Source organism: Ornithorhynchus anatinus, chromosome X1 (genome assembly GCF_004115215.2).
Source record: "Ornithorhynchus anatinus isolate Pmale09 chromosome X1, mOrnAna1.pri.v4, whole genome shotgun sequence".
NCBI lineage: Eukaryota > Metazoa > Chordata > Mammalia > Monotremata > Ornithorhynchidae > Ornithorhynchus > Ornithorhynchus anatinus.
Window position 1 is genome coordinate 45,334,564 of NC_041749.1, and position 288,358 is coordinate 45,622,921.

Consider the following 288,358-nt stretch of genomic DNA (forward strand, 5'->3'; position numbering starts at 1 on the left):
AGCTACTTCTTGTGTTTCATTATAAAAATATTTATAAATATATAAATCAATAAAATACACTTATGTCCATGATATTTGAATTCCTATCCTTAGCTATGAAGTTGTTACATAGGAAGTCACCTATCATTCTACTCCTCCAAGCATCCTTTGGAGTCAGTGGCTATGAGCTATGATCTGACACTGAAAACAGGTTGCTCTTGTGTTCTAAATCTGCTCTTCTGGGGAAGGCGTAGGTGGGTACTAAGTCTCCTGCTCCTCTGGGGAAAACTCACAGCCAACAGGCAGACATGAAGCTCTCTCCCCTAGAAGACTGTAAGTTCCTTGAGTTCAGGGAACACATATCATGCTTCCGTAGCAGTGCCCAGCACTCAGTAAATGTCATTGATTAATCCATTAATTGCCACTTGTACCAACTCCTGGCTTCCAGTCAGGATGGCAGGCAAACTACCCCAATACACAGCAGCAAAGTATCTGTCTGGGGGTCAGTGGAGTCTTCAATTGAGGATCTCTGTCCTAAACCTCTCTACCATTCTCTTGAAATAAGTAGAGCTGTTAGAAAGAAACAGCGCCTTCTGGAGAACTCAAAAATGCCTGGTTTTGATTCCCAGGCTATACGTCATTTTCTTTCACTGCTCCGTTGCTCTTGGACATGTCAAAAGTGATCTAAGGCCTTGCCCTGGACCAGACTTCTCCTCTATGCAGATGATCATAATTTTGTTTCCGTGTGTCAGTCTGTGTTTGGATCTGGACCTTTGGAGCAGTTGGTTGTTACTTCACTCTGCCCGAATCATTTTTTCTCAAAAATCATGCAGTTTACCTCTCTCCACTCCTCAAGAACCTCCAGTGGTTGCCCATCAACTTCTGCACCAAACAGAAACTCCTTACCATCGACTTTAAGGGACTCAATCAGCTCTCCCCCTCCTACCTCACCTTGTCTATTTCCTACTACAGCCCAGCCCCAACTCTTTGCTCCTCAAATCCAATCTACTCACCAGTGTAATCTCATCCATCTCACTGCTGACCGCTTGGTCACATCTTCCCTCTCTCCTGGAAATCCCTCACCTTTCATAGCTGAAAGACCAACTCTCTCCCCAACTTCAAAACCTTACAAAAATCACGTCTCCTCCAAGAGGCTTTCTCCGACTAAGCCCTCATTTCCCCTATTGTCTCTCCTCTCTGTTTTGCCTATGCATTTGGATCTGTACATTTTAAGCACTTGATATTCACCCTACCCTCAGCCCCACAGCACTTATTTACATATCTGCAATGTACTTTAATGTCTGACTCCCCCTCTAGGACACACAAGGACTGTAAGGGAAAGTGTCCACCAACTCTGTTATATTGTACTCTCCCAAGTATTTAGTAAAGTGCTCTGCACTCAGTAAGTGTTCAGTAAATACCATTGATTGATTGATTGATTGGTTCAGTGAGCTGTGTTTGCTGAGGTCCGGGCACACATTACCCACGACCAATCAATCAGTGGTATTCACTGAATGTTTACTATGTGCAGAGCACTATACTAAGTGCTTGGGGAAGGTACTGAACTGCATTGGTAGATGCTAAAAGCATACAGGGAGAAAAACCAGTCTATATGGTTGATATAGCTGCCCTGGCTTCAGAAGAAGCCGAGAGTGGGCTTTGAACATACAGCAAATAGGACCCAATTCAAAATGCAGTCTCCTGTTTTTCCATACTCTGTAGCCCCTTTGGCTCAATGACACCTTCATAAAAGTCACCTCTTCCCAGAGGCCTTCCTTGATTACTCCTCTCCTTTCCTGCCCTTGCCACCCCACCAGCTATCTATCTTTATCCATATCCTCATTGTGTATTTATGTTTTCAATTTGGATTTTATTGTTTGTATGTCTGTTCTTATTCTTGTACTGATCATGAATTTGGGACCACTTGTCTCCCCAGGTTAGATTGTAAGATCCTCAAGCTCAGGACCATGATGTTTATTTCTCTTTACTCTGACAAGGTCTAGTACAGTGCTCTGCCCAAAGTAGATGTTCCGTGCTCAAATACTTCCCCAGTACAGCACTGCCCATTATAGGCTTTTAATAATAGTAATCATGTTGTATCAAGCTTTCCCAAGCTCTTAGTACAGTGGTCTGCACACAGTAAGTGCTCAATAAATACAAATAATTGACTGATTGTGTTTGTTCAGCTCTCTGTGCCCAACCCTGAACTTAGAGCTGAGGTTGTTAAGCTATAAGCAGATCAAACATAGTCCTTATCACACATGGGGTTCACAGTCTAAGTAGGGAGAACAAGTGTTTTATTCCCATTTTAGAGATGAGGCAAATGAGGCACAGAGAAGTTAAGTGACTCACCCAAAGTTGCATAGAGGCAAGTGGCAGAGATGGAATGGGTACCCAGTTCCTCTAACTCCCAGGCCTGTGCTCTTTCCACTACATCCTATTGCTTCAAATTTAGCAAAGTTCTCCACACCATGACACCACTTTTCACAGAGTGTGTGCTCAGTTCAGTATTTCGCACACACGAGGCACCAGTACAGCAGTTTGCACCCCTGAAGTGCACTATACAGTGCTCTGCAAACCACTGATCGATTGATCAGTTGCTGGCTTTGTGGTCAGGCGAATTGCTCAGTTTCTTACCATGCCACAGTTTTGTGGCTGGAATGGAGTTCAACAGCAATACCATGAGCAGCAGCTTTCAGCCTTGTGGTGGCAGAGGGCGGGTCTGCCCAGCTGACGGTGGGCTCCCGGAGCCTGCCCATGAGCTTTGGAATTGTGTCTGGCTTGGTTTGTGTCATCCTTGGCAGCGACTGGTCCAGGGTTTCAAAGAACCAGGTCCTGGGTGCCTGTGGGTGCCTGGTAACCCTGAAAGGAAGGCACCAGTGGCTGAGCTGGAATCCTCTGAAGGCACACCGCTGCTTCAGATTGCCTGGCTTGTCCCAACTGGAAGTATGGCCACCATTTGGTCCTTGCCAGGTCTGGGAATCACCTGCCTGGGGGATGTGGAGCAATTCCGAAATCCTGCACCTGCGTAACCTATGGGTTGGCATGGTGTGAATTCAGCACCCTGTCTGATCTGGGCTAGGACAGGATGGGTGGGTCAGAGAGTCCCATGGTGGTCATAGCTCAGTCATTTCTCACTTTTCAGCTTCAAGTACCAGTGGTAAATGGTACCACTGTATAAGGAGGTGCATTTCCCTATTAATCTCCAGTTATTCATGGATGTGGGAGTGAGGGTATAATACACATTTAGTTATGCAATTTGGCTGGAATTGGAGTTCAAAAGCCATGTTGCTGATGGTGACTGCCCTGTGCCAGAATTTTGTTTTTTTATTTATAGCATTTGTTAAGCACTTACTAAGTGTCAAGTGCTGTTCTAAGTGCTGGGGTAGGTAGAAATTAATTAGATCGAAAACAGTCTCTGTCCCACATGGGACTCACAGTCTAAATCGGAGAGAGCCCAGGTGTCACCATTTTGCAGATGAGGAAACTGAAGCCAGAGATGTTGTTAGTTTTCGAAGGTCATACAGCAGACAATTTGGTGGAGAAGAGAGTACAACCCAGGGCCTTTTTTTAAAAAAAAAATGACATTTGTTAAATGCTTAACTATATGCTAGGCACTGTACAAAGCTAATCAATTTTGATACAGTGTCCCACATGGGGCTCACAGTGTTAATCCCCATTTTATAGATGAGATAACTGAGGCACAGAGTAGTTAAGTAACTTGCTCAAGGTCACACAGCAGACAAGTGGGAGAGCAAGGATTAGAACCCAGGACTCCTAAGCCCAGGCTCTTTCCTTAGGTCACACTGCTCTGCTGCTGCTTGGTATTGTATTTGATTCCTGTTAAATGGTCAGAAGGATGGGAGATTGAGGTATTTTTCCAGACAATGGTGAGGATCTATGCTGAGCTGCTCACCCCATCTCAGCCAGTCTCCTCACAAGATGGCCAGAGACGGTTGGGGGTTGAGAGTGAGCTGTCCTAACAGTTGAATAGGATGCCAGGAGAGAGCCAGGTGTGTGCCCTCTTGGGCCTTGTCGTCTTTGAGGGTTGCCTGCATGCCCTTCATGCATGCCTCCAGGATCCTCTCCACCTAGCATGGAATTTCTGAACCCTTCGGAGCAACAGCACTCCCAGGGCACATGAGGAGAATGGGTGACAGCAGGACACCCACCCAAACCCCTGTTCTGTGGCAAGTTGAAATGGGGAACCTGAAAGCAAGTAGGCAGAGAAAACATTTCTAGGTTACAGAAAGCCTCAGACCCTGTGGTTTGTCAGCTGAAAACTGGGAGTTAGTGACCACCTCCATTGGGCCCCGCAGTCTGGAAAGGAGCAACTTTAGGAAAGGAGGAACTCTGGAAGGAACGTGAGTCAAGAAGGAGAAAGGGAAAATAGTCCCAGGTGCTCCGCAAAACACACAGGGTCAGCACAATACAAGCCAGTGTATGTATGTGTATGTGTGTGTTTGTGTACACACGCTCACAGTGCATTTGGGACTGTAGGTTTCACATTGATCTTTTCTGCCTCCCACACTCACTCGCACCCACAGGTAAATTTCACTATCAGTTGTCATCTCTGGGCATGGTGACTGTCTCTGTCACTCTCTGTAAACCATTCTACACCTACATAGATAGAATTAGGGAGGGAGAGGAGTGAGAAACAGAGAGAGGGGTAGGGGGAAAGGGAGAGGGGGAGAGCAATGTGTCCAACAGAAAGAATGCTGTGCTGTTAGTCAGGAGACCTGAGTTCTAATTCCAACTCTGCCACTGTCCTACTGGCCTTGGACGAGTCCCTTAGGCTCCCTGGGCATCAGTTTCTTACTTGATCAATCAATAGTATTTATTGAGTGATTACTGAGTGCAGGGTACTGTACTAAGCATTTGAGAAAGTACAATATAATAGAGTTGGTAGATACGATACCTGCAAGGAGAGTACAATCTATAGAGTAGTTTGCAGTCTATAAATTGAAGGTAATAAAATCTCCTGCTCTAGAAAGAAGAAAGAAATAAGGGTAATTGTTGAGAGCTTACCATCTGCCAAATACTGTTCTAATCGCTGGGACTGATATAAGTTAATCAGGATGGACAGAGTCTCTGTCCCATATGGGCTCACACTCTTAATCCCCATTTTACAGATGAAGTTATTGAGGCCCAGAGAAGTGAAATGAGATGCCAAGGTCATACAGCAGACGTGTAGAAGAACCAGAATTAGAACCCAGGTCTTTTTGACTCCGAGGTCCATGCTTTATCAACTAAGCCATGCTGCTTCTCTACTGTGAAAGGTTATTGGGAAGATGAACTGATGTAATTGATGTGAAAACACTTGGGAAAACCGAAAATAGTCTGGCACTGTGGCTATTCTTCCACCATAGGAAGTTGAAATGAAGAAGGGGCCAGGGACTCTCGCTGCCTGACTTGGAAGTTGCTTCTAAATGCCACGTCTATTGTGAGTGTAATTGAATTGTGTCCGAACTTCAGGCAGGAGGGGTGGTTTGGCGTCATCATCATGCATAGTGACCTGTGAGGTGAGGGAATTGCCATCCATGAAGAACTCTATCGATCTGGTACTCTAGACCCTGGGCCTTCCTGGGAAACCTGGGCTCCATTTGGTCTGGAAGCCGGAGCTAGACCAGTTGACGTCTTGCTATCCATCACTCAATCCATCAGTGGCATTTATTGAGTCCTTATTGTGTGCAGAGCACAGTACTAAGCATTTGGGACAGTACAATAGAGTTGGTAGACACATCTCTGCCCTTAAGGAGTGAACAGTCTAGTCTGTGAGCACCAAGTGGACAAGAGACTTTGTCTAACCTGATTTTCTCATATCTCCCCCAGCGCTTATTAAGGAAAAAAAGGGTATAAGAATATGTGCATTTATGCTATGGGACTGGGGGGTCAGAGGAATAACAAACTACTTAGAGGTACAGGCCCAAGGGCATAGGTGAAGGAGAAGGGAGGGAGAATTGGGTGGGGAGCTGAGGGATGAATCAAGGAAGGTCTCTGGAGGAGATGTGATTTTAGGAATGGAGGAAGAGTGAGGTTAGATAAGAGGGATCTTTTCCTGCAGTGGATGGAGGGTAGCCCTAGTGGTCCTCCCTAGAGGGTGAGAATGGGTTCCCCAGGTTAGGGTTAAGAGCACTGACCCTGGGATTGGTGTCACAGCTGGCAAGAGGGCAGAGGCAGAGAACTGGACTGGGCACAGATATGCACCCCCTCCCCCTCTTCCATCAGGCTTTTCCAGACCCTGAGTCGACACCAAAGTACTTGGCCCAAGCAAAAAACTGTCTAGGCCCAGTTTACTGGAGGCAGAAGACTTTTGTTTTCTGTGAAATAAAAAGGCCAGTAAAATCCAGGGTGACTTTGCGTAAGCCGCGGCTGGGAGACAGTATGGTTATTGAGATGCAGAAGGCTACAACCAGCCGCTCCCCGTGTCGTAGGGCCCAAAGAAAGCACGCTCAAATTTTTTTCTCCCGGGGGATTCTTTACTACCCTTACTTCCTGATCCCGTCACTCACTCCCTGCTGAGCGTTCCGGTCCCCAGGACTGAGTGCACGATTTATTTTGCTAGCAGGTTCCTTACCGTGGATGACTTGTCAGTGCAATAAAAAGTCCATTAAGTAAATGTGGGCATTTCCAGAGATGGTGAAAGCTGATCTGGGCTCCCCATGGGGCTTTGAGTGAATCTGAAAATCAAAGGGCCCGTTTTTGTCCTCAATTTCTCGCCAGGTGATTGAGACTTGAGAGATCGGGTCTCCCTGTCATCCGGGCCCAACCCTGGACTGGTCCTGGCCGGGATTTGGACTTTGGAGGGCCGGCCACCAGGCTCTAGTTTGAACAGAGGGGCTCTGCCTGGCATATTGATGTCCACGTCCCTAAAGTGGCTCCTATCCAGGAAGCTAGGTGGCCACTGACCAGAAGGAAGTGTGGGAGGATGCGGGGCCATGGGGGAGGTACGGCACCAACAAAATAGAAATTAGGGGCATATTGGAAGGCGGGTCTACACTGCCATAAGTGGCAGCGAGCAAAAGATCCCTCTGGTGCTTCTGATTGACTGTCAAGGTTCGGTGTCCCTTTGGAAAACCTGCATGGCCTAGTGGCAAAGGACCTTTCTATGCCTCAGTTTGCTCATGTGTAAAACAGGTTTTCAGTGTGTGTCCTCCATCTATTTATTGAGCACTTACTATATGCAGAACATTGTACCAAGGGCTTGGGAAAGTACAATACAACAGAGTTAGCAGACACATTCCCTGCCCATAATGAGTTTGCTGTCTAGAGGAGGAGTCAGGCATTAATATAAGTAAGTAATTTATAATATACAATTTAAGGATGTGTACATAAGTGCTGTAGGGTTAGAGTTAGACTGTGAACCCCATATGAGACAGAGAGTGTGCCCAACCTGATTATCTTGTATCTATCCTAGTGCTTAGTACAGTGGTTGGTCCATAGTAATCACTTCACAAATACCACTATTATAATTTTTTATTCTGGTTATTGCTTTTACTGGACCAGTCCAGGCTGGAACCACAAAATTCCATAGCATAGACATCCAGAGGACCATTTGGGTGCTATGTACTTTTAGAGTAAGCATGGTTATGGCTGCATGGAAAGATCTTGGGCTGAGAGTCTGGAGAACTGGGTTCGAGCCTTGCCCTACCCCTAATTGTCTGCTATGTTACCTGGGGTAAGTCGCTTAGCCTCTCAGGGCCTTAGTTCCCTCATCTATATAGCAAAAATATGAGATACCTGCTCTCCCTTCCTCTTAAGTTGTGAAGCCCTGTATGGGGCAGAGTCTGGGCCCAATCTAATGATCTTGTACCTATCCCAGTGCTTAGCACTTAATATAGTACTTAATATAGTCAATAATGATAATAATGATGATGGCATTATAATTATGAAGTCATTTATAGTTGCACCCCAAAGTTTTCAACTGGCTTATTTTGATTGATCTATCACTGCCATCCCCCTCATTGTTCACTAAAGTCAACTTTAAAAATAATAACAATTTTGGTGTTTGTTCATTGAGGTGCCTAGCACTGTACTAAGCACTGGGGTATATGCAAGATAATCAGGTTAGACAGTTACTGTCCTACATGGGGTTCCTCCAAGAGACCTTCCCCAACTAAACCCTCATTTCTTCTTTGCCTACTCCCTTCTGCATTACCTTTACACTTGGATTGACACCCTTAATTCACTTCTCCTTCATCCCCATGGTACTTCCTCACCTTGCCACCCTGTCCTCACTTCCCACTCTCGATGATCAGGTCTCCGCTCTCAACTCTACCCTCTCTACTCATCTCAACTCTCTCGCCCCCCTTTCCCTCCGCTGCTCTCGCTCCACTAACCCACAGCCCTGGATCACCTCCTACGCTCCTATGCTCAAGCTGCTGAGCGCTGCTGGCGAAAGTCCAAGCACCAAGCCGACCGCACACACTTCATATTTATCCTTTCCTGCCTTAACTCTGCCCTCTCCTCCGCCAGGCAAAACTTCTTCTCCTCCCTCATCGACACCCATGCCCGTCACCCCCGCCAATTGTTCCGGACCTTTAACTCTCTCCTTAGGCCCCCTGTTACTCCCCCTCCCCCATCTCTCACCCCCAATGATCTGGCCACCTACTTCATCACAAAATTCAACACAATCAGGTCTGAGCTCCCCAAAGTCACCCCTCCCCCTCTCCCCTCCTCCCCACCAACCCTCTCCCCTACTTTTCCATCCTTCCCTGCAGTATCCTCAGAGGCGATCTCCTCCCTCCTCGCAAGTGCCACCCCCTCCACCTGCCCCTCGGACCCCATTCCCGCTCACCTTTTAAAAAACATCGCCCCTGCCCTCCTCCCTTCCTTAACTTCTATTTTTAACCACTCAATCTCCAATGGCTCCTTCCCCTCTGCCTTCAAACATGCCCACATCTCCCCCATCCTAAAAAAACCCGCTCTTGACCCCATTTCCCCTTCCAGTTATTGCCCTATCTCCCTACTACCCTTCTTTTCCAAAATCCTAGAACGAGTCGTCTACAATCGCTGCTTAGAATTCTTTACTCCCATTTTCTCCTGGACCCCGTCCAATCTGGCTTCCGTCCCCTCCATTCTACCGAGACTGCTCTCTCTAAGGTCACCCATGACCTCCTTCTTGCCAAATCCAATGGCTCCTACTCCATTCTAATCCTCCTTGACCTCTCTGCTGCCTTTGACACTGTCGACCATCCCCTCCTTCTCCATACCTTATCTCACCTTGGCTTCACGGACTCCGTCCTCTCCTGGTTCTCCTCCTACCTCTCTGGCCGGTCATTCTCGGTCTCCTTCGCTGGCGCCTCCTCCCCCTCCCATCCTTTAACTGTTGGAGTTCCTCAAGGGTCAGTTCTTGGCCCTCTTCTGTTCTCCATTTACACTCACTCCCTCGGTGAACTCATTCGCTCTCACGGCTTTGACTACCATCTCTACGCAGATGACACACAGATCTACATCTCCGCCCCTGTCCTCTCCCCTTCCCTTCAGGCTCGCATCTCCTCCTGCCTCCGGGATGTCTCCACCTGGATGTCGGCCCGCCACCTAAAACTCAACATGAGCAAGACTGAGCTCCTCATCTTCCCTCCCAAGCCCGGTCCTCTCCCAGACTTCCCTATCACCGTGGATGGTACGACCAACCTTCCTGTCTCTCAGGCCCGCAATCTCGGTGTCATCCTTGACTCGTCTCTCTCGTTCACCCCACACATCCTATCCGTTAGCAAGACCTGCCGGTTTCACCTTTACAGTATCGCCAAGATCCGCCCTTTCCTCTCCACCCAAACGGCTACCTTACTGCTACAGGCTCTCATTATATCCTGGCTAGACTACTGTGTCAGCCTTCTCTCTGATCTCCCTTCCTCCTCTCTCGCCCCGCTCCAGTCTATTCTTCACTCTGCTGCCCGGCTCATCTTCCTGCAGAAACGATCTGGGCATGTCACTCCCCTTCTTAAACACCTCCAGTGGTTACCTATCAACCTGCGCTCCAAACAAAAACTCCTCACTCTAGGCTTCAAGGCTCTCCATCACCTTGCCCCTTCCTACCTCTCCTCCCTTCTCTCTTTCTACCACCCACCCCGCACGCTCCGCTCCTCTGCCACCCACCTCCTCACCGTCCCTCGGTCTTGCCTATCCCGCCGTCGACCCCTGGGTCACGTCCTCCCGCGGTCCTGGAACGCCCTCCCTCCTCACCTCTGCCAAACTAATTCTCTTCCCCTCTTCAAAACCCTACTTAAAACTCACCTCCTCCAAGAGGCCTTCCCAGACTGAGCTTCCCTTCTCCCTATACTCCCTCTGCCATCCCCCCTTTACCTCTCCGCAGCTAAACCCTCTTTTTCCCCTTTTCCCTCTGCTCCTCCCCCTCTACCTTCCCATCCCCTCAGCACTGTACTCGTCTGCTCAACTGTATATATTTTCATTACCCTATTTATTTTGTTAATGAAATGTACATCGCCTTGATTCTATTTAGTTGCCATTGTTTTTATGAGATGTTCTTCCCCTTGACTCTATTTATTGCCATTGTTCTTGTCTGTCCGTCTCCCCCGATTAGACTGTAAGCACGTCAAACGGCAGGGACTGTCTCTATCTGTTGCCGACTTGTTCATTCCAAGCACTTAGTACAGTGCTCTGCACATAGTAAGCGCTCAGTAAATACTATTGAATGAATGAATGAATACTTATGTACATAGCCGTGATTTATTTGTTTCCATTAATGTCTCTCTCCCCATCTAGACTATAAGCTCAGTGTGGGCAGGGAATGTGTCTACCAGTTCTGTTAAAGGGTACTCTTCCAAATGCTTAGTACAGTGCTCTGCATACAATAAGCACTCAAATACAGCTGATGGATTGATTGATGAGCCCCACAATCTAAGAGGGAGAACAGGTATCAAATTCCTATTTTATAGATGAAGAAACTGAGGCACAGAGAAATTAACAGATTTGCCCAAAGTCACAGAAAAGGCAAGTGGCAGAGTGCATATGTGCATGTATCCCATGAGACACCCATGACATGCCTGTTGAAAATAGAGCTGAGTTATGGCCGGCTGTATTGTGGAGTTCATTTTCCCCACTGATTTATATGTGATTTGTTTGGTTCCATTCCAGAACCAGTTCCAATATGATAACTGGGCCCTAAAGGTAAGTAAAAATGATACAGCTAATCCTTCTCTGCCGCCCCTCTCCTTTGTTTATTTCTCTCCCTTGTTGCTGGGGAGTTTCCTGCTTCCCTGTGCCCAGACCTTGACCATTTGCTCTTGTCCAGATTGACCTCATGACCCAGCATTGTTATGTTCCTTGGAAATGTAACTTGTATTGCAAATAGTTGTATCTTGTAGTACTTTTCCCCCTAGACTCATATGCTACAAATTGGATTCCCCACTCCAAAACCTCGGGGAAAGTAATATGAAATTCCTTTATGGGCTATACATTGTTACATTGAACATCACTAAATGACCGCTTAATCTTTTGTTAAAGTAATTCAGAGCATATCATCACAGCATTAAATTATTCACAAACAGTAAAAGCCAGAGGAAGAACAAGAAAAACCCAGAAGCAGTGCAAACCCATCAAAATGAAACAACTGACCCAATAATTGAATGTACAGACATGCATGGTATATAAAGAAAATAAATAGATATATCTGAGTTCTGAGGATGTGATAATAGTACACAAGTGTAAGGGTGGATGCTAGTCTGGAGCAGTTGGGTGTTTGTGAATTGGTCGGGGAAGGCTTCTGGAGGAATTGTGATTTTTAGAGCATGAGATATTGGATGAGATTTTGAGGACGAGGGAGTTCCAGGTGGGGGGACCAGTAGAAGTGAGGGTTTGTGACAGGAGAGTGTAGAGCGAGGTGTACTTAGATGGGAAGCATAAGAGGAGTGAAGAGGGCAAGCTGGAGAGTAGCAGGTGCAAAGGAAAGCTCTTCCCATGGAGTTGATTGCTTTGAGCACGATTCTCTACTTTCTTCATCCACAGACTTTTCCTTCAGAGACAGGCTTACCAAACTAGCTATCTTCAAAGCAGCTGATAATTACTGCTTTTGTTAATCTGACAGAGCAGGTTTGATGACAGAAAACCACATATACCTTTGAAAATCCTTTCTTATTGTGTAAGAGGTGGCTACTAAAGGTATTCTTTTTGTTTGCCAAAGGAGGAAAGTAGAGGTGAGAAGCCTCAACAGAATAAACACTGCAATTCTCCCCAAAACCTGAAGTGATGTGTGCAGAGGTGACTCCATAAGGGGCTGGTTGTACTGGATGCTATTCAGGTGAAATTCTTCAAGGAGCTGTGACAAATGGGAGGTTTTTAAAGACTGATGATCAATCTGCTTCATAGTTTAAATTAGTAGCATGGTCTAGTGGATAGAGCATGGGCCTGGGAGTCAGAAGGTCATGGGTTCTAATCCTGTCTCCACTGGCTGTGTGTCCTTGGGCAAGTCACTTCACTTCTCTGGACCTCATCTGTAAAATGTGGATTGAGACTGTGAGCCCCATGGGACAGGGACTGTGTCCAACCTGATTCGCTTGTATCCACCTCATCACTTAGTACAATGCCTGGCACATAGTAAGTGCTTAACAAATACCACAGTTATCATTATTATCATTATTATTATTCTAGTAGGTCACCCAATCTACCAAACGGGGTGGTTCTGGGGAAGAGGGAGATGAAACTTTCCATGAAGCTTGGGGAAAAGGAACCCAGGTTGACCACGTTCATGCCAACTGCCCACCAGAGATGCTAATGTTTGCAGTTTCCTCCGAAACCCAAGTGGGTGTGGGTAAACCCGGAGCTGACTTTGGCGGCAGGGGCAGTCCCAATCTGGGCTGCTGTAGCTTGGATTTTCCCTGTGGAATGCAGAGAGCTGCCACCACCACCATGCTTAGAACAGCGGGAGGGGAGGGATCTGGGGTGGGCTCTCCTGGCGGGGCTACGCTTGGGGCCGCAGGAGGTGGTCACCGGGCCCAGGTCAGGTTGTGTTCTGTGACTGGAGCGGAAGGGGATGCTATGTTTGGTGGCAGTTTAAAACAACCTCTCCATGAGATTCGTTTAGCGTGGGGTGGCTGAAACTTGGGTTAAGGTATTGACTTTATCTCAGGGTTGTGTTTATCGTGGAGCAGTTGTAACCTGGGGTATGTGTATACGTAGTTGTTTTTTATACTTGAAAGAGACGCCACGGACAGTAAAATTCATGCGTGTTTGAAAAGACCAGTGTTTGTACATACACAGACTGTCCCTTGAGGTGCTGCCATGTTGTTTGTTTGCAGTGCCTTGTGCTGTTTTCACTTTTACTGCCTTACCTCTGGATTCCCCCCAAGCTACCACTTTCTGAATGGCAGTACACCATGCTGGCCTGTCTGTGGAAATTAACTCACATTTTTCAGCTGAAATGCTGCTTGCCTGAGGCTTTCCTCAACTACAACTTTGTTGATACAGGATAGTTGGCAAAATATCACGGCTGGCCCTTACTAAAAAAAGGCTCTTATCCTGTCAGTTGGATGGGATTTAGGATTGTCCAGCCCCCTATTTCTGGATCTAAGCCCCCTCCATCTTTTGAGGTAGAACATTTGGCCAATTCCGGGGGCCTGCTGGGACTGCACGGGTACACAACATCAGTCAAAAGTGTGTCTAATAGGGATGCTCAAGGGCTGCTGTTATGCAATCTTACCATCCTCCTCCACCCAGTTGATTGACAGGATTTGATTAATCAGAAGATCTGACAATCCTCTCAGGATGCAGTGAACTCATAATAGGACACAGAGACTGAGAAATACAGAATGTTTCTGAAAAATTCAAGGATCCTTCCCAACTGGGTGTGGAGAGGAAGAACTGGGTACTGTATGGGTGTCGTGTTGCCAGCCCCGCTCCTCTGGCAGGGAGGAGGCATAGCAGGATTTGGGGGTGTTGTCTTGCCATCCCCGCCTGGCTGAAGAACAGAGAGGAATCTCAGGGGGTGCTCCAGGAGTGTCATTTCCTCACTCCTGCCCCTCTGGGGAACAGACAGAAGATTCAGGGGAGCTCCAGGCATGTCGTGTCAGTGGAGAGGGAAAAAGAGGTGACTCCAGAAAGGGTAGGCTTGGGCCTCACTGAATGTCTCACCTCCCTTTTCCCCAGCTCTTATCCACTTATCTCTAGGCCAGTGACCAACATAATTTAAACCATTTAGTAGATGAGGCATCAAGATACAGCAGCAGCTTATCCACTCATCTTGAAGGACTTTGCTAGATATATGGGACTTGGTTCAAAATGACAATAATCCTTCATGGAACCCTTGAACTGGGTGACATCCATGTGGTCTCCAGGGTTGGGCGGTCTCTGGTTTGGAGCTGAGGTGTTCTCCCTGGTTGGTAGGAAAAAAATATTTCCCTTCTTTTCATTTCCATGCTGTCCTACTTCTTTCCCTCTCCCTCCCCTCACCCTTGCCAGTCAGGCACTTTAACCAGGAAGACAACAGCTAGAGGGCCAACTTTCCTGGGTTGATTAGTGACAGGCTGGGTGGCTCAGAGACGCTTCAGACCCACATCTGACCTGCAGCCAGGTCTGGCCGAAGCACTTGCCTTTGTCATCACCAGCCCCGTCAGCCTGAGCATTCTCCATCCTGATTCTCTGAGTTGAGGATCACACCCTGTGCTCCATTTTTGTGACCACGACCACGAACATAGATTAGGTAATGACCATCAGCCAGCGTTTACGAGTCGCGACTATTTTCCAGAACTTGCATTATCCTGAGCAGATGCTCTGTATTATAACTCACTCTGGTCTGCAAGGCAGTCAGCACTAGGCCCAGCTCAGCTGACTACTATTCTTTTTACCAAACCATATGGGTGAAAAGAGCATGCCCCAGACAGACAGTTCATTTGCAGTGTGCACTGGCTGATTTGTAAAGCAATAAATTTCCATCTCTTTACAGTAATAAAGTTCAGGCAGGTAGCAGAGCCAGGAATGTCAAAAACCTTAGCATTTCAGCAGGGATTTGGCTGAGAGTTCTCCACCATTCAAGATACTGCTGGGTTCACTTAGAATCTGTGAAACTGGCTCGCCAATATAAATCACATGTTCCCATCTGTCCTTGGAGCTTACAGGGCATGGATATGATTTTGGCATGTAGAATGGTCCACCACCATGAATCATTTTTCACATCCTGAGCAGTTCTTGACATGTGCTTGAAAGCAAGGAATTCGAATAATGTGATGGCTTTGTAAATGCAAGAGGCAGATTTAGGGGCAATGATTAATCTCCCCCTCTTTGGTGAACATGCCTGGGTGGGTGTTTGAGGATAGGATATCATAGAGTTTGGATTTCCCCAGTAATGAGAGCAGGAGGAGAGGCAGCAGGTGCTAAACAAACAGCAGGTGGGGTTTGGGCTTCTCATGGCTGTCTTGGGGAGAGATTCCAATCAATCCATCAAGTAATCAAGGCTACTTTTTGAATACTTACTGTGTGTGGAGCATTGGACTAAGCACTTGGGAGAGTACAATAAAGCAGAGTTGGTAGACGCGTTCCCTGCCCACAAGAAACTGACGAGACTTTCCCAGAGCAACTATTTCTGGGTTGAACCCTGGATGAGAGTTTTCCAGCACCGATAGAGGATCCTGAATACGTTATTTGGATGCCTTTGCCAGATGAGCATAAAGGAATGCTGATTTCACATGTTTCTCTGTAGTTGAATCGTAGTGCAGTGAAGCTGGGCTGGTATAATAGTTGTGTGGCTGGTAAGGGGTTTGCTCTTATTCACAAGGCTATTGTAGTTTTCTGGTTTTGTGGTCTCTCTTAGCTGTCCCTATCCATCATTCAATCCATGATATTTAGTGAGCACCTACTGCCATAGTGTTTTACAGCAGCAAGATAATATTTCTGCCCTCAAGGAGTTTACAATGGGGGAAACAGACATAAATTATTTACATGTACGGGGAGCAGGAGGAAGAATAAATATATGAAAGATAGCGCAAATACATCTGAATGAATACATGAGTACTGAGGATAGGATTAGAATAGATAGGTACTGTTGTGTGGACATGACTTTCGGTGTTACTTAATCAGGGAAGCTTCCTGGAGAAGGTGTGTTTATGTCTTGCTCTATCTGCATCACATTCACACTCCCTGACTTTCTGTCTTTGTATGCTGTTTCTTGATTTGACAAAACAGAGCTTTAGGATGTTAATAAATAAAAAAACCCAGAGAGTGATAAATGAAAGTCCGAGGTCAGTGACTTTCCAAGACAGGCAACAAGTAATAACTGACAAATAGAGAGGTAGGAAGCAAAGCACAGCATTTTCCATTGTGAAGAATCCTATTTCCAGGAATCATCTTAAACTTCCCCCGCCTACCTTACCTCGCTGATGTCCAACTACAACCCATCCAACTCACTGTTCCTCAGTCTCATCTATCTTGCCTCTGATCTCTTTGTCCATGTTCTTCCTCTGGCCTGATACTCTCCCCCCCTTCATATCAGGTAGACCACCACTCTCCCCACCTTCAAAACCTTATTAAAATCGCATCTTCTTCAAAGGACCTTCCTGTACCAAGCCCTCATTTCCCCTACTCCCTCTCCCTTCCGCATTGCTTATGCACTTGGATCTGTACCCTCTAAGTGCTGGATATTCACCCCACCCACAGCCCCACAACAATTATGTATGCTGTGTGTCTTAGTGGAAAGAGCACAGGCTTGGAAATCAGAGGATGTGGGTTCTAATCCCAACTCCTCCACTTGTCTGTTGTGTGACCTTGGGCAAGCTTCTCTATGCCTCAGTTATCTCATCTGTAAAATGGGGATTAAGATTATGAGCCCCATAGTGGACAACGTGATTACCTTGTATCTACCCCAGTGCTTAGAACAGTGCTTGGCACATAGTAAGTGCTTAACAAATACCCTTATTATTATTGTTATTATTATATCCATATACCCTGCCATTTTCCTTAGCTATATTCATTTCAATATCTGCTTCCCCATCTAGACTGTAAACTCCTGTGAGAAGGGGTCATTTCTGCCATCTCTATGGTATTGTACTCAAGTGCTCAGTACAGTGCTCTGCACACTATAAGTAGAGAAGCAGCGTGGCTCAGTGGAAAGAGCCTGGGCTTCGGAGTCAGAGGTCATGGGTTCGACTACCGGCTCTGCCACTTGTCAGCTGTGTGACTGTGGGCAAGCCACTTAACTTCTCTGTGCCTCAGTTGACACTGTCGACCATCCCCTCCTCCTCCATACCTTATCTCACCTTGGCTTCACGGACTCTGTCCTCTCCTGGTTCTCCTCTTACCTCTCTGGCCGGTCATTCTCGGTCCCCTTCGCTGGAGCCTCCTCCCCCTCCCATCCTTTAACTGTTGGAGTTCCTCAAGGGTCAGTTCTTGGCCCTCTTCTGTTCTCCATTTACACTCACTCCCTCGGTGAACTCATTCGCTCTCACGGCTTTGACTACCATCTCTACGCAGATGACACGCAGATCTACATCTCCGCCCCTGTCCTCTCCCCCTCCCTTCAGGCTCGCATCTCCTCCTGCCTCCGGGACGTCTCCACCTGGATGTCGGCCCGCCACCTAAAACTCAACATGAGCAAGACTGAGCTCCTCATCTTCCCTCCCAAACCCGGTCCTCTCCCAGACTTCTCTATCACCGTGGATGGCACGACCATCCTTCCCGTCTCTCGGGCCCGCAATCTCGGTGTCATCCTTGACTCGTCTCTCTCGTTCACCCCACACATCCTATCTGTTACCGAGACCTGCCGGTTTCACCTCTACAATATCGCCAAGATCCGCCCTTTCCTCTCCACCCAAACGGCTACCTTACTGTTACGGGCTCTCGTTATATCCCGGCTAGACTACTGTGTCAGCCTTCTCTCTGACCTCCCTTCCTCCTCTCTCGCCCCGCTCCGGTCTATTCTTCACTCCGCTGCCCGGCTCATCTTCCTGCAGAAATGATCTGGGCATGTCACTCCCCTTCTTAAACAACTCCAGTGGTTGCCTATCAACCTCCGCTCCAAACAAAACCTCCTCACTCTAGGCTTCAAGGCTCTCCATCACCTTGCCCCTTCCTACCTCTCCTCCCTTCTCTCTTTCTACCACCCACCCCGCACGCTCCGCTCCTCTGCCGCCCACCTCCTCACCGTCCCTCGGTCTTGCCTATCCCGCCGTCGACCCCTGGGTCACGTCCTCCCGCGGTCCTGGAACGCCCTCCCTCCCCACCTCCGCCAAACTGATTCTCTTTCCCTCTTCAAAACCCTACTTAAAACTCACCTCCTCCAAGAGGCCTTCCCAGACTGAGCTCCTCTTCTCCCTATACTCCCTCTGCCATCCCCCCTTTACCTCTCCGCAGCTAAACCCTCTTTTTCCCCTTTTCCCTCTGCTCCTCCACCTCTCCCTTCCCATCCCCACAGCACTGTACTCGTCCGCTCAACTGTATATATTTTCATTACCCTATTTATTTTGTTAATGAATTGTACATCGTCTTGATTCTATTTAGTTGCCATTGTTTTTACGAGATGTTCTTCCCCTTGACTCTATTTATTGCCATTGTTCTTGTCTGTCCATCTCCCCCGATTAGACTGTAAGCCCGTCAAACGGCAGGGACTGTCTCTATCTGTTGCCGACTTGTTCATCCCAAGCGCTTAGTACAGTGCTCTGCACATAGTAAGTGCTCAATAAATACTATTGAATGAATGAATGAATACCTCATCTGTAAAATGGGGGTTAACTGTGAGCCTCACCTGGGACAACCTGATTACCCTGTATCTACCCCAGTGCTTAGAACAGTGCTCTGCACATAGTAAGCGCTTAAAAAATACCAACATCATTATTATTATTAAGTGCCTCAGATATACCACTGATGATGATGATGATGATGATAAATGACCAAATGGGAGGATAAGGGTAGTCTGTTGTCACAGAACAGAATTTCGCTAAGACTTCACCAGTGGCAGGCCCCACTGTGCCCTCAGTCATTCTGAAAACAGTCTTTGAATATAACAGTCAGAGTGACTTGGTAAGGGCTGACCTCCAAGCTAGTCCCATTTTCCCACTTGAAAAATGAGCAGGGCCAGCTGTCCATTTGGGATTGGAAAGTCTGTGTCTGATGCTGGCTTACCCGAAGATGAAGGCCAAGAAAAAAGAGACCAGTCTTTTTGTTGTTGGGTGATCTGTGGTTCATACCCATGAAGAAAGCAAGAATAATGAACGAGTCATATTGATTTAATAAAGCTTATAAATATGCTTGCTCTCTATCTGATAAATCGCATGCCAGCAGTCTTTGGTGCGTGTTTTTGTTAGCTGCTCGCCTTGCCAATTTCAAAGACTCTGAAATCATAAAACCCAACAATCTGTCTGCACATTCAATCTTCCTAGCGGTCTTTTCCTCCTTGGAGTTAATAGGGCTTGGAGCCTTTCCTTCTGGCCTCTGCAAGTTGCAGCGTAGGGCAGCGGTGCTGTCCCAGCGGCCCTGTGGGATAACAAGTTGAGTGTTTTGCATTCATGGAGTTCCCAAAGTTCAGCTGGAGATAAGAACTGATAGAATGTCCCAGTGTTTACCTTGCACCCCTGAAATCAACCGATCATGCTAGAAGAGGGCAGAGTTGGAGTGGGGGAGGTGAAGTGGGGGAGGGCCTGAGTCCAAGATCGTAAATAACATATGAATGGTCAATTAATTAATCAATCAATGGTATTTATTGAGTCCTTACTGAGTGCAGAGCACTTTAATAATAATAATAATGGTGGTATTTGTTAAGCGCCTACTATGTGCAAAGCACTGTTCTAAGCACTGGGGGATTCAAGGTGATCAGGTTGTCCCACGTGGGGCTCACAGTTTTAATCCCCCTTTTACAGATGAGGTAACTGAGGCACAGGGAAGTTAAGTGATTTGCCCAAAGTCACACAGCTGACAAGCAGTGGAGCCGGGATTCGAACCCATGACCTCTGACTCCCAAGCCCGGGCTCGTTCCACTGAGCCACGCTGCTTCCCTTACTAAGCACTTGAGAGAATACACTACAGCAGGAGTTAGTAGACATGTTCCCTGTCCACAAAGAGCCTACAGTTTAGAAGAGCAGGCAGATATTATATAAATCATATAAATAAAATATATATGAATAAATCATTTATGATATATAATTTCTAGATATGTACAGAAATGATATGGGGCTGTGTGGAATATTCCCAGGCCTGGCCTTTTGATGGAGAGAAGCATCAAATTGTTTCTTTGTCTACCTTACTATTAATAATAATAATAATGATAACGGTTATGGTACTTAAGTGCTTAAGCGCCAAACATTGTTCTAAGCACTGGGGTAGATATAAATTAATCAGTTGGACATAGTCCCTGTCCCACATGGGGCTCACAATCTTAATCCCCATTTTAGAGATGAGGTAACTGATGCACAGAGAAGTGAAGTGACTTACCCAAGGTCACCCAGCAGATTTGGCAGAGCTAGGATTAGAACCCAGGTCCTTTGACTCCTAGGCCCGTGCTCTATTCACTAAGCTGCATTCGGGGACAGGCCTGCTTGGCAGAGTTGCTCTAATTACTCAGAGACAAACAGGCAGAGGTGATTGGTCAGAGTCACCCAAGGAACAGGAAGAAGCAGGCAAAGAGAAACAGGGTCTTTAAATTGTTCGCAGACAGCCAAGAAAGAGCCTATTGACACGGGTTAATTCTGTTGTTTTATGATGCTGAGTTGATTTCACAGATCTCTGTTCTACTGAGCTATTAAGTTACAAAGCCACTTAAAAAACCATTAAAATGAGAGTAGCCTATTATTTTGCGTCGTTATTTCCCACTTGCCACTTTTTGTCTGGTCCCTTTGAAGACTTCTTGATTGTGGGGTTGATAGGAGAGGGGGTCCCAGAAATAGAGAATGTGTTCACCTTTGTGATTCCTTTCAGGCTCACTGCCCACTGGGATCCTGGGCCACAGAGCCTCAGGCTTGGGTGAAGGAATAATTCTGTCAGAGACCAAGTGGAGTCTTGAGCGTTTGATCTGGGGCTGAGAACCTCTGCGTTTTTGGGTCCACTTGGCAGTGAATTATCTGAGGTCCTGGAAATACTGCAATGCTTTGGGAGCAATGCATAGGTTCTGGGATTGATTTTTCTCCGGTGGTAACCCAAGAGAGCACAGCATGCTCTGGAGCTACTTTGTAGGCTCCTTGAGGGCAGGGATTATAAGTGCTGTGAGGGTGGATACGTTCTCAGAGCTTGGGAAAGTACTCTTGGTAGATGTAATCCCTGCCCACAAGGGGTTTAAGGTCTAGAAGGGGAGACATACATTAAAATAAATTACAGATAGGGGGAATAGTAGAGTATAAGGATATGTATTTAAATGCTGTGGGGCTAGGGTGAATATCAAAATGCTTAAGGGGTACACAAGTACCTGGTGCATAGGTGATACAGAGGGAAGGGCAGATAGGGGAAAAAAGGCTTAATCAAGGCAAGGCTTTTTGGAGGACATGTGATTTTAGGAGCATTTTGAAAGTGGGGAGAGTGGTGACTGTAGGATATGAGTAGGGAGGAAGTTCCAGGAGGATGTGGGCAAGGATTCAGTAGTGAGATAGATAAGATCGAGAGACAGAGAGTAGGCTGGCATCAGAGGAGCAGGATTTCCATTTAAGTGATTTAAAGCCAATGGTAAGAGGTTTCTGTTTGATGCGGAGGTGAATGGGCAACTACTGGAGGTTCTTGAAGAATAGGGAGACAAGAACTGAACTTTTTCTGAAAAAGTAATCTGTGCAGCAGAATGAAGAGGGAAGAGACAGGAGGCAGGCAGGTCAGAGAGAAAATTGATGCAGTAGTCAAGGTGAGATATAATAATAATAACAATAATAACAATATAACTTCTCTGCTGTGTGACCTTGAGCAAGTCACTTCACTTCTCTGGGCCTCAGTTACCTTATCTGTAAAATGGGGATTAAGACTGTGAGCCCCATGTGGAACAGAGACTTTGTGTAACGTGATTACCTTGTATCTACCCCAGCATTTAGAACAGTGCTCGACACATAGTAAGTGCTTAAAAAATAACATTAATTAACAATTACTGTGAATTTTATTAAGAACTTAGGATAAGCCAAGCAGTGTACTAAGTGTTGGGTAGATATGATTATCAGATCCCATATGGGGCTCACCATCTAAGGGGGAGGAAGAACAGGTATTGACTCTACATTTTAAAGATGAGGTAACTGAGACACAGAGTAGTTAAGTGACTTGCCCTAGGTCACTAAACAGGCAAGTGACAGAGCCAGGATTAGAACCCAGGTTCTCTGACTCCCAGGCTTATGCTTCTTCCACTGGGCAACACTGCTTTCTCTAATTGATGCTTGGATCTAAGTGGTGGAAGTTCGGATGTAGAGGAAAGGACAGATCCTTGAGACATTGTGAAGGTAGGAAAAGGCAACCAGTTTTGTTTCTGTGGTTGTTTTTCAATGAATGAATGAATCAATCAATCAGTGGTATTTATTGTTTACTCTGTGCAGAGCCCTGTATTAAATGCTTGGAAGAGTACAATATAACAAAGTTGCTAGCCGTGTTTCCTGCTCACAGAGAGCTTGTATGGAGGTGTGAAAAACAGGATTTAATTAAGAAATGAGTAGTATTTACTGTGGGCTTACTGCAAGCAGAGCACTCTACTAAGTTTTTGAAAGAATCCAGTTCAGTAGGATCCTGCCTGATGGATTGTAAACTCCTTGAGGGCAGGGTTTATGAAGAATAATTCTGTTTTACACTCTCAAGCATTTAGTAGAGTGCTCTGCTTCCTGTACTCCCCACCTCCTCCCTCCCGGGACCCTGCTGATGCAACCTCATCTCAAGCTCAGGCTATTTTCCAACTTTTATTTGTCACTGTGTCATGCTGCTGCCATCCACTCTGTCATTACTCTCCATATGCCACTAGTCTGGTAGTCAATCGTATTTATTGAGTGCTTACGGTGTGCAGAGCCCTGTACTGAGTGCTTGGGACAGTACAAAAGAACGATATAACGGACACATTCCCCGCCCACAACGAGCTTACAGTCTAGAGGGGGAGACAGACAGCAATATAAACAACAGATGCATACAAAAATGCTGTGGTGCTGAATAGAGTGAGCGAGTGTGAGGGTGAAGCAGAAGGGAGTTGAAGAGAAGGAAAAGATGGGTTAGTCAGGGAAGGCCTCTTGGAGGAGGTGTGCTTTCAGTAAGGCTTTGGAAGAGAGTCACTGTCTGTCCGATTTGAGGAGGGAGGGCGTTCCAAGTCATAGGCAGGAAGTAGGCAATGGATTGTCAGCAAAATAGACAAGATCGAAGTACAGTGAGAAGATTAGCATTATAGGAGCACAGTGTGCAGGTTGGGTGGTAATAGGAGAGTAACGAGGTGAGGTAGAAGGGGGCAAGGTGATTGAGTGCTGTAATGCTGATGGTACAGAGTTTCTGCTTGACGTGGAGGTGGTTGGTTAACCACTGGAGGTTCTTGAGGAGAGGAGAACGGCCTGAATGATTTTGTAGAAAAATGATCTGGACAACAGGGTGAAGTATGGCCTGGAGTAGGGAGAGATGAGAGGCAGGGTGGGATAGGAAAAGTGCTTAAAGTAAAATGGTAGCAGAGGAAAGGGTGGATTTTAGCAATGCCGTGAAGGTCGAACAGACAGGACTTTGTGATGGCTCAGCTACCAGTCACTCTGGTGTTGTGTGACTCCCCTCTTCCCTTCCCCAACCAGTTTTGACACTTTAAAATCCAGAGTTTGGGGCCTGGATGGCAAAATGTATTGTAATGCCTCGTGGGTCAGAGTGGAAGGAAACAGAAACATCGAGTCTTCAGCATCCGTGGGTTCTAATCCCAGCTCCACCACTTAGCTGTGTGACTTTGGGCAAGTCACTTAACTTCTCTGTGCCTCAGTTACCTCATGTGGAAAATAAGGATTAAGACTGCGAGCCCCATGTGGGACAACTTGATTACCTTGTATCTACCCAGCGCTTAGAACAGTGCTTGGCACATAGTAAGAGCTTAACAAATACCAAAATTGTTACCATGTGCCAGGCACTCTACTAAGCACTGGGAAGGATACAAGCCAATCAGGTTGGACATAGTCCCTGTCCCAGGTTGGGCTCACAGTCTTTTACAGATGAGGGAAATGAGGGAATTGAGGCCCAGAGAAGTGAAGGAACTTGCCCAAGGTCACACAGCAAAAGCGTGGCTTAGTGGAAAGAGCAAGGGCTTGGGAGTCAGAAGTCATGAGTTTGAATCCCGGCTCTGCCACTTGTCAGCTGTGTGACTGTGGGCAAGTCACTTAACTTCTCTGTGCCTCAGTTACCTCATCTGTAAAATGGGGATGAAGACTGTGAGCCTCATGTGGGACAATCTGATTACCCTATATCTACCCCAGCACTTAGAACAGTGCTCTGCACATAGTAAGTGCTTAACAAATACCAACAATATTATTATTATTATTATTAAGTGGCAGAGCTAGGATTAGAACTCATAACCTTCTGACTCCCACCACCATCCTTCCTGTCTCACAAACTCACAGCCTTGCCATTATCCTTGAGTCCTCTCTCCCATTCAACCCATATATTCAATCCATCACTAAATCCTGTCGGTCCCACCTTCACAACATCGCTAAAATCCACCCTCTCCTCTCCATTCAAACTGTAACCACGTTAATATGATCACTCATCCTATCCCACCTGGATTACTGCATCATCCTCCTTGCCGATCTCTCAGCATTCCTGCCTCTCCCTACTCCAGTCCATACTTGACTCTGCTGCCCAGGTCATTTTTCTACAAAAACATTCAGGACATGTCACCTCCCTCCTCAAAAAACTCCAGTGGTTGCCCATCCACTTTCACATCCAACAAAAACTCCTCACCATTGGCTTTAAAGCAGTCCATCACCTTGCCCCTACCTATCTCACCACTCTCATACTACAACCCAGCCCTCACACTTTGCCCCTCTAATGCTAACCTCACTGTGCCTCAATCTTGCCTATCTCGCTGCCAACCCTTTACACTCATCCTGCCTCTGGCCTGGATTGCCCTCCCTCCTCATATCCTACAGAGAGTTACTCCCCCGACTTTCAGAGCCTTATTCAAGTCACATCTCCTCCAGGAAGCTTTCCCTGACAAAGCTCCCCCTTTCCTCTTTTCCCACTCCCCTCTGTGTCACTCTGACTTGCTCCCCCTGTTCTTCCCGCCACCTCCCCAGTCCCCTCAGCACTTATGTACATAGCTGTGAATTTTTTTTATATTAATGTTTGTCTCCCCTCTTCTAGGCTGTAAACATGTTGTGGGCAGGGAATGTGTCTTTATCACTGTATTGTACTCTCCCAAGCACTTAGTACAATGCTCTGATTTAATTTAATTGAAGTGGGAGCTGTGCCATCCACCTTGCCTAGATGGCTCAGAGCCACCTATGTATAGCGCCGCTGTCGATTTGCTGATTGATTTCAATGTCTGCTTCTGTGGATCTATTAGTTTTTAGGCCTATCATGGCTATCTATTTCTATGCTCTGAGGCCAGGGGCCCCTTCCTCCCCTCACCCCCCTCCTGCTAGATTGCAAGCTCCTTGAAAGCAGGTCCCCTCCTGCTGTTACTCCCCACCCAGCCCCGGACAACCAAAGTCCTTTCGGTAGAGAGTACCATGAATGGGTTCACCTGGGTTGAGGGTATTTCTGGGGAGATCTTCATCTCTGCACACAGTAAGCGCTCAGTAAATGTGATTGAATGAATGACTGTTGAGAAGCCTCATGCCAAGCCCTACCCAAAGGCAGAAATCCTGGAGTTGTGGACAGACAAAATTGACCCTGGCAGAGCTGTGTGCCCCGATCCCATTTCCTGTCCTGGGAACTGAGGGGTCATTAGGCATTCCAAGTTGGCAATTGCCTGTTGGCTGTGGTCTCTGGTCACAAAGAGTCCCACCCCTGGGAGCAGTCTCTGGACCATCTTTTCGTGCCTGCTCAAACACAGTCGTGACCTTTTCAGCCCAAGCGGGCTTGATGATGCGCAGAAACGCAAGCTGCCACACTCCTTCCCTCATTCCCTCCCTGATCGCCATCTTCAACTGTTCACTCTCCACTGGTTTCTTCCCCACTGCTTTCAAACATCCTCATGTCTCGCCTATCCTGAAAAGACCAACCCTTGAGCACACGGCTCCCTCCACTTATCGCCCCATGTCCCTCCTACTATTCCTCTCCAAACTCCTTGAGCGAGTTGTCTATACCCACTGCTCAAGTTCCTCTCCTCCAATTCTCTCCTTGACCTTCTCTGATCTGACTTCTGTCCCCTTCGCTCCGCAGAAACCACCCTCTCAAAGGTCACAAATGATCTCCTTGCCAAATTCAATGACCTCTAATCCAAGCTATTCCTTCTCGACCTCTCAGCAACCTTCAAAACTGTCCACCACCCCTTCTCCTAGAAATATTATTCAAACTCGGCTTCAATGACACTGTTCTCCCCTGGTTCTCCTCCTATCTCTCTCTGGCTGTTCATTCTCAATCTCCTTCAGGAGCTCCTCCTCTACCTCCCACCCCCTAACTACAAGTGTCCCTCAAGGTTCAGCTCTGGATCATTCATTCTTTCTGTATCTCCTTCTATTCTCCATCTACCCAACTCCTTTGGAGAATACATTTGCTCCCATGGATTCAACTACCACCTCTATGTGGATGATTCCCAAATCTACATCTCCAGCCCTGATCTCTCTCTCCCTCTCTGCAGTCTCACCTCTCCTCCTGCTTTCAAGACATTTCTCCTGCTGTCACTTCAAACTTAATAGGTCCAAAATAGAGTTCCTTTTCTTCCCACCTGAACCCTGTCCTCCTCCTGACTTTCCTGTCACTGTAGACAGCACCGACATCCTTTCTCACAAGCCTACAACCTTAGCGTTATCCTTTACTCATCTCTCCCATTCCAACCACATATTCAATCTGTCACAAAATCTTGACAGTTTAACCTTCACAACATCGCTAAAATCTGCTTTTTTCTCTCTATCCAAACTGCTACCATGTTAATCCTAGCACTTAACCTATCTTACCTTAAATACTGTATCAGCCTCCTTGCTGACCTCCTTTCCTTCTGTCTTTCCTCACTCTAGTCCATACTTCACTCTGCTGCCAGGTCATATTTCTACAGAAATGTTTAGTCCATGTCTCCCTACTCTTCAACAACCTCCTCATCAAACCAAAGCTCCTTACCATCAGCTTTAAAGCACTCAGTGATCTTGACCCTACCCACCTACTTCACTACTCTCCTAACTACAATCCAGCCCACAAACCTCACTCCTCTAATGCCAGCCTACTCACTGTACCTCGAGATCATCTTTCTCTCTGCCAACCTCTCACCCACGTCCTGTTTCTGGCCTGGAATGCCCTTCTACTTCATATCTGACAATTAATCTCTCCACCTTCAAAGCCTTATTGAAGGCACATCTCCTCCAAGAGGCCTTCCCTGACCAAGCACTCATTTCCTTTCTTCCCACTCCCTTCTGTTCTTCCCTGACTTGCTGCCTTTGTTCACCCACCCCCCTCAGCCTTACAGCAGTTACTTACATATCTGTAATTCATTCATTCATTTATTTCTATTAATGTCTGTCTCCCCTTCTAGACAATAAGCTCTTTGTGAGTAAGGAAAGTTTCTGTTATATTGTTATGTTGTACTCTCCCAAGTTCTTAATACAGTGCTCTGCACAAAGTTAATGCCCAATAAGTGTGATTAATTTATTGATTGATTCATCCTTCCTGCAGGTTTGCAGACAGATAAGATCTCATCAGGTCATTGAGAAACAGGTGGAATCTGTGATCTCTCTCCAGCCTGGCACAGGTAAGCAATAAACCCATTGGCTTCTTGGCACCTCCAACCCTTAGAAATCAATGCATTAGGTAGTGAAAATATTTACTAAGTGCTTACCTGAGAAGTGCAGTCTACTAGCTTCTTGACTTTAGTTAAACAATCAGTCAGTGAATAGTATTTATTGAGTACTACTGTGTGCAGAGCACAGTATGAAGTGCTTGAAAGACTACAGTACAATAGTGTTGGTAGACAAGATTCCCTACCCTCAAGAAATTTACAGTGTAGAGAGGGATACAGACATTAAAATAAATCTTGGCTGGTGGTAGTAGTGGTAGAAAAGGGAGTTGTGCAGTGAAGTGCTTCCATAGGTTCATGATGGAGGAGACATAATTTGTCCCCAAGCCTAATAGTAGTACTGATATTTATTGAGGGCCTATTGAGTGGGATGCACTGTGAGAAGAAACATGGGCTGCTGGAAAGAGTGTGGACCACCTTCTGGTTCCTGAAATATTATCTGACCTTAGCTTCACTGACTCTGAACTCTCCTGGTTTTCCTCCTATCCCTCAGACCATCCCTTCTCAATCTCTTTCACAAGCTCTTCCTCCGCATCCCTCCCTTTGTTGTGGGAGTCCATCAAGAATTAGCATGGCCTCTTGGATAGAGTACAGGCCTGGGAGCCAGAAGGACCTGGGTTCTAACACTACTCCACCACTTGTCTGCTGTGTGATCTTGGGCAAGTCACTTAATTTCTCTATGCCTCAGTTACATCATCTGTAAAATGGGGATTAAGACTGTGAGCTCCAAGTGGGACATGGACTGTGTTCAATAATAATGATGGCATTTGTTAAGTACTTACTATGTGCAAAGCACTGTTCTAAGCACTAAGGGGGATACAAGGTGATCAGGTTGTCCCACATGGGGTTCACAGTCTTCATCCCCATTTTACAGATGCGGTACTGAGGCACAGAGAAGTGAAGTGACTTGCCCAAAGTCGCATAGCTGACAAGCGGCGGATCCGGGATTAGAACCCATGACCTCTGACTCCCAAGCCCAGGCTCTTTCTACTGAGCCACGCTGTAGTTACCCCATCATTTTGAACAGTGCCTGGTGCATAGTAAGTGTGGCTCAATTCTGGGTTCCCATTAATTCTCCATCTACACCCACTACCTTGGAGAACTCATTCACTTCCATGGCTTGAACTATCTTCTCTACTTGGATGATTCTTAAATCTACCTCTCCAAGCCCTGACCTCTCTCCTTCTCTGCCATATTGCGTTTTCTCCTGCCTTCAGGACATCTCTACCTGGATGCCCCACTAACACCTCAAACTGAACCTGTCCAAAACAGAACTGTTCATCTTCCCATCCAAATTCTCTCTTCCCCCTGCCTTTCCTATCACCATAAGCAGTACCACTATCTTCCCAGTCTCACAAGCCCATAAACTTGGCATTACCCTCAACTCATCTCTCTCATTTAACCTACGTGTTCATTCTGTCACCAAATCCTTTTGGGTCTACTTTCACAGCATTTTAAAAATCTAAAATCTCCATCCAAACTGCTACAAAGCTGATCCAATCACTTAACCTATCTCACATTGACCACTGCATCAGCCTTCTTGTTGACCTCCCTATATACCAACCTTCTCAATTTACCTTGATCTCATCTATCTTACTTCCAACCTCTCACCCATGTTCATTCAGTCATATTTATTGAGTGCTTACTATGTGCAGAACACTGTACTGAGCGCATGTTCCGCCTCTGGCCCGGAATGCCCTCCCTCTTCTAGGCTGACAAATTATTACTTTCACCCTGTACAAAGTCTTGTTGAGGGCACATCTCCTCCCAGGGGCCTTCCCTGACTAAGCCCACTTTTCCTCTTCTCCCTATCCCTTCTTCATCACCCTAACTTGCTCCCTTTATTCATTCCCCCTCCCAGCCCCACAACCCGTATGTTCAAATCTGTCATTTTATTTATTTATATTAATGTTTGTCTCTGCCTCTAGACTGTAAGCTCATTATGGGCAGTGTGTGTGTCTGCTATATCATGTTAGTGTACTCTCCCAAGCATGTGATACAGTCCTCTACATTCAGTGAGTGTTCAATAAATATGATTTATTGACTTTCAGTTCAATAGGGACTAACTAGGCCATGCTCCTTCCCCATTAGAGCTGTTACAACAATGGAGAAGACAGGTGGAAGCAATAGGAAAAATAAGGATCAGCTAGGAAGAAGCACCAATATATCAGGATGAAATATCCAAATAAATCAGATTAAATAATTGAATGTGAAAATTTATATACAAATATTACCTAAGGGCTGAGATTGAGTGGAAATATGAAAGCGCTAGGTGTGGCTGTTGGATTGATGATATAGTGGTTATAATGATGATAATAATGGCATTTATTAAGTGCTTAGTATGTACTCAGTGCTGGGATAGATTCAGAGTTATGGAATCTCTCACAGTCCCTCCCTGGGCTCACAGTCTATTTTATTCCCATTTTACATATGAGGAAACTGAGGCACAGAGAGGTCAAGTGATGTGCCCAAAGTCAGAGAGTAGTCCAGTGGTGGAGCTGGAGCTCAAACCAGGATCTTCTGTCTCCTGATCCCCTCACCTTTTCCTCTAGGCCACAATACAAAGAGACACACTCTCTGAGTGGAAAGTTTCAGGAATGGGAGTGCTCCCACTGTGCAGACAGAGGCTGCCCAAGGAATGCAGAGTAAGTTTTAATAGAGAGTGAGGGAGAGTGTCATGTGCAAGCCCAATTAATTAATTCCCAACGTCTGCTCGGGTTACAAAGCAATGGTCCTGGATGGAGTTCAATCTTTTTCTCCAGTTTTAAGCCAAGTGACCACAGTTATTCCAGTTATGAATTCTGAAATACCCTCTTCTGGCACAGAGGACTTGAAACATGATTGGACCATTGCACTATCATTCTGAATGTCTTCTGGAGATAAAAAAAAATAAATATGGTTTTACTTACACAGGTCTCTGTTTTCCAGGATTCAAAGGTACCAATGCCAGTTGCTTTGTCAGGGAGGCTTAAGAAAAGCATAAGTGGAGTATCCGCAGACGTACGTTAAGCCACTGGGCCACTGATACAGAAGATTAAGGAGGTTTTGATCTCTCCCATAATGGCATTGTCTTTATTTTTAAAAATGAGAATAGAGAGGTTTCCTTTGAACAGACCAAGTGATTGCTTCAAGAACTTCAAACCTCTTTCTCGGCAACATCTCTGCATTTAAGAGGTTTCACCCCTCCATTATAAATGTATCCAGACATTGGTATTTTCTTTGCTGGATTGCAAGAGTCCATTAGAGAGCCTAACCCCATTAACAGAAAACACACAGCGCGGATTCCACTGTTGAAACCAGCCTTCGAAGGGCCTCTGCTCTGCCGTTTCAGGCTTCTCCCATGGGTTTGATCGAGGTTTGGTCTTTCTTAGGTAGTTGTGAACCGATCGAATAGAAAAAATTCCATTCGAAACTCGATTCCCTTTGGCATGCTGCCTTGAGGTTTACTTCCCCACCTTCCGGAGTCCATCCAGAATCCCCCAGGAGTGTATACTGTGGAGGAATCTATAAGAATGATTCCTACTGATTTCTGAAAAATAGGTGGGTATGCACAGGCATTTGTGAACATATGCAAGTGTGTGTGTGAAAGTGAGAAAGGAGGGGAGAGAGAGAAATAGAGAGATCACAAAGGGGATTAAGTGAGAACCAAGGGAGTCCGTGAGACCTAATGGAAAGAACAGGAGACTAGATACTGGGTCTGAGAGTCAGGAGTCGCGGCCTGACCCCAACTCCTCTACTGGTCAGCTGGTGTGACCTTGGGCAAATCATTTAACCTCTCTGCACCTCAGTTTCATTTGTAAAGTGAAAATAAGATTCCTACCATTAGACAGTGAGTCTCACATGAGATAGCAACTATGACTGAGCTGATTATCTTATATCTATCCCAGTGCTTAGTGCTGTGCTTAACACAGAGTAAGCACTTAGTAAATAGCCATATGATCATCATTCAAGCAGTTAAGAGTACAACAGTGTGATGTCCCTAGATAATCCAGAACAGTATGGAAGGGCCCAGATGTAAAAAAAACAGAAACTGAAATACATTTTCACCAAAATAAAATTAGCCAATATTTGACTGGATTGAAATTCTCAGCATAGCAGTTTTGTCTAGTGGTAGACTGGGTCAGACATTTCAGCACTTAGTGGAAACTGACCTTTAAATGTTGGTCCATATTTCTGGAAACTGGTTCTTTGGCAGATATCAGCCCAAATTTTGAACTTGAAGCCCCTTCTCTCTCACCCTGAAAATGCGGTTTGGTTTGGTAGGTAATGGGGCAACTGCTTGTCATCTTCAATAGTACTTGCTATTTATCGGTTTTTACATCTGTCATTTATGAAATGCTGTTCGTTAGACTTCAAAAGGAAGAAATTATCTCCCAGTTATCTTTTCATGAACCTGGTTCTTTCCTTCCCCAAGTACCCTCACATCAAAGCATTAGTTCAATTGCAAAACTTTCTGGCATGATTTTTATCAAGGAGCTGTGCAGGGATGACCCGGGTTCTGTGTCTCAGTCTGGGAAGAATATGGGAATTATTTACAACTTACCACTTCTTAAAGAAGCTAGCTCCCTCCTCCTTCAGTAACCGGTTTGGCAGCATGTTACACTTCCTGGGCCCTTAAGTTCAAGGAACATAAATTCATGATCTTTTCTGCAAAGAATAAAGAAAGGGTTGAGAGTTTGTAAAGACGAGGCAACTACACTCGCCTTGTCGACGGGAGGATTTGACCGTGCTTAGAGCCGGGTCCTTCAATCTGGCTATTGAGGGCGCAGCATTTCTGCATTAAGTCAAGCTTGCGCTGAGAACGGCTTGCTCCGGGAGGTGGCAAGGAGTTTTCTCTACCTTAGGGGAGCAGCCTCCTTTAGCTAGAGCACAGGCAGCTGCCAATATTGATCCGGTGAAGTCCCCTGGCCCGGAGGCCTCAGTAGTGCCGACAGTGTTTCACATCCTGATTGGGTTTTTAGCTGGATCGGACGGTAAATTTCTTTCCTCTTTTTGGTAGCTAGACTGTAAATGATTATGGGTTTGCGAGCAAAGTTATTTTCTCCTTTCAAACTGAGGTCTGGCTCTAGGGGCAGTGCCTTTGTTCCTTTTTTTCTCTCAGTTAAAGGTGAAAAGCACTTTTGGCTTGTTAAACACATAGGGAGATAGGACAGGATGTTTTATTAAAGGAATATATGATTAATAAAGAAGTGTATCGGCTGAACTCTAAAGCCTAAAGATATGCAGACTTGCAGCCAGTTTATTCCCTGGATTAATTTGTACAATGAATTGTTTTAACCATTTCTTCAGGTCCTGGAACAAGCTCATTGTGACCTGAATAACATCACAGGCATGGTGTTTCTGTATTGTTCTAAAGGGTCCAGCCTAAATTGGAATGCTCAATTCTGGAACAATTTGAAAAATTTGAAAATTCAAGGCAAAACTGATATCCATAGAGCAGACTGATTCAGTAGTTCGGGTCCTAAGAAATTTGTTATAAACAAAGTCTAAATAACGGAAAGCATTGAGGAATGAGAGGGCTAGACTCTTTTCTAGTGAGCATTAAAATGTAAAGCTGAAGTAGAATTTAGCTGCTTTCTTCCCCATATGTTTGCACTGAAATTTCTCTTGAGTAAAACATAACTCATTCTGTTGTTCACCCTTAAAACAGGAAATAATATACCCATTTAACTTAATCACAATTTATATTACATGTGCATATTTCTAAACAAATGTTGTAGAGGGAGAGTTTGGTAGCAATAATATTTATGAATTACACTTTTAGTTAGTAAAGGAAAATGTGTGACCTCTTACATTTTGTTTGACGTTTGAATTTGGTATTCAGCCTATTTGACGTGGTTGATGGATGCTTATTAGCACAATGTATAAACAGGAAATGCTTCTAAGCTAAACCCTTATTAATGTGGCCATATCAGAAAAAGATTTTTAGTTGGCTTATCCCCGTTCAGATCCCAAAGCTACTTGGGGGAAAGTGTGCAGTGAAGATCTAGGATCTGAAAATGTCAGTAGGCAAAATCAAGTCCCCTCTCAGGAGAAGAGGGAAATGAAGATCGGAGGATTGAATGTCTGTACCCGGGAGCAGGGTGGGGGCTCAGACCTCCAGAAAGGTGATTACATGGAATGAGGCTGTTATAATTTTTCGATAGATTAACTCATAGGAATCTGAGCGCACCGTGGGGTCAGACTTGGGCAAATTCGAACTTAACCTTTAGAAATCACGAGGATTAAAATAGTTCACGTGACACAAGGATCAAAATACAGTTGTCAAGTAGCTTATGATAGGATTTTCATTTTAATTTTCCAGCACTGAGTGGGTCCTAGGGAATTCTGCAGTTGAGGCAGTGAAGAGTTTGTCTTAAGGGTTTGTCTGTGGTCTATCCCTCCTGCCCAGAGGGAAGGAGTTGTCTGGGGATGCTGTCAGGATGCCAGGGGCAAACACCACAAAAATGCCCCTGCCCCCAGCAGCCCCCTATTTGAAATTTAACATACTCGTAGCAGTAGGATTGGCAGTTTAGGAATCGAAGCTTGAGAGTGTTCCGATCCAACTTTTTTGGTTTTTCAGAGGTGGGGGCGGGGGAGGAGGGGTAGGAGGAACGTTTTTATAGTGGGGAGGGTCAAAGGCCAAATTTAGTTTATATCAAATTACAAAAATAGGCTTTGGGTAAGGTTAGATTCTCATGCCCAGAGCTACTCAAACTGTAATGAAAGCAAACACTGACAGAGATAATCCCATTAAGGGTGAACTGTTCACTTGAACCTCAAATATTTTGCAGCCATAATAAAACCCATCTCATTCGAAAGGTAAAGGACTGAGTCTTGGGAGCCCAGGCACTGTGTCTCACCCCTCGACCGCTGGGGGTTGAACCCCAGAGAAGCTTGGGGAAATGATGATCCTCTGTTGGGCCGTTTGAGGCCTCAGTGTGGCAAACGAATCCGATGTAGAACGACTCAGCATGGGACTCTGAGTTTGGTGGAGAAAGGTCTTTCAGTTTAATGCCTCAGCGTGAGCTTCATGTTGAAGCGAGGGGAAAAATCATAGGGATTAAGTGGATGTGATTACTGAGCCATCCTAGTGAGACTTGAGATAACTTAGCATGGCCACTGAGAAACACCGAAAGCAGTGTGGCCTAGTGGAAAGAGCATGGGACCAGGAGTCAGGAGACCTGGGTTCCAATCCCGACTCTGCCATGCTCCTGCTGGGTGACTTGGGGCAAGTCACTTGACTTCATAGGGTACTATGAGGCAGCATGGCTCAGTGGAAAGAGCACGGATTTAGGAGTCAGAGGTCATGGGTTCTAATGCCGGCTCTGCCACCTGTCAGCTGTGTAACTTTGGGCAAGTCACTTAACTTCTCGGTGCCTCAGTTACCTCATCTGTAAAATGGGGATTAAGACTGTGAGCCTCACATGGGACAACCTGATTACCCTGTATCTACCCCAGTGCTTAGAACAGTGCTCAGAACATATTAAGCGCTTAACAAATACCAACATTATTATTATTATTACTTGGTTTCCTCATCTGCAAAATGGGGATTGAATACTTCTCTCTCCTTCATGAACTCTGAGCCCCATGTTGTACAGGGACTGTGTCGGTTTCTTCTCACTGTACCGTACTTGCCCCAGGGCTTCGCACAGTGCTTGGTGCCTGGTAAGTGCTTTAACAATTATGACACTACATATTATGGAGGCTGAAATTGGGATTCCAACGTATCTTGCTTACGGTGCTATGGACTGTTCCCCGTTGATGGGAGGTGGTTTAAACCACATGGGCAACAACAGAGGGCACTGTCTCTCATCCCATAGAAAGCCAATCCTTACTGCAACTTTTCCTGAAGCAAAAAACCACCCCGGGATGTCTCCAAGGACTTTCCAGACTGAGTTTTCAGAGGTCTAGAAGATCTTCGTAGGAGAAGAGGAGCCCGCTCACCGCTTAGGACCAGCTGGGCTGCCTGAATCTGGGTTTTTAAATGGCTATTTAATCCCCATTTTACAGATGAGGAAATGGAAGCCCTGTGAAGGAGCTTATAGTCTAGAAAGGGAGATAGACGTAAATATAAATGCAATCAGCAGAACAGAGTTACAAATAAATGGAAAATATCATCCAGAGCCCATAAATATGTCTCCCTGACCTGAGTGTGTTAATTACCCCATCTCACCCTCCCTGCTCTCCCACCCCCAGACCTACACAGTCAAGCACTCTCTCAGACCCACAGACACACACGAGCACACACTCTCACACATATTCTCACACACATATACATACTCTCTCTCTCTTTCTCTCTCTCACTCTCAGGGGTACCCTGGCAATAAAAGAAATGAAATCAGCATTCTTTATCAGGCTTCTGGCCCAAATGGCTGTTCACCTGGTGTCTGGATGAGTGGCTGTTTGCAAGCCTACATTTGGGCTCCACTAGAGGCCCCAGGGAAAATGTGGGAGGCCAGATCCATGGTGTGCTGTTTTATGGCTGCCTGGCCTCACCAGAAGGCAAACAATAAGCATTTGGTGGCATTTCTCAGGAGATACAGTTTTGCTTGGGAGAATAAGATGGTTCAGTTGTTCTTCCTCCCAGCCCTCACCACCTATGTTTCCACAGTCACCTGACAGTGCCCTGCGTCAGCCTACTCTGTCGCTGGGCGGATCCTGAAGCCATGAGTCAAGGGGTCATCCTGTTCCTATTATCTACTGCTGCCCACCAAGGCGGTCCATCCCCTTGCTGACTCTCAGCAGCCCGGGTCCACTAGGCACTGTGGGAACACATGACTTGTAAACTTAAGCATTTCTTCTGTCCCTGCTTCCTCCCTGCAGCCCCTCCATGGGTTTTTTTTTTTGGTGGTGTTTGTTAAGCGCTTACTTTGTGTCAAGCACTGTTCTAAGCTCTGGGTAGATAAAAGTTAATCAGGTCGGATATAGTACCTGTCCCACAAGAGGCTCACAGTCTAATTAGTCTACTGAATGCTGAGTGCTTTCGAGGCAACCGAAGCACAGAGAAGTTAAGCGACTTGCCCAAGGTCACACAGAAGGTACAAGGGGGAGTTGAGATTAGAACTCAGGTCCTCTGGCTCCTAGGTCTGTGCTTTATCCAGTAGACCTTGCTGCTTCCCTCTGGTTGCATAAGAATATGAGCCACACCATTACACTGCCCAACTAACTAGGCTTGATGTCTCAGACAAAGACAGTAGAATGCTTAGACTGTGAGCCCCACGTGGAACAGAGACTGGGTCCAACCTGATTATCTTGTAACTACCCCAGCATTTAGTACAGTGCCTGGCACATAGTAAGCACTTAATAAACGCCATAATTAATAATTAAAAGCTTACCACTCTGAAGTTGTGGCAAGATTGTAAACTCTTTGAGGGCAGGGACTGTGTCTTCAACTTTCATTATATCATAATTAGTACTAGTATTATAGTGCTTGACATATAGTAAATACTTAACAAAAAACATCATTATTATTATGCGTTAAACACTGTTCTGTGTGCTGGGGTAGCTAGGGTAGATACAAGTTAATCATATTGGACACAGTCTCTATCCCATGTGGGGCTCACAGTCTAAAAAGAAGGGAGAGCAGGAATGAATTCCCACTTTAAAAATGAGGAAACTGAGGCACAGAGAAGTTGTGACTTACCCAAGGTCACGCAGCAGGCAAGTGGCATAAGTAGGATTAGAACCTGGGTCCACTACCTCCCAGGCCCATGCTCTTTCTGCTAGGCCATGCTGCTCCCAAGGGCTCAGTACAGTGCTCTGCACACCATCAGTGGCCCATGACTATACTTTGCCCACACTAGGTGTCCAGTACAGTGCCCCGTACACGGTGAAAACACAATCCTGATGGTGAGAATGATGTTTGATGATGATGACTGCTTTGGGACCCTGCTGTCATTCTGCCACGTTCCACACTCATTCTCTTATGAAAACCCAGGAAAGAACCAACAGGACCCAGTCAAGCAGAGCTAAGCAGCTAAGCTCCCACCCCGGGTTTTGTTAAGCGGATAGGAAAGAGCTGTGGGAATGTCATTTTTATTTATCAATCATAGAAAGTTTTTTTTAATCAATCACTGGTATTTATTGAGTGTGTGCATTTACTGTGTGCAGAGCACTGTACTGAGTGCTGAGTGCTTTTGAACTAGGTGTCAATCTGGTGTGGTCTCTGTACGATGTAAAGGCACTCTCTTTTAAAGGGGCAGCCCCTGTTTGGCACCAGAGAGGAGATAATAACAATAATGATAAAAGTAATAATAATAGCAATAATTGCAGTGTTTGTTAATCCCATATTATTTCCCCAGAGTACAATTAAGTCCTGGAAATGATGCAATAGTAATAATAATAATGATGGCATTTGTTAAGTGCTTACTAGAAGCAGCGTGGTTCAGTGAAAAAAGCATGGGCTTGGGAGTCAGAGGTCGTGGGTTCAAATCCTGGCTCTGCCACTTGTCAGCTGTGTGACTGTGGGCAAATCAATTAACTTCTCTGTGCCTCAGTTACCTCATCTGTAAAATGGGGATTAAGACTGTAAGCCTCACAAGGGACAACCTCATTACCCTGGATCTACCCCAGCTCTTAGAACACTGCATATAGTAAGCATTTAACAAATGCCAACATTATCATTATTATTATTATGTGCCAAGCACTGTTCTAAGTGCTGGGATAGATACAAGGTTATCAGGTTGTCCCACTTGAGGCTCACAGTCTTGATCCCCATTTTACAGATGAGGTAACTGAGGCACAGAGAAGTTAAGTGACTTGCCCAAAGTCACACAGCTGACAAGTAGCAGAGAGGGATTAGAGCCCATGACCTCTGACTCCCAAGCCTGGGTTCTTTCCACTATGCCACACTGCTTCTCTACAGTCATCTCAATAGATACCATACAGTGCAGAACCTATTTTGGTAAGGGAAGTGGAGTGGTCATTTTTAGTCACAAGATAGATTTTTAGGAAGGCGACCTGGTTTTGAGCAATCATTCAGTCATTCAGTGTTATTTGTTGAGCACTTAATGGTGTGCAGAGCACTGTACTGTATGCTTGGGAGGGTACAATACAGTAGAGTTGGTAGGCACAACCCCTCCCCAGAAGGAGCTTACAGTCTAGAAGAGGAGACAGACGTAAATATAAATTTTCTTATAGGGGAGATAGCTTATACGGATCTGTTTGTAAGTGCATGGCACTGAGGGTGAGGTGAGTATCAAAGTGCTTAAGGGGTACACACCCAAGAGCATAGGTGATACAGAGGGGAGAGTGAATAAGGTAGGGAAAGTCAGGGAAGGCCTCTTGGAGGAGATACCATTTTAGAAGAGTTTTGAAGATGGGGAGAGTGGTGGTCTGTCTGATAAGAAGGAGGGGGTTCCAGACCAGGGGAAGAATGTGGGCAAGTGGTCGACAGCGAGATAGATGAGACAGAGGTACAGCAGTAGGTTGTGAAAAGCATGGCCTAGTGGAAAGAACATGGGTTTGGGGGTCAGAGGACCTGAGTTCTAATCCCGGCTTAGCTGTTTGTCTACTGTGTGACTTTGGACAAGTCACTTCACTTCTCTGTGCCTCAGTTTTCTCATCTATAAAATGGGGATTAAGACTGTGAACACAATGTGGAACAGGGACTGTGTCAACCTAATGATCTTGTAACTACCCTAGTGCTTAATATAGGCCCTGGCACATACTAAGTGCTTAATAAATACCACAGTTTGTATTAGCACACAGTTAATATTAATTAAATTAATTACAATTAAACACAATTGTTATTAGTAGTAGTAGTAGTACAAAATCAGCAAAGTTAGGTAGGAAGTTAGGTTAGGTAGCTGATTGAGTGCCTTAAAGCTGATAGTAAGGAGTTTTGTTTGTTATGGAGATAAATGGGCAACCACTGGAGGACCTTGAGAAGTGAGGACATGTGGACTGAACCTGGTTTTTTTGTTTTGTTTTAGAAAATTGATCTGGGCAGCAGAGTAAATTATGGACTGATGAGGGGAGAGGCAGAGACAGGGAGGTCAGTGAGGAGGTTGATGCATTAGTCAAGGTGGGATAGGATAAGAGCTTGGATTGATGTAGTATCAGAGTGGAGAGGAAGGGGTGGATTCTAGAGATGTTATAAAGGAAGGACTGACAGAATTTGGTGACAGATTTTGGATATATGGGTTGAATGAGAGAGCTGAGTCGAGGAAATACCCGGGTTATGGGCTTGAGAGGCAGACGTAATGAAAAAGGTTGGACCTGAGAGTCATGAGGCCAAGGGTCAAATCCCAGTTCTGCCACTGGTCACTTGCATAACCTTGGACAAGTCAGTTAACCTCTGTGGGCCTCAGTTTCCTTATCTGTAAAATGGAGATGATACATGCTCTCCCTACCTCTTAGACTTGTAAGTCTGGAGTGGGACAGGGATGTTGTCTGATCTGGTTATCTTGTATCTACTCCAGTGCTGAGCAGAATCCATAACAAATAGTGTGCACCTAATAAATACCGTAACTAATCGACTTTTAGAACGTTAATTTCTCTCACAAACCCCTCACTGCTCTTCCCCGTGAGGCACAAAGTCTAATGTTCTCTGGAATTCTGGTCAGGTGAAAGGACTTCAACCAGATGGCATTCCTTGAGCCATGGTCAATGAGAGCCTTAATGGCTCACAAGCACCCCCGGTATCATTTCCCTTTTTGGTAGAGAGCCACTTTCAGCCTTCAGCATAGACTAGAAGTTTCCTCGTATCACTTGGCTTCTCATGTCCTGATGAAAATGTAGCCACTGGGGCTGTTCTGGTCAAAGTGCTCAACTGCTGGGTACTTGGGGTTGGTAGCCAACCTTGGTACTTGGCTACCAACCCTGAGGTTCTGGGATGCAGTCAATGTCCCTTGCTCCTCCATACCTGGAAGTTGAAGGGCTTGTTTATTGTTCAGAGAGTAAATATATCCTGGCTCAGAGATGCCCTTCTTGCCAAGTGTTAGCCTGGAGCAAATTTTTTATTACTCGGCTGTAATCCCCCAGCAAACCCTGGGTCATGTAGAAATGCTGACACAATGATAACTCCAATGATTCAGTTGGTGAGGACTAGACTATCCTAGACTATCCATTGCCCCTTAATGCCAAAGAAGGCTAATCCTTGTTAAACACATTGGTTTTGGGAGCCAGTGAAGGACAATGGTGGAGCCCTCCCCTGAGATCCTCCTAGTGCCACTCCTGGGAGATGTGGTGAGCAAGGAGGATTCTTAGGGAAGTTACCCCAGGGAGAGAAAGTGGAAATGCAGTAAATAATGTCTGCCCAATCCCTTTTAACCTGAGATCTGTAACTGCCTTAGAAATGGATAAATATAATCATCCCCCCATTTTTGTTGGGCCAACAGGCCCCCAAGCCCAGTGATTTGAAGAGAGCACATTTGCTCCTGAGAGCGCTTTTGCTCCTCTGAGAGAATTTGATTCTGATGTGGAGAGGCCACAAGTCAATTTTAAAATGAGAGAGATGGAAATGAGGAAGAGGAGGACGATAAGGGGGATTCAATATCCCCTTTCTTTCCTTCCCCCTTCCCTTCCTCCCCACCCTCCCTTCCCATTTTCTTCTTTCCAAGGAGCTATGCAGTCTAACCATTTCTAGAAAATTCTTAATGTCTCTCCACCATACTCAGACTTTTAAAATCCAGGTGGGTGCTTTAAGTTCCCCAGAGAAGGAGCGGAGATGTATGTTATATCCTAACTGTGGCAGGAGACCCAGCTGGCCGGTGGCCAGCTGGCCCGAGAGGCAGGCATCTCCTGATGGCTTGCTCCCAACCTGGAAGCCATTTCCTGAGCGAAGCAGCCACTGACAACCCTGGAGCTACCAGACATCACTCTGCCACCCCGAAGCAGCAGATATAGTTTACGTTGTGTACATTTCGATGGTCACTTAAGTAATAACGTTGTAAGGACCTACAGAAATATTTTCTGTGGAAATCCACAGTTCGCCAACTTCCTCCTCCACTTCCTCCAGAGGTATGAAATTCCCCCTTCCCAGTCCCATAAGCCCAGGCACCTCTTATGAGTCTGAGGCTTGGCAGCTGGAGTCGGGGGCAGAGGGAGGCTGGGAGCTGGGATTCATAGCAGCAGGCACAGAGGCATCCGATGCCTTATCCACACCAGACAGGGGATTGATTAGCAGAAATCCCACTGTCTCCGCAGGGTAGAACTGGGCAAAATGTCATGCTGGTTCTGAGAAGGAGCCAAAGTCACAGCACTGCAGCTTCCGGTGCTCCAGCTCTGACCTCCAGCGGTAGCTCTGGGCAGGCAGGTTCGGCCAGGGCTGGGTGGATAAATGTCAATGAATGCAGTCAACTCGGGATCGCCTGTGGCAGGATTTTTGCTGTGCTCGCCAGTTACAAACCGACATTCTTCCAAACTTGGCCATCACAAATGGCAGCCCCTCCCCTGTCCTCTCACTGCTCAGAGGGGATTTAATCCCCCTCTCCAGGGTGGTACCATCGTTGACATGTATGACCAGCACCTCCAATTGATCTATCTAGCTCTCTGCAAAAGTAAAGATGACATTATTGAAGGCGAGGACCTACCTTTGGGTGCGAGTGGGGCTGAAAACACTGACGCGTGACGGACACTCCCTGCTGCACTGTTTGCAGGGAAAGAGAGTCCCTGCTGTGTTGCTGGGTTTGGCTCGGACAGGGCCTGCTTCTGTGTTGGAGCCTGCCTTTTGGCATCTCGATTTTTATGAGACTAGAGTTTCAATTTTCATGAGGAGAGCGTCTCCACTCCAAATTGCTGCCCTCTAGGCTGGTCTGTCTGATGCAATGGTCTCCCAACTGCCTACTGTCCATGGTTTGACATCATGCCTTACTATGCCTATAAATGTTTATCTTGTGCTCTGGCATTGTTTGTTCCTCCTTCCCATCTCCCCCACAGTGGCTGTTTGGGAATCCTGCTGTCTCCCATTCTCCTCCCAGTGGAACTGGGGAGCTGGGATCATCGCTCCAGTGTTGATAATGTGACTGTGTTCTAGGACCTCACTGTCGGTAATGCTATCCCACCATAAACTCTAAGCTTGGTTCATAAAGGGAGCCGATGAGGCTGCCCCAGGAGCTTGAAGTGTCTTTTGTAGAAGACACCATGTGTTTTTGTCTTACTAACACTATTGTACTGTACTCTCCTAAGCTGCTAATACAGCCCTCCGCACACCATAAGCATTCAATAAATACCACTGTTTGATTGATCCTAGGTATGGGTCTTTCCACATGCCTTGCCCCCCTCACCCCCCCAACAGCCCTGTAGACCTCAACTCAGAAGCTTGGTGTCCCATTGTTTCCACACTCTTTTTTGCAGTCTTCCTTCCCTAGGCTAAGCTGATCTTTTTCAATCTGCTTTCTATCTCCCCTATCTTTGGGCATCATTAGTGCCCTTGCCATGGAGCAAATTGGTGAACTCTTTGAACTCTGTGCTGCCAGTGAATAGTTTCGGTTGTCTATAGAGTTTCCTGGGTCTGTAGCCTGGAATATCACTTTCTGTGTCTTCAGATTTAACATCAGCTTGAATTATGCTGCATCTGTAGATGGGGTTATTCTCTCTAAAAATAGTAATCATTGTGTTTGTTAAGGCTTATTCTATGCCAAGCACTGTGCTAAGAACTGGGGTAGGTACAAGTTAATCAGGTTGGGCACAGTCCCACATGGGGCTCACAGTCTAATGTTGACTGACCATTTCCTCGTCTCCAGCAGCACTTTAGGAAGCACTGTTACTTAGTGGATAGAGCACGGGCATGGGAGTCAGAAGATCACAGGTTCTAATCCCAGCTCTGCCACATGTCTGCTGTGTGACCTTGGGTAAGTCACTCCTCTTCTCTGGCTCTCAGTTACCTCATCTGTAAAATGGGGATTAAGAGTGTAAACCCTATGTGGGACAGGGACTGTGTCCAACCTGACTACCTTGTATCTACCGCAGTGTTTAGAACAGTGCTTGGCATATAGTAAGCGCTTAACAAGTATCATTATTATTATTATTTCATTCATTCATTCATTCAATAGTATTTATTGAGCGCTTACTATGTTCAGAGCACTGTACTAAATGCTTGGAATGAACAAGTCGGCAACAGAGACAGTCCCTGCCGTTTGACGGGCTTACAGTCTAATCCCATCAAGAACAATGGCAATAAATAGAGTCAAGGGGAAGAACATCTCGTAAAAACAATGGCAACTAAATAGAATCAAGGCGATGTACATTTCATTAACAAAATAAATAGGGTAATGAAAATATATACAGTTGAGCAGACGAGTACAGTGCTGAGGGGATGGGAAGGTAGAGGGGGAGGAGCAGAGGGAAATAGGGGGAAAAGAGGGTTAAGCTGCGGAAAGGTGAAAGGGGGGTGGTGGGGAGCGGTAAAGGGAGTAGAGGGAGAAGGGGAGCTCAGTCTGGGAAGGCCTCTTGGAGGAGGTGAGTTTTAAGTAGGGTTTTGAAGAGGGAAAGAGAATTAGTTTGGCGGAGGTGAGGAGGGAGGGCATTCCAGGACCACGGGAGGACGTGGCTCAGGGGTCGACGGCAGGATAGGCAAGACCGAGGGACGGTGAGGAGGTGGGTGGCAGAGGAGCGGAGCGTGTGGGGTGGACAGTAGATAGAGAGAAGGGAGGAGAGCTAGGAAGAGGCAAGGTGATGGAGAGCCTTGAAGCCTAGAGTGAGGAGTTTTCATTTGGAGCGGAGGTTGATAGGCAACCACTGGAGGTGTTTAAGAAGGGGAGTGACATGCCCAGATCGTTTCTGCAGAAAGATGAGCCGGGCAGCAGAGTGAAGAATAGACTGGAGCGGGGCGAGAGAGGAGGAAGGGAGATCAGAGAGAAGGCTGACATAGTAGTCTAGCCGGGATATAACAAGAGCCTGTAGCAGTAAGGTAGCCATTTGGGTGGAGAGGAAAAGGTGGATCTTGGAGATATTGTAAAGGTGAAACCAGCAGGTCTTGGTAATGGATAGGATGTGTGGGGTGAACGAGAGAGATGAGTCAAAGATGACACCAAGATTGCGGGCCTGAGAGACGGGAAGGATGGTCATGCCATCCACGGTGATAGGGAAGTCTGGGAGAGGACCGGGCTTGGGAGGGAAGATGAGGAGCTCAGTCTTGCTCATGTTGAGTTTTAGGTGGCGGGCCGACATCCAGGTGGAGACATCCCGGAGGCAGGAGGAGATGCGAGCCTGAAGGGAGGGGGAGAGGACAGGGGCAGAGATGTAGATCTGTGTGTCATCTGCGTAGAGATGGTAGTCGAAGCCGTGAGAGTGAATGAGTTCACCGAGGGAGTGAGTGTAAATGGAGAACAGAAGAGGGCCAAGAACTGACCCTTGAGGAACTCCGACAGTTAAAAGATGGGAGGGGGAGGAGGCGCCTGCGAAGGAGACCGAGAATGACCGGCCAGAGAGATAAGAGGAGAACCAGGAGAGGATGGAGTCCGTGAAGCCAAGGTGAGATAAGGTATGGAGGAGGAGGGGATGGCCGACAGTGTCAAAGGCAGCAGAGAGGTCAAGGAGGATTAGAATGGAGTAGGAGCCATTGGATTTGGCAAGAAGGAGGTCACGGGTGACCTTAGAGAGAGCAGTCTCGGTAGAGTGGAGGGGACGGAAGCCAGATTGGAAGGGGTCCAGGAGAGAATGGGAGTTAAGGAATTCTAAGCAGCGATTGTAGACGACTCGTTCTAGGATTTTGGAAAGGAAGGGTAGTAGGGAGATAGGGCGATAACTGGAGGGGGAAGTGGGGTCAAGAGTGGGTTTTTTTAGGATGGGGGAGATGTGGGCATGTTTGAAGGCAGAGGGGAAGGAGCCATTGGAGATTGAGTGGCTAAAAATAGAAGTTAAGGAAGGGAGGAGGGCAGGGGCGATGTTTTTTAAAAGGTGAGCGGGAATGGGGTCCGAGGCGCAGGTGGAGGGGGTGGCACTTGCGAGGAGGGAGGAGATCTCCTCTGAGGATACTGGCCCTCCTCCTTCCCCCGATTTTAGGAAATTCTTTCACAGTGGAGTTCACTGGTAATAACGGTGGTAGTTGTTAACCACTCACTATGTACCAAGCACTGGGGTAGATACAAGGGAATCAGATTAGACACAGTGCCAGGCCCACATGAGGCTCGTAGTCTAAAGAGGAGGAAGGAGAGGTACTGAATCTTCATTTTAAGAATGAGGAAACTGAGGCACCCAGAATTCAAGTGACTTGCCCAAAGCCACACAACAGGCAGGTGGTGGAACTGGGATTAATATTCATTCAATCATATTTATTGAGTGCTTATTGCGTGCAGAGCACTGAACTAAGTGCTTGGGAGAGTACAATACAACAATAAACAGATCTGGGTTGTAGTGGGAGGTGAGAAAGTCTTGTTTGGAAGGGGAGTGTTCATTCATTCACTCATTCATTCATTTATTCAAATTCCCTCATTTATTCAAACCCAGGTCCTCTGACACCCAAGTCCGTACTCCTTCCACTAGGCCACACTGCTTCTCCCAAAGATGAGAGGGGCTTGGAACAGTTTCCTTCTCCCACATGTGATTCCTCTGATGTGTCTGCCCATGCAAGTGCCAAACCAGTGAGTGCCATCAAATCGATATGGCATTGGCCATTAAAATTGATCAAGACATACTTTGCTACTTGTACTGCCCAGTGGTAGACCCCAGGACCTGCAGGTACTGACAGGCCCTTCAGAGTTGTAACTATCCTCCTTCAGCTGTGAGCTCACTGCCATGTATCTCCCTGAGGTGACTGCTTACCCTTGCTTACCTTCTGATGCTGATTCAGGCAAGGGGAGGGAGTAGATGGAGAGATTGGGTAGGTAAGAAGGAGAGAGGTGCTTGAGTGCCTTAAGCCAATGTTTGACATAGAGAGGAATATGTAATCATTGAAAGTTTGGGGGCAAAGGGAGATGCGTGCAGAATGGTGTTTAAAAGAATTGATCCGGTCAGAGGAGTGAGATATGGATTGGAGAGGGAGAGAGGGAGCGACTGGAGGCAGTCAGGTCAGTGAGGAGGCTGATACAGTGGTCAAAGCAGGGTATGACTCAGCCTAGACTAGCATGGCAGCCATTTGGATGAAGAGGAAGGGTCATTTCCTGGAAATGTTATGGAAGAAAAAAAATAGTGACTGATTGACTATGGGAATTGAAAGAGAGGGAGGATAATGCCACCACTGTACGCTTTTGAAACAGGAGGGTAGTGATGTTGGGAGGAAAGTTAAATTTGGAAATACTGAGCTTGAGGTAATGGTAGGTCATCTGTGAGAAGCTGTTCTGGAGGCAGAAGGAAATGTGAGATTGCAGAGAAGGAAGAGAGGTCAGGACTAGTGAGATAGATTTAGCTAAAGCTGGGGAGCAGATGAGCTCTCTAAGGGATATCAAAAATGAGAAGAGAATAGGAGCTAGAATAATTCCTGCTCTTCCTCCTACTTAACCTGAGACCCCCAAGTGGAACAGGGACTGTGTCCAACCCATTTATCTTTGGTCTAATCCAGTGCTTAGTATGGTGCTTGACTCATATACTAAATACTTAAATACTGCAATTACTATTACCAGAGTCTTGGAGACTTCTCACAGTTAGCTAATGAGGGGCAGAAAAGGAATCAATGAGGGAGAATGAGAACGAGAAGCCAAAGGGGTCAGAGGACAGCAACGAGAGAGCTGTGTGTTGGGGGAAATCAAGAGTAGGTAGCATGTCAAGGATGAAAGAGTGGTCTATGGTATCAAAGGCAGCCCAAGAGGTCGAGGAGAATTATGTCCATTAGATTTGACAGGGAAGAGATCATTGATGATGTTGGAGAGTGCAGTCACAGGGACATGAAGCAGGGGAAACTAGATTGTAATGCGTCAGGAGACAAAGTGGAGGTAATGGGTACATAAATAAGTCAGCTTCTTGACCTCCATAATTGTAACCAGTTCATATCAGGCTTAGTGAAGCCCAGACCTATGGAGTTAAGATTACAGTTTAAGATTTATCTTTTATTCCTATTGTGTCAGTTTGAGCCAGCGAAACTGAGAAAGACTGAAAGTGGCTTAGTGGAATGAACATGGGACCGGGAATCAGAGGACCTGGGCTCCAATACTGCTTCTTCTACTTGTCTACTGTGTGACCTTGGGCAAGTCACTTCAATTCTCTATGCCTCACTTTCCTCCCCTGTAAAATGGGTATTCAATGTCCATTCTCCCTCCTCCTTAGTCTGAGAACTTCATGTGGGGGGCCCTATCCGACCTGATTATCTCCAGTACTTTGTGCAGTAGTTGACACATAATAAGCGCTTAACAAATACAATTGTTATTATCATACAACTCACTCCTGGAGTTTAGGCAGAAATGGGAGCAGGGAAATGGAACAGTAACCAGAGGGTGCAGGAGGATCTAGATGGGGATTTTTTAATATGAGATAGATGGGTATGTTTGAAGACAGTGGGAGAGGAACCATTAGAAAGTGAGTGATTGAAGACGGCATTCTGGGAAGGAAAAAACACAGAGGCAAGTGTTATTGAAAGATGAGGGAGGATGGGGTCAGAGGCACATTTGAAAGGGGCCTCCTCTTGAGAGATAGCCAGATAAGGTGAAAGTGTAGACTGTGGGGTTGGAGTTTATGGGGAAGGTGAGGGGGGAGCTTTGGGGAGCTGGCATCTGATGGTTTCATTTTTGTGAATGAAGTGGGTGTGAAGTCAAGTGAACGACTGTGGAAAGAGCTCAGAGAGTCTGGAGATCTGGATTCTAGTCCTAGACCTGAAAGTCAGGGAAGCCCCACTGGGGCCTCACCAGCAGCACAGAGCCTTTCACATTGAAGAACCCACTAGAGTATTCTTTGTGGTCTTCAGACCCAGCTGAAATATTGCAAAAATCAATGGCTAGCATGGGCAGCAAACGCCAGGTACTGCATAGGTAACCACCTGCTGGGCTACGATGCTGCAGCCCAGTTTTGGCATCAGGCTGAGGTGTCTTTGCCCAAATATGTGCTCTGTGTGTCAAAAAGTGCATATGCTGAGTACATATGTGCATGTACTCAGCGAGGTAATGGACCCCCTCCCTCCTTCTCGTTCCTTACCCTCCGTGCCCAGCGGAAATATGACCACATGGATGAAAGAGTGCAGTGGGCACTATACAATCCAGTAGCACTGGACTTGGATAAAGTTTGTCTCCCCTGATGAATTGAAAGCTTGTTGTGGGCCGGGAGAATGTTACTTGGTTATTCTGTACTGCTCAGTAGGTGCTACTGTTGCTACTGTGCCTGCTCTAATCAATTCCTTTGGTAAGTTCTTGGTCCTAAAGCCCCAGCACCAACGCTCATTCATCATTCAAAGCAGGAGCCCCCCCCTTCATCACTCTCTTATACATCATGGAGGTGGTGATGGTGCCTTGGCTGAAGGAGGCAGGAGTCATATATGTTCATTGCGGGCAAGGAACGTGTCTCCTCACCATTGGCTTTAAAGCTCTCCATCACCTTGCCCCCTCCTACCTCACCTCGCTTCTCTCCTTCTACAACCCAGCCCTCACACTTCGCTCCTCTGGTGCTTATCTTCTCACTGTACCTCGATCTCGCAAGTCTCGCCACCGACCCCTGGCCCACCTCCTACCTCTGGCCTGGAATGCCCTCCCTCCTCAAATCCGCCAGATAATTACTCTCCCCCCCACTTCAAAGGCTTACTGAAGACACATCTCCAGGCAGCCTTCCCAGACTAAGACCTACTCTTCCTCATCTCCCACTCCCCCTGAGTCACCCTGATTTGCTCCCTTTGCTTTTCCCCCACTCCCCGCCCCAAAGCACTTATGTCTTTATCTTTAATTTTATTTATTTATATTGATGTCTGTTTATTTGTATTGATGTCTGTCTCTCCCTCTCTAGACTGTGAGGTTGTCATGGGCAGGGATTGTCACTCTTTATTGTTTTATTTAATTATTTATTTTATTTTATTGTTTACTGTATTATTCTTTCCCAGGCACTTAGTACAGTGCTCTGCACACAGTAAGCACTTAGTAAATAAGATTGAATGAATGAATGAATGAATGCCAACTCTGTCATATCGTACTCTCCCAAATCCTTAATACAGTGCTCTGCACATAGTAACCATGCAATAAACAGTATTGATGATGATAATGCTAATGATGTTGTTGTTGTTGTTGTTTTTGGAAGCCCTTTCCTCCATAGGTCCCTTCGATAAAGCACCAAGAGGAAGTGTTTGGCTAGAGGGTGACTCAAGGAACGAGGGTGATCCTTGTTCCCCCATTGTCCCTAGCTTTGGATCAAACCAGCTGCACCAGCCAGAGCCCCAGAGAGCTGTCCAGATGGGGGACTATTGGCCATTTCCCAGAGCCCTCCAGGAAGTCCCAGAGTCCGTGGAGATTTTATTTCATTGCTCCGCCACTTGAAGTTGAATCCATCCAAAGGACAATTCAAGTTCCCTCAACCCAGCACCCACCCTAGGCCTCCAATCCATCCTCAACACTCAGACAATCAATCAGAAGTATTTATTGAAGGCCTACTGGATGCAGAACTCAGTTTTAAGGGTTGGGGGAGTACAGTAGAAGTAGTAGACACAATCCTTGCCTTCAAGCAGTTTACTCACAAGTAAATAAAAATATTCCATTTTTAATTTATGTGTATATTTATTTATACTTTCAAAATATTTATTCAGCTACTTTATCCTGACATATTTGTACTGCTTCCTCCTCTTTCTGGTACTTTCCCCTGATCCCACTATTTGTAAATAATTTCAATCTTGCTGGCTCCCTGCTACCTCAGAGGCAGGAAATGGGTGTCTTCCTTGGGTTGTACTCTTCGAAGCACTTAGTGCTAGGATTTCCACTCAGTAAGGGCTTAGTGAATCCTCCTGATTGACTGACAGACTGACTGACTGAGTAATTGATATTACCCTATAAGAGGTCACTCACTGCAAGCTCTTTGAGGGTGAGGATCATGTCTACTTAACTCCATTGTATTGTATTCTCCCAAACTCTTAGTACAATCCTCTGCACACGGTAAGGGTGCAATCAAGGCCACTGAATGATTGATTGATTGAAAGAGGTGAATTTTCCATTTTAAATTTGGAGAGACTTTGAAGGTACCAAGGTTCTGATCCATCAATGCCCAGGGTTTCAGACATCAATACAAATAAACAGCCATCAGTGTCTTGGTCACGGGGGCGACATCTTGGAGCCTCAACATTTTGCCCAAGCCCTTCATTTTTACTGAAACCCTGGAGGGTAGTGCTTGAAACCTACCTGTCCTCCTCTCCATTCTAAAATTGGCAACAGAGAAGCAAGAGGAGTTCAGTGACTACAACAGCCTTGCAAATCAGCACGAGCCCAGGACTGTAAAACAATCCAGCCAGAGCGAAAGCAGCCAGGCTACTGCCAAGGTATTGGTTAGTTAAGCTCATTGTAGGCAGGGAATGTGTCTGTTTAATGTTGTATTATACTCTCCCAAGCACTTAGAACAGTGCTCTGCACACAGTAATCACTCAATAAATGCGTTTGAATAAATGAATGAATGGCACTTATTGCACACAGTAGACAAAGTGCAGGGGGGAGTTCATCATAACAGATTAGATATGGTCCCTGTGGCTTGCCCTTGAAATGGAGGTAAGAGGATACGTAGACTAACAATAGTAAAATCCCGAATGGTAGAAAATTCCAAATGAACCAAGTTGGCTGGAGCGTTCCAAGCAGTCATCTGGGGTTGCTGTCTGTGCTCCCCGCCTTTCCTCCCTGTCCCCCTTCCCTAACCCCCTGTTGTCTTTCTATCTGTCCTGAATACAGAGAGGATGGACAGGACTTTCACTATCCTATGTTACTCTGGCAGGAGGCAGCAAGGCTGGACCGGAATTACTCTGCTGTGGGGATCCCAGAGTTCCCAGTCTCAGAGGGGCTCTGGAACTTGGGAATCTCTTCTCGTGCCTACCCCCATGTCCCGAAGGACAGTGGAGCTCCCATCCCAGGCTGGTCAGCTGGGAGGCAGAGAGGCTAGTCCACTTGGACCAATCAGGGAGAAACCCAACAGTGTGTCCCCTAGCACTGAGGCTGCCCTTTACCAACTACCATGGGTTCCTGTAGGAGGGAAGAAGGGTGGGGTCAGCTGTTGTGGACTGAAACAATGCCCACCCCTACCCACGAGGTCATGCCCGCTTCACCCATTTGGCTGGAATCTGCACCCGCGAAGCCACCGGCCAGCTCTCCACTGTCAATTTCCAGGCATCTCCCCATTTTCTGTATCGATTTATTTACAAATGTCAGTGATAGTTCTCGTCCATATAAACAGGCTTAAGTGTGGATATGAGGATGCTCTTTAGGAAAAGCTGCTATCAAAACATTAGTGGCTTTTCTCTCCTTTAAACTATAATTTAGAGAGATTTTTTCATTGAAAAATATTTGTTTAGGACGACTCCTCCATCTGTGGTCCAGACATAAATCCCGTGATCTGTCTCCTGATCTTGCACTGTTGGGTTTAACTGAAAACAGGATCTTTGTCTCTTCAGGATTCACCTACTCCTTATGCTAATACTCCACCTTGGATCCTAATCCTGCACTGATGACATCACAGCGGTGGGTTGGCCAACCCCCAAGAGTTCTAGAACACAGAAGCCAGAAGGCTGACTCTCACTTCTAATCCTCTCTCCAGACGAGCATTTCCTTCCACCAGGTACGGCCTAGCGGAACAATCATGGGATTGGGGAATCGGGAGATCCGGGTTCTAATTCCACTTGATTGCTGGCCCTCTGGGATATCTTGGGCAAATCTGAGCCTCAGCCAATCTTATAGAAGGGAATGCATCCCTTCCTCTTCAACTGTGAACTCCATGTGGTGGGGGATTGCTGTGTCCAATCCGATTATCTGGTATGTACCCCAGTAGTGCTTAGCACAGAGCTTGTACCTAATAAATACCTTATTATTATTATTAAATGCACAAAGTAAACACTGAATAAATACTATATTATTAAAAGGACAGAGTAAGAGCTTAACAAGTACCCTAATCTTATGAAATATCAGATCTATGATCCAGAAACTTCTAGGCAATGGATTTCAAGTATCCCTTGATGTGTGCATTTGGGTGTTTGTTAACCCAGCCCACCTGGATGACAGCTTTACACAGTGGGAGTTAAGTACAGGCCTGGTTGGTTTTTTTCCACTGTGTGCTTGGCACAATGTCCTTATTGACACGCACTACTGGGAATCCTGAATCACTGGCTCTCCTGAGACCTGTGGGACTTTCTTGGATTATGCCCTTTTGTACAGTCACTTTCTCTAGCAGGTTCGTGGAGATCGAGCATTTTAGCAATTGTATCTTCTAAAAGTTTACTGGGGGCAGAGCACCATAAGGAGAACTTGGGAGGTGATGGGATTTAGTGGTTCTAGACCTGGTTCTGGCCCTTGCCTGTTGTGTGACCTTGGGCTAATCTCATAACTTCTCTGGATTTTGGTTTTCCTCAGCTGCCATTCACCCTTCCTCTTGGAAAGTGAGTCCCAAGTGAGACGGGAACTGTGTCTGATCTGATTATATCAGATCTACCCCAGAACTTGACTTAGTCCTTGATACGTAGGAAGAGCTGAATAAATATTATTATTACTATTATTATTACTTGGGAGAGTTCAACTGCAAGAGACAAGTTCTCTGCCCTCAAGTAGAAGAGGGCAGCGGGGCTCAGTGGAAAGAGCATGGGATTTGGAGTCAGGGATCATGAGTTCGAACCCCAGCTCTGCCACTTGTCGGCTGTGTGACTGTGGGCAAGACACTTAACTTCTCTGTGCCTCAGTTCCCTCAGCTGTAAAATGGGGAGTAAGACTGTGAGCCCCACGTGGGACAACCTGATTCCCCTATGTCTACCCCAGCGCTTAGAACAGTGCTCGGCACATAGTAAGTGCTTAACAAATACCAACATTATTATTATTATTATTAAGTTTACAGTCCAATGGTGGAAATGACCAGGCACAAATTATTTAAAATTAGAGGGAACAGAAGGAAAAATAAGGATCTAAATGCTAATAAGATAATGGTAAAGTGAAATAAATGAATAAATGAGTGATTGAAGTAGTGTGTGTATATACATATGAATATATATATATATAAATAAAATGAATCTAAATGTATATGGAGGTGCTGAAAGTACCTTAGAGTTGATCCAACTAAGGGTGGTAAGGGGATTAATCAGGGAAGGCTTCCTGGAGGAGATAGGCTCTCTGGAGGACTGTGAATAAGGAAAATCCTGTTGATCCATTGAGGCACACATCCACGTGAGGCACAACCCAGGGATTTGGGGAGCCTCCTTCTAACAGTGAATCCTTTGTCTGAGCCAGTTCGGCCTGATGGTCGGTGCCCCCGAGTTTGCGTTAGCTGGTCTGGTGGTCACTTCCCCCTACTCTGTGCTGGCTGGGTCAAGCTGACAGCCTCGTTTTTGAAATAAGAGCGGGAGCTTTCCTCCTGCCTTTCTCCCGTGGGAAGGGACCAAGTGTAACTTGTGTTCGACTGGGAAAAGGAATTCCCCATCAGAGCCTCCATGAAATGAGGCATCTTTCTACTTCATGAAATTTAAAACCAAGTCAATATCCCTGCTGAGCCTCTTATTCTTGCTGCAGTGGGCGGCAACACCTCTTAGGAAATCAGTTTGAGAAACTTAAGGCTCAGAGGGTCTGTTTGTAGAAGATGAAAGTCTGGGGCTGACCTCCCACTTCTAATAACTTCAGTGCACAAATCCACCTAATCACATTTCCTCCCCCTCCCAGAATGAGATGAGAGAGAAGGCAGAGAAACTGGACCTTTCTTTGTGCTCCTGCCCATCTCTGATCTCTTGGGTTCATTGATCATTTCTGAAGCTTATAAACACGCTTTGGTTTGATGGATTGATTTTGGGGTGGAGGGTGGGAGGTGGGAGGTGGGGGTGGGGTCTTTGCTTTATTTGTATCCTTCCTTCCAGAGAAAACTCAGGGTTCACTCAACATCTCTGACTCTTTCTCAAATGTTCTGGGCTCAGCAAAACCTCCACCACATTTTCCCCAGCTCTGTTTTCCTAAATTTTTAAACCCTGTGTATTTTCAGGGAAATTTAATCCATATGTTTCTGATTTATTTACACTTAACTCATCACAATATTGTTTCATAGGAGACATTTATGTCCAAGAAACTTTATGAGGTTTTTTTATAAGCCTTTTTCTGTCTCTTTAAACTGGGAAGTTGTGTTCTTTTTCCAGTCATATATAACTGTTGGACTCCCAAAGATATGAGTTCCAATTGACTTTCCAGTGTCTCAAGGCTACAGTGGTGGGTTCTACATTGGGCCCAACTTGTTTCCTCATCCCTAGACTCTCTCCACCTCCATTTTCCAGCTCACGAAGGGTTTCTCCACCCCCTCCCCCACCCCCAACACACTTTGAACATTACTGGGATTGATTTTGCCATCGAGAGGAGTCCAATCTCAGGTTATATTTAACAAATCAGAATGGACCAGTCTTCTCCCAAGGTTCAGAGAGCCAAACGGATAGGTCAAGGAAATTGGAGGCATTTGCCTCGTCTCATCTATCTCCTGGGAGCCATCTCAAGAATATAGATCATACATCTTTGGAGCCATGAAGCATGCATCATTCAGTTTCGGGGGCTAACCTCCCAAGGAAAGCCCTGGGGGCTTCTCTGAGTGCGACCATTGGAGTCCCCTATTATATCCCCATTCATGCGTCAAGATGACATTTTGTCCTGGACTGGAAAGTGAAGTTTTGTCTGAGACCAGCTGCACCAGAGTGCCTCGTCTGTATCTCAGCAGTATTTTCCTCCTTATAAAGCACATGAACTGGATTTAAAAAAAATCCAGACTCTTTAGGGTAGTGTAATCAGGGAAATGGGTTGGAATTCAGATTTGCCATGCAGCCTAGCCTTACCTACAAACTGTACTCAATATCAAATTGCAGGATAGGATTACCAACAGTGAGGTCCTGAAGTATTAGCTCCCTGTGGCCAGGGATCATGTCTACCAACCTCCTTGTACTCTCCCAAGCCCTTTGTTCAGTTCTTTGCATGCAGTAAACGTTTGGTAAATGTCATCGATAGATTGATTTAATTGTGGCCACCCCACCCCACCCAAGCAGTGCTTACAGCAGCATAGCTCTGCTGGGTTGGCTAGACGAGGAGAATGGATGATGGCAGGAGATCTCAACAGATCAACTGAAAAAGGCACACCCAAGTCATATGGGCAGAAGAAACAACTGAAAGACAGTGATGCACAGTGTTAAATAGTGGCTAATGTGGGGACCAGTGCAGCAGACAGACCAGCTTGGTGGCCAGCGATCAGGGGAGGAGCTGCTCTCCTTGAACGAAGTCTTCACGGCACTAGGATATCACGAGACAGACTCAAACCCACCAGCACTGCAAGGATCTACTCCTCAATGCAAATGTTGTGGAAGAGAGTGTCCATTCCATGTTAGTCTTTTCAGCCACAGTCTCACGGCATGGATGGGCCACATTATCAAATGTCACCTTCCAACGTGAGGGACATCTATGTTTATGTATGTCAGGGGGGTTCAGGCTTTCCCCTTGGACCACCTCGAGCCTGTATCCAGCCACCCGCCACCTGCGGACAAAATAGTAGAAGGCTCTGAACTGGGTGGATGTTGAAGACAGTCTTGCTGCTGCATCAAGCAATCAATAAATAGTATTGTTTGAGTGCTTACTGTGTGTGGAGCACTGTACTGAGTGCTTGGGAGAGTACAATATGTCAGAGTTGGGAGACACGTTCCCTGCCCACAAAGAACTTGCAGTCTAGAGAGGGAGATAGACATCAAAATAGATTGCGGATATGAACATAAATGCTGTGGGGCTGAGGGTGGGGTGAATATCAAGTGCTTAAGGAGTGCAGATTCAAATTCATGGGTGATGAAGGGAGAGGGAGTAGGAAAAACGAAGGCTTAGTTGGGGAAGGAATCCTGAAGGAGACATGATTTTAATAGGTCTTTGAAGGTTGGGAGAGTGTTGGTTTGTTGTATAGGAAGGAAGAGGAGGGAGGAGGAAGGAGTTCTAGGCCAGAGGGAGGATATGGGCAAGGGTTTGGTGTTGAGATAGATGAGATAGAGGTACAGTGAGTAGGCTGGTGTTAGAGGAGCAAAGTGTGTGGGCTGGACTGTAGTAGGAAATCAGTGAGTTTAGCTACAAGGGGGAATCTGATTAAGTGCTTTAAAGCTAACAGTAAGGTGTTTCTGTTTGTTGCAGAGGTGGATGGGCAACCACTGAAGGTTCTTGAGGAGTGGAGAGACATGGACTGAATTTAAAAAAAAGAGATCTGGGAAGCAGAGTGAAGTAAAGACTGGAATGGAGAAAGACAGGAGGCAGGGAGATCAGTGAAGAGGCTGATGCACTAGTCAAGGTGGACTATGATAAGTGCTTGAATCAGCGTAATAGCAGTTTGGATGGAGAGGAAAGGGCAGATTTAGTGATGTGAAAGTAGACCCAGTCAATTAATCGTATTTATTGAGTGCTTACTATGTGCAGAGCTCTGTACTAAGCACCTGGGAGAGTACAAAACAACAGAATTAGCAGATTCATTCATTCAATAGTATTTATTGAGCGCTTACTATGTGCAGAGCACTGTACTAAGCATTTGGAATGTACAATTCGGCAACAGAGACAATCCCTGCCCAATAACGGGCTCACAGTCTAAATGGGGGAGACAGACAGCAAAGCAAAACAGAACAAAACAAGACATCATCATCAAGATAAATAGAATCATGGAGATATATACCTCATTAACAAAATACATAGGGTAATAAATAATATATACAAATAAGCACAGTGCTGAGGGGAGGGAAAGGGGGAAGAGCACAGGGCGGGGGGGAAGGGGAGGGGAGGAGGAGCAGAGGGAAAGGGGGGGCTCAGTTTGAGCAGGCCTCCTGGAGGAGGTGAACTCTCAATAGGGCTTTGAAGAGGGGAAGAGGGTTGGTTTGGCGAATGTGAGGAGGGAGAGCATTCCAGGATAGCGGTAGGACGTGGGCCAGGGGTCGACCGCAGAACAGGCATGAACGGGGGACCGTGAACAGGTGAGCGGTGGCGGGGGGGTGTACAGGGTGGGCAGTAGAAAGAGAGAAGGGAGGTGAGGTAGGAGGGGGCAAGGTGATGGAGATCTTTGAAGTCAAGAGTGAGGAGTTTTTGTTTCATGCGATGGTTGATAGGCAACCACAGTGGAGGTTTTTGAGGAGGGGAGTGACAGGCTGAAAATGAGCTTAGAGACTACAGGAATTTTGTGACAGAATTATTATGTGGGTTGAATGAGAGAGATGAGTTGAGGATAATGCCAAGGTTATGGGCTTGTGAGAAAGAGAGGAAAGTGGTGTTGTCTGCAGTGATAGGAAAGACATGATCTGGGTAAGAAGAGAAAGATCTGGAAAAGCCTGGTAGGGTCGATACAGCTTTCCTGCCCCTAAAATCCTTATCATCATCATTATTATGGTATTTGGTGTTTTCATAATATTTGTTAAACGCTTACTATGTGTCAAGCACTGTTCTAAGCACCGGAGAGGTTGCAAGATAATTGGGTTGGACACAGTCCCTGTCCTCCATGGGGGTCCCAGTCTGTTTAGGAAGGAGAACAGGAAATCCCTTGGCAGCAGCTCTGTCCAAGTCTGCCTTCTCCATCACACATTACTCATTCTTGGCCCTTGCCTTGGGCTATTGAAGGATCAGAGAGAGTGATAGGAAGAGTGGACTTGGACCAATTTTCATCTCAGAAGGTGTTGGGTGATGTAATTACACCCAAGTTGAGCCCAATCCTGGCCTCTCTGGGTTTGGACAGGAAAGGAAGTGCTGATACAACAGATAAATTGTTGTTATAGGCTGACAGGTTTTTCTCTTGATTTAGAAAGTATACAAGAGAAGGATCTGGACTCAGAAACTGCAGGACTGGATCAAAAATGGAGACAGAGCATTGACATCTTAAGGTAAAATCCTGTCTTGTGCCATTTTAAACTTGGTCTTCATAGGCTGTATCGAAGAACCAGAATGAAAGTCAAGAGGAGATCAGATCCATCCTCCTGTTTCCAAGCAGCAATGTATTCAAACCACTCCAGACAGACGGCTGTGAAAGTTTTACTTAAATGTGTCCAGGGACGGGGGTGCCCTCATCAAAACTTCCCCATCTGAGGATCTCAGAAGGAGGGGAGGAGGAGCAGAGGGAAAGGGGGGCTCAGTTTGGGCAGGCCTCCTGGAGGAGGTGAACTCTCAGTAGGGCTGAAGGGGATGCCTAGTTTGCACTAAGATAGAGACCAGCTGGTTGCCCTGCTTCTTTTTTTTTAAATGATATTTGTTAGGCACTTACTATATACCAGGCACTGTTCTAAGCACTGGGGTAGATACAAGATAATCAGGTTGGACACAGTCCATGTCCCGCAAGGGACTCACAGTCTTAATCCCCATTTTACAGATGAGGTAACTGAGGCACAGAGAAGTAAAATGACTTGTTCAAGAGCACCCAGCAGATAAATGCAGAACTAGAATTAGAATCCAGGTCCTTTTGACTCCCAGGCCCATGCTGTACCCACTAGGCCAAACTCCTCCAGAAACAGAAACCCACTACCAAATCTGGCTAAAAGGTGCCAACTCCATTGATTTTCCCTGTCTCTATTTTTCAACTTCTAATTGTTTCAGAGGGTTTCCTTTAGATCTTTCTGGTTTCTTCATTTCTCTGTTAAAATGTGACCTAGTAACCCCCTTTAATTGCTATATTGATTCACGGTCAGTTCTGCCAGAAGGCGTGTTTTCCCTGGGTATTTTAGCTAAAATGTGAAGGCAAAATTAAGGAAAGTTCTTCCAAACTCTCTGGGTGGTGTGGAAAGAAATGGTTGGGAATGTGTAGGCAGTGATGGGCATGGGATTAGGAGTTTCCCTTAGTAAGAGGGTTACAACAGATAAACTGGGTCTTCATAAGCTGTATCAAAGAATCACGGTGGAAATCAAGAGGTGACCAAATCCATTCTCCTGTCTTTCATAGTAAGAGGGTTTTTCACATAGGAAAAACCCAAGATACCCAAATATATGCACATAAGAACCCAAGATACCCAGTTGTTATCCACTCTGGACAAAACTCCTGAAACCAAGGCGATAAGATGCACCCTCCCACTTAAGGGGACATGAGGAGCAGGTGGGTGCATTCATATGCAATTTTGCTATCTAGTATGGTTGTATTTTATGTGGATAGGAATGTATTCCATGTACAGTAATGTGAATGTGTGTGGATGTGTACTTAAGCATTTACTCTATACCAGGCAATGTTCTAAGTGCTGGGTTAGTTACAAGAAATCAGGTTGAACACAGAACCTGTCTCACTTGTAACTCACAGTCTAAGTAGGAGTGAGAACTTGAATCCTTATTTCACAGAAGAGGTAACAGAGGCTCAGAGAAGTGAAGTGACTTGCCAAGGTCACATAACAGACAAGTGGCAGAGTCAGGATTATGACCCAGGTCCTCTGGCTCTCAGGTCTGCACTCTTTCCTCTAGGCTCATTGTTTCAGTCTAAGTAATGGCTTTCACATGCAAAGGGGATGCTGCTATGTATTAAGTTCCCCTGTGGGTGTCTATGTGGTTGAAAAAGCCAACATATTATGAACCATAATCCTGGAGGCATCATGCTCAAAGACACACACGCACACACAACTAACCACAGAGGTGAGATATGTGAGGTCCCCGAATGTCACTGAATGTGTTTAGAGTTTATATTACTCATCCCACCCTGCAACAGGCAAAAAAGTTGTTTCCTTTCCCCAGAAATGAACTAGATACACCAGATAGTGCCAAATCTCCTCACAAGATCCTCTTTGAACTCTCCCGACCAAACCTCACTTTGATTTCACTCCATCTATAAAGCAACTCTGACCACCCAACACCTGTTTTGTTTCACTGAGAGACCCCCCCACCCCCACCACAGCCCAAATCTGACCCTCGTGGCTGGCCCCATTTATAAATGTCTGCCTCTGGCCGGGTGACGTGTGTATACAGAATTAGTAGCAGAACCCTCCAAGTAGAATTGAGAAGAGGTTCCCAGCCTTTATTCATTGCCATAATAATAATGATGGCATTTGTTAAGTGCTTACTATGTGCCAAGCACTGTTCTAAGTGCTGGGTAGATACAAGGTAATCACAGTCTTAATCCCCACTTTACAGATGCGGTAAATGAGGCACAGAGAAGTTAAGAGACTTATCCAAGGTCACACTGCAGACAAGTGGCAGAGCTGGGATTAGAACCCATGACCTCTGACTCCCAAGCCTGGGCTCTTTCCACTAAACCATGCTGCTTCTCTAATATAAAGAGACTATGTCCTGTTCCATGACTTTGAGCTCAGAAATCAGAGGGAAGGTGTAGGAATTTGGAACTGCTCAAGGCGTCTTCACGCCCTCAACAGATCAGCAGATAACAAGGCCAATGCTGACACTCACAGAGTTATCTCTAAGTCACCAATGTGCCTTCATCAGAGGGAAAAGAACCCAGATCATGAAGCCCACCTTTTGGGGGGTTTTGTTTTAGGAAAACAAACAAAGCCTCCTCAGGATTTTAAAGACTTAGGTTTCCCACTTTTCCTCAAATACACATTTTTCAGTGGTAGAAGGAACCCCTACCTACCTTTTTGGTAGAAGGAACCCCTACATTCTGTGAGCAGGAATACCACTGGCATCAGGAATATCGAAACCAGTTTGCTTTTCGTCTACTGATGCCAGAGGGTCTTTGGTGATGTTAGATTTGATTCTAAATGAGCTGGTCGTGTAGCTGGGGGTGACACTGTTTCATTACCTGAGTGGTCCACGCGAGTGTCTGTGCCTTTGGATAAGTTCCACCAAGCTGAAATGGGAAAAATGTTTTAGATGCTCTGGGAAGCAGGGGCTGTGGTGGAAGTTCATTGCCAGGTCAACATGGCAGAATTCCTGGACTGCACTATAATTGCACACAACAATGAGCAAAGAAGTACTGTGGACATCAAGAGCATGAATGGAGACCAACCCCTGCTTTGCTGTTAGGTAGCGATGGAGCCTTATTTGCTCTCAATATTGCACCGACAGCATAATTTCTTTCACGCCCCCCTCCAATTTTTGAGGTGGAAATCAATAATTATTTTTGTAAGCAGTGGTAGCTGCACACACCACGGTAGGAAGAAGAGAAGGGTCAGCATGAGCTGGAGACACACGTTCGTTCGTATTGGCGGGAAGTTTCTTCCTTGAAACATGTGCAAATGGCAGGATAAATAGAGAAGGGACAGGACATGAAAGACCTGGAACTTCAGGTTCGCAGTGCGAGGTGGGGAGTTTCTTCTTTGTTCAGAATGGCTTCTGGCTTCGGGTGAGGAAGAAAGGGGAGGGTAGTGACCATAATTTATTCATCACCTGTTGTATGCTACATTTGGGAGAATGCAATAAAAGTAAGAGGTGCAATGCAAATGCTTCTTGCCTTCTTCTTCCTTTTTTTCTTCTCTTTTTCTCACCTGCTGACCTTATGGCTATATTTAATTCCCCACATAATAGTCCTTCCCTTGTTTTGGGGTTGCAAGAATTATGCCCAAATGGGGTAATTGTATGAGTAAATATGGTGTTTTTAAACACTATATGCCAAATTAACATCAAATATTGGTAGTCAAATTGGACAGAGTCCCTGACCCACCTAGGGTTCATAATCTAATAGGTAGGGAGAGCAAATACATTTATTCCCATCTCACATATGAGGAATCTGAGGCTCAGAGAAGTTATGTGACTTTCCGGAGGTCTCATTTCAGGCCAGTGTCAGAGATGGGAGTAATTCAATTAAGATTGCAGCTGAGGAGCTGCACAGTTGTAGACAAAATGAGCAGGAAGACACTTTGGGAAACCAATTAATCGATTGGTGGAATAGATAGAGGGTCTAATGCCTGCAGAGCATTGTAGTAAGCACTTAGAAGAACACAGTGGAATCAAGAGACGTGTTTCCTGCCCTTCAAGAGTTTACAGTCTACTAGGAAGACAGGCAGACACAAATGATTTAGAATTAGTGGAAGCAGGAGGGAAAGCAAGGATGCAACTGTCAGTAGTCAAAGTGTGGAGGATGAAACTGGTGAAAGCAAAATGAGTAAATAAGCTGCATGGCTAGATGGAGATATATATATATATGAACATGTATGTATACATATGCATACATGTATACATATATATCACCCATTTTTAGATTAGTGTATATTTTTGTTCTGAGGATGGGTTAAGGGGGCTGTTGGGACTTGGAGGGATGGGATTTAACTGGGGAAAGCTTCTTGGAGGAAGTGGGATTTTAGAAAGGTTTGGAAATCGGGAACAGCTGTTTTCTAGTAAGTCTAAAAGCACGAGCAAGGGGGAAATCTTCCAGTATTCCTCCCTGCTTCCCCATTGGCTTCATCTCCATCCTCTGCACCAAATCAGGATCAATCCTCTCACTTATCATGGCTTTGCAGGGGGATTCCACTTCAACCTGATCCTTTCTGGATCTTCCTCTGCATTGGCATCCAGAATCCCTTCTTCTCTAACATTGGCTCTGGTCGCCTTTTTCTGTTCTGAGTGGAAATGCAAAGCAGTTGTTGCCCCTGCTTTATTTTCTTGAGGGAGAATACCAAGTGAGCCCGGCTCATTTTCTTTTTTCAGCAATATCATCCTGATTCCTTTCAAGTTTTTGCAGTAGGTTCTGGATTTCAACATCTTGCTAATTTATTAATATAAGATAATTTACAACGTACAAGATACTCAGATTGGAAATAGTCCCTGACCCCCACCGAGCTCCCAGTCAAAGAGGTAGGGAGATGCACATTTCTTATTTCCATTTTACATATGTGGAAACCAAGGCTCAGAAAGGTTGAGTAACTTGCCCAAGGTCACACAGCAAGCCAGTGGCTGGCACTAGAGCCCATGTCTCCTGACTCCCAGCCTGGGGCTCTTTCCACTGGATTTCACTGCTGCCCTATTTCTTGTCCCCCAAATGAATATTCTAGAACTTGAATATCTGAAAATAAATTCCACAGTATTCCTTTGATGGATTCTCTTTTTACTATTCTTTCATTCTGGAATTCCATCTCCTTCCTTTCTATGCCATGATTTTGCTAGATTATAATGGCCAAGTCTGACTTTAAAGCACACAGTCCTTTGGCAACATACTAAAGGATAATCATAGATTAGGGCTGAAACTTTAATCACCAGTTTGTTTTTAAAGAGACATCAAATATGCCAATATAGTAATAAATTAGATCTATTCAAGCAAAGCTGCATTTCTTACTGCAAGGAACAAATTTGTTGATGCATTTCAGTTGAGAGAACAGGTAGCATTTTTCAGAAATAACTCTAGTAGGTTTCCACAGGATCTTATAAAGATGAGGCAGATATATTCTTAGAGAATCCAGTTCATCAGATTTGTTCTCAAACCCCAGGTGATTTATTGGACTCAGACCTCTGACCTCCATCTACCTAGTCTCTGGGAGAAACCACTTGGGGGTGAAGGTAACAGCCTAGGTTCAAATCCCAATTCTACCTTTGATTTTCTGTGTGGCTTTGTCAAGTCACTTCACCTCTCTGGACCTCAGTTTTCCCACTTTTAGCTCTTCCCTCCCCCACTACCCAACCAGTACTCCTGTGACGATGATGCTTCATCTTCAGAAAGGGAGGACATGAGTCTAAGAGGAATATACCTCACACTCATTTTCTCAAGGATCAATTAATCAATGATATTTATTGAGCACTTATTGTGTGCTGAACACTGAACTAAGCATTTGGGAGAGTACAGTACAGCAGAGTTGGTAAATGCATTCTGTACCCACAAAGAGCTTACAGCCTAGAGGTATGGCATTGGGTAGAGCAATGCCCTTTTCCCATGATCAGAGAGGATGTTCAGCATCTAACACAACTTCAGCTTGAAAGGAGAGGTCTTAATTGTGTTATCTATTAAGCATTTACTAGGTTGTAAGTGCTGGGGTAGATGCTGAATGATTACATCATTCATTCAGTCAGTCATACTTATTGTGAGCGTACTGTGTGAAGAGCAATGTACTAAGCTCTTGGGAGAGTACTGTATAACAATAAACAGACACATTTCTTGCCCATAAAGAGCTCACAGTCTAGATGGGGAGACAGAAACCAATATAAATAAATAAATTACAGATATATACATGAGTCCTTGGGGCTGGGAGAGGGGATGAATAAAGGGAACAAGTCAGGGTGATGCAGAAGGGAGCATGAGAAGAGGAAAGGAGCGCTTAGTCAAAGAAGACTTCTTGGAGGAGATGCACTTTCAATAAGGCTTTGAAGGGGGGAGATAGTAATCGTCTGGTGGATTTGAGGAGGGAGGGTGTTCCAGGCCAGAAGAAGGACATGGGAAAGGGGTAGGTGGCAAGATAGAGGAGATCAAAGAACAGTGAGAAGGTTAACATTAGAGGAGTGAAGTGTATGGGTTGGGTTGTAGGAGGAGAGTAGCAAGGTGAGGTAGAAGGGGCCGAGGTGGTTTAGTGCTTAAAGCAGGTAAGGAGTTTTTGTTTGATGCGGAAGTGGATAGGCAACCACTGGAGTTTCTTTAGGAGTGGGAAATGTGTACGGAACATTTTTGTAGAAAAATGATCCAAGCAGCAGAGTAAAGTATGGACTAGAGTGGGGAGAGACAGGAGGCTGGGTGGTCAGCAAGGAGGCTGATACAGTAATCAAGGCGGGAGAGGATAAGTGATTATATTAACGTGGTAGCAGTATGGATGGAGAGGAAAGGGCGGATTTTAGTGATGTTGTGAAGGTGGAGCTGACAGGATTTACTGATGGATTGAATATGACGGTCGAATGAGAAAGCAGAGTCAAGGATAATGCCAAAGTTATGGGCTTGTGAGACAGGAAGGATCAGTCACTGTTCCCATCCCACATGGGACTCACAGTAAAAGAGAGAGAGAGGGAGAGAGACAGCAGGGATCTTATCCCTATTTTACAGAGGAGGAAATTGGGCCCTAAAAGGTTAAAAATCTTGTGCAAGATCACACAGCAGTCCAGTGACAGAGCTGGAGTAGATCCCGGGTCTCTAAGCCTTGTACTGTTTCCATTAGGCCACTGAAGTTTACTGAGCTTTAGGTAACTCATTGAATCCCTAATAGCCCCGCCCTGTGTCTCAGGATGTTTCTTTAGATAAACCCAGAAGCCAACAGCATACTCCCAAGGTGTCTGAATCCTTAAGGCGTATCTGGAGCTTTCTGCGAGTGATACATTCTGGCCTACTTTGAAGTGTGGGTTTGCAATAAAGGAGGCCCAGCAGGCAGTATTGAAAGAAGTCTGGCCATCCATGACATGGCAGGCAATGAAAACTGGACCATGGAGCTTGGAAGGGAGTATATTTTCCCATTTCTCCGTGGGTTGCGAGTAAAGTAGTGAGCTTAGAATTAGGATTCTAATGACAACACCTTTCCCAGAGTGACCACTGACGAGACCTCCTCATGACAGTTTTTTTTTTTAATTCTGTGTGGAGAACAAGGGGATAGATGAGATGAGCTTTGGAGGACTGGTTCCGTGTTTCTCTGGTAGGAGATGGATGGAGTTCTGCTGAGGTTTGGATCCTTGAGGCTGGTGAATTGAGACTCTCTTGGGAAGCTAACTGGCCACAGAAGAAGATTCGCTCCTTTTGGTATAATGGTGTTGGTGTCTACCATCAGAATGATGAAAGCCCTGCAGGAAGGAATTGATTGTTTTGCTAGTGGTTGGCCCAGGGACCTGCCAGTCAGGGTTCTATTGGGGCAAGGGAGGGCAGGAGTCCAGCACCACAGGTTTTCAACCGGCAGGACTGACCAATTTATAGCCAAAATGACTGCAGTATTGTGCCACTGATTTGCTGTAGCATCATAAACTGCAAGGCACTTGGTTGGGCAGCCTCCACTGCAGTTTCCACTGCCCTCGCTGGCCAGCTATTTTCTCAGACTTTTGCTGGATCTGCCCACCTTGTGGGTTGCTGTAGAGGGTTTGTCCATCAGAAAATCTACTGATAACGTAGTCCCAGCAGGCATTCCCCTATTTAGAGCTCTGAGACTAGAACCCACTGGACCCACTGTCAGACTGTTTTCCAGTAATAATGATTGTGGTATTTGTTAATCAATCAATATTATATATTGAACACTTACTGTGTGCAGAGCACTCTACTAAGCTTTTGGGAAAGAACAATACAACAGAATTAATGGACATGTTCCCTGTCCCTAACAAGCTTATAATTTATACAATCTACTATATGCCAAGCACTGTACTCTCTGGTAGATACAAGATAACTGGATCAGATACAGTCCTTATCCCACGTGATGCTCGCAGCCTAAGATGGATGGAGAAGGGGTATTTTTCCCTATGTTAGAGGTGAGAAAACTGAGGCACAGGGAAGTTAAGTGACTTGCACTGGGTCACATAGCAGGTAATTGGAGAGGATGGAACTCAAATCCAGGTCTTAAGACTCCCATGCTTTTTCCACCAGGCCAGACTGCTTATCTCACCTATTCTAATAATTATGACATTTGTTAAGTGCTTACTGTCTGTCAAGCACTTTTCTAAGATACAAGTTAATCAGGTCAGACACATGGGGTTCACAGTCTAAGTAAGGGGAAGAACAGTTATTTTATCTCATTTTACAGTTAAGGAAACTGAGGCCTAGTGAAGTGATTTGCCCAAGGTCACACAGGAGACTAGTGGTAGAGCCAGGTTTAGGACCAGGTCCTCTGACTTCCAGGACCATGCTCAGGCAACACTGAGGGCTGGAAACGTGTCTATTAGTTATATTGTATTGGCTCAAGAGCTTAATCTTCTTGTGGTAAGTGCTCAATAAATATTATTAATTGATTGATTGACAGAGGAAGGCTTCAAAGGATCTGCTTTAGTCATCTCCTCAAGGGAGACTTAGATGCAGGAATTTCTTCCGAGAGCTCGAGCTCGATCTTAACACCAGGTGCTGATAGCGGCTGTGTTGATTGACGCTGTTCTTAGAGAAGTTGTGCTTTTTAAGTGACAAAATATTCCTAGACCACTTGGACAGGAGCCTGTCCCTAACAAAATTACTAAGTTTCTTTGCAGGAGAAACTGCAGAGGTAGACTGTTGCCTCCACTCCCTATGGGATATTGCCCTCAGATGCTAGTTTTGCCACTCAGTGGGTCCGTTCTAGCGTGGTCTGGGGGCATTCATAGATCGTGTTAAAAACCCAAAGTCCATTGTTCAATCAATCAAACTAATCCGCGTGCCCTTGATAACTCGAGCTATCCCATTTCAGAGTGATTTTACTGGATATTACTGGGATTACTTGGGGTAGCCATTCAGTCTAGACAGAGGTTTCGATTTCACTGAACACAGACAAAAGGGGAAGGAATATTAATGCCCAGCGCCCATTAACTCCACATCAGCTCCGTGTCTGAAGGTGAATCTTGTGTGCGCTTCTGATGTCCGCCGGCCAAACTCCTTCATCTATCCCCTCTCCCCACCCCCAGGCGTGAGATTTTTTCAGTCAGCCCTCGCCATCAAGGGGAGGGAGTAGTGGGCCAGGACCCTTCGCCAAGGAGATGTCTGGTCCCAATCTAATGGGGGAAACCTCTGGACACACACGACTCAGCGACCATGGAAGGCTCTGTCAGGGAGGACTTAAGCTCAGGTTTGGTCTCTGCTGGGCATCAGCCTCTCTGCAAATCTTCCAAAGCAATGTTACTTATTGCCAGGCAGAGGACAGCCGTCTATATCGACATGTGCCCTGGCCCAAATTTCTCCCTGAGAGTTATTAATAGACCCAAGTGGTAATTCCCCTGTGTTGGCAATCGCTGGGATATCGTATGCTTCCTGTGAGTAGGGACTGGGCTTTTCCGTGCAGGGCACCCAGGGCAGTGATCAGCACCCTACATCAGTAGGAGCCCAGTCAGGAACAACTCTGCACGCAGTAGGTGCTCAGTGTACAGTACACTGCAGGAGCTCAATAAGTACTATGGGAAATCAATCCATCCAGTCCTTTAGCAGCTTTATCCAATTGGTACTGTGACTTTAAATGAGCTGACAAGTGGACTCAGTCTGCCTATTTCAATCCCAAAACCCAACCCGTGTGGAATATCTGTGTAATTCATGTGGAAGTACACTCCCTGGGACTTAATGATCAGAAGTGCAGATATGACTCTCTCATTGTGAATTTTTCATGACCCAAATCAAAGAGACATCAGCTCTGAACAGACAGTTTTCAGGTTTCATTTATCCTTACAAATGTACAATTCATCTCCCCTGTAAGTTGTAGGTAGGGATCATGTCTACCAACTCTGTCGTACTGTACTTTCCCGTATTTATTTCAGTGCTCTGCATGTGGTAAGTGCTCAATAAATTCTACTGACTGATTGATGTGTTCATACCCCTTCATCAACACTTGTATACATTTGTATATTCCATTGTTCAGTCAATTCTTTTGCTCCCTCGGTTTGTAAATCTTTTTAGTTCTGTTTCCCCTTTTAGAGGATAAATTCCTTAAGGGCAGAGAACACATCTAGTATTTCTATGGTACTTTAATAATAATGTTGGTATTTGTTAAGCGCTTACTATGTGCAGAGCACTGTTCTAAGCGCTGGGGTAGATATAGAGTATATCAGGTTGTCCCACGTGAAGCTCACAGTTAATCCCCATTTTACAGATGAGGTAACTGAGGCACAGAGAAGTTAAGTGACTTGCCCACAGTCACACAGCTGACAAATGGCAGAGCCGGGATTCGAACCCATGACCTCTGACTCCCAAGCCCGGGCTCTTTCCACTGAGCCACGCTGCTTCTCACCAAGTACTTTGTAAAGTGTACCACATTCAGTGAACTCTTCGTAGTGGATAGAGCGTGGGCTTGGGAGTCAAAAGGTTGTGGGTTCTAATCCTGGCTTCACCACTTATCTGCTATGTGACCTTGGGCAAGTCACTTCACTTCTCTGTTTCTCAGTTACCTCATCTATAGAATGGGGATTGAGACTGTGAGACCCATGTGGGACAGGGACTGTGTTCAACCAGATTTGCTTGTATCCACCCCAGTGCTTAGTAATAATAATAATAATGATGGTATTTGGTAAGTGCTTATTATGTGTCAAGCACTGTTCTAAGCACTGGGGTAGATACAGGGTAATCAGGTTGGCCCACCTGGGGCTCACAGTCTTAATCTCCCATTTTACAGATGAGGGAACTGAGGCCCAGAGAAGTTAAGTGACTTGCCCAAGGTCACACAGCAGACAAGTGGTGGAGCCAGGATTAGAACTCCCGAGCTTGGGCTCTTACCACTAAGCCATACTGCTTCTCGTACAGTGCCTGGCACAGGGTAAGTGCTTAATGATTTCCAGAACTATTAATATAAACCATTACTGCTTCTGCTATATATGTGCAGTCCCTCCACAGCATGCTGCTTTTTAATAATAATGATAGTAGCTGTGGTACTTGTTAACTGCTTACTATGTGCCAGGCACTGTACTAAGCGCTGGGGGAGATACAAGTTAATCAGGTTGGCACAGCCCCTGTCCCACTTGGTTCTCATACTCTAAGTAGGAGGGAGAACAGGTGTTTCATCTGCATTTTACACATGAGGAATCTGAGGCACTGAGTTCAGTGACTTGGCTACAGTCACGTAGTAGGCAAGTGACAGAGCCAGGATTATTCATTCATTCAATCCTATTTATTGAGCGCTTACTGTGTGCAGCGCATTGTACTAAGCACTTGGAAAGTACAGTTCAGCATTAAAGAGAGACAATCCCTGTCCACACTGGTCTCACAGTCTAGGAAGGAGGAGACAGTCATCAAAACAAGTAAACAGGCATCAATATAAATAAATGGAAATATAGATATAACTCCCAGTCCATCCTCTATCTACTAAGCCATGCTTCTTCTCCGCTAGCTATTAGAAGCTGCGTGGTAAGCAGAGATGTCCAGGAAAAATCCTGCCGCTTGGCGGCTGGTAGCCGCTCTGACCCACTGGCCAGCTGAAATAATAAGACAACAGCTAAATCTTGTGTTTTGAGAAGAATAAGTATTTATGCTCTGGGGATCCTGTCCTCATTGTCTGTCTGTAATCATGATCATGTTTTGGCCTGTTTACTTAACTGGGTAGGAAATCATCCTGATGGACACGTTAGGAAGCCAATGGAGGCAGCTTAGAACAACAACCTGAGGCGTTTCCCCAGCCTTCCCAGACTACGGAGGAATGGCTGTGGCTTGCCTCTTAAAGGGTCAGAAGCCCACAGCAAGAAACACAGAAAAAGTCTGGGAGGATTGTAACTGGGAAATTGTGGTAGTAGGGTTGCTGGATTGCTCTGGGGCAAACCCCAAAAGATGTAGGGAGGGGGGAGTCACTGGAGGACTTGGGTTAGTGTGGAATGGAGAGGGAGGTTGGGTTGGATGGGGGGTGGTGTTTCTCTGAATCAAACCTCAAAGTAAAGGACGCATATGGGTGTGAATCTAGGAATCAACAAACTGGAGGGGTTGCCCTTAGTTTGGAATTTTGTTCAAGGCAATTACAGCCAATTTGCTTTATTTAGAAAGTTACAGGGGGCCGGGTTCCAATTCATTAATTCATTCATTAAATCGTATTTATTGAGTGTTTCCTGTGTGCAGAGCACTGTACTAAGCGCTTGGAATGTACAATTCGGCAACAGATAGAGACAATCCAATCCAATCCATGGGAGTTCTTTTTAAAGAGGCCCTAGGTAAGTTGGGCAGTCACCAGACTAGGTGCTCCTGCAAATCCAGCAGAAGCAAGACATTTTCCCACACTCAGGGAGCTTGTTCGCTAACAGAGGTGTACTATATATCCACATATCCAGTTATGCAGTGAATCTTCAGGGCCAGTGGTAAACAGTATTCCATGGAGTTTTCATTGTAGGGGCTCATTTGGAAGAGGTTTGACTCCCATATTGCCCCCGTTCATTAAGTCTGTCAGAGGGTGATGGCAGATGGCAGTGTGAACTGGCCCTGCAGGAGAGAATGTAGCAGTGCAGAGAGGTCAGGACAGAATCATTTGCTGCCCCCATCACCACGGTGCTTGCGAATTGGTAAAGCAAATGAAATAGTTAGGGTCGAAGGCAGGTGGTTCGAGGTGGGGGTTGGAGAGCAAATTGCCTAAAATTTTCCACCTGCTACAGCCCATGTAGAAAACCAAAATCGTAGCTGCAGCTGCCAGCAGTTTCTAATGACATGGTTCTCTTTGGCACTGAAGGCCAAGGGAGAGCAAGTTTGTCAGCAGTAGTATTAGGAAGAACATGAGGTGATTAGCAGTTTGAAAGCAGGAATGAAAAATCAAGCCGGTTTTCTGAATGGTTCGGCCTTGGTTGTGGGCCTCTACTACGTCTTTACTAAGAGTTGGGGTAAAGACTATTGTGGACAGGGAATGCGTCTACAGCTTCGTTATATTGTACTGTCCCAAGCACTTAATACAGTTCTCTGGACACAGTAAGCACTCAATAAATTGATTGATACAATTCCACATGGGGTTCACGGTCTAAGTAGGAAGGAGAACAGGTATTGAATTCCTATTCTTCAGATGAGGCAACCGAGGCACCAAGAAGTTAAGTGACTTACCCAAAGTCACACAGCCGATTTATGGTGGAGCCAGGATTCAACCCCTGACCCTCTGACTCCCAGGCCAGTGCTCTTTCCACTAGACCATGCTATTTCCCTTAAAGGTTCGTGAAGGCCAGTGGTCCCAGGCTCCAGCCAGGATCTGATGAACAACCAACTCCATCCTCAGCCCCTCCATTCCTTTCACAGATGAACCGATAAGCCCAGCCCTGGACCATCCTTGAGTTGAGTCAACGAGTTCACTGATGGTTATGGGGAGTAGCGGGAGGGAGATAAAAAGAGGAGATGAGATGGAGGTGGAGGAAGAGGAGGAGAAAGGAGCCAGGAAAGAGGATGTTATCAGGAGGGATTTACTCCTACCCCTAGGAAGGAGGTCATCTTTGTTTATAGCTGGGCCAACTGGGTTTTTCAGGAGGGAGCAGAGAAGGCTGAGACATGTGGCTTCAAGGTAGGTGATGTTGAAAGAGATCCTCATGTCCCCAAGTAAGCACTGGATGGGGCAGACATTGCTCTATAACCCTCAGTTCATCACACTCTCAGCCACTCAGCACTTATTCTTTTAGATTGCAAGCTCCTTGTGGGCAGGGTACATGATTACACCTGTGTTACACTGGACTCTCCCAAATGCTTAGTACAATGCTCTGCACACAGTAAGCACTCAATAAGTAACAATGATTGACTAGTACTGGGATTTTCAGCAGAAAGTCCCAAATGACTGGCTTTTGAGCTCACCTTTCTGACTAGGAGAGGGGAATTTTCCTGGGTAGGGAGGGGATGTTTTGTTAAGTGAGGTAGATGGATGTGCAGATGAGATATCTGGGAGGAGTTGAAGCCAACTCCAGCCCCAACCCCTCCTTCTCCTTCCTTTAGCCCCAGGGGAAATTGCTTTTCATTCAGTTGCGGTCAGAGTTATCTAAATCCCTATGGTGCAGCTGCAGCAGAGATGAGAACAGAAGGTAGGTTGACCATTTGCTCTGTTTCATACGATATGGTCAGTCAGATTCTTGACTGCTCTGTCCCCTACCTGGAGGTATGCCGACAATACTCAATGCCTTCTTGTGCAGCGTTTAGGTTTTAAGCATCAAGCCTCCTCAAGATCCTGCCTCCAGGTTTCCGGGCTTAGGGGTAGCACCCACGATCAGGGGACCTGGGTGATGAATGCAGTGGCTCCAGAATGTTAGAGGGTTTAGCTTTCCCCCTACGCCACTCAATAAAGATCCTGTGAATTTCTGCAAAGAACCTTGCCATATGTCCCGACACCACCACTGTATTATATGAAGTAATACCACGTGAGAAATGTAAAGTGTGTCTGTTGCTTCCATGTTGGTAATGGTGTGTCTGGTCTCCTCTAGTGCTGTCAGTGATTCATTCATTCATTCAATCGTATTTATTGAGCGCTTACTGTGTTCAGAGCACTGTACTAAGCGTTTGGAATGTACAATTCAGCAACAGATAGAGACAATCCCTGCCCAACAATGGGCTCACAATCTAAAAGGGGGAGACAACAGACAACAAAACAAGTAGTCAGATATCAATACCATCAGGATAAATAGAATCATAGACATATACACATCATTAATAGAGTAATAAATAATATATACAAACATGCACAAGTGCTGTGGGGAGGGAAAGGGGGAAGAGCAGAGGGAGGAAGTAGAGGGAATGGGAAGGGGAGGAGGGGCAGAGGGAAAGGGAGGGCTCAGTCTGGGAAGGCCTCCTGGAGGAGGTGAGCTCTCAGTAGGGCTATGAAGAGGGAAAGAGAGTTAGTTTGGCAGATGTGATGAGGGAGGGCATTCCAGGTCAGTGGTAGGACGTGGGCCAGGGGTCGACGGCGGGACAGGCGAGAATGAGGCATAGTGAGGAGGTTAGTGGCAGAGGAGCGGAGTGTGCAGTGTGGGCTGTAGAAGGATAGAAGGGAGGTGAGGTAGGAGGGGGCAAGGTGATGGAGACCTTTGAAGCCAAGAGTGAGGAGATTTTGCTTCATGCAAAGGTTGATAGGCAACCATGGGAGGCTTTTTGAGGAGGGGAGTGACATGCCCAGAATGTTTCTGAAGAAAGAGTGATCACATTAGTGGGTGTACATTAACTTTATACTCTCCCTATCTGTAATTGTATTGTACTCTCCCGAGCACTTAGTAAATAATAGTAGTAATAATGATGGTATTCCAGTGCTTACTATGTACCAAGCACTGTTCTAAGCACGGGGGTAGATACAAGGTAATCAGGTTGTTCCACATGGGGCTCACAGTCTTAATCCCCATTTTACAGATGAAGTAACTGAGGCACAGAGAAGTGGTGACTTGCCCAAAGTCACACAGCTAAGTGGTGGAGCAGGGATTAGAACTCACGACCTCTGACTCCCAAGCCCGTACTCATCCCACTAAGCCACGCTGCTTCTGTAGTAATAGCAATAATAATTATGGTGCTTGTTAAGTGCTTACTATGAGCTAAGCACTGTTCTAAGCACTGGGGTAGTACAAGTTAATCAGTTGGACACAGTCCCTGTCCCACATTGGACTCCCACTCTTAATTCCCATTTTTTTCAGATGAGGTAACTGAGGCACAGAGAAGTTAAGTGACTTGCCCAAGATCACACAGCAGACATGTGGCAGAGCTGGAATTAGAACCCATGATCTTCTCACTATGCCAAAGTTCTCTGCACAGAGTAAGCACTCAATAAATACAATTGATAATGACATCTGTCTCCCCTGCTACACTGTAAACTCCTTGAGTGCGGGGATCCTGTCTTCTAACTCTAATATACTCTCTCAAGTGTTTAGGAATGTGGTCTGCACAAAATAAGCGATTAATAAATGTGATTGATTAACCGATTCTAGCTCTATTTGCTGGTGTGGAACAGCCCCAGGCTAGCACTCTTATCTACTCAATTTATCTATTTTACCACTTTATTTGTAGATATTTTTACATTTGCCTCTCCCATTAGGGTGTCATCTCCTTGTGAGCAAGGAGCGGGTCACATCTTATTTTGTACTTCCCCATTGTCTAGTACAGTGTGTCACACAAGGGGCTGTTAGATGAATGCCATCAGTACTAACACTAACCTAATCCTAATCCTAATCCAGTTTGGTTTCTTCTGGTCTATGATCGTAATCCTAGTGCCTTCCTGCCAGGTCCTGACCAGGCATTGGCTGAAGGGACCTCGGCTCTGCCCCCATCTACTTTATTGAAACCATCAAGTGTGATCTCCCTAAAATCTCCCATGCTCCTCTCCACTCGCCACCCTCTCCTCCATCATCTTCAATTCTCCATATATTTCCTGCAGAAACTCAAAATGAAGTATCTCCCCTCCTCTCTACATCTGCCCCTTCTACCTGTGCTTCTGACCCCATCCCTTTATATCTTTTTAAACCTCTTGCCCACTCCCTTTTTCACTCCTTGACTGCCATCTTCAACTGTTCACTTTCTAACAGCCTTCCCCACTGCTTTCAAACATGCTTGTGTATCCCCTAACCTAAAAAAGCTCCTCCCCTGACCCCACAGCTCCCTCCAATTGTCACCCCATCTCCCTCATTCATTCATTCATTAAATCAGATTTATTAAGTGCTTACCATGTGCAGTGCACTGTACTAAACTCTTGGGGAAGTACAATACAACAATAAACAGTCAAAATTCTTGCCCACAACGAGCTCACAGTCTGGGGGGGGGGGAACAGACATCAATCCCTCCTACCATTTCTCTTCAATCTCCTTGAAAGTTGTTTACACCCACTGACTCCACTTCCTATCCTCAAGTTCTCTCCAAGATTCCTTCCAATCTGGCTTCGCCCACACTTCACTCTACAGAAACAAGCCTCTCTAAAATAACCCATGACCTTCTTCTTGCCAAATCTGACAGCCTCTACTCCATCCTACTCCTCCTAGACCACTCAGCTGCCTTTGACACTGTAAGACCACCCCCTTCTCCTTGAAACTTTGTCTAACCTTGGATTCACTGACACGGCCCCCTCTTGGTTCTGCCCCTACCTCTCTGAAAGCTCCTACTCAGTCTTTTTTCCATGCTTCTCCTCTTCCTCCCACACTCTGATGTTCGGGATCCCTTAAGGCTCAGTTCTAGGTTGCTTTCTATTCTCCCTCTCCACCCACTTCCTTGGAGAACTCATTCATTCCCTTGGCTTCAGTTACCATCTCTAGGTAGATGGTTTCCAAATCGACATCTCCAGCCCAGACCTATCTTCTTCCCGGCAACGTCGCATTTCCTCCTGCCTTTAAGACATATCTACTTGGATGTCCTCCCAACACCTCAAATGAAACATGTTCGAAACTGAACTCCTTACTTTCTCTGCTGCATGGATCATTTATCAACCAAAACATTCAATCTGTGTCTCCCCACTCTTCAGTGGTTGCCTATCCACCTCCACATCAAACAAAAACTCCTTACCATTGTCATTAAAGCACTCGATCATCTTGCCCCATCCTAATCTCACCTCACCTCCTCTAGCACCAGTTTACTCACTGTGCCCCAGTCTTGTCTTTCTCACTGCCGACCTCTTTTCCATGTCCTTCTCCTGGCCTGGAACTCCCTCCCTCTCCATAAACACCAGACCATAATTCTCACCACCTTCAAAGCATTATCACAGCTTCTCTATGAGGCCTTGCCTGATTAAGCCTTCTTTTCCCAGGCTTGCTTTCTCTTCTATGTCATCTATGCACTTTGATCTGTGACCTTTGGACATCTGATATTTACCCTACTCCCAACCAGTCAACACTTATGCACATATCTTTAAATTATATAAGTTATTTATTCATACTGATGTCTGTCTCCCCGCTAGACTGTAAGCTCGTTATGGGTAGGGAATGTGTCTGCTAATTCTATTGTATGCTCCCAAACACTTAGTACAGTGCTCTGCACATAGTAAGCACTTAATAAAAATGATTGATGGATCGATTCATTTTCACTGGTTCTTGCTCACAGGGCAGAGGAGAGTGGAAACTGTTCAGGAGGCAAAATCCTCGGTCATGAGATACCTCTGGCTGCATCTTCTCATCCAATTCCATATTTCTGCACCAGCCCTTCACCTTCATCAGGCATCCCTTCCAGGTCCCCCCTCCCTTCCCGTACCCAACTGACTCCCATGAGCACGAGGAATCTGACTGATCATGTGTGTTCACCTGGGGCGTTGGGGGAGGAGCTGCTATTTGAGTTGCAAAAGCAGCTTGTGGGGCAGAGGAGGTGCGGCCGTGACTGTCAGGAAAACTGTGTCCATTTCCTCCCTCCTTCTAGAGGGCTTTATTTTAGAACCAGTATGTCTCTCTGGGGACTTCTCAGTGTGGGAGTTCAGACACCCCAGCAGAACTGCCAGCCGGCCTCTGCCCATGCTGGTGGAGTGGCTGCCATTTAGTGGGAAAGGCCAGCATCCCTCCTTTGTACAGAGCTCCCCTGGGGCAGAGCTGGGGCAGGCCCACTGGGACAAAAGGCAACTCTTCCCAGGGGCACTGGTACTGGACTTTTGCCCCCACTCTGACTGGCCTCTTCTTACTCTGTTGGTGGTCCAGTGGAAGGAGACAGAGGCCTGGCCAACCTGGATTCTTATCCGAGTTCTGCATGGAGGGGCAGGCCAGCTGGGACCAGGCCATCAGAGAGGAAGGTTTCTGACCAACAACCACCCGACTAAAGTCGACAGGATCAACAGCCAATGAGTTTGGGTGTCGAAGACCACAGCAGTCACAAGGCTGCTGGATTTCGGGTTCTCTCTGTGGAAAGCCTGCACGGGTACTTGGCAGCATGACCCTTCCTGCCTGCCTCTCCCCTCGCTGAACTTCATACTCCAGTGGGACGGTGACTGGGGATGGACAGTGCTAACAGCCCAATGCAACCCACCATTAGACTGCCATCATCAAACCTTCCGGGCCGGTTCTTGGTCCCGAAGCCTGAGCCTCGAAGCTTGTCCATTGTTCTCCATGGGAGACTCCAACCCCTCCACTGGAAGCTGCCTGGATTAGACCCACCTGGCAGGGCTGAGGGACAGGGAGAGATTGCACAGAGCTAGGGCCACACACGTGCTCCGTGCAAGCCCCATGAAGGAAAGTGAACTTTAGCCCAGTGACCCCACATATTCCAGCACCCTGGGCTTCCTGGATCCCAACCCAGCCAGGAACCCCTCATCCCCATCTCCCCTCCTTCAGGGGAAGGGAAAGTGTCTTTGAGAACCCAAGAGGCCATTGACGTCCCACGGCAAGGCAAATACCCTTGGTCAGTGCCTTGCCTGAATGCCAGAAGGTCTCCTCACTTGGCTTTGCCGGGAAGGAGAGAAGTCAATTAAAAGGCCATCCTCTGGCTAACTACAGCTCTGGCACCTCTTTACTAGCTTAGCACTTGCAGGGCCCTGGATGCCTCTAGGAACCCTAGTTGTCTTTATGGCTATTAACTTAGTAGAGTGCCAATGTGTTACGAGTCCACTTTCTCCGTTACAGGAGTCTATAAAAAAGGCTCTTAAACCGGAGTCGTAGAGTTTCAGTGAGACAAATGATGATGGGTTGTCAAGGCACAGTGCTTTCCTCTGGATTAGCCCCTCAAGTGTGAGAAATGTTAACGGGTGGCTTTAGCTTGGAGACTTGGCCTGCCTTTATGTGACTGAGAGGGTCACAATGATGTCCAGAAGATGGGGGGCAGGGGGACGCTCTATTGCTCCGGGACCTCAAAGGAGATGTGGCTGTGTGGTGGGGAGTGGGAAAGCTATGGTTGGTTTATCAGTGGGAATGGGCTTCACAGGCCATCCGGGTGGGTTTCTAGAGCAGCACAGGGATGTCACCAGCCTGGACCTTAGCACTTCTAGCAAGGCAGCCCCTTAAAGGGCAGGGAGACATGCTGGGAGAGGAGGACATCTGGCTCCTTGATGGAATGATTGAGTTAATAATAATAATAATAATGTTGGTATTTGTTAAGCGCTTACTATGTGCAGAGCACTGTTCTAAGCGCTGGGGTAAACACAGGGGAATCAGGTTGTCCCACGCGGGGCTCACAGTCTTAATCCCCATTTTACAGACGAGGGAACTGAGGCACAGAGAAGTTAAGTGACTTGTCCACAGTCACACAGCTGACAAGTAGCAGAGCTGGGATTCGAACTCATGAGCCCTGACTCCAAAGCCCATGCTCTTTCCACTGCGCCAGCCCCAGAGCACCACCCAGGAGAATGACAGCTGGACATGCAGTGGGGCCGCCTGGGATAATCAATCAACCGATGGTATTTATTGAGCATTTACTGTGTGTAGAACACTGAACTAAGCACTCAGGAGAGTACAGTCCAACAGGGTCGAAAGACACATTCCTTGTCCACAGTGAATTTACAGTCTAGAGAGAAGCTTATATAGTCTTTCATTTTCCCTCCTACTTAGACTCTGGGCTCTATGTAGCAGCTGATTATCTTGTGCCTGCTCCAGCATTTAGCACAGTGCTTGGCATATAGTAAGTGCTTAACAAATACCATTATTATTATTATTCTCTGTGCCTCAGTTTCCTCATCTGTTCTCTCTCCCAGTTAGATCGTGAGCCCCAAGTGGGACAGGGACTGTGTCTGAGATGGTTATCTTGTTCCTACCCCAGCCCTTAGTTAAGTACCTGACACATAGAAAGCACCTAATGGCACAAATTATCGTCATTATTAAGATCCCTGCCCTTGAAGGGCTGGTGATCTAACAGGGGAGAGGGGCACAAGAATGTTTATGGATAGGAGGAGAGGAGAATGGTAAATGGAAAGTTGAATGGATCTGTGTTTAAGTAGTGAACTTTGTAAGTGAAACCTTGAATAGGTTCTCTTCTGCTCACCATGAGTCAGTGCCTCCAAGTCCAGAATACGTGGGAGTCTGCAGCTTACCTTCTGGTGAGACCAGGGAAAAGGGAAGGAGTAGAAAGCTGACAACCGACTCAGGTAGAGGAGGGCCAAGGAGATGATGAGTAAAGACAAGTGGGGGGTTGGGGGTGATGAGCTCAGGGGCTTTCTAAGGGGAGGGTCAATTAGACACCCTATGCAGTGGTGACCGTGGTTTCAAGGCTAAGAATCCAGTCACTTCTACCCTTGTAGTAACCTCACAGCATGTACAGAACCATAAGTTATGGAACTCGACATGCCCAGAATTTTGTGTTCTTGGGCTTCGTGTCTATCAGAGTTCTTCCTGCACTGGGCTTCATACCTCTTGGAGGAGTGAATAGGAACCGATCCCTCTGTTAGGCTGAAGGAGCCTGGAGGATCTACACTGGGACTCGGTCCTCCTTTGAAGTCTCCACAGCCCCCCTTTTTTTGTTATGGTATTTATTATGTGTCAAACACTGTTCTGAGCTCTGGGGTAGTTGCAAGTGAATCAGGTTGGACACAGTCCCTGTCCCTCATGGAGTTCACAGTCTAAGTAGAAGGGAGAACAGGGGAACTGAGACACAGAGAAGTGAAGTGACATGCCCAAGGTCACACAGTAAGTATTTGGCAGAGCCAGGTTTAGAAACCTGGCCCTCCGACTCCCAGGACCCTGCTCTTTTAATTTGGCCACACTGCCCCTTGTGCAGTGTTCTCCAAAATAATCATAATAATAATAAGTTAATAATAACAAATACAACGATAATAATACGTGCCAAGCTCTGTACTGAGTGCTGGGATAGATACAAGATCATCAGATCAGACACAATCCCTGTCTCACACAGGGCTCAGAGTCTAACTAGGAAGGAGGAAATCTCCATTTTATAGATGAGGAAATTGTAAAGTGAAGTGCTTTGCCCAAGATGTACAGGTGGCAAGTGGTGGAGCCAGAATTAGAACCCAGATCCTCTGACTCCAAGAGACCTGCTCTTTCCACTAGGCCACGCTGCTTCTCACATTTTCCCTCAGTTCTCCTTGCTTTCACACGGAGGAGTCAGTAGGAAACACATAATCAGAATGGCCTTACAGTAAATCAGTCAGTCAACTGGTCACTCAAAGGGACTTCTTGAATGCTTATTAAGTAGGAAGCACTGTACTGGGCCCCTGGGAGAGTATAACAGAAGCAAGATGAATTAGTGCAGTGCTCTGAATACAGTAAGTGCTCAATAAATGTCATTGATTGATGCTGCCCCTTGCCCTTGATGAGCTTACTGCCTAAGGGGGAAGATGGACAAATATTATTTACAAATAGTGGGAACGAGGGAAGGGAAGGATAGAACAGGAAGTGATACAAATGCATCAGGATAAAATTGAGAAATAAGTAGTTGTGTGTTTTGTATTAAAAGAAGACACCAGTCAGTCAATCATATTTATTGAATGCTGTGTGCAGAGCACTCTACCAAGCACTTGGGAGAGTACAGTATAACAATAAACAGACACATTCCTGCCCACAGCGACACTAATGGTGAAGTTCACCTATGATGATGATGGTATTTGTTAAGTGCTTACTATGTGCAAAGCACTGTTCTAAGCGCTGGGAGGATACAAGGTGATCAGGTTGTCCCACGTGGAGCTCACAGTTTTAATCCCCATTTTACAGATGAGGTACCTGAGGCACAGAGAAATTAAGTGACTTGCCCAAAGCCACACAGCTGACAAGCCGTGGAGCCAGGATTAGAACCAACGAATGTGTGTGGCTGAAAAGGCCAATGTGGGATCAACATCCTGGCCATATTGTGCACACAAAAAATGCTGCTCTGCTTAATGTTTGCAGGTCCTGATGCTTTTTCTCTTTTCCTTCTTTGTTTCTCAGAGAGAGCCCCGTCCTTCTTGATGACAATACACCTTGCTGGTTTATCCTCAGCAGTTATTTCCCAGTTTTCACTTGGGTTACAGCATTGTCAGAGGCTTTGTTTTACCATGTCCTTAAAATGATTCCTCTGCCCTCCTTTCTTTCGGTGTTCCAGTTTCTCCATACAGCAGCTGTTTGGATATTTTGCTATCATTCATTCCTGCACATCCCACCCAGCTTAGCTGTGTTAAGATGAGTAACTTCAAAGCTGCTCATTGACATTATCTTCATGTCCGACTACGTTTCAGAACTTCATTGTTCATGATCTCATCTTGCCATTTGATACTGGTATTGAGTATGGCCTGTAAGTGATGCTGGTAGAAGGAACTGCTCAAGGAGCTGGTTATGCTGTCTGTGTGTGGTCCAGGTCTCTCAGCCATAGAGAAACTTGGATAACACTACAGCTCTGTAGAACTTGAGTGCTGTCACACTCTTCTTAACAGTTTCACAGAGGATGTGTTGGACTTGTCTGTCATTGCATCTCTTTTAGCTGCGTGTTGTCAAGAAGGGGTTTTGGCGGTGTGTATGGCTTCCTTGGTGTAAGTTGATATATCACCTCACTTTTCTTGAAATTTAATCATCAGTCTGGTTGATATGGTGAAGCAGTTTCGAATTATTTGCCTGACTTCCTGGATGTGGGCCTCTAAGGTGCAGTCATCTGCATAAAGTAATTCTTGAATGACTATCTCTAGGACCTTGAATGATGCTCAAACTCTGGATATAATTGGCTATAATTAAGCAAACCAATAAAGAAAAATATGAATAGCTACCTAAATGTTGAAGATGGAAATGAAATATATAAGGTCTAAGGATGGGCATTGGATTGGGGGTCCTCAGCTTTTATGAAGTAATTAGGGAAGGCTTCCCAGAATGGTAGGATTTTAGGAGGGTTTAGGAAGTGGGAGGAGCTGTGGTCTGGGTAATTTGGTCGGGGAGGGGATTCCAAAAAGGGATTGTAGTGTGAGCGAGGGGTCCGAGGTGAGACAGTTCATTCATTTGTATTTATTAAGTGCTTACTGTGTGCAGAACACTATACTAAGCTCTTGGGAAAGTATAGTACAATATTAAAAGTGACATTCTGTGCCCACAGTGAGCTCACAGTCTAGAAGTTGAGGGAGACAGACATCAATACAAATAAATATACAGATATATATATATATGCTGTGGGGCTGGGATGGGGTGAAGAGCAAAGGGAGCAAGTTGGGGTGACGCAGAAAAGAATGGAAGATGAGGAAAAGTGGAGCTTAGTCTGGGAAGGCCTCTTGGAGGAGATGTGCTTTCAATAAGGCTTAAAATGGGGTAAGAATAATTGTCTGTTGGATTTGAAGAGGGAGGGTGTTCCAGACCAGAGGCAGGAGGTGGGCCAGGAGAAGACAACAAGACAAGTGAGATCAAGGCCCAGTGAGAAGGTTAGCACTAGAGGAACAACGTATGCGGGCTGGGTTGTAGAAGGAGAGAGGTGAGGTGAGGTAGGAGGGATCAAGGTGATGAGTGCTTTAAAGCCAATGTTCTGGAGGGTTTTTTGATACGGAGGTGAATAGGCAACCACTGGAGATTTTTAAGGAGGGTTTGACATGTCCTGAATGTTTTTATAGAACAATAATCTGGGCATCAAAGTGAAGTATGGAGGAATGGGTAGAAATAGGAGGTTGGGAGGTGAGTAAGGAAGCTGATGTAGTAATCTAGGAGGGATAAAATAAAAAAATAAAATGGTGGTATTTGTTAAGTGCTTACTATGTGCAAAGCACTATTCTAAGCGCTGGGGAGGATACAAGGTGATCAGGTCATCCCACGTGGGGCTCACAGTTTTCATCCCCATTTTACAGATGAGGGAACTGAGGCACAAAGAAGTTAAGTGACTCGCCCAAAGTCACACAGCTGGCAAGCGGTGGAGCCGGGATTAGAACCCATGACCTCTGACTCCCAAGCCCGGGCTCCACTGAGCCATGCTGCTTTTCACAGGATGAGTGACTGTAATAATGTGGTAGCCATTTGGATTTAGAAGAAAGGATGGATTTTAGAGATGTCGTGAAAGTGGGACTGACAGGATTTGGTGACGGATTGAATATGTGGGTTGAATGAGAGAGCAGAGTCGATGATAGCTCCAAGGTTATGGGCTTGTGAGATGGGAAGTATGGTGACAATTGAAAGAGATGGTTTGCTTGGTAGTAAAGGCACTGGGAGATGGATGTCTACAATGAGCTACGGCTGCCCTGTGGATCCAAAGTGATGCTGCTGCTGCTGGGAAATTGTAGCCATGGATGGGAATGGGGTCAAAAAGACCAGTTTGCCCATTATCCTTTTCGGGATTTTTATTGAGCACTTAGGTTTTTTGGGGGGATTCGGTAACAGTAACTGTGTTGTTGGTTAACTGCTTACTATGTGCCAAGTGTTGGGATAGAAACAAGATAAATGGATTGGTTGTATTCTAATGGGGAGGGAGAACAGAGCTTGGGCAAATCCCTTCACTTCTCTGTGCCTCAGTTCCCTCACCTATAAAATGGAGACTAAGACCGTGAGCCCCACTGGGACACAGACTGTGTCCAACCTGATTACTACCCCAGAGTTTAGTACAGTGCCTGGCACATAGTAAGCGCTTAAGGAATACCATTTTAAAAAATCATTCAATGGTATTTATTAAACACTTAATGTGTGCCAAGCACTGTACCAGGCATTTGAGAGAGAACAATGGAGATAGCAGATACGTTCTATCCCAACAGGGAGCTTACACTCTAGAAGGAACTAACTTATATGCACACTGGCACACTGTGCTAAAAGCTGGATGAATGCTGGAACCTCCTGCCTTGCTGCTCTTCCATAAAGACAACCCTCTGAAGAGCTGTTCCACCTGATCTTTGCACTTGATCCCTCACAATCCTCTGATGTGAAGAAATATCCCAGTTGTCCATTGCACAACCCACCTATGCCAGGGAATCCTCAGCACAGGCTCAGTTTGGGGGCTTCTGCTGTCTGGATCTCTGAGTCATCAGCTCTTTTTTTATGGTTTTGGTTAAGCACTTACTATGTGCCAGGCACTATTCTAAGCACCGGGGTACATACAAGTTAATTAGGTTGGACCCTGTCCGTGTCCCACGTGGGGTGCACAGTTTTAATCTCCATTTTACAGATGAGGTAACCTAAGCACAGAGAAGTGAAGAGACTTGCCCAAGGTAGCCAGCAGACAAGTGGTGGAGCTGAGATTAGAACCCAGGTCCTTCTGACCCCCAGGCCCATGCTCTATCCACTAGGCCATGCTGGTTCTCTGCCCTCCTTGCTTCCAGTTAAACCAGTTCTGCTCCCCAGGCCACGGCTGCTGGGGGTCCTGCTGTTGGCAGCTGCCCTCCTGGGACCCCAGGGGGGCTAGTGTGGTGATGAGCACTGCCCAGTTCCAGGGAATTGCCCAGCACTTTGTTGCTCAGATGCGGCCTCTCCACTGGCATCCGGGACTCCGTTCCCTGTGGTTGTCCCCAAGTGGGTGGGGCAGGGCTGGCTTTAACCCTAAAGAAGAGAAACAAGCCGCTGCCTCTGAGCCCACTGAAGGGACCACAAGGCCTTACAGACCTACATTTGGAGACATTTGCCTCTCTGGAGACCTCTGGCTCAGAGGTGAACAGGTCCTCAGTCAGGGAAGCAGTGGCTGTGGAGTGAGGGATGGAAGCCAGGGGGTATGGACATCTCCAGAGATATGCACTGGGCTTGTGAGGATGTGGGTGGGATTCTGTATTTTCATTTGGCTCCACTGTGGGCTCCTGGAGTGCAGTGTGACACGTACAGGGTCATGAGCACCTGGGGAACCAGTCTCTAGATCTACAGAGGGGATCTCAGGTTTTTTCCAGATGTCTGAAGCTGGTCCTCGGGTCAGGAGACAGGGAGAGGGAGGCATGGAGAAAAGCCTTGTGGAAAGGGGAAAACCCAGAGGGCATAGGGACACCCCATCCCCCCACATCCTGGCTTCCCAGGTTGAAACCTGCCAGTGAGTTCTGGCACACATTAAACACTCATGAGAAATAGCACGGCCTAGTGGATGGAACACAGACCTGGGAAGGAGAAGGACCTGGGTTCTAATCCCGGCTCCTCCACTTGCCTGCTGTGTAACCTTGGGCCAGTCCTTTCGTTTCTCTGGTCCTCAGTTGCCTCATCTGGACAATGGGGATTAAAACGGTGAGCCCTATGTGGGACAGGGACTTTGTCCAACCCAATCACCTTCTATCTACCCCAGTGCTTAGTCCAGTGCCTGGCACATAGTAAGTGTTTAACAAATGCTATTATTATTATTGCCATGGCAATTTCTGTTCACTGGGGCTCCTGTTTCAGCTCCTCTGCTTCTTGATGAGCCTCTGGGTGTTCCAGTTTCTTCTCAGAGTCCAGCAAGAGGTTGCTCAGGATCACCTAAGATGGCACACCAGTTACTCTCTACTTGTCTGCTGGGCATCTTTGGGCTAATCACTTAGCTGCTCTGTGCCTCAGGTTCCTCATCTGTAAGCTGGAGATTAGATGCCTGTTCTCCCTACCCCTTAGACTGTGAGTCCTAATCAACCAATGACATTTGTTGAGTACTTTGTTCAAGCACTATGTTAAATGTTCAGAAGAGTACAATATAAAAGAGTTGGTAGCACATTCCCTGCTCACAAGGAACTTCCAGTCTAGGGAGGAGACTGACATTAAAGTGAATAACAAATATTTATGTGAGTTCTGTGGGGCTGAGGGTGGGGTGAATATCAAGTGCTTAAAGGGTACAGATCCAGGTGCAGAGGTGATGCCGAAGGGAGAGCGATTAAGGGAAAAGAGGGTTTAGTCAGGGAAGGCCTCTTGGAGGAGATGTGTAAGGCAGTGACAGTGGGGAAAGTGAAGGAGGAAGGAGTTTCAGGCCAGAGGGAGGACATAGGTTAGGGGTTGGAGGTGAGATAGATGAGTTAGCGGTACATTGAGTAGTTTGGCATTAGAGGGGTGAAATTGTAGTAGGGTAATGGTGGAAATTTCAGTGAGATGAAGTAGGAGGGGATGAACTGATTGAGTACTTCAAAGTCAATACTGGGTCTGATCTGATTGTACTGTATTTACTCTAGTGCTTAGTTCACGGCTTGGAATATAGTCGGCACTCAACAAATATTATTATTATTATTACTATCCGAGTCACCACAGAGAACATCATGAGCAATATAATTATAATATAATATATAATATAATATACATGAGAAATATACACAAACGCCCTGGGCATGTCACTCCCCTCCTTAAAAACCTCCAGTGGTTGCCTATCAACCTCCACAAGAAACAAAAAGCCCTCACTCTTGGCTTCAAGGCTCTCCATCACCTTGCCCCCTCCTACCTCACCTCCCTTCTCTCTTTCTACTGCCCACCACGTATGCTTCGCTCCTCTGCCACTGACCTCCTCACTGTCCCCCGTTCACGCCTATCCTGCTGTCGACCTCTGGCCCACGTCCTACCGCTGACCTGGAATGCCCTCCCTCCTCACGTCCGCCAATCTAACTCTCTTCTCCTCTTCAAAACCCTACTGAGAGCTCACCTCCTCCAAGAAGCCTTCCCAGACTGAGCTACCCCCTTTTCCCTCTGCTCCCTCTGCTCCCCCTCCACCCTCTGCTCCACCCCCTTCACCCTTCACCTCCCCTCAGCTGAGCGCCCTTTCCCTCTGCTCCTCCCCCTCTCCTCTTCCCCTCCCCTCAGGACTGTGCTCATTTGAATATATTTTTATTACCCTATTTATTTTGTTAATGAGGTGTACATCCCCTTGATTCCATTCATCGTGATAATGTTGTCTTGTTTTTGTTTCGTTCTGTTTTGCTCTGCCATCTGTCTCCCCCGATTAGACTGTGAGCCCGTTATTGGGCAGGGATTGTCTCTATCTGTTGCCGAATTGTACATTTCAAGCGCTTAGTACAGTGCTCTGCACATAGTAAGTGCTCAATAAATACTATTGAATGAATGAATGAATGAATAACTGGGAGTCTCTTCCCAGGACCTGGAAGGAAATGTGCTCTTTGCTGTTACATAATGATAATAATAATAATGATAATTGTGGTATTTGTTTAGTGGTTCCTATGACCCAAGTACTGTACTAACCAGTGGGATAGACACAAGATACCAGGTCTCACATGGGGCTCGCAATCTTAGTAGGAGGGAGAGCAGGTACTGGATCCCCATTTTGCAGATGAGGGAACTGAGAAATAGAGAAGTTAAGTAACTTGCCCAAGGCCACACAGCCAGGAGGTGTCAAAGCCAGGATTAGAACCCAGGTCCTCGGACTCCCAAACCTGTTCTCTTCCCATTAGGCCACACTTATCAAGTGGGGACCTTATTATAGAGGTGAGTGGGTGTGTATAGAATTGTGTGCTCAGAGTGTGCTTTCAGTCTTGTGAAGCTGATTCCTGCAGATCTGCCTGCTGTATGACTGATATTCTCTCCTGCAACACACTCTTCCATTGTTGTCAAATGATTCTCTGTCTGGTTCCCCCATGAGATTCTAAACTCCCGGAGATCAGGGAATGGGGCTTTGGCTACTGTGGTACTACTCTCCCTACACATATTCGGTGCTTAAAAGATGAAACTGATTGACCGACTGATTGACTTGCTGTCTCACTGTCTTCCTGAAAGCCTCAGTCATAGAGATTTGAGTGTGTGGTGGAAGAGTGACTACACACACAGAGATACACACGTACACACTCTGCTTTCCCCAGTGTAGAAAGGCCAGCACAGTAGAGATGAACTATGTAATTATGCACCTACAGATGGAGAGAGAGAAATAGAGAGAGAGCTTGAAGAACTAGTGTCATTCTTGGAACGTGGCAGAGTTAACGAAAAGTCATCCAAGATTTATTGTTGCAGAACAGATCTTTTTTCCTTCTCTAATTTGAGTGGTATTTTTAAGTGGGTAATGATAATGGTAATTATGGTATTTATTAAACCCTCTCTATGTGCCAAGCCCAGTTCGAAGCAGTAGGGTAGATAGAAGAGAATCCGATTGGATCCAGTTTCCGTCCCACAAGGAGCTCACAGTCTCGGGGGAGAGTCAGCAGGGAGGGATATTATCCCCATTTTATGGATGATGTCCAGAGAGGTTATGCAAGTTGCCCAAGGTCAACTAGAGGGCCAGTGGATGAGCTGGGATTAGAAACTAAGTCTCCCGATTCCCAGGACCGTGCCTTTTCCATGAGGTCACAGTTGTAGCTCAAACCATAAAGGAAGGGGAGAAACAGCGGCCGTCGACTGGGAGGGAATTGGAGGGCTAAGGGGGATGTTTGCAGGAGTCGGGAACCAGGGTCGCGGGGGAGGGCTACTCCAGGTGGGGGGACCAACTGCTACCCGCTCAACATCCACAATGGCTGCACTGTGTCTGCGTCGCCGGCCGCTCTCTGCGGGCCCCGCTGGGCTTTCCTCCTGGACACCGGCAGAAATGAGCTCACGTCTGAGCTTTCGCTCTAGAAGGGCCGGCTGGGCTGTGGGGAGAGGACCCAGCGTCGTACACAGGAGAGGGTTTCAGAGCCGGCCGAGCTGTGAAGTGGGAGGCTCTGAAGAGGAGGGGGAGTGGGAATTTATAGATCAGGGTGAGTGGAGTCTGGAGGGTAAGCCAGGGCCCAACCAGGAACACAAACATGAGAAGGCCATGGGGAAACTGCTCCACTTGGGGCATTCCCAGGGCACACTAATTAGCCAGTGAAGTTTGGGATGTGTGCCCGGTGGGCAGAGCAATGGCAGCGAGGTGAGCAGGATTGACTGTTTCCTGCCTCCTAACTACTGGCCTCCTCAAACCTTCCCCTGGATCTGGCTGGATCGAGTGCCACATTTCAGATGAAGGTGTCGGGTGGTCAGAGAAACCGTATTGTGATTCAGTCGATCAGTGGCATTCACTTACTATGTGCAGAGCACTGAACTAAGCACTTGGGAGAGTAAAATACAATAGAATTAATGTAGTTTCTGGAGTTAGGGATGACTTCGCCGCTCCCATGCTCCTTCCATTTGGAAAAGGGAATGAGGATAGTAATAATAATAATGATAATAATAATAATTGTTATAGTTGATAAATGCTCACTACGGGCCAAGGACTGTGCTAAGACCAGGGGTAGATACAAGTAATCCTATGAGTCCCAGTCCCTGTCCCTCAGGGGCTTCACAGTCTAAGGGGGAGGGAAATCAGCTATTTCATCCCCATTTTGCAAATTAGGAACCTGCACTGTAAGCTCTTTGAGGGCAGGGATCATGTCTACCAGCTTTATTGTGATTATACACTCCAGTGCTCTGTACATAGTAAGCACACAGTAAGTACCACTGATTGATTGCTTTGCCTAGGATTATGGAACAAGTAAGTGGAAGAGCCGGGATTGGAACTCAAATCTGTTCTCTTTCCACTAGGGCAGTCAGTCGGTCGGTCAGTCAGATTTATGGAGCGCTTACTGTGTGCAGAGAGCTGTACTAAGTGCTTGAGACAGTACAATATAACAGTAAACTGGCACATTCCCTGCCCACCTTATAGGATGCATTTCCCGAGGGTATTGAAGTGTGAACTTCTCTGAAAAGCAGGGCCGTGGCTTTGTGGGAAAAGGGCCCCCTGGGTCCAAATGAGAAGAGCATCTTGCCCAGGGCTGGCTTTCCCCCACCCCCTGGAGTGAATGGCACTTGGTTAGAGGTGCCCATGAGCTGGGAAATGTGGGTGAGGGTGGGGAGGCGAGAGGAGACTCTTTTGAGTGGGGAAGGGCTTCTAGTAGCCCGACCCACAGGACAAGGCCTTGCACTTCCTTCCCGGCCTTGGATTTGCCCGTAATTAAATCCTGGTGGAGCTGTCAGTGGCTGTTAACAAATCATTTGCAACCACATTGAGTTAAGTGAAAGTTACTTCAAATTAATGCAACCCTTGTACAATAGCCCTGCTTTCCCCCAGAAGAATGTGCCAGGAGGTCTAAGGACAATTTCTGTCAAGGTTCCGAGAACCTCCTCAAGGTGGAAATTTGCTGCTACGACTCCTGTAGTACATAATGAGGAGCTGCAGGCCTTTCAATTATGCTCCACAGACTGTCTCTTTGCAACTTGACTGACAGCTAATTATGCTGGTGCCATATTTTGGCTGGGAAATTTAATCTCCCAGATGGGAAGCAAACCAATTTGACCATCCACTGCAGCTGAGCCATACTGTGGCTGCATTTTAATTTATTCTCTTAAGCCTGAACAGGGGGCCTGTCGTTCCAAGGTACAAAAAGATCACGTTTCCCTGGTTATGTCGGGGAGCAGGAGAGGGCTCTGGGAGTGGGTAGTTCGGCGGCTGGAGAAAGGGGTTCCCAGGCCCAACCAACTCCTGAGGGGTGGGGGTGGCCTAAGGAGAAGGTTGTCTGGGATCCATCTTCAACACAAGTGGTGAAGGTAGGAGTTTGGATTCTGGGGAAGAAGGAAGGAAATCTCCAAAGGTCATGAAACCTAGAGGAATTGGAGTCTGTTTCCAGTGGAAGGAACACAGGCCAGGGAACCAGAGGACCCGAGTTTTAATCCTGGCTCTGCCACTTGCCTGCTGTGGGACCTTGGTCAAGTCACTTATCTTCTCTGTACCTCAGCCTCCTCATCTGTGAAAGGGGGATTCAGTAATTGTTTTCCCTCCCTGTTAGACCATGTGTATGGGATAGGGACGGGGACTGGGTCTGACTTGCTTAGCTCATTTATATCTTCCTCCAACACTTAGCATAGCACTTAACAAACAAATATCACTTTGTGAGGGGGCCTGCCCACCTGTTCCCCACCAGGTTACCCATCTGTGTGACATCCTCAGACTTACCCACTCGAGTCTTCCAGCAATGACATCCAGACCACCATTCTCAAGCAGCACAGCCCTTACCCTGCTGATGCTGGGGCCCAGGAATTTTGCCACTGACACAAACCAGGAGACCTTGCTCCTGGGGCGAGAGGTGCTCAACACGCTGAGCCTGGCAGCGGCAATTAAGAACTCCAGGGATGGCGTTGGGCGGCACCGTTCACCACTGGAAAGGGTCAGTGGATTTTATCATTTTCCCACATGTGGTCAGGCAAGAGGTGTGGGGGGATAGGTCAACCTCAAGACCTCCACTAGGCTGGCCATTTGTTTGGTTTTAGACTGGACAGTCCAGTGGCCATCCAGCCAGGTCCCTGACTGGCTTTAGCTAAGAGCGACCCCTCTTTGCCCCAATCTTGCCCTCTCTCCCCCAGCATCCAAAGGCCAATGAGGTTTCCCGGGGCATGGGGACACCTGATCGGGACCCGGGCTGGCCACTGCGTCACCATGGCTTCCACAGAAGGTGTTTCGGAGATTCCAGAATTTGCTGAGTTCAACAAAGGGCAGGGGCATTGATCTTTCGGGGTCAGGGAAAGGGCAGTGTGTTTACACACCTTTGCCTGGGGAGGTTGGGAGGGCCACAGTGGGCGGGCCGATGGGGGATTAATGTGCCCATTTATTCCGACGCCTGTCAGTGGTCCGAGTGGTATTATCTCAGTGTTTGCACCAGGCCACACACCAAACAGGTTCGCCCTAGGAATGGAAGATGAAACAAAGGAATCATAGCCTCTTCTGGTTCTATTCAGCTTTGGTGTTTTCCCTTTTTCTCCCTCTTCCCAGGAGCCTCTCCACCCAGGAACTCTGGAGTTTCTGGTCCCAGTCAGTAGGTGGCACGTCCCCACCAACATGCCAAAGGTGTGCGGTGGATCCGCTGTGCGCCTGCCCGCACCGGGGCAGGACACGTCTCTTTGACTGCCTCTTGGCTCAGACCCGATTGGGGACTTGGGGAGGGACCGTGTGGCAGCATGCGGCTGGTTGCTGGGTTGCCGGAGCAAGGGATAGTGTGGGAACACGGGAGAGCAGCAGGAACCCTGTTCCTTACTGGAGACCCGCTGGTGGTCGATGAGAGTGACTGGCTCTTGGAAGTCCCCCCTTGGCCCAGGTGAGGGGCTGAGCATGATGGGGGTTTGCCAATTTCACCAGAGACCAAGGGTCCCCCGGAGAGCGGAAGGGGAGGGCTGTGGTGTTCAGCTCAGAGACCTGCCCTGCCTTCCCACCTCAGGAAAATCTCAGAGTTTCCCATGCAGGACTGCTTCATGGGGCTGACAAGTGGGCACCCCATCAGTGGAATGGTGGCGGATGAAAATTAAAAAGTGCCCAGTCTCCCTCTGCCCTAGGGGGAATAAAAATAATTATTATGATATTTATTAAGCACTTAATACACGCTAAGCCCTGGGCCAAGTATTGGGGTAGATACAATACAATCAGAACAGACACAGTCCCTGTTTCACACAGGGCTCAGAGTCTAAATAGTAGGAAGGACAGGTATTAAACCCTATTTACAGATTAGAAAACTGAGGCCCAGAGAAGTGAAGTGATTTGCCAGAGGTCACACTAGCAGGGAAGTGGCCCATTCCAGTTCTGTTTTTTAACTAGGTCACGCAGTGCCCGTATGAACTGGAGCCTCAAAGGGGAACATGGTGGCTGTGGGGCAAGAGGGGTGGTCAGGGTCCTCTGGGAGAGGACCCAGAGACACATTCTAGCTTTGGTGGTTCAGGTAGACTTCCATTTGTTGTATGTCAGAATAGAAGTGGGAGGGGGAGGTTTTTCCTCTCCTCAGGGCTGCCAGAAGCCCGAAGCCAGCTCTGCCCTGGGCAGAGAGTGGTCCAGCAGGTTGGGTTGGCAGGACATGTTTCTGTTGTCTGGATGCTCTGGGGCGGATGGGCCCAACCCTCCATTGCCTAGTGGAAAGAGCACGGGCTCGGGAGTCAGAGGTCGTGGGTTCTAATCCCGGCTCCGCCACTTGCCAGCTGTGCACTTTTAGCAACTCACTTCACTTCTCTGGGCCTCAGTTACCTCATCTGTAAAATGGGGATTAAGAATGTGAGCCCCACGTGAGACAACCTGATTACTTTGTAACTACCCTAGCGCTTAGAGCAGTGCTTGGCACATCGTAAGTGCTTAACAAATACCACCATCATCATTATTATTATTATTTTTCTCCTCCCTGCAATGTCGAATTGCAGTGCTCACCTCCCGCGGTGGCGGCCTGTACCAAAACAGGATGGCATCACTCTGCTGGACCGAACAGACCGCATAGCCGGTCGGCTTGCAGTTAGAGAGGTGTCCGGCTGGTGTGCGGCCCAGCTCAGATTTCGGGGCTCGAGGGGTGGTGGCCAGAGGTCTGTCCAGGCTCGTCCACAGTAGAGTGGTGCAAGGTAATTATAACAATTATGGTATTTGTTAAGTGCTTAATGTGCCGAGCACTGTTCTAAGCATACCCCAAAATCTCATTCAAGTGGAACTTTCCCAAAGATGCACCGCTTGGGCCGCTAGGCTGGAGGGACTAGGGAAAGATTGAGCCTGACCAAAAAAATCCTTCCTTATACACCCACTCTGCTTTAATATGTGCTTTCATTACGCAATTTGGATGACAATTGTAGTATTTGTTACGTGCTTCGTACTAAACGCTTGGGTAGATATGGGGCAGAAATGATCCCTTGATCTACACTGGGCTAATAGGGAGTTGACCGAATTGGTATTTTATCCTCATGTTACAGATGAGGAGACTGAGGCACAAGAAAGTTAAGTGACTTATCCAAGGTCATACAACATGCAAGTGGCAGAGTCAGGATTAGAATCTGGGACAACTGAACCCCAGGGACACCTGAACCCCAGGCCCGTGCTCTTTCCAGTAGGCCACACTGGACAGAATATGTTATAAGTATTGTGTATTGTTCATCCTATAGCGCATGTCCGAGCTGGTATAATGAGAAGCAGAGGCGTGAGAGGACTTGGGTTCTAATCCTAATTCTGCCACTTGTCTGCTATGTGACCTGGGGCAAGTCACTTCATATCTCTGTTACCTCATCTGTAAAATGGGGATTAAGACTGTGAGCCTCATATGGAACATGGACTGTGTCCAACCTGATTAGCTTTTATCTACTCCAGCAGTTAGTACTGTGCCTGGCAAATAGTAGGCTCTTTAACAGATACCATAACATAAAATAAAATGAAAAACACAATCTCCTCATCGGTGCAAGTAGAGTGAGGGAAAGGGGAAATGGTTGTTACCTATGCTAAAGCTTGATGCTGCTATACTTTCTAGCCTCTGCCTCAGCCTTACTCAACTATGCAGTATCATATAGTACTTTGCTTTTCTTTGTGTTTTTTAGTCCATCAAAGGGTTATTTAAGTGCTTATTCTGAGCAGACCACTGTATGAAGTCCTTGTGAGAGTACAATAGAGCTGGTACACAAAATCTCTGCCCTCATGGAGCTTACAGTCTAATTGGAGAGACAGGCAGTAAAATAAATTACAGGTATGAGTCACTATGGGTCGGAGACGACTCGGCAGCGTAAGACGAGACAGGACATAAATTCTGTGATGGTCGGGAGTGGAAGGAGTACCTAAGAGCTTAAGGAATGAGGGCTCAAGTGCATAGGGGCTTCTGTAGGGGATGGAGGGGAAGTAGGGTGGGGAGATGAAAGATTAATCAAAGAAAACCTCCTGGAGGAGATGTGATTTGAGTAGGGTTTTGAAGATGTGTTGATGTGGTCATCTGTAGGATATTAATCGGGAGGACATTCCAGGCTGGAGGGTGGGGAGGAGGGAAAAGACAAGAGATTGACCAGAAGAGAGATGAGAGCAAAGGACAGAGAAGAGGTTGGAAGTGGAAGAGCAGTGATGTTTGGAAGGAGGGAGAAAGCTGATTGAGGGCTTTAAAACTGATGCCGAAGAGTTTCTGCTTGATGTGGAGATGAATGGATAACCATGGAAGTACTGTGTTTAATATAAATAGCAAGGATTGGCAAAGATGTATGGCATTCTCATAAGCGGTGGCCCTAGTAATAATGGAATTTTGATCAAAAATGTCAGTTATGTTAGCTTCTTTAAGCCTTCTACGCTGACCCATTCATTCTCAATGAATCAATGGTTCCTGTAGTGTAATTTCCCAGAAGCATGAGAGTAATAATAATAATAATAATAGTTGGTATATTTGTAAAGTGCTTATAATGTGCCAAGCACTGTACTAAGCTTTGGGGTAGATATAAGATAATCAGTTCCCATATGGGGCTCACATAGAAGGAGGAGGGAGCATAGGTATTGAATCCCCTGTTTAGACTGTAAACCCGTCAAAGAGCAGGGACTGTCTCTATCTGTTACCGATTTGTACATTCTAAGCGCTTAGTACAGTGCTCTGCACATAGTAAGCGCTCAATAAATACTATTGAATGAATGAATGAATGAATCTCCATTTTACAGATGAGTCAAGTTAAGTGATTTGCCCAAGGTCACACAGCAGGCAAGTGGCAGAGGTGGGATTAGAATTCAGGTCCTCTCACTCCCAGTCCCATGCTCCTTCCACTAGGCCATGCTGCAACATCAGAAAACTCTCTGTATTATGCCTTTCTATCCTAGAAAAACTCACTATTTTGACCCTCATGAATCAATCCTTTGAATGAAAAGATTTCCAGATAAAATTTGCCCTCTGGGCCTGACTCTGCCTAGGAGAAAGCCAACTTTGAGCCCTAGGGTATTTGCCTGGTGCAAACAAGGCCAATATTCTGGTGCCATTTCACTGGTTGGTAAATTCCTTAAGGGCCATGGTGGCATCTACCAACTCTGTTGAACTATACTCTCCTAAGCACTTAGTACAGCTCTCTGCACACAGTAATCCCTCAATAAATTCCATTGATTGATTAATAACTCTATTGAACTGTACTCTCCCAAGTGCTCAATACAATGCTCTGCACAAAATAGGCACTCAATAAATAGCACTGATTGCCCCTATCCTGGGCCATTCCACCATTAACACAGATGACTGATTGGCAGAGAGCACCCCCATTTCATATCTGATGGACAATTACTCTCTCCCTCTTCAAAGTCTTATTGAAGATGCATCTCCTCCAAGAGGCCTTCCCTGATTAAGCTTTCCTTTCTTCTACTAGTCCCTCTGTGTTACTCTGACTTGCTCCCTTTATTCATCCCCCATCTCAACCCCACAGCACTTATGTACAGATCTGTAATTTTATTAATAATAATAATCATTATTATGATATTTGTAAAGTGCTTACTGTGTACCAGTCACTGTACTAAGTGCTGGAGTGGATACAAGCAAAATTGGGTTGGACACAGTCCCTGTCCCAGGTGGGGCTCACAGTCTCAATCCCCACATTACAGATGAGGTAACTGAGGCCCAGGGAAGTGAAGGGACTTGCCCAAGGTCACACAGCAGGCAAGTGGCAGAGCCGGGATTAGGACCCATGAACTTCTGATTCCCAGACCCGAGCTCTACCCGCTACATCATGCTTATTAATGTATATTAATGTCTGTCCCCCCTTCTAGACTGGAAGCTTTCTGTGGGAAGGGAACATATCTGTTACAGTGTTGTACTGTATTCTTCCAAGTGCTAAGTACAGTTCTCCCCAAGCCTTAAGTGCTCAGTAAATGCAATTGACTGATTGACCCCCAGCCCAGTCCCTCTAACCCTGTCACCACCATGGGGAGCTCAGAACAATCTCCAGGGTCCAAGCAGTTGATGAGAGCATAAGGGAGAAGCCCAGAGTTCACCTGAATTCCCAAGTGGTAACTGTCAACCAGGTGGATGCCTGGGCCTATCAGAGCAAGCAGGAGGCTGTAAAATTCAAGGAAAAATCCTTGTCTGTTCAACCTCAGTCTTAAAGTCCCTCAAGTCCTTCCTTGTTGAACTGTGGTATTTTACCCACATTGTGATGTCACTAATGAGGTGAATTATGTGACAATCTTTAAGAAAAGTCGATTCAGCCAATTATTTTTCCGTCTGTTGGAGTCTGCCGGAGTCTGCTCGATCTGAAGCCTGAAGGAATGAGCCGGGGGATTTTATCAATGGAAAGGAAATGAGATTGGGTTTTCTGAGGGTGACACCCTCGGCCCAGGATCTACCTTTGCTTCTCGCCCTGGTGCGGATTGGTTTGGGTGGAGCAAAGGGGCTTTCTGAGTTACAGCTGGAGCCCCTTTAAATCATTCAGGTCAGCCACGTTTGAACTGAACAATGAATAGAGTCAAACCTTAACCTCCTAATGGGTGATTATGGTCTGAAACAGGTCACCATGAAGACCTGGATTGTCTGAATAGGCAAAGAAAGTCTTATAATTGAAGCTGCTATGCTGATATTGCCTTTGAGGGAAGCATCTTATTTTTTTTATAGCATTTGTTAAGCACATACTATTTGCCAGGCACTGTACTACAAACTACAGATACAAGTTAATCAGATTGGATACAGTCTATTTCCTGCACAGGGCTCACAGTCTTAATCCCCATTTTACAGATGAGGTAACTGAGGCAAATAAAAGTGAAGTCACTTGCCCCAGCACTACAGCACACAAGTGGCAGAGCAGGAATTGGAAGTCAGGTCCTTCTGACTCCCAGGCCCGTGCTCTATCCACTAGACCATGCTGCTGCTTTTTCCCACAGAACCCCACTGTAGCAGACTACATTGGTTCAAGTCCCAGTCTACCAGCACAGGTCCTCAAGTCTTTGGCCTGGGAAAGCCCAGCCAGTTGGCTCCATGTGGAAACATGTCAACCCCAGTAAAGAAGCACCCCAAGAGCCATATGGTGATATTGGTCAATTCAAGTCTAAAGAAGGTTAACTCATAGTAAACCCATCTGGAGATAAGGGAAGTTCACTCATTTAATCTCCTTAATTCTATCCATTCACTTTAAAAAATGAACAGAATGCTTGTGTTTCACTTGAAACGATCTTCTTTTTTTTTATATTTTTTGGGGGGATAAAAGACACATTTTTTTTCCTTTGATGCCAAGCTCAGGATATATATTAGTTTCCTTGGATGTTTGCATTGGATTAAGTAGTTTCCACAAACCTCTAGTTTGATATTAGAGAAGGAATTTCAGTCAATCAATGAAATCTATTTTATTATGATTTTTTTAAGCAGTCACTATGTGCCGAGCACTGTTCTAAGCATTGGGGTAGATAGAACGTAATCAGGTTGGACAAATCCCTGTCCCACATGGCACTCATGGTCTCAGGCCCCATTTTACAGATGACTTAACTGAGGCGCAGAGAAGTTAAGTGATTTGCCCAAGGTCACACAGCAGGCCCGAGATGGAGGCAGGAACCTACGACCTCTGCCACCCGAGCCCGTGCTCTTGCATCTCGGCCATGCTGCTTCTCACTAGGCCATGCGGCTTTGGCATTTATTTATTTACCCCGTGTAGAGCACTGTGATAAGTGCTTGGGAGAGTACAATGCGACAGAATTATCAGTCACGTTCCCTACCCAAGATGACAGCTCGTGTTTGGTAATTAACGAGCATCCCTGGCCGTTTCTAAAGCTGGAAGTAATCTTCCTCTCCGTCACCGTGTCCGTACCCTAAAATACACTCCCCTCATCCAGCTCTTAGATTTTGAAGTGATTCGTGTGATTCATAATTAGTACAAACGGCACGGGAGGGTTGAACTTTGTCCCCCGAGTTCGTTGGCCCAAAGGACGAGGTCCATTCATTGGTGTTCACCCCTATTTCTCAAATCCCTGCAGCGACATCTAGTGGCTCCATGGAGAAATGAAACGCAGGCTTCGATTTACTACTGCGCCGTCTTCACCCAAACCTTCTTCCTCAGGGTGCGTTTTACAGCATTTTCCCCTTTACCCCAAATGGAATTAGAATGAATGTGTGGAGCACCCTGATTTGCCACAAACCTGTACACTCCACCCTCATCCCCACAGCGCTTATGTACATATTCGTTATTTATTCATTTGGCCGCCTGACCCTCTTGCCGGGAATTCCTAGTGAGGATCTATTGTAGTTGACTCTCCTAAGCGTTTAGTTCAGTGATCTGCACAGAGTAAATGCTCCATAGATGCCATAGATTGATTGGCTGTGGACAGGGTTGTCCTTCGAAAGGTGGGCTCAGTTCCTTGTGCTCAGTTCTCAGGGGGAGAGGGATAACGGACCACATTGTCCAGTGTAGCTCAGTGGAAAGAGCCCGGGCTTGGAAGTCAGAGGTCATGGGTTCTAATGCCCGCTCCGCCGCTTGCCAGCTGTGTGACTTTGGGCAAGTCACTTCACTTCTCTGTGCCTCAGTTACCTCATCTATAAAATGGGGATTAAAACTGTGAGCCCCACATGGGACAACCTGATCACCTTGTATCCCCCCAGCGCACATAGTAAGCGCTTAACAAATACCAACATTACTATTATTATTATCGTCCTCACGTTTACTGTAGGGAGTGGAACGGAATGAGAAGCAATAATGAAAAGGAGCACGGCCTAGTGGAAAGAGCTCGGCCCTGGGAATCAGAAAATCCGAGTTCTAATTCTGGCACTGTCACTTCCCTGCTGTCTCATCTTGGGCAAGTCGCTTGACTTTTCTGTGCACTGGTCTCTTCATCTGTAAAATGGGGACTAAATACCTGCTCTCTCACCCCCTTAGCAGCATGTCAGCAGCATGTGGGACATGGACTGTATCCGATCTGATTATCTTGTACCTACACCAGTCCTTTATCTAGTGTTTGGTCCATAGTGCCTAACAAATACCATATTATTACCTATTTTAGTAGTAGTAGTCTGCGGTGATCAAATCGAAGCTTGTCTCTGGGGTGGAAGCTACTTGGTACTCGGGCCCATGGCATGGTGGAAAGAATACGGGCCTGGGAGTCAGAAGGTCATGGGTTCTAATCCTGACTCCTCCACTTGTCTGCTGTGTCACCTTGGGCAAATCACTTCACTTATCGGTGCTTCTGTTACCTCATCTGTAAAAAATGGGTATTGAGTGGGTGAGCCCCCTGTGGGACAGGGATTGTGGCCCATCCAATTTTTGTATCCACCCCTGTGCTCAGTACAGTGCCTGGCACACAGTAAGCACTTAACAGATATCACAATTATTATTATTAATCAGCCTCTGGATGAGCTCTGCTGGGATTGGGGCTCCAGGCCTTATGGCCTAGGGAAGGGCCTCTTGGCAGCAGAGCTGCCAATTGGCTGTCCAGTCCATCGAGGACTGATGCATGGCTGCATTTTTACGTTTACTGTCATTATTAATCTTGCTGCAGAGGAGAAATGCACTAGGGCAGAGGGCAGCTTTCAGTCCTTTACAATCCCGTGTCCACCTTCCCACGCATAGTTTGCAGGCGGCCATATGCCTAGCGTTGGTCACTCCACACACCCCATTAGGCACCAGAAGGGATTAATTATGCTATTTGTTAAGTGCTTACTATATGCCAAGCACTATTCTAAGCGCTGGGGTTGATACAAGGTAAGCAGGCTGTCCCACATGGGGCTCACAGTCTTAATCCCCATTTTACAGATGAGGGAACTAAAGCCCAGAGAAGTTAAGTGACTTGTCCAAAGTCACACAGCTGACAAGTGGCGGGGCCGGGATTAGAAGGGATGGGGCAAAGATTCACCTGTTGTTTTTGCTGGGGAGACTCTCATCAATGGGAGGCTTACTTCTTGCCCTTCCTATTCCCATTCATTCAAACGACCTGTTCCCCCTCCTATTTAGACTCTGAGCCACACGTTGGACAGAAACTGTTTCCGACCTGATTAACTGGTATCTACCACGGTGCTTGCTGCATCATACTTATCATTATTGTCATTATCATTATTATCATTATTGGTGACAGGCTATGGGAACCAAACGAAAGCTGCTTTCTCGAGTGACTTTCCACAAGAAGCTATTTGGTACTTGGTCCCAAGGTCAGCCGGTAGTTTGGAGTCACAGTGCAAGGATCCTACCACCGACTGCCCAGGTGCCCACCCAGGTGTAAGACACGTAGAGCCTGGTGGTGCCTGCAATTTTGTTGACTCTCTCTAGACTGTAAGCTTTTTGTAGGCAGGGAATGTGTCTACCAACTCTGTTACATTAATTGTACTCTCCCAGGTGCTTAGTGCACAGCATACAGTAAGCACTCAATAAATACACGTTCAATTGATTGGACTTTTAGAGGTTCAGTAATATAGTGTGTATGCATTTGTACCTGAATATAATAGTAATAATAATAATTCTGGTATATGTTAGCCGCTTTGGGTGCCAGGCACTGTATTAAGCGCTCGGGTGGACAAAGCAAATCGGGTTGATCACAGTCCCTGTCCCATGTGGGGCTCACAGTCTCAATCCCCATTTTACAGATGAGGAAACTAAAACACAGAGAAGTGAAGTGACTTGCCCAAGGTCACAGAGCAGAAGAGTGGCGGAGCCAGGATTAGAACCCGTGACCGTCTGACTCTCAGGCCTGGGCTCTATCCACTACACCATGCTGTTTCCCTGTTCACTTATATGTATACTTAGTATATGTACACTTAGTTTAGGTTCAGTGGAAATACTGATACACTTCATATACGTTTATTTCATATATTCATGCAATATACATTGAAATACTGTGTTTGAAGATGATGCTACTAGTGAAGATAAGACCCCATGCGGGTGGGAATGTGGCAGGAAAGACCAATGTGTGAGGGACGAGATGCTCATGTGAAAGAAAAGATCCTAACTGCGCTGATCAGTTTGTCGTTTCCCCCTTCCCGCATCGCCTCCCCCAGCCTGTCTCAGTGTGCGAGCCTGCCTCTTGGCATCCAGAACTTGACCATGCCTGTGCTCGGGGAGAGCAAAGCCTCTCCCACCCACCAGGCTGTTCCGTTCACTGCCTGAGCATCTTTGGGGGAAGAGGGAGGACCATTTTTGTAAACCGATTGATCTGAGTGGGATTCTGGGTGTTTCCCGGGGTGGGGGGGTGGGGCTTCCCAAAGAACAACAGGCACAGGATGGGAAGGAGCGTGGCCTTATTGGGTAGAGCACGGGCCTGGGAATCAGAGGACCTGGGTTCTCTTCCCAGCTCCGCCACTTGTCTGCTGGGTGACCCCGGGCAGGTCACTTCACTTTTTAGTACCTCAGTTACCTCATCTGTAATGGAGATTAAGACTTGAAGCCCCATGTGGGACATGAACTGTGTCCAGCCCGTTTAGCTTGTATCTACCCCAGTGCTTAACTACACCAACTGGCACATAGAAAGTGCTTAACAAATACCACTAAAAAACTCACCACCACCACCAAAAAAAAAAAGATCAGCAAGACAACCATGAAGAAGGCTGCAGAAACACAGAGACACCAGCACCAACAGTTGGACATTTTACTAAATCAATTCACACAAATTCCAAATTGCAAATATAATTAAGGACAACAGTTTTTTCTTTCCCCTGTTCCATCAGTAAGACAATAAGTAAACACAAATTAGGTCTATAGCATTTGTTTTTTTGTTTTTTCTTTTGTAAAAAAATGAATGGAACGCCACCAGATGGACAATTAAGCACCACAACACAGTTACAAAATAGAGCTTCCCGGTTTCTCTCACATGGAAAAGACAACGTACTTCCGACTATGCTCTGGATCATTCTGGAATTCATTAAAATAAAACTATAAAATCTCCTAGATTACACAAAATTCGGACAAGGCTTGGGATACAGTGCATTAACAGCAGTAATGCCAACTATCAGTGCTAACCAAACATTTTTAGAAGGTCAAAAAAAAAACCAAAACCCAAACTGAAAACCAAAAATCATATTTCCCTAGATGAGCAAAATTGAAAAGAAAGGGGGTTGCCTCACAGTAAGGAGTTTGGGACTTTTTTCGTAGAGGATGGGCGGGTGGGGAGGGCGGGTGTTGGGGGGGCAGGGAGGGGGAGGAAGCAAATTGGGAGTAGGGCGGTTAGGTAGCTCTGGTGCCTTAGTTGGCATCGAGCTTGGCCATTTCCTGGACGTAGATCCCTATACTCTCACTGTCAAACAGCACAAAATAAACCGTTTTGATCGAAGAGGACATTGTTGACACGAAGTAGCTGGAGATGGCTTTCAGGATCAGCTGGGCGGCCGTCTGTTTCGGGAAGCCATTCCTGCAGCAGAGAAACCAGAGCAAAAGCAGTCAACGGATAAAAGGTAATATAGCTACTGTTCAGACAACCGGTGGTACTTACTGAGTGCCTTGCTGTGTGCCCAGGACTGTACTGAGTGGCCTGCTGGGTGCAGAGTACTGAACCATGTGCCTCTGGGGGCAGAACATTGTCCTGAAGGTTCCTTAGGTGATGGCCTTGCTTATCGGCTGACTCTTTGCTCACATTCTCTAGCCTGGAACCTCCTCCCCCTTCATATCCAACAGGCCACCCTCTTCAAGACCCTCCTAAAATCACGTCTCCTCCAATAAGCCTTCCCTGGCTATGCTCTCATTTCTCTTATCAATTAATCAACTGTATTTATTGAGCACTGACTGTTTGCAGAGCACTGTACTAAGGGTTTGGGAAAGTAAAATATAACAGAGTCGGTAGATGCACTCTCTGCCAAAAATAAGCTTACACTTTAGTAGGGGAGACAGACATTAAAATAAATAAATTATGGATCTCTACATAAGTGATGTGGAGTAGTGACCGGGACATGAACAGGTCAAGGATTAAGTGAAGCTTCCCCATGATGGAGTGGGGGTTCCACAGGCCATGCTTGGCTGAAGATGTGGGAGGGTGCGTAGGGTGGAGACGGGATGAGGGATAGGAAGGGGTTGAATGGGGGTGAGCTGGCAGGAGCCAGTGTGTGGATGATGCTACTACAGGTTAGTATATTCTATTATACTTTTCCATGCATGTAGTACAGTGCTTAGCAATCAATCGTGCTTACGGTGTGCTGAGCACTGTACTAAGTGTTTGGGAAAGTACAATATAGTAAAGTTGGTGGATGTGATTCCTGCCCACAAGGAGCTTATAGTTGAATATTTATTAAAGGTAGGGAAGCACTAGAGTACAAAGATATGTGCATAGTGGTCATGGGTGGGTGTGACTGAAGGCCCAAGAATTTGGGTGATGGGGAAGTACTGAAGTGGCAGTTGGGGTCTGGGGAGGCGTGGGCAGTGAATACCGGGTGGGCTGATGAGAAATTAACCAAGGAAGGGCTCTTGGAGGAAATGCAATTTCAGGAGGGCAAGAAGCAGCATGGCCTAGTGAAAGAGCCCAGGCCTGGGAGTCAGAGGACCTGGGTTCTCATCCCGGCTCCGTCACTCTGGGCCTCAGTTTTCTCATCCGCCAAATGGGGATTCACTACCTGTTGGCCCTCCTACTTAGATTGTGAACGCTGCCCATTTGGGACAGGGACTGTGCTGACCTAATTAACTTGTATCTACTCCAGCGTTTAGAGCAGTGCTTGATATGTAGTGAACAGGTACCACAGTTATTATTAGCACAATTACTAGATGTGTTTTGAAGAAGGGTAAAGCAGCTGTCTGTTGGATGTGAAGGGAAAAGGCATTTCAGGCAGAAGGGATGTTGGAAGTAGTATGGCCTAGTAGAAAGAACACAGGCTTGGGAGTCAGATGACCTGGGTTCTAATCCCAGTTCCACCACTTGTCTGCTGTATGACCTTGGGCAAGTCACTTAACTTCTCTGTGCCTATCTCATCTGTAAAATGGGGATTAAGACTGCGAGCCCTCTGTGGAACAGGGACTGTGTCCAACCTGATTATCTTGTACAGTTCCTGGCATATGGTACATGTTTAACAAATATCACGATCATTATTGTTAATATTATTGTTATCTGAACTGGGTTGTTGTAATGGGAAAAGATGAATAAGGGTGTAACTAGCTGATTGGATGTCTTAAATCTGGTGAGCAAAAGTTGGGTAACCAAGCTGAAACTCCTGATCAATCAATCAACGGTATTTACTGAGCACTTATTGTGTGCAGAGCACTATTCTAAGTGCTTGGGACAGTCCACCACAACAGAGTTGGTAGACACATTCCCTGCCTCCAAAAAGCTCACAGTCTAGAGGAAAAGGCAGACACTGTTATCATTAGTCTGTCTGGCCAATCAGCCAATCATATTTATTGAGCACTTATTGTGTGCAGAACACTGTACTAAGCACCAGGGAGAGTACAATATAGCAATATAACACATTCCCTGCCCACAGTGAGCTGACATTCTAGAGTTAATAATAATAATGATAATAATGATTATAATTGTACTTATTAAGTGCTTACTATGTCCTAAGCATTGTACTAAATGGTGTGGTAGATACAAGTTAATCAGGCTGGACGCAGTGTCTGCCCCTTATGGGGCTCACAATCTAAGTAGGAAGGAATAGGATTTAATCCCCATTTTACAGATGAGATAACTAAGGCACAAAGAAACTAAATGACTTGTCCAAGGTCACAGAGCCGACATGAGGCTGAGCTGGTATAAGAACCCAGGTCCTGAGACTATCAGGTCCGTACTTATTCCAATAGGCCACAGTGCTTCTGCTTATATTCATTAATATAAATGAATTATGAATATGTAAATAAGTGTTGTGGGGCTGAGAATGGGGTGAATATCAAGGTCTTAAAGGATACAGATCCAAGTGCTGAATCCAAGTGACACAGAAAGGAGAGGAAGTAGGGAAAAAGAGGAATTAATTGGGGATGGACTCTTGGAGGAGATGTGATTTTAATAAGGCTCTGAAGGTGGGGAGAGAGGTGGGTCTGTCGTGTAGGGAGAGGGAAGAAATTCCAGGCCAGAGGAAGGATGTGAGAAAGGGATTGGTGGCGCGATAGACAAGATTGAGGTATAGTGAATAAACTGATGTTAGAAGAGCAGAGTGTGCAAGCTGGGTTGTAGTAGGAAGTTAGTGAGGCAAAATAGGAGGGAGGAAATTGCCTGAATGCTTTAAAACTATGGTAAGGAATTTCTGCTTGATGCAGAAGTGAATAGCCAACCATTGGAGGGTTTTAAGAAGTGGAGAGATGTGGACTGAACTCTTTTTTAGAAAAATGATCTAGGCAGCAGAGTAAAGTATGGACTGGAGTGGGGAGAGGTGGGAGGCATCGAGGTCAGTGAGGAGGCTAATGCAGTAATCAATGAGGGATAGGGTAAGTGCCTGGACTAATGTGGTAGCACTTGGGATGGAGAGGAAAGGGTGGATTTTAGTAATGTGTAGGTAGAACCAGCAGAATCGGTGATGGATTGAAAGTGGAATGGGAGAGATGAGTTGAGGGTAACGCCAAGGTAATGGGCTTGGGAGACAGGGAGAATGGCGACTACAAGTGATGGAAAAGACACGGGGAAGGGCAGAGTTTCTGTGAAGTGAGTTCTATTTTGGTCATGTTTAGTTTGAGGTGTTGGCAGAACAACCAGGTAGAGATGTCCACTAGCTTTATAAGCCTGAATCAGCTCAACCTCTCTCCTACTTACCTGCTCTCTTCTCCGACTACTCCCCAGCTTGCACTCTTTGTTCTTCTCATGGTCACCTATCCACTGTGCCTCATTTTGTCTCTCCCACTGCCAACTTCTTGCTCACTCTTCACTGTTTGGGAATCCTCCTTCACATCTGGCCTACCACTGCTCTCCCTATCTTCAAAGCCTTTCTGAAGTCATATCTCCTCCAGGAGGCCTTCCCTGATTACCCTCTCATCTCTCCATCTTATATTCTCTACCTGCCATTTTAGCCCTTTTTCCCCACATTAACACTTTTCTTATATGAACTATTACTCTCTCTAATCTGCTAGATTGCAAAATCCTTGAGGGCAAGGATCACGCATACTCATTTTAGTGTACTCTTCCAAGCATTTAGCTTAGTGTGTTGTGCATAACAGGCATTCAATAAATGCCAATAATGGCAGATTTTCAATTAAATTATTTAATGTACTAAAATGGGAATACTTGGTATTTAATCCTTATTGAACACACGATATTTGATTATAAAGTACTAATTATTAAAGAGTGTCTTTTTAATGGAATTTTAAGTGCTTATTATGTGCCAAGCACTGTACTAAGTGCTGGGGTAGGTAATAATAATAATTATTATTATGGTCTTGTTGAGTACTTACTATGTGCCACGCACTGTTTTAAGTACTGGGGTAGACACAAACTAATCAGGTTGAACATACTCCATGTCCTATGTGGGGCTAACAGTCTTAATCCTCATTTTACAGATGAGGTAACTGAGGCTCAGAGAAGTTAAGTGACTTGCCCAAGGTCACACAAAAGACAAGGGGTGAAGTCAGAATTAGAACCCCGGACCTCTGACTCGAGGCCTGGACTCCTTCCACTAGGCCACACTCCTTTTCTAACACTGTGTGCACTTACTCTGTGTAAATTTAGTCTTCTTTGTGGTATTTGTTAAGTGCTATGTGTCACGCACTGTACTAAGCACTGGGGTAGACACAAGCTAATCAGGTTGGACAAAGTACACGTCCCACATGGAGCTCACAGTCTTAATCCCCATTTTTCAGATGAGGTAATTGAGGCACAGAGAAGTTAAGTGACTTGCCCAAAGTCACACAGCTAACTCTCTTCCCCTCTTCAAACCCTATTGAGAGTTCACCTCCTCCAAGAGGCCTTCCCAGACTGAGCTTCCCCTTTTCCCTCTGCTCCCTCTGCTGCCTCTCTGCCCCCCCTTCACCTCCCCTCAGCTAAGCCCCCTTTCCCCTCTTTCCCTCTGCTCCTCCCGCTCTCCCTTCCCCTCCCCTCAGCACTGTGCTCATCTGCTCATTTGTATATATTCTTATTACACTATTTATTTTGCTAATGAGATGTACATCCCCTTGATTCTATTTATTGCTATTGTTTTTGTCTGTCTTTCTCCCCCGATTAGACTGTAAGCCCGTCAATGGGCAGGGATTGTCTCTATCTGTTGCCGAATTGTACATTCCAAGCGCTTAGTACAGTGCTCTGCACATAGTAAGCGCTCAATAAATACTACTGAATAAATGAAGTAGTGGAGCCAGGATTAGAACTCAGGTCCTTCTGACTCCCAGGCCTGTGCTCTATCCACTAGGCCATGCTGCTGTTTCACTGTTTTCATGTTTTTTAAATGAAATGAGCATTATTTATATTTATTAAATATAATTGTTATTGGCTGTTTTTGATCCTTTAAAATATTTAAAGTATCAAATTATTAATGGTCATTTCATTATAAAGTACTGGTAAGTAATACCTTTTTGCTGTGTTTTCAGTCTTGCATTATTTACTATTAAATATCATTAATCAATCATCAATTAATAATTAAATATTACATTTTTGTTGTACATTGTTTAAAGTAGATACTGAAATGATTACACTTTGAAAAATTCAGGTTTCAACTTATTGAACTAATGATCAAAAAATGATTGCTAATTAGCAACTGCATTAAATGACTTGATGGGTTTTCATTGGCTCTACTTCTTTCCCCTAGCTTTCACTGAATGTAAAATTATTTTTGGGTATCTCCCCCATTAGTTCTACCATTCCTCTCCAAACTCCTTGAGTGAGTTGCCTACACTCTCTGTCTCCAGTTCCTCTCCTCGGCCCCTTCCAATCTGGCTTCCATCCCCTTCACTCTAAAGAAATCGCCTTCTCATGGGTCACAAATAATCTCCTTCTGGCCAAATCCAATGGCCACTAATCCATCCTAATTCTCCTCAACCCCTCAGCTGTCTTTGACAATGTCAACTATCTCCTTCTCCTGGAAACATTAACCAACCTCAGCTTCGCTGACAACACCCTCTCCTCAATCTCTTCCTATTCATTCATTCAATAGTATTTATTGAGCGCTTACTATGTGCACTGCTTGGAATGTACAAATCGACAACAGATACAGTCCCTGCCCCTTGACAGGCTTACAGCCTAATCTCTCCAGCTGCTCATTCTGTCTCCTTTGCAAGCTCCTCCTCTGCCTCCCTACCCTCAAGGTTCATTTCTGCATCCCCTTCTATTCTCCATCTACACCCACTCACTTGGAGAATTTATTTGGTCATGGGTTCGACTCCCGGCTCTGCCACTTGTCAACTGTGTGACTGTGGGCAAGTCACTTAACTTCTCTGTGCCTTAGTTACCTCAACTGTAAAATGGGGATTAAGACTGTGAGCCTCACGTAGGACAACCTGATTACCCTGTACCTTCCCCAGGGTACAGTTCCCCTTAGAACACTGCTCTGCACATAGTAAGCACTTAACAAATACCAACATTATTATTATTATTATTATTATTATTTGGTCCCATGGCTTCAACTACCACCTCTATGCAGGTGACTCCCAATATCTACATATAATAATAATAATACATATCCAACCCTGATCTTTCTTCCTCTCTACAGTCTCATATTTCCTCCTGCCTTCAAGAACTCTATACTTGGATGTCTGGGAAACACCTCAAATTTAACATGTCCAAAAGAGAACTCCTTTATTTTCCCACCCAAACCTGTCTTCCCCTGATTTCCTGTCACTGTAGACAGCCCCACCATCCTTCCCATCTCCCAAACCCATAACTTTTGCATTATCCTTAAACTCATCTCTCTCATTCAACCCACATATATAGTCTATCACTAAATCCAGCCAGTCCAATCTTCATATCATCACTAAAATCCACCCTTTCCTCTCCATCCATCTGCTACCATGTTAATCCAAAGACTTTACCTATACCTCCTTGATTTCTGTATCAGCCTCTTGCTGGCCTCCCTACCTCCTGTCTCTTCCAACTCCAGTCCATACTTCACTCTGCTTCCAGAATCATTTTTCTACAAAAATGTTCAGTCCATATCTCCCCACTCCTCAAGCACCTCCAGTGGTTGCCCATCCACTTCGACATCAAAAACTCCATGCCATTGGCTTTAAAGCACTTTGCCCCCTCCTACCTCACCTAGCTACTCTCCTACTACAACCCAAATTAATTCCTCTAATGCCAACCTACTCACTGTACCTTAATCTCATCTATCTCGCTGCCAACCTCTCGCCTACATCCTGCCTCTAGCCTGAAACATCCTTCCTCTTCATATCCGACAAACTATTCTTCTCATCTTCAAAGCCTTATTGAAGGCACATCTCCTTCAAGAAGCCTTCCCTGACTAAGCCCTCATTTCCTCTTTTCCCACTCCCTTCTGCATAGCCCTGATTTGCTCCCTTTATTCACCCCTGGCAGCTCCACAGCACTTATATACATATCTGTTATTTCATTTATTTATATTAATGTTTGTCTCCCCTTCTAGACTGTAAACTCACTGCGGGCAGGGAATGTGTCTAACAACTATGTTAAATTGTACCCTTCCAAACACTTAGTACAGTGCTATGCACACAGTAAGCATTCAATAGATATGATGAATGATTGATTATTTTTACTTTATTAGACCCTCCTCAGGGATCATACACTCCAGTGGGGAAGACAGACACAAAATAAATGGTTGAGCAGAAGAAGATGGAGATATGGGTAAGTAAATGCTTCCGCATGCACTCTGTGTCCAAAAGTGAGTGCTGAAGGGCTGGGGGAGTGGGAGGGGCTGAAGGGCTGGGAGCTGAGAGCTGGGGTTCTGGAGGCTGAGGGTTGGGGGGGTCTGAGGGGCTGGGAGCTGAGAAGTTGGGGTGCTAGAGACTGAGGAGCTGAGATGCTGAGGGCCTGGGGGGCTGGGGACTGAAGGAGGCTGTGGGGCTGTGGGGTGGAGTACAGGGGCTGATGAGCAGGGGTCTCAGGGGCAAAGGAATGAAGAGCTGAGGTCTGAGGAGTTGGGGTGTTGGGGGCTGAGGAGCTGTAGCTACTGGAGGGCTGTGAGGCAGAGAGGCTAGGGGCCTGAGGGGCTGGGTGCTGACTGGGATGCTGAGGGGCAGGAGGACTGGAGGGCTGAGAAGCTGAGGTGGCAGTAGGAAGCGAGGCTAGGCAGGAAAAGCAGTTCTGTGGGAAGGTCTCAGGCCCTCTCTCCCACAGAGGAAAGCTACCCCATGTTCTCCTAAGTCCTCCCAGCTGAGGATCGCGAAACCTTTTGCAAGCTTTAATCAATTCACCTCCCTAGGATCTAGACCAGCTTGAAAAATGGAATGTCCGGTCTGAGCTTAGGGAGAGAGGACGGAAGGAGAAAGAGTAAAGAGGGGGAGATGTTTCTGCCAAGGGCAATTAGGCGGGGTGAGAGTTAGAAGATAGGCACAAACAAAGAAGGAAGTCTTCCTCTGTTTCTCTCCTTTTCTAACTCCAGCCACAGAACCAGGGTCTCTGAATCTCGAGACCATCCTCTTCTCACTGCACCATGCCGTACTAGCCTCCTCCTGAAGCTAAGTGCACCTCTCCCTCTAGCTCTACGGGAGACTAATACTAACCACCTGTTTCATAACCCCCGAAGGTCAGAGCTGGGATGAATGACACTCATCTGCCCTGTTCTCTCTCCCTTCCTCCCTCCCTATACCTTTGCAGCATTTTTCAGTTTAGCCGAAGAGGGAGCAGAGAAGGCTGAGTGAAGAAATGTGCTGGTACCCTAGCCCACCCGTCTCTGATTAATCACAATGATTCTCCTCCAGGAAGGGGGCCCCCGGTCAGTGGGGGAGAGGTTTAGAACTCAGTGGTGGTTCAGGGAAGAACGGGTTGAGGCTTCCAGCTACCCCGCTTATTGTATTTCATACTGGCATGAGATAGGCCACAGGAGGATTTTGAAATAGAAATAAAACACTCAAAAAACAATCTGCAATTTCTCCCAGCAGATCGCATAACTCTGGCCATACTTCCAGGTGGGAAAGACCCAAAGAGCCTTTAGGATTTAGAGGTCTGTCTCCTTAGAGGTCAGTCCCTTAACAGAGAACAGAGACAGAGGAGACAGGATTGTTTCACAAGGGGACAAGATTCTCTGAGCCCTCCTACCTGCCACTGCCAATCGATGGAAATGCAATTGATTTCAGCTTCTTCTCATCTGCCAAAGCCAAGCAGTTCTTCACGGTCTTTTCCAGAAGTTCCTCACATTTGTCCGAGCCCCACCCGGGGCTGTTACAATGAATCACAAACTTGGCGGGCAAGCCGTGGCCTGCGCTGACAGCAGCTAGAAAGAAACAGACAGTAAGTTTAGTGCTCATCTCTGTCAAATTAAGCCTAAAAGACAAAGAGGACTTACTTGCATAAGCAGGTTTTATAAACTCAATGGCTTCACTGGGTTGTAAATTCCAACGCAAGACTAGGAGCTCCTTGAGGGTAGAGACTGTGCCTTTTCCCTCTATTATACTTCTCTTCAAGCACTTAGAAAAATGGAATGTCCAGTCTGAGCCAGAAATCAATCAATCCATCTGAAGCTTTTATGAATGTTTTTACTGGGTGCAGAGCCCTGTACTAAACACTTGGGAGAGCACAATAGAGTTAGAAGATATGCTGCCTGTTCTTGAAAAGCTTACAATCTAGTGAGGGAGTCAGAAACAGAATAAATTACAGATAGGCAGGAGAGAATGGAAACATGGATACGTGGATAACTAAGTCCTTAAATAGGAGGAGAATGTGTAGGTCATCATGATCATAAGTACAGAGGTGGAGCCAAAGTGCTCAAGTGGTAATTGGGAGGATATGAGCTGTTGGGGAAGAAAAATTAATTTGGGAAAGTCCCTTTGACGAGATGGGAGTTCTCAGGGGCTTTGGAGATAGAGAGAACTGAGTTCTGGTGGATTTAAAGTAGGAGGAAGGTCCAGGCAGGAGGAAAGGGGAAAGCAAGGCATCTGAGGCAGGAGAGATGAGAGTGAGGCACAGTAAGTAATATGGCTTGAATGGAACAGAGGAAGAGCTGGGGTGCAGTGAGAGAAGAGAGATCACAGATTAGTAAGAGGGAGACAGCTGATTGAGTGTCGGGGGATGGGGACTGGACAACTGTAGAAGGTTTTTGAAGGAGTGGGGTAAGGTGTGCTGAATGACATCTTTAGAAAGATGTGGGCAGTACAGCAATGTATGGATTGAAGTGGGAAGGAGATTAGAGGCTGGGAGACCAGTGAAGAGGCTGATTCAGTTGTGCATTTGGGATCTGATTAGTGCCTGGACCACAGTGGTGGCCCTTGGGTGGAAAGGGGCAGATCCGGGAAATGCTGCGGAGAAAAACCCTGGGGGATTTAGTGACAGAGTGAATTTGAGAGGTGAAAGGGAGTGACAAATCAAGGATAACAAAATATTTGTGGGCTTCGCAAACAGAGAGAGTGGTGGTATTATGAACTGTGAAGGGAAAGTAACTTAGAGAAGTGAGGTGCAATCGTCCAGTTCAGCAGCCAGCGCACAGTAGGCTTTCAGTAAATACTACTGATTAATCTTTGCCAAAGTGTTTCAGGGGAGAATACAATCGTACTCAATATCCAACGTTATTGTTCAGTGTCATGATCGTCTTCAATAGTTCAATGATATAAGGTTTGCTCCTGGGCTGGAAACGACTTTTGCCTACTCTGTTGTATTGGACTTTCTTAAGTGTCTGCTGAAGTGCTCTGCCCAAAGTAAGCACTCAATAAATGCCATTGATCTACTAGCTGATTACAGCTAAAACTTGCAAGAGAGGTTGTGGAACCTGGAGTTTCAGTCCTGTTACAGAACTATGGCTACTTACTTTCACTGATCAGGCCAACTTGCTGGCTACCTTGTGTTCAAACCCTCCTTGGCCTTCGGCCGCTCAGGGATTTACTATGGTATTAGGTGAGTGGCTTATTCCCACTACTGCCAGCCATGCATGTACCCTCGATGGGTACATGAGTGAAACTAGGAGGTAGATGGCTCTAGTTCAGCCTGAAAAGCCATGGTGTAAACAAATACCTTAGGGAAACAACCTTTTTTGTTTAGTAGCTGAAAATAATTCCCTACGATATCTCTTGTCACCGTAGGCTTGTCATTAAATAATGCTCTAATGGTTTATATGATTATTTGATCCTGTTGGATTTTGATGGAGTTAATTTTGGGGGAAATTGCTAAAGTTTTTGATAGAAAACGGGCCACCTTCAGTTAAATCCCCCAGCCTGTGGGGGTCCCTTAGCCATTTGTTGGCTGGATTTGACTCTCCTCTAGCCACAGCCGTTCTGCTAACATCTCTGGAGATGCGACGGGTCTCTGAGGCGGGGGTATTATCCCCAATATTAAGATGTGATTGTTACTGGCTCAAAGAGATAAAATATCTCTGGGAGACTGAATGTTAAATTGGAGCTGATAAGTGATTGCTAAATAAACCAAAGGGGACATCCTGGTGAACAGAGTTAATGATAGATGACTGAGGCACATTATGCCATTGTTTAAATCGACCCACCCCACAAAGGCTCACCTTGGCAATAATAAGAATAATAACAATAACAGTAACAATGATAATGCTGATCATGAGGAGGCTATGGGATAACACAGACTGATAACACATATCGATAACACAGTGGATGTTTTGGACTGAATGGATGAACTGCACAATAAGCAGGGGGGAACAGCACGGATCTGGGAGTTTCGCCTTTGGGTTCAAATCTCAGCTACGCAGTTGACCTACTCTGTGACCTGAGGCTAGTTGCTTCACCTCTCTTGGCCTATTTCCTCAGCTGTGAAATGGAGATAATAATACGCACCTCTCCGTACCTCACAGGGATGTTGTGAGGACAAAATGAGAAAGTTAATGTGAAATGCTATGGGGAAATAGAACAGTGCCATACAAATGTTTGAAACAATGTCTAGGCAGAAGCTTAAGGGAACCTTTCAAGTGTGAGGAAAGTGGAGGGTGAATGAGCCAACATCGACAGGAAGGACCAGATATTTAGGCCATCAAAAAAAAAAACTGATTTGGGAGATTAATAGATCTCCCAGCTATTTCACTGAGCATTTGTGGAAACCTGAATTATCTACAAACTATTTGCTAGTGAGGCTGGTTGGTGCTGGTGTTTGAGAAGAAACATTAGGTTATCAGTGCACGTGGTCTCCTTAGCCCTGCTTGTGCATGTGGATGTGCTCAGAGCCTAGAGAACCGAGCCAAGAGACAGAGATTTTCCAGAAGGCAGACTCCAAGTTAATGTCATGGCCTCATTTCCTGGGCCAGTGAGGTTTGCTCCTTCCCTAGGCACTGGGTTAGCCCTGCTCCAGGCATACTGCACTGGTGGAATTCTACATCCAAGAAGTTGAAATAAATCCATTAAATTATAAGCTCCTGGGGGCAGAGGATGGGACAACACTGCTGCACTTGCCAAATCTCAGAGTGCCATGGTTTGACTCAGTAAATACTCAACGAATACCACTGACTGAAGGCTAAGTGAATCCAGTCAGCAGAGAGCAGTAGTCAGTGGCCATAATACTGGGAAGCAGTGTGTTCTACTGGAAAGACCACGGGTCTGAGAGATCGGGGACCTGGGTTCTACCACTTCCTGCCATGTCACCTTTAGCAAATCATTTATCTTCTCTGTGCTTCAGTTTCATCATCTGTAAAATGGGGATTCAATACCTGCCTTCCCTCCTACTTAAACTGTAAGCTCCTAGTGAGACAAAGATGGTCTAAGCTAATTAACTTGTATCTAACCCAGTGCTTGGCACATTTTTATCATTACTGTTATTGTTATGACTGAGGGCCCCCAGAATGGGGGAGCCAGGGCTGGTACAAAGAAATGGGGCCCTTTAAAACTACTCTAACTTCTAAGTTAGCTGGCTCACCTCTTTCCCTTCCAAGTCAGGACTCCAGGAACAAATGTGGCAATCCTGGGAGAAGCAGCAAGGAAGTAAGGGGCAAGAGGCAGGATACCTTGAATCTTTTCATTCCATGGAGAGTCTCGTCTCGGCCCAGGAGACCCATAGAAATTAACCCCCACAGCCAGACTGATGTGGGTGGGACAAAATGCCTCGTCATTCAGGCACAGACTCTCCTGAAAATGGAAGGTCCTGCCAGGCCCTGCCCAGGCTGCAGCCCGGAATTGGAAAGAAGTGACGGAATCATCTGCTCTCCAGCAAGTCCGGTCCAGGGTCCAACAGGTCAGAAAAAGCTTTGCGTCCCCTTCCTTGCCAGCAGGGGGAACGAGCCACTGCAGGGACTCCCAGGAGGATGCGGCGGGAGGGAAGTGGAGGGCAAAGAGTGACTAGTGAAGCCTGAAAGATTTGTGATATCACCCCACTGGTGTTGGGGTGGCGCTGGAGTGCTGTACCCCTATTTAAGCATTGCACCGATAGAGTCTCTCTCAAACAGGCTTGCCTGGCAAGGACATTCAGTTGTCTCAGAATGAGAAGAAAGCCCCGACTCTCATCGTTTGTCCAGAACTTCCATTTACCCATTCCCTGAACAAGGTGGGTGCTCAAATGTTTGACATCAGCGCACAGTGAGTTCTGCCAGGCAGATGTCTCCATAGCATGATTTCATCCACTTTCTTTCCTGGATAGCATCGGGGCTGGGGGAAGAGAAAGTTTTGTTCTCTAATTTTAGGTGATTGAATTGGCTTCTAAAAGGGAACTCACTTTTCCCTTTCAAGTTTGGAGCAGCATGGGTGGGGCCAGAAACTGCCAAATAGCCAAAAAAACCAAATGGGAAATAAATGCATAGGTGTTCCTTGGTCCGGCTTTGAGCTGATCTATCTCCTGTCCAGTGTTGTGGGAGGGGTGGGGTGGAGGTGCAGAGGAAGAAGGGAGCCATCAGGGCCACCCCAGTTATGAACTACATGAAATTTGTACACTTTTTTCCATCCTTTAGCTATGGACATAACTGTTAAATGAGAAGTCATGCACCTCTTTCCATTATCCACCCCGATCACAGAATTAGAACAATTAATCAATTAATTGCTCAATCAGCAATTTTACATATAGCTTCATCTTACCATTTGAGTTTTATCAAGCCCTATGTTTGTATTGGTCTACTTTTTTTAATTGGAAACCTTCCTTAGAATTCAAGATTTTGGAATTCAAAACTGCCAAGCTGTTTGAGGTTACCAGATTTGTAAGCTCGATCAGCAAGGGCATGGAAAAGAAATTCTTATTTGTTAAGTCATAAACTCTCTTCACTATATCACCAGGTGATATAGATTTTGTCCTTACTTTTGAATTCTTCCATGACCCTAGAAAAGTCTTCATATTAACCAGGCTTGAGGCAGTACAGTCTAGTGGAAGAAGCACAGGCCTGTGTGTCAGATTGTGGCTTGAGCCCCAGCTGTGACTATGGGCAAGTCACTTAACCTCTAAGGGCCTCAGTTTCCTCATCTGTGACATGGGGATTCAGTCATATTTATTGAGTGCTTTCTTTGTTCAGAGCACTGTACTAAGCACTTGGGAGAGTAAAATGCAACAATAAACATATTTCCTGCCCATAATGAGCTTACATTCTAGATGGGGGGGAGACAGACATTAATATAAATAAATTACAGATGTATACATAAGTGCTGTGGGCTGGGAGGGGAATAGAACAAAGGGAGCAAGTCAGGGCGACCCAGAAGGGAGTGAGAGAACTAACCCCCCACCATGAGGAACGTGGACTGGGTCTGATCTGATTATTCTGTAGCTGCACTCTGGCATGTATTAAGCTCTTACTAAAAATCATAATTATTATTATCAGAATTAGTGGCTAGGACCCAATTGAGATTAACAAGATAAAGGACCCAGAAATCACCCACAGACACGTTCTCACCTCCAGCCACGTCCAAGGGCCCGTTCTTTTTCCGAAGTTCAATCACTGCTTCCACAAACTCTTTGCCCCCCTTCTTCTCCAGGGTGCTCCCTAGGCGAGGACAGAACTGCGTGAGCTTCCCAGTCTTTCCCACTCTTCCCACACAACCATTTCATCCCATCCACTGATCACGCTACTTCAGTGGCCCGATCAGCAAAGTTCCCAGGAGAACTGCAAAATAGGAACCAAACCTTAGGAAAATGCCTTATGAAAACTTAGTAAAAGAAAGAATAAAATCACCTTTCCTCTTTCCAATGATGCCCTTGGTTTTGCTGACTGTTTAGCATCCCTGTTTGTCATAGGGGAGCCCCAGATCCAGCTAACTCTCCAAATTCAAGGGACCTGGCTGTGTTTCCATCTCATAGCTGAAGAATCAAGCTTTAACGGGAATCCCACCCTCACCGATTTTAGGAGAAACCAAAGACTAAGAATTTTTTGTCCCTCTGCCCCTTAGCCCCAAGATGATCACCTCCCATTAATTTTTCCACATATTTATGTAGGCCGAAACTTCATATCTCAGGAGAATCTGAAAGGAACTTATTCGCCTCCTTATTTCCACTCCCGGCCCCAAACACTCATCCAAAAAGAAGAGTCGGACTGGGCCAGGTGTGTGGAACAGGGTTGGCAAACCTCACAATCCCAAGGGCAAAATGGTTTAGTTCTTATTTTGCAGCTATTATGTCATTGTCAAATGTACAAAATGGACCAAATGTTTTCCCCAGTGTTTTCCCCAAGAAGTGGTGACTAAGTTTTCTATATCATGTAAAGGACAGCAAAAATTGAATTCTCGAAAGTTCATGGTCAGAGGATGGAAAACCCAAGACCTGGACATTTACTTGGTAAAACACTCATTTTCCAATGGGGGAAACACTGTGTTTTCTTATGGAAGTACACATACTATATGCTCAGTGAAGCAGATTCCCAAGTCTACAGCCAACATCCTGGAGAGCCAGATTTTTTACCCAACACTGGAAATGGCCAATGTTTGGGATCTGGGGGCATTAAAATGAATGGCAGTTCAATGGTTAAATATCTAACCCATGGTTTTAGGGTTTTTTATTTTTATTCTTAATCTTTGCCTCCTGAAAAATTTGCCCATCTGGAATTTTCTTTTCCGATGGATTATGGGTAAAATGTAAAGCCTAATTCAATTCTGACTCATCTAAATGCCCTAGCACGTTTCTGACAGTCGTTCTGGGTCAACAATATGCAAGCAAGCTATATATATATATATGTATGTATATATATATATATATGAGCTTTATTTATAAGCCCACAATCTTCCAACATATTCTCTGCCTGGGTGAACCCTCACCTGCATCACAGAATGGAGGGACTGCTGGCTTGCTGGAATTTGCCAAATGAAAGAAATGAGATGTATTCCAACAGCTGGGTAAGCCCCAGGGAGCTTGCAAGGTGAACAAAATCTTTTGGCTACGTGGACACTAGAGCCTGATCTGAGATGGGAAGGCTGGCCATCAGGTAGGGGATAGTAACTGAAGGGAGAAAGCCCGGACTGAGGCTGGCATTTAGCACGGGTCGGGTAGAAGAGGGACTACTGCGGTTGTCTTCCTCCATCTGACCTAGGGGTTTCTGGTCTCAGCGTGACCAACTCATGGTCTTGGCAGAAGTCACTCAATGCAGTAAATGCTTTAACTTCCACCTCAGAATAGATTTGTCCTGTTCAAGCCAAAAGGCCAAAGACTCCAGTCGGAAAGGGGAACCCCTTAGAGAGGCCCATGGGACTGCATTCGAGTGGACCATCTTCACACGTCTACAGCCCTAACCAGTCCACCCCTGGTCTGACGGGGACAGAGACATGTTGGAGCAGCTTTGTGAAATCTTTGCTTTTGTCCAAGGAAATGTAGAATGCAGAAAACTAAAATCAGCGAAATGGCCAAGGGGTTGATGCCTTTCTTCTGTTTTTAACACCAGAGATAAAAAGCTGTTGGGTTTTTTCCCCCTCTGCAAACCTGCTGGGTTAAAAATGAGAATCTAGAGCAGCAGCAGGATGTTGTGGAGGTAACTCAAGGCCAGCCGTTGGGAGAAACGCATTGAAATCACAGCTCCGCTATTAGCTTGTCAAGTCACTACTCCCCATTTTATAAATTAGGAAACTGAGGCCAAGAGAGTGTATAAGATATGGTCCCTCCCACTTTGACTAGGTACCCACAGTGGGAAAGGGACCATGTCTGATCATCTAACCCAGTGCTTAGCACCGAGTAAGTGCTTTATATATTTTTAAATAATAGTATTTGTTCACCATTCACCATATGCCAAGCACTGGGGTAAATATAAAATAATCTGGTCAGACACAGTCCCCAGCCCAACACAGTCCCCAGCCCACATGGGGCTCACAGTCTGGTGGGGAGGGGATATAAATACTAACAAAAGACAATCCGGTCTCTTAGAGTTGAGCACCTTAATTTAAAAAAAAAAAAGTATTTGCTCAACATTAACCCTGTGCCAAGCACTGGGGGAAATATAAATTAATCTGGTCAGACACAGTCCCCAGCCCACTTGGGGCTCACAGTCTGGTGGGGAGGGAAAATAAATACTATCACTAACAAAACACAATCTTGTCTTTTGAGTTGAGCACCTTAATTTTTCAGTTTACCTCTAAATTAAGTTTTTCTGCCACATTTTTAAATAGAAAAGTTCATTGTAAGATTAAACTGCACTTGGTATTCACCAGATCCCAATTCAACTTTGAGTTGCAGACATCTGAATTGAATCAGACATTCCTTTGAGGAAACAGATTTCTTTTCTACTACTTTACTGCCATTCTGAATGAAGGAAGTAGTTCTCAGAATCACTTCCATGTTAGGGACAAGATAATAGGCTTATCTGGTCACCAGCATAAATATGTGTTACCCCCAGGAAAGTCAGAGCATTAGCTCATGCTGACAAAGCAGGCGGGATCAGTATCATGGTGTTCCAAACAGCCTAAGCAGAGATGTAGGTTTGAAGGAAATTCAAGATACGCCTGTGCTGAATGTCAATGTTAGAGGGAAAACTGGATAAAGGTAAAAGTTAATCATTGGAAGCAGCTAAGCATCTGGGTGCTTTCTTTCTCCCTTCCAGCAGTCCCAAGGAATGGGAATTTACCTGGGGATTTAAGAGGCAGGGCAGCAGCTGATGAGGTCTTTCCTCTTTGAACATAGGATCATTCCAAAGACAGCCCTGCTCAGCAGTCTTTCTGCGTGGGGCATTCAGGGTTGGGGAGAGAGAAGCAAGCTGAGCCCGCACCTATTGTAAGGTGAATTTCTCTCTCTAGGTCTGGGGAGTACCCCCAGTTGGCCTCCCTGGCATATGATCCAGGAAGTTGATGGGCCTCTCTGGTGTCTGTCCAACTGGACTGGATCAGAGCGAAGCTCAGGAGGGTAGCCGGGGCCTTCCGGAGAGTCGTGGGCCAGGCTGCGTGGGGTGGAAATGCAGAAAGAGAGCCCGGTGGCTGTTCTTGTGAGTTGGTGGGAATTTCAGTTTGAGCCACCTGGGGACCATTGTTGCTCTTGCAAAGATGTCATCCAGAGGGAGGTTTAACTCCCCCTCCCTCCAGTAAGATTGGTGACTGTTTATTTTATTGAGGTCTCATTGTTATCTCCCTACAACCCGCACTGTGAGCTACTTCCCTTGGGTTTTGCTCTCCAGCACTGAAGCTGTGGTTGAAATGGCTCTGGCAGTAATGAGTCACCGTAAGAAATTTAAATCACTCACAGATAAGCTTTTATTTGGGGGGCAATGCAGACCAGAGTAATGAATAAGGGTCTGGGGGCATGGGGAGGAGGGGGGGAGGCAGGAGGCATGGACTCATGAAACTCAGTTCTCCATCCAGCTCTGTGGGACCTTGGGCAAGCCACTTAACCTCTCTGGGCCTCTCAGTTTCCCTCCTCTGTAAAATGGGGTAAATGTTATGTGCCTCTCCCTATCTCATGGGGAACTTGGGAGGTAAAATGAGATCGCTATTATGGGGAGATAATAAAAGCGCTCCCCAGACTCAAGGTACTCTGGTCTATATTTTCTTTTCCCATCAGAGAGGACTCTGGCCTCATACCAAAACAGTCCCGGGCAGTATAGGGCTGCATCTTATTTGGGAAGCCCACTTGGGAAAAGGGCATTTAAAAATTTTTTTTTTGAACTGCACCACCCTTAAATGAAATGATGCACATTTGGGGCATGTGCAGAAAGAGAGATTTAAATTTTAACATTTGTGGCTCAGGGTTGCTTGGCAAACCCACCAGAGTTCTATATGAAATGCTTGCAACGTGTGAGGCTCATGAGCCCATTTGTGACTGTTTGCAACTTACGGAGACGCTAGGAAGGGCTTTTACATTATCTGGTCCCCAATACCCAGCTCAAGAGAAGAGAGCATCCCCAGTTTTCTCCAGATTTGAGGCGGGGGGGGGGGGGAGGGTGCTGGAAGGTCTTTCAATTTCCTTAGGCCCCTGACTAGCAGGACTCAGAGAGGATTGATTGATTTACCTTTTGTGCACTTTCTGCCAGAGGATCACATCTAGTGGCCCCCTGTGGAAAACAGTCCTCAAATGACCATGTGGCTGTCATTGGCCAGCTGCTGGCTTGCTACTGGCTTTGGGATTGCATAGGCTCAATTTCAGAGCGGAACTGCTTCGAAGCCCTTTAACCCTGCCGGACTTTTCTCCAACCCCACCAGCGGCACTGGACTGCTGGAAGCCAGAATCGAACGCCACCCTGCCCGGCTCTCCGAAGGACCAAGCTCTCTGCGGCCGGCCGACCATGCACACACACAAACTCCGCAGTACTGGACTTTCCATTACCTACTTCACCACCGGTGTAGAAGTCAGAGTTTGTCGGGTGCACGACAGCATCACTGTCAATCGTGGCAATGTCAGCCTGAACAACTTGCAACTATAACGGGTAAACAGATGGGTATCAACCTTGTTGGTCCGAGAGACCTTCCGCCCAGGCTCTCTACGTTCACGGCTGTGCCAGGGCCCAGGTGAGCCTACCTGCTGGATTCCAGTTTACGAGCCCAGACGGTAATCCCAGGGGTGTTTTCCCAGGTGGACGGGGGTTGGGGGACAGGTTCGGGAAAGATAGGAAGAGGAAGATCAAACGGGACAAGTTGAAATGAAAACACTGCAATGACAGCTCTGAAAAAAAATCACATGAGATCACTGCTACCAATTCATGCCCGTTTGTCTTTGCAGAAACCTACTCACTGGCACCCTGCAGGGAAAGAAACTAATATGTGGCATCTGATGGAAGAGAGAAATTCTGGATCAGTGGCCCAATCCAAATAAGTAGTTTCTCCATTTTGTCATCAGCAATGAGCTAGCAGCTTTTCTTTTAAAACTTGTGACAGTCGTCATTTTGTCTGCCTTAAAGGGTTGCCTCCTTTAAACAGAGAAAACAGTATTTTTGAGTGGGAAGTGCTGGATGTGTTTTTTTAAAATCAGAAATAAATATTTCAGATCTAACACTTTACTTCGTTTAAATTTGGTCTTTGAGGTTTCTTTTTGTTTGACTGGTTTTTAATGACATTTGTTAAGTGCTTATTTGAGTTTCTTTTTGTCTGACTGGTTTTTAATGACATTTGTAAAGTGCTTACTATGAGCCAGGCACTGTACTAAGCCCTGGGGAGGATACAAGCTAATCAGGTTGGACAGAGTCCATGTCCCACATGGAGCTCAGTCTTAATCTCCATTTTACAGATGAGGTAACTTGAGGCACAGGCAAGGGGTGGAGCTGGGAATTAGAACTAGAACCAGGGTCTTCTGATTCCCAGGGCTTTTCTCTATCCATTAGGACACACTGCTTCTCTCCGAGGTTGTTTTGCACTTGAATCAGAAGCCACATCCATCCAATATGGCGCCCGGGCGGAAGAGTTTCAGAAAGAGGCAGATCGATCACCTGGTGTTTCCTGCACATTTTCCGGTGGAGGATGCCAAATATGCAAGCAGAGGGATGGAATTCCTCTTCTGCTCAGGAAGCGTCGCACATAGGAAATGTGGCACATAGGAGGCGATGGCCAATTTCAAAAATGGTATATAAACTAAACAGAAGCTAAGTGGATATTTATTAATAAGAGGATTTCCATAACAAAGTATCGCTGGACTGGATAAAAGCCACAGACAAAGCTAAACCAGAATAGGCACATTCAAGCTTACCTTGCTGGACCTATTATTATAATACTGTTTTCACTGGGAAACATAAATGCTGCTGCCCAGGTAAGTAATACATATAAGGATAATCCATTCACTTGTTTGACTGGATGCAGTTTGACGTTCTGAGCCAGTGTTTTATGGTTCCCTCCCACCTCTGCTTACTTTGATGATGTTTAGAATAGAGACCCAAATGGAGAAGCTCTTATTTGAAGTAGCCCAAGTTTCAGGCCTTAAGAAATCAATAGAGAAATAAATTTCCCCTGCCCCGACCCGGCAGTCACTTGACGATCGCTATGGAAAAGAATTTAGGTGTTGATGTATTCACAGCCAATGGAAGGGGGCCAGTCCCGAAGAATGAAATATGCCTTGGCCTGAACAGTGGTGCTGAACTTGCTGAAGGCTCTCCCCAGCCCCCTGGGCCCAGATGTAAATCGAGGTTTGAGGAGTTTGAAGATGGAGGGTGTGCAGAGGCCCAAATTCTGGTTGCCATAGTTCTCGTCCGACTGCCGGTCGTGCCAACCCCGACCCCATTTACCTAGGTCATCTTTAAGGTCAATGTCGGCATTGGTAGGATTGATAATGGCCTCCACCTCAAAGCCGGCTAAATTACTGATCTCACTGTGAATTAGGTTCAGCTGAAAAGAAAAGCACGAGGTGGGAAATAACGGGACGGCTGGGAAATCACAGAAAAGTCGCAGAAACGTAAGTTTGCACACAAGACGGGGTGGGGGTGGGGCCTGGGGAGGGACCACAAATATGCAAAAATAAGGTGCAGGGCACAAAAGTGTGATTTGCCAAAATGGAGCACTTTCAAACCCAAGACTCAAATGCTTCTTGGCGTTCTAGAAGCAGGTGTGATCGCAGCTGGGCAGGCTGAACTTGGGCAAACTAGAGGAGGTAGTGCTGTTGGGTGAGGCAGCCCTGGAGAATGAGGTTCCGGTCTTCCTTCAGTCGTTGGTCGGGTCTACCCAAAGTGCAGCCTTTGACAATCAGGCTTGTTGTGTGGGAATAGCCCCAGAAGGATTGAGCACTCGTTCCCCTTTGGAGTACTGCAAGGTGTCGGGGCCCACCTGGTTTGTTATGTCTAAGGTAGGCGGTGTTATAGAATGGGAGCAGATTATAGATTCGTGATGTTGTCATGCCTAGCAATCCCAAGATGGAAGACCTCTGTGGTTTAGTCAGGGGGAGGCAGTGGGGAGCAGTTATAATGGCCTGTTGCCTAGCAACACCCATCGTTAAGTCTCAGAATCCCTCAGGGGCACTGGTGGGGACATAACAACACAGGCCCTTTGGCCATCTTTTGCATCTGTGGCATTTTTGTAAACTGGGTAGGGCTGTTCTGGAACTGAATAGGCATAGTCTTCAGTTAGGTTCCTTTCCAACCAAAAAAATAGGTTTCTGTTTGAAGGCAGCTGAATAGCAGCCCTGGCTAAGTCTTCCAAAGTATCCCTGGGAACAATAAGATGTGCAGAAACAGCACAGGGCTACACACTGTACATTCAGTGAGGGGTTCACAAGACAGCCTGGTTTTGTTTGTCAGGGGGCGTGCTGAGGCCCAAGGCCCTACCAGTTGGGTATTAGCAAATGCAGATTTTTATAGCCTTTTCCAAGATTTTTCCAAGGCTTATGCTTGGAAAGTAACTCATCTGCATTGTTCCAGTGAGGATTTTTTAAAAAAATAAATTCCAATCGGCCCTTTGCAAGTGAGCCCAGGCCAGCAAGATCTCCTCGAAAGCAGCCAGGGTGTAAGTGTGAATCTGTTGCTTCTCAGCTCCAGCCAGCAAGCCTGCACAGTCACGGAGGCCATAGAGATTTTATTCAGGACTCTGATCCTCCAGAGAAAGGTTGAGGGCAGAGGTGGTAGCAACGCCAGCCTCTTATAATTCACATTCAACCCCCTGAATTTCTAGAGTGGAATACCAGATTCAAAAACCACTTTCCAACATAGACATGCTCAGCACCCTCCAGAGACCCTACTTTCCGAGTCTCAGAAACACTCAGCTCCTTCTCAAAATGGGGGGCCTTACTGGGAGCAAGAGGAATCCTCTCTTAGGGAGATGGTTAGTGGAAAGAGACTTAATCACTGAGCCAAAGTCAGGGTCTGAATGGCCAGAGGCACATGAATGGTCATGTTTAATTACTGGCTGAGCAGAGGTGGTGAATATTCCAGTAGTGGCTGATTTGGTGCAGAATGCCATCAAGTGAACTCTGTTGCCATGTTTGTAATTTGGATCCTACATGTTTTCAGTTTTCATCTACCCTGGAGGGCACACTTCAAAGGTTAAACAAATGAACTGTTTTCAAAGTGCTCAGGGTAACAGTCAGGGCCCAGGGAACTGTGGCTCTGCCCAGGTGTTTGTTAAATCAACAGGACTTATAGTTGCAGAAGCGATTCTTTTCGGGATGAGGCAAATGCCTCCTCAGACAAGAGAGTTTTAAGTTGGGTGTGGATGGGGAGGAATAATATCATTTGAGTCTTGCATTTGATTTCATGCAAATGCTGTTTAAAAACTCAAGACAATACCAACGGAACCATTTGAGGGTGAGAGGACTAACAGGTTGACAGGTGTTGAGTGATATGAATTGGAATTTGCTCCAAATTATTACAGGTTCGATTTAAAATTGTCCAGACTCGAACCCTTTAAGACGCCCAATTCCGCCCTCCCCTATCCTATCACTGGTCTGACATGGGATCTGGGAAAAACGCTTGATTATTGTTACTGTACAACTCAATTCCACAAAATTGGCCTTGTCTGTCCCTGGGCAGGTGTACGCCTACACATGGTCAAACTGCACAGTAGGTGATGAGATTATGGAGCTGGGTGAGGCGGGACTCTCGGCACTGCTAGAATTAGATCTGTTTCAAACACAAATCACCAACTCTCCCAGTGGGTTTATTGCTCTGACATTTGAATGGCTTGGTCTTGGCCCCCTGATTCCAATGAGCAGGTGGTCCTTTTTTCCCCACCAGGGGCTTGTCAGTGACAACTTCCAGCCAACTGTCGTGGGCCTGACACCTCCATCGACAGCCTGGATGCTGGCAGAGAGTTCCCTCGTGCGGTTGGCTAGCTCCTCGGCCGATGGGGCCCGACTTGAATGATTGGTGATTGGGACTTTGGTCAGTACACACAGGGGCTGATGTTCAGTGAAGGCCTGGGCAATCTAGGGATCCTTGAAGTCGGGAAAATGATCCTGCTGAACACTCCTCATTTGTCCCACCCGCATCTTTCAATTCAGGCAAGAGTGAATGGCGAGGTGAGTGGGCGTCAGTAGGGACGCACTGGAGTTAAGGAGCCGGTTGGCAGACACAGGTTGGGGAGAATACTGCAATCTCAGCATGTAGGACCTTCGATGAAATCCTCCCATTGGACTCATACAGGTGACACCCTTCAGTGATATTGCATCCAGTCCTGGGGCCACAACTGGAGAAAGCCCATCAGAGGAACTCAGTAGGGCTTGTAGGAGAGCCACAGGCTGAAGGATTGGAAGACGAAATCTGGGAGAAGCTGGGGAAGTGGGGATCCATCAATCCAGGTGTGCGAGGAAGGATGACTTAGTGGGGTCTTGATGGCAAAAAGGGCTGAGAACAGGGTGGCCGGAAATGGGTTTACGTGCCCACATGGGGGATGTAAATCAGATCTGGGGAAGCATTTTTGGATGTTGCTGCTCAGCCTCATAAGATGTTGAGGGGAGTGTGGACTCATTTTATGGGATTCTAGGAACATGGGATCGATTCTCAACCCTTGTGTGTCCTGTTATAGGGAAGGGGCAGGACCTGGGGACAGGAAACTTTCCTCTGGTCAAGGACTGTCTTCGTTTCTTCTTTAACCTAAACACTCAATTCTCCTAAAAGTAGGATATGATTTCTGGCCTCTCATGTTCTGTCTGGAAAACAAAGAATCTCCTGAAGCCCGTTGAGTTTTCAGCCCCTTGGGAATGTCCCACATGATCCTTGACCTAATAACAATGCAAAATCACCTCACAGGGACATTGGGACCAAACCTTGTCACCAGACAGGACTTGGAAGGGATGCTTTAATTACTAAAACTTCCCCCAAGTCCATAAACTGAGTGGCTTCCAGGATGTGGGGCTATTTGGATGGGGCTTTGAGAGCAATGGGTCAGGATGCCCTGCTCTTCAGACTCGGTGCTCTCTGGACAGGGTCCTGCTCTTTCAACATGTATAATTGCTGAGGAGAAAGAAACCCCTTCTCCAATTTCTGTACAGGCTGGGCCACTAAGGTGGAAGACCCCGCAGACAGCACCTTTGTGGTGAAATCAGGGGGATGCCGGAAAACTCTGAGTTGCCCACTGCACTGGTGGCCGGTGGGCACCCAGAGAGAGCTTTTCAACCTCATCTGAATTGCGCCCTAGTAGGTGACGGTAACAGGCCCCACCTTCATCACTTCTTGAGCTGGGGTGGAAAAGAAAATACTGTGTCTTCGGATGGACCCTCTGGGCTCCTTCATGCTTCTTGAGAAATCTCCTGCCTACAGCATTGCAATTCCCACAGCCATAAGGGTGGGAAGCAAAGAGAAAGTCCAGTGTGCTCGCCTTTGCTTGTCCACAGTGTTGGTTGCCTGAAACTCCTTGTGCACAGGGAAGGTACTGCCCAAACTCCATTGTATTGCCCTCTCCCGAGAACTCTGTAAATGTTTAATAAATACCACTGATGGACTAATCTGGTTGTGAGGACTTATTATGAATTTGCTAGGGCTTTTCCCTTTCCAGTGCTACAAGAGGCACTGATGGTGCCAAGATAAAAAATGAATAGCTAAAATAATTTTGCAGTGCTTGCCACAGATTCCTAGGAACCCACTTAGATGTGTTTTGAAAGGCTGTCAGATTAAAAATGCTCTGCAAAAGGGGTGTCCTTTTTTTTTTTGCAGCACTTGCAAAATTATTCTCACGATATCAATATGTCAGGTGTAACATCGTTAACAAGAAGTCCAGTTTGCTAAATCCACTTCTTTCCTGCAAGTAGCTTAGCAACCAACATTCAGAATTTAGGGAACCAACAGATTGCATCCTTTCTACCCACTGGGTTGAAGCCCCCCCCCCCGGCACTGGTCTCCTACGCCCAGACGGAGCTGCCCACGCCCACTTGAAAAGTGTGACTTTGGGGTTATAAAGAGGTGAGCCAAGAGATGATTCTGGGGAGGTGCTAACAAAACTTTTCTCTTCGTCAAAAGGAAACTCCTATCTGGTTTAAGCTTCTCAATCTTGCAGACTTAAAGAGAACCACAAAAGTCTGAAGCAGGAACCCTCCATTGTCTATTTTTCTGTAAAAATAATGATGGGGTTAATTCCATGACTATTCACAACACAAGATGAAACAGATTTTCTGACTCTCCCCCCTACTTAGATGAACCAATGAACTGGTGTAAAGTACGTTCTTAAGATAAAACTTAGAGAGACCAAAATGCTTACTCATACATGACAACAGGCTGGATTTTGTGGTGCTCTGAAGTTTCCTTGTGAGGCCTGTTGGTCTACCCTTTGTCAACAAAATGCACTTTCACCTGAGCCCAGATTTTTCTACTGTTTTTGCATTGCACTCTTTATGTGTTTCAGATCGTCAATTCTATTAGGAACCTGATGTGAAGAGGATTTGGGTACTGGATTTGCCTAAATGCCTCATAAGCACTGGAATATACATGGAAAGACAGAATTGTGGGCTCTGGGTCACTGTTTTCTAAGAATTAATAGTCTGACAGGGTTATTCAATTCATTATTGTACTGAGTCAGCAGCTTCCATTTTAGTAAAATTTCATCAAATTAAATGGCTCTAAACAGTGTAAATTATCATACCATATTCTGTCATTTATGGTGATCTGTTGACATTCACTCTTTATGGATTTTCTGACAACCCACAAATAACGGGTAATTAGCATTGAGCGTTTTAAAAGTCCATTGATTTCCCCAATAGTGATTTCTGTTGAGCCCTGTTATGGGATGTAAATTAGAGAGGCTGGCAACACCTCTTCCAACCTCGATCATTACCCCTTTCTGACAGGCGATAATCTGAATGAGAGGATAATGAATCCACTTAGACATGGGTGGGAAGAAGGCGTTCCCTGGTGCAAAGAAACCCCCATCTATTGTGCAGTGCAAAGGGAAGAGAGACTCCCTGTATTTACTACCTACTGATGAAAGCAGGGCCTTGTGGTAGAAACCACAACTATTCTAAACTGTAATCCTGGAAGGGGATAGCCCATGAAATTGCTAAAGTGGAAATGTGAGGGTGTATGCAATCCAGTCAAACTGTACTTGTACCTTGATCTTGTCTATCTTGCTGCCAAACTCTCACCCACGCCTTGCCTCTGGCCTGGAACGCCCTCTCTCTTCATATCCAATAGACAATTACTCTCCCCTCCTTGAAAGCCTTAATGAAGACACATTCCTCCAAGAGGGCTTCCCTGACCAAGGCCTCCTTTCCTCTTCTCCCACTCCCTTCTTCGTTGTCTTGACTTGCTTCCTTTATTCATTCCCCCTTCCCAGCCCCACAGCACTTATGTACATATCTGTAATTTTATTTAGGGGCAGGGAATGTGTCTGTTATATTGTTATACTGTACTCAAAGTGCTTAGTACAGTGCTTTGCACACAATAAGCATGCAATAAATCTGACTGGCTGACAGAAAACTAACTGATCAATTTGCTCTGCGTTGCTAGGACCACCAGCTGACTCAGGCCCCGGAGAGGATTTCTTGGTCAGAACTGAGTTGCCAAGAGAGAAACAATAATTTCTTCCTCTTCCCTTTCCCATGGGTACTGAGGGCCACAATCAACCAGCTGACTCCCAACCCAGATTGAGCCTCTCTTCACATACACCAAGGGTAGCAGCTACCGGGCCCCAGATCCCTCTCATTTTCTCTTCTCTCTCCCCGAGAAGCTGCTCCTGAAGTAATCGCCACCCTCTCTCAGGGGTAGTCCAACACCTCCATTGGTGAGGTCCAGAGACCCCAGACCACTGGGGGTTTGCCCTATCTCGGGAACAGGCTCCTGCTCGCAACCCACCAACCACTGAGAGAAGTCTGCTCATCTTCCTAACACTAATGATATGCTAGAAAGGCCACAGCAGTTTGCAACCAAGAACTGTTTGTTTCCTGGCACTTGGGAGGAAGGAGGTTTGAGGACTGCCCTCTCCTACTCCAACCCCTATATATTTTTTAGATGATCCCGATCATCTGGAATCCTGCAAAATTAGCTGGATAAAGTGGGTGGCAAAGGTTGCTACAGTGGCTATCCAGGCAACCAGTGCTCCCACTTAGATCTTCTGACTCAGGCTCCCACGCCAGCCCAGCAATGAGTGCAACAGTCTGTGTCTTCCTGGCCTTAACACACTGCGAAGCTGTAGCCTCTAAGGACCAGGACTTTAACTCTTCTTCCCTTCCTGACCACCATCTTCAACTGCTCACTCTCTGGGCTCCTTCCCCTCTGCTCTCAAACACACTAACATCTCCCCTATCCTACAAACCCTCTCTTGACCCCACTGCACTCTCCAACTCCCACCCCTTCTTCCTCCTTCCATTCCTGCCAAACTCCTTGAAAGGGTTGTGTACACCTGCTGCCTCAACTTCCTCTTCTCCAATTCCCTTCTTGAACTTCTACAATACAGTTTCTGCCCTCGGCACTCCATCGAGACCACTCTCTACAAGGTCACAATGACCAACTGCTTGCCAAATCTAAGACTCTACTACATCTCAAGTCTCCTTGAGCTCTTATTCCCTTCAACACTGTTGGCCACCCCCTGCTACTGGAAACACTATCCCACCTTGATTTGACTGACACAGTTCTCTACTGGTGCCTCTATAGCCTGGCTTTCCCGGTCCCTATTGCCAATTCTGCCTCTGGCCTAACTGTGGGTATCACTCAAGGCTCTTTTCTGCATCTTCCTCTCTTCTCCCTTTAAATCACTCCTTTCAGAATCTTATTCGCTCCCACAGCTTCAATTACCACCTCTTATGCAGATGACTCCCAAATCTACCTCGCTGGCCCCCATCTCTCTCCTTTTTTACAGTCTGGCATCTCGTCCTGCCCACAGGATATCGCTACCTGAAAATCCCACCAGCACCTCAAGCTCAGTATATCTAAAACTGAACTCCTCACCTTCCTCCCAAATCCTCTCCTCCACCAACTTTCCCATCACAATCGACCCCATCACCAACTACCAAGGCTCACAAACCCACAACCTTGGCACTGACCATGACTCCTTCTCTTTCAACTCCCACGTTCAGTTATAGGTTTCACAATCCTGGATATTTCTCCTCCACAGCATTTCCAGGCCCTGCCCCTTCCTTTCCATCCAAATGGCCACCTGGAAGATCCAAGGTACCTGATATCTGGACTGTATATTCTTCTATTTTGCTGTGGTTCAAAAGGGCTGTTCATTAATGGTTAACATTCATGAACATTCAAACACATTTGGGGACTTTAATAAAAGCCTGTGTGCTCCCCCAGTGGAGTACAACTGTCTTTTCCAAAACTCCAGGTCTCCTTTACATCCCTGGGGCAGCTCAAAACTATCCTGGCCAGGAATGGAAAAAAAAAAGTTTGAAAAGCAGTCTGGTTTCTCAGAAAGTGAAAGCGATGCAGTAAGCACCATGTAGTAAACATATACTTGCTAAATACTCTTCACTTTCAAATTGTCTATGGTTATATAAAAACACTCTGAGGATCAGGGATATTTCTATCAAAAAATGAAAATGAAATTCTTCCAGATGTGGTAAGTGACCTGCCAGCTGTTCCCACTTGTTTTCTGCCAAGGGCTCCTCTGGCATCTGGCTAATTTCATGGTCTATCTTCATATATATAGCCCCTAACACACACCATGCACAGGAGGGAATGTAATATTATCTGTTGACAATATATTATATACGAGCCTTTCCTGCCCTCACACCTTCCAGTCCCTGTGTCTTTAGCCTTTCAATATCCCAGACTTATGGCCTTTCCCCTCCACCAGCCCCCACCAGTAATTCAATTCCCTGCCTTTTCCCTAGGCTTGCATTTCCAGCCCTTTTTCTTTCTCTTTCTCAAGCATTCCCAGAATTCACTCCAGTTCTCATTTCCATTCCCCCTTCATCTGTCATCTCCCTATCACCTGCCCCTCGTTCACCCCCTCTACCACCCCCGTGGCTGGTTGCTTTTAGTTCTGAAGATACCATCCCACCCCCACCCTCCCCAAAGAGCCCAGATTTCCATCTTCAAATCCCAGGAGAGTGGGGTTGGCTCTCAGGCGGACAGCAGTTTTTGGAGGTGTGCTAACGTACCTTCTGGCCAAGGAAGAGGCTTTTGGTCGAGAGCACGGTGAAGCCATCTGCAGGTGTGCCTTCCGTTGTGCTGTCTGCACTGGCTGCCTTGCTGACTTCACCCTGCTTCTTCTTGCATAAACAGAGTGGGTTAGTTGACCTCCCCTTGTGGAAGCACTCATGGAAGTCACTGTGGTGGAATTAAACCCAAGAGCTGGAGACCCAGAGAACATATCAAAGGCCAGTACTTGCGGAGCCCGGCCCAGCCCCTGGGAGCTTCTCATATAGGGACCGTTCAATGCCACAGTCAACTGCTGGCAGTTTGTAAGAGAGAGGAACCAGCATAAGGGTTGTAGGGGTCTGGAATTCTGTTGTAGGACGAGGCCAGCTCCCTGGCTCTGGATGAAACCACCACAGCTTTGGTGTGCGGGCCTCTCGTAATATTCAACTGTAAGGTTAGGGTCAACTGTGGATGAACGTTTAAGAGATGATGGTGGCGGTCATGGCATCCCAGGTTTTCTCCAGCACCTTTCCTGGGTTGGGGAGGGGCTGGAACAAAAGGAATTCCAGAGACCCGAGCAACTAGTGCACCAGGGCCAGCTTGAAAAAAAACAGTTCTTTCCACCCCGGCCCTCCTGACCAGAATGGTTATGAGTCAGTCAACCTATCAGTGGTATTTTATCGAGTGCCTATTGGGTGCAGCGCACTGTACTCACTGCCTGGGAGAGCCCAAGAGAGTTAGAAGACAAAGTCCCTGCCTTCAAGAACTTTACAATCCAGTAGGAGAGAAAGGCACAAAATTCAAAGGAAGAAGTGAATAACCAGGGCCTAATGAGAAATAGTGGGGCCTGATGGAAAGAGTATAGGCCTGGGAGTCAGGAGACTCAGGTTTTAATCCTGGCTCCTCACCTTGAGTGTTGAGTGATATTGGGCAAGGCACTTAACTTCTCTGTACCTCAGTTTCCTTATCTGTAAAACAGGATTCAATATCAGGTCTCTCTTCCCTGTAGACTGTGAACTCCATGTGGGACAGGGACTATGTCCAATCTGATTATTTGATATTTACCCCAGGGTTTAGATTATTATTATTATTATTATTAGTAGCAGTAGTAGTAGAGTACATCAATTGATATACATGAGTGCTGTATGTATTCATCCCTTACTTTGTTACATAAATATTTATTACTCTGCCCCAAAGCAAGTCCACCAAAAACCCTTTGCAGCTCATCAAACCCCATGAGGAGAAGGGAAGGTCATCTGGGGATGTCAGTATTGGTGATTTCGGACCCTCCAGACCCATAAACAGTGTTCCCACTGAGTCGTTCCCAAATCAGGTTTAATGACCCCTCGAGGATCCCCTCAATGGATCCAAATGCTCTAAGTCATGCAATAGTCCAGATGAGGCAAACAAACCCAATGGTACCAAACTGAAAGAGAATACAGCATTTTCAAAGAGGACATTCTAGTAGACTTAGAACGAGCCACACACCAAATCACACTCAAAGACCTTTTAAGACTTTTTCTGAACTAAGGCGATCAGAACAGCAAGCCTCTCATCTGTCTTGTAGGAGCCGAAACCACAATCTACATTAAACAAATGTTTGGAAAATCAGACTTTTGTGGGTCCAATTTCAATTCCCCCAGGGTTTGATGTTAGCCGAATTTGAGTACAGTAAGCAGACAATATATTTGACTGTGTGGAGAGAAAACAGACCACCACCACAGACTTCCTGCTTTTATAATCAAGGGGAAAAGTTGAGTTTGGGGGGCAATGATTGGTGGATAGCTATTCAGAAACTCTGGGCACTGGATCCAGCTACTAGGTGTCCCGAAAAAATAAAGCCCAGAGGGAGGTCAGGGTCAGGAGTTCAGAAAGTCACTGGAACACTGGAAACACCAGAGGATCAGAAATGAAGTACTAGTAACGACAAAGATATCTACTGAGTGCCCTTCTGAACAGTGCATTCTACTACATACTCTGATTTTTAGAGGTCTGGGCTGGAGCTAAGCGAGTTTTGAGCAACTAAGAAAGTTTCTTCTAAGAGGAATAACCACTAGCCAGGAGGGAACAGAATGGGAAATCCAAACAGCTAAGATTGGGTTTCAGGTGGATATAAACTGCTAAATAGGGCCAGAGACGTGGGCCAATTGAGGCCGGGAATCCTAGAGGAAGGATTTTAGTTCCACTGGGGAGATTTCAGGATGTCACCGAGGACAGGGAACCCTCAGTAGGGCCATGTAAGCTTCCTGTCTTAAGTTTTAAAAACGCACCCCATCGGCCCCTCCTTCCCCGTCCAGTTCACACCCACCACAGTACTTCCCCTAAACCACACAGCCTTCAGGAACAGGGGACGTAGCGGGGAAGATAGAAGCATTTTCACCCACTTCAAGAATGAGCAGTAGACTATTTGGTGAAATCCCTGTGGGTCCCTGAATGTGGAATTCAGATTGAATGGAACCTTGGCAAAGTGTGGAAATAACTTCCAAGGTGTTGTTCAATATTGTAGTTCTCTTCTGAACGGTGGTGAAAATCTGAGATGGGTAAGGAGGGGAGGGCTGAGACGGTGCTATAATTGGTGTCGCTGTCTTTGGGCTGACTAGCCCAGAGACCTGCCCCTGCCACCAGTCACCTGGCCCTGCCCAGCAACAAAGGGGAGAGGTGGGCACAAAGACATTCTCTGTGGGTTCGTGGAAGGGGAGGTGGATAGGGTAGGGGTACACGTGCTCAATTCAGGGCTCTGCATGCAGTTAGCACTGAATAAATACCACTGATGTGATTGATTAGTCTCTACACTAGACTGAGATAGCCATAGCAGATTGGAATTTGTGTATGTGTCTGTTTGGGGGTAGGGGTGGGGTGGGGGGGACAAGAATCTGAAGAGGAAAACCGCTTAAATGTTGTAACTGTGTCTCTTTGCCAAGGAAAGAGATGGGAAACTCTTGCTTGAGGTGGAACGTGAAGGAATTTCTAGGAGCCACACCCAATTTTCCCTCCATACCGCACTAATTTTGCAGTTGAGTCCATAGCCCCTCAGCATTTAGGAACTCACCACTCCCAACCTCAGCATTTTTATCCATCCCCTCATAGTTGCCTCCCATACCTGTAATTTATTGTAATATCTGTCTCCCCTGTTAAATTGTAAGCTCCTTGAGGACTGAAATCATGTCTACTTACTCTACTGTACTCTCACAAGTGCTTGGCACATGTAAATGCTCAATATAAACGATTGATTGACTGATTGACAGGAGCAGTCCTCCTAATGCTCTGGATTACACCTACTACAGAGGACTAGGTGTAGTGGATAGAGCACGGGCCTGGAAGTCAGAAGGCCGTGGGTTCTAATCCCGGCTCTACTGCTTGCTAGCTGCGAGACTTGGGGAAGTCACTTGACTTCACCGTACCTCAGTTTCCTCATCTTTAAATGAGGATTAAGGCTGTGAGCCCCATGAAGGACCGGGACTGTGTTCAACCTTATTTGCTTCTATCCACCCCTGCGCTTAGGACAGTGTCTGGCACATGGTAAGCGCTTAACAAATACAATTATTATTACTCTCTCTCACTATAGGAGAGTTTTAAATGGATATTGGGAAGACCATGTTGACTCTGTGGCTGGATGGTTTCTGTAAGAGATCTTTCCAAACCAAAAACACATCAGGCCTCTGGGACACTTAAAGTTAGAGAACCAGGGTGGGCTTCAAAATCAGTTCCAGGTTTCTTCAGGATTAGAGGTTCCTCAGATATGCAGAGGGTGAAGCTCTGGCCTTGACTGTACATTCTTCCAAGTACTTTGTACAGTATTCTGCCCACAGTGGGTGCCCAATAAATATGACAGGTTGATCAGCCCCCACAGACTTTTCTTCAGGGGAAACAACATGACCTTTGAGGTCGTTCTAGCTCTGCAGGAAAAAGCGCCCTGGGCTTTGATCCAAATCCCATTATGGAGAAGCTCAGTGCTACTGCAGGCCAGATCCAAAGTCTTCCTGGAATTAGCTGGCTCTCTTACTGGTCTGAGTCTGGTTGACTACAGAATCATTTCTGTGGCACTTCTGTGGCAACGTGATCACACCTACCCATAGGAAGAGAGGAGCTTGTGCTCATTAGAACAGCACCTATATGGTTCAGAAGAGAAAGACATGCCTAATCCTGGAAAACTCACCCCAACATGAGCCCATACCATGAACTCATCCACGGTCATTACACCCCAGGGGAGAATGTGGTGGGAGGTGGCAGGGCCAGGATTTGTCTTTTCTCTCCCTGTGAGGAACAGCTCGGGGCCTTACGAAATCCCTTCAGTGTGACTGAGAACGGCAGCATGATCAAGCCAGAGAGCTTTCCTGACAAGAGGATTATAAATTTCTCTTCACTAATCTGCCCCCAGTCTCTCCCTATTTGGTGTAGGTCTAACCTTGGAGTACAAGTAAATGGCCAAGGTGTGTTCCTAAAGATGGACTCAGATCTTAAAGAACAGCCTCTAAAGGGACATTTTAGGGCTCACCAAAGCTTGGCTCAGCCACATTGGATTCTACCCCAAGTCAGGCTCACCCTCACCAGTCAGACTCCCCCAAGCCAGATTCACCTATGCCAGCTTTGCCGCAGATTTAACAACCAGCTGGGACTCACCCACCTAGGCTTGGCCTTAGAATGTACCACCGCCCACGCCAGCTTCGCCACAGAAGTACCTTAGATTTCCGTGCTCCCTTCTTGCCCCCCGCTTTCTTCGAGACAGGTTTCTTCTGGGGTGGAGACTTTGCCTTTTTGGCGGGGGGTGCTGTAATGATGGCTTCCAGCTTGCCCTTGGAGCCCCGCTTCTTGGCTAGCAACTCTGGGTGGATGTTGGGTAATACTCCCCCGCTGGCAATGGTCACCCCTTTCAATAACTGCGTACAAAGCGACAGCACATGGTGAGGATCAGTGACCTCCATGTTCCTGGGGAACCACTTAACATTTCATTTGCAAACTCTTCCATCCCAGGCAGCCCAGACAAACATGATGGCAATACTTGTGACAACACCTTGAACTGGTACTGGCCTCCTGATTTTCCAAAGCTCATTCCCCAACATCCCTGCGAGGCAGGGGGAGGCAGGTATCCTCTCCCCCATTTTACAGATGGGGAAACTGAGGCCCAGAGGAGTTAAGTGACTTGTCTAGGGTCACACAGCAGCCAGAGGCAGAGCTGACACTGGAACCCAGGTTCCCTGACTCCCCACTTCAGAGTTCTTTCCCCCAGACCACATTGCCTGAAAAAACAGGCAAATCCACCATGGTATATTATTTTTGCCATTGCTGTTCTCCAGAAGCTCAAATTTACATCCCAAAATCCTCACAAAGGAGCAAAAACAACTGAAGTGGGCCAGCAAAACAAAACAACACACAAATGTGTGTTTTCAAGCACCTTGGCAGTATACAGCATAAGGCACCCAAGTGTAACAATCTTTTTGGAAGAGATTTCAGCTGAGCAACAGGTTTGAAAGTTGTCATAGGCCCTCACATTCTGGAAATAATTAGGCTGGGATGAAAAGAAATCAGGTGGAAGTCAAGGAAGACCTTGGTGGAAAAAGGTCAATATAACACTCCCATTCTCAAATTTAGTGCTGCCCTTATTGCTACCTCATCCTCAAAGGGGACTGGGTCAGGGATGTCTGAGCCGAGGCAGGGAACCAGTGTGGGGGAAGGAGGAGGACACAGTTGTTTCTGAACCTATTCAGAAGCTGAACTGTGTAAACCTAGTCATGTTGCCTGACAGATCTCCCTCTGCTGCCAGGACTCCTTGCTGCCCTCTATGTTCCATCCCTAGACTCCCACCACATCAGAGTTGATGAGAGGAAGGCGGAAGTCCCAGAGAAGCCGCTCAGGCCAGGAAAATGGTGGCCCAGGTCCTGGGTGGGGCGGCTGGGGCTGTGCTCACACCACCAGGGTGGCAGTGATGTCTGCGGACTTGCTCCATGCCTGACCCCCACCTGCACTAGCCCCTCTTAGAGGCTGACCAACAAGCAAGCATCATCCTGTCTCTGCTGGGATCGCTGCAGGAGTGAGGGGAGCAGAGAACCTGAGAATCCCTCTCTGTGCCCCTAGTTGTCCAGTGACCTGGCAAGGAGTCCCCCACCCATTGTGGCCACCATGTCCCCCACGCCCCTCATACCTGATTCAATTCTTCATCATTCGCTACAGCCAGCAGGATGTGTCTGGGAGTGACTCGCCCCTTCTTGTTGTCCCTTGCTGCATTTCCAGCCAATTCCAGAATTTCCGCTGTGGGAAGAGGAGGAGAGAGATGTGACCTTTGGGTGTTTACGGACCCCGCTGGGAGAATCCCCGGTGTCCAGTTAGCGGAGGGTAGACCACTTGCCTGTCCTCTTGGAATAGTCTCCCTCCCACTGGGAAAGTTAGAGATCCCCTCATGATCCAGGATAGGTGACAATTCACCCGCCTGCCTGCAGGAATGACATTGTTGGGGAAGTGCTCTGTCCAGCAGGCCTGGAACAGCTCCCTGGAATCCAGTCCAGTACTCCCTCACCGATCTCTTTCCCAAAGCTAAGGAAGCAAACTCCAGAGCCCTGGGACAGGGCCATTCACACCTATACTCAAGGCCTCAATGGTAGCTCAACTATAGGCCCATGGTCTGCTGTCTTAATCTTGAGCAAGTCACTGAATCTCCCTGGGCTTCAGCTTCCTCGAGCAATAAATGGGATTAGATGGCTGCTAGATTATGAAATTGTGGTATTTGTTAAATACTGTAGTAATCATGGGGTAGGTACAAGATAAGTGAGACACAGTCCTTGTTCCACATGGGACTTACAGTCTAAGGTGAAGGGAAAAGAGGTATTGAATCTCCATTTTACATAATGAGGAAACAGACACAGAGAATCAAGCAATGGTATTTATTGAGAGTTTACACTGGGCAGAACACTATACTAAGCACTTGGGAGAATATTATACAACAGAGTTGCTGGACACACTCCCTGCCCATAAGGAGCTTATAGTCTAGACGGGGAGACAGACACTAATGTAAATTGGGGAAATGTACAAAGGTGCCGAGGCGCGAGGGTGGGATGAATATTAAGAGTTTAAAGGGTACAGATCCAAGTACATAGATGACACAAGAAGGGTAACGGAGAAAAGGAAATGAGGGCTTAGTTGGGAAAGGCCTCTTGGACAAAATGTGAACTTAACAAGGCTTTGGAAGTGGGGAGAGTGGCAGTCTGTCATATATGAAGTGGGAAGGAGTTCCAGACAAGAGGAGGAGGATGTGGGCAAAGGGTTGATGGCGAGATAGATGGGATCGGGGTAGAGTGAGTAGGTTGGCATTAGAGGAAATAGTGTGTGGGAGAGGTTGTAATAGGAGATCAGCGAGACAAGCTAGGAGGACCACTGGGGGTTCTTGAAGAGTGGGGAGAGGAGGCAAGGAGGCCAGCAAAGAGGTTGATGCAGTAGTCATGATGGGTTAAGGTCTTGGACCAGTTGGCAAATATGATCCCTGCCCTCAAGGAGCTTCCAATGCTGCCATAGCTATAGCAGGTAAAACCTCCAGTGGTTGCCTATCAACCTCCGCACGAAACAAAAACTCACTCTGGGCTTCAAGGCTCTCCATCAACTTGCCCCCTCCTACCTCACCTCCCTTCACTCTTTCCCCCTCCGCCCTCTGCTCCCTCTCCTTTCCCCCTTTCACCTCCCCTCAGCTAAGCCCCCTTTACCTCTGCTCCTCCCCCTCTCCCTTCCCCTCCCCTCAGGACTGTGCTCATTTTAATTTTTATTACCCTATTTATTTTGTTAATGAGGTGTACATCCCCTTGATTCTATTTTGTTGTCTTGTTTTTGTCCATCTGTCTCCCCCGATTAGACTGTAAGCCCGTCACTGGGCAGGGATGGGCAGGGATTGTCTCTATCTGTTGCCGAATTGTACATTCCAAGCGCTTAGTACAGTGCTCTGCACATAGTAAGGGCTCAATAAATACTATTGAATGAATGAAAGGTAGGGATGAAACTGAAGTGGCCAATATCACCCTGGTACTTAGACTTCCACAAACAGAGTCCCCCAGCAGGAACAGAGGAAGCATACCTTGGAGGTGATCCTGGGCTAAGGGTCGATGGGGCGAGGTCAATGGAGGAACGGGGGGCGAGGAAGTTGAGTTCGGCAGAGAGAATGGTGTCCAAGGAGAGGGGAGGCTGGGTAAAAGGTCCAAGTGGGGCATGATGACCTGGGAAAAGTTGGTGAGCCCTAGAGATCAACAATCTCTATGGAGGGACAGAGCTGCTTTGGCAGGGAGTTTAAGAGAAAGGAGGCAGGTTAGGAGGCTGTGGCCAAAGAGAGGGACTGCTTTTGTTTGATATTGTGTCTATTACATAAGTTTGGTGGTGCTGATGATGGTCATGGTATTTATGTGTGATTAGGTAATGTCTCAACAGTCAAAACACTTCCTCCCCAAAGAAAAATATTGACTTTCAGTGGCAAATGCTAGCTCCTGAAGGGAAGGGACTGTGTCTTTTATTTCTACTGCATGCTCCCAAGTGCCCAATTAATCAATGGCATTTATTCGAGCCCCTTCTGAGTGCACCCATTCCTTGCCCTCAAAGAGACTGAATTTACTGGGAATGACAAATAGAAAATTATTTACAGATTTAAAAAGCCAAAAAGAAAAACAAGAATAAACCAAAAAGCTGCACAAACACAAGGGGATGAAACATCTGCACAAACAACTGAATATATATCAACTTCATGAAGAATAAGTTATTGCATATGCATATATCTCTCCCTGGTCTGAGAACAGTTTTGAGAGGTGAGTCATGGACACCTGCAGCTCCATAGAAACCAGAGGTGGACAGCCCCTCTACAGATCTGAGGCTTGGGGGTGATCTATAATGGAGGGGTTGGAGAAGCAGAACTCCTGAAGGAGAGACTGTGGTACCATGGTATGTGACAGGTGCCCAGTACAGCAATCTGCACATGGTAAATGTCCAGTACAGCGCTCTGCACATGGTAGCCGATACTGTGCCCCAATCACAACAGACACACAGTTCAGTGCTGTGACTTTGTAAACTCTTTAAGGACAGGGTTCATGCCTACAGAATCTACTCTACTCTCCTAAGAGCTCTGTACTCAGTAAGTGTTCAATGAATACCATCCATGGACTCAACATGGTAGGTAGGTAGTACAGTGTCCTGCACACAGTAGGTACCCAATACAGCACTCTGCCCATAATACATACTACTGAAAGAATGATATGATTCCAAAAAGCAGCAAATATTTTGAACGTTGTAACTGAAACACATTTTTGTGGGCGTTCAGGGCTGGGTGTCTGAGGGGAATGCAGGAAGTGTTAACACAACTATTTGGAAAGTTCTTGCATTCCGTGAAATATGGCTGTTGCTTAGGCTCCTCAAACTTAAGCATATATGTGGGGACCAACTGTGAACAAGCATATGGGAGTGGAAATGAAGCCTGTATACTTGGGTATCACTTTGTTTTGTTCTCCTTGTGGGCAGGGAACATGTCTTCCAACTCAGTGACGTGGTACTCTCCCGAGTGCTTAGGACAATGCTCTGCATACAGTAACCAATTCATAAGTAACCATCGATTGACTGTTCTTTGCAAATTTTACTCATGTTTGCTGATGCTTGCTGTTATCAATAGGAGAATTTTGAATTGAGAAGTGCTAATGAGAAGCAGCTTGGCCTAGTGGATAGAGTTTGGGCCTGGGTGTCAGAAGGACCAGGGTCCTAATCCCAGCTCTACCACTTGTCTGCTATGTGACCTTGAGCAAGTCACTTAACTTCTCTGTGCCTCAGTCCTCTCATCTGTAAAATGGAAATTAATACCGTTAGCCCCATGTGGGACAACCTGATTTGCTTCTATCTACCTCAGTGCTTAGTATAATGTCTGGCACATAGTAAGCACTTAAATACCATAAAAAAGAGGAAATGATAAATATCTATTAAGTAGGGAGAAACTGGCTTTGTGGGTATTGAATAGTCACCAAGTTGTTCCATTTTCCCCTGGGCTCTGGTTTCCAATCTAGTTTCAGAGGGAAAGACTGCAGTCTCCAAAGAGACAGGTAATCGAGCCATTTTCTTGCTCAGTCTCCTGGTGACTGATCTCTTCTCATCATGTCAAAGATTGCCTTAAATTGGGCTTCTGCTTCAGATCTTTATGGCCCTCCTAAAATCCCATCTCCTCCAATCAATCAATCAATCAATGGCACTGATTGAGCATTTACTGTGTGCAGAGCACTGTACTGAGTGCTTGGGAGAGATACTGTACTGTACCCTCTCAGGAAGCCTTCCTTCCTCAAATTCCCAAAACCTGTCACTTCATCGCAACACCTACCCATAGCACTTTGGAAAACTCAGATTTTTTTTTTTTAATTTGCATATTCGATCATTTTTTTCAGCTAAGCTTGTTATGGGCAGGGAACGTGTCTAATTCTGTTTTACTACTAATAATAATAATAATAGTTCTTGTTAAGTACTTACTGTGTGACACTGTTCTAAGCGCTGGGGCTGATATAAAGTTAATCAGGTTGGACGCAGTCCCTGTCCGACATGGGGCTCACAGTCTTAATCCCTATTTTACAGATGAGGTAAATGAAGCCCAGAGAAGTTAAGTCAATTTCCCAAGGTCACACAGCAGACCTTGTGGCAGAGCCAGGATTAAAACTCAAGTCCTTCTGACTTCCAGGCCTGTGCTCAATCCACTAAACCACACTGCTTCTTCCAAGTACGTAGTACAGTGCTCTGCACACAGTAAGCACTCGATAAATACTAATACTAATAATTACAGTATTTCTTAAGCGCTTACTGTGTGCCAAGCACTGTGCTGGGGTAGACACAAGGTAATCAGGTTGTCCCACATGGGGCTCACAGTCTTAATCCCCATTTTACAGATGAGGTAACTGAAGCACAGAAGTTAAGTGACCTGCCCAAAATCACACAGCTGATAAGTGGTGGAGCTGGGATTAGAACCCACGACCTCTGACTTTCAAGCCTGTGCTTTTTCCACTAAGCCACGCTACTTCTTGATTGATACTGATTGAAACACTCCTACTACTTCCTGCTCAATCCTTGTTCTTCCTCCAGCTCCAACCATTTCCAAAATATTTTTCTGCCTTCTCCATTAAACTGTAAATTCCTTGAGAATGGGGATTATGAGGCCTCCTTCTGTTCCACATTCCTAAAAGCTTAATCCTGTGCTTTGCCCTCAGAAGCTGCTCAATCAAGCTCCCTCTAGACTGTCAGATTGTTGTGGGCAGGGTACCTGTCTATCGACTCTGTTACAGTGTACTCTCCAAAGTGTTTAATATAGTGCTCTGCACACAGCAAGTACTCAATAAATACAACTGATTGAATGACTGATTGAATAAATACTACCAATGGACTGACTGAATTCTGGAAGATCCTCAACCAAAACTACACAAAACCATCCAGAATGTAAAAACACCCATTTCTCCTTCCCTTTTAGCTCAAAACCCCCAGATCTGCATCACAGAAGAACTATCCTCTGGTTTGAAGAGGACGTTGCCAGTGGTGAGGCTGCCTGCATCTGTGAGCTTGAGCATCTCTGAGTGAGAATTTTAGTATTCATTCAATCAATCGTATTTGCTGAGCACTAACTGTGTGCAGCACACTGTACTAAGTGCTCGGAAAGTACAATTCGGCAATCCCTGCCCACAATGGGTTTATAGTCTAGAAGGGGGGAGACAGACATCAAAACAAGTAAACAGGCATCAATAGCATCAATATAAATAGAATTATAGATATATACACATCAAAACAAGTTAAACAGGCACTGATATAAATAGAATTATAGATATTTACATATAAACACAAGTACTGTGGGGCAGGGAGCAGGGGTAGAGCAAAGGGAACTGTGGTCATGAAAATCCAGTGGTGCACTGATTCTGGCCCAGGGGCATCGGGGTGAGTACTGCTCAGACACCTGTGGTTAAGAGGGAAGAGTTCTGTGAGACCACTTGTAGGACCTGTGCGAGAAAGAACTGAATAAAGAATGCAGGGCACAAACCCAAATGCTTTTCTAGCTTCTTTTTCACAACTGAACTTTCAACTCACATGCAGGCCATAATGAAGGCAATAGAAAAGCACTCCTTGGGCAATACAGCCCCTCCCTTCATCCATCCCTGCCATAATAAATCAGGAAACTAAAAATGGCTAAAAAAATAAGCACATATCTAGGAAGAACATTTCCTAGAGCAGCTAAAGCACAGATATTAAGAAGCAGGGGCTATTATTCTTTATCCATCTCATCACTTAGTACAGTGCTTGGCAACTAGTAAGCGCTTAACAAAAACCACGATTTTTTTTTAGTATTATTATTATTGGGTGCAACATGTTTGTTGAAAGGTAAGTGAGGAGATCATTGAAAAATATACATATTTCAACACTGATTATCCCTTTTGCAACAAAAACTGGGGCAGAGTGAAGACACTTGATCTCCCAAAACCTAGCAATCTGCCTCACAAATTCAGAGCACAGAATAATCTGCAGACCCTGTGGGAGAGACCTTGAAATGGCACAGGATAAAAGTGAGAGAAATCAGGGGACAGGAAGGATTAGTTCCAACCAACCTCCACTCCATATCAGCCCCATGACCTCTAACTGGGTTTCCCTCCTCCAAAGAGTGACCGACACCTCCTCGTTATGGGGAGAGGAATAGTGACCCAGCCAGAAGCAGGGGAAGGCTTGCCTATGGGGCTATGCCATCAACATTTTTTTTTATGGTATTTAAGTGCTTATCATGTGACATGCACTATAGTAAGCACTGGGGGTAGACACAGAACAATCATCTTGGACACAGTGCCAAGGGGTTCATGATCTTAATCCCCATTTTACAGGTGATGCAACTGAGAGACAGAAGCCAAGGGACTCTCTCAAGGTCACTCAGCAGACAAGTAGCAGAGCTGGGACTAAAACCCAAGTCCTTCGCCTCCCAGGCTTCAGCTCTTTCTTTCAGGCCATTCTGCTTCTCAGGGTTGAGGATTTCTGACCCAAGAACCAGCTAGGATGACTCATGTGGTGGGCAGGCTCGGCAGGAATCCTGAAAATCGCCAGTTGTCATGGGTGATGAAGCTGACCAAGTCAACTACCCTGGCTACAACTTACTGATCTAGGCCACTATGAGAGAGGCAGCATGACGTAGTGGATAAAGCCTGGGAGTCAGAAGGTCATGAGTTCTAAACCTGCCTCTGCCACTTGTCCGCTGTGTGACCTTGGGCAAGTCACTTCACTTCTCTGTGCCTCTGTTACCTCAGCTGTACAATGGGGATTGAAACTGTGAGCCCCCTGTGGGATGGGACTGTGTCCAACCCAATTTGCTTGTATTCACCCCAGTGCTTAGTACAGTGCCTGGCACATAGGAAGCACTCAACAAATACCACAATTATTACAACAGCGGTGCTGTGCTGCAGTCGCTTTGGCCAGAAACGGGTCTTGCATGTAAAATGTGCGTGTGCTTGACCGCGGGTCGTAGCCCTGATGGCTTCTGTGTTCATGGCATGCACTGCCTGGAGGGAATACACCTGGAGGTGATGAGAGACTGTAATATGGCACTGCCCAAACCACTAGCCCTAGAACCAATTCCTCCAGGCAGGTTCTCTGTCCTAAACTCTCCATGACTAACTACTATGAACTTGGGGTGATGCTCACCCCAGCCCCACGATACTTAAATATTCTTATATATTCCTGTACTATACCTACACTATAACTAATCTATTTTAATGTCTTTCTGCCCAGTAGGTTGTAAGTTCCTTGTGGGCAGGGATTACAACTACCAACTCTGTTGTACTGTACTTTCCCAAGCACTTAGTACAATGCTCTGCTCCCCGTAGGCACTCAATAAATATCACTGATTGCTTGATAACCCAGAGGCTTGATCATTATCTGAGTGGCAGAGTCCACCCAAAAAAGAACACTGAGAAGCCATACGTAAACTTCGGTTGATCACGCAAACGGAACTGAATAAAAATATCATCTTGGAAACAGAAAAACAAAGAAGGTAAAAAAATCAAAGCTCATATCCCCTACCTTCCTGTCTTAGGGCACTTGGTAAAAATCTCTTAAAAACCCCCAAACTACTCAGTTTACATTTTTTCAGTAGAGTGACTTTATGGGCATTTTCTCACCACCTTACCTACATAAGGTTGAAGAGGGAGGGGAAGCCCACGGTGGGTGTATTTCCTGGGTGCTTTCAAAGAGTCACTTGAATCCTCTTATCTACTAACCTTTAGGCTAAGTGAAAAGCAATTTATCTCAATTGAGGGAAGCACAGAGAAAGAACATTTGTCTTTTAATGACTTCAGACAAACCACAATCATAGAACTAGCTGATACCCTGAGCTGGCCTGCTGGTCAGTGTACTCTGGGCACATTTCCCATCCACCTGCTTGAGGGGCAGATTGGAGTTTGAACTTGGCTGCAACACGCCTGCAATGAGGAAGACAGGACCCATTTCAGAGTGCCTACCCATCCTGGGGCTGTAGGAAAACAAGGAGGCCATCAGAGGTTCAATGCTTAATGTCTTTCACCCCTTCCCAGGCCCCCCACTCACCTTCACCCTCCTCCCCACTCAATATGTCTGTGCCTAGTAAAAGTTCTACAAAAACTCAGTGGTGCTGACAACAATATTGGGCACAGCTAGGTCACATAGTCACTGCATCCACTGTGCAGAGCTGGGCTGTGAGGTCATGCAGAAATGAGACAGGGCCAGGAACCCATAGCCCACCCAGAGGCCTGACTGTGGGTGCCGCTTGCTCCTTGTAAAAAGAAAGTGCTGTTCGTTGTACAGTGAATGCTTGTTCTGCTAAGTGCTCAGCCCCGTTCCTGGGGCTGGAAATTCCATTAGAAATTACGGCTTGCTTGCAGTCTTTTCGGGAAGTTGCAGTGTCCTATTTCTTCTTCCTGCATCAGCAAGGGGAGGATTCCAAGAGAGGACCCACAGCCAGGGGTGAAGGAAAGGGAAGAAATGGAGGTTACGGAGAGAGAAGGTGTGCACGATTCCACCTCTGAGGGTGAGGCAAGGAGACCTGCCCATCTGGAGTCTGGAGCTGGCAATGGTGGCCACTCACAGTCTTCCTGACTTTCAGACATGAGGTCACTTGTGTCATGCCAACCATGCGGCATATTGTGATAGTTGCAAAGCCACCATTTTGCAGAACCAAGCTGTTTTTGTACATTTTTACAGTGTTTCTCCCAGGGACTCCTGAGCCTTTCAAGACCCCACTTGCTCCAAAACCTCTGTCCCCTCTGGTAACAGTGGGAAGTCTGATATAGCATCAGCAGAAGGTTCAGAGTCATAAAATGTGTCTAGTGGCAGATGGCAACTAGACAGGGGATGGGCCGCCTGAGACCTAGATGACTAGCTGCTTTGTGGGAGACTGAGGTGGCAACCTCTGCCAGCCCTGGAGAATCGTCTCTTCCGGGAATGGGAGTAGGGAAGTTTGGCCTGAGGGGGAACCTGGGAGACAGTGGGAGGTCAGGCTCTAGGTTTCTAGTTACTCCAGTTTTAAGAACAATCAGTGACCCAGGATAGCCCCGTAAACTCCCTCCAAAACTGGAGAGGATGGCCAAAAAACAGAAGTGGGCTGAGGATTAGAAGGGAAAAAGGGAAAGACCGACATACCCTGTGGTTTTTTACTTGAGAAGCGTGACAGTGAAATGTGTCACTAGGGAGGGTGTTTGTCAGAATTTATAGGGCAGGCCCAGGTCTATTTTCAGCTGGTCTGTCCCTTGTCCAATATTTCTTTTTTAAACTCCCAGCCTCCCTCGACCTCAAGTCTTGCTGCTGAGCCTCCCAGCTTGGAAGTGGCACCTGTGCCTTCAGGGACTAGGGAGGGGAGCACAAAGCCTATGGAGCAAAGGATTGCAGGCAGTGTCACAGGTACCCCCAGAGACACGCTGGTTCCGCTGATTTCTGCCGAGCGTTCCATGTTACACCAACAGGTTAGGTTGCACAATCTGCACAACACACATAAAGTGACATACGTGTGCGATGTCGCGTCAGCACAGAGGCATCCCGGGTCTTCTAGTGCAATCAGTGCCCCCCCGCATATGCTACATGACTATTAAAGCCCCAGGGAAATGGCCAGAATCCTCCCCCAATCTTTTACAATGCAGCAGGCCCTTTATGCACACCCGTAGGTAGAACTTTTTTTATTTTTTTTGCGACAGGGTAGCAAGGATCTCCTTGTCCAGAGCTTCACCTGCTGTTGGTAAGGGGTTGAGATTGTGCCCATTACATGAAGCAAACTGCCCAAGGCTCTGGGGTGGCAGCTGTGCTAGGGGTGGGACTGGAGTTCGTGCAGCCCCAGTCCAGGGAGGAAGTGGCTCCCCAAATAGCAAGGGCTCGCTGTTCACAGTTTTTGTGTTCAAAGATTTAATCCCTCCAGATTTGGGGTTAACCCTCCTGGTGAAAACTGAGTTCCTGATCGGGCAAGTCCATTAGGATGCCCCCAGCCTGGCTCTATGAAGCTATACTTGCACGTCACTTTACTTGCCTCAGTTTACTCAGCTGTGAAAGGGGGATTCAAAGTGTATTTTCCCTACCACTTAGGCCATAAGCTCCACGTGGGACAGGGACTGTGTCCGATCTGATTATCCTGTATCTACCCCAGAGCTTAGTGTATAGTGCTTGGCGTGCAGCGAGAGCTTAACAAAGACCATAAAGATGATTATTATTAGGGCTCTCGGCAGAGTCTGGGGCCACAGGAGGCATTTCTCTCCTCACGTGCTTCCTCACACCGGGGGGACTCAGCAAAGTGCAATCCAGCCCTGGCAAGAGCTGCCCACAACTCTTTCATATTCAGCAGGAAACCTCACAATGCACCGACTCACCATTACCGTAATTACTAGTCGATGACAATGGCTTGGGGTGTATTCCCTGTGAACGGTGAGTTGTCCCAATCTTGGTGATTTGTCCCAACCTATTGCCTCTGGTCTGAGGGGGACCAGCCTGAATCGCTCCCTGAGTCGATGGAGGCTGCAGCCCGGGCGGCTCAAGAAGGGCTGTGGGCAGAGGCTCAGGCTTCAGACCCCCTCCCTCCATCCCCAACATATACACTGTGAATAGCTGTGGCTTTTTATTGTAGCACAATCTCTAGTCTGTAAGCTCGTTGTAGGCAGAGAATGTGTCTGCCAACTCTGTTGCATTGTACCCTCCCAAGCGCTTAGTACTGGCTCTGCATGGGGATTAAAAAATTCTCCCTCAGTCAAACTGCAAGCCCCATGAGGGGCAGGGGCTGTGTCTAACTTGATTATCTTGTATCTCCCCCAGCACTTAATACAGTGCTTGGTACATAGTAAGTGCTTAACAAATACTATTTTTTAAAAAATCTACTGGATTTAGAGCGTGTTGGGTAGCAGTAACTAAAGCTTCCAAACTCACTTAAGTTCCCTCTGTAGTCATTCGGTTGGTCATTGCTTCCTGGATCAGTCACACAAGTCCATTTTTGATAAAAATCAATGTTGGTCACTAGCCCATCAACAGGACTTCTTGGACTGGCCCAAGTTAGGCCTGAGTAGTCACTCAAGGGCAATGAAGGATTGGACTACTGCCCCCGTGATTTTGTCCAGTAGGCCATCCAGCCAGGTTATTTAGGGTTTTCCCGGCCTGAATTTGCAAATCGAGCTCTTGCTCAAACCAGAAGGGCGGCTTCACACTCTGGCTAGTTGAGTAATGGCGTTTGCTTCTGTTTCCTCACACGTTTTCTTCCAGATGGATAGTTACCATAGCAACCCGGCACCAAGGGACACACAAGCTAAAGCACCTCTCAGGTCCACCTTTAAAAGAAACACATTTATCCCATCCCTCCACCCCTGACATACACATTGTAAACAGCTGTGGCTTTTTATTGTAGCACTATCTCTAGACTGTAAGCTCGCTGTAAGCAGAGAACATGTCTACCAACTCTTGTACTCTTAACAGTGCTCTGCATATAGAAAGCACTCAATAAATACCTAAGATGGACTGAATTCTGTCCCACACAAGCATGCACACCTCGGTTCTTCAAGGTTTTCAAACATACTCTCTCTCCTTCTCTTCAGAAACCTGATCCTTGACTCTGTCTCACAGAGAAAGAGAAATGTCAAGACCACAGCAGAGGAGAAGGCAGGGAAGAGGGGACAGTTGGGCTTCCTGTAGATTAGAACACGGAGTGACACATTTGCTTTGTGTTCCGGAAAGGCAACATTTAACCGGGAGTGGGGAGGAGGGCCGGGGGGAAGAAAGAAGTCATTTCTCATCCCTCAAGAACTATGGTGCAACACCAACAGCTCAGCCCTGTCTGTACTTAGGCTGTTTCCTGACTCTGCGCCTAATCCACGCGCTTTTGAAAGTCAAGGCTGTCCGAAGACAGAAGGTCAGGGAGGATTTTAGTCACCGATATGTATGCTAAATTGCAAACAGCCAAGCTCCCGTGTCCATGAGAATTATATGTACCAGTTGTGTCTACTAGGCAAGATTTTTCAAAATAGGTGCCCTGTTTTCTTTTAAATTGGAACCGGCTATTTAGCCTTTGTTAAAAACTTGAACTGAACCCAAATTTGTCTGGCTTTATTTTGTTTGTCTTAATTCAGGACGTTGAAAGGGTGGAACTGGGGATTTCAGAGGGACTTTGGAGATGCTCTGAATTTCCAAAGTGGCTGGGTTGAACCAGGGTGGTCTGATAGCCCAACACCAGAATCTTCATTCCTTGAGGGTTTCCAGCATGACTGGACCTAGACTGTCAGCTCCTTGTGGGCAGGGATCTTGCTACCAACTCTATGCCCTGTCTTCTCCCAAGCGCTTAGTGCATAGAGAAGTTCCTCAATAAATAACACTGCTTGATTTGAGGAAAAGCAATGGACCTTTGGTCCCTGAAATGGGATTTTTTGAAAGCCAGAGCTGAAATAACTCTTGTCCCAACCAAAGCAGTGCAGCCTGGTGAAAAGAACATAGGCCTGGGAGAGAGAAGACCTGCCTTCTAATCCCAGCTCTGCCATTTCTCTGCTGTGTGACCTTGGGTAAGTTACTTAACTTCTCTGTACTTCAGTTACTTCATCTGTAAAATGGAGATTAAATCCTCCCCCCTCGGTCATGGCTGCAACTCAGATAGTCGTTACTTCCTGGTTCAGCCGTGCAAGTCCACTGGTAAAAAATCAATGTCCATCACCAACTTAGGCCTGAGCGTTCACCCAATTGCGATGAAGGGCTGGACTACTGGCCAATGACCACTACCGGGATTTGGTCCAGTAGGCTGCCCAGCTGGATCATTCTGGATTTTCCTGGCCTGAATTTCCCAGCTCGTCTGCCTACATGAAGCAAATCCACCAGACAAGTGTCAACCCTCCATTTCATCTAAAGCTGCGCAGAACCAAATGGGGTGTGATACACAGAAAGGAGAAAAAAAGGCAAAGTTTCTGCCTTCAAAGAACCAACATTTTCATCCAGTCTAAAACTTGGATGAAGCAAAGTGGGACAGTGCTCTTTGATTTGCAAAGAGACTCTGCAGTGGACAATAAGATGGGCTCACTACTCCCGGCTAGCCCTTCTTTCACTAACTAGACCCCTGACCTTGGATCGGGTTCCCCTGTCTGTCTCGTTCTCCTAATAACAATAATAGTAATAACTGTGGTATGTGCTATGCACTTACTCTGTGCCAAGCACTGTGCTGGGGTAGATACAAGATAATCAGGTCAGTAACACTCCCTGTCCCACATGGGGGGGGGGGGGGTCACAATCTAAGAGGGAGGGAGAACAGGTAATGGGTCGTCATTTTACAGATGAGGCTCAGAGAAGTGACTTGCTCAAGATCACATAGGTGGTAAGTGGCAGAGCTGGGATTACAGCCAGGTCCTCTGGCCCCCAGGACCCATACTTTTCTCACTAGGCCCCACTGCTGCTAGGCCATTGTCCTTTGAATCACTCGGAGCCTTGATTTTTTTTTAAATGGCATCTTTTAAGTACTTACTATGTGCCAGGCACTGTACTAAGCGCTGGGGTAGATACAAGAGAATCAGGTTGGACACAGTCCATGTCCCACATGGGATTCACAATCGTAATCCCCATTTTACAGCAGAGGTAACTGAGGCACAGAGAAGTGCAGTGACTTGTCCAAGGTCACACAGCAGACAAATGGAAAAGCAAGGATTAGAACCCACGTCTTTCTGACTCCCAGGCCCGGGCTCTATTCACTACGCCACGTTGTTTCTCAATCCTGTCCAATCTCAGGGCCCCATAATGCACATCTCCGCCCCTCCCAGTGGGAAAATGGCTTCTCCATGGCCATCGGCGGGCCAGACAACCTTGAGCCTCCCAAAACAGGGATCTCCTTGGAGTCACATGACAGACCTCGCGCTGCCTTGAATAACAGTGGGAATTGGCAGCGGTTTCTCACAGCAGGCCTCTTTTTAAAACGCAAGGGCCCGTGACAGGTCTGCTTTCCGAGCTCATTCACTGACCAAAAGCCATTTCTTTCTTTCAGCGGCTTGAACTAAACCATATCTGCTGCATGGAGGCTCTTTGTGTCTGTTGCCCCTTAAGGGAGATGAAGTCATGACTTACACATCGAGGCGCCTAACAGCTAACAGGTGGTGAGCTGAGACTGTGCCAATTTCTCAAAGGAGACCTTCCACTCAGAAGAAAATCAGGGCCCTTTCCAGAGCTGTTTGAAGCATCTCGACTCACATGAGAAACATGGGGAACACCACCCAGAAATCAAAGAGAAGTGAACGCTAGGGCAATCTTGTGGAGAAAACATGCTGGCTAGAGAACCTACAGCGGGACAGGAGACCTGCTTAGTGTATCGCTTTCAATTAATCCCTCTGCCTCTGGCAACTTATTGAGTTCAGAACCGCTTTACCCGATTCCGGAAGGCTTTAACCCCATCAACCCCAATCCCTGTGTGACTCTGAAGAGCTGCCAGAATGTGGCAGGCCAGGGCAGCCCCCGACTAGGCCCCCGGGACCAACTCCGTCCGACGGTCCAACTCCCGCCATCTCCGACCCCAGCCCAGGAAGGGCCATGGGGAGCTGAGGCTGGGGAACCTCTGAGAACTTGGGTCAATGCTGCTCACCCCCAGCGGCCTTCCCCACGGAACCCGGAAAACAGTCCCGACTACATCTCTTGGCTCCACAGGAAGTGCACTGTTCCAAACAAGCTCTATTTTCCGGGCAGAAATGGGACCATGTGGCTCTCTGGCTTGGGCCCAATCCCCTCCATTGGAGTTGAACTGCTGACCCGGAATCATTCCTAGTCTAACCTGTTCTCCTTCCTACTTAAAACTTTGAGCCCATGTGGGCCCTAATTAGCTTATATCTACCCCAGTGCTTAGTGCAGTGTTTGGCACAGAGTAAAGCACTAAAATACCACAACTATTATTATTATGATGACTACTGCTACTAATAATGATAACCCCTGGTTTTCCGGCCTGCCAGTCGGGCCCCCCACGTCCCCACTGAGAACAATGATATCAACGGCTCGTGTGTGTCAGACTCCTTGTGGCTGTACATACCTGAAGAACAGGGCTCATGTCTACTGCTCAAGTGTACTCTCCCAAATGCTTAGCACAGTGCTCTAGACACAGCAGGCCCCCAGCATGGTGCACTGCATGCAGGAGCCACTGAATAAATACCACTGATCAATTCTCTGAGCAACTACTGTGGGTGGAACATTATTCTGAGACTTTGAGAGCATCCTCTAAGAGTAGTAAAGGCCCCTACCCTCAGGGAGCTGATGATCAATAGTTTCCAAGCATGAGAAGGAGTCTTATTTGGAGGGGTATCTCTTCCCTGGAGGTCAAACAAAGGTGCCAGGGTGGGAGCTGGGCGGAGGACTTGTTTTGGTTCCAAGACCACATTTCTCCAGCTGCTCCCAAGCCCCCCACCCTCAGGCCAGGGGGAAGCCCTGCAGCTCCTGTCCCAAGCCTTTTGGGGCAGATGAGGCCTTTGGGTCAGCACCCTGGCTGCCCAGAGAGGCCCGCACAAAGTACCCCAAGCATCGCACTTCGGGGGCTCTGGCAGTCAACTGGCCCATCGATCCAGGGGCTCGGTCCCTCTGGAGGGATCTCTCTAGACTGTAAGCTTCTTATGGGCCGGAAACATGTCTAATAATTCTGTTGTATTGTATGCTCTCAAGAGCTCATTCATTCATTCATTCAATAGTATTTACTGAGCGCTTACTATGTGCAGAGCACTGTACTAAGCGCTTGGAATGAACAAGTCGGCAACAGATAGACACAGTCCCTGCCGTTTGATGGGCTTACAGTCTAATCAGGGGAGACAGACAGACAAGAACAATGGCAATAAATAGAGTCAAGGGGAAGAACATCTCGTAAAAACAATGGCAACTAAATAGAATCGAGACGATGTACATTTCATTAACAAAATAAATAGGGTAATGAAAATATATACAGTTGAGCAGACGAGTACAGTGCTGAGGGGATGGGAAGGTAGAGGGGGGAGGAGCAGAGGGAAATGGGGGGAAAAGAGGATTAAACTGCGGAGAGGTGAAGGGGGGGCAGTAGAGGGAGTAGAGGGAGAAGAGGAGCTCAGTCTGGGAAGGCCTCTTGGAGGAGGTGAGTTTTAAGTAGGGTTTTGAAGAGGGAAAGAGAATCAGTTTGGCGGAGGTGAGGAGGGAGGGCATTCCAGGATCGCGGGAGGACGTGGCCCAGGGGTCAACGGTGGGATAGGCAAGACCGAGGGACGGTGAGGAGGTGGGCGGCAGAGGAGTGGAGCATGGGGGGTGGGCGGTAGAAAGAGAGAAGGGAGGAGAGGTAGGAAGGGGCAAGGTGATGTACAGCCTCGAAGCCTAGAGTGAGGAGTTTTTGTTTGGAGCGGAGGTTGATAGGCAACCACTGGAGGTGTTTAAGAAGGGGAGTGACATGCCCAGATCGTTTCTGCAGGAAGATAAGCCGGGCAGCGGAGTGAAGAATAGACTGGAGCGGGCGAGAGAGGAGGAAGGGAGATCAAAGAGAAGGCTGACACAGTAGTCTAGCCGGGCTAGAGCTCAGTAGAGTGCTCTGCATATACTAAGCACTCAATAAATACCACTGCTTGATTGACTGATCTGGGTACCCATTTGGAGACCCCCAGCAGGATGGGCTTAGGGTATCTGCCATGCTTCCCATTCCAGTTCACCCTATGGATCATCATTACCCTTTGGGAACATATTTACAAGCCCAGCACAGTGCTAAATACATCGTCATCAGACTGGAAACAGACATAACCTAACCATACAAGGAGAGCGAAGATCCCATCCTCATTTTACAGGTGGGGCCAATGAGGCCCAGAAGGTTAAGAGATTCACCCAAGGTGACCCAGCAGGCCAGTGGCAGAACCAGTATTCTGTCTTGGATCTCCTGAGTCCCAGGCCCAAGCTCTTTCCTCTAGGCCACATGGCTTAGGGACATAGGGGAGAATCTCTTAATAGTCAGAGCTGCAAATGGTGCAAAGGGTGGTACAAAGGGTGGCCAAAAGGAACTTAAAGATATTCTTTCCCAGAGGGTGGCGGGCCTTAGAAATCAGAACCTCCAGGCCAGTTCTGGGGAGCTGGGGAGGGACCACATCAGACTTTTCCACATTTTTTCTCTCCACCCAATAGAAACGACACACTGTCCTCTGGAAGCATCCTGCCAAAAGAAACAGAAAAACCGCGCTCTGAATGCAGCAGAGACTCCTGCCCCAGCCACACTCAGACTCCACCAGTGCAGCTCCCCTAACCCCACGGACCCTTGGAAGAGCAGCAGTCGTTGCTGTGGCAAGAAAACAGCTTTTCCCAGCTTTGCCTTTGCCTGCTGTGTGACCACTAGCAAGTCACTTTTCTGGGTCTCCATTTCCTCATCTGCAAAATGGGGAGGATTAACCCTGCCTCACCCTCCCCACCTAGGAATGTTGAATGAGGATCAATTGATTGTATTAAGCACTTATTGTGTGCAAGAGCACCATACTAGGCACTTGGAAGAGGACAATATAATAGACACATCCTCTGCCCACAGTGAAGGTACAGTCTAGAGAATAAAACAAAATGACCGATAACAATGATAGATGACAAAGAGAGCACTGTGGACACTCAAGGACGTCGTTAACAATCTAACAATCGCGCATCTTTAGTCCCACACCCCTGTATGAGGTGACCTTTTCAAAGTCCAGTCCAGTCCCGGGCCTTTAAGCCACCCCACGTAAGTGAAACTGTGCACTGTAAAAGCCTCAGGCCTTGCTCATTTTAAACAATCCTTCAACTAAGCCCTTTCCCCTCCACTCCCCTCCGCTCCCGCCCGCCAGGTACAGCTAATGGATGCCAGCACAACCGCAGACTGCACTGCAGAGTTCACCGGGGCTGGCTGACTTGATTTTCCGAAGGAGGAAAACGACACTTTCCTCCCTTCAACCTGCTCTCCTGGCACTTAATTCAAATTAACTTTTTTTCCTCCTCTTCTCAGGCAACAGAGAACCTGGTGTTTCCTCCCTTGATAGTTTACACTTCACTGTTACACTTAACGGCTTACAGATGTTTCCCTCCAAAACGCACTTGAACCCGGCAAACCTAACTGCTGCCAGACGGTGCTTGATTGAGTGCAGTGGGTGCAGAGGGGCTCAGCCCGGCAAGCGGCCTGAGCCTTGGGGTTTGGTAGTGGGTTAGTGGCCCCCATGCTGTTAGCAAGACTGGGCTAGGGCCTGATGAGAATAGTAATAATATTAATAATGATGTTTTTTGTTAAGTGCTTAGTATGCACCAAGCAATGATGATATAGAGGGGTGGGCAATTCCTGGACTCGGGAGGGAGGAGGTGAGTTTCTACTTTACTCTCCCAAGTGCTCTGTCCCCAGCAGAAGCTCAACTAATACCACTGATTGATTGAAGGTCCCTGAGCCATTGGAGAGAGGATGGATAAGAGGTAGGAGAGTCCCCATGTCAGGACACTGCTTGGGGGTGTGGAGGAAATAAAGGAAAGTCGGTGCTCAAAGCCCACACCGGGTGATGCCTTCTTTGAACCCGTCGCACCCAACAACCAGAATCTTGAAATAAAGCAAGTGGTGATCTCATTGACAATGCTGCCTAGAAGCAGCGTGGCTCAGTGGAAAGAGCACGGGTTTGGGAGTCAGAGGTCATGGGTTCAAATCCCGACTCTGCCACTTGTCAGCTGAGTGACTGTGGGCAAATCACTTAACTTCTCTGTGCCTCAGTTACCTCATCTGTAAAATGGGAATTAAGATTGTGATCCTCACGTGGGACAACCTGATGACCTTGTATCTACCCCAGTGCTTAGAATAGTGCTCTGCACGTAGTAAGCACTTAACAAATACCAACTATATATATATATATATATATGTATATATATATATCAGCTCGGCCAGGAGGAAAACTGAGGCTGGGGGAGGGGTCAGGGGCAAAGGATGGCTCAGAGGCAGCTCCCAGAGCTGGGAGTGGTGGAGTTCCAGGGGCAGGTCAGGGAATGACAAGGATGGATCTAGGGGGCGGGCGTGATAAATGCAACAGAAGTGGTTCCGGGGGCAGGTGGGGACGATGAGGGTGGGTTTCGGGGGCCGGAGCCCATCGCCAAGGTCCTAGCTGTTGGTGCCAATAATTAGGTCTTTGAAAAAATGGGCTTTAAGAGCAAATGACAGTTGGAAAGTTAATCTTGGAAAGTTAATCTGTGGAATACCAAGTTACCCCCTTGGCCGTGCAATTATCAAGAAGCACAAGGACACTGCTTCCTTTAAAGCACGGTGAAAGGTGGCCTTTAGCATTCACTCAATCTGTCAACTTACTGGGGCTTTGGGAACCAATCGAAATGCCAGAATGTTGCTCCTTCCAAGCCCTATCCCTTCCCTCTGCCTCAAAGAGAGATAGACACATCATGGTTTTACAAGCTCCTTGGCTTTGTTTTAGACAAAATTCTTCCCAAGAGCAGTCAGTCAATCTTATCAACTGAGCAGTTACTCTATCAGAGCACTGTACTAAGTGCATAGGAGAGCACAATGTAACAATATAACAGACACATTACCTGCCCACAACAAGCTTACGGTCTAAAGGGGGAGACAGACATTAATATAAATAAGGTTATACATATGTACATAAGTCCTATGGGCCTGGGAGGCGGGGATAAATAAAGGGAGCACTTCAGGGCGATTCAGAAGGGAGTGAGAGAAGAGGAAAGGAGGGCTTTGTCAGGGAAGGCCTCTTGGAGGAGATGTGCCTTCAGTAAGGCTCTGAAGGTGGGGAGAGCAACTGTCAGTTGGATATAAAGGGGGAAGGCATTCCAGGCCAAAGGCAGGATGTGGGTGAGAGGTTGGCAGTGAGACAGAGGAGCCTGTGGGACAAAGAAGTGCATTTTGGTCTCCCCCATTGGGAACTTTGCCTTTCCAAGGGAATGTCTGAATTGGAGAGGTGGTGAGGAGGTGGTGAGGGGAGGACTATTTTGCAGACCCTGGATTTGTATTTTACAAATAAGCACACACAAAGGAGGTCACTCAGCTGAAAGTTAAGTCTTTCCATCCAACCCCATCTGTGCTGAGCGGGAAGCACCGTTGACAGTGACCCACCCCGGGCTGCTTACACCAAGGAATGACTGGTCTTGGTGCCTTGTCCAAAGCAGCAGGGGTGCAGGGCCTAGGGAGAGGGAACATATTCAAAACCAAAGCTCCAATCCCAGCCAGGTGGGGATTGGACCTAGACTGTAGATTCCTTGAGGGCAGGAAGTACAGGAGAGTGCTCAGCCCACAGTAAGCACTCAACACCATTAATTGAATAAATATTCCTGGATGGGGGTTCAGTGGACAACAGACACAGTAGCCCACATTCAGACCCCACCATGCTCACTGCTCCTCTACCTGCTTCCCTTGCCGGGACTTGAACCGCTTCCCCACCAGCCCTCAGCTCACACTCACCTTGACCCTGTACTTCTGTGATCTCCATTTTGGCTATTTCCCCTCATTGACTAGCCCATCCTGAGGCCTCTGGCCCACCTCGAACCCAGAGGGTATTGATCGGAATGGGATGCACTGGACTCAATGCTTGGGAAAGTCTAGGACCATTCCCAGTCCCTGCTGATCTTAAAATCATAAAAAATATTTACAAACAGTGGGAGCAGTATGAGAACATAGGCCATGGAGCAAATATGCATAAATTGGGCAAATTGACTATACCTAAGTGCTGAAACTGCAATCCCATTAGCACAAGCTATAGGGATTGGCTTTTGACTTGATATAACTTGGGTTGTTGGAAATTAATTGGAAAAGCCATTCTGGAGAAGGTGGGATTTTAGGAGGGCTCTGAAGATGGGGAGAGCTGCTTGAAGCTATCCCACTCTACCGACATCTCTTATCAATCAATCAACGGTACGGATTGAGCTTCTCGTAGGCAGGGAACATGTCTGCTAACTCTGTTGTACTGCCCTCTCCCAAGAGTTTAGTACACTGCTCTGCGTATAATAGGTGCTCAATAAATACCATGGATTGACTGATCTCTTACTATGTGCAGAGCACTAACATAGTGTTTGGGACAGTGCAATATAATGGAACTGATAGAAATGTTCACTGCCCACAAGGAGCTTACAGTACAGAGGAAAAGACAGGCAATAAAATAAAGTAGGGCTATGGGGTTGAGGGTGAAGTGAATATCAAGTGCTTGAAGGGTACAGATCCAACTGCAAGAGTGACACAGAATGGAGAGGGAGTAAGGGAAATGAGGGCGTAGTTGAGGAATAATATTGTCATATTTCTTAACACTTACTAGGTGCCAAGTACTGTACTATAACAGTGAGGTAGATACAAGACAATCAGGTCCCAGATGAGGGAACTGAGGCACAGAGTAGTAAAGTGATTTGCCCAAGTTCACACAGCAGGTAAGCAGCGGAGCCGGGGTTAGAACCCAGATCCTCTTACTCCCAGGCTCATGCTCTTTCACTAGGCCACTCTGATTCCTCTTCCAAGAGGAAGGCCTCTTGGAGGAGATATGATTTTAATAAGGCTTTGAAGGTGGAAAGAGTGGTCATTTGTCATAAATGCAGGGGGAGGGAATTCTAGGCAAGAAGGAGAATGTGGGCAAGGGGTCAGTGGAGAGATAGACGAGATCGAGGTACAGTGAGTAGGTTGACATTGGAGGAGCAAAGTAAGTGGGCTGGGTTTTCTTAGGAAATCAGCAAAGTAAGATAGGAGGGGGCAAGATGATTCAGTGCTTTAAAGCCAATGTCTGAATAACTGTTTGATGCAGAGGTAGATCATTGGAGGTTCTTGATGAGTGGGGAAACATGGACTGAATAGTTTTTTAGAACAATGATTCAGGCAGAAGAGTGAATATGGACTGGAGTGGGGAGACAAGAGGTAGGGAGGTCAGTGAGGAGGCTGGTGCAGTAGTCAAGCCAGGATATAAGTGCTTGGATCAGCACAGTAACAGTTTCGGATGGAAAGAAAATGAAGGATTTTTAGCAATGTTGTGAAGCTAGAACCAATGGGATTTGGTGGCAGATCGAAAATGTGGGTTGAATGAGAGAGATGAGTTGAGGAATTCATTCATTCATTCCATCGTATTTATTTAATCCTTACTATGTGCAGAGCACTGTACTGAGCGCTTGGGAAAGTACAATACAACAGTAAACAATGGCACTCCCTGCCCACAATGAGCTCACAATCTAGAGTGGGGGAGACAGACTTCAATACAAATAAAATTATAGATATGTACATAAATGCTTTGGGCCTGGGAGGGGGGAAGAGCAAAGGTATCAAGTCAAGGTGTCGCAGAAGGATAATGCCAAGGTGGGAAGATGAGGAGTACTGTTCTGAACTTGTTTAGTTTGATGTGTTAGCAGAACATCCAGGTAGAGATGTCTTAAAGGCAGGAAGAAAATGAGACTGTAGAGGAGGGAGGTCAGAGCTAGAGATGTAGAATGGGAAACATCTGATCTCAGGTCCTCATAAGGACCATCCATTCAACCAGTAGTACTTATTAAATGCTTACTGAGAACAAAGCCCAAACACGGGGGCTGGGGGGATATACAAAGATGAAAACTAAATATAATCTTTGGTCCACATGGGGCTCACATCATCATCACCATCATCAACAGCTTTTATTGAGCATGTACTGTGTGGAGAGTGCCATACTAAGTGCTTGGAAGGGCACAAAAGCTTTAGAAGACATAATCCCTACTCTCATAGAGCTTGCAATCTAGCAGAAGAGCCAAACCCTTGACATTCTAATCCATCATTCTCCCCACTCCTCAAGAACCTCCTGTGATTGTCCATACACCTCCGCAAACAGTAACTTCTTGCCATTGACTTTAAAGCATTCAATCAACTCACCCTCTCGTTGGTTTTTATTAAAGCCAACCTCGATCTTGTCTTTCTCCCCACTGACCCTTTGCCCATGTCTTCCAGGTCCTGGAACTCCCTCCCACTTCGTATCTGACCATCACTCTCCCTACCATAAAAGCCTTATTAAAATAATACCTCCTCCAAGAAGCCTTCCCTGACTAGCTCTCATTTCTCACATTCCCTCTCCCTTCTGTGTCACCCATACACTTGCATCTGTACCCATTAAACACTTGGTATTTACCACACCTCAGCCCCACAGGACTTCTGCACATATCCATAATTTATTTATTTACATCAATGTCTCCCACTCTAAACTGTAAGCTCTTGTGGGCGGGGAATACATCTCCCAACTCTGTTGTACTATTCCAAACACTTAATACGGGTGCTCTACACCCTGTAAGTGTTCAATAAATATCACTGATTGATCAATTGACCACTTGCTCCCCCCTTTTTTTATGGTATTTGTTTTGGGCTTACTGTGTGCCAGGCACTGTACACTGGGGTAGATACAAGCTAATCAGGTTGGATACAGTCCATGTCCCACATGGGGTTCACAGTCTTAATCCCCATTTTACAGATGAGGTAACTGAGGCCCAGAAAAGTGAAGTGACTTGCTCAAGGTCGCACAGCAGACAAGTGACAGAGCTGGGATTAGAACCTAGATCCTTCTGATTCCCAGGCCACTAGGGCTTGCTGCTTCTCTAAGACTTCTGATGCCTCCTCCCTGCCTCAGGCTCTGGGGTGCAGACCAGGGGTGGGTGGGGGAAGTCCCAGAGAAGGGCCTGCTCTTGGACTCCCACTTTGCTGAACCCAACCAACTCTAAACAGGATGACAGGATGAAGGATGTGATTTCAATCCACTGACCAGCTGTTGGGTTTCTTCTAGTATTTTGGAATCTTAAATGCAGGCATTCTGCTTGCTTGCAGATTTAGAAATCAAATAGAAAGCTCCTGCTCACAAGAAGGCATGCTCTGGAATCTATGTTCCTCACAAGCAGGGAGGGGTGGAGACAGACCTTTCCATACAGGTTCTGGATGGACTTAGTGTGTCTCCATAGGCCTTTCAGGATCACTCGCCTGTCTGTTGATGCATGCTCTGATTCTAGCTAAACTCTTCCTCATGCTCCCTCAAGGCATTAATAACACGTACTTTTATCATATGTTCCTAAGGAACTAGAATCCAGTAGAGTTGCCCAGGATACGTGACTGAATGAGCAGGCGAGCAGAACCCCTCGGTGCAGAGTAAGTGGAACGGGTTCAGTCAGGGTTTTCTGCCGAAGTAGAAAACACTGCTCTACACTAGGAAAGAGGAGAGAGATGAACCCAAGCAGGATGATCCAAAAATACAAACGCGGACAAATGTAACAGCAGCTACAGAGGTAGAGGGAGCGAGGAGAGAGCTAATAGGAGTCAATGTGAGCCAACGGGATGTGGGTGTGATCAGTGCCCAGGGGCTGGGGTTGTGGGGGGAGGGGATGGAGAGGTCTGAGCCCAGCTTGGAAAAAGGAGCTAAAACCTGGGATTCCAGACTGACGGCAAAGCACAGAGATGCAATTCCCAAATTAAAGCTCCTTCCACTCCCTGCCCCCTCACTACACTGCATTCAGTTCTACACCAGAGAGGTTTATTCCTCTTCCTCAATCCAGCTCATTGAGCTAGCCGGCCCACTCCCCTGGCCTGGGCCTGTTTCAGACAACATCTCTGCTACTGCCTCTGATCCAAAGCCTCCTTGCTCAGAAGAACAGGGTCTCGTCCCCACAGCATGGAGGAAGTGGAAGTGGTGGGGATATTAATGGACGGCCCAGAGAGCCCACTTGGTACACTGTACCCTGTATAAAGCCCATTGAGAAAGTTCCAGAGAAGCAAGAGATATGTTCCCTGCCCATGGTGAACTTAGATTCTAGTAGGGGAGACTGACAAAAATATTTACAAATAGAGCAATCAAACTAAATGGTTGGCCATACAATTGATTACACCTAGATACACAAGCACTGAGAAAGGGAGAAAACTAATACAGAGTCGTTAGAGGTGGCTGCTGGGAATATAGAACGTGGGAGTTCGGAATTATTCAGGGAAGACCTGTTGAAGAGGTGGCATTTTAGGAGGGCTCTGAATTTAGGGAGGGCTGTGGCCAGGCAGATTTGGGGAGCAGGAAGTCCAGGAGGGGAGAACAGATTGAGGGAAGGAGAGTTGAGAGTGAGGTATATTTAGCAGTGCGTTTGGTAGGATTGAAGCAAGCGAAATTAGGTGTAGCATGTGAAAAGATTACCCTATTTATTTTGTTAATGAGATGTACATCACCTTGATTCTACTTATTTGCTATTGTTTTAATGAGATGTTCATCCCCTTATTTATTGCTATTGTTTTTGTCTGTCTCTCCCGATTAGACTGTAAGCTCATCAAAGGGCAGGGACTGTCTCTATCTGTTGCCGATTTGTACATTCCAAGCGCTTAGTAAAGTGCTCTGCACATAGTAAGTGCTCAATAAATACTATTGATTGAATGAATGAAAATGTGACATGGGGAAAAAGTTGACAGCCTTGAAGCTAAGAAGTGAAAAGGTTTGGCTTCAAGCAGAAGGAAATGACCAAGGAGGATTTTGAGGAATGAGGGCTGTGTATTGAACAATGCTTCTAAAAGATGATCTTGAAGACGAGATGTTAAACAAAACAGCTAGCCAACTAAGCAGCTAAAGAGCCAGAGAAGCAGTGTTGACTAGTGGATAAAGCATGGTTTGGGGAACCAGAGGAACTGGGTTCTAATTCTGGCTCTGCCACTTTTCTGTTGCTTGACCTTGGGCAAGTCAGTTCTATGTGCCCCAGTTACCTCAACTGCAAATGGGGATTCAATACCTGTTATCTCTTCTACTTAGACTGTAACTTCCTTTAGACTTAGACTGTAAGCCTCATATGGGACACATATGGAAATACAAATATTCTTGTATTTCCCCCAGAACTCAGTACTGTTCTTGGCACTTAGTAAGCACTTAACAAATACCATTATTACAATTATGCAACACAGCTGAGTGGGAAAAAAAAACAAACAGGTTTACTCCCAGCTCAACTGTGCGACCTTGGACAAGTCATTTAACCTTTCTGGGCCTCATTTTCCTCATCTGTAAAATGGGGTAATGAATCCTGCTTGTTCTCCATCATAGATTCGGTGCCATGGTGGGGCCAGGGACTTTATCTCCTTTGATTATACTTGACTGCACCCTATCATTCAGCACAGTGCTTGGCATGTAATAAGTCCTTAATAAATGCCATAATTAAGCCACCACCTAAATTTCATATCCAGGACAAGGAGGCAAGAGACTGATGGCATCCACTGTTTCAACGAGAAATAACTTACTTCTGCCAGAGTCAATGCAAAGATCAACAGGCTCAGGAAATGCAAGTTAATAAGGAATAACCTAGGCTAATAATGTCCACGTGGTAACAGTAAATGGGAATATCAACTGGAAACAGAAGTCAGTGTCTGCCTTGAATCACCCATAAAGAAATGAATGAAACACTGTGAATCTCGAGCCTGTTCCCTCCAGGTTCCATTTGAAGTGCAGTCTGGGCATTCTGCACTTTGTAAGTGGACAGCCACAGGGCTTTAATTAAGCCAAACACCGTCTCCTTTGTAGTAAAATTGCCATTTGATTGAGATGCAGAGATGGAAGAGGGCCAGGCAGTGGGATGGTGGGGGAGGGAAGGAAGGAAGGAGCAGGAAGGGACTCCTTTCTCAGGCCTGCTTGCTGAGAATTTATATAAGTTCCAGCTGACATGAAAAAAAGACTGTGCTGTGCTTAATTGATAACATTACTCATTCGTGAGGGAAAAGGCACCTCTAAAAGGGGGGGGGGGGGGGGGCAGTAAGGTGGAGAGAAGGCAGGAGGAGGGAGCAAAAGACTAGGTGTGAATACGTGACTGGAGTGAAATCTTGAGCAGGAGTGAGGTGTGGAGTGTGAAACAGGCATGGTATGAGCACATGATGTAGAATAAGAGAGCAAGTGTGTGACATGGAGGAGAGCACAATGGAGAGAGCGAGAGGGGCTCGGAGCAAGAGTTAGGGCAAGACAGAGGTGGAGAGGGGGGGGGGGGGGGCGGGGAAGAAAAGTTACAGGTGAGCAGATGATTGGTTGCTCATGTCTCTTCCGGGAAGGAAGGCCCGGCCACCCCTCCAATGAATCGCTTGCCAGAGAGAGGAAAGGAAAAAGACCAACCCCATAGATCCATCTGAGCAGGTCTGGAGATGGTTACGTTTCATCAGACTGACAGACATAAATGTCTTTGGGGAGGCTGAAGTTTTTGAATCCAGTTGGACTGATTCGGTTTCAGGGGGCCTCTCCACTTGGATTTGAGTCAATGTGTAAATGGCAATTTTTGTCTTTCAGCCTATTCCATGTCAGTTCAGACTGACGAGTTTCTCTCCCGCCTAAATAGATCTACACTGAGGGGGAGATTGTAAAACTGCTTTATGGGCTCTTGATACTTTTATTGAAAAAGATTTGGAGAGAGTGTTTTTATAGAACTTTCAACCGTTACTCCTTGGTCCCTTTCCTCTGTGTTCATGGCAGTTTCAATAAAAACGATATGCAGTTTTGCCTCCCCAGAGTCTTGCTATTGTAAGGGAGACTCAAGAACGCCACCCAAAATTCCTTTCAGGCCAAGCTCCACGCCCCAGGAAAGCAGCCCAGCACCCCACATCACCCCGCCCCGATGTAACACTGCATCTCACACCTTCACCAGATTCTGTGGCATAGGGAAGAGCCCATCAAGAGCCCATTTATTGAGCGCTGTGTGCAGAGACCTGTACTAAGCACAATTAATACAACAGAGTTGATAGACACAGTCGTGCCCATGACACACCCCCAGAAACATCCAAAATCCCTGATTTCTCCCCAGGTAGTTTGACCCTCATGGAGGTCCTCTGGCCTAACACTTTAGCAGGTCCTCAGCCTTGTTACAGTTATGCAAAGGGGGAAAGCCTGGTAATGTCTTAATTAGAAATGTCATAGAACAGGCAGTTGCTTAGAAAAGGCGACTTTCCCTGAGAAAAGCAGCAGGGGAACATGAAAGACCCCTGAATTTTCCCATCACCACTTCCACCTAATCAGTTAATTACTGGTATTTATTGAATGCCTCCTGAATGCCGAGTACTGTACTGGGGGTGGGGGGGGAGATCAGGGGTGGAGCATCGCTGGAGTCGTCTGAGTCCCAGATTGAAATTACTGTTCTGGAACTCGAATGGGTGTTCCTAAATAGTTTTCCCCACCACACATGGGTCACAAGGCGGGCCAGAGGGATCAACCTGGAGAAGCAGCCTAATGGAAGTGGCCTAATGGAAAGAGCATGGGACTGCGAGTCAGAAGGTCATGGGTTCTACTCCTGGCTCCGCCACTTGTCTGCTGTGTGACCTCGGGAAGGTCACTTCACTTCCTCTGTAAAATGGAGACTGAGACTGTGAGCCCCACATGGGACAGGAATTGTGCTCAACTCAATTTGCTTGTATCCACCCCAGGGCTTAGCCTGGCGCACAGTAAGTACTTAACAGATACCATCGATATTATGAAAGGCAGCCACCAAGCATAAACCAGCATCCCTTCTCCAGAGTGCTCCCTTGTTTCCAGATGCTCCTGATCCTCCTCCTCTTCATCTCCCCTCACTGTTTTATGGAATTCTGAACCCCTACCCTTTTACCATAGAAAGCCATGGGATAACTAAAAGGTTAAGTACACTGAAAATCATCAACTCCCCCAAATTTGCTGCATTTCAACTGATGGGCAAAATGGAGTTTGTTCAGAAGCATAGGGAACAAAGCTAACACACGATACTTTTCCCTCCCATAGGCTCTCTTGCATTTTACCTTCCACTGCCACATTTTGCTGGCACAAGGCCAGTTTCTGCAAATGTCCGTAAAAAGCATCAGGAACCACACTCGTTTTTCAAAGATTTCCAGACGCTTTACAAATAAATGTCCTCCTAGTTGGCTACTCCGGGGAGCATGGGGCAGAGATTCTGGTGGGAGGAGATCTGAGCCCACGACCCTCACTCAACTGCAACCTCTACACACATTTGTTTTGGAAGAAAGTAGGCATGTGCTGGGGATTCCAGCTTTCAGTTTTTTTGGCTTTACAGCACTCACTTGGCTCTCTTCCTATTTATGCACTCTCTTTTTCCAGTAGACCCCAGCTTACACTTTTCATTCCCCTCAAGCTAATCTATTTCTTCCCCACTACAGACTACTTGCTCACCCCCACCCCCATCCAACCAAAAGACCACAGCTTTTCCCTCATCAAAGCCCTCCTGAAATCCCATCTCCTCCAGAAGTTCTTTCCCAATTAACTCCCACTTCAGGACACACTATCTACAAAGCACTAAAGAATTCAGAACCCCTTGCAGTACTTGTATACATCTTATACATTGTATTACTTCCTCCTAGATGCAACTTTCCCCGGCATATTGTAAATAAGGACAGGGATCATGCATATTCATTCTATTGGACTCTCTCAAGCACTTAGATAAGTGCTCTGCACACAGTAATCGTTTCATAAATATTGCTGATTGATCGAGAGGTTTTTCATGTCTCCCTACATCAAACATAAACTCCTCAGTCAGCTTCAAGGCTCTCCATCACCTGGCCCTGCCTTACCTATCTGCTCTCTTCTCCTGCTATTCCTCAACTTGCTCTTTGCTTCTCCTAAGCCAACCTTTGAACTTTTCCCCCTCTTGACCATCCCACCTCCATCTCTTGTTCATGCTCTTACCCTGGATTGGAACACCCTCCTTTTCCAAATCTCTAATCATAGTCAAAACCCTGCCTAAACCCTACCTCCTGACAGGGCTTCCCAAATAATTTTCTAGCACCCCGAGCCAAATCACCCTTTGGCCAATCCTAATAGTTATGAACTTATTTTAAACCATCTTTGGCACTCTTATATGTCTATTCAGTTGTACATTAAATTATTTATTTTGACTACTCCTGTAAATGTTTTATGTTTGTCAGGCCCAATAGAGTGTAATATCTTTGCAGGCAAGGAATGGGTCACTTCTTTATTATGCATTTCCTAAGACCGTGCACTGCCCCAAGTAGGTGTTCCATAAATACTACAATCACTACTAAGTTGTAGGAGTACATGGGATATAAGCAATTTCAGAAATCATCTGGTGAGAAATGAGCCTATACAAGTGTCATGATATAAGAGGGAGGGAGAGTGGGTATCATGCCCATTTATAGACGATGACACTGAGGACTAGAGAGGTCAAGTGACTTGCCCAAGCAGGCCAGGAGGAGAACTGAGATTAGAACCCAGGTCTCCCAACCTATACCCTTTATGCTCGACAGACTGGCTCCCTATCTAGGAGGTGTGTGAGAGTACAGGATACATGGTGTTCAAGGACACAGCCAAGGCTGTCAGGAGGGCCATGTCGTGGTGATCCTTCACACACTTATTCCAGATGTCTCCTAAGTCTTTCATGGGAGATGGATGATTTGCACTCAGTTTTAAATTGCAGAAGGACACAGACAACACAAAAGCCACTGCTGACCCTCAGGATTTTATCATTCTGGGCCACTTTTCCCCTCCGTCCCCTCCCTTCCTCCTAATAATATCCTTCCCATGGAGAGTTCAAGTGGTTGGCAGCTACCACCCTGTACATTTCCGTTCAGATCGGGTCAGGAGCCAGGGTTTCCCAGGCTCGACTCAGGCCAGCTCTCTGCATACTTCTCCCCAACAGTCTTCTTGGCTACCCGAGAGTCCATTGTCCACCCTGGTCCTGGCAGAGATCCACCCCCTTCCCCATGAATGGCTGAACGGCATTCTCCCCTTCCATTCTTCACCCATTCCACAAGGCCCCAACCTGTGGCCCAACCTCCAAGCAGATGTGCTTCTCCTTCCCTCTCCCCTGCTCAGTGGCACTGTGGACTCCCTCTCCAGGCTTCAGATGGCCTTGAGTAGCTACACAAATGACCTATGTCCCTGTCTTATTGGGTGATGAGGAGAAGAAAGGCTATTCAGAGAGGTCTCGCTGGCTTTAACTTCTTGATTAAGGGATGAAAGCACTCAGAGAAGGGCCTTATAAGACCTCTGTGGTGTGAGATGAAGACTTTGCCAGACTTTAATCAGGCAGAGGGAAAGGAAAGGAGAGACAAAAATTCCTTTTTGGAGGGAATCCCTGGGGAGAGGAAAGACGGCAAGGGAATTGTCTGAATATAACTAAGTGGAACATAAAATCCGACCGCTAACATCTCAGAAGACTGAGGTATAGAGAAGAGTGGAGGAAATGCCACTAACTCTCTTTTCAGGCACTAAGGCAAAAATAAACTCCCAGGGACTTCCCCTCCCTCTCATATGAGGCACATGGTTGTTTTGCACAAAAGTGCTCAACAGGTGCAACAAACACTGATAGATGGGAACTAACATGTTGGAAGTATCTATTATTGGTTTTTGTTAAGCACTTACTAGGTGCCAAGAATGTATTTAGTGTGGGGGTGGATACAAGATAATCGGGTCGATCAAAGTCCCTGCCTCTCATGGGGCTCAGCAATTAAGTAGTGGGATAACGTATATTTAATTCCCATTTTACAAATGAGGAAACTGAAGCCCAGAAAAGTAAAGTGTCTTGCTAAAGATCACACTACAGGCAAGTGGCAGAGTTCGGATTAGAACCCAGATCCTCTAACTCCCAGGCCAGTGATCTTTCCACTAGGTTATGCTGCTTCCGGAATCTATTTAATCTGAAGGGCCAGTTTCAAAGCACTGCAGGGAGGATTCAGAGTCTGGGGAAGTAGGTGAACTGTTGGCTACTGTAGAACGGGGGTGCTGTCAGGGGCAGGCTGGCCATTTTGCTGTCCACAAAAACTAAACTTAATGATGGTTATACTATTAAACGGTTAATAGATGTCCACCCCATCTGACCCACACTTACTGCAATTTGGGGGGAGTCTGTGGTTAGAAACATCTAGAGCATTCCATGAGGTGGGCAGGCCCAAGAGGGATCCTAAAAAAGAGAGGGCTGACAGGGCAGCAAAGCCCGCAGTGACTACTGAAGCAACTACCTGAGCAAATAGCTGCTAATCTACAGTGCAAAACTGGAGCATCGGTGTCTTGCTGTGGATACTTCGGCTGCAAATAGATTCTGAGCATAAAATTCTTGCAGGCACTTTTCAATGTGCTACCCACTGACGGACTTGGGTGTACCACTGCCCAACCGCGAACATAACTGGAGTGAACCAGCGACACTGCCCAAACCACTAGCATACAAATCATTTCCTACACACAGGCTCTCAAGACCAGACTTGCTCCTAATGTGTCTGTCTCCAATTATATTTAAGCGCTTACTGTGTGCAGAGCATTGTACTAAGCACTTGGGAGAGTACAACAGAGTTGGTAGATCTGGTCCCTGCCCACCATGAGTTTACAGTCTAGTCCAGCCCTCTTCCCCACCTTCTATAGTCATTAAGCACTTACTATGTGTCAAGCACTGTTCTAAGCGCCGGGGTAGACACAAGCTAATCAAGAGGGACACCTTCCCTGTCCCACATGGGTCTCGCAGTCTTAATCCCCATTTTATAGAGAAGGTAGCTGCGGCATAGACAGGTGAAGCGACTTGCCCAAGTGCACACAGCAGACAAGCAGCAGAGCCAGGATTAGAACCCAGGTCCTTCTGACTCCCAGGCCCGGGGCTCTATCCACTAGGCCATGCTGCTTCCCGCATAGACTGGGAGCCCCTCGAGGGGCAGAGACCGTGTCTTAAGCCCACCTGTTTACTTTTTCCCAGTGCTTAGTACAATGCTCTGCACACATGAAGTGCTTAATAAACACTATTACCTCTACTGTTGCTATTATGGGAAGACCTGGAGAGCTGTCAGGCCCTGTCAGGGGTTGGGGAATCTCCCCAGTCACAGTTGGGGTGGTTTCAGCCAGGATTTAGTACTGAGTCCCTGTCCCATCCTGCAGAGATCTTGCATTCTTGATAGAGACATCTTTGGCATTTTTTGTTTGTTTCTCTAGACAAACTGTGGATCCCCCTTCCTTGACCCCCTTTAGATTTGCTGCTCTAGGCCAGGGCTGACCGGGCCAATGGGGAAGCCTGCCAGGTGTGTCGATTGGGGAAGCCCACAACACATGAGAAGCAGCCCAACACCCCCCTCCTCCTTCTGCCCTGCCCCTGAGGGCTAGGACTGGCTGGGGATCACCACTCCCTCCTGTGGGGGGAGTGCCTTGCCCCATTGCTCTGCTCCTCTACCTCTGCTGTGACCAGGCAATGGCTCAGCGGGTATTCTCCTGCAGAAGGGAGTGCTCTCTTGGTCATACTGGTGGAGCTGAGCAGGGTCCAGGTGGCACTCTGGGACCCTTTCCAAAGTTAAAGACTCAATCCTCGGCAGAGGCTGTCCTCTCACAAGGCAGGGATGGGGGTGCAAAGTATTGAGGAGGCCTCTGGGGAGCCAGTCCTCACGGTGCTCACAAGACAATCAGAGAAACACCCAAAGGGTCTGCTCAGTTCTGCCAGGAGCGTGTTTTCACCAGAAGACTGGCTAGCATGCTGTTAAGGAATCGGGGACCCCTCTCCACCAATGCAGATAGTGACACTGGAAAGAATTGCTAGCGTACAAGTATGAATAAATAGTGGAGGAAGAGGAGACCACAGTGTGAGTTTTTTTGACTGTGGCGTTATGTTAGAATGCAACCCTGATGCCCTTGAGAACTGGGTGCGTATCTTCAAATTAGAGCAGAGCAGCCTGGCATGCGGGGAGAAGTAAATCAGGACACCATGACTCTAGGCCTGTAATTGTCACCTTGAGGCAATGCGGGACCTTCATCTCCTCTGGCTCTTCTTTTTGCTTTTCTGAGGTGAAATTAAGTAGGGAGTGAAGCCTACTGACCCTCACCAGGGGACTGGGAGAATGTGAGTGAAATGCTTTGAGACAAATGTGAGAGGAAAATTTTAAGTGCCCAAAACAAAAGGGAAAAAAAAAAACAAAGCGGGAGAGGAAACACTCCTTTGGACTCCTTGATGCCTTTGGAGCTTCTTCCCCTTCTATTTAGGAGGCAAATTCTCCCACCTGAGCTGCTCCGAGACTCACCACCACCAACCCTGTCTTCCGCCATCCCTCACAAGATCGTATTTGTTGTCTGTGCTTTGTTTCATCTCTCCTTATGTGTCTGGCACTTTCATTCTGTGAGCCATGGACAATGTCTAATTACCACCTCTCTATCCTTTTCCAGCACTTAGTACAGTGCTCTGTACAAAGTCAGAGCTTTATAAATGCAATTACTACTCCTCCTTGGGCCTTTCGGGCTATGGAAAATGGATTGTGTGGTGGAGCCTGGTTTAAAACAGGCACACAACCATTTAAACCGAATCCCTCCCTACTTAGCAGCTGCTGTTTGTGCCCTCTATCCCAGCACCACTAACCATGACTCATCTGTAAACCCAGTGCAATGCAGTAGCTAATTAAGAGAACCTCTCTAAAGAGCCCGTGGCCGGAGGGAGGGTAGAGGTGGGTGTTTTCAGAAGGAATAGGGTGGCATCTTCAACTGCAGTGACCTGCCTGTCATATGACATCGGAGGGCTCGGATTAGGAGAAAGTAAGGCAACAAAATACCTTTGGGGTTTGTTTTTGTGTAGCTAAGAAATGTGACCCTTTGTGTGTTGGGGTTTTGTGAGATCATGGTAAATTGTCCTTCCTCATTTTGCATGAAATAGCACTTCTCCCTGCATCATCATCATCATTATCATCATCAATCCCTTGTTAAGCACTTGCTGTGTGTCAAGCAGTGTAAAGGACAAAGATTAGGTCAGGAGCAGAGGGAAGAAAAGGTAGAGACCAGAACCCTCCTTCCACATCCAGGCAGGCCATTGGGCCACTACATTCCTTGCTGCAAAAGCACCTTTAGGCGGCCATCACAGACAAGACCCTACCTGAATGACTGGTCTCTAATGGCTCCCTGCCCGCCTCTTCCTGCAGAATGTCAAGAAGTGTGAGCCCCTGATACCGACATAGGGAGGTTGCTCTAGGTTCTTCATGCTTGCCCCTGGTTTGGCTGAGGGGTATATTAAGGGTTCAGGAGAAGGCCAACTGGACACTGGAAGGATTTCAATTCTTCCTCAAGAAGCTCAGTATACAAATCATTTTTGTTTACAGTTTGTTTACCTGGTGTCTCAATGAGCCTCACATTTACACGGAAGTGGAAAAAAAAATTGGTGGCGTCAGCCACTCCAGATTTGCAATGACTCTGGGAGATAAGAACATCCAAGAGAGAATGAAGTGGGTATTTACCAAGCGCTTACTATGGGCCAAGGGCTCAGTGACGGGGTAGACAATCAGAGCGGACTTGGGTGCTATCCCACACAGGGCTCCTGGTTTAAAAGATAGTGAGAGTTGGCAATTCACTCCCATTTTACAGACAAGGAAATGGAAGCCCCTCTAGGTTAAGTGACTTGCTCAAGGTAATGTAGCTATTGAGTCCAACTAATGACGATTTTGTTTTTTTGGTTTTTTATGGTATATGCTAAGTGCTTACTATGTGCCAAGCACCATTCTGAGTGCTGGGGTAGATACAAGTTTATTAGGCTGGATAGTATCCCCGTTCCACATGGGGCTCACAGTTTAAATCATTTTACAGTTGAAGAAATTGAGGTACAGAGAAGTTAAGTGTCTTGCCCAAAGTCACCCAGCAAGCCATTGGTAGAGCTAGGATTAGAACCCAGGTCCACTGATTCTCAGGCCTGTGCTCTTCCCACTAGGCAACACAGGATTTTCCAAACTGAAAGTCCTACCACCGCCAGAAAAGCTGCCTGCAGACGCCACCTCCACCTTCCCTCGCTACACTTACCGGTCAGGTACTCGAGCACGGCAGCCATGTAGACAGGGGCACCGACCCCGATGCGGTATTTGGGGTGTCCCTTCTTGATGTAGCGCAGCATCCTACCCACTGGGAAGATGACCCCGGCCTTCGCCGAGCGGGAGGTTTTGGTCGACTTCTTTTTCCCGCCCCGACTAGACATTCTGTTCGTCCTGGGTGTAGAAGGGCTCTCTGTAGAGACAGAAGGGGGCGGGGGAAAGGATGGGGGTTAGACAGAAGCATTCGGATGGCTCATCGGCAGAAGTCTGGAGACAGGACGTGTCCCTGGGCCCCTCCCCCTTTTAGATCAGGCTAAAGCGCCATTCCGCTTCACAGGCTTCTAAATTGCAGATCAACCAGGGTGGCCATCCCGCCGATTCCGTCTGGTTTCCGGCCAGGCCAAACCAGGCCGGCACCCATGGGGGGTCAGGTGCTTCGAGGCCTGTTCCTTCACCATTGGCACCCAGCCAGCCTGCCAACCTCTGCTGCCAAGCTCCTGGCCTCAGACCCTGAGCCAGACTTCACGCTGACGTGGTGGGGAGGGGGGACACGTGTTGCTTCTGAGGCAGATGGAGGGTTTGGGAAATCTCCTTCCCCGACCCTGGAGAACGCTCTAGGGTTGCATAAACTCTACACTCTCTGCAATAGGCCCGGATGAAGGCAGCACATCATGTTGCACGTCCGATGTCATGCTGCATATGGAGTTCAGTGCCACCCCTCTCCGATCTCTGCCACAGTCAGCCTCTCAAATACCACTTGGGCAACGATGCCCTACCTGCCTTTTGAGGCCGTACCTCTGGAGAGAAAACTGTAGTCTCCCAGTAACCCAAAAGCCTCACTGTTAGAGTTCTGACACCTGGCAGCAGGGGTATTTACTGACTAAGATTCTCCTCTACACCTCTCCTCAGAGCCAAGGAAAGCATTAAGATATTAAACAGGGAGGCTACTGCCAACTTTTTTGGCTTTTCGCCTTCCCAGTGCGCAGCTGCCAGTACGCATTCCTAAGGTGGTTTACAATTTCATTTAAGGTGACGGTGGAATGTGCTGTACTTGAAGCTTCCCAATATACTATCCTGCAGGCGTTCTCTGCAGGGTCACCTGACTTCAAAGACCTCCTGCCAATCATCCTAGGGACGGATTGTTCACTTTGTCTCACTCCTAACCAGAGGAAGTCCACAAGGAGAAAGGTACAGGGGAAAGCCATAGGTCAGAGAAGTAATAAAAAATTTTCATCTAAATAGAACTTGACTTCTAAAGGCTCAAAACCCATGGCCACCCCTCAAGATTGCCTCACTTGGTACCCAAAAGCACAATGGATGGAGCACGGAGATTTAGGAGGAAAAGTCCACCTCTAACCTCCTCCAGGAAATCCCAGCTAACAATAATAATAATTGTGCCTTTTCTAACCATCCAAATTTCCTCTACGATGACCCTAACACCTATCATATCCCATCTTGATTACTATATCAGCCTCCTGGCTGACCTTCCTGCCTCCTGTCTCTCCCCACTCCAGTCCATACTACATTCTGCCGCCCGGATCATTTTTCTTAAAAAAGCCATTCAGTCCACAACTCCCCATTCCTCAAGAGCCTCCAGTGGTTGCCTATCCTCTTTCATATCAAACAGCAATGCCTTGCCGCTGGCTTTAAAACAGTCAGCTCTTACTGATCTTCTAGAGCCCAGCCTGCACACTTTTCTCCTCTAGTACCAGCTTGCTCACTGTAACTCGATCTTTGTGTATCTCATCACCAACCTCTACCCCACATTCTCCCTCTGACCTGGAACTCCCTCCCCGTCGATCTACATCAGACCACCACTTTTCCCACCTTCAAGGCCTTATTCAAATTACATCTCCTCCCTTCCCAGATTAAGCCCTCTTCCCAGATTAAGCCCTCTCCAGTCTTCACTGCCTATGCACTTGGCTCTGTACCCTTTATGCCTGATATTCACCCCATCCTCAGCACCTCGGCACCTGTGTACATAACCATAATTTAATTATATTAATGTCCGTCTCCCCCTCTAGGCTGTAAGCACCTCATGTCAGGGACTGGGTCTACCAACTCTATTGTACTCTCCCACATGCTTAGTACAGTGTTCAGCACATAGTAATCACTCAATAAATACCACTGATCAGTTAAACACTTACTACATGCCAGGTACCATACTAAGGATTGGCATAGGTACAAGATAATCAGGTCAGATACAGTCCCTATCCCACATGGGGATCAGAGTTTACATAAGAAGGAGAATAAGTGTTCGCTGTCTATTTTATAGTTGAGGAAACTGAGGCACTGAGAACTTAAGTGACTTGTCCAAGGTTACAGCAGACAGGTAGCAGAGTAGGAATTGGAACCCAGGGCCTCCAACCCCCAGGACCAGGCTCCTTCCTCTCGGCCTCAAGTATTCTCGTATTCTCAGACTAATCCCTAACACCATCAACCCATCAGCCTCTCCCAGCACTTGATAGATTTACACCAATCTTTAGCATTTGTGGACAAATGTACAATCAAGCATTCAGCTATTTCATCCTGATAGATAGGCACCGCTCCCTATTAAATCCATTTTTTCCTTCTGCTCCCACACCTTGTAACTATCTCTGTCTGCTTGCCTCCCCCATTACAGTCTAAGCCCTTTGAGGGTAAGAGCTGGGTCATTCCCCACTGCTGAAGTAAATGGTTATAGACAGCTAGCCTACCACACCATGCCAGTGGGAATCTCATCAGTCCTTGCTCCCGCCCAGGAAGGGAGAGGAAACTCCTATAATGTGGGACCTATTCAACTGTTCAAACACTGAGAGGCCATGGTTGGAGCTGTGGCTGTGTCTGCTGGACTAAGCGGCGAGGAACCTGAAACTCTGCTCCTCTGGCCACAGTGCCCCACTGCTCTTGCATTTATCGTTGGTCTTATCTCTAACAGTGTTTTTGTGGGGTGTTAGTGTTTCCCTCGTTCCCCTACTCCCTGTCTTATTCTTAGATTGGGAACCCTGTAGGGACCATGGATGCTCGCTGTGGGCTGGGAGGCACAGGAGGAACAAGTATCAACTTAACCCACATGGCACCTGGGTGCTGGCATCAAACACGGCAATAGAGCAGCCACCAAACAAAATCCCGCCACGCTGGGGATTATTGTGACCAGATGAGGGTGGAAAAGCACGAATCATTCAATCCCCATCCTCCCTCACTCCCTCCCACAAGACCAGTGTGGGACAGTAGCACCTACCGTCCCAGAGGGACCTGCAAAATTGCTCCAAATGGAATCGAAGACAGGGATGGAAGTGCGACTACTCTTCCTACCAAGAACTGGGTTTTGCTACTGGGTTTTACAACAATGATTTGGTCATTAGTTGTAGTTTTGTATTGTTTAAGTGACTGTTTAACTCCATTTAGATGGTTGGGGACAGGGACAATGTCTAATCTGTTTCACTTGTAATTAGTTACCCCAACGGCTAGGAACGTGTCTACCCATCTGTTATATTGTACTCTCCCAAGCGCTTAGTACAGTGTTCTGCACACAGCAAGTGCTCAATAAATTTGATCGATTGATTAATGGAGCCAAATTCTCAACTGTTTTCCCAATGCCTAGTGCAGTGTTTGGCACCCAGCAGGCGCTTAATAAACATTAATAAAAATAAACTACTACAAATGTGAACTGAGTCCTCTGGAGGGAGGTGCAAACATTTCCGTGACCCCAGAGGTTCCGTTCCAGACAGCACTTACCCCCACCTGCACCTGGATTCACTCGTTGGCCAAAGGCCCATTTGGAGCATTTGCTAATCTCCTTTGCAGTCCTGCCACTCAATTTCAGTGGGGAAGGAGGACCAAAATGAAGGAGAAAGCAAACTGAATATCTGTATTACCGCCAGGACCTCACCGTAGACTGAGGCCCAAGTTAGGGAAAGGAAAGACTTGGTTCAAAAACAAAGGGGCGATAGCTGGGGAGGGGCAGGGAGAACAGCGGTGGAAAACAGAAGGCATCACTACATTGAGAAGCAAGGGCCAACTGCCTCCTAGTTCTAAGAACTGCTCTAGAGCTTCCCGAGGAACAAAGATGTAGCAAACTCTTATAGATAGTAAGCTCCTCAAGGGCAGGGAATCACATCTGTTAAGTCTACTGTACTCTTCCAAATGCTTAGTACAGTGCTCTACATCCACTGAGTGCTCAGTTGATACCATTGGTTAAATGACTGTTCACAAAAATCATCACAGCATCTAGAATACACTGTGTTCCACACAGCATCCCTTCAGATTCAGGAAGACTCAAATTCAGGGAGTGACCTGCATTGTTTCAAGCTTCAGTCTAAGGAGATTTGATAAAAAAAAAACACTGCCTCTAACAGGTGCTCACTAAATGCAGGAAATATATGTGTGTGTGTGTGTCTCAATAAGATTAACTAGGTTTTGTACAAACATTTTGATACACTCAGTATAATGTTACTGAACATGATTTTCATAATCATTAGTCTAAATCTCCATCAAAACCATAAACATTAATTCCACTGTTATTTTTAAAATAAAACAAAACAAAGTGTTGAAGACGCCATGCAAACCAACAGAGCTCCGATGGGTAACATTTTTGAGGGGGGTCCCCTCCTGTTCTGAATGGCCAATGCTCAGAAAGAATGCATGTGGCCTTCGCTCTCCCACACAATCCCTGGCCTCCCTTGACAGCCCATTTTACACACACACACACACACACACACTATATGCTTGGCATATAGTAAGCGCTTAAATACAATTATTATTATTATTATTATATGTACCAAGCACTGTATGTAGCACTGGGGTAGAAGCAAAATGATCAGGTCGGACACAGTCCCCGTCCCTCATTGGGCTGACTGATGCCCTGAAGGTTACAGCCATCATCCATCATCTTCTATTTCATTAGCATTATCGGGTTGCAGCAGAGGACGTGATTATTTTGGTACATGTAACTCAGCGGAAATGCTCAGGTTTGGGTTTTGTTTTTTTTTTAAATGATTGAGCATGCCCATGCCAATGCCCAAGTTCCTGTTCTTCCTCCGGCTCCCCAAATTCACGAATCCTGTTGGCCTCCCCTAATAGGCTTCAAGTATTTTGGGAGTGGGGAAACACTCAGTGGTTTTTAATGAGACTGAATTAAGCTCTTGGGAAAGAACAATACAACAGAGTTGGAAGACAAGATCCTTGCTCACAAGGTGCTAACAGCCTACAGGGAAAAATGAGTCTTGCTGCATTCATCTTTTCCCAAGTGCTCATTTGTATCAGTGCTTTGCACTCCGTAGTGCAAACATCTCCAGAATCCATCCCCACTTCTCCATCCAAGCTGCCATCATGCTGTTCCGAGGGCTTGTTCCATTCTGCCTTGATGACTGACCTCCCTGCCGCCATCCTCTCCCCTCTCCAGTTCATACTTCACTCTGCTTCTGGGAAATCAACAGTCTGTGCTCATCTTTCTGCTCTTCAAAAACCTCCCATGGTTGCCCATTTATTTCTTCATCAGGTAGAAACTCCTCACCATTGGCTTTAAGAGGAGCAGCGTGGCTTAGTGGAAAGAGTCCAGGCTTGGGAGTCAGAGGTTGTGGGTTCTAATCCCGGCTCCACCACTTATCAGCTGTGTGACTTGGGGCAAGTCACTTCACTTCTCTGTGCCTCAGTTACCTCAACTGTAAAATGGGGATTAAGACTGTGAACCCCACATGGGACAACCTGATTGCCTTGTATCTACCCCACCCCAGCGCTTAGAACAGTGCTTAGCACATAGTAAGCACTTAAATACCATCGTTGTTATTATTATATAAGGCACTCAATCAGCTCTCTCCCCTCTCTCTCTCTTTTCAGAGTCGTATTAAAACCACATCTCTCCTAGGAAGCCTTCCCTAGGCAATCTATAACAATAACAAACACTATTATATTATTATTAAGTGCTTACTATGTGCCAAGCTCTTTACTAAATAATAATAATAATAATGTTGGTATTTGTTAAGCGCTTACTATGTGCCGAGCACTGTTCTAAGTGCTGGGGTAGACATAGGGGAATCAGGTTGTCCCATGTGGGGCTCACAGTCTTCATCCCCATTTTACAGATGAGGGAAGTGAGGCACAGAGAAGTGAAGTGACTTGCCCACAGTCACACAGCCGACAAGTGGCAGAGCTGGGATTCGAACTCATGAGCCCTGACTCCAAAGCCCGTGCTCTTTCCACTGAGCCCCGCTGCTTCTCCAAAACTAAACACTGGGGATAGATACAATATAAGCAGATAAGATACAGTTGCTGACCCACATGGGGTTCACAGGCTAAAGGGGAGGGAGAACAGGTTTTTAATCCCGATTTTACAAATGAGGTAACTGAGGCTCAGAGAAGCTAAGTAACTTGCCCAGGGTCATAAAAGCAGGCAAGTGGCAATGGTAGGATTAGAACCCAGGTCCCCTGACTCACACACCTCCCACACTTCTCATCTCCCTACTGCATCACTTATGCATTTGAGTCCTTAGCCCCTCAGTACTTAGCTCTGAAGGGAAAAATTGGGAAAACATCCCCTCCTGTTCTGATTGGCAAATGCTCATGAAGAACACAAGTGTTCCCAGCTCTCCCACCTGACCCTGGACCCTCCTGGGACTTAGCTTTCCTTGGCACCCTATTTTGGTGGTACCAGGAGAGTACAATACAGGGAGATTACCTTGCAGACTACCAGAGATGGCAGACCTGTTCCCATCCCATCATGATCTTAGAGTCGAGAAGACTATGTATGTATGAGCGTTTTCCAACAGCTATCTACATTTAAAATATTTCATTTAACAGAGACTTACCCCCTCAGTGAGATACAACCACTTAGGAACTCACCCCACTCCCCATCTCCACAGCCCTTATGTACAAACTTTTACCATTGATTACTTCCTGTCACTTATTTTAGTTTCTGTCCCCCTGGCTAGACTGTAAGCTCCTTGAGGGTAGAGATCCTGTCTACTAACTCTGTTGTACTCTCCCAAGTATTTAGTATTGTGTTCTGTAAGAGCTTAATAAATACTATTGATTGATTCAGGGGGTGTTCAATGAATACCATTATTACTACTATCAATCAATGGCATTAATTGGGGACTCACTGTGTGCAGAACACTGTACTAAGTGCTGTAGTACTTCTGTAAGCTGCTGTATGCTTCCCACCTTCTCCCTTAGCCTTAGGTGTAATATATATATATATATATATATGTATGTGTCCGTGTATACACAGACATACACAGGACTAGGTGCAGCTGGAAGGTATCTATCTATTGGTATTCAATGGTACTTATTCAGTGGTATTTACTGAGCACTTACTATGAGCTTGGGAGAGTACAATACAGCAAAACTGGCAGACAGTCCCTTCCCAGAGTGAGCTTAGAGTCTAAAGGAGTTTCGATGTGTGTATGAATGCTTTCCAACGGCTATGTACATTAAAAATATTTCATTAAACAGTCTTAACACCCTCAGATATAGGAAAACTCTCCTTCAGCAACTAATTGGCACTCTTCTGCTCCGCCCTATAAAATCTTCTACAATGACCACTTTACAAGAATGAAAAGTTCTAATGAGAGCTGTAAAAACAGATTTAAAACACACCCATGAATAGCAATTAAATTTAATTTAACCTGCATTTGCCCTTCTATGCCATCTTTTGTCCACACAGCCAACCAACAGCTTTGGAATGCCCATATGTTTCTCCACCTGATTCCCATTTGGCCGAGAGTGGCTGGGAATTGATACGTGTGGTTGTGATTTCCTGATCATCAGCTATCACAGGGCCATGAGAAGATGCAAACATTTTAGTGCTCTCTTGCATCTACAAATGGGGGAATCTGCCTCCCTTTGAAAAGGATGGCAGAATCTGAATCAGGGCTCAAAAGACCGTCTGCTGGTTGCAGAGGTTTTGACCCACCTCTGTGGTACTGCTGGTATTGCTCTTCTGCACCATCCATCGACGAACAGGTCTGTGGTGAGGGACTTCCTTTATTGGGTTCCCCACATCCCCCAAGGGAACAAAATGATTTGTGTGTCATATGCCCGCAATGAGGCTGTAATCTCGGTGGACCCCACAGTCACGGGGCTAGGAGGGCCCTCAAGGGCATGGTATTCAACTCCTCTGCCTTAAGGTAGAATTGCCTTGAAGCCAGAGAAGAGAGAATTCCCTCCCTACTTAAATTTGTCCGGGGACAGAGACTGTAAAACTTCTACGCATCTCTTACTTCCGTGGCTCAGCCCTCGGCCTGGAAGACCAGCCCTCTCTGCCAAATTGAAAATGTCTCCTCCTAAAATGGCAGATCTACTGGCTCTTGTCCTCATCTGTGACGGCCTTCCCAGGGCCAACATAGAACGATCAACCACTGGAGCAATTAGTCAATCAGTGGCATTTACTGAGTGCTTACTGTATGTCAAGCACTGTACTAAACTCTTGGGAAAGTATAATACAACAGAGTTGGTAGACACGTTCCCTGCCCAAAATAAGCTTACGGTCTTCAGGGGGAATCAGAAAACACTATAAATAATTGATATTTTTAGAGCATCTTAAATGTCACCAGTCCCGCCCACAGGAATGTCACCAGTCTCACCCACAGGATCCCAAAGGTGGCCAGAAGCCAAGGATCATGATGCGGGATAAGATTACGGTGTAAGAGTTAGTGTTTAGAGACACTGGGTGGTGCCTGGTACCTGGAGGCACAGGAGGAAGAGGTATCAACTTAACCCACATGGCACCAGGGTGCTGCCATCAAACATGGCATAGAGCAGCCACCAAACAAAATCCCGCCATGCTGGGGATTGTGGTGACCAGGTGAGGGTGGAAAAGCACGAATCATTCAATCCCCATCCTCCCTCACTCCCTCCCACAAGACCAGTGTGGGACAGAAGCACCTACCGTCCCGGACGAACGTGAAAAACTGCTCCAAATGGAATCAAAGCCAGGGATGGAGGTGCGACTACTCTTTCCACCAAGAACTGGGTTTTGCTACTGAATTTTATAACACTGATTTGGTCATTAGTTGTGGTTTGTATTGTTCAAGAGTCTGTTTACCTCCATTTAGATGGTTGGGGACAGGAACAATGTCTAATCTGTTTTACTTGTAATTAGTTACCCCAATGGTTGGCAAGGTGTCTGGTAACTTAATAAATACATCACTCCTACTACCAGAATGACCTAACTCCCTGGGAAATGGTTCAAGGCCAAAGAACTCTGGGGGATCCAGAGGGCATCGGCGAGAAAGACAAGGGCATCAGCGAGAAAGACAAGTCCATCGCACAGAGAAGCTGGCAAAAGTAGAAGCTGGCAAAAAAAGGCTAAAGTAAAATATTGACGTGCCTCTATGCACTATGATCTGTGATGCTAGTAGCAGAGAAAATGAAGTGGGAGGCACTGGAATGTTTAGCGGCTAGTGAGATTGGAGGGACGGAAATCACTGGGATCGTGGGCAGGCAAGGAACTCAAAAGGAAAGACCAGGCTGGGCCCACGGTGTGACAGAGTGTGCGTATGGCAGGCACTGAAGGTTGGGGATGGAGAACAACAGAGAGACTAATGAATGAATGGAACTGAGCATTTTCTGGGTGCACAGCACTGCATTGAGCACTTGGGGGAGTGCAGTACAATAGAGTTCCAACAACATAATGGTCTCTGAAGGTCAGGAAGCACCTTGGGATCTGTTTGGGTAGAAATTTCAAATATATATATATATTAGAACTGCAGAGTCCTACATACTGCCTGACCAGAAAATTGGTAGCTGACACCAGGAAAGCTGTAAAATTTAGGTCAGGTAATACTAGCAAGAGACTTCAATTATCCTCACCTACATTGGCTGAAAGATGCATCAGGAAGACAGATGGAGATCAGATCCTTGGATAAAATAAATTATTGTTTTTTGGGGTCCCTAAGGAAAACAGGAACTAGGACCCTGGAACACTAGACTATAAGCTCTTTGAAGACAGGGATCGTGTCTACCAACTAATGTACTGAACTCTCCCAAGTGCTTATTACAGTGCTCTGCACATGGTAAGCGCTCGATAGGCACAACTGATTGGTTGATTGGTATAAGTAGTCAGCATCACTAACAGCATTCATTGAGCACCTAATGTGTACTGTTCCAGGGAACTGGGAACATACAAGTAAAAGACCGGCTCTGCCCTCAAGGCGCTTAAAATCTAACAGGGGAGACAAGCATACATAAATGGCCAAGCTTACAAAAATACGACAGCCAACATGGAAAGAAAAATGTGATGGATTTAGCTTCGAGGAATTGTCAGGTGGGACAGAATGTTGGGATAAAACGTGATAGATTCACTAATGCAAAAGGAATCTCACAACTTGATCAAATTTAACACTCTTCCCAAAGTGGGGAGGATCGGGTGGTTGGAAGATGGATGCAAAAAGACCAACACAAGAATATACAACTGCAGAAGAGAAAAATGACAAAATGATGGCCTTCACTAGAAAGACAAGGAAAGAAGAAGCTCAAATTACCACTCAAGACATTCCAGTAGAGGGGTTCTGAAGGGTCCGTGACAGAGGTCCGATTTGTATACGAGGCATCTGATTGGCTTCAATTTTGCCTGGCCATCCTATTGATACTACTTATCCTGAGGCCAAAGGGGGTGAGCCATGATCCAACATGCTGCCACTCCTCACCTCCTGCCAGCCATATGATGCAACCTGATGCTAGCCTCATGCCCACCCACACTGGGTTGGGCAGTGGCCGCAGCATTCCCTGGTCTGGGGGTTACCCCTGCATCTGACTGCCGCTGGTCCTGGGGGATGCATTTCTCGTCTGTTTTTTTGAATAAAAACGAAAACACATAAGAGGAGTCTTGCAGGTGCTTTCCTGCTTTCCGGGAAACACATAAGAGGAGTCTTGCAGGTGCTTTCCTGCTTTCCAGGATGACAAACGGGGAGATGGACCTCAGGCAGCATGAGCCAGTACAGACTCACTTCCATTTGTACTGGTTTCCCGCTTTGAGAGGAGGAGAAAAGGAACCCCTTCTGACCTCTCTGTCTCCTGGTCCAGCAGTGGATGTGTACATATGCATCTCCCTCCATCCACCTGGGCTGGCGGCGATACCAACAGCAGCTCTCCGTGACCAGTGAGGAGAGTTCTGGCTCCCACAGTTCTGATTAGACTGTAAACTCACTGTGGGCAGGGAATGTGTCTGTTCACTGTTTTATTGTACTCTCCCAAGCACTTACTACAGTGCTCTGCACACAGTAAGCACTGAATAATTAGGACTGACTCAACGACTAGTGGGAGCTGCAGCAGCTCTCCGTAACTGGCAGGGAGAGCCACTGGCTGAGGCAGCCCAGACCGGGGTCTCCTCTGTCCCTGCCACGGGGGTCACTTCCAGGTTCACCCACACACACTCTGATGGAAACCTTGCACCTTCCTCGTCTCGATTCGTTCCTCCCGAGCTTCGCAAAAAGCCCCACCTCCCTTCTCCCCGGCACCGTCCCCTGCTTAGATCGGGTGATCCAATAAACTACGAGAAGATCAAATCGTTAGCTATCCTCTTGATAGATTTTGCCTGAATAATATTTCGCAGAGCAGAATGTACCATCTGGTCATGGACCTGTCCTGAAGGCAGGAGGAAATGTGAGAGTGCAGAGAAGGAGAGGGGTCAGGCTTGGTGAGGAAGATTTGGGATTCATCCATGCAGAGATGGTACTTGAAGCTGAGGGAGTGAATGAGTTCTCTAAGGGAGTGGGTGTAGATGGGGATAAGAAGGGGACCCCAAATTGAGTCTGGAGGGATTCCCACAGTTCAAGGTGGGAGGCCGACAAGGAGCCCACAAGAGAGACTGAAAAGAAACAGATAGGAGGAGAACCAGCAGAAGACAGTGTCAATGAAGCCAAGGTTAGATAACGTTTCCAGAAGAAGAGGTTGGTCCACAGTGTTGAAGGCAGCCGAGGGGTCGAGAAGGATTAGGATGGACTAGAGGTCTTTGGATTTGGCAAGGAGGTCACTGATGACCTTATAGAGGGCATGGTGTGGAGGGGGTGGAAGCCAGACTGGAGGGGTGGAAATCCATTGATACTTGAGGGTAATAAATTCAAAGCCAACAAAAGGAAACACTTCTTCAACCATGGGGTGGGAAGCTTATGAAATTTGTTCTAGATCACAAAAAGCTGTGCAGTTTAAAAAACCAATTAGTTCAAGAGCAGTTTGGATAAATTCCACAGATGAGTGACCCATCAGAAGTGACCAGATAGAAAGTTCAGTATGTAGATGGTCTATCTCAAAACATTACAAGGACTCGTGCGATTTTGCCCTCCTCGACATACACCCCTAAATATCAGGATGCCTACCAGGAGGGCAACATCAGTTCCTCCAATCATCCCACTGTCCCTGGCAGAGAAGACAAAGTCCTGAGCTGGAGAGATCTATGGTCTGACGTAGCAGTGGCCTGGCAGGGCTCAGCTCTGATGGAGCAGTCAGCTGGAGCAAACGAAAGCTTAAAGGAGTCTCAAGATGACCTTTCAGGGAAAGCTCAGCAGTGGAACCCGCTGCAGAGGAAGAGGTATGTTCTTGTACCTTTCTCTCAAGCCACCTCTGGAGTGTGGTCCACTGACCCCAAGTGCTTAGGTTTTTGCAGCGAGGCTGGTGCTCCTGAGCTGGCTCTGCTGTTCTTGTTCTGTCTTTTGAGGACAAGGGCACTATTGTAGCAAAGAAGAATCATCTAAAAGGAAAAGTTGCTTTAACTGCAAACTACTGGCGCCAACCACCATGGACATGGCCTGTGGCCAGCTGGGAACCCCTTGCCTCAGTGTCTCCACGCATCTCAGAAGACACAGGAGATGGAGGAAATCAGGCCCATCGCTCTCCTTAGAAGGCTCCTTCTTTGATGTCATGCTTTCTTAATAAGTTCAACTCAGTCAGAATGGCAAGATATTCTCCCTACTTTCCTCCCTTGAACTTTCTCTTTTCCAAACTATCTTCAAAAGCACCTTAAGCACTCTGAGGTTCACCCCTTCCCCAACCCCATCACACTTATGAAATCTCCATCCATAATTCATTTTAATGTCTGTCGCCCCCTCTAGCCTATAAGCTCCTTGTGGTCAGGGATCATCAATACCTACCTCTTCGCTACAATACTCTCCCAAGCAGTTAGTACATTGTTCTGCAGACAGTAAGGGCTCAATAAATCCATTGATTGGCTGATTGAAAACCAAGGCCAGTCATAGCTAGAACAATCTTTCTGCTCAGAGACAATGCTCCTGACTGTGAGATGAGGCGGGAAAAGCCTCCTGCTCTTTGTTCTTGCGCCACAAGATGGAGGTTCCCCAGACGTGGTCGTCGCCAGGGTTGAGGAGTAGTACAGTGCTCTAGTCACAGTGAGTGCTCAATAAATACCACTGATAGACGGTGAGGCGGGCTGTGCTTAGGGTACCTCTTCTAGTCTCTGCCCTACTTGGGGTGAGCTGTGCTTCACCAAATAGTGTCACTTGCCTGTTGTGTGACCTTGGGCAAGTCATTTCATTTCTTCGTGCCTCAGTTTCCTTAATCTGGACAAGGGGAATTCAATACCTCTTTTACCTCTGACAGACTGTGAGCCCCATGTGGGACAGCGACTGTGTCCAATCTGATTGACTTGTATCTCCCACAGCTCTTAGTACAGTGCTCGGCACACCGAAAACGCTTAAGAAATACCACAGTTATTATTTCACCCAGACACCCAGAACACTGCAAGTGCCGATGCTGTCTCATCAGCAAACAAACCATCAATATCCAGGACCGCCCATTGGCATAGGACTTTCCTAGGGGAGAGGTCAGCCCCCAGTCAACGGGACATGCAGTTGACTGACTTTAGTGGAAAAGCAGCAGTGATGATTGTTTGTAGACAGCCATCAGCCTCCCTCTCCAAGGGAGCCGATATCAACTACCTAAATTCTTGTAACTGAAATTCACCTTAATTTCAATCTTCAGTCTGATCTCTCTCTCTGCTCTCCTTTCATTCATTCAACGGTATTTACTGAGCACTTTCAGTGTGCAGAGCACTGTACTAAGCTCTCCTCTGGATCCCTCCCTTTTCACATTCCTTCACATACTGATGCCCAAAATTTAGCAGTGCTCAATATTAATGGTGGTTATTGAGCACCTACTGAATGTTGTGTACTGTATTCAGTACTTGAGAAGCATGGTGGCATAGTGGAAAGAGCCCAGGCCTGGGAGCCAGAAGACTTGGGTTCTAATCCCAGGATTGCCATTGGTTCACTGTGTAACTTTGGGCAAGTCAAATCTCCATGCCTCAATTACCTAATCTGTAAAATGGGGATAAAGACTGTGAGCCCCATGTGAGACAGAGACTGCCTCCAACCTGATTAGCTTGTATCTACCCCAGTGTTTATTACAATACCTGGTACATAGTAAATCTTTAAATACCATTTTAAAAAAAAAAAGACACATGGAACATGAAAGAAAACAGCCGACAGCAAGGACAGGCAAATTAGGGACAAATAATATTAAAATAAATATTATTTACGAATAGAGTAAGCAGGGACTTAAATGCTCCGATCAGGGTAGTCTCTTGCTATTGTAACCTATAATCACGAGCTCAGGTTCTAACACCACAATGGAAAATAGCCACCAGCTATTCTTCACAGCTGTACATTATGAAACAGACAAATGGGAAAGCTCACTCTATGTTTAAGATACTGAGCTATGAAGAATTCCTTAGTCCCTGGGAATGAATGGTTCTAGTTGGCATATGGCAGAGAAAGCAGAATCGGTAGACAGACTGTCTGCATGACAAAGAATGTCCATGTCACGTTCAAATCTCTAAAGCAGAGTACCAGAAGCATGACCCAAATGCAAATCTCAACTCTTTCATGTTGCCAAAAGCTCCAGGCATGGTGTCCCATGTCTCTAAAGCCTGTACTCCCCCCTCGACTGCCACCCGCCGACCTTCCTCCCCAGCCCTACCCCCTCCAATACACACACACAACACACAAACACAATGCACATTTGGAGAAAAGACGCAACATCTTTCATTCTATATTAGCTCTCAGCTACAATTTCAAATGTCATCTGGTCAGAGGTTGAATTTATGAAATGATGAATAAAGAAGTCAACTGAGGCTGCCAACAGGTAACTTCATCTTTTGCACAGTCCCTCTCCTCTTACACTACAAGTCTTGAGCACTGAATCAGTCTTGGAAAATAACCTCAATTTGGACGTCTTTAATTCCCATGTCTTTTGAAAGGAGGCAGCAAGGAGTAGGAGGAAGAACATAGGGTCTGGGCTTCAGAGGATCTAGGGTACAGTTCCAGCTTTGCCATTGGCCAGTTGTGTGACTTTGGGCAAGTGACAACCTTTCTGAGCCTCAGTTTCCTCATCTGAAAAAGGGGAAAAATTATCCTCTCTCACTGGAATGTAGTGTCGACAAATGGGAGAAGTAACTTGAAAGTACTATGTATTCTTCAAGGAGGTAGCGCTACCGTAAACACACAAATCACAACGCCGCTCTGGCTTTCCTTGGCTCTACACAACCCAATATGGCTGTACTCCCACTTCTATACATGGAGAAAGACCCCAAGTTTCCCTATTTCCCTCTAGACTGCAAGCTCAATGTGGGCAGGGATCGTGTCTACCAACTCTTTAAATTGTACTCTCCCAAACGTTCAGTAGAGTACTTGGCACATAGATACCACTGACTGACCATAGGCGAGCTCTGTTACTGTCACCTTGAGGGTAGCAAGTAGGTACAACAATCAGGAATTAGAAGCTCCAGGATGCTACTGCAAGGAACCTGGAAAATCTTGGACTTTCCCGCCATTTACCGAATGAAGCTCAAGGAAGGAACCACACACTTGGAGGCTGTACCCTTTGCAGCATTTTGAACACAAACAATCAGCACTGGACACAGAGACATTTTCTTACAGCTACTAACTGTGGTCAACAAAGTTCACTTACACCCTGGGGTTAGGAATTATATACGGTTCTGGGCTCCTTAGGACACTACCAAATTTCAAAAGATCTGATGCTGATGAAGGAGTTTATGGCCGGTGGATGGTATTCCAGGGTTTTTACAGCAGCCGGTGCACAGTCAGCAGCCAATAAATACTAAATAATAAATACTGATGGGTCGGAACAACCCTAACAGAGAAGTTAACTTAGTGACAGGTCAGGTTTTTCACATGGATATCCTGACCTGCTGGAAAATTCACTCTAAACCCTCAGATGAGGTCAAAACCAAGCAAATGACCCCACCTTTTCAGAAGGTTCTGGTCAATTCTTCCATTTCTCTGTGCCTCAGTTTCCTCATCTGTAAAATGGGGATTAAAATACCTGTTTTCTTTTCCTCTTAGACAGTAAACTCCACGTGGGGACAGGGACTGTGTCCAACCTGATAATTTTGTATCTGCCCCAGTACTTAGTACAGTTCTTGACACATAGTAGGCATAGTTTAAACCCTTAATGAACATCACAATTATCTCTGACTATGAATGGGAGGCACTATATTTTATTCTCCCAAGCACTTAGTAAAGTACTCTGCACACTGTAAGCGCTCAGTAAATACCACTGACTGACTTTGCAGTCCAGGAAATGAGGGTATGGGTTAAAAAAAAAAGGGCTCAGCTGAGGCAGGGCAAAGACTGATGTTTTCAGGAATTACATGCAGCACACTGGTCTGAGAAGACAGAAATTCCTGCTGTTGAATTGGACAATCCTAAGAGCCGAGGAAATATACTCAACTCAGGCAGAACATGTGCTTTTGTCTAAGTCTTGTCCAGAACCTGGCAGTGAAATGAGGGAACATTCTTCTGTCTGTCTGGAAACATGGTTGCACGTACACAAGCAGGCGGCTTCAATCAATCCATCAATCGCATTTATTCAGGGCTTACTCTGTGCAGGGCACTGTATTAAGCGCTTGGGAGAGTACAGCACAACAACAGACACATTCGCTGCCCACAACAACCTTACAGTCTAGATGGGGAGACACACTTTAATATAAATGAATAAATTACAGACATGTGCATAAGTACTATGGGGCTGGAGTGTTGAATAAAGGAAGCAAGACAGGGTGACGCAAAGGGAGTTGGAAGACGAAATGAGCGTTTAGTCCAGGAATTCCTCTTGGAGGAGATGTGCCTTCAATGAGGCTTTGAAGGTTGGGAGAGTAACTGTTTAATGGATATGAAGAGGTAGGGTGTTCCAGGACAAAGGAAGGATGTGGGCAAGAGGTTGGCGGTGAGATAGACGAGATCGAGATACAGTGAGTAGGTTGGCATTAGAGAGGGCAGTGTGTGGGTCGGTTTGGAGTAGGAGAGTAGTAAGGTGAGGTAGGAGGGGGCCGGGTGATCGAGTGCTCTAAGGTTAATGGTAAGGAGTTTCTGTTCGATGCGGAGATAGATGGGCAATCACTGGAGGTTTTTCAGGAGTGGGGAAACATGAACTGAACGTTTTTGAACAAAAATGATCCAGGCAACACAGAACTGGAGAGGGGAGAAATAGGAGGCAGGGAGGTCAACAAGGAGGCTGACAGGATAATCAATGAGGGATACGATAAGTGACTGCATTAACATGGTAGCAGTTTGGATGGAGAGGAAAGGGTGGATTTCAGAGATGTTCTGAAGGTCGAACCAACATGATTTAGTGACGGACTGAATATCTGGGTTGAATGAGAGAGAGGAGTAGAGGATAACATCAAGGTTGCAGGCTTGTGAGACAGGAAGGTTGGAGGTGGCGTCAACAGTGATGGGAAAGTCAAGGGGAAGGCAGGGTTGGGGTGGGAAGATAAGTTCAGTTTTAGATATGTGAAGTTTGAGATGACGGCAGGACATCCGAGCAGAGATATCTTGAAGGCAGGAGGCAAGACTGTAGAGAGAGACTGTAGAGAGAGACTGTAGAGAGAGAGAGAGATCAGGGATGGAGACCACTGACTTGGGTATCATCTGCATAGAGGTGGCAGTTGAATCCATGGGACTGAATGAGTTCCCCAAGGGAGTGGGTGTAGACAGAGAACAGAAGGGACGCAGAACTGAACCTTGAAAGACCACCTAAGTTAGGGGGTGGGAGGCAACGGAGGAGCCTATGAAAGAGATTGAGAATGAGTGACCAGAGAGATAGGAGGGCCAGGAGAGGACAGTGTCAGTAAAACTGAGGTTAAAGAATGTTTCCAGGAGAAGGAGTTGGTTAACAGTTTACGTCGAAGGCAACTCAAAGGTCAAGGAGGAGTAGGATGGAGTAGAGGTCATTGGATTTGACAAGAAGGAGATAACCTGGGACCTGTGAGAGGGTAGTTTCTGTGGAGTGAAGGGGACAAAAGCCAGATTGGAGGGAGTCAAGGAGAGAATTGGAGGAGAAGAACTTGAGAGAGCGGGTGTAGACAACTCAAGGAGTTTGGACAGAAATGATAAAAGGGAGACGGGGCAATACCTGGAGGGAGCTATGGGGTCAAGGGAGGTGTTTTTCAGGATAGGGGAGACATAAGTATGTTTGAAACCAGTGGGGAGGATGACACTGGAGAGTGAACTTTTGAAGACAGCGGTCAGGGAGGGAAAAAGAGAGTGGCAAGTGTTCTGATAAGGTGCGAAGGGAGGGGGTTGGAGCATAAGTGGGGAGGTGTATTTGAGAGAAGGCCAGAGATTCTCCTCGAGAGAATGGTAGAGTTGAAGAAGGGGCAGGGGAGATATTAGGGAGATCGTGCCTTAGTTTCAGTTTCTTCAATAAAGTAGGTAGCCAGGGCATCTGAGGAGGGAGTTAAATATCTGGAACAACTGGCAAGGGTAATGGGCATAGGTGTCAGTTTTGCCGGGCAGAGGAGAGGGCAGAGTTAAAGCATGCAGGGATGAACCTCAGGTGCATAAGGTTGGCCTGATATCTAGATTTTCGAGGGAGGCGGACTGTGGAGGTGATCCAGGGCTGAGGGTTAGTGGTACAAGACTGCCAAAAGGATAGGGGAGCGAGTGCATTGAGTTCAGTAGGACAGGAGGTATTGAGGATGTCAATTTGGTCATAAGGGAAGGTAGGTTGGGTGTGGAGGCTAACTGGGGCATGATGACTTGAGAAAACTGGATGGGGCCAAAAGATCGGAGGTCTCTGTGGGGGAAGAGGACAGAATTGCGGAGAGGAGGTGTGTGGGAGAGAAGGCAGGGGAGGAGGCTGTGGTCAGAAAGAGAGATTTCAGAGTTGGTGAGGATAGGGACTGAACAGTGTCTAGAGGTAATGAGATCAAGTGTGTATCCAAGTTGGCCACAGAGTGAGTGCTATGTGATGAATCTTAACAAAACGCTCTACAAGAATGTAGCCACTGTGGTCTACAATTGGGTGAATTTTCCTCTGGTTTATGGCTTGTCAGATATCTGGGACTGACATTGCCCTCTCCTGGTTCTCTTCCTATCTCCGGCTGCTCCTCCGAAGCCTTCTTCATTGGCTCCTCCCCTGCCTCCCATCCTGTGGGAGGCTCTCAAGGCTTAGCTCTGCGTCCCCTTCTATTCTCCATCTATAGCCACTCCCTTGGAGAACTCATTTGCTTCAACTACCACCTCAGTGCTGAGGATTCCTAAATCTACCTCTCTAGCCCTGACTTCTCTTCAGTCTCGCATTTCCTCCTGCCTTCAGGACATCTCTACCTGGATGTCCTACCATCTCACACAACATATCCAAAACAAAACCCTTGATCTTCCCTCCCAGACTCTCTCCTCTCCATGACTTTCCCATCGCTGTGGACAGCACCATCCTCCCTGTCTCAACACAACCTTGGCATTATCCTTGACTCACCTCTCTCCAACTCAAAACGCTCAGTCACCAGATCCTGTCAGTTCTATCTTTACAACATCTCCATATTCTAACCCATCCAAACTACCACCACACTAGTCCAAGCACTTATACCACACCCCACCTCAATTACTGCATCAGCCTCCTCACTGATCATCCTGACTCCAACTTCTCCATTCCATACTTCACTCTGCTACTTGAAGGATTAAAAAAAAAAAAGGTCTGCACACATCTCCCCACTTTTCACAAATCTCCAATGGTTGCCCATCCATCTCTGCACCAAGCAGAAACTCCTCACTATTGGCTTCTCCTACTCTAACCCCCCGATTAGACTGTAAGCCCATCAAAGGGCAGGGACTGTCTTTATCTGTTACCCATTTGTACTTTCCAAGCGCTTAGTACAGTGCTCTGCACATAGTAAGCGCTCAATAAATACTATTGAATGAATGAATAACCCATAATACCACAATAATTATTATGTAAGCTCATTGTTGGCAAGGATTGTGTCTACCATTTCTATTATTCTCCCAGTACTCAGTACTGTGCTCTGCAAAAAGTGCTTAATAAATACTATTGATAGAAGGTATTCAATCAGCTCTCTCCTAACTCCACTTCGATTATAACACAGCCTTTATACTTTGCTACTCATAACTCCAACTTACTTACTGTGCCACAATTTCATCTCCACTGCTTATGTAATAATAAAAATAATTGTGGTACGAGTTAAGTGCTTACTGTGTACCGGGCACTGTACTAAACGGTAGGGTGGATACAAGCAGATCGAGTTGGAGACAGTCCCTGTCCCATTGGGGCTCAGAGTCTCAATCCCCATTTTAAAGATGAGGTAAGAGAGGTATAGCGAAGTGAAGTGACTTGCTCAAGGTCACACAGCAGACAAGTAGCAGAGCTGGGATTAGAACCCATGACCCCCTGACTCCCAGGCCCGGGGTCTCTCCACTACACCATGCTGCTTCTACACAATCCTCCCTCCTGCCTGGAACTCCCTTTTCCTTCATAACTAAGAGACGAGCAATCTCCCCATCTTTAAAGCCTTATCAAAATCTTCAGTCCTCCAGGAAGCCTTACCTGATTAATCTCTCATCTCCCCGCTCTATTCTCCCTCCCTTTTGAGAGGCCTACACACTTGAGTCCATATCCCCTAAGTACTTTAAGACCCCATCCCAACCTCTATCCCATTTATGTACATATCCTTATGCTCCATGGCTTCCCCTATCTGTAGCTGGATTGTAAACTCCTTTAGGGAAGCGGGGATGGTCTCTACCTCTGCTACTGTACTGCTCCAAACACTAAATACAGTGCTCTGCATAAAACAAGCACTCAGTAAAAAATCATTCATTGATTAGGAATCACAAACACAATTATCCGCGGCTAAAAGCAGGCCACTGAGGCTCAGAGGGGTTTAGGATCTGCCCGAGGTTACACAGAATGATGAAGAGCAGATTCAAAAAAGAATTCTGGCTTCTGACTGCCTACATCAGGCTGTGCGGCAGTCAAGGAGATGTGCTGAAACGGCCACGGCCAAGACACTTCACCCTGTCTCTCACCATTTTGCTATCCTATACACGCCCAGAGTCTTCCAAATCCAATAGCCCAGCTCCCCCCTCCATCACATCACTAAATTAGCCATCACATATTAGTAATGAATAAAGATATCCTTAAGCCTAATCATGGCATCTATTCTGATGGCAATAGCCCCGCTCCCTCCCCTCCCTCAACCCATCAACCAGGATGGCTGATTCTTGGTCATTGGTGCTTATATATTAGGAATGCTGTCCCAGGATAATGGTCTCAAGTTGGGTGAGCGTCTCAAGTTGGGTGAGCGCCCCCTTTTACCCACAAGCACGTCATCACTCTTCCCTCAATCCCAGTCACCACCACAAATCCGAGCCCTTTAATTCCAGAGCGCGTGATGCTAATCCTGTTAATAACATTCTCTTCCACTTATTTCCATCATACAAATGTTTAACAGTGTGACTCCTGTCACTTCCCGGGAGGTATCAGGATACAGAACAATAACCATCTCTCACCGTGCTGTTGGGGGTAAAGGCGCTTTGACTGATTGGCACATGAGAGCAGCCAATCAGAAATGTGACCTGGGCCCATTCATAAAAACACCACTTGGGAAGTGCGCTGGATTCTCTTTAGAGAATCCTTCCTAGAGGAATGTTGAATGAAAGTGCCATCAGCTTTCCCTAGGGTCATCTCAGACACCAGATGGAGGGAGGCCCAATAAAGGAAAAACTCTGCAGGAAAGCCCTCTCAGGTCCTACAGCCTACATACGTGGTTTCTGGGTTTCATCGGAGGAGAGGAATCCCGCCACAGAGAGCTGCTCGATTCATTTGTTACCATCCCTTCAGTTAAGAGAAATCAGGTTCCTTCCCGAAATTGTATGAGACAAGAGACTCTGTCAAGTGATCCACAGAGCTAGTGACAAGGGGGTCACACTCCCTTTTGCACATATTTTAGCACATATTTTGGAACTACTCTCTCAGCATTGATTTCCCCAGGTACCAGATGATAGGCAAGCACTAGCCCCTGACCAGATCCTGGCAAGAACAGTTAATTGCTCTGGCAACCCGCCCCAAATACTTAGTAAGAGGTTTAAATAGCTCCACAGTTCTGACAATGATGGGAACTGACAATCAAAAAAATAAAGGAAAAACTTCCTTTAGCATGCTTAGGAATAACACTCAGAATGAAAGATGGATACTACTACTGACAGATCCCGAGAGAAGTACTTTATAGTCACTTTTTCTTAGGAAAGTTTTCAGGTATTTGTGACCTTTAAAGGTGGATGAGAGAGGCAATATCAGAAACCACAGAAACACCGGGCAGCACATTAACCTACCCAATTTTCTTTTCAAAGCATTACCAAATAACTTGTTCCTTTGCATTCTAGCATTTGGAATTCTATATCGTTCATTTCCTCTTTTTTTTTCCATTCCACCAATAAAATGACCATCTGGTTGACTAGACCTTTCTGCCCTCTGAGAAACCATAATTTGGTGTCAACCTTTTTCTGTTTCAATAAACCCTCCTCTGCATAGCACTTGATGGCAATATCTACAAACGTGCATCCTTGGTGAGGCAAACCTGCTTCTGCAGAGAGTGGATTAATTAAGGCCGACAGACCGAGAACAGGGCAGAGATTCGGAGATTGGCAACATTCTCTTTAAACGCCCCTACCGAGCACAGCTGGAGGAATCAGGCCGAGTAAAAATACGAGGAGGATCGCGGGGAACTGAAATGCTCTGGAAATGTTTCCATGGAGCCTGTGATGGGGTTGCCTATGCATTGTTAAATGAGTGGAAAAAAGGAGAGCGATCCATTTCAGGGAATTAAAGGAGACAACTCTCAAAGGCAATCAATCAGTGGTACTGTTCGAGCACCAAGCACTGGTCAAGGGCAAGAGAAGCAAGACATACCCTCCCTGCCCTGGAGGAGCTCACAATCTCATGGGGGAAGTCGAGAGAAATGATGGACAATAACAGGAAGGAATTAAACTCTGCACAGCAAAATATTTCCATCAATCGTACTGATGGAGCGCAAGCAGCGTGGCTCGGTGGAAAGAGCTCGGGCTTAGGAGTCAGAGGTCATGGGTTCTAATCCCAGCTCTGCCACCTGTCAGCTATGTGACTTTGGGCAAGTCACTTCAATTCTCTGTGCCTCAGTTACCTCATCTGTAAAATGGGGATTAAGATTGCAAGCCTCATGTGGGACAACCTGATTACCTTGTATCTACCCCTGCGCTTAGAACAGTACTCGGCACACAGTAAGCGCTTAACAAATATCGACATTATTATGCCTTCTCTCTGACCTCCCTTCCTCCTCTCTCGCCCCGCTCCAGTCTATTCTTCACTCCGCTGCCCGGCTCATCTTCCTGCAGAAACGATCTGGGCATGTCACTCCCCTTCTTAAACAACTCCAGTGGTTGCCTATCAACCTCCGCTCCAAACAAAAACTCCTCACTCTAGGCTTCAAGGCTCTCCATCACCTTGCCCCTTCCTACCTCTCCTCCGTTCTCTCTACCACCCAGCCCGCACGCTCCGCTCCTCTGCTGCCCACCTCCTCACCGTCCCTCGGTCTCGCCTATCCCGCCGTCGACCCCTGGGCCACGTCCTCCCGCGGTCCCGCAACGCCCTCCCTCCTCACCTCCGCCAAACTGATTCTCTTTCCCTCTTCAAAACCCTACTTAAAACTCACCTCCTCCAAGAGGCCTTCCCAGACTGAGCTCCTCTTCTCCCTCTACTCCCTCTGCCACCCCTCCTTTTTACCTCTCCGCAGCTAAACCCTCTTTTTCCCTCTGCTCCTCCACCTCTCCCTTCCCATCCCCACAGCACCGTACTCGTCTGCTCAACTGTATATATTTTCATTACCCTATTTATTTTGTTAATGAATTGTACATCGCCTTGATTCTATTTAGTTGCCATTGTTTTTACGAGATGTTCTTCCCCTTGACTCTATTTATTGCCATTGTTCTCGTCTGTCCGTCTCCCCCGATTAGACTGTAAGCCCGTCAAACGGCAGGGACTGTCTCTATCTGTTGCCGACTTGTTCATCCCAAGCGCTTAGTACAGTGCTCTGCACATAGTAACCGCTCAATAAATACTATTGAATGAATGAATATGCGCTTGGGGTTTCCAAAATACACGGACTGACGACAGACGGGGGGGGGGGGGGTGTAAAAAGGCACCTCATTTCTAAATTTGCCCTGAGGTGACTGTGTTCCTTGGCCATTAGTTTCAAGTGGTCCTGAAACTAATTCACCTGTGGAAGAAGCCTGCTCTAACTGTAGACCCTCACACCCCAAAAGTAATCCATGCCAATTAGTAATGGATGCCAGCAGGAACCGAGAACTCTCCGCGGCCGAGAGTTGTCCTGCTTGCATCCCTCCCCACTTTCAAACGCAATGGGAGCTTCGGTGATTAGCCTGGGGGAGCGGAAATTCTCTTCTTTCTTCTGCGGCAACGACGAGGACAGGCGAACTCGGGGAGGAAGCTCGAATTACAGAAGCTTTCGCAGTTTCATCGGCCTCCCCCTGCCCCTTTCCTCCCCGAAGAACGGGGAGAGCGAGCGCGGAGGAGACCCAAGGTGGGGGGTGGGAGGGGGAGGAGGGGGTGCCCTGTGGGGAGAAGTCGCCCCCCTCCAACCTGTTGCTAAGTGACGAGCCGCACCACGTGCTCGCCCCCCACCCCCCCGAGACCTCGGATCGGCTCCCTCCCCCCGCCCCCCGGGCGGCGCAGCACACGGGGCTTTGGAGGGAGTCTCCTTTCAAAACCAAAGAAAACAAAACAATCCGGTGGGTCCCAGCCACACTGCAAACAAAAGGTGGTGCGGCCCGGGCGGGGCCGGGGCCCCCCGCCCGGTGGCCGGGACCCCGGGTCGGGTCCTCCTCCCGCTGGCCGCGGGGCCGGCCTGGGCACCTCCCCACCGCCCACCGCCCCCCGCCCCAGGCCTGCTTTCCTCCACGCCTCCGCGTTTGCGTTCGGTTGGTCCGGCGCTGTCTATGTAAACCCCTCGCCCCACCCCCCGATCGATCGATCGATCGATCGATCGCTCGGTCGAGAAATGAACTCCGGGGCAGCCCGGTACCGCATCTCCCCAGTGGAACTTAAAACCCCTCGAAGACACCCCGACAGACAATAACCACCCTCTCCCTCCCTCCCCTCGCCTCCAGCCTCCGCCCCCCCAACCCCGGGCTGGAAGGGAAGGGGGCGAGAGGGCTGGTTCCTCTTTCTTCCCACTGCGCCTTCGGGACCGGTGGGAGTGGGTTGGGAGGAGAAAAAGGCCGAGCTGGCCCCTTTCGCCTCACTCTGCACAAACGGCTGGGAAATCCACCCGCTCTCCGGCCCACGGTGGGGGCAGGAGGAGGAGGAGGAAGAAGAAGAAGACGGAACGGGGGTGGAGGGAACGAGGGATTGGAAGGAAGCTGCGGGGAGGGGAAATCCCGCAGGGGCTCCCTCGTAATAGCGCTACCCACGGCCGGGAAAAAAAGCCAGAGGGGATACATCCAGACCCGCCCCATCCCCCTTTGCTCATTTGCTTTGTTTGGGTTATTATTCTTGTTTTTCTGTCTAGGGAGTCGATTCGGGGGTTTATTCGGGCCAGCAGCTTCGCGGCGCGTTCCCCCTCCCCCGCCGCCCCCGCCCCGTGAAATGCACTCGCAAGAAAAGAAAGAGGGGGCGGGGGGGAGGGGAGACGGAGATGCTCCGACCCCTTCCCCACGCCCCGTCTGCCCTCCTCCGCCGCCCCACCTTCCCCAGCTCCCGGAGGGAGAGACCGAGAGACACGATGTATGCAGGTTGGGCGACGATACTGCAACGGAACGAACGAGCACAAAGCCCTCGGCGTCCGTCCGGCCGGCCGGCCCGGGGTCCGGAGGGGGGTGGGGGTTCGCAGGGGGCGGTTCCGGAGGGGGGAGCTGGGGGGTCCGGGTCGGGTGTGGGGCCCGCGGGGGCCCAGCACAGATGGGAGATAAGAACCGGGAACATATATGTCAGTCACTTACAGCGCAGCTCCCGCAGCAATATGTCTCCTGCCTCTGGCTGGATGTCTCCCTCTCTCCCTCTCTTCCCCCACCCCCCCGCCCCGCTCGCTTTCTCTCGCTCTCTCTCCCGCTCTCCCCCTGGCTCGCTCGCTCGCTCGCTCTCTCCCGTCTCAGCCGCTGGGTGAACTGGAACCAGTCGCCAGGCTGGGCCAATTCCCACAATGCACAGCGAGCCGCTCGTCACATCCCATCCCGGCCCGTGTCCGGCCCTGCCGCTCTCACCCCTCCTTTTCCTCCGCCCTCTCCCTGCGCACCTTCCCCGCCGGAGCGACCCATGAATACCCGTTCACCCGTCCCCCTCCCCTTATCTTCTCCCCCCTCCCCCTCCTTCCCTGCCTTCTCCCTCCCTTTCCTCCCCCCCTCATCCTCTCTCCCTTCTCCCTCCCTTCTTCTCCCCCTTTCACTCATTCATTCAATAGTATTTATTGAGCGCTTACTATGTGCAGAGCACTGTACTAAGCGCTTGGAATGTACAAATCGGCAACAGATAGAGACAGTCCCTGCCGTTTGACGGGCTTACAGTCTAATCGGGGGAGACAGACAAGAACAATAGCAATAAATAAAATCAAGGGGATGAACATCTCATTAAAACAATAGCAAATAAAAAGAATCCCCTTTCTTTTCCCCCTTCCCCTTCTCCTCCTTCCTCCTTCCCCCCGTCCCCCCCTTCCCTACGTCCCCCCAGGCCGGGGAGTGGGCCCCTGCTCAGCACCAGGCTCTAGCAGGTCTCCTGCCTCAGGGGCCATTTCACTCCTTGTTTTACTAATAACGAGGGTATTTGTTAAGCGCTTATTATGTGCCAAGCACTGTTCTAAGTTTACAATCTAGAGGGGGAGACAGTCATGAATAGAAATAAATACGGAAATTACTGAGAAGCAGTGTGGCCCAGTGAAAAGAGGCCGGGCTTGGGAGTCAGAGGTCATGGGTTCGACTCCCGACTCTGCCACTAGTCAGCTGTGTGACTGTGGGCAAGTCACTTAACTTCTCTATGCCTCAGTTACCTCATCTGTAAAATGGGGATTAACTGTGAGTCTCACGTGGGACAACCCGATTACCCTGTATCTACCCCAGCGCTTAGAACAGTGCTCTGCACATAGCAAGCGCTTAACAAATACCAACATTATTATTCCTGCGCCCCCCTGCCGCCCCATCTTCGACCCAGGCGGGTGAAAGCAAGGCCCCTCCGGCGCCCGTGTCCGATGGGGGCGTCGTTCCGCCCCCTCTGCTTCCCTCTCCCCCCCGCTATTCATTAATAATAATAATAATAATGTTGGTATTTGTTAAGCGCTTACTATGTGCTGAGCACTGTTCTAAGCGCCAGGGTAGATACCGGGTCATCAGGTTGTCCCACGTGAGGCTCACAGTCTTAATGCCCATTTTACAGATGAGGTAACTGAGGCCCAAAGACGTTAAGTGACTTGCCCACATTCACACAGCTGACAAGTGGCAGAGCTGGGATTCGAACCCATGACCTCCAACTCCCAAGCCTGTGCTCTTTCCACTGAGCCGCGCTGCTTTTCTAGTATTTATTGAGTGCTTTTACTATGTGCAGAGCACTGTACTATCCACTTGGAATGAACAATTCGGCAACAGAGACAATCCCTGCCCAATGACGGGCTTACAGTCTAATCGGGGGAGACAGACGGACAAAAACAAGACAGCATAATCACGATAAATTGAATCGAGGAGATGTACACCTTATTAACAAAATAAATAGGGTAATAAAAATACAGACAAATGAGCAGAGTGCTGAGGGGAGCTATGGCTAAGCGCGTTCGGGCAGAGGGCCAGACGCCCCGGGGACCGCACTTGTCTCCACCCACGTCCCTCCGGGAGCCTGGGGCCGGTTGGAGGGCTCGAGTGGGCGAGGCTGAACCTGCAGCTGGGCCCGGGCACCGCCCTCCCCGACCCTGGCAACTTGTTTTCTTCATCCGTTCGCCTCAGCCCTCCCCCTCCGCCAGCGCTGTGGGGCAAAAGGGGGAAGTAAAGCCGAGCAGTGCGGAAGGGAGCACCTAGAATGAGAGCCAGATCGCCCGTTTCCCTGTAAATTGTTTCAGAGCAGATGCATTAGGGTTTCTTCGGAAGCTGAGCCGTGCGGCCCATGGGACGGGGGGCTCCCTGGAGCCTCGAGTGGTGGACTGGCCCCATTGGCGTGTGTGCCTAGGAGGGGACTGGCCCCAGACCCGATAGTACAGACTGCACGTGGTCCGGCGTGGCCCATGTCCGCGGGGAGCAGCGGCCCCCAAAAGTTGCACAGTGTTCTCTCCATGCCCACTCTTTCGGCTGGTTGAATGTAGCCTCCAACCCGGGCTAGGGACCAGACGGTTCCCCATGGCTCCCACGGGCTGCAGGGTGAGCTGAAGCCCGCCTTGTTGGGCAGTTTCAGCGTGGCTCAGTGGAAAGAGGCCGGTCTTGGGAGTCAGAGGTCATGGGTTCGAATCCCGACTCTGCCCCTTGTCAGATGTGTGACTGTGGGCAAGTCACTTCACTTCTCTGTGCCTCAGTTCCCTCATCTGTAAAATGGGGATGAAGACTGTGAGCCTCACATGGGGCAACCTCATTCCCCTGTATCTACCCCAGCGCTTAACAAATACCAACTTTATTATTATTATTATTGATCCCCATTTAGGGATATGCAGTCAGGTCTACCACAGCATATCGTTCTGCTCTGCCGTCTGTCTCCCCCGATTAGACTGTGAGCCCGTCACTGGGCAGGGATTGTCTCTGTTGCCGAATCGTTCATTCCAAGCGCTTAGTAGAGTGCTCTGCACATAGTAAGCGCTCAATAAATACTATTGAATGAATGAATATGCGTGCTCACCACCACACTGGCTAGAACGCTACTGAGCAATTAGGGAACATCCCCGAGTGAATGTGTCCGGGTGCTAAGTAATTGTTTTCTCCTTGTTCGTAACTTAATGCCTGTCTTCCCCTCTATCCCTTATGGGCAGGGATCCTGGCCACCAACTCTATCGACCTGTACTCTCCTAAACACTCAGTACGGTGGCTCGAACGACAGAAAGTGCTCAATGAGGACCACTAGTCGATCGATGGTTGGAGGGGAAGAGTCTGTGCAGAAACACTAAGAATTAGCAACCTATGAAGGGATTAGAAAGGCTTAAAGTCTCCTCCAGATACACGGGTTAGAAGATGTGTATCTTTTAACACATCCGGCTTTCATGGTTTACTATAAATCAAAAGATTTTGATAGGCTATTTATTTTTGTGGATGGGGAGGAGGCTTGACCTAAACATCCAGTTTGCTAAAACGGAAAACCTAGACGTTTCAATTAAGTTAACAACTCAGAACACCTCCACCTTGCTTTTTTTTTCTGAAGAAAGGGGAAGTCCCTCTATCTCTTTTCTGCCAGAAAGAGACCAGAAGTTCCAGGCAAAAGGACCAGGAGAAAATGAACAGCTACTCACCCCTTTTGAAATGAACCAAGTCCAATTCCACCCACAGGGATAGCATAAATCTACTGAGTGTTTGCTGAAGGGGTTTGTCCTCCGAACTCTGCCATGGGGAGAGGTACTGTTAGTCTTTGGCAAAGGTGGTAGAACTCTCCCTCACCTGGTGGTGGTCCCTTCGAAACTGACTCTGTAACTCTTTGCATCTGTGAGCTGGGATGAAATGTTTCACGTGGCACAGAAATACCGCATGAATGTTTCTTTTCATTGTTGTACTGTACTCTCCCCAGGGCTTAATACAGTGCTCTGCACACAGTAAGCACTCAGTAAATGCAGTTGAATGAATGAACAAAATGATTGGCATTATGGAAAGAGGGCAACATGTGGGGAAACTTTGGTTTAAATTCCAAGTAAAAGTCCTCCTTTTAAAGCAGGTGACTTCCCCCCGCCCCTTCTAAAATACTGCCCCTTCCACTGCGTTTAAGAGCAGTGCGTTCTGTAAAATGTCATTTTAATGTGGGAACTTTACAATATAATTGAATAAACAAATTAGTTAATCAATGGTTTTCAGTGTCAGAGGACAGGACACATGAACACCAGCTCCCACAGCAAGAGGAACTTCTTTCTTTTGTTCCATTCTTAAAAAAAAAGGTTACTTTTGCATAAATCCCTACCACCAATAACTAAAATCTGATGGGATTATATCATAGAGTAACGCCCAGGGTCCTAGCTACCAAACAGCCACCTTTAACATATGTGTATTTATTTATGTCCATCCTCAGAACTTGTCTATATAGTAGTATTTATATAGCACCATTCTGTAGTATCCTACAGAAATGCTCTGGGCATGTCACTCCCCTCCTCAAAAACCTCCAGTGGTTGCATATCAACCTTCACACGAAACAAAAACTCCTCACTCTTGGCTTCAAAGCTCTCCATCACCTTGCCGCTTCTTACCTCACCTCCCTTCTCTCTTTCTACTGCCCACCCTGTACACTCCGCTCCACTGCCGCTCACCTCCTCACTGTCTCCTGTTCATGCCTATCCCACCGTCGACCCCTGGCCCACGTCCTACGGCTGTCCTGAAATGCCCTCCCTCCTCACATCCGCCAAACTATCTCTCTTCCCCTCTTCAAGCCCTACTGAGAGCTCACCTCCTCCAAGAGGCCTTCCCAGACTGAGCCCCCCTTTCCCTCTATTTCCCTTCCCTCCCCCCCCCCTCAGCACTGTGCTCATTTGTATATATTATTTATTACCCTATTTATTTTGTTAATGAGGTGTACATCCCCTTGATTCTATTTATCTTGATGATGTCTTGTTTTTGTTTTGTTCTGTTTTGTTTTGCTGTCTGTCTCCCCCATTTAGACTGTGAGCCCATCATTGGGCAGGGATGGTCTCTATCTGTTGCCGAATTGTACATTCCAAGCACTTAGTACAGTGCTCTGCACATAGTAAGTGCTCAATAAATACTACTGAATGAATGATTGAATCATTATGTGCTTACTATGTACAAAGCCAGGGAAATGAATAGGTGGATAGTCTTCAGCCCCTAAGGGGGTCACAATCTGTAATGTAAATTCAAGTCAATATGTATATTAATTTACATGCAATTATTCCAATTACTCATATTTTTATGTTTGTATCCCCATGTGGGTGGGAAGCACTTCTCGTGCTTTTTTGTATTTTCTAAATCATGTGGTACAATGAATGGCACTCGATGGATGCTCAATAAATACCATTATAAATAATAATGATTGCAACCTTTCTAAAGTGTTTGCGTATTAATCACCTTACCTTACCCTCATAAAATTTCTGAGACGTAGGAAGAGGCAAATTTGATTTTCTCCAATTTGCGTATGAGGAAACCGAAGGTCAAAGAGGTTAAATCCATTTGCAGGTGGTTACCCAGCATGGCAATGGCAGAGATTGGATAAGAACTCAGCTCTCTTGGGTCTTAGATCCAATAGCAATAATAATTATTACTGTGGTATTTAAGCGCTTCCTATGTGCTAAGCAAATACCACAGTTATTATTATCGTTATCAGATACCACACTATCAGGTCGACACAGTTCCTGTCCCATAAGGGGCTCACAGTCTAAGTAGGAGGGAGAGCAGGTATTGTACCCCCTTCTTACTCCTAGGCCTGTGCTCTTTGCCATCAATCAAGCAGTGGAATTTATTGAGTGCTTACTATTCATTCATTCAATCGTATTTATTGAGTGCTTGTTGTGTTCAAAGCACTCTACTAAGCACTTGGGACAGTACATGATAACAATAAACAAACACATTCCCTGCCCAAACTGGGAGAGTACAATAAAACAGAATTAGCCAACACATTCCCTGCCCATACCGAGCTTACAGTCTACAGGGGGAGATAGACAATATAAATAAATCAGCAATTTATAATATCTAATTTAAAGATATGTACCTGAGTGCTGGGGGGTTGGGAGTGGGGCAGGTAACCTGGGCAAATGTCCAAGATCTAAGTGCATAGACCACACTAGTCCTCATTTTCACTAGGCCTGCGATTTAGCTGTTTTGGGGCAGAGGGCAATAGGTTATGTTGGAGGCAGACAATTTCCCCAAACCATGCAGTGAAAAGTCAGTGAGGCCATCGAACTGTTAAAATAACAGTAGTAAGGGAATAATAAGGTTTAGGAGCAGCATCCTTGACTCCTCTCCCTCATTCAACTCACATATTCAATCTATCACTAAATCCTGTTGGTTCAACCTTCACAACATCATGAAAATTCACCCTTTCCACTCCATCCAAACTGCTGCCAAGTTAATCCAAGCACTTATCCTATCCCACCTTGATTACTGTATCAGCTTCTTTGCTTACCTCCCTGCCTCCTGTCTTTCCCCACTCCAGTCCATAGTTGACTCTGCTGCCCAGATCCTCTACACTCTAAGCTCCTTGTGGACAGAAAATGTGTCTGTTTATTGTTATTTGTACTCTCCCAAGTGCTTAGTATGGTGCTTTGCACACAGTAAGTGCTCAATAAATATGACTGAATGAATGGATCACTGTACTAAGTATTCAGTCTGTGTTTCCCCACTCTTCAAGAACCTACAGTGGGTGTCCACCCACGTCTCCATCAACAGAAGCTCCTAACCCTCAGTTTAAATCATTCAATCACCTTGTCCCCTTAATAATGTTGGTATTTGTTAAGCACTTACTATGTGCCGAGCACTGTTCTAAGCACTGGGGTAGACACAGGGGAATCAGGTTGTCCCATGTGGGGCTCACAGTCTTAATCCCCATTTTACAGATGAGGTAACTGAGGCACCGAGAAGTAAAGTGACTTGCCCACAGTCACACAGCTGACAAGTGGCCGAGCTGGGATTCAAACCCATGACCTCTGACTTCAAAGTCTGTGCTCTTTCCACTGAGCCACGCTGCTTCCCCTTCTACCTCACCTCTCTACTTTCATATTACAACCCATCCCGCACACTTAGCTTCTCTAATACCAACCTACTCACCCTTGAACTCATCTATCTCTCCACTGACCTTTTGCCCATGTCCTGCCTCTAGCCTGGGACATCTTCCCTTTCCATATCCAACAGACAATCACTCTCCCCACATTCAAAACCTTGTTGAAGGTACTTCTCCTCCAAGAGGTCTTCCCTGACTAAGCCCTCAATTCCTCTTTTCCCACTCCCTTCTGCATCACCCTGACTTGCTCCCTTTACTCACCCCCACCCCAACCCCACAGCACTTATGTATCTATCTGTAATTTCTTTATTTATATTCATGTCTGCCTCCCTCTCTAGACTGTAATCTCATTTTGGGCAGGGAACATGTTTTATATTGTTGAGTGGTACTCTCCCAAGCCCTTGGTACAAGGCTCTGCTTACAGTAAACACTCAGTAAATATGATTGATCAGTTGATTGATTTAGCATCCCAAATTTTCCTTTCTATTTCATAGCATTTATTGAGCACCCCTTAGTGCAGAGCACTGTCCTAGGTGCTGGAAAGTACAGAATAATGAAGTGACATATTCTTGCCCACAAGAAGCTTACACTCTAATTACTTACAACACTGTCAGAATGAATAAATTGAGCAAACATATAAGCACCAGTACTCAGGAGGGTGTAATTTCATAAGTGGTAGAGTTGGCTGAAGGGACAATATGTTTCAGGATACTGGGAAATTAATTGGCAAAGCTTTTTGGAGGATGGCAGCGTGTCTCAGTGGGAAGAGCACGGGCTTTGGAGTCAGAGGTTGTGGGTTCTAATCCCAGCTCTGCAATTTATCAGCTGTGTAACTTTGGGCAAGTCACTTAACTTCTCTGTGCCTCAGTTCCCTCATCTGTTAAATGGGGATTAAAATTGTGAGCCTCACATGGGACAACCTTTCATTCATTCAATAGTATTTATTGAGCGCTTACTATGTGCAGAGCACTGTACTAAGCGCTTGGGATGAACAAGTCGGCAACAGATAGAGACAGTCCCTGCCGTTTGACGGGCCTACAGTCTAATCGGGGGAGACGGACAGACGAGAACGATGGCAATAAACAGCGTCAAGGGAATTGGGAAAGGCCTCTTGGAGGAGATGTGACCTTAATAAAGCTTTGAAGGTGGAGACAGTGGTGATCTGGCATATCTGGAGGCTGGAAAGAGGTCGGCGGCGAGTAGATGAGATTAGGGCAAAGTGAGCAAGCTGGAGTTAGAGGAGTAAAGTGTGCCAGCTGGAGAGTAGTAGGAGATCAGTGAGGAAAGGTAGGAGGGGGCAAACTGCCTGAGAGCTTTAAAACCAATGGTAAGGTGTTTTCTTTCCCAACATTTCCCTGGTCTCAACAGGTCCTGTCAGGGTAATGTCAGTATTTCTAGCCAGGAACAGGAAGGGGCAATGTCTATCTTCCTGAAAAAAGAGTTAGTTGATCAACAATATTTACTAACAAATATTCACTAAGTGCTTGGGAGAAAGCAATGAAGGAAAAAGGCAAGATCCCTGACCACAGTGAACTTGTAATCTGAAATAGGAGGCAGACACAATCTCCTTCATGGATAAAAGAAAGTGCTTTGCATGTAGGGGTAACATTGACCTCTGCACTCCCCAACATGCTAAGGCTTTGTTCCCAACATACCTTGTGTCAGTGGGGTGCTAAGGACCCCAGCTGTGACAGAATCTGGTCTCCACAAAATGTAGAATGTTGCTAACTCTGGAGTAGTTGGTTTAACAGTTATGGCTGGGATTGTTGGCTTCAGAGCTGCAAGTAATAGTAGCAAAAGTATTTATTAAGCTCTTACTGTGTGTAGAGCTCTGTACTAAGTGCAAAGAGAAAATATGCAGGTGGGAATTGGGAGGTCACAGCTGCCTCTTCTCCTCTAGCCAGAGTGTGGACCTCCTTTCCCTTTTCCCTTTTCCCTTTTCCCTTTTCCCTTTTCCCTTTTCCCTTTTCCCTTTCCCTTTCCCTTTCCCTTTCCCTTTCCCTTTCCCTTTCCCTTTCCCTTTCCCTTTCCCTTTTCCCTTTCCCTTTCCCTTTCCTTCTTTCTTTTTTTATCACAGTCCTTGCCTTCTATGTTGTTTGGAGGTTTTTATTGTTTCATTTCCCTAATGTGTCTGTCACCAGTCCTATGCCCTCTCCCCATTCAGCCTCTATTTTTAGATTGTAAGATCTTCCCTAGAGGACCATTTCCTACCTGTGCATTTTCTCCCTAGAGCTTACTATAGTGCTTTGCATATAATAAACACTGAATAAATATCATTACTACGACCCTCCCATAGACTGTGGTTTAATATTGCAGCGGTCCTATCACTCATTCAAGACTTCTCTGAGAAATCTAAGGGGTGAGATGGAGTTCATCCTTCAGTGTCACTTATCAGCTCAAGAGGTTGGGAATTGCTGAAAACATTTCTTCATTGAGGATTTAGAGCCTGTAACTACAACGATGATCAGACAAATAGAAGCCGCCATTTGTGCTAAACTATGACTGAATTCTATTTTTTGTCTAAAGCAATCTAACCACGAATGGGCTTTTGATTTATGCAGAGGATACCCAATTTGGCAAGGGTAGGAATATTTTGGTCAGAATATTTTGGCGAGGTTTATGAACTTTAATTCTAAGTAGGCGTTACGTTAAATAGATGAGAATTAGGGGCAGGAAAACTCTTTTCCCTAGTATGATAGATTCAAACTTAATATCTTGATTTTTGTTTTCTCTTGCTCTCCTCTGGTGTTCACAAGAAAGTGGAAAACAGCCCTAAATCTTACTAAGCCTCTCTGGGTGTCATGTTCAACAATGATTTTACACAGAGGTTTAGGGGACAGTAATGACCCTGAGACTGCAGGGTCAGAGAGACTGTTCTGTGACCACAGACTGCACCTCTTCTCACTACCATCCATTTCACAACACAAGCCACTGTGTCATAGTAATGTGTGGAATAGTAGAAATAATAGTAGTAATAATATTTATTAAGTACCTACTATACAACACTATTAAGTGCTGGGAAAATAATACACAAATGGCATTTCTGCTGAGCACTTCCTAGGTGTCGGACACTATATTAAACGCTGGGGTAGATGCAAGATCATCATCAGGTCAGACAGTTCCTATCCCACACAGTTCCTATCCCACATCCCATAGAGGAGCAGCGTGACCTAGTGGCAAGAGCAATGGCTTGGGAGGCAGAGGTCATGGGTTCTAATCCCGGTTCCGCTGCTTGTGACCTTGGGCAAGTCACTTATCTTCTCTGTACCTCGGTTACCTCATCTGTAAAATGGGGATTGAGACTGTGAGCCCCACGTGGAACAACCTGATTACCTTGTATTTACTCCAGTGCTTAGAGCAGTGCTTGGCACATAGTAAGTATTTAACAAATACCATCATTATTATGTAGCTCAGCGTCTAAGTAGAAGGAAGAGATTTGGAATCCCCATTACATAGATGATGAAACTGAGACCCAGAAAAGTTAAGTGATTGGCCCAAGGTCACAGCAGGCAAGTGGTAGAAATGGGATTAGAACCCAGGTCCCCTGACTCCTAGGCCTATGCTCTTTCCACTGGGCTACTCTGTCCTTGGTCCCCTAGGGGCCCACAACCTAAGAGTAAGGTGGAGAAATGTTGGGCAACAGACAATGGGGGGATGGAATAATATAAACACAAAAACTACATAAAAGACAAAATTCAGAATTCTATAGATCAGGCAGTAGGGCTCTCAGGGGGCAGCATTCCTGGTCTTCCACAATCCTTTCCCAACCAAAACTACCCAGTGTTCAAAAATTTGTAGTTCATTCATTCAGTAGTATTTATTGAGCGCTTACTACGTGCGGAGCACTGTACTAAGTGCTTGGAATGCACAATTCGGCAACAGATAGAGACAATCCCTGCCCACTGACGGGCTTACAGTCTAATCAGGGGAGACAGACGGACAAAAACAAGACAACTTAATAGCAATAAATAGAATCAAGGGGATGTACACCTCATTAACAAAATAAATAGGGTATTAAAAATATATACAAATGAGCACAGTGCTGAGGGTAGGGGAAGGGAGAAGGAGAAGAGCAGAGGGAAAGGGAGGAAAGGGGGCTTAGCTGAGGGGAGAAAAGGGGGGGGCAGAGAGGCAGCAGAGGGAGCAGAGGGAAAAGGGAAGCTCAGTCTGGGAAGGCTTCTTGGTAGAGGTGAGCTCTCAGTAGGGCTTTGAAGAGAGGAAGAGAGTTAGTTTGGTGGAGGTGAGGAGGGAGGGCATTACAGGACAGTGGGAGGACGTGGGCCAGGGGTAGATGGTGGGATAGGCGAGAACGGGGGACGGTGAGGAGGTGGGTGGCAGAGGAGCGGAGCCTACAGGGTGGGCAGTAGAAAGAAGGGAGGAGAGGTAGGAGGGGGCAAGGTGATGGAGAGCCTTGAAGCCTAGAATGAGAAGTTTTTGTTTTGTGTGGAGGTTGATGGGCAACTACTGGAGGTTTTTATGGAGGGGAGTGAGATGCCCAGAGCATTTCTGCAGGAAGATGATCCGGGCAGCGGAATGAAGAACAGACTGGAGTGGGGAGAGACAGGAGGAAGGGAGATCAGAGAGAAGGCTGACACAATAATCCAGCCGGGATATTATGAGAGCCTGTACCAGTAAGATAGCCGTTTGGGTGGAGAGGAAAGGGCAGATCTTGGCGATATTGTTAAGGTGAGACCAGGCCTTGGTGACGGATTAGATGTGTGGGGTGAATGAGAGAGCTGAGTCAAGGATGACACCAAGGTTGCAGTCTTGAGAAATGGGAAGGATGGTCATACCATCCACAGTGACAGGGAAGTCAGGAAGAGGACAGAGCTTGGGAGTGAAGATAAGGAGCTCAGTTTTGGACATGTTGAGTTTTAGGTGGCAGGCAGACATCCAGGTGGAGACATCCTGGAGGCAGGAGGAGATATGAGCCTGAAGGGAGGGGGAGAGAATAGGGACGGAGATGTAGATTTGTGTGTTATCTGCATAGAGATGATAGTTGAAGCCGGGAGCGAATGAGTTCACCAAGGGAATGAGTGTAGATGGAGAACAGAAGAGGGCCAAGAACTGACTCTTGAGGAACTCCTACAGTGAGAGGATGGGAGGGGGAGGAGGAGCCTGTGAAGGAGACCAAGAATGAATGGCTAGAAGTGGGAGGGATGACTTTGGGGAGCTCAGACCTGACTGTGTTCATTTTCGTGATGAAGTAGGTGGCCAGTGTGGTGACTGCAGCTCAAATCCCCTGCCTTCCTGCATGCACAGGGAATACTGGGGACAGGGGCCCCACATAGCACATTTGGAAGGGAGCAGTAGGTGAGTCAGTGCGGAAGCTTCATTGTAAATTATCACCACTACTGCAAAAACAATTGAAGCGCATAGCCTGCTGGCTAGGAATAGGACATACTTTAACATAACATTTGTGTCTGTTTGATGCTCACCCCAAATGGCGAGGACCAGAAAAGGGGCATAACTGAATTTTCATAGAAAAATAAATTCTCAACCCCAATTCCACTAACAACTCAAGTGCCACCTTTTGCAGTTTAATTGTCAAACTGAAGAACCACTCCTTTATACAGCCTAGATGTTATATAGTTGTAGACTGTGAGCAGTTGTGGCCAGGGATTGTCTCTATTTGTTGCTGAATTGTACTTCCCAAGTGCTTAGTACAGTGCTCTGCACACAGTAAGTGCTCAATAAATACAACTGAATGAATACAGCTGACAATGATGGCTCATCATTGAAAAAGAATCCCTGGTCAATTACTTAAGCTTGCCCATTTTCACTGGTTTTGGAAATACAAAAACTGTAAACATGGTCTTTGGATAATCTCCCTCACCCCAGGGAAAGATGCTTGAGGATGGTTTCTGGGTTCTTTAGCATCTAATCCAAATTTTACATCCATTAATTAACTCCTCTCTCTTATTCACTTTCCTGCAGCATCAGAATGTCATTTAAGCTGAGTATATGTGCATGACCCTATCCTCAGTACTCATGGGCTTGTGCATATTTTGATTTATCATTTATATCTCTATACATGATCTATCTATATAGATCTTATCTATCTATAAGAGAAGCAGCGTGGCTCAGTGGAAAGAGCACGGGCTTTGGAGTCAGAGGTCATGAGTTTGAATCCCAGCTCTGCCACTTGTCAGCTGTGTGACTGTGGGCAAGTCACTTAACTTCCCTGTGCCTCAGTTACCTCATCTGTAAAATGGGGATTAAGACTGTGAGCCCCACGTGGGACAACCTGATTCCCCTATGTCTACCCCAGCGCTTAGAACAGTGCTCAGCACATAGTAAGCGCTTAACAAATACCAACATTAGTATTATTATTATTATTACAGTGATTGATACAGCTATTTTGTCCAGTTGGACTGAACTGCTTCCTGCTTTATTCTTCCATCAATCAAGATTTGTCAAATCATATTAATCTATCTCCCCTTTTAGATTCTAAGATCTTGAGGGCAAAAATCACATGTCTTGCTACTGTGCTACTCTCCCAAGGGCTTAGTACAGTGTCTATCTTTCAGTAGACACTCAATAAATGCCATGTGGGACATGCTTGTCTTGAATCTAATCCAGACCTCAGTACAGGCTTGTCACATAGTAAGCGCTAAACGAATGCCGTAATTATTATTATTTGATAGAGCGTTTCCAGGACAGATAGAAGTATTTTACTAATGGAGGATGCAACTTCCTTATCTATCTCTAGAGCCAGATTTCAGATCATTCTTCTGCCTGATCTTTTTGATGTTCTTCTTGTTCCAAATCTGCTGCACCCACACTTCACCAAGGTTCAAGTAACTGGTTTGATGCCAAACCAGAGAAGCAGCGTGGCTCAGTGGAAAGAGCACGGGCTTTGGAGTCAGAAGTCATGGGTTCGAATCCCAGCTCGGCCACTTGTCAGCTGTGTGACTTTGGGCAAGTCACTTAACTTCTCGGTACCTCAGTTACCTCATCTGTAAAATGGGGATTACGACTGTGAGCCCCACGTGGGACAACCTGATTCCCCTGTGTCTACCCCAGCGCTTAGAACAGTGTTCGGCATATAGTAAGCGCTTAACAAATACCAACATTATTATTATTATTATTAAACATTCCTTTCCAGCCAGACTTGGAGAGATTATAAAGCAAAACTAAATCTACAGGATGGGAAAGTAAGAGTATAAAAGTATGAAAGTATAAAAGAGTATAAAAATATTTGGGGCTTTCTCACCAGTTTTACGAGATCAGGCATAGGAGATCTATTATGCATCAAGACAACAAAACTTTATGCACGAAGCTGCTTTCCTCCAAAATACGGCCCTGCCTTCCTTGACATACTCTCACCCTTCTTAAAAGGCATTTGAAAGTAACTGCTTCTGCATAGTATAAAGACCCAGTTTGACGCCATTTCAGATGTAATAATATACACTGACTTCACATACTATAAACAGGAAAATGGATTTGTTCTTCTATTGTAATTTAAAGACCTCGAGCTAGTAGAGATGTATGAGAAGAATATGTCTAATAAAATCCCCTGTGGTGAGGTTAGGAAAACACCATTGCTTTATTATATTCCCTTTAAATGTTCATTTCCATGGCACCAAGGAAAAAAGGACAAAAATGTCATCATCAGCATGGTTCCCTTTCAGTGTTGTATGCCGAACCATACCTTCAGCCAATAGACTGTATGTCTTCCCAAATTGTTTCATTTCAACATCAAAAATGTTCCCCTGTTAGACTAAGCTCTTTGTGCTGTTGTACTTCTCAAGCACTTAGTAGAGTGCATCATACTCAGTAGTAGTGGTAATCAACAACTCAATCAATCAATCGTATTTATTGAGCATTTACTTTATGCAGAACACTGTACTAAGTGGGAGAGTACAATAACATAATCGGTAGGCACATTCCCTGCTTTCAGCAAGCTTACAGTCTAGTGGGGGAAAGATACATCAACATAAATGAGTGAATTTGTGGGTATGTACAAAAGTGCTCTGGGGCTGAGGGAGGAGTGAATAAAGCGTGCAAAATCAAGTGCCCCCTGGTACTATTACCTAGTAGTAGTAATCATATGTATTTAGCGTTTACCCCAAGCAGAGCACTGTACTAAGCATTGGTAAAGGATATACCAGTGGTAAATAGGCATGACCTCTAGGCTTTCAGTCCATCCCAATATTATTACTGGTATTTAAGAAACTCCATCTAGCAGTTCCACAGCAACCTAGCATCTTTGATGATAATGGAACCTGTTAAGCACTTACTGCGTGCCAAGCAGTGTACTAAGCATTGAGGTAGATGCAAGATAAACACCCCCGAATGTACTTCCATCAGTTTGCAGTCAACTAAATCTCCCTGCATTCAGTTTGTCTTGGAGTAATAGATGGGATTTCTTAAACATCTCTTCATAGGCAGGATCCACCTTGTCAGAATTTTGGCTTCAGATATAAGATTCCAGAGCAAAGTTCAGAAGTGGCAAATCCCTGCTGGTTTAGAAGCCAGGACTTGGTCCCCGTTGATTGGCATAATCTTGGAAAGGCCGGGACAAAATTTGGGGTTAGCCACAGGGCTAAATGGACCATTCTGTTGAAGAGTTCAAAGCACTTCATACCTATGATTTCAATGTTTCATATTTAAAATAATAACTGTTATATTTGTTAGGTGCTCACTATGTGCCAAACATTTGACTCAGCTCTGGAGTAAATATAGTCAGACACAGGCCCTGTCCCACATGGGGCTCACAGTTAAAGTCAGAGGGAGAACAGGTATTAATCTGCATTTTACAGATGAGGAAACTGAGGCACGGGGCAGTGACTTGCCCAAGGTCACACAACACACCAGCAGTCGATCTGGGATTAGAAGCCAGATCCTCTGAATCTCAGCCCCATGCTCTTTCCACAAGGCCATAGTTCTTGCCTAATAATTTAATAAATTATTATTAAAGATTTTATAGAAGCAGTGTGCCAACTGGCCTTTTTAATGCTCAGCCCGAGGGTGTTACGGGTGACAGTTTCCTTTGAAGGAGAAGAAGTTCAGCCCATTAAAGATAACGTTCAATTTTATTCCACATATTCTGTTTATTGCCTTTTGGCATAGGTTGTTAAAATAAATGAAATGAGTTTAGTTTTCCACTTAGATGCCAACTCTATGAGGGCAGCCCCCAGGGTTTTCCAGATGTGTGTGTGTGTGTGTGTGTGTGTGTGTGTGTGTGTGAGAGCTGTCTTTGTCTACCTGCAGCTGTGTGCACCTGGCTTTCAGCCTTGTTATCCTAGGGTTGTGAAGGGAACTAGGAGATTTTATGCTGAGTTTTAAAGATCCCAAATCTGGTTTTCCTGACCCATCAGCTCTTCAAGGCCTGGCCGCCCCACATACCTTTGGCTTCTTGGAATGAGCATGGGCTTGAGAGTTTCTAATCCCAAATCCGCCACTTGCCGCTGGGTAACCTTGGGCCAGTCACTTAACTTCTATGGACCTCACTTTCCTCATCTACCAATACCTGTTCTCCCTCCTACTTAGACTGTGAGGTGAGACAGGGACTGTTTCTGACCTGATTAGGCTCTATCAACCCCAGCGCTTGGTACAACTCTGCCATTTGTCTGCTGTGTGGCCTTGGGCAAGTCAGTTCACTTCTCGGTGCCTCAGTTAACTCATCAGTTAAATGGGGATTAAGACTGTGAGCCCGATGCGGGACAGGGACTGTGTCCAACCCGATTACCTTGTATTCATCCCCAGAGCTTAGTACGGTGCCTGACACATAATAAGCAATTAACAGATACCACAGTTATTATTACAGTGCTTGACACATGGTAGGCGCTTAACAAATACCACAGTTATTATTATTACCCCACCTCACACTATCTGCTTGTGCCTGTAAATAAACTCTGTTCCATCTCCTTCTCCACCCTCACAGTAATCTAGGGATTTCCAAAGATCAATGCTTTCATCAAGTCCCTTCCACACAGTGTGAACTCCCCTGCCCATTTTAATTAATTTTGTGGCGATTGCCCTTGATGATGAAATTTTCATCATTTTGGTCCAAATGGCCTAGGGAAGAAGTGAAGGGCAGACACACTCCCCAATTTACAGCAGGTAAAGCTAAGGTTTGGAGAATTTAAGACTTACCACTGTTACACAGCCTAGAACCAGAGAAGCCCAGATAAGAAACCAGTCTCTTTTCTCCTAATTCAATGGTCTTGACTCTAGTCCATGAAGTTTTCTTTTATCCTTGCCCTTATGGGCGGAATTTTCTTGAAGACAAGTGTTGTCTTGTGTTTCTCCTTAGGTAGAGGAGAGCATAGGAGCAAGAAGCCAGTTTAATCACGGTGTTCCTTGTACATCCTCAGAAATATGCTTTGATTTTTGAATCCTCTCATCTCAGAATTAATATGTAAACTTTGCTTGGGCGGTGATATCGAAGGATAAAGTGATAATACAGGCCGCCCACCAACGGCATAATAGTTTCCTGAAAATTGTGTCAAGTCGAGATGGTGTAAATTGGAAGCTATTTTGCCACTGGAACAATGATCTAAATGGGGAATTGATTCCTGAACCGAGGTCGGACACCCTGTATTAATCAAATTACCCAGAACTATTTACTCAGTCAATTGTAGATGTGTTAATAGAGCTGCATTTGTGGTTTGATATGGCATCATATATGGGTATTTGATACTTGATATGGGTTCCACAATAGGAGAACCTGTATTTATTTATTCATTTAAGTATTTGTTAAGCACTGATTATGTCAAGCACTGTTTCGAGCACTGGGGTACATACAAATTAATCAGGTGGGATATACGGCCTATATCCCCTTCTTTTTAGGTCAAGCCCATTCCTAAGTGAAGGCACCATAAACTTTTGAGGGTTGGGAACGTTTCTATCATCTCTTTTGTATTGCACTCTCCCAAGTGCTCAGTACAGTGCTCTGCACACAGTAAGGGTCAGAGAAGCAGCATGGCCTAGGCCAAGGAGAACGAGCGTGGGAGAAGGAGGACCTGGATTCTAATCCCGTCTCCCTCACTTGTCTGCTGCGTGACCTTGGGTAAGTTATTCAACTTCTCTGAACTTCAGAACTTCAGTGACCTAATCTGTAAAATGGGGATTAAGATTGTGAGCCCCATGTGGGACAGAGACTGTGTTCAACCTGTTTATCTTGTATTTACCCCAGTATTTAGTGCAGTGCTTAGCATGTAGTAAGTGCTTAACAAATGTCACTTGAAAAATAGCGCTCAATAAATACCATCAATTGATTGATTGTGAGCATTTTCTGGGGGCTATATTGGGTTGGTATCTTTTTTTGACTTTGTTACCCAAGAAGCTGAAAATCCATGGCATCAGGTCCTCATGGAAAATGAACTCAGCACTCTTGGTTGCAAGTAGTATATCAAAATACAAAATATAAAAATATAATAGTAGCTTTTGTCCTCTCCAGAGATCCAGGGGAAACCTTCACTCTGATTTCTCCACATCAAGGTGAGTCCTCTCTGGAACTGGGGAAGAAGGAAAACTTTCTACATCCTTGGAGTTCTAAAAGAGACATTTATGAGGCCCTGAATTCAGGACCATGGAAGAAGAGGGGCTTGGTAGTTATAATCCATCAGTCCAAGAATAGTATTTATCATGCACACTGGCTGAGTGCAAAGCACTGAACTGAAAAACTGGAATGATACAACAGAAACAAGATACTTATTCCCTACCCTCTAAGAGCTCATAATCTCATGGGGAGGGCAGGGAACAAACAAGAATCACCTACCAACAGTGAGAGCAGGAGAAAGAAGATATACAGTATAAATGAGTCAACCAGTGAATATGCTGTGGACTACACACATGTATAGATGTGATGAGGATGAAAAGAAGATATAATAATAATTATTATGGTATTTGTTAAGGGCTTACTATGTGCCAAGCACTGTTCTAAATCCTGGAATAGCTAATGGTAGCTGTTAGATTGATGAGGCATGGGAGTAAAGGATTAATTAGGGTGGCTTCCTGAAGGAGTTGGCAAAGAGCTCTCGAGCTCCTCTTCTCCCACTCCTATAATGTAATTTATCGCAGCAGCGGGGCCTAGTAGAAAAAGTGTGGGGCTGGGACCCGGTAGATCTGGGTCTTTATCCCCACTCTGCTGTTTGACCTCAGGCAAGTCCCTTAACAGTTTAGTGCTTCAGTTTCCTCATCTGCAAAATGGGATAAAATACATGTTCTCCCTCTCCCTTGGAAACAAGCTCCATGTACAGGGACTGTGTTTTGTCTGATTATCTTGTTTCTACCCTAGTGCTCAGTACAGTGCTTTGTACACAGTAAGTGTTTCACGAATACCACAATTATTATTATTGTCTCTAACTGAGAGTACTATCAAAGGCCATTCTTCAAGAGTGTTAGCATTATCTCTCCCTTTTCCATTAAACATAGTAATTTCCTGGAAATGTAATTTGGGACCTAATAATTACAATAATGATAATTATAATTAACTTGACTGGTTGGCATTTGCACGTCATTTCCCCATCTAAAACCTGCAAGCACTGAGCATTCAATCCAAATTGTTTTTGACTGTAATTAGGGAACTGGGGAAACCAGCTAACAGCAACCCTGAGGGCTCTGAGAGTGGAAGTTTTTAACTTGGTTTCTTGTAGAGTAAGTAGTCAGACATGCATGCCACAAGGAAGAGCGTCACTGTGGTTCCGTTGCTTTTCAGTTACTCCTTGCCTTAATGATCCACATTGCCTCAAGAAATCAGCCTGTTTGCTCTTTAAGTTCTTTGTCTTGCTGTCCTCAAACCGGAGACATCTCCCAGCCAGCATAGGCATGAGTTGGTTTTGCAGTTGGTGGGGTGGTTTGCATTAAGTCGTTAGCTCTCTCTTGCCACCCCTTCAGCCAACTCTAGCACTTACGATCTAGCACTAGATTGATCCTTGAGGGCAGGGATCGTGTCTACCAACTTTATCGTATTATACTCTCCCAAATGCTTAGTAGAGAGTCTGCACACTGAAAGAGCGCAATCAGTCAATCAATGGTATTTATTGAGTGCTTACTATGTGCAGAGCACTGTATTAAACGCTTGGAAGAGTGCAATAGAACAGAATTAACAGACACATTCCCTGCCTGTAACGAGGTTATAGTCTAGAGGCTCGATAAATACCATTGATTGATTGATTGATTATACCCTCATCATCAGAAGTCACATATGCAGATGGACTTCAATTTTTTTCTTTTGACCCCTCTGGTTGAAAATATTTTTGTTTGTCTTCCAGGCTTAAGTGTAAGCTGCTTGGGAAACTTGTTTAATCTGTATTTCCCAAGCATCGAGAACAGAGGACTGCACCTAGGGGATTTTTTAATCCTATGTGTTAAGTGCTTATTACGTGCCAGATACTGTATCAAGCACTAAGAAGATATAAGATAATAATAATAATAATGTTGGTATTTGTTAAGCGCTTACTATGTGCCGAGCACTGTTCTAAGCGCTGGGGTAGACATAGGGGAATCAGGTTGTCCCACGTGGGGCTCACAGTCTTAATCCCCATTTTACAGATGAGGGAACTGAGGCACAGAGAAGTTAAGTGACTTGCCCACAGTCACACAGCCGACAAGTGGCAGAGCTGGGATTCGAACTCATGAGCCCTGACTCCAAAGCCCGTGCTCTTTCCACTGAGCCACGAAGATAATCAGGTTGGACATAGTCCCGGTGGCAGATGGGGCTCACAGTCTAAATCCCCATTTTGCAGATGAGGCAAGTAGACACAGAGAAGTGAAGTGGCTTGTCCAAGGTCACACAGCAGACAAATGGCCGAGTCAAGATTAGAACCCAGGTCCTTCTGATGCCCAGGCCTGTGCTCTATCCACTAGGCCATGTTGCTTCTCGCTAGTGAGCACTCGAGAATGTTACTGCTATTACGGCTACTATGACTCCTTCCCAGTTCCCCCATTCCCAGAGGGAGGCATTACAAGATGGCAGGTAGAAAGAATGGATACCATTTGTGGAAACATAATATTCTGTACCTGCCTCACCTAGTAGTTAAACCATCATGGAGTAGGGTATTCAGCAGAGTCGTCTTTCATCTTAGGAAAATCCTAATTCACGTAAAACATAAATCTCTATTCTTTACAGAATGAATCTAGGCTGTGAGTCCCATGTGGAACCCAGCACTTAGTCCCTGTGCTTGGCACATAGTAAGTGTTTAACAAATACCACAATTATTATGACAAAAGGAAAGTTGTGTGGTGTTTTCTCTCTCCTTCTCCAAAGTCTTTAGCATTAGGAGTTACTGCTGAATAAAAGGAAATATTTGCAATAATTCATATTTCCTCAAGTTCTCTAGCTTTTAGGAAAAGGAGGAACCAGATATCATTTCTGAGAATACCAAATTGTGACCTTTTTTTTCTTTTTAATGGGGTCTGTTTAAAGTCTTATTATGTTCCAGGCCTGCAGTAAGTGCTGGGGTAGATACAAGCTTGGAAACAGTCCATGTCCCACATGGGGCAATGTGGTCTAGTGGAAGAGCAATGGTCAGGGAGCCAGAGGACCTGGGTTCTAATCACAGTTCCGCAAGTTGTCTGCTGTGTGACCATGGGCAAACAAGAAATTTAACTTCTCTGTGCCTCAGTTACCTCATCTGTAAAATGAGGATTAAGACTGGGAGTCTGTGTGGGGACATGGACTGTGTCCAACCTGATTATCTTGTATCTACCCCAGAGCTTCATACAGTTCCTGGCACATAGAAAGTGCTTAAGAAGTACCATTAAAAGAAAATGTTCTCCCAGCCTTAATCCCCATTTTAAATGGTGGTATTTGTTAAGCGCTTACTATGTGCAAAGCACTATTCTAAGCGCTGGGGGATACAGGGTGGTCACGTTGTCCCACGTGGGGCTCACAGTTTTAATCCCCATTTTACAGATGAGATAACTGAGGCACAGGCAAGTTAAATGACTTGTCCAAGGTCATACAGCAGACAACAACAGAGCTGGAATTAGAACCCTCGTCCTCTGACTCACAGGCCCTTTAACTTTCCATTAGGTCACACTACTTCCTGACTTTAGCTTGCTTCTGCTAGTTTAGGTCAGTCTTGCTCACTAATGGGAAACTCTGACAGAAGGCAAAGGGAAGAGGCTCACAATCTCATAGGCCTAGAATGTTTCAATTGCTCTGACAGGGGAAGGACACCAAAGTTCTCAGCACACAAAGCTTTCTAATTTGACCCATTTATGCAAGAAAGAGGAACTTAAGGTCTCGGTAATAATAGTAATCATTACTGTATTTGTTAAGCGCTTACACTGTTACCCAATCCTTTTACCAATGAACATTCCATTATTTGACAGGTCAGATACTGGGGTTGCCTCTTGAGGGAGATGCCTCCTCTCGGGCTGTTTTTTTTCTTTTACCTGCAATACTGACTTTTGTACCATTCTGGCTACCATTGTTGGAAGTTTGGTGGTCCCAATACAGTCAATGGGAGATTTATATTGCAAAAATGAGAAGCAGCATGACCTGACGGATAGAAGATGGGCTTGGGGAGTTAGGTGATCTGGCTTCTAATTATGGCTCTGCCACTTCTCTGCTGTGTGACCTTGAGCAAGTCATTTTGCTGTGGCTCAGTTTCCTCATCTGAAAAATGGGGATATGATACCCGATCTGCTTCCCCTCCTTAGACCGTGAGCCCCACATGGGTAGAAGCAGCATGGCTCAGTGGAAAGAGCATGGGCTTGGAAGTCAGAGGTTATGGGTTCTAATACTGGCTCTGCCACTTGTCAGCGGTGTGACTTTGGGCAAGTCGCTTAGCTTCTCTGGGCCTCAGTTACCTCATCTGTAAAATGGGGATTAAGACTGTGAGCCCCACATGGGACAACCTGATCACCTTATAGCACCCCCAATGCTTAGAACAGTGCTTCTCATATAGTAAGTGCTTAACAAATACCATCATTATTATTATTATTAGGGGCAGTGTCCATTCTCCTTATATGATATCTACTCCAGCACCTGGCATAGAGTAAACACTTAAAACATTCCACAATAAATCAATAGCAGGATGTGCTTTTTAATGACCTGACAAGCTGAGTTGTGAGGGAGTTCATCCGGATTTGGCTCCTTTAGGTTTTAAGCTCCTTGAGGAAAAGGAGTCTTATTTTCTCCATCGCATTCCCCTAAATGCTTAGTAGAGTGTTGGTGCCCAATCAAAACAAGTGATTGATTGGTTGATTGAGGATGATGAAAATCCTAGTCCCTTCATATACCCAAGCATATCTCCAATCTTCCCCAAGTCACGGATGTAATTGTGTACGTAACATCTCACCGTTACTATAATAAGGTAATTGTCCTCCTGACTGAAGAAGCAGAAGCAATTACTGTATTCTTAGTGTCAGGAATTTCCTGGAACATAGCAAAATTATCAGTAAGTGGAATAACACTGAACAATTACAACTCTTACAGTCTGTCCTCATGTTCACAAAGCCACAATGAGTTTTCTTAGGTTGCTTGGCAACATCTACTAGCTCAGAAATCTTTTTCAACTTTCTCTCTGAGTCAACTGAACCCACTTTCAGAGACCCAATTTAATCGATTTGATACTACGAAGAGGGGGAGAAACTCCCCTGATCCCCTGCCCCCACAGGGGGATGGAAGGTATATGAACCAGGGGAGTCTGGATGGAACAGGGTCAGATTATTCAGGGGTTGGTGACTTCAGGCTCCCACATACATGGCCCTGGCTGCTATCTTGGGACCTGTCTCCCTCCCTCTACTCTCTCCTCCCCGACTCCTGGAGTGGATGGCAGTGAAGCAGGTGCTGAATCCAAGCTGAGGGATGGTTAGAGTTAATCTTGATATTGGATAATTAAGATTTTTATTCATTTGTCTTTCTTCCTTAGATTGTCAGCTCCTTGCAGGCAGAAATTGCCTTCAGTTTTTATTTTTGTTTTATAGTAAATTTGAACCCAGTACAGTTCAACCTCACAAGCAGGCTCTCAAGAAATACTAGTAATCATAATCATAATAATGGTTCCTCAAGTGCATGCTCCGCTTTGCTCCTGCACTAGACCAGACAATGTAACTGTCCAAAGTCCAGGATGCTTATCCAGAATAGCTGGCCTTTATGGGAGGAGTGTACTTCATGGGAATGAGACAGGAGGAGTGCAGATTCCTGGGGTAGTGGTGCTAGTGGATTGACAGTTGGCTTTGTGGAAAGGTTGGCCCTAAGGAAAGTCAGATTTTGTACCTGGATTCCCACAAACTGTCACCAGGACTGACCTTTGAAGGGTCAGTCAGCTTCCATCCCGGGACCCTCTCTCCCCAGCTGCCCCCACTGGGTGCCTATCTGTGGGCCAGGGTCTATCTATTATGAACCATTTGAGCCAGGCAAGTCAGCATCAGGAGCTGCAGCAGTGGAAAGCTGGGTGGCAAAAAAACAAAAACAAAAAACCCCCATAAAATAGCCTGGTACCATATTGAAAGTGGACGCGGGTCGGGCCAGATGACAATTGGTCTGGGCCATTGGTATAAAACTGAATGAGTGACAACTTTCTTCCCCCATAGACTTAAGCAGGAAGAGGTTTCAGTTCCTGATATCCTCAGCAAAGGCCAGGTGGGTCGCCTGAAGGATTAGTGTCATTTTGAACTTTAAGTCATTCATTTAGTCTGTCAGAGTCCTCCAAGATGAGCAGATAAGCTGCTGCAGTATCAGCCACCTTATCCATTGTCTAAACTATGACAATTTTCGTCCGAATGGCAAGGGAGTGGAACTGGGGAAGAGGGAAATGGGGCCATCCAGTGAATTCCATTTAAACCCCCTCCTTCACCGCTTTCCCTAGAGAGGGATTTTGCTCCCACTGTTGCTGCCATCCACTGGACGGGGGAGATTATGATCCTTGGGTGGATGGGCTGGCAGCAGCAGCCACACCTCTCTGCACCCAGCAAATAGCATGGCAGGGCAACGAGGCCGGGGTTAGGGAAGGATACTGATTCTCATTTTTCAGAAACATTCTCTCAGTCTCTCTCAGTCTCTGTGTCATTCATTCCTTCATTCAGTCTATTTATTGAGCACTTACTGTGTGCAGAGCACTGTACTAAGCGCTTGGAAAGTACAATTCGGCAACAGAGACAATCCCTATCCAACAATGGGCTCATAGTCTAGAAGGGAGTAGACAGACAACAGAACAAAACAAGTAGACAGGCATCAATAACATCGAAAGAAAGAAATAGAATTAGAGATTTTTACATGTCATTAATAAAATAAATAGAATTATAAACATGTATGTATATATGTAAGTACTGTAGGGTTGGGAGGGGGGTAGAGCAGAGGGAGGGAATAGGGATGATGGGGAGGGGAAGAGGAGCAGAGGAAAAGAGGGGTTCAATTTGGGAAGGCATCCTGGAGGAGGTGAACTTCCAGTAGGGCTTTGAAAGGGGGAAGTGAGCTAGTTTTACAGATGTGAGGAGGAGTGGCATTCCAGGCCAGGGGTAGGACGTGGGCCAGGCGTCAACGGCAGGACAGGTGAAAATGAGGCACAGCGAGGAGGTTAGGAGCAGAGGAGCAGAGTGTGCGGGCTGGGCTGTAGAAGGAGAGAAGGGAGGTGAGGTAGGAGGGGGCAAGGTGATGGGGAGCTTTGAAGCCAATAATGAGGAGTTTTTGCTTGATATAAAGGTTGACAGGCAACCCCTGGAGATTTTTGAGGAGGGGGGTGAGATGGCCAGTGTGTTTCTGCAGAAAGATAAACTGGGCAGCAGAATGAAGTATAGACTGAAGTAGGGAGAGACAGGAGTGTGGAAGATCAGACAGGATCACTATGATCCACTATGTCTTCCAATCAACCAGGTCCTACCTGCAGGACCCAAACAGAGGATATGGTTCATGAGCATGTTGTAAATCAACCCCATCAACTGGGTGGAGGATGATCAGATACGGGCACCCAGAAACTCCCATAATACAATCAAATGTATCTTAGGCAATGTGCACCTGTATTGGGTGCCCGGCAGGGGCTTCTCGTACTGCTTTCCCTTAAAGAGGATCAACTCCTTTGGAAATTCCTTACTAATCCCTCTGCCTTGGGCAAGTAAAACCAATTCTCTCATCTCTCCATCCTATTTCCCCTGCCAGTGCCATTTCAGCACTTCCATGACATCCGAGCACTTGGATACTCAAGATTCTTCTTCTTGCTCCATTGCCCTTATGGACAGATGTTTGCAATCTATTGCTTCCACCTAACGGTAATTCGTTTTAGGATCTGTCTCCTTGGTTACATTGCCAACTCCATGAGGGCAGGGATCAAAACTACTACCTCTATTGCACGCTCTCAAGCGATTTGGATTGCGTAAGCATTGAATAAACACTATTGATTAATTAAAACAACCCTCCCAGGTGACTAGGAAAGAGATTTGTTTTGATTTGCTTTCAAGATAGCTACTGATGAAGTGAGAGGAGGGAAGGATGTTATACTCTTCCTTAATGCACTGACAATTTGCATGTAATTTTGAGGTTACACTAGGCTTGAATCTAACTGGAGAAGGCTTGGCCTACAGTAAAAGTTTTGGGATGGGGAATCAGGTGACCAGAGTTTTGGTCCTAGCTCTGTAACTGGTTGGTCATTGGCCTTGGGCAAGTTACTTAAGTTCTCTATACCTTAATTTCCACACCTGTAAATTAGGGATGAGATGACAGTTCTCCCTCACTCTTAGAGGGTGAACCCCATGTGAGTCAGAAGCAGTGTCAAATCTATCTTGTGTCAGCTCCAGTTCTTAGAACGGTGCCTGCCTTAGTGGCATATAATAAGCACTTAATAAATTCCACCACTCTATTATTCCATTTTCCTCTCTAAATATTTCCGAAGGATATCACAGTGTCTCCTGTGGGATGCTGATTCCCAACTAAGCGCAAGCCACATGAAACTTTGCTCTGCAGGACGGATCCAGCAATGCCTATCCGAGCCGACCCTGGGCTATCGCCCTGGGCACTTCCATCCCGTGATGCTTTTCCACGTAGTGGCTGGCTTGAAGGAATCCCACTCCCACTCATGGTTGCTTCTGGAGAGAGGCTGAGTCAGAGGTTGGAGGCTGACATCCTCAGTCTTCATCGTGGCCTGCCCCTCAATGCCAACTGAATCAGCATGTGGATAGCTGGGCCGTGGGGACTATATGGTGATTGCCTCATTTCTGAAGGACCAGGAGGTCCAAGCCAAGACAGTGCTTTTATTATTAATAATAAATACAATTAATATATCAAATATAGTAATAGTAAAATGTGTACCAAATATTAATGTGTTTGGTAACTATAAATAATAAATATAATACAGATGTTATAGTAATAATAGTTTGGTGTTTACTATGTGTGAATCATTGTGCTAAGCACTGGGGTAGATTCAAGGTAATCAAGTCAGACACAGTCCCTGTCCCAGGTTCAGAGTCTAAGGTAGGGGGAGAACAGGTATAGAAACCCCATTTTACAGATGAGGAAACGGAGGCATTTAGAAATTAAATGACTTGCTTCAGGTCACACACAGCAGGTAAGTGGCAGAGTCAGAATTAGAACCCTGGTCTCCTGACTCCTAGGCCTGTGCTCTCTGCATAGAGAGGCAGGCAGGGGTGGTGGTGGTCAGAAGACATATTTCCTAGCCCTAGCTCAACTTGGTGATTACCATGACGAGGGGTTGGCACCCTTTTTGTACAGAACAGTAAAATTAAATAAAAATTTTGAGCAGTTGGTGTGCAGTGAGCCAATTATACAATCTCTTTCAATGATGCTGCCTCATGTGGAAGCAGCTGAGCCCACCAGCTCAGATACCCTCCCTGGGTGTGGAGGGCTCCCCGCCCCATCGTTCTGTGGGCAACTTCACTCTCTCGCTGACTCAGCCTCTCTCCAGAAGCAGCCATGAGTGGGAGTGGGATTCCTTCAAGCCAGCCACTACATGGAAAAGCTTCATGGGATGAAAGTGACCAGTGCAGTAGCCCAGGATCAGCTTGGATGGGGATTGCCGGATCTGACTGGCAGAGCAAAATTTCACATAGCTTGCGCTTAGTTGGGAATCAGCATCCCACACTGTGATATCCCTCAGAAATCTTTACAGAGGAAAATGAAATACTAGAGTGATAATGATGGATATTATATTATTAGATAATAATATAACTTCTTAAGTGCTTATTGTGCCCTGCCCCACCCCATCATTCTGTTGGTAGCTTCACTCCCTCCTGGGTCTTAGTGTACCTACAGTCCTCCAACCCTTCCACGCCACCTTCTTACATTGATCCAAGCACGTAGCCTATCTCACCTTGACTACTGCATCAACCTCCTATGGACTTCCATGCCTCCTGTCTCTCCCCTCTCTAGTCCATACTTTACTCTGCTGGCCAGATCATTTTTCTTATTAAAGTTCAGTCCACATTTCCCCATTCTTCAAAAACCTTTAATGGTTGCCCATCCACCTCCACGTCAAACAGAAACTCCTAACCATTGGCTTTAAATCACTCAATCAGCTTGAGCCCTCTTATCTTACCTCACTGATTTCCTAGTATTCTTTGCTCCTCTATTTCCAACCGACTCACTGTATCTCCATCTCAACTATCTCGTCTTGCCCATATCCTCCCTCTGGCCTGGAACCCTCCTCCTTCCAACACAGCAGATCACACTCTCCCCACTGTCAAAGCCTTCTTAAAATCTTACTTCTCTAAGAGGCTTTCTCATTCATTCATTCATTCATTCATTCATTCATTCAGTCATTTATTGAGCTCTTACTTTGTGGAAAGCACTGTACTAAATGCTTGGGAGAGTACAATATAATAATAATAAAGATATTTCTAAAGTGCTTACTATGTGTCAAGCACTGTTCTAAGCACTGGTGTAGATACAAGGTAATCAGGTTGTCCCATGTGGGACTCACAGTCTTAATCCCCATTTTACAGATGAGGTAACTGAGGCACGGAGAAGTTAAGTGGCTTGCCTCAGGTCACACAGCAGACAAATGGTGGAGCCAGGATAATATAACCAGAAACAGACACAGTCCACGCTCACAGTGAGACCCCATTTCCCCCTACTCCCTTTCTCTTCTGCATTAACCTTGCACATGGATTTGTAACCTTTAAGCATTTTGATCTTCACCCCACCCTCAGCCCTATAGCATTGATGCACATGTCTGTAATTTACTTTAATGTCTGTCTCCCCCTCTAGACTGTAAGCTTCTTGTTGGCAGGGAATGTGTTTACCAAGTCTGTTACTTTGTACTCCCCCACCCCCCTCAGCCCTAGGTCCCCAGGCTGGGCCACCCAAAAACTCAGCCTCAGACAAGGAGAAGCTCCAGGGCTCCACCTCTGGAGCCCAAGGAAGTATGCAGTCAGGAAGATGGGGGTGGAGTGGTGGTGTGTGGGGGGAGGGGGAGGGCGGGGAGAGATGGAGGGAAAAGCTCCCCAGCATTTAAATAACAGAAAAAAGTCAAACTTTTAAAAGCAATTACGTTATTTCTAAAGATGGGGAAGTGGAAGATCTATGTAAAAATAAAACTGAATATGGCTGCGGCACATGCACATAGGGAGGGGATGGAGGTGGCTCTGCAGATGTGTGGTGGCCATCTTGATAAGGAAGCCTGAAATGGGCTCCATCTTGATGGTTCCAAGAAGCGTCCATCTTTGGTATGTCAGAGGCATTTTGCCATTCATGCCCCACGCCATCCTAAAGTAACCACTCATCTCACTTATTGTCTGTAGCTGTCCCTGACCTCACATTCCCCCAATATCCCGATAGGGGGTGCCCAGGCCTGGCTCCTCCCGCTCAGCTTTAAAGACCTGACAGGACTATAGACACCTCCAGCATGGTCAGGGACTCCCATCCATGAAAGAGCATGACCACACCCTCTAGGTGGAATGGAATGAGGATTCCTGGTCCAAAAGGCCCTAGGTGGATGGTCTGAGGGTCATCCGCTGGACCTCAGGGTCCCCTGAGGCCTTCCTGATCCCCCCAGAGGCCCTGAGCTGGAGTCCCTGGCCTTCTGGGAGTAAATACACAACTGCTCCACCTGGCAGAGGGCCCAGAAAGGACAGTTTGCCTGTTATCAACTGAGACTCCGGGGCTGCCGGTGGCTCCCTCCCTCCCTCCCTTCATTGCTGCCTTTCCTTCTGGGGATAGACCCTTCAGAGTGCACCAGTGCCACACAACTGTCGTGGCTTGTGGGTTAGCTGTGGCTGCTGAGCGATTTGTAACAGTAGTTGGACATTGTGGGTGCTCTGCCAGGGCTCCTCTTTACCCAAAAACCACATTTGACTCCAATAAGAGCCAGATCCAGTCCAAGGGTGATAGGTCTCCGATCCCTGTCTTAGACACATCATCTGATCTTCTGGGCCTGACTTCCTTCATTTATAAAGTAGAAAAATTAACTCTCCCCCTCCTTCTCCTCTCCCCACATCGTCTCTCCCTTCTAACCTATTTCCCTCCAATCTTTTCTCCCGCCTTCGCATTCTGAAGCAGCGTGGCTCAGTGGAAAGAGCCTGGGCTTCAGAGTCAGAGGTCATGGGTTCGACTCCCGGCTCTACCACTTGGCAGCTGTGTGACTGTGGGAAAGTCACTTAACTTCTCTGTGCCTCAGTTACCTCATCTGTAAAATGGGGATTAACTGTGAGCCTCACATGGGATGACCTGATTACCCTGTATCTCCCCCAGCGCTTAGAACAGTGCTTTGCACATAGTAAGCGCTTAACAAATACCAACATTATTACATTATTATCTATCCCAGTCCTCCCTTTTCACTCCTCCCTCTACCCTCTCTCCCTCTTTCCCCTTCTCCTTCTATTCCTGTCCTTCTCTTTCTCCTATTCCCCCTCCTTCCCCCTCTTCTCTCTTCTTTCTTCTACCTTCTCCCCACTCCTCTTTCCTTTTCCCTTCCCCTCTCTATTTATCTCCCTCCCTGCTTACCTTTCAGAGATTTAGGGATCACCTACAAAGCAAGGTAGTCCAAGAGTAGTTTGGGTTCTTTGGAGAAAATGTCCCAGATAAATGCATCATATTTCTCTGCATGCATACCCTCTTACCCAACCTATTCCAATTAGTCTTGGAGTCGGGAATAGAATCCAGGACTGCTGCACTACAGCCTTGAGGGCTGGGTCATTAGACCATTATATGTTATCCTTCGGTGCTTTCTTTGGGGAGGAGAGGGTGTGTGTGTGTGTATATTTGTGTGTGTATGTGGGGGGGGAGATAGTAGGGGATAAACAAGCCCAAACTGCATCCTTGGCTTTGCTCTCTAATAGAGGTGAATAATTCAAACAATATGTGGGAGTGGTCAGGTCATTAATCAGGACAGCCCTCACAGCCACCAGACAAGGGGAGAGTAGGGAGGGGATTTTTCCCTTTCCTTCTTGGAGTCCCATTTCATTCTTTGCTTGCAAAGGCAGAATCCCTGTTCCCTGCCCCCAGCAGCCGCCCCTACTTCACCCGGCCCCTGGAAGAGTGTTAATATCACCAAAGACCCCTCCGAACGGACTGCAAGGCAGAGGTGGGTCAGCCGAATGGTTTGAATAAAAGTCTCTCCTGGCCCCACCATCGGGTGGTAATTAAAATTTAATTTAGAAGGGCCTATCACCGTGGTGCTGGGGGTGGTGATTTATTTGATTGACTGCTGCTTTCTTTCACCCGCTTGAGTCTCAGGGTTTTACTATCTGAGGAAATTAAGGCCGAATTGCAGCAGGAAATTCCTTGTATCCAGGTGTTTCTAGTTAGCCAGCGAATAGCATGGCGAGAGTGGGGAGCGAGAGTTCTGGTGTGGAAGTCTGAGCGTCTGAACGACGGTTTATTGGCCAGTGCCTCACAATGCTGTTCTTGGCCGCTGAGAGGGTGGTGATGGGGAAAGGAGGGGAAATTCCCTCTGAGCCGGGTAACAGGTCAGGGCAGTAGGGATGATATCACTGTTCTAATTCGAGGCCCCGAGAAAGGGGTGAAAAGCCCGTTTTATTAGCTCGTTCTCCATGAACGGGCTATGCGTCACTCCTGGAGCTGGTTCAGGTATTCTTGGTGCTGATGGCGTGAGGGCAGTTCACACCAGCCTAGTTGGGTCATCTACCTGGCTGGAAGTCCCTTGGACAGCAGCCGAGGCAGTGATCCCCACAACCATCCATCAATCAGTGGCTTTTACCCAGCACCTACGAAGCGTGAAGCTCTTTTTGAAGCTCTTGGGAGAGTGCGCCTCCAACGAGGCCTCATCCCCCGCCCTCAGGGAGCTTAAAGTTCTAATGGGGCAGCCAGGCTGGTAGTCATTATTCACATGCACTGGGAGCAGGGGGAAGAATTGCACTAGACCGTGAGTCTGTCTGGGTGGAAAATCTAAAGGGGGAAGGCTAATAATAGTAACAGTGGCATTTGTTCAGCACTTATTAGGTGCCATGCACTGTACTAGGTGCTGGGGCCGATACAAGATAATCAGGTCGGACAGGGCCCTCAGTCTAGTAGGAGGGAGAACAGGAACTGAATCCCTATTTTGCAGCTGAGGAAGCCCAGAGAAGTTGTCACTTGCCCAATTCACACAGCAGGTGAGTGGCAGAGCTGGGATGAGAACCCAGGGCCATGCTTTTCCCACTAGGCCATGCTGCTTCTAGGCTAGGTTCACTGTGACCCCCAGCATGTTGAGGACCTAGACTCTTGTGTGACCCCAAGGTAGCCCTTTCTGCAAGCCCTAAGGATCCGGGATTGCACCTCTTGGTCCCTTGGCCCCCTGCCCCCAGCCAGAATTCTGGGACGGGTCTCTGAAGTTCGAGAAAGCCTCAGATGAAGTAATCTCGAGGCCTGTATTTCATACTCTGTCACAGTTTCTTTTGCAATCCTCTCCTGGATAAGCATCTTTCAAGCAGCGGGTGATAAGAGGAAATCCAGTGCCGCCAACTTCATCCAAAGGACAACTTTGGAATCGTAATTCACGCAACTTCCCAATGCTGCGATGGGTGGTTAAATATTATTGCTGTCGTACGGTGAGAGAAGCTCCAGATGCTTTCAGTCAATTGATCAAAGTAATGTAGACAGCCAGGGCTGAATCAGAAGCTGGGGCTTTGAGTCAACTTCTCCAAACGCTGGGAAAAATTCCTTCCTTTTCCTTTCTTCCCTTCCTCCCACCTCACTTCCCCCTGGAAGGAATTTGCAACCATTTCTGCACTATTTTGGCTCCTCAGGGTTGGGACGATGCACCGATTCTAAGAAAAGATTCCTGCATTTCATTGTGAGGACGGATCCACAGGGAGCAGCCGGGCTGACTGCGTAGGGTCCAGCTTTAAAGAGCTAAGAGTTTGGAAACCCACCATTTGGGATCTTTTCTGCCTTGATGGGAAACATTTACCTTTTGTCAGATTGTCAGGGTCCTAGGATGGACAAGGTTCAGAGTCCAGCTCCAAAATCTGTACTTCAAATAATGATAATAATAATCATCATGCAATTTGTAAGAGCTTACTAGGTGCCAAGCACTGTGCTAAGCACTGGAGTAGAGGCAAGACAATCAGATCAGTCGTGGGGCCCATCCTCCTCACCGCCTCTGTGGTGCGGATACCTCTCCATCCAACATATTGGGGTGACAACAGCCTTCTCGTTGCTTCTGATAGTGAAAGCAGGAGAAGGCAAGACTTGGGAGGGAGGGAGGGAAATTTTCATCCACCCTTCTCCCTCCTTCTCACCTTCCCCTGCCTTCCAGGGATTTGCTAAAAAACTGCCACCTTGCAGAGCTGAGCTGCCCCTTCCCCTTCGACCTTCTGCCGCTCTCTTAAAATCCATTGAGGGGCATCACTTTGGGTTCTGTCTGTGTCCAGGTTTGGGGTGGGGTCACTGCCAGGTAGATGGAGTTATGAGCAATAACATCTTAGTGAACAAAGTCCAGTACTCAACTGTGGATCCAGATGGCACTGCAGCCTGTTCCGCACCATCAGGACATAATAATATCAATAATAATGATAATGTTGATGATGATGATAGTAACAATGATAATAAGAACAACAATAATAAGTGCTTACAACAACTGAATTGTACTTTCCAAGCGCTTAATATAGTGCTCTGCACACAGTAAACGCTCAATAAATACGATTGAATGAATGAATGAACTTAAATTCTGGGGAAGATAAAGGAAAATCAGATGGGACATAGTTCTTGTCCAATTTGGGATCTCAATCTAAGGGGGAGGGAGAGTCAATACCCTTCCCCCATTTTATAGATGAAGAAACTAAGGCCCAGAGAGGTTAGGTGACTTACCCAAGGTGGCACAGCAGGTCAGTGACAGAGCCAGGACTAGAAGCTGGGTCTTCTGTACCCCAGCCCAGTGCTTTTTCCAACTAGACCACCCTGTGTCCCTGGATTACAATGCCCAGAAGTCATTGCCATCCAACAGGATTGGACTCTCTTCGGCCAAAGAGAGGTGCAATCTAGGGTCTCCGAGTAAGCCGAGGGAAAAAATTCCTAGAGCCACATGGAAATACTTTCATCTCAACCTTCCCTGGTGGAGGGCATGGCTGTTAAAGATTACGGGAGACAGGTCAGACAGAATTGAACTCTAAGTGCATATACTGCCAAGAAATATTGGGGGATTTGGGGGATTTAATAGTGTGCTGCAGGCACTGGGAAGCAGGCGGTGGGAGGTGTGGGTTCCGGTGGTGGAGTTTTCTCCCTGATCTGATTGATATTTTCTTTTGGCCAGAAGGAGGCCTGAACCTCAGCCTGCTAGCTTCTCCAGGCTTACTGGAAAGAGCTGCCCAGGGCCTTGTCGGGCATTATATGTGTCTACGGAAATAGAGAGCTGCTCTAGGGGCTTGGAAACTCAGCTAGCCTTTTCCCTTGGGAAGAGGGCCAGAAGGAGCCATCCCAGGTCAAAATTGGCTAAGTGAGGCCCAGCCCCAGAGACATTTGAGGCCTGACCTAGATGGGATTCAGTTTGGACCTGAGGGAGGAGGTGGGGTTTGAAGAATTTGGGAAAGGGCTTCAGTTGTCTCTTCTTTACTTGGTGGGAACTGGAGAGAAGCTTGTTGGGGAGTAGAGGGTTGCAGAGTCTTAATGATTGAAAAAAATGCCTCTGACATTGAAGGATTCCCCTCACCCCAGGTGCGTGTGTGTGTGTGTGTGTGTGAGACTGTGCTGGCCCCACAGTCCTGACTTCACTAGGAACACACACAAACAGAGCCTTGTGATGTCGTCGTGTTTGCCGCTTGCAGGGCCTGGTGCTGTTTTCCATTTTGCCTCGTGGTCTCACTCACCTCTCCCAGCTTAACTTCAAAAAGAACCGCTTCTTTCCGGATTAGAGTCACCGAGTCGTACACCCACACAACAGTTTTCGGCCTACGGATATTTCCTGGACTTTGTTAAAACAGCTTAAGACAGGTTAATTTGCTGAGGGTTTTTTTTTTAATCCCAAGAACTTCCTCACCAGGTGGATTTTCTTCAACCCTCTCAGGCCCCACATCCCCACCCGTCCCTGAGCTGTATTTCTTTACTCCCCTCTCCTTTCCCACTCCTCCCACTCTCCGGTTTATAGCTTGAGGGACCTGCTTCTGGGATGGTGCCCCCATGTCCAGCACAGAACCCCTCTGGGATGGAAAGGACTCACTTTCTCCCCCAAAGTCTGTCCCGTGTTTAGAGGACGGCCTGCCCCTAATATTAAACATTTTAAAAAATTGGCCACACATCTGTTTGATATTTAATTCAGAACAAATGGCAGGGAGAAATGAGTGAAATTATGCTGCAAAGTGTGACTTTTTTCCCTTTTAAACTTGAAACTACAAAGAAAGAGCAGGGATCTGTGACGTAATGATCCAAGCAAGACACCAGTCAAAGGCTGCCCTTTTCATCTACTTTAATCTTGGCTTCTCCACTGACCTCAAAGCAGAGACAATGGAGTCCTGATTCATCGGCTTTTCCTCTCACCACGTCAGCGGCAGAACAGAAGGCTGGAGGTCGCTGAGGTGGAGAGGAAATGCTTGCAGTGGTCTCCATCCAAAGGTAAGGGGCTAGTTAGGAAAGGGATCCATTCAAAGCTGAAAACTGGGCCCTTGTTTGTCGGGCAGTGGAGGAGTCCAGCTGTGTGGCCGATTGTTTTTTTAAAAATGGACTTCTGCCTGCACAGGACTAGGGTAGGACAAGTGGGACATCAGCTATTAGTGCAGCTTGATGGAGGGTCAGAGGATGGGGACCTGCCCTGTTCACATTGCATGCTATCTTCTTTTATTTATTTTTATTTTTAATGGTATTTGTTAGGTGCTTACTATGTGCCAGGCACTGTACTAAGCACTGAGATAGCTAGAAGATAGGCAGGACACTGTCCAAGTCTTACATGTGGCTCATGGTCTTAATCCCATTTTACAGATGAGGTAACTGAGGCATGGAGAATTTACGTGACTTGCCCAAGGTCACACAGCAGACAAGCAGAGCACACAGCAGAGTTGAGAATAGAACACAGTCCTCCAGCTCCCAGACCTGTGCTTTTCCACTCTGCCGGTCAACTTCTTGTTGCTTCATTCCCACTGAGTTGAGCCCCATGCAATAGATGAATGAAAAAGCTACAGAATGTGGCAAGAGAAAGGTACGCATGGGACCAGGGACATGGCCATGAGGGGAAAAGCACTTATCCTGGCACAGGAAAACTGAAAACTTTCATCACTCACTGCAATGTCCCAGGGCCAAAGAGAGACTTTTCTATCCATTGGCCATGAGTTTTCTTTTACCCTGGGAATTAATGGCTTGTAATGGAGGTGGGACATTCTGGGAGAGATACGTCCATGGCATTGGAGATGACTCGATGGCACAAGACAAGACAAGAGAAAAACCAATTCACTAGGTGACGATCATTGTACCACCAGAATTAACCCTTGACTCCTGAGGGGTAAAGTGGGAGAGATTGCTAAATGTAGAATGATTTTCCACACTGGTTTCCATTGTTTGAGACTTAGAGGGTAATGGGGTCTCTCTCTCTCTCCAAAAAGTCCACCAGACCAAAGCTTTCCCCACCTTCAGGGTCCTCCTGAAATCCCATCTCTTCCAGGTAATCTTCCCCAGTGAGGCCCCAACACCAAAGTCAGGTAAACCTGACAACAGCCTTATCACATTTGTGTGTTTGCGCCCATTATCACCACTTAGGTAGCTATATCAATCAATCAATCAATCAATCAATCAGTCAATGGTATTTACTGAGTACTTACTACGTGCAAGTCAGTAAACTGAGCATTTGGGAGAGTGTACTACAACAGAGTTGGTGGACATATATACATATATACCATATTTATACATGTAAAATATGTATTTATAGTCTATGTATATGTAGTGTATATATGCATATTTTCTTTTTTTAGCTATTTCATCCTGATAAATATATATATACCACTTCTTACTATGCCTTGTCTTTTGCCCTCCTCCCACTGTTGGTCAGTGATTCTTGCCTGTCTGACTCCCACATTAGATTGAAAGCTCCTTGAAGTCGGGGAAGTCTTGCTTCTACTGAACTCTCCCAAATGTTTAATAGTATTAGGCTGGCCACTGAGCAGGCACTCTGCCAGAGCCATTGATTGATTGATGGCCCCTGTAAATGATGGGCTGGGAATGTTTCTCGGCCCAGCTTCTAACCTCGTGATCCAGTGCCTTGAAATGCAGCCTGTTAGGGACACCACCTCCTGTCCTGCCCAAGTGAGGAGGAGGAAGCTCAGGGGAAAAAGAGGAAGTCACTCCTTGGCCTTGGAGCTGTGGTCTCCTCTGACAATTTCATCCAGAGACTTTTGAGAAGCGTGGAGCCCATCAGTAGTCCTGCCCGACACTTGTATGGTGAAATCCATCTGACTGATTACCTCTTTTGAGAAATGAGAAGCGGATCCTTTCTCAGGTGCTGTCAGCTATCATTTGTGGAGGAAGGGGGGAATTTCCCTATTCTGCCAGCTAAGGGTTTGGACTTGCAATTTATCCTTAGCTAATCAATCAATCAGTGGTATTTATTGGGGGCTTACTTGTGCAGAACCCTGTTCTGAATGTTCAGAAAAGTATAATACATTTGGGAGACCACAGTCCCTGCCTTCAAGGGGCTTACAGTCCATACTTATCCCAAAGAACCCCCACCAGTTCTTCAGAACAACCACTGCTGTTCCAAGAGCAATTGGGCATGCCCTACCCTCAAGGAGCTTACACTGTAATGGAGGAGGCAGATGGGCACAGCATTTATGGATAGTGGGAGCGGGAGGAAGAACAAAGTTCAGATAGGAGAAGCTGAGAGCAGGAAGGTGAATGTGGGAGGAGTAAGAAGGGCAAGCAGATGAGCAGCAGGAAAAGGAGAATTAATATGTGAGATGGAGAAAGGCTGGAGTAGAACATCAAGGCTGATGGGCAGGAGTTTCTGCGGGAGATGGAGGGAGGTGGGTAGCCCTTTGAAGAGGGGACTGACCCATGCCAACTGGCACTTCAAGAAGAACAGTCAATCAATCATTGGTATTTATTGAGCACTTGCCGTGCTCAGGCTACTGTACTAGAGCTTGGGAGTGGACATTACTAGATAAGACTAATAATAATATTCATTCAATCATATTTATTGAGTGCTTACTGTGTGCAAAGCGCTGTATTAAGTGCTTGGGAGAGTACAACGAGAAGCCGGCACATTCTCTGCCCACAATGATCTTACAGTCTAGAGAGAGCTTAAGATAATATCATGATAATTCCCCCTCTAGACACCTTGTAGGCAGGGAATGTGTCTACCAAGTCTGTTATATTGTAATTTCCCAAGTATTTAGTACAGTGCTCTGCCTATCATAAGTGTTCAAAAAAATACAAGTGAAAATACAGTAGAACTTGTAGATTTGCAGGGCTTAGTGGAAAGAGCACAGGCTTGGGAGTCAGCAGTCACAGGTTCTAATCCCTGCTCTGCCTCTTATCAGCTGTGTGACTTTGGGTGAGTCACTTAACTTCTCTGTGCCTCAGTTACCTCATCTGTAAAATGGGGATTAAGATTGTGAGCCCCACATGGGACAACTTGATTACCTTGTATCTATCCCAGCACTTAGAACAGTGCTTGGAACATAGTAAGTGCTTAACAAATACCATCATTATTATTATTATTATTGCTTTCAAGGGGCTTACAGTCTAGTGCATGATCAAGGTAGCAGCATGGAGCAAGGACTGAATGGAAGACACAGGCTGGACTCCATCAGACTGCAACCTGAAACCTGTCCCTATCAGGACCACGTCTTCCATATGGAGGCAGATATTTGATACTCATCCTGCCCCTATCCCTGCTTTTGTTCATACCCTTGGCTTCTTCTCCTATTTGTAATCTATTTTCTTATCTGTCTCCCCCTCTAGAGTGTAAGCTCCTTGAGAGTAGGGATTGTGTCTACCAACTCTTATTACATCATACTCCCCCAAGTAAGCACTCAATAAGTACCATGGACTGACTGATTGATTATAAATGCTCAGTAAGTCCCCCCTGTCCACCTGACACACCAACTCATTCTTTGCAGTGTTCAGCAGTTGTGAATTGAGCACCCAAACCAGATAAAAATGAGAACAACATTTCCAGTGAATGTATAATATCCTCCTTTTCAGGACTCCTGGAACTCAGAAAAAAGAGAAGTAAAAGTCTTTTGCCCTAGCCTGTTATAGAACACATTTTTCTGTGTCCACATCATCTCGACCCTCTGTTTGTAAGGAGCTCCCCCCTTCCCCTTCAAGGGGCTTTTTGCATGCAAGGGCTTGGTGAATGATGGCCTGGCCCCAGGCTCTTTAGCAGGAGCCTCACCTGGCTCCTGGAGCAGTCTCACGAAGGGTGTCTGTTCCCCTTTGAAACCGGGGATTGTAAAACCAAAGTCAACGAGAGCAATTTATTCCCCAGATCAAATTTTCTCTCTGCAGGATTGGAGCTCCCCAAGCCATAAAGTTTACAAACTCTCCGAAGAAGGATAATAGCTTCCTTTCTCATAGCCAGGTCAAGGAAAGGTAATACGTGCTTCCAACCTGTGGGGAATTCAACTCCAATTGTAGGTTTTATTTCACTTTAATCCAACCGTGAGTTCATGTGGAAGGGAAGGGGAGATTTGGGGCTGTACCCAGAAAACAGAGCCGGTCGAATTCTACGTCTGTCCATGAAGGGGTGGCGACTGGATTCCTTCAAGTGGGACCAGCGGGTATCTGAAGTACTGAACATCAACTATGTGCAGCGGGAGGGCAGCCCATTTGCAAAGCGCATGGGCAGCCTTCACCCGCATTAGCCAGCTGAGGGCAAAACTGGACTGTAACCCAGGTGCCACCCCTGCCTACCTATTTGCTTGTTGCACTCTGTGTCCTTGGGGAAACATGACTGGCAGGGCTGAGACAGTGTGAGTGGCACTGAGCAAGCCATCAGCACTGGAATCGATTCCTCTGTCCAGGTTTTCGGTCCTGAAATCTCAAGACTGAGACTCACTGGTCGTTCCTGATGGAAAACTCTGTCACTATCACACCAGTTGGCACACACCAGAGCAGGAAGGGTAGAAGTCTTGAAAGCAAATGAGCTGATTTAATCAATCAATCCATGGGATTTATTGAGTGCTTACTGAGAGGACAATACAACAGAATTGGTAGACATGTTCTCTGCCAACAAGGAGCTTACAGTCTAAAAGGGAAGACAGACATTAAAATAAATTACTGCAATGAACCTAAGTATTGTGGGGCTGAGGGTGAGGTGAATATCAACAGCTCTGAAGGAACAGGTTCAAATGGGAAGCAGCATGGCTCAGTGGAAAGAGCCCGGGCTTTGGAGTCAGAGGTCATGGGTTTGAATTTGAAGTTATTTAACTTCTCTGTGCCTCAGTTCCCTCATCTGTAAAATGGGGATGAAGACTGTGAGCCTCATGTGGGACAACCTGATTACCCTGCGACCCCGCTCTGCACATAGTAATCGCTTAACAAATACCAACATTATTATTATTATTATTATTATTATTAAACGCATAAGCTATCCAGCTACCCAGAAAAGGGAGTGGGGGAAATGAGGGCTTAGTTAGGGAAGGCCTCTCAGAGGAGATGTGATTTTAATAAGACTTGGAAAGTAGCATCATGCATGAAGGGAAAGGGGGTTTCAGGCCAGAGGGAAGGACATGGGCAAGGGCTCAGTGGCGAGAAAGATGTGAAATCAAGGTACAGTGAGTAGGTTGGCATTCGAGGAGTGTAGTATACAGGTTGGATTGTCACTGGAAATCGGGTCTGGAGGAGGTGACCTGATTGAGTGCTTTAAAGGCGAAGGTAAGAATTTTCTGTTTGATGTAGAGGTAGATGGGCAACCACTGGAGCTTCCCGAGGAGTGGAGAGTCAGGGACTGAACATTTTTTTAGAAAACATTTTTAGAAAAATGGTTTGGGCAAAGTTGTTCTTAATTCACATATTCACCTACTTTTTTTTTAGTATTTTCATCACTTTACTTTACTGGGCACCTACTGTGCACAGAGTTCTGTCTTGAATGCCTACTCTCTTCAGAGAGCTGTACTGAGCAATCACCTACAGTGTGCAGAGCACCAGACTGGGTACTTATTTTATGCAGAGCAATGAATTCAGGGCAGAGCCAGATCTAAGAAAGTTTAGGCCCAGGGCTAGTCTGCCTTGTGAGACCCTCATCTGACCTATGACATAAGTTACTTTGGACGCACTTCTGCGTGATGTCATGCTGTGTGGTGTGCTTGTGTCATCAAAGCATGACAGACTTCTTCTTTTCCCTTCAAATCCTGCAGTCCGCAGATCTCTTCAACTTCAAAATCTTTCTGAGAAAATAAACACACACATACAGAGAGACATCCTCACACACACCCCTCCTCCGTGACTCCGGGTACTTCGATGGAGGGGGTGGCCGTTTGGCTACTGAGGGTGGCAGCGGAAAACCAGGAGATGCTGGCGGAGGCCCAGTTGGGGTGGAAGATGGCTGCAGTTCGATATCTGCCCCACCCCCAGCCCCACAGCACTTCTGTACAAATCCTTATATCCTGCCATTTCCCCTATCTATAATTTATTTCAATGTCTGCCTTCCCCTCTGGGTTGTAAGTGCCCTGTGGACAGGGATCATGTTTACCAACCCTATTATATGGTTCTCTTTCAGTCAATCAATGTTTTTTTATTGAGTACTGACTCGGTGCATGGCACTGTGTTAAGTGCTTGGGAGAGCACAATACCATGGGGTTGGTAGACTCAATCCCTGCTCCCAAGGAGCTTACAGTCTAGAGGGGGAGACAGACATGAAAATTAATTATGGATCTGTATAAAAGTGCTGTGGGGCCGAGGGTGGAGTGAGTTTCAATTTAAAGGATACAGGTCCAAGTACAGAGGTGACACAGAGGGAGAGGGATTTGGGGAAAGGAGGGCTTGGTTGGGGAAGGCCTTTTGAGGGAGATTTGATTTTAATACAGCCTTGAAGATGGGGAGAGTGGTGATCTGTCAGATTTATAGATATATAGGGGGAGAAAGTTCCAGGCCAGAGGGAGGACGTAAGCAAGGAAGGGGTTGTTGGCGAGATAGATGAGTTCAAGGTACAATGAATATGTTGGTGTTGGAGGAGTGAAGTGAGAGGACTGGGTTGTAGAGGATATCAGTGAGTTGAAGTACGAGGAGGCGAGCTGATTGTGTGCCTTAAAATCAATGGTAAGGACTCTCTGTTTGATGTAGAGGTGGATGTGCAACCAATGAAGATTCTTGACAAGTAGAGCAATGTGGACTGAATGATTTTGCTTTGCACACAATAAGTGCTCAATAAATAGCATTGATTGATTGATCGATTAATGGCCGGGTACCCAGCGCAAGAAGAAATTCTTCCCCTTTTCCATATGAAGAGAGCCTGCACTTGCCCTGAAGTTTTTCTCTGTCCAGAGGAGTGGCTTGGATGTTTGAGTTAAAAAAAACTCAAAAACAAAACAGAGCCCAGGACCAGGAAAGCAGAGATGCCGCCTTAGCTTTGATGCCCATCTCCATCCTTTTACCACCTCCTACCATGGCCACAGAGATCTCCCCATTCCTCTTGGATGTGCAGAGATTCCCCTTAACTTTTCTGGAAGCCACTACTAGCTTACTATCCCTAGGTCTCCTGCTATTTAGGATCTTTATTAATAACAATAATAATAATGGTCTTTATGATGTGTTTACTGCATGTTGGGTGAAAAATGATCATAACAGACACAGTCCCTATTCCAAACAGAGTCCCGCAGCCTAGGAAGAAAGAAGAAGAGGTATCTTATCCCCAATTTACAGATGAAGAGACTGAGGCTCAGACTCACCCAAGGTTACACAGCAGAGCCGAGATTACAGCCCAGTAATCAGCCCAGTAACAGTGCTTTCCACCAGTCCGTACAACTCTGGGTATATATGAAGTTTTGTGAAGGAAATGAGTAGGAATTCAAAGTGAGAACCTTTTTGGCGATCTCAGAGAGAGCGCAAGAAGGCTTCCCCTCTGAACTATCATCAGGCCTCCAACTGGAGTCTGCTAAATCTAACTCTGCACCTCAGTTACCTCATCGTAAAATGGGGATTAAGACTGTGAGCTCCATGTGTCCAACCTGATTAACTTGTATCTACCTCAGCACTTAGAACCGTGCTTGGTGCATAGTAAGTGTTTAACAAGTATTATTATTATTATTGTTGGAGGAGAATCTGGCATAGGCCTGGCACTCGAGAGTTGTCCTCAACCACTGTAAGTCAGCAACACCATCCTGAAACTAAAGGAAGACTCTCCTCAGCATCCAGAAAGAAGTGGCCTCTCCCTTATGTCAAGGGGCAGGAAGAGTGCTACATGGCCAGCAGGGAATGGGAGTGGGATCGCAGGTATCCTAGGTGCTTGCTGCAGCTATGTGTCCTCCATATTCCCCAGTGGAAGAAAAGTTCAGAACCAGGATGTCTCTTCATTCATTCATTCAATCCCATATTTATTGAGCATTTACTGTGTGCTGTGCAAAACACTGTACTAAGCACTTGGGAAAGAACAATATTAGAACAACAGACACATTTCCTGCCCACAATGAGCTCAGAGTCTAATGTCTTCACATTTTCTTCCCTGATGGAGTCCCAGGAAATGCCCAGTGTAAAGCCGCAAGGGACTGGGAGTCAGAAGACCTGAGTTCTGATCCTGGTTCTGCCACTTGCCCTTAGTGTGGCTTTGGAGATGCAACATGACATAGTGAAAAGAGCATGGGCCTGGGAGTCAGAGGACTTGGGTCTAGTCCCGGCTCTGCCACCTATCTGCTGGGTAACCTTGAGCAAGTCACTTAACGTCTCTGTACCTCAGTTACCTCATCTGTAAAATAGTGATTAAATCCTCCTCCATCCAACTTGGACTGTGAGGCCCATGTGGGACAGGGACTCTATAATAATAATAATGTTGGTATTTGTTAAGCGCTTACTATGTGCAGAGCACTGTTCTAAGCGCTGGGGTAGATACAGGGTGATCAGGTTGTCCCACGTGGGGCTCACAGTTTTAATCCCCATTTTACAGATGAGGGAACTGAGGCACAGAGAAGTGAAGTGACTTGCCCACAGTCACATCCAACCTGATGATCTTGTATCTCCCCCAGAGCTTAGAACAGTGCTTGGCACATAGTGAATGCTTAACAAGTATCTCTGGGCCTCAGTTTCCATATCTGTAAAATGGGGATTCAATATCTGTCCACCCTCTACTTGGACTATGAGCCCCATGTGGAACAGAGACTGTGTTTGACCTGATTATCTTCTATCTATGCTAGTGTTTAGTTCCGTGCTCGGCACATAAAAAGTACTGAACAAATACAATGATTCCTATTATGATTATTAAATATTGCCATTGGACAGGCAGAGTCTCTGGTGAGCACTCCAATGGGAAACCATTCCTTTTTCCAGGTCTGCTTCACGTGGTCTGGAGAAACACTTGAATCAGCATGACTTGATGGAACGAGCACCGAACTGGGAGTCAGAAGATCTGAGTTCTAATCCCTTTTTTGCCCCTCACATACTATGTAACCTTGGGGAAGTCATTTATCCTCTCTGGGCCTCAGTTTTTTCATCTATAAAATGGGAATGAGTTACCTGCTGTTCCTCCATCTTAGATTTGGGACAGACACTGTGTTGGCTCTGATAATCTTGTAGCTATTCTAGTTGGTGGCATAGTACTTGGCCCATGGTAGCATGGAATCAATACCGGAGCTAATTAAATCTTGGAAGTTGACACCCCCTAACTCATCCTCAAAATAATCACTCAAGATGGACATAGGAAGACTATTTAAGTAGTCAACAACCTGGAAACATTCCAGAATCCCAATGGGCATGATCCAAAAGGCCTTTCACTAATATACATTCACAATTTTCCATTTCTTCAACTTTCTGCCATGTCCCCATGTTATTTGTTTGTATGAAACTAAACAGTTCCTGCTTCTCTATGTCCTTGTATTGAGCCTGTTGTGGGCAGAGATTGTCCCTGTTGCTGAATTGTACTTTCCAAGCGCTTAGTACAGTGCTCTACACAAAGTGAACACTCAATAAATATGACTGAATGAATGTTTCTCCCTCTGCCCCTCTATTTTCCTTCCAATTTCTCTCTCTCTCTCTCCCTCCATCTTCTTCTCTTTATCTCGCCACTTATCTTGGAGTTTCTGAACTGCAGCTATTTATAGAGTGCTACCTAGTCTCCCTTGATATGTTATCATCTCTCCCCAGTGGTTGAGACATGAGCGAATGGAACGTCTAGATTCCAGCATGCTGGAACGATTATCCATGCTTGAAAAAAAGCCTGCTCAATAAGGGAGAGTTCATTTAGGGTGTTTTAGGGGGCAGGGATTCTGCCCAATTTCCTTCCAAGCAGCCTTGAAAATTGTAGCTTGTTGATGCAAATGGACAAAATCACACAGTTCCTCAGGAACGGAAATGGTGTATCCCTGGGTCTGTGCGAATTTGACTCATGTGGGTTGCTTAATGATCCACAGACATCATAGAGTCTTTCAGTGGATAATATCCATTTTCTTGGGGCTATTATCAGGTTTGTCCATATCTAAGGAATTTAGGCTGTAGGAAGCAGAAAGAGACTTGAAAGACTGTTAAAAATGACCTCTTCCGGCTATGTCTAGATTGCAAGCTCCTTGAAGGCAGAGACCCCATCTTTTACTTCTGGCGAACTATTCCAAGTGTGTAAAATAATGTTCTGCATAAAATAGGTGTCCAGTGCAGTGCTCTGCACATTGAAATCCACAGTATACCGCATACAGTAGGTGCTCAGTTCAGTGCATTCTGCAGAGCATGTATTAAATCTATCACTAAATTCTGTCAGTTCAACCTTCACAATACTGATAAAATCTGCCCTTTCCTCACCATCCAAACTGCTACTATGTTAACCCGAGCACTTCTCGTATCCCACCGTGATTACTGGTGATTACATGATTACCATAATACCAACATTATTGTTGTGAAGCAGCTTGGCTCAGTGGAAAGAGTCCGGGCTGGGAGTCAGAGTTCATGGGCTCGAATCCCAGCTCTGCCACTTGTCAGCTGTGTGACTGTGGGCAAGTCACTTAACTTCTCTGTGCCTCAGTTCCCTCATCTGTAAAATGGGGATTAACTGTGAGCCCCACGTGGGACAACCTGATTCCCCTGTGTCTACCCCAGCGCTTAGAACAGTGCTCTGCACATAGTAAGCGCTTAACAAATACCGACATTGTTATTATTATTATTATTACTGTATCCTTCCTGCCTCCTTTCTCTCCCCGCTCCAGTTCAGTCCATCTGCTGCCTGCATCATTTTTCTCCAAAATCATTGTATCCATGTTTCCCCATTACTCAAGAACCTCCAGTGGTTGCTCATTCAGCTCTGCAATAAACAGAAACCCCTTACCATTGGCTTTTAAGCATCCAATCACCTTGTCCCCTCTTACCTCACTGCTCTCCCAGTACAACTCAGCCCACCCATTTAGCTCCTCCAATGCCAACCTACTCACTGTATCTCAATCTAGTCTATTTTACTGCCAACCTTTCACCCATGTCCTGCCTCCGGCCTGGAATGCCCTCCCTCTTCATATCCAACAGACAAGTACTCTCCCCACCTTCCAAGCCTTACTGAAGATACATCTCTTCCAAGAGACCTTCCCTGACTAAAGCGTCATTTCCTCTTCTCCCAATCCCTTCTGCACCACCCCGATTTGTTCCCTTTATTCATCCCTCTGTCAGCCCCAAAGCTGTAATTTATCTATTTGCATTAATGTCTCCCTCTCTAACTATAAGCTAGTTGTGAGCAGGAATGTGTTTAGCAACTCTGTTATATTGTTATACTGTACTCTCTTAAGTGCTTAATACAGTGCCCTTCACACAATAAGTGGTCAGTCCATACGACTGATTGATTGATTGATCAGACACCCAGAACAGTGTTGTGCACTAAGTGGATAACCAGGACAGAGTTCCATAAAATGTAGACTGCCGAGACAATACACAGCACACAGTAGACATTCAAGGAGGTGGCATGCCCTAAGGGGAAGGAGTCAGAACATCGTTTTTTGTTGGGTTTTTTTAAATAGTATTTGTTAAGTACATATTTTGCACCAAGCACTGTACTGGAGTAGATGCAAGATAATCAGATTGTATGCAGTCGCTCTCCCATACAGAGCTCACAGTCTAAATAGGAGGGAGTAGGATTTGATCTTTATTTTATAGATGAAGAAACTGAGGTAGAGAGAAGTTAAGTGACTTGCCTAAAGGTCACACAGCAGATCAGTGGCATACCCTGACACCTAAGCCCATGTTCTCTCCACTAGTTTATCTGCTTGCCTTGTCCGGGTTCTGAATCCGGTCTGCTGTGCGACCTCTCCTCTATCTGGCCGCTGACCACTTGCCAAGGTCATTCATTCAATAGTATTTATTGAGCGCTTACTATGTGCAGAGCACTGTACTAAGCGCTTGGGATGAACAAGTCGGCAACAGATAGAGACAGTCCCTGCCGTTTGACGGGCTTACAGTCTAATCGGGGGAGACGGACAGACAAGAACAATGGCACTAAACAGCGTCAAGGGGAAGAACATCTCGTAAAAACAATGGCAACTAAATAGAATTGAGGCGATGTACAATTCATTAACAAAATAAATAGGGTAACGAAAATATATACAGTTGAGCGGACGAGTACAGTGCTGTGGGGATGGGAAGGGAGAGGTGGAGGAGCAGAGGGAAAAGGGGAAAATGAGGCTTTAGCTGCGGAGAGGTAAAGGGGGGATGGCAGAGGGAGTAGAGGGGGAAGAGGAGCTCAGTCTGGGAACGCCTCTTGGAGGAGGTGATTTTTAAGTAAGGTTTTGAAGAGGGAAAGAGAATCAGTTTGGCGGAGGTGAGGAGGGAGGGCGTTCCAGGACCGCGGGAGGACGTGACCCAGGGGTCGACGGCGGGATAGGCGAGACCGAGGGACGGCGAGGAGGTGGGCGGCAGAGGAGCGGAGCGTGCGGGGTGGGCGGTAGAAAGAGAGAAGGGAGGAGAGGTAGGAAGGGGCAAGGTGATGGAGAGCCTTGAAGCCTAGAGTGAGGAGTTTTTGTTTGGAGCGGAGGTCGATAGGCAACCACTGGAGTTGTTTAAGAAGGGGAGTGACATGCCCAGATCGTTTCTGCAGGAAGATGAGCCGGGCAGCGGAGTGAAGAATAGACCGGAGCGGGGCGAGAGAGGAGGAAGGGAGGTCAGAGAGAAGGCTGACACAGTAGTCTAGCCGGGATATAACGAGAGCCCGTAATAGTAAGGTAGCCGTTTGGGGTGGAGAGGAAAGGGCGGATTTTGGCGATATTGTAGAGGTGAAACCGGCAGGTCTTGGTAACGGATAGGATGTGTGGGGTGAACGAGAGGGACGAGTCAAGGATGACACCGAGATTGCGGGCCTGCGGGACGGGAAGGATGGTCGTGCCATCCACGGTGATGGAGAAGTCTGGGAGCGGACCGGGCTTGGGAGGGAAGATGAGGAGCTCAGTCTTGCTCATGTTGAGTTTTAGGTGGCGGGCCGACATCCAGGTGGAGACGTCCCGGAGGCAGGAGGAGATGCGAGCCTGAAGGGAGGGGGAGAGGACAGGGGCGGAGATGTAGATCTGCGTGTCATCTGCGTAGAGATGGTAGTCAAAGCCGTGAGAGCGGATGAGTTCACCGAGGGAGTGAGTGTAAATGGAGAACAGAAGAGGGCCAAGAACTGACCCTTGAGGAACTCCAACAGTTAAAGGATGGGAGGGGGAGGAGGCTCCAGCGTAGGAGACCGAGAATGATCGGCCAGAGAGGTAAGAGGAGAACCAGGAGAGGACAGAGTCCGTGAAGCCAAGGTGAGATAAGGTATGGAGGAGGAGGGGATGGTCGGCAGTGTCAAAGGCAGCAGAGAGGTCAAGGAGGATCAGAATGGAGTAGGAGCCACTGAAGGTCCTGCCTCTGGCCTGGAACACCCTCCCTCCTCAAATCTGACAGACAATTACTCTCCTCCACTTAAAAGCTTTATTGAAGGCGCATCTCCTCCAAGAGGCCTTCCCTCACTAATCCCCCTTTTCCTCTTCTCCCCTCCCTTCTTTGTTGCCCTGACTTGCTCCCTTGGTTCATCCCCACTTCCAGCCCCACAGCACTTATGTACATATCTGTAATTAATTTATTTATAATTAATATCTATCTTCCCCACTCTAAATTGTAAGCTTGTTGTGGGCAAGGAATACATCCGTTTATTATTGTATTGTACTCTCCCAAGCACATAGCAGTGCTCTGCACACAGTAAGCATTCAATAAATGTGATTGAATGAATGAATGAAAGTCAGATTCCTCATCTATTAAATGGAGGTAAGATACCTGCTATTCCCGCCTTTTAGATCGTGACCTTCTTGTGAAACAGGGACTGTGCCAGATCTGATTATTAGGCATTGATTGTAGCACTTGACACAAAGCAAGCACTTCATGAATACTATAATTATTATTATTACCCTCAAAAGGGAGTTTGGGACAAGAATTATTTAGGTCATTTATTCAAATTCTCACATTTTGCCCATTAGACCCTGAAACATAAGGGAAGGGAGAGGTGGAGAGTCACAAAGTCAGAGATCCTAAATTGTAAGGATCTTGGATAAAAATCCTGGAAGAGGAGCAGAGAAAGCAAGAAAAAGCAAGGAAAAAAGCTAACCCACCCTTTTCCATTTCTGGTTGTCTTGCCTTGTGTTCCACATTACTGTAATTTTCATCAAAAGGATCCGGATAGCTCCCGAGACAGTTCCATATGGTGGGTTTATGTTTCAGACGCAGAATCCACAAACAAAGGAAATGAATTTCCCTGTCTCTGAAAACAAAAACAATTATGAGCCTGCAGCTACCCCCAGGAGAGCACCAGTCTCTCTAAACAAATGAGACCCTCAGGATAAGAAATGCCGGTGCTAGAAGGAAGGGGAATGGAGGAGGGAGGAAAGAGTGGAGGGAGAGATGAAGAGAGGACTGAGCCGAGGAACGGACGAAAGGAGGAGGGTGTGAAGGGATGGAAGAATGAGGAGAGAAAGGAAGAGAAGCAGAGTGACCTAGTGGGAAAAGCATAGGATTGGGAGTTAGAGGGACTGGGTTCTAATTCCAGCTCTGCCACTTGCCTGCTATGTGACCTTGGGCAAGTCTCTTAATTTCTCTGAGCCTCAGTTTCCTCATCTGCAAAATAAGAATTAAATACCTGCTCTCTCTCCCCTGTTAGATAGGGACAGTGTCAACCTGATTGTTTTGATTCTATCCCACAGTTTAGTATGGTACTTAGCACATGGTAAGAGCTTAACAAATGCAACTTTTCATCATCATTATTATTAATAATAATAATATGGGAGGAGGAAGTAGAATATAAGAGAATGCTCACTTTTTAGGGGAAGGCAGCCAGGCTGCTGCTCTGTACGGGAAGAAGGTTAAACACTCTGGGCTTTGCGCATGTAACAGATCCCCTGGTATGCAAACAATCAGGAGAGCAATCAGCTTTCTGTATACAGCATTTTATCACCAAACTGAATCACCAAACTGCGGTTTCCTCCTTATACCAGCTCTCAGCTCTTGAGCATCCCGAGCAATTCTTTGATATGGAGAGTGAGCTTTTACTGTATTTACACATTCTGTAAAATACACATTCAGCCTGAATGAAGAGATCGGGTAGCTAAAGTCACACAGCCTCCTTCGTTGGCTGTGGTAGGATGGCTGGCTATAAATTCAGCAGATAATGAAAACTCGTATCTTTGGAAACAATCTATTTTTGGCCTGGAACCTCAAGGCACTTGGTAAATGTTTATATAGAGCTTAGAGGATTTGCATGGAGTCTGTTAGGAAATATTAGACAACAGTCCTTTGAGCTATAGTCTCTCCTTCTTAAGGGCACATACTATGTACATAGAACCCTGAAATATTTCTGGTGTTCCTGCTAGCAGTGTTCTGTCATCTGCCGCAAAATAGTCAAGAGAGTTACAATAAAAATAAATGCGGTGAGTGTTGAATGCTTACTATATGCCAAACACTGTTCTAAGGGCTAGAGTAGATACAAGCTAATCGGGTCAGACACTGTTCCCGTCCTACATGGGGCTGACTGTCTAAGTAAGAGGGAGAACAGGCCCTGAAGCTCCACTTTACAGATGAGTTAAGTGACTTGTTCAAGGTCACACAGCAGGCAAGAGATTGAGCCAGGGTTAACTGTGGTATTTGTTAAGCGTTTACTAACTGCCAGACACTGTACTAAGTGCTGGGGTAGGTACAAGATAGCCGGGTTGGACACAGTCCCTGTCCCACATGGGGCTTACAATCTTAATCCCCATTTTACAGATGAGGAAACTGAGGCACAGAGAAGTGAAATAGTCCAAAGTCACACAGCAGACAAGTGATAGAGTTGGGATTAGAACCCAGGTCCTCTGACTCCCAAGCACACTAGGCCCAGGCTCGTGCTCTTTCCACTAGGCACACTGCTTCTCTGGTGGAACCTTAGTTTGATTTTCTATTTTGGCCCCATCTGTTCTATCTCTGCTCTTTTCTTCTTTCTAGGAAGACTCTAAAGCCGTGAGAGGGGTCCGAGACTCTTCCTTTCAAAAACTTATTGTAACCATGCTTTCCTGATTTGGTTCATTCATTCAATCGAATTTATTGAGCGCTTATTGTGTGCAGAGCACTGTACTAAGCATTTGGGAAGTACAATTCAGCAACAAATAGAGACAATCCCTGCCCACAACTGGCTCACAGTCTAGAAGGGGGGAGACAGACATCAAAACAAGTAAACAGGCATCAGTAGCATCATTATAAATGAATGGAATTAAAGAATGGAATTATACACATCACTAATAAAAATAAATAGAATTATAATTATGAATATGTACATATATATACAAGTGTTTTGGGGCAGGAAGGGGGGTAGAGCAAAGGGAGCGAGTTGGGGCAATGGGGAGGGGAGGGAGAGCAAAGGAAAAGGGGGACTTAGTCTGGGAAGGCCTCCTGGAGGAGGTGAGCTTTCAGTAGGGCTTTGAAGGGGGGAAGTGTGCTAGTTTTGCGGATTTGAGGAGGGAGGGCATTCCAGGCCAGAGGTAAGACGTGGGCCAGGGGTCGATGGCAGAACAGGTGAGAACGAGGCACAATGAGAAGGTTAGCACCAGAGGAGTGGAGTGTGCCGGCTGGGATGTAGGAGGAGAGAAAGGAGGTGAGGTAGGAGCGGGCAAGGTGATGGAGAGATTTGAAGCCAAGAGTGAGGAGTTTTTGCTTAATATGGAAGTTGATAGGCAACCGCTGGAGATTTTTGAGGAGGGGGATGACATGCCTGGAGTGTTTCTGTAGAAAGATATTCCGGGCAGCAGAGTGAAGTATAGATTGAAGCGGGGAGAGACAGGAGGTTGGGAGATAAGGAAGGATGCTGATGCAGTAATCCAGCTGGGATCTGATGAATGATTGTACTAATGTGGTAACATGGTTATTGCAGCAGTCACAGTTTGTTGAATTATTTTTCTTAACTTCACTCTCCTTCTCTGTATCTGTCTGCCCTCACCTGGACTGTGAGCCCTTGGTGGGGCTGAGGATCATGCCTCATTTGATTGTATTTAATCTACCCCAACACTTAGCTCTGTTCAAGTATCCTTTATTTTAATGGCATGTGTTAAGTGCTTACTACCTGCCAGTACATAGTACATGGGACAGTCTAAGTAGGAGGGAGAACAAGTATTGAATCCTCATTCTGCAGTTAAGGAAACTGAGACATAGCGAAGTGAAGCGACTTGCCCAAGGCTATACAGCAAACAATCGGCAGAGCCAGGATTAGATCCCTGGCCCGCTCTCTTTCCACTAGGCCATGCTGCTTCAATGACGTGAATGATTGGTGATATCCCAACCACATAGCCCGAAAGATTACACCTCTTCCTAGAAACCAGGTGTGTAAGGAATTCACCCAGATCGTTTAGACAGAAAAAATATTTGCATAGGAATGATACAATTCTGAGGAATGAGAGGATGTTCAGAAGGTTCTCCACCATATCTAACTTCCCAGGGCCAGTGTCCTTGAGTGGCAGGAAGTTCCTTGATGGCCGCATCTTCTTCCCTGATTTAAAACTCCCTCCCTTCCCTCCCAAGCTTCACCAGTCCCCAGCTGTCCCCATCTTCAAAGCCCTCCTGAAATGCTACCTCCTCCCAGAAGCCTTCCCCCACTGAATTCCTAGCCCTCTAAGTCACATCAACCTCACAATTATGCTTCGTGCACACACATATTTAATTGTACATTCAATCATTTATTTGGTTATTTCATTCTCATATGTCTGCCAATTACATCCCTGTTCTTCCCCCAGCTCCCACTGTTCATAAATAATTTGTCTGTGTGTCTCTCCCAGTAGATTGTAAGTACTTTGAAGACAGAGACCAGGTTATTTGCTCCTACGGTTCCCTCCCGATTGCTCAGATCCATGTTCTGCCCACACTAACTGCTTAATAAAGACCACTAAATGCTTGATAACTTGGAATGATCATCAGGAGACAAATGCAGATGAAAGCAGAATCCAGTGAGCTGGAAACTGTTGCCTCAGGCCCCCTGTGCTACAGCAATGCCCCCCACCTCAAAGGCAATAGTGGTGTAAAGTCCCTCTCTGTGCCCTAGAGAGGTGGTAGCAAACAGACAGCTACCCCTTCCCCAGTTCCCTATCTGAGGTCGCTGAGAGACCCCTACCAGGGGATCTGAATCAGATGAGGAGGAAGGGCTGGGAGGCAGGGGATGGGTGTCAAAGTTTGGGCAAAATTGTCAGGCGTGTGAGCCAGCCCCTTGCCCTCCACATGCTCTGAACACCACCCTCTCTATTCTCTGCCTTCCATCCACTAGCTGTTAACCATTCTTGGGCCCTGCTCCCCCAAGGGACAGGAGAAAGAGTCACTTCTTGCTCACATGCAATCGGGCAGAGCTCTAACCACCACTCGCACTTCCAGATCTGGCATCCAGAGATGGGGAGAGCCGAAAAATCCATAAGGAGTCAGTTCAGGGCAGGACAGACCAGAAGGATGCTAAGAGGGCACTGGGCCATTTCACATTCAGCCAGTGGCTTTTGACTTTCCAGCACAAGCAGATGTTTACGATTACCTAATAGTCCAAGGGGAGTTTACCCTCTAGACAATACCTTGGCCATTGATTAGTCATCATCCTCATCATCATCACCATCATCATCGTCATCATTATCCTCATCATCAGTATTTATCGAGTGCCTTCTAGTTGCAGAGGGTTGTTCTGAGTGTCACCTGTGGGCAGGACAGTGTACAGAATGCTTTCTTTGTGCAGAACACTGTGCTGAGCGTCTGCTGAGTGCAGAGCACTGTTATTGATAATAATATTTGTTGTATACTCTCTGCGCATTGTACTAAGCACCTGGGCAGTTCAAAAGAGAGAGATGACAAATTCCCTATCCCTAAAGGGCTTACAAACTAAATCTGAGAATCTGCTGAGTGCATGCCCCTGTGCTGGGAGCTGACTTGTGCAGAGCATTGTACCTGATACTTGGGAGCCTGCGATAAAAGTAGACACAGTGCCTACCCTTGAGGAGCCTACAGTCTTATTTATCTAAGGACAAATTGTTCAGAGGCCCAGATGGTTCTAGCATTGATTTCATGGACCCTACACTTGGGTCTTTGGCCACAATGACTCCGTCTCTTCTGGAACTGCCTCCAATTCATCTGTCTCTTCTGCCTTGGCCTGGTAAATCAGAGGTGAGCTGCTGAAATGAAGGTGGCAAGCAAACTCTTCCCTGGAAATGCGGCCTCAATGTGGATCACCATCTGGATCCCAGCAAACATGATCTGGGAGACGTCCGTCAGAGGGACCTGTTGCAGGTATTTGAGACTGAACCCATTCACCCACACTTTGCTGTTTTTGCTCAGGATCTTCAGACAGAAGCCCAGGGAGACATTGCCTTTTTCTAGGTATGGCTCCAAACACATGTGCTGGCGGGAGATTCCCGGGAGCCGGAATTTCAGATGAGCATCGTGCCCTCTCCCGAAGAGGAGATTAGTGTCGTCGTGGTGCAAACATTGTGGAATGTCCCGAAAGATCCCAGAATCCTGCTGGGGATGATGGAGGTATATTTGAAGGATTGTCACTGATTTCTCCATCTCCAAAGAAGGACAGAAGAGGTTGGGAGAGAAAAGACTCTGTGGTGAACCTGGGAAAACAAGTTTGATGATTAGATTCTTAGTAGTAATAGGAGTAGGAGGAGGAGTAGCAATAGTATTTACTAAGTGCTCACGGTGTGAGGAGCACTGAACCTTTTTATAGTCTTGTTCTTCGGCATTTTAAGTTGACAGAATATTCTTGACTTCCCAACCTCCGGATTGCTGACCTGCCAACTGGGAAAGGGACCTAGGGGAAAGAGCAAGGGGATGGGAGTCAGCAGACTAGGGTTTGAATTTCTGCTTTACCGCTGTGGGACTTGTGTATGACCTGGGGTAAGCCACTTAAGCTCTCTGGGCCTCTTTTTTCCCCTCTGAGTCCTTTTCTCCTCAATTTTCTCTCCTAGTAGGGGATATAGGCTGGGTCTGATCTGATGACCATGTCTTTGGAATCCAGTGGCATTATTATTATTGCTACTATAACTAGTCATAATAATTATAGTCCCATTGGGGACCACACTTTCTAAATGGTACCTGTTTCCAGTTTGGGGTTTGAGCAATGTGTATGAAAATAGATTTTGACATTATCTCATCATCACACCCATTTTGTTTTGGTGAAACATTAGTTCCATCTTATTAATTAAATCAATCAGTTATAATTATTGAATGCTTACTGTATGCACAGCACTGTGCTAGTCACTTGGGAGAGTACACAACAATAGAGTTGGTAGACAGGTTCCCTGCTCACAAGGTGCTTACAGTCTAGAGGGGGAGACAGGTATTAATATAAACAAATAAGCTATGGATATGTACATGAGTGCTGTGGGGTTGAGAGTGGGGTGAATAAGGGTGCAAATCCAAGGTCAACTGAAATGCAGAAAGTAGTGGGAGAAGAGGAAATGAGAGCTTAATAAGGGAAGGCCTCTTGAAAGAGATGTGCTTCTAAAAAGACTATGAAGATGGGGTGGTCTGTCAGACATGAAGAGGTAAAGAGTTCCAGGCCAGAGGTAGGATGTGGGTGAGGGGTTAGTGGTGAGATAGACAATATCGAGGTATAGTGGCATTAGAGGAATGAAGTGTGTGAGCTAAGTTGTAGTGAGAAATGAGAGAGGTGAGGTAGGAAGGGGCTAAAGACCTCTGTTTAATGTTGAGGTAGATGGGCAACAATTGGAGGCTTGTGAGGAGTAGGGAAAAGTATTGAATGGTTTTGTGAAAAAAAAGATCTGAGCAGCAGAGTGAAGTATGGACTGAAGTGGGGGGAGAGGCAGGAGGCCGAGAGGTCAGCAAAAGGCTGTTGCAGTGGGATAGGAGAAATGGTTAGATCAGTATATTAGCAATTTAGATGGAAAAGAAAGGATAGATTTTAGCAATGCTGTGAAGGTAGAACTGCCAGGAATTGGTGACAGACTGAATATGTGGGCTGAATGAGAGAGATAAGTCGAGGAAAACATCATGTTTACAGATTTGTGAGACAGGGGACAGTGATAGGAAAGTCAGGGGAAGGACAGGGTTTGGGTAGGAAGATAAGGAGTTCTGTTTTGAAAATGTTTACTTTGAGGTGTAGGCTGGAAATCCAGGTAGAGATGTCCTCCTGAAGGAAGGGGGAATTATGAGACTGCAGAGAAAGAGAGAGATCAGGGCTGGTGATGGAGATTAGGGAATCAATCCTCATAGAGATGGTAGTGGAAGCCATGGCAGTGAATCAGTTCTCCAACAGAGTAGGGTATAAATGGAGAATCATTATAACCCATTAAATCCATTAAAACCTTCTTTTTGGCCTATTCTTGGATGCAAACACATATGGGAAAAATTGCTCTTTCAATTACCCCAAGTGAAGTCCCAATTTTGTGTTATACTTACTTCACACATAACCACACACACTTACATGCTTATGTATACACCCCCACCCCACTCCCACACACAAAAAGAACAATGTATGTAGTCCATTTATTCATTTTTTTTCATTTCCTTCCTGTTTCATATTGTATCTCTGTATCTCTTTCTGCTCTCACCTTGTGTATAAAATGTATGCCTGCCTACTTCCTCCATAGATTGTAAGCTTCTTGAGGGCAGGGACTACCAGTATTTGTTGTGCTATTTCAAGCACTGTACGAGAAGGTCTCCAGTACACTGCTCTGACCATAGTAGGTAACCAGTCCATTATTGTCCATTCTGTACATCAGTGGCTGTGCTAGATATTCCTGTGTAACCTGTCCTACATTGTGTGTAACCTGTCTACTATTATGAATTGCATTCATTATTGCATATTCTGCTTATTGTTGTGTATCCCATACAGTATTTTGTTTCCTGTCATTTTTTATGTATCCTATCCATCATTGTGTATTCTATTCATTCTTCTTCTTCTACTCCCTTCTGCATCACCCTTGTTCTTGGATTTGCTCCCTTTATTCACAACTCCCTCAGCCCCACAGCACTTACAGACATATCCATCATTTATTTACTAATATTAATGCCTGTATCCCCTCCAGACTGTAAGCTCACTGTGGGCAGGGAACGTGTCTGTTGACTCTGTTATTCGGTAGTCTCCCACGTGCTTAGTACAGTGCTCTACATGCAGTATGTGATCAATCAATACGATTGATTGATCTATTGGGTATTGAATAACTGGTTTGTTGTTGTGTGGCCTGCCTATTTTTATGCATCCTCTCCATTTTGTTTGGGCCTAAAATATTATTTCCAGAGCATGCTGACATTATCTGGACAGAATTTATGACACTGCCTCCAGAAAGGGCAAGTAAGGAATTAAGGTTTTAACAGCCACTGAGGGGGAGGTACACTGCAGCAGATGCCGCTATTTCCATATAAATAAGAGCTGCCAGATGCTTCGGAAAGTACTAAGAATGAACACCTGACCGATGTGGATCTGGCGCAGGGGGATGGATGCGGGGAAAGGGAGAAACTCAGGCAGCATGGGGCCCACATGTATCTTCCCCACCCAGTGAACCCTACGTTTCTGCTGCCACAAGTTCTGTTGCTGGGGGAGCACTGCTCCCACCATGAAGCTTTAGTCTGGGAGACAGGAGCATGAGAGAGGAGGAAGAAGTAGCAGGAGAGGTTTGTGAACTCCAAAAGAGATAGCACCACCCTGGGTGGACTACCTGCCCTCAGCAGCTGGGCAAAATCCTGGAATTCCAGGGCCCAGGACAGAGTCTTTGGATGAGGCATTTTATGATTTCACTGGAGGTAGGGATTAGGAGCTGTACTGAAATGTTGCTGCTCCCCACTCCCGCTCCGAGTATATCCTCCCCTATATATCCTCCCCTATGCACTGACTCCCTGTGGGTAGCCCTGTCCACCATTTTTCTTCCTAGTGTAGGATCTGTCTGAACAAACCCAGTCACTCAGAAGCTCACATTCCAAAGGAAACTAGTCCCCTTAGATTCTGGAGCATCCCCTCTTTCTGAAGTGAAGCATTAATAATAACTGTGGTACCTGTTAAACATTTACTATGTGACAAGCATTGTGGGAAGCAATGGGGTAAATTCAAAATAATCAGGTCAGACACAGTCCCTGCTCCGCATGGGACTCAGAGCCAAAAGGGGAGGAAGAACAGGTGTTGGATCCTCATTTTACCAAAGAGGAACTTGAGAAGGAAAGATAATCATAATAATAATAATGTTGGTATTTGTTAAGCGCTTACTACATGCAGAGCACTGTTCTAAGTGCTGGGGTAGATACAGAGTAGTCAGGTTGTCCACGTAAGGCTCACAGTTAATCCCCATTTTACAGATGAGGTAACTGAGGCACAGAGAAGTTAAGTGACTTGCCCATAGTCACAGAGCTGCCAAGTGGCAGAGCCGGGAGTCGAACCCATGACCTCTGACTCCCAAGCCTAGGCCCTTTCCACTGAGCCACGCTGCTTCTCATGTGAAGTGACTTGTCCAAGGTCACATAGAAAGCATGTAGCAGGACTGAGACTCGAACCTGGGTACCCTGACTCTCAGGTCCATGTTTTACCCACTAGACCATGCTGTTTCTCCAATTACCACCTCAGCACACATGCTCTCTAGCCACCTGTATAGCACTGTCATATGGATCAGTTTACACGTGCAACTTATTTATTCGCTTATTCATCTTTCGTTCCCTTTTTCCTGCAAACCAAATAATTGTGTCTCTTTCTCCTATGATATTATAAACTCCTTGAGGGCAGAGATTGTGCTCTTTACCTCTATTGTCCTCTCCCAAGGTTAGTGCTATGCAAAAGGTAGGTACTCGCTTTCTCTCTCTCTCCATATATATATGTGGATGTCACACTGGATGTCTATCTACCTGTCTGTCTGTCTACCCCCCTATTAGGGTGCAAGCTCCTTGAAGGAAGCAGTTATGTATCTTGATTTGGTTGTGTTCTCCTGAGCATTTTGTAGAGGGCTTCTCAGTCTTCAGGTGCATATTATATGGACAGAGAGAGAGAGAGAGAGAGAGAGAGGGAAAGAGATAAAAGAAACTGTCTTCTGCATACAAAGAAGACAACAGTGATGATTGTCTGAGTCAATAAATAACATTGATTAATTGATTCAAGGATCTTTTTAAAGGATTCCCTGCAAAATCTTAGGAAATCTTAATTTCCCAGAAACTAAGCAAGGTAGTAGCTGCTAAGAGTAACTATGTCAAAGTGTGGTCCAGAAGAAATCATTAGAGAGGGAACAGAGGGCATACATATCTTTCCAGTCCTAAGAAGGTGGGGAAACTCCATCTTCAGCCAAAAGAGGCTCTGATCTGGCCTCAGCTGGCTCATATTCTAATGGGAACAGAATCACCCAGAGTTACCCATTGTGAATGATGGCCAAACTGACACCCCCCTCCTAAACAAAGCAAATCATCAGCATACCCCTCAGGATGGCTGCCATGAAGTCTTGCCTTGGACTCAGTTTCCAGGCTCTGATGATCTACTAGGAACCTCTTCCTTCCATGACACCCAGTGATCAGGGGAGGACAATTGCAAAGAAGAAGTGTTCCTCGTGGCTTTCTCTGTGGGCTTTCTGACAAGTCATTTGGCCCTCATGAGAGTGGGAATTTGCTCTCGGAGTGTTTTCTGGGATTTCCCAAGGAGGGTAAGGTGGAACATGCTTCAGTCGTGGTTAAAGAGATCTCCTGCAGCCCTTCAGGTGAAACCCAGAGTCTATCTAGCCTTCACTATTTCCTCAGAGTAATCTAGCTGGGGGAGCACTCCTGAGCAGCCCACTGAAAAGGAATGCAATCTTGAGGACAGAGAGGGTGCAGTATCTCTGGGACCTCAGTCCAGACCCTGACTGCTAAGGAGGAACTAGGGAGAGAAATGTATTGGCTTTCTTTCTCCTGGAGAAGGAAATTCTGGAGTTGAGGCAAAGGCAGGGTGTAATAATTCAATGCCTCATCCTTTCCACTCCAGGAAACCTTAATCCTGCAGCCCGCTTCTTCCTTACCTAGGGCAGCTCATACAAGAAAAATGACTACAAAATCATCCTTTCTTGGAGAGGCTCAGAGAGGGATCTAATGTTCACTCAGCCACCTGGAGCAAAGCAGAAGAAAGGTGATGCACATAGACCCAAACCAGGTTTTGGCATGTGTTTCCTGTCAGTGCAGGCAGCCTCCCCATACAGGTTATATACCAGGACCTTGAAACTACCAGGTTTTAGGCTAGTCCTGGGGTAGGCTTGGGGGTGCAGGGGAGGAAGTGCTGGAAAGAAAGTTTCACCCAGCTGGAGTGGTCTTTAAAGGAGCACATGAGCCCTGACTCTCTCATTTTTCCACTAGCAACTGAAAGCAGGTGGTAGCCCTCTCTAGCCCTCTGTCCAGAGTTTGGGGCAAGTGAAAAATTAACCATACACCCCAAAAGTTACACTGGATGTCTATCTTTCTGTCTGTCTGCCTCCCCTATTAAGGTGCAAGCTCGTTGAGGGGGAGAATTCATTTCTTACTTTACTTGTGTTCTTCTGACCTGTTTGCATAGACCATTGCAGTCTGCAGGTGCTCAGCCAAAAACTCTTATGGGCTGATAGGTTGAAATCTTTCCAGGGGTTTGGGCTCATTATCCCAAAATGCCAGCCATCACCTCCAGAATCTACTCCATTGGTAGCTTGTTCTCTCCCCTGCCGGCTCATTCTTTGATGAAAAGCAGGGTGTCATTTAAGATCGAGCTTTAGTAACGTGCTTGGCACACAGTAAGTGCTCAACAAATATCATTAGTGTTATTATTACTATCAAGCAAGCAATCAGCTGTATACAAGAAAGCAGTGTGGTCTAGCTGATAGACCATAGGACTGGAAGTCAAGAGACCAGGATTCTAATTCCTGCTCCACCACTTCCCTGCTGTGAGACCTTGGGTTATTCACTTGAGTCTTCTGTGCCTCAGTTTTCTCATCTGTAAAATGGGGATAAAATACCTGCTTGTCTTCCCCCTTTGCCTGTGAGCCCCCTGTAGGATGGGAACTATGTTAGACCTGATTGGATTCTATGTACCTAGTGCTTGATACATAGGAAACACTTTTAACAAATCTACATTCATTGTTATTACTATTATTATTATTAATAACTGAGCTCATTCTGAGTGCCAAGCACCATACTTGAGGGAGCAGATCAGAACTAAAACCCATGGTTCCTACCCTCCAGGCACATACAACCAATGACAGTAGTAGGTGGGTAGCAATTATTTAGCAAAAGGGATGCAGAAGGGAGAACAAGGAAAAGAGAGTGTGATGATGAAGCCTTTGGGCTGGAAGCCGGGGGAGCGAGAATTAATAATGATGGCATTTGTTAAGCGCTTACTAAATGCAAAGCACTGTTCTGAATTGATTATGGTGCTCTGATTTCCACAGCGCCTCTCACGCTCCCTCATCCCTGCAGTTGCATTCCTGCTGGGCCCAAGTAGGCAGAAATAGAGAGCTTGCAGTGCGATGAAATATCAGCTTAAATAGAAATAATTGAAGGCACAGTTGAATAGGCATATGAACATAAGGACTGAGTGTCGGTAGAAATACACCAGGACTCAGAGTTTTTAGACTGCTTCAAGGGTCCAGGGGGTTTGTATTGTGGCTTGTCACGAGTGACATTAAGCTAGCCCTCTGTGCCCCCTAGTATCAGCATCATTGGCATGGGCTTGTACAGAAAGGGGAGGGGCATTATGGAGGGTGGAAAAGAATCTAGGAGCTGGGCAGACAACATATGGTTTGCTTCTGGTGTCCACTCCCAAAAGCTCTGCACAGAGTAGTTGGGCAGAAAATACCACTGAATGATGGGTTGAAATGCCAATTCCCAGGGATGGGGGAAGAAGTCCCAAACTGCCGAACCCCTTAGAAAAGAAAAACTCTCCCCAGAGCTCGGACACTTGTAGAGCACAAGCCGCTCCCTCACCCTGTACCCTGAGGCCCTGGGCAAGAGGCCAGACTGAGGAAGTGTCTTCAGAAAGAAACCCCAGCCCCTGGTTTCAAACACTTCCTCTAGTTTTTTCCTGGGGACCCTGGGCACATGGGAACTTGTGGGCCCCATTGCTAACCCTGCTCTCAGCAGAGTCCAGTGTCAGAGTTGTCCTCTGGGGAGGCAGGATGTCCTAGAGAAGCTGTGTGAACTAGTGGAAGAGCACGGGCTTGGGAGTCAGAGGATGTGGGTTCTAATTCCAGCTCTGCCTCTTGTCTGCTGCATGACCTTGGGCAAGTCACTTAATTTTTCTGTGCCTCACTTACCTCATCTATAAAATGGGGATTAAGAACTGTGACCCCCATGTGGGACAACCTGATTCTCTCATATCTGCCCCAGTACTTACAACAGTGCTTGGCACATAGTAAGCACTTAACAAATACCATCATTAATTAATGAATAGGAAGAGCAAAGGATGGGGAGCCAGGAGACCTGGGTTCTAGCCCTAAATTTGCCCAGTGGTCTCCTATATGACCATAGGTGAATCACTTAACCTCTCCCTGCCTCAATTTCCTCATCTGAAAAGGGAGGTTTTTTTTTCTAAAAAAGTTCAGTCCTTGCTATGGTGAGTCTGCAGTTAGATGCCTTATTAATGACTGTCTGTGATCCCACAAACAACAAGAAGAAAGAGACTCAAGAAGGCACAAATGGGCTTTATCTGAAACAGGTGATTGCTGGTCTGTGGGGGTGGAGCTTGGAGGGAGGCAGGGCTTTCTCTCCCTGTTCTACCAGGTAATCGGCCTGGACCAATCAATAACTGACAAGTAGAGCCCCAGCTGCAATACCTAAGGCAGATAAAAGGTGGTCCTGCTGACTTTGTAGGGGGCATGCTGAAGCATAGAGAGGCATTCAAAGGGGGTTGGGTTGTACTGAAGCAAGAAGGAAGTATACAGCGAGAGCAACATGTGACCAGCAGACTGGTAATGGACACTTGGAGTGAGTGAGTGTGTGTATGTATGTTTTATTCCCTTGCATGTTAGTAAAATTAAGTAAAAAAACTTTCCACAGTAATCTTAGGGATCAGAGGTGTGGTTTGACTTTACTAAGTGTCATTTGGGCTTCCCCGGTCCAGGAAGCTCCTGGTTGGTATGAGACGGGTGGTGCTCATGACACTTGTCTCTTCACTCCTTAAGAGCCTTTGGTGGCTGTTCATCCACTTCTGCATCAAACAGAAATGCTTTACCCCCAGCATTAAAGTACTCAATCATCTTGACCCCTCCTATGTTACCTCACTGACCTCTTACCAAAACCCAACTCTCACACTTCGGTCCTCTAACATCAACCTACTCACTGTACTTCATTCTCATCTATCTTGCCACTGACCCCTTGCCTATTTCTTGCCTTTGGTCTGGAACTGCCTCCCCCTTCATATACAACAGAGCACCACTCTCCCCATCTTCAAAGCCTCACTAAAATCATATCTCCTCCAAGAGGCCTTCCTTGATTAAGCCCTTATTCCCCCTGTTCCCTCTCCCTTCTGTGTCACTCATGGCCTTGAATCTGTACCCTCTAAACACTTGAGATTTACCACCCTCCCAGGCCCTGAACACTTAAGTACCTAGCTGAAATTGATTTTAATGTCTGTCCCCCTCTAGACTATAAACTCCTTGTGTGCAAAGAATGTCTACTAACTCTGTTATAGTGTACTCTCCCTAGGGCTTAGTCCAATGGTCTGCCCACAGTAAGCCCTCAATATCCAGCAATCAATGAATCATTTATTGAGCACTTACTGAAGGCAGAGCATTGGACTAAGCCTTTGGGAGAGTACACTATAACAGAGTTCATAGATGTGTTCCCTGCCCACAGTGAGTTTTCAGTCTAAAGAAGTAAATAATAAGTAATAATAACGTGGCTCAGTGGAAAGAGCATGGGCTTTGGAGTCAGAGGTCATGAGTTCGACTCCCGGCTCTGCCACTTGTCAGCTGTGTGACTGTGGGCAAGTCACTTCACTTCTCTGTGCCTCAGTGACCTCATCTGTAAAATGGGGATCAACTGTGAGCCTCACGTGGGACAACCTGATGACCCTGTATCTCCCCCAGTGCTTAGAACAGTGCTCTGCACATAGTAAGTGCTTAACAAATACCAACATTATTATTATTAGTACATAAGTGAATACTATTTATTGACTGGGAATTAAAATACTTGTTTTCCCTCCCTCTTAGGTGGTAAGCCCTAAAGGAGTTTTGGGAGTGGATCCAATATGATTGTTTTGTACCTTCCTCAGCATTTAATACTATACTTACCATAGTACTTAGTAAACAATATGCACTATAATAATAGCATTTAAGTGATTATTGCATGACAGGATCTATACTAAGCACTGGGGTGGATACAAGCTATGATACTAATGATTACTGTTACAACTGGCCAGCCTAGGTGTTACCTCATTTCCTCTTGTCTAACAATCCATTCACCTCTCAGTTCCATCTATAACCTCACCATTTGGGACACATGGTTGACAAACTTGTTTCACATTTTCCAGCTACCATATTTCACAGGTGCAGATCCCTACCCGGTGTCAAGTTTTCTATTTTCTCCAGTGGTCTTTCTCATACCTCCCAGAAGTGGGAGAGGCAGATCAAATGCTGTGAGGACCAGCTGCAGCCCATTGTCAGAAAATAAGGCCCATCTGTGGGAGGACAGACAGCCCAGATCCAGGTAGACTCACCTGCAGGCAGAAATCAGACATGGGGTCCGTTCTAGTCCTCGGATTTGGGGCGGCAGGGAGGCTGAGCTACAGACACAGACAAGCTATCAAGTGGAGTTGTCAGAGGGGGTGCCAAGACAGGTTCACTGGAGTCATATTCAAATATGAAAGACAAATAAGTTAACAGCCTAATCTCTCCCAGGAACCTTACCATTTCATCATCATGTTGAGTATTAGCTGTGTGCAGATCACTGAACTGGGCACAGAGCACTATATGGAGCACCTTCTGTTTGCAGAGCACTGAACTGGGTGTCTGGATGCTTTGCACTGTGTTGGGCATACACTAAGCACAAGGCACTATACAGAGTACCTACTGTGTGCATATAATAATTGTGATATTTATTAAGCACTTGCTAAGGAGTCAAGAACTGTATTGAGCACCAGAGTAGATACAAGATAGATTGAACACAGTCCCTGTCCCACATGGGGCTCACAGTCTGAGGAAGAAGCCCCATTTTTACAGATGAGGAAACTGAGGCAGAGAAAATAAGTGACTTGTCCAAGGTCACACATTAGGTTGGTGGCAGAATCGTCATTAGAACCTAGGTCTCTGACTCCCAATCCCATGCTTTTTCCATCAGGTTATGCTGTTACTGTGTGCAGAGCACTGAACTTGGTACCTGATTTCTGCAGAGCATTGCATTTGTGCAGATGGCTGTTTTAGCTGTGCCGGTAGAAGTAAAAGACAGGATCTCTGCCCTCAAGTAGCTCACGGCCCAGTGGGGGAGGTAAGCAAACACAAACCCCAGTCATACTGAAGGCATGAGAGAAAGGGTTATTGCTACACAGCATTCTCCCAAGTGATTTGTCAGGCCTTCAGGGAAGTGTTTATCCATGAAATTCCCAAGGACCTGGAAGTACACCCTCATGCTTCCTGCTGAGGCATTTCATACGCATTAGGAAAAGCTGAAGACTTTAAAATTGACCAAAGTAAACCTCCACAAAGCAATCAAGTCCAAATCACTTTGCTGGTGAGTTGCAGCTGCCTGTGGGGTGAGGCTTCGAAGTCACCATGCCCCACAGCATGTTAGGAATGATGGGAAGAGGAATGCCAGATCTGTTTTTTGGGGGTTTTTTGGGGTTTTTTTTTTTCAGTAAACCGCCTAAGGAAACACCTTCTCATTAGGACATTTTCTCAAAAACATTCACCATATGTTCAGGATTTCCTTTTGAGCCCCTTCCCTGCCTCCTTCTCCTCCTACCCCCCTCCCCTAATGCAAACGATCTTACCTTACAGCCAGCCAGGCATCTGGCCGATTTCTCTGGAAGATTTGCACTGTGGGGGTGTCCTGATTGATTGATGTTGAGGTTTGGAGCTCTGTAGTTGAGTTTAGATTTTGGATGTAGAGAACAATCCCTTTAGTCCAGGGGTTGGAAGGAGAGTGATCAAAAACCAGAAGGGGAATGGTAACCAAGAGGAGGTGGACTTTGCCTATGAGTATGTTCATGTTGAAATTCAGAAATTTCCTCACCAAGTCCATGGGGGATGTGAAAATAGCAACCTTTTTGGAGCCTGACTCAGAGAGGGTATAGGAGGGAGTGAGTGGGGGCTTCTTCCTTACACAAGAGGACAAGGGAGACCAATGACCATCTCTTCAGGTACTTTGGGTGAATTTGTCTGGGGCAAAGCCAGTGTTTGTTGGGCAAAACTGGCCCGGAAAAGTCATAAGCCCCTTACTGAGCAAACAGAAGCGGCTGGATTTTCAGTGTCTTCAGAGGTGGATTTGTAACTTTGTTTCTCTTGTTGCAATGACCACAGATTGGCTGAATGCCAGGGGTTTTGGTCTGAGGTGGGTGTGGCTGTGGGATTGTAGTTGAGTGTGTGCTTCCCGATTTATCGGGATTCACCTGACTGACATCTGCTGCAGGGAGGGGTGGGGCTCTCGACTGCTTTCTTCTTCCTGCTGCCATTCTGCTTGGCTCTGGGGGTGCCATGAAGCTTTTGGGTGGCAGCAGGGGGAGGGAGGGAAAAGTTACAGATTGTCTCTGTCACTCAGGTGAGCTGGCCTCCCTGCTCCAGGAATGGCTTTTGGAGAGGATGTGGGGCTAGGGGCACCACCGATGTTGATCATGTGTTCCGAGTGCTCCTTCCATAAAGGTGAATTCAATGTCAAAGATCCTGTTTTCCAACTGATTTGGACCTCATTATCTTCAACATTGTCATCATCATCATCATCACTATCAGAATTTGAGTGGTAACTGCAGAGCCCTGTACTGGGCATCTATTGGATACAGAGCCCTGTACTGGGCACATACTGTAGGCAAAACCCTATACTGAGTGTCTGCTGTACACAGAACACTTTACAGAGCATCTATTATGTGCAGAGCACTGTACAGACGGTTCTAAAAGTAAGAAATCTTGAATGCTGATGAATGACAGTTACAAGGTTTCTAAATTTAAACCATGTTTCAATTTCAAAACCCATCGGTTCCAACTTTACAACACTGCAGCAGTAGTAAGTAACTCTGAACCGCAGGTGGTGGGTCGGGGGAGGGTGGGCATGGGAGCTGTGAGGAAGTTGGGAAACAATTTTAAAAGTCGTGATCCTGATAGACTTCAGCTCTCTGAGGACAGGTATAGTGTCTAACTGCACTGTACTCTCTCAATTGCTTAGTGCAGTGCTCTGCCCAGAGTAAGCACTCAGTAAATACCACCAATTGATTTACTGATGGGGAGAGAGATGTGGAGGATTTTAAGGGGGTGGGCGATGGCAGAGGGAGAGAGGCTAGGAAATGGGGAGGCTGGTCATCAGGTGGAGTCAAGATGCATCCATCTCCTCCAACTTTCCTTTCCTTTGGGTCATCTTTCTTTCCTTCCATCTTTGCCTAGTCTGATTGTCCCACCATCCCTACTGCCCTTTCAATTCCCATCTTCTTCCCTTCCCTCTTCCCTGTGATGATCCTATCTCAGGTCGGAGTGAGGCAGCTGAGGCCAGGGATGAGGCAGTTCTCTGGAGGATTAGCATCATTTTGAACTATGACCCTTTTGTCTGGCAAAGTCCTCCAAATTAAGCAGATTAGCTGCCATAGTATCTGGTTGCTTAATTCACTGTCTAAGTGGTTTAAACTACATTAGTTTCTGACAAAAGGACAAGCAAGTGGATGGGGAGAAGGAGGTGAGACATTCCTGTGAGCCCCACACCTACACCTCCTGCAACCACTTCCCAGAAACCTCCTGCCCCTTTCCATACCTGGCTAGAAGAAGATAATAGGAGGAGTGTAACAGGACTAGGGATGGGGGAGGGTACTGATGCTGTTTATTCAGAAACATTTTCCCCGTCTCTCTCAGTCCCTGTGCCCTACTGTGATTTCACTGTATCAGAAGATTGGCAGATCTGATGAAGCAGATCCTGTCTGCTGAGCCCATCAGAGGACATGGCTCATGAACATATTGTGAATGAACCCCATTAAGTGGTTGGAAGATGATTAGATACCAGTGCCCAGGGAATGGCCTTGATCTGCTTAAACATATCTTTGGCAGTTCGCAACTGTATCATGTACCAGCTGTGGAGTCATGGCCATGTAGCGAGGAGACTGGGGAGAAGATCCCCGTGCTCAATGCTCGGACACTGGGGACTTCCACTGTCCCTAGCCATGCCCAGGAAGTTCAAGCCTTTGCAGAGTGGTTCTGAGTCAAATACACCACTGAAAGTGCCCAGGCACCCACAAGGGGAACTCCCAGGGCACCCAGAGCTTCTGGATCCCCAAAATAACCCCCCATCATGGCAGACTGGACCAAAGATGGGCTCATTGTCCTCTCAGATGGGTTAAGACTCAACTTACCTGGAGACAGGGGGCTGGGCGATATGACCTCTGGATTTTCTGGGATCATTTTCCTGGAATGTCCCTGAGCATTCAGACTGGGTGCTAGAGTGTTGAGCTGCAGATACCAAACAGGAAGCTCATGCTGAGAATTAAAGATCCTGAATGCCCAGTGTGGAGACCCCTTTGACCCAGAATATCCCTGGACAGGATGGAACAGGCAGCAGCAGAGCTGGCCCAAAGTGAGGCTGAGCTTCTGCCTGTCTTCTCATGAGCCCCTGGAGGAGAGAACAGAACCTTCAGGTTTTACTGGATCTGAATCCACTCTTCTCTAGGCAGAGCCTGTGCCCTGGCCGTGGGCCACAAACTCCCAGAATCCTCCACCAGGAGCTGTGGGGATGTGGGGAGGGGTGTGTCTCTGAGGGCTGCTGCTGCTTTCCAACACTCACCTTGACCCCGCCCCTTCCCCCCAGTTAGGAGCCCGAACCCAGTGGGAATGTGTGCCTCTCGCTCTGGCACAAAGACGCCTGAAAGAAGAGGGAGGGTTAAGGCGTGGGAAAAAAATTCAATCTCAACAAAACTCCCCTACCTCCTGCCCCTCCCTAGCTCTGCGTCAGTCCAAACTCCAGATCTTCAAGAGGAAACTGGAAATGTGAAAACTCCAGACTGAGGAAGGAGGGCGGATACAAATTCATCCAGAAATGCAGTTGAGGAACATTGAGGGTTGGGGGCAGGGAGGAACAGTTTGGTCTAATGTAAAGACCCCAGATTTGGCTGTCTGGAACCTTTCCCTGGCTCTGCCCCTGACATGCCAGAAGATTTTGGACTAGTCACATCTTCAAAGTATGCCTCAGTTTCCCCACCTGAAGACTGGAGAGAATAGCCACCTCTTAATCAGTTCAGCAGTGCTATTTACCAAGTACCTGCTGAATGGTAGACACTGTGCCAAGCATTTGGAAGAGCTTGACAGAAGCAAGACACATTCCCTGACCTCAAGGAGATTACAGTTGGATAGGGGGACACAGAAAAAACGATTTGGAAATACTGGGAGTGGAAGAAAGAGCAAGGATATAGGAGGAAGCTGTACAAATTAATCAGGGTGGAGTAAGTGAATAAATAAACATATGAGTAAATATACAAATGTATCCGAGAGTCGAAGTTGGATGAAAATGAACCAGAGGTGAGGAATTGTCTTTGAGCACTGATTTCAGAAGATAAAGATAAGGATTCAGGAGAAATGTGTGCATACTGTTGACATCTGCATCATTCCCCAGCTGAACTAAGAGTTCCTTTTAGATACTTCTGCTCATCCTGCAGCTGCCACTTGAGGATTCTGTGATTATCCATTCTCCTCATACTTCGTCCATTTTCCTCACAGCTGTCATTTCCCTCACATGTTCTTCCTGGCCTCAATTCCTTTCTCTCCAGGCAAAAATTGTTCACCACGATGTCCACTAGATGGCAGTATCGCAACACTCAAGATCCCACCGGAGTGGCCAATGACATTGCCTGGCTGAGAGGTCAAGTAGGATTAGAATGAAATAGAGACTGTTGGATTTGACAAGAAGCAGCTCATTGGTGACCTTAGAGAGGGCAGTTTCCATGGAGTAAAGAAGGCAGAAGCCAGATTGGAGGGAGCCTAGCAGAGAGTTGGAGGAGAGGAAGTGGAGGCTGTGAGTGTGTATAACATGCTCAAGGAGTTTGGAGAGGAATGGTAGCTGGGAGATGGTGCTATAACTGGGGGGAGCCATGGGGTTAAGAGAGGGTTTTTTAGGTTTGATGATACGTGAGCATCTTTGGAAATAGTGGGAAAGAGGCCACTGGAGACTTGAAGATAGTGTCAAGGATGGGAGAAGAGAGAGCGAGTGTTCTGATAAGATGGGCAGGGATGGGATAAGAGGCACAGGTAGATGGGGTAAATTCTGAGAGGAAGCAGGAGATCTCCTCTTGAGATACTGCTGGGAAAGATGGGAGAGCTGAAGAAGAGACAGGAGGAGTGAGGGACCGGAGAGGAGCAAAAGAGATTTTAAGGAGATGTGTGATGGTATCAATTTTTTCAAAAAAGTATGTCACCAGTTCAGTAGGGGCATGAGTTGGGAGGGACAGGCAGACAGGGTGTTTGAGGAGGGTGTTGAATGTCTGTAACAGCTCAGGTGGGCAGTGGGCATGAGAGTCAACAAGGATAGAGAAATAATGTTGCTGGGTGGAGGGGAGGGCAAAGTTAAAGCAGGTGAGGATAAGTTGAGATGGCTGAGGTTGGCAGAATGACTGAATTTTCATGACCTGTGCTCTGCAACTAATGCACAGAAATGGAGGAAGTATACTGTAGAGGTGATCCAGGGTTGCAAGTTAGTGGTATGAGATGGGAGGAGGTACCGAGGAATGAGGGAGTTGAGTTTAGTGGAGAGGATGGCATTGAGGACATCAGTTTGTGCATCAAGAGAAGGTAGTTTGGGTATGGAGACTGAGTGGAGCATGGTGACTTTAGATTATTGGAGGGGGTCAAAAGAGGTCTCTGGGAGAGCAGAACAGATTTATGGGGAGTGGGTATATGGGAAAGAAGGCAGGTTAAGAGGTTGTAGTTGGATAGAGGAATTTCAGAGTTGGTGAGGGTAATGACTGTACAGTAACTAGAGATAATGAGATGGAGCATGTATTCAACTTGGCGAGTGGGTAAGGAGAGGTACAGCAGGAGGTCAGTGGTTATGTGGAGTGATGATGGGCAGCATAAGAGTCCACATGGATATGGAAGTCCCCAAGGATCAATGTAAGAATGGAAAAAGAGAGAATATGAGAAAGGGATCAAAATGGTTCAGAAAATTTCAGAGAGGACTTGAGTGGCAGAGGCAAGGGTGGAAGGGGAAGTAGATGACCATGACTAGTAACTGGCTTGGGTGGTAGAAGTGGATGATAGACTTCAAAGGAAGGAGAAGAGAATGATAGAGGAGGTGGGATAGTACAAAAGCAACACTGGGGAGCAAGAAGGAAGTTAATTCCTCCCCCTGCCCAGCGAGTCCTGGGGAGGGGGCGAAGATGAGGCCCCCTCTGGAAAGAGTGCAGGGGAGACAATGTCATCTGGGGAGAGCCAGATTTCAGTGATGGTAAGGAGAAGCAGTGACTGGGTTGGGAACAGGTCAAGGATGAAGGAAAGCTATCCCATGATGGAGGGGGGATTCCACATTCTGCACTTGGCTGAGTCTATGGAGGGAGGTCCAGGGAGAGGGGACTGCATGAGGGGTGGGTAGGGGTTGGTTGGAAGTGATCTGATGGGGCCCAGTGCCAGGGGAGGGGGATGTGGGGTGGCACTGGGAAAGAAGTACAGGGTTTGGATGGGGGAGGGAGGATAGAATGACACGAGGAGTGGGGAAGGGGTTGGATGGAGGAGGATGAGGGAGGGTGCTGGGAAAGGAGGGCAGGAATGGGGAGAGAGAGGAAAAAGGAAGAAAGAGGGGAGCTACGTAATTGGATGGTTTGAATGGAGGAAGACTGAGAAGCAGGGGCATGGATTGGGTGACCCCTTCAATTTTTTATGACCATGGGATCAGTTCTGAGTCCTTAGTGTTCTTGGCCAAAATGGGTACAATTGGTATCCTTGGGAGAGGGAATGGGTCTTGCTGGGTTTCTTCAGGACTCTGTCTCTCTGCAGGGACATACATAAGGTGGTGCTCTGTTTCTCCCTAAATCTTTCCTCTAGCAGTGGGGGAAGGGGGAAGGGTGTGAGGAAATCAGTGATTGGAAGATACCTAACTGTCTGATTCTTAATCTCCAACCCGGGGTGCAGTCCCCAAGTGTCTCCACTATTTATAGCAGGTTCCAGAGACTGCCACAAGCCAGAGGCTGTGCCCCCCTTCTCTTCTCCTCCAATAATGACACACACCTGACAGCAGGGAGACAATCAAGTGCAGCTCCTACTACACTTCCACTGTCTCTCCCTGCTCCTCCTCCTGCATCCCTCCCGCCCATACTCTGCACTCATTCCCCACCATCCTGGGAATCTGTGGTCTCTCAGGAGGTGAGCCTACCCAAGATGGGGAAAACTGGGGAAGATTGGGTTCTGCTCACAGGGGATGGGACTCCACATAGGATTAGCCTTCTATATTCTGGCCTCAGCTCAGGATTTCATTCCATTCTTGGGATGCAGGCTCCGTCTGGGCAGGTCTCCTGGGCAGCAGGCTGTCTTTGCTCCCCAGGTGTCTTGCTCAACCATGAGGGATAGATCTCATTTGGCTCCAGCTGACTCACTCTGGGAGTGATCAGGAAATAGACTGGACTAGGGCAGGAGACACTGAGAACAAAATCTCCGGACTGTTTCTCTTCTAAGTAGTAGTCATTCAATCGTATTTGTTAAGCGCTTGCTGTGTGCAGAGCACTTTACTAAGCACTTATAACAGAAAATCCTCAGAATCCCACCGGCCACCCAGCAATCCTGCTGGCCTCTGGAACTCCAAAATGTGATCCAAATCATCAGCACCTCAACAGGACAGGATGGAGCCCCGTTTTAGTATTGGCATTGAGAAGTGGGAGTGACACCACACAGCTAACTAGCAGCGTCTTCCATTAGCCAGTAAACTCCTCAAGGGAAGGGACTCTGTTTTTTAATTTTAATGTACTTACCCAAGTGCTTAGTACAGTACATTGCGCCAAGCTGGCACTCAGTACAGTGCTCTGTGCCCTGTGGGTTGGTGTTCAGGTCAGTTCTCTGTACACTCAGTTGACATTCAATACAGTGTCCTGTGGATTGTGATTTGGCACTCAGTACTGTGGGTTGGTACACAGTATAGTGTTCTGTGGACTGTGGATGGGAGCTCAGTACAGAACTCTGTTTTGAAGTCACCTGAGACAGCATTGTGTTCACAGTAAGCATTCTGTACACAGCAGGCACCATGCCACCTCTCTCAAAGACTTGAAACATATCTTAAGAAAACAGGCCCATTTTTCAACAGTGAAATTACTCAAGAGAAGCTGGCCAATATCTTGGAGACCTTTAGCTCTGGGCAGATTCTGGGCCCCTCTTACCAAGCCTCTAGACTCAGCTACTAGGCTGAGGGGGCTGGCAATCTTTCAATCAGTTCAGTGATGGACTTTAGTGAGCACTGACTGTAAGCAGAGCACTGTACTTAGTGGTTGGAAGAGTCCAATGTGATAGAGTTGATAGGCATGATCCCTGCCCTTAAGGAGGTTATGGTCTAGGTAGAGAGACAGACTTTACAAGAAATTACAGGTAGGGGAGGCAATTAAGTGTAAAGAGATTGACATAAAGGCTGTGGGGCCGGGGGAGGGGTGAGCATCAAAGTGTTTCGCAAGTATGGACAAAAAGATATAGGTGATGCTGATATGAGAGAGAATAGGGTGGTGAAATGAGAGGCTATTTAAGGAAAGCTTCCTGGAAGAGAGATGATTTTGGTAGGCCTTTGAAGTTGGGGAGAGTGGTGGTCTGTCAGATATAAAGGGGGAGGGGGAATCCATACAGGAGTGCACGAACTAGAGGTCAATGTGACTAGTGGTTCTGCTTCAGCAACACTTAGTGCTTAGCATTATGTTTAGCACTTAATAAATACCATTTTCATCATTATTATAGTGGTAATGGTATTAACTGAGCTCTCAGTGAGTACAGTTCTTGAGAAAGTAACAATATGAATCCAAGACAGATGTTCCCTGCCCACAAGGGACTTACACTCTAACTAGGGTGATGGACATATAAATGCTAACAAATACTGGAGTCAGAATAAATAAATGAATGTGCAACTGAATATTCATTGCTATAGAAGACTAGAGAGGTTGTGAATGTTCCTTGGAGAGCATGAGCCCGATGGAACTTGGTGTGCCTTGTTAGTGAAGAATGGAATTGTAAGCAGCAGTGAGTACACAAAAGTAAGAATTTTCCTTATAGTGAAGTTGTGCAAGAACATAACCCTTCCGTTATAGAAGAAATGGGTGCTTGTTTATTCACTGTTCATTCAATTATTTCATATAATCTTTTTGCAGGACCTATTTGGCTCAACTCCTTATTTTATCCTTGTTCTTCATCACCCTCCCATTCCGAATAATTTCTACCTGCCAATCTCCTCCATTAGATTGAAAGCTTCTTAAGGGCACGGAGCAAGTGTCTTGTTATTGTGGCCTGGCTTTATACGATGCTTAACACTCAGTAGGTTCTTAGTCAAGAGCACTGGTTGGTTGATCCGAAGAATCCCTTGGACAGTTCATTACAGGGCAACTGCGTTGGCAAGTTTAAGAATGAGCTTTCCTTGGTGCCTGTGGGAGGGACATCCGTTCCAAAAGGCCCAGAACAAAGGTGGTGCTTGCTGGTAATTACTTGCCCCAACTATTTTCTCCCTGGATGGCTATGGACAGCTATATATGTGTATAGCTATGTATATTAAATATATATGTTATACATTATATAGATACATAAATAATAACAGTCTCTCTATAAATGGAAGCAGCATGGCATAGTGGAAAGAGCACAAGGTGGGCGTCAGAGGTCTTGGTTTCCAATGCTGCTTCTGCCACTTGCCTGATGTGTGACCTTGGACAAGTCACCACCTCTTTGTCTCAGTTTCCTCATGGGAATTCAATACCATTTCTCCCTCCAACTCAAACTGTAAATCCTGGGTGGAACAGGGGCTGTGTCCAACCTGATTACCTTATATCTACCCTAGTGCTTTGGTACAGTGCTAGGCATAAAGTAAATGCTTAACAAATACTGTTGTTATCAATCAATCATCATCATAATAATAATTTGTTAAGCGCTTACTCTGTGCCAAGCACTCTTCTAAGCACCAGGGTATATACAAGGTAATCAGGTTGTCCCACTTAGGGCTCACAGTCTTAATCCCCATTTTGCAGATTAGGTAACTGAGGCACAGAGATGTTAAGTGGCTTGCCCAAGGTCACACAGCAGACAAGTGGCAGAGCCGGGATTAGAACCCATGTCCTCTGACTCCCAAGCCCGTGCTATTTCCACTAAGCCATGCTGCTTTATTGAGCACTTACTGTGTGCAGGACACTCATTAAGCGCTTGGATTATCATTATTATCTATCAAGCAATCAGTGACATTTATTCAATGCTTACTATGTGCCGGGCACTATACTAAGATATTAGGAAGTAGCAGACACATTCCTTGACCACAATGAGCTTACAGTCTAGAGGGGTAGACAGAGATTAGTATAAATAAATAATTTAAAGTATGTAATTTAAAGACAGGTACATAAGTGCTGTAGGGTTGAAGGTGGGGTGAATATCAAATGTCCAAAGGTCACAGATCCAAGTGCATAGACGATGCACAAGGGAGATGGAGCCGGGGAAAAGAAGGCTTAATGGGAGAAGGCTTCTTGGAAGACATGTGACCTTAAAAGTGCTTCTAAAGTGGGGAGAGTTGTGGTCTGGTGTATGTGGAGGGGGAGGGAGTTCCAGGCCAGAGAGAGGCCATAGGAAATTGATCGATGGTGAAATAGATGAGATCGGGCTGGTGCTGGAGAAGCAAAGTGTGTGGGCCAGGCTGTAGCAGATCAGTGACTATGAGGTAGGATGGGGTAAGCTGATAGAGTGCTTATAATTACTATTATTATTATCTCCAAGCCATTCCTTCTACTTGCAAAGGGATCACTATGTGAAAGGCTCTTGCAGCTATTTGAAAGCCTACTACCCTTCAATCAGCTGATTGGTGCTATAGGGTCACTGAGAGAGAGAGTGGAACACATCCAAACCCATATAGGATCTTTGCTGTTGTGCCTGCTGTTGCCCCCCATTGAACCTCTTTTCCCAGAGATGAGATCTGGCTGCAATTTGTCTGGACCAGGAAGGGCTCTGCCTGCCTGGAGGCTGGTCAGAAAGTGATCCTTCTAGGATGACTTAACATCCCAGGTTTTCAGGGTCCATATCAGATCACAGCTATAAATCCCTTGTGCCAGCAGGTTGCTTTTCCAGGGATCTCACCCCAGTACCTGGGGAAAGGGCTTTAGGTAAGGAAATGAAAGTGGGAGGGAGGAAAGTGGGGCTATCTGGCACCGTCTAGCATCGACTGAAAGACAGATAAAGAGGAGCAATTAGTGGTGAACTTTGACCTCCTTGATTTCCTTGGGCAAATGAAGCTCCTGTCCTCCAAAAGCCGTGGCTCCGGTGGGGGAGAGGGAGGAGGCAGGGGCATGACCTTTTCCATGAAGAGCTGAAATATAGCTCAGGTCCCTGCATCCACAGAAGACCTGCTAAATAAGATATGGGGAGAGTGGGGGAGGATGAGTGCAGGGGGGAAGGACAATGGTAAATGGGGGGGGGATGCAGGGAGGGAAGTGTAGTCAAAGTCTCTGGAGGAGTGGAAAGAGTTACTAGCTGAGAGGCTGAAATGCACAGCAATACAACCAGGAAGACCCACACTCTGCTAAGCTCACTTTTACAATACAATTTTACCTCTGTGAGGGTGGGGAGAATCAGGAGGTGTCATGGACAGCGCTGTTGTGTACTGCTGAAGGCGGCCCTGGAACTCTTGATTTTGGAGACCTGGCAGGTTGTAAGAGATTAGGGGTAGAGGAAGGGTGGAGACTGCAAAAAGCCATTAATGGTGACCAGGCAGAGCACAGGATGGCTCTTTGAAGCATCCTATCTTCTCTTTTCCCAGCATGGGTGTCTTGATGTGACTGGACTTCTGACCCCTGACAAACCTCCATTAGGGAAGCTGAGTCTGCAGCCACTTCGTACAAGTGTGAGGAGGTCAGATGTCATAGAAATCAGGCTGTGAGCAAATCAGAATGGTCATAAGAAAGATGTATTCTAGGAGAACAGCTCCCCCACACTAGTTTGTAAGTTTCTTGAAGACAGGGATTGTATCTACCAATTCTTGTATGCTCTCAAGTGCTACCCACAAAGTAAGCGATAAATACCACTGGTTGTTCGATTAAAGGATTCACCAAGAAAGTCCAGCCTGAGAGAGTGAGCCAAGGCCAAGAAGGAAGAAGGGGAATCCTATTGCCCTGATTACCATTCTGTGGGAGCCAAGTTCAATTCCAAATCATCAACAGGCATTCTTCCTTCTGAACCTGAGTCTGCTGCCTAGTGAGAGGCTGTGAAGAGAGTCTGAACTCAGAACAAATGCTTCACGTTCACTGCATTAGCCATTTCCCCCATATGCTGTACAAATGTTCTCCCTCATCCCGATGAAAATATATTGGTAGATACGCCTTTTCCATATGAACCACAATAAAATACTGAGAGTGTTTCACCCCTCCTCCCACCATCCCTCGGGAGAATATATCATAACTGCTGAAATGTGAAGAGAAAATGAAAAACTGCTGGAATGCACCTCTCCCAAGTAGTTTTCCAGAAGCAACATCAATTACAAGTGCCTGCAAGAATGGGTGAAAATACAAAAAAAAAAAAAATCTTGTCTGTGTTCCATGACATCACACCCACTCTGGACTTGCAGCATAATGTGATGATGTCACAGGTTGGGCTGCCCCCAAAATACAAGTGCTTAGTACAGTGCTCTGCACACAGTAAGTGCTCAATTAACATGATTGATAAAATAGCTGAAGGACTCCTCCAATTACCTCCTCGCTGTATAGTGCTTGACATATAGTAAGTGCTTAACAAGTACCACAATTCCTGTTAAGTCAATACCCTGAAAGGTTTTAGTACCTGCTCCAACTAACCTTCCCTCAGGGAGGGATAGTTAGAAGTGAGTCTCCTTCCGGGTTCCTCCTCTGGCTCCTGCCAGTGGGGGTAATTGAAATGAGCATCACAACCTCCTACAGGGTTAAGAGCATTAAGTGGTTGGCTGTACAGTAGATCTCATTAATTGATTGATTGAGGGGCTGAGATTGTCCTGCAGGAATGTGTTGTCCTGTTTAAGTAAGGCCTCTTCTCTTTTCCCTCCCCAGCAGATGGCCCTGGGGGATCTGGGCTATTGTTATGGTATTTGGTAAGTGCTTACTATGTGCCAAACACTGTTCTAAACTCTGGGGTAGATACAAGGTAATCAGATTGTCCCACTTGGGGCTCACAGTCTTAATCCCCATTTTACAGATGAGGTTACTGAGGCACAGAGAAGTTAAATGGCTTGCCCAAGGTAACCCAGCAGGCCTGAGGGAGTGCAGACAGGGTAATCTTTGATAGCTAAGCAATTCAGGGTCTTTTTAAATTGTATTTGTTAAGGAATTACTATGTCCCAGGCACTGAATTAAGCAATGGGATACACAGAATCAGGTTGGACAACCCAGCACTTAGCACAGTATTTGGCATGTAGTTAATGCTCAACAGAGATAATTATTATTGTTAAAATTATTATTATTATTATCCACAGCTATCATGACTCTTGCCCTCCACTCCTCATTGACCTATCAGATGCCCTTTCTTACTTTCCTGAAGGAGAGTCAGTCAAATGGGGGGAGAGTTGGGAGGAGGATGAGGTCTGCCTTTGACAGAGGTGAAGTGTAAAGACCAAATCAATATTCAATCAGTCATATTCCCTGAATGCCTGCCTTGTGCAGAGCAATCTACTTATTGCTTGGGAGAATATAATAGAGATAAAAAAAATCACAATCCCTATCCTCAAGTAGTTTAGTTCAAGTAGTGCAGGAGACAGACATAAAACAATACTGATAGGAGAAGCATTATGCCCAAATGAGCGCAGGCTTGAGAGTCAGAGGACCTGGGTGCTAATCCTGCTCTGCTACTTGACTACTTGACTACTGAGTGGCCTTGGGCAAGTCACGTAATAATAACGTTGGTATTTGTTAAGCGCTTACTATGTGCAGAGCACTGTTCTAAGTGCCGGGGTAGATGCAGGGTGATCAGGTTGTTCCACGTGGGGCTCACAGTTTTAATCCCCATTTTACAGATGAGGTAACTGAGGCACAGAGAAGTGAAGTGACTTGCCCACAGTCACACAACTGACAAGTGGCGGATCTGGGATTCGAACCCATGACCTCCGACTCCCAAGCCCGTGCTCTTTCCACTGAGCCACGCTGCTTCTCTAAGTACTCTGTGCCTCAATTTCCTCACCTGTAAGATGGGAATTCAATACCTCTTCTCCCTCCCCTCTAGACTGTGAGCCCCTTTTGGGTCAGGGACTGTGTCTGACCTGATCGTATTATATCTACCCCAGTGCCTTGTGCAGTTTTTGGCACATAGTTTTTGGCACAGTTTTTGGCGCTTAAAAAATACCACAATTATTATAGAAGGAAAAAGGGAATAAATGAGTGTATAACTAGTAAAGTTTATGTTATAAGTTATGGATGGACGTAAGTGAACTTGAGGCCAGGTGGTAGTCAGGAAGACACGTGCAGAAAATAGAGGTTAGAGGAGGGATGAGCCTGAGGGTCTCTGCCATTCCAGGGAAGTTGCCTGCCAAGTTGCCAGTTGGGTACAGGGTTGAAGGACGAGAAGCCAAGGCTTTGAGCAGGGGGTGGAACGAGAGGAAGAGATACTGAGGCAGTGGTTTGTTGAGCCTATTAGGGTCTAACAGAAACCCTGGATGCTGGTGGTCAATCAGTCATTCAACAATCAAACAATGGTATTTATGCACTGAGTTATGTGGGGAGTGATTTTTCCCAAAGGAAATCACAGCTTCTCTGCAGAGGAGGGCACTGAGGCTTGTAGACTCAGTGTACATCAGGACTCAAACCAGGAATAGGACAGCCCCCTCCTGACTTGGACAAGTTGGATGTCAGCCTCCATGGGGGAAAGCGCCAGAGAGAGGCGTGCCACACCTCCCAGCTTTCAGACATGCCCACCTTGGCCTGACTAGGGCCCCAGTGCTGATCCAGGGACCATATCAACGGTCTGCATCTGCTCCTATGGTTTTCCCCTGAGTCTCAGCCCCATTGTGCTTCATGATCTGAGAACAGGCAGAGAGAACCACTGGAATCCAGTCCACAGACAGCTGTGAGTTGGATTCAGAGAATCCTGAGGTCATGGAAGTGTGGAGGAGAGCTTTGCCTGGGCACAATTCCAAAGGGACTCCAAATTCTCCCCAGCTGGGCACCTCGAGATGAGGGGTGGAGAAAATATTCTCACTGAATTAATTGTGGAATGTTGAAAAATGCCAACTCCCATCTTTCAGAGGCATGTAGACCATCTTGAGCAAGGAGATCAAGCGTAGAGCTCCTCTATGTGCCTTGAAGGCAGGGATAGTGTTTACTAACTCTATTGTACTGTCCTCTCCCAAGAGTTTAGTACAGTGCTCTGCCCACAATAAGAACACATTAAAAACCATTGGAGACATCCAGACTGGGGAGTGAGAGAGAAGGTGGTGACTTTGTAGGAAGATTTGCCTCCTGCTTGGAACTCCCTCCCCTTCAAATCTGCCAGACCACAGTTCCTCCCATTTTCAAATCTCATCTCCCCTAGGAGGTCTTCCTCAATTACTTTTCTTTTTCTCAGGTCATTTCCTCCCAATGGTTACCTCAGCTCCTATGCATTCACAGCCGTCCATAGCAGCACATAACTTTTAGCTAAACTATTACCTATTCATTTCTTCATTGTTCATTTCTCTCTTTCTGTCTACCTGTAAATTATCCAGTGTCCATTTCCCTTGTTAGACTGTACAGTGTATTCAGAGCTCTGCACTAAGCACTTGGGGGAGTACAATCCAAAGGAGCTGGTAGACATGTTAGTTGCCCACAACAAGCTAAGGCTAGAGGGGGAGAAAGACATTAATATAAATAAATGTATTAAATGTAGATGGACATAGGTGCTGTAGGGCTGAGGAAAGGTTGAATAAAGGGTGCAAGTCCAATGCAGAAGAGAGTGGGAGAAGAGGAAATGAAGGTCTCTTGGAGGAAATGTGCTTTGAAAATGGTTTTGAAGGTGGGGATAGTAATCATCTATCATATATAAAGAGGGAGGGAATTCCAAGCTAGAGTCAGGACATGGAAGAGTGGCTGGCGGTGAGATAATTGAGATCAAGGTTCAATGTGTAGATTGGGATTAGAGGAGCAAAGTGGGCTAAATTGAGGTAGGAAAGCAGTAAGGTTAAGGTAGAAGGGGGCAAGGTGAATGAGTGCTTTAAAGCCAATGATAAGGAGTTTCTCTTTGATGGGGAGATGGAGGTTCTGGATGAACCACTGGAGGTTCTGAGGAGTGGAGAAATATGCTGAACATTTTTGTAAAAAAAAAAAAATGACCCAAGAAGCAGAGTGAAGTGTGGACTGGAATGGGAAGAGCCTGAAGTAGGATGCTCAGCAAAGAGAGGCTGATACAGCAGGTAAGGTGGAATAGGATACATGATAGAATTAACGTAGTAGCAGGATGGAGAGGAAAGGGTGGATTTTAGCGATCTTGTCAAGGTTGAACTGACAGGATTTAGTGGTAGATTGAATATGTGGGTTGGATAAGAGAGAGGAGACAAGGATAACGCCAGGTTACAGGCTTGTGAGACAGGAAGGTTGGTGGTGCTGTCTTCAGTGATGGGTAAGTCAGGGGAAAGACAAGGCTTGGTGGGAAGATAAGGAGTTCTGTTTTGGACATGTTAAATTTGAGGTGTCAGCAGAACATCCAAGAAGAGATGTCTTGAAAACAGGAGAAAATCGACTGCAGAGAAGAAGCAAGATCCCAAAGATGTAGATTTGAGAACCATCCATACAGAGATGGTAGTTAAAGCCTTGGGAGCGAAGCAGTTCTCCAAGAGAATGGTTATAGATGGAGCATAGAAGGGGACCCAAAAATGAGCCTGTGGGGTGGAAGGCAGAGGAGAAGCCCACCAAAGAGACAGAGAATAAATGGCCAGAAGGCCAGGAGAACCAGAAGACCACAGTGTCAATGAAGCCAAGATTGGATAATGTTTCCAGGAGTAGGGGTTGGCGACTGTGCTAAAGGCAGCTAAGTCAAGGATTAGAATGGAGTAGAGGCTGTATAGAGCCTCTGTATATTGTACTAAGTGCTGGGGAGAGGAAAATTTGATAGAGTGGGTAGACACAATCCCTGCCTTCAGGGAGCTTACAATCTACTGGATCTTCACCTCTATTGAACTATCCAAAGTGAAAGCATTTCTCTCCACAAATGGTTTACCATGGCCACATACTTCCCAGTCCCCTGTTCATTTTAAAGAATTATTGCACAAACCGTGTCTGCTTCCAAGGGGAGTCTTGTCAACAGGGTTACCTGATGGTGGGGGGCCAGGAAGGTGATTTTCCTTTAAGGCACCCCTGAAAAAGGCTAATATACAAATGTTGACTTACCTCCAATTGTGTTATAAAAGTGATTTGAATTGGATATAGCTGCCTGGAACCTGTCTTCTGTACTGGTCAGAATCTAGTTGCTGCAAAAACCAGTGCATTAGGTTGGCCATGGATGGCTCTCCCCAAGACTGGACACCCAGATTCAAGTGGCATCACACGTGTTATATCAAGTGATAATGTCAAAGGTGACATTTTATGGAAGCTGGTGAGTTTGCCCAGACAATGACCATCTCTTTGGTCAGGGCTGGAGGATAGAGGGTCAGAGAAGGGGGTAGGAGGGGCACCCTTTACCCCTTCCCTTGCTCTGGAGCCATTGTTTTCCCTTCTCAGGTCCTTGTAAACATGGGTCTGGAGCTTAAAATAAAAATACCAGACTGAAGTTGTCTGGTGCTGCTCCACATCAGACGGGGGAGGGAGAAGACTAACTGAAAGAGAGTCTGTCTGACATAAAACCAAGAAAATGACTGCTGGACTCCAGTATGAGCTGGAGAATGGTCTTACTGACTTCAAGGTCTAGACCTGAATAATTTCTCTACATTCTTTTTCCCATCCATTATTTTGTGGGATGCAAACATGGTCTGTTACTGCAAAACCCCACAAAGAGCCTGCTGCAACGGCAGTTTTCTATGTGCTAATTGCTTCCAAGTTTTCATGAAAGAGATTACTCTCCGGTGCTCTGGATGTTTATGACGAGACACCCCCCCTCCCCACCGCCCCCCCAAGGCCTTTTCTCCTTATGGTGGTGTGAACTCTCAAATCTATAAGAAGGGGGAAAAAAACCCAATATTTCCTAAAAGCGGCTGACCTTTCCACCTCCTGCCTGTCCATCACCATGGCAACAAGTGTACAGTCATTGTCTGGATCATTTTCACAGGCTCCTGCTGGAATGGTGAGGAAGCCCAGGGAGTGAGTGGGAGTTTTCCAGAAGAAAGACTGTCAGTATTTCTGATTTTTAGGAGCAGTGCACCAAGTAGGAAGAGACCTGGGCTGGGAGTAAGTAGACCTGGGTTCTAATCCTGCTTGGGTAATGTGGGGCACATCAGTTAATAATTTCTCTGTGCCTCAATTTCCTCATCAGTAAAATGGGGATTCAATACCTGTTCTCTCTTCCCTTTAGACTGTGAGCCCCCTGCGGGACAGTGACTGCATTTGATCTGATTCTATTGCATCTACCTGAGCATATCACACAGTGCTTGGCCCTTAGTATTTAATAAATACCACAGTTATTATCAATATTAGGACCTCACTGGTTGAATTCCTGCACCTCCCTTTCAACACTTTCAAATGCCACAGTAAAGGAAACGATACATAGAATTCTTAGCAGAACAGAACTGCTTTGCCAGAAATTTCCATTCTGATTTTTTGGTTGATTGCCCTAGGCTTTTGGGAACCCCCCCCAAAGTAGATGCTGTGTTTCAACTCCTCCTCTCTCCCAAATCCTTATTCCTGTACTTCATTCATCATCGTCCCTCTCCCCTCCTTCTAGACTCTCCCTCTGCCCCTCCCCACCTCCTTCCCCTGCCTCGATACCCGCCCCCCACCCCACCCTACCCACCCCCACAGCAGTTGGGTTTAGCTGAATGTCTCTCTCTTTCCCACTTCACTCTGTTTTCCTGTGTCCCTAGCCAACTTCAGATTGTACACGCAATAAGCAGATGCCTCAGGGAGCAACTTCAGATGGGGCAGGGTGGAGGCAGCAAAGGAAATTGGAATCTCACCTGACCTCAAGTGAATTGCTTATAGGACGTACCTAGGTCAGAGGCAACATACAGAAGAGGTTGGAGAAGCCACATTGGGGTGCATCCTAAGCCATCCCGTAGATATGAAAGGGGGAAAAAAAGGGCAGCTCTTTGGACGCTGATGATAACCACGATGATGATGAAGTCTCCCTTCCAGAATCATGGAGAAGCTTCATTCGAGTTACAGAGATGTCAGAACCGAGAACCTGCATGAGGGAAGTAATGATAACACTAGTGGTTTGTGCAGTCCCTGCCAGTCATGCTCCTGCTGGGGAATGGAGTGCAGTGAGCAGGAAGGAAGGTAGGGGTGTGGCACACTGAAAAGAGCCTGCAAGAAATATATGCACCAAACTCATCTACCGCCAAATGGCCACAGCACAATGCCCATCAATGCTGGGCCATAGACAAACAGGCAGTTTCCAGGATAGCCACCTTGGAAGCCGCTGTTGTCTTCATGGCCCAAGTCCACCAGCTCTTTTACAGGCTTCCTTCTGAGCCAGTCCAATTAATAGCATGCCCATCACAACATGGCTAAAATCCACCCTTTCCTCTCCATTGAAACTGCTACCACATTAATCCAAAGCACTATTCCTGCCTCAATTCCTCCAACAGCCTCCTGGCTCTCCCCACGCTAGCCCATACTTCATTCTACTGCCCGGATCATTTTTCTACAAAGACATTTAATACACGTTCCCCCACACCTTAAGAACCTCCAGTAGTTATCCAGCCACCTCCATATCAAACAGAAACTGCTTACCACTGGCTTTAAAGCACTCAATCAACTCATTCCCTTCTACCTTAGCTCCCTGATTTCCAACTACAACCCAGTCCAAACCTTTTGCTCTTCTAATTCCAACCTATTCCCTGTACTTCCACCTTTTCTCTCTGGCTGCTGACTCCTCACCTACTCCTTGCCTCTGGCCTGGAACACCCTCCCTTTTCATATCCAACAGACAATCACTCTTCCCACCTTCAAAGCCTTATTAAAAGTACAACTCCTCCAAGAGGCCTTCCATGACTAAGCCCTCATTTCATCTGCTCCCACACCCTTCCGTGTTGCCCTAGCACTTGAATTTTCACCCTTCGTTCACCTCTCCCTCAACACCACAATACTTATGCATGGATCTGTAATTTATATTAAGGCCTGTCTCCCTCTTTAGATTCTAAGGACACTGTGGGCAGGGAATGGGTTTACCAATTCTGTTATACTGTGCTCTCTGAAGCACTTAGTACAGTATTCTGCACTCAGTAAGCACT

At 46.5% G+C, this 288,358-nt stretch overlaps 2 protein-coding genes and 1 long non-coding RNA gene across 7 annotated transcripts; 1 reads left to right on the plus strand and 2 right to left on the minus strand.

Moving 5' to 3' along the window:
* Window positions 1–58,538: 58,538 nt before the first annotated feature.
* Window positions 58,539–123,669, plus strand: LOC114806451. Of its 2 annotated transcripts, none has more exons than XR_003754490.2 (5): window positions 58,539–58,610; window positions 110,994–111,073; window positions 116,772–116,869; window positions 122,908–123,213; window positions 123,425–123,669. It is a non-coding gene; the product is annotated as an uncharacterized LOC114806451 (long non-coding RNA). The 2 variants fall into 2 exon arrangements; XR_003754489.1 differs by lacking the exon at window positions 58,539–58,610 and adding an exon at window positions 103,749–103,817.
* Window positions 102,999–202,051, minus strand: LOC100073594 (core histone macro-H2A.1). Of its 4 annotated transcripts, none has more exons than XM_029050753.2 (9): window positions 201,981–202,051; window positions 175,739–175,939; window positions 139,771–139,877; window positions 138,311–138,508; window positions 133,652–133,759; window positions 123,032–123,122; window positions 118,197–118,286; window positions 112,487–112,661; window positions 102,999–103,774 (listed from the first exon to the last, which is right to left on the minus strand). In XM_029050753.2, the coding sequence occupies exons 2-9, from the start codon at window positions 175,908–175,910 to the stop codon at window positions 103,609–103,611; spliced, it is 1,107 nt and encodes a 368-aa protein (XP_028906586.1). In that variant the 5' UTR covers window positions 175,911–175,939; window positions 201,981–202,051; the 3' UTR covers window positions 102,999–103,608. The 4 variants fall into 4 exon arrangements, with proteins under 4 accessions (XP_028906586.1, XP_028906584.1, XP_028906585.1 ...); XM_029050751.2 differs by lacking the exon at window positions 123,032–123,122 and adding an exon at window positions 124,917–125,016; XM_029050752.2 differs by having other exon boundaries at window positions 133,652–133,762.
* A 54,781-nt stretch (window positions 202,052–256,832) lies between these two features.
* TIFAB (TIFA inhibitor) lies at window positions 256,833–257,326 on the minus strand. The gene has a single exon (XM_007657099.4). It carries the CDS (start codon window positions 257,306–257,308, stop codon window positions 256,901–256,903), a length of 408 nt encoding a protein of 135 aa, XP_007655289.2. The 5' UTR covers window positions 257,309–257,326; the 3' UTR covers window positions 256,833–256,900.
* Between the last annotated feature and the right edge of the window lie 31,032 nt (window positions 257,327–288,358).

Coding starts and splice junctions, on each gene's coding strand:
- LOC100073594 (XM_029050750.2), bottom strand. CDS start 175,910: ATGTCTAGTCGGGGCGGGAAAAAGAAGTCGACCAAAACCTCCCGCTCG. Junction 118,287..124,916: donor TGACCTTAAAGATGACCTAG/GTAAATGGGGTC, acceptor GTCCTCGCCTAG/GGAGCACCCTGGAGAAGAAG. Junction 103,775..112,486: donor CCATCGATTGGCAGTGGCAG/GTAGGAGGGCTC, acceptor TCTCTGCTGCAG/GAATGGCTTCCCGAAACAGA.
- TIFAB (XM_007657099.4), bottom strand. CDS start 257,308: ATGGAGAAATCAGTGACAATCCTTCAAATATACCTCCATCATCCCCAG.